Here is a 284372-nt window from a genome sequence, read left to right as displayed (position 1 = left end):
GGGAAGGAGACTTACCTCTGTAGCAGCCAAAACTTCTTCTATTTCATTATGCGCAGAGCTCTACTTGCTCTCGTTTGTTTCTCTCTCTTGCTCTCACTCTCTGAGTTCTTTCTCTCTATGCTCACTATATCTCTCTCAGAGTTCTACTTCCTGTATATCTTCTTCTCTGTTTTTTTTTACTCTCTTACTTTCTACCTAAGTAATAAGTTACTTACGTATGCAGCTAATTAGCTGCCTGTAGCTAATTAGCTGTCAGTCGCTAAATAGCTGTCAGTAGCTAATTAGCTGTCAGTCGCTAAATAGCTGTCAATAGCTAAATAGCTGTCAGTAGCTAAATAGCTGTCAGTAGCTAAATAGCTGTCAGTAGCTAATTAGTTGTTTCTCCTTTATGTTCACAAGTAGCTAAATAACTACTATAGCTTATTTCCCAATAAGCATCGCATACCATGTTGAGCTTGCTTCTCAACATGGCCTGCGGATGTTTACGTGATTCGAATCCGGGTGGTTGTATCATATACACTTCTTCTTCTAGCTCTCCTTGGACGAAGGTGTTTTTCAAGTCCATCTGGTGGAGGTGCCACCCTTTCGCTGCGGCGAGTGCAATTACGGTCTGTACTGTGGTCATCTTTGCAACTGGGGCAAAGGTCTCTTCGTAGTCTACACCGTTGTCGTGGAGAAAACCGTCCCTAGGTGGAAACCGGGTATAACGTGCGTAAACCGGCCCTTACACGTGGACACAAGTTTTGTTGTATAGTACGTAGATAGGTACAAGTCGACTGAGGTGAAATCCTAGGTAGCACGCATTCATTAGGGAGAAAATCGAGGCGTATCCCTATCCGAAAGGACAGGGAATAAACATGATGTAATGGGTGGTAACGGCCCCCCTCCTTGGGCTATAAAAGAGAGGGAGAGGTATTGTAAAGAAGGGGGGGGGGGGGGGGGGGGTCGCGTTTTGTGGAGGACGAAGTGCTGCCGGACTGGAATCGAGCTCTTCTCCTCTGTCATCTCCATAGTCATTCTGTGCAGGTTTTCGGCAGGCTGACTCTGCTCCGCGGAACACCCGAGTGCTTCCGACAGAGTCTCCATCTCGCGTTCTGTGCGTGTGTGTGTGTGCAGGCGCCTATCACTCGCCGACTTGCCGGTTGTAACTCCATGATCTATATATACATATACATTCGTTCTGTCTGCATTGTTCAGAGTTAGTTGCAACTCCTGTGAATTTGTGTGTCTGTGCGCATGTTAAGTACATCAGTAGTTTCCTTCCCCTCTTCTCATTCGGTTATTTCTCGGTCCAAGGCCCCCGTGGTCCCGCCTCGTTGTCCATGCACGCGCGTAACAACGCAGTACCTTCTCCAGGGAAAAATCGGCGTTCGGGCAATTGGAGATCATGGTCGTTGGACACCTATGCGGGCCATACAGTCGGAAACCCGTCTCCGGCCAAGGTGGAGGCCATCTCTGCGATGAAGCAAGACTGCAATTCGGTTACGGAGGTTCAGAGACTCCTGGGAGCATGTGCATTCTAACATATCTGGATCCCGCATTACGTCCACATCGCAGAGGCGCTCTATGGGTTGCTGAAAAAAGGGCGTAAATTTAAGTGGAGACAATTGGACCGGACGGATGTCAAAAATTCGTGGCAGCTCACGTCGATGACTGCGAGAAGGTACTACAAAGACCAGAAGGAGAGAGGCTCACCTTCTCCGGGGAAAAATCGGCCTTCGAGCAATCGGAGATCATGGTCGTTAGACACCTATGCGGGACATACGGTCGGAAACCGTCTCCGGCCAAGGTGGAGGCCATCTCCACGATGAAGCAAGACTGCAATTCGGTTATGGAGGTTCGGAGACTCCTGGGAGCATGTGCATTCTACCATATCTAGATCCCGCATTACGCTCACGTTGCGGAGCTGCTCTATGGGTTGCTGAAAAAAGGGCATAAATTAGAGTGGAGAGACGAGTATACGGAGTCGGTCGGAAGATGAAAGAAGCACTTGCCGCGTCACCGGCGCTTCGAAAGGTTGTCTATGGCAAAGACACTCCGATTTACGTGACCGTGGACACGAGTCCGATCGGGATCGGATGGGTGATCAACCAAGAGGATGACGATGGCGCGAGGTTCCCCATCCAGTTTGGCGCGAAAGTCCTTCATGAGCGACAACGAGGATACGCCCAGGTTAAACGCAAACTTTGGGGTATCGTTTCGGCGGTCAAGGCCGATAAAGACTACCTGATCGGGACAGAGGTGATAATCAAGACAGACTGCCTGCCGATTCTCGGCATGGTTTCCGGATGCGCGATGTTGGACCTGGCAATGCTCAGGTGGATAGCGTACATCAAGTCCCTGAATCCGGAAATACGACACATTTCCGGAAAAGACAATGCCATGGCCGACATGCTTTCGAGAGCAAGGTTCGATGACGAGGACGGCATGGTTTCGGAGGACGAGGAAGTCGGTGTGGACTTCTTCGAGGCGGCTTATGTAACAACAAGAAAGTGGAGCACTCCGGCGCTTAACGAATTCGACGAGAGCAAGTACGACGGGGAGTGGTTCCAGATTGGCGGGTTCCTAAAGACAATGACACCGGATGCGTTGTGGACAAAGGAAGAGACCAACCAGATTCAGAAGAAAGCGTACCGATTCTTCTGATGGGACGGGAGCATATGGAAGCACCCGAAGAAGAGAAACGACATCCCGCTCCGAGTGGTGGCAAGGAAAGAGGAACAAGAAGAATTGATGATGGCATACCACGAGAGTCCCTAGGCCGGACACCGCGGGACGTGGGCCACATTAGAGAAGCTAAAGGGGAAGTATTGGTGGCCGGGACTATATCGGGATGTGCATTGGTTCGCGACGACTTGCGAAAGCTATCAGGTGCACTCCATAGTCCGACATCGGGACGAGCTTCACCCGACCTACCCTCCGATTGTCCACTTCAAGTGGATGGTGGATCTGGTGACGATGTTGATGGGGGTAGGGCAAATGCGGTATCTGGTGCTGGCTCGGGAGGGTCTGACAAACCAGTTGGAAGGTCGAGCATTGCATAACAAAACGACCGCGGCCGTGTGCCGATTTTTGATCGAAGAAGTGGTATGCCGGTACGGGTGCGTAGGTAAGATTGTGGCCGACCGTGAAGAATTGGACGTGCAAGAGGCGGACGAGCTGTTTGACCAGCTAGGGATTAAACTCTCACTCACGGGAAGGTGGAACGCGGAGGCTAACGGGAAGGTGGAACGCGGACACGGGCCAATCGTCAAACCGTTAGTACGGGTGTGTGGAGGCCAAGTCGGGAACTTGCCGCGGCTCTTACCCTATGCGTTGTGGGCAGACCGAACTACGCACAGTTCAGTAACCGGGTTCATGGTGACAGAGCTAATGTACGGGCAGAAGCCGATCATGCCAACAGAGCAGACAATCTCCTCATGGGTCGTGGTGGACTGGAAAGACGAGATGATCTGGGAGGAGCTGTTAGCAGCACGCATTCGGCAGCTGGAGCGAAGACCAGAGGAAGTGGACCGAACCGCAGAGAAGCTACGGGTGGCGAGGGTAAAGAACAAAGGACAGTTCGATCGGACTCACTGACTAAGACCGAAGAAGATCGAGGAAGGCGATTGGGTTCTAGTGTATGACAGCAACCTCGACAACTAGCATAGGGCAATGCGGAAGTTTGCAAGAAGGTGGTTCGGGCCTTATGTGGTGACAAGCGCCAACGACAATGGGACCTACCATCTCGCGGAGCTCGACGGGACAAGGATTACGATACCGGTGGCGGGGAAAAGGATCAAAGCATTCAAAAAGCGGCACGAGACTGAACTAGACCCAGACGACTTGGATGGCGACAACGATCGGCTTGGAACGGATGTCGATCCGGAAGAAGAAGGATGAGCGTGGGCCGGTCTTCTCCGGCAAGAGTCTAATTTTGGCGCATACTGGTGGATGCGTGGTTAGGTGGGGACGGATGTCGTGGAGAAAACCGTCCCTAGGCGAAAACCGGGTATAACGTGCGTAAACCGGCCCTTACACGTGGGCACAAGTTTTGTTGTATAGTATGTAGATAGGTATAAGTCGGTTGAGGTGAAATCCTAGGTAGCACGCATTCATTAGGGAGAAAATCGAGGCATATCCCTGTCCGAAATGACAGGGAATAAACATGATGTAACGGGTGGTAACGGCCTCTCTCCTTGGGCTATAAAAGAGAGGGAGAGGTATTGTAAAGAAGGGGGGGGGGATCACGTTTTGTGGAGGACGAAGTGCTGCCGGACTGGAACAGAGCTCTTCTCCTCTGTCGTCTCCATAGTCGTTCTGTGCAGGTTTTCGGGAGGCTGACTCTGCTTCGCGGAACGCTCGAGTGCTTCCAACAGAGTCTCCATCTCACGTTCTGTGCGTGTGCGTGTGTGTGCAGGCGTCGGAGCCTATCACTCGCCGGCTTGCCGGTTGTAACTCCTTGATCTATATATACATACACATTTGTTCTGTCTCCATTGTTTAGAGTTAGTTGCAACTCCTGTGAATCTATGTGTCTGTGCGTGTGTCTGTGCGCGTATAAAAGAGAGGGAGAGGTATTGTAAAGAAGGGGGAAGGGGAGGGGGGGGGGGGGGGGGGGTCTCGTTTTGTGGAGAACGAACTGTTGCCGGACTGGAATCGAGCTCTTCTCCTCTGTCATCTCCATAGTCGTTCTGTGCAGGTTTTCGGGAGGCTAACTCTGCTCCGCGGAACGCCCGAGTGCTTCTGGCAGAGTCTCCATCTCGTGTTCTGTGCGTGTGTGTGTGTGCAGGCGCCTATCACTCGCCGACTTGCCGGTTGTAACTCCATGATCTATATATACATATACATTCGTTCTGTCTCCATTGTTCAGAGTTAGTTACAACTCCTCTGAATCTGTGTGTTTGTGCGCATGTTAAGTACATCGGTAGTTTCCTTCCCCTCTTCTCATTCAGTTATTTCTCGGTCCAAGGCCCCCGTGGTCCCGCCTCATTCTCCACACACGCATGTAACAACGCGACACCGTGTGTTTGCGTGTATCCTTTTACAACGAGCCATGCTTTGAAGAGATTTACAGAGCCATCGGCGTTATGTTTCACTTTGTAAATCCACCTACAACTGATCGGTTTCTTGTTCGGGGGATGAGTAACGAGATCCCATGTCTCGTTTTTACATAACTCTTCCATTTCCTCATTCATCGCATTAACCCATCGCGGATCCTTCACGGCTTCAGAAAGCATTTCTCGCTCTCGTACTAACGCTACCTTCATCAAAGCCGTAACAGTTTACGGGGTTCTTCTCACGCATAGATCGGTGTGGCTTGTCGTTTGCGGACTCTAGAGGTTTCTTCACGTTGTCCGTGTGAATGTCAAGGCCTTCGAACTCACTGTCAAGATCAAAAGGATCTTCGTATTCCTGCATTTTCGCCTTGCCTTTGTCTAGCTTTGGACTTGGCCGAAATGTGCTTTTATCACTTGGGGGCTCTTGCGGTCCACTCAGCTGTGTCGTAGTTGGGCTGTCTTCGAACATCTACATGAGCCAATCCTCGGCTTCTATTCTTATTTTGGTGTCATCCGCGTCGAGCGGAGTCGAAGTATTCTCTGGTGCGTAACAGGATGCGGACTCGTCAAAGACTACGTCTCGACTGATGCGAACTTTTCGGGTAGATGGGTTGTAGTATTTGTACCCCTTCTGTTCGAGTGAGTATCCTACGACGATACATTTCTCTGACTTTGGGTCAAGCTTTTGCCGAATATCGTCGGGAATATGTACGTACGCGATAGAACCGAAAATGCGGACATGTGACAAGTCCAACTTCTTTCCGAAGAACTTCTCATGGGGAGTTATATCGTGTACTCTCGAGGTTGTGCACCTATTCATGAGATATATGGCCGTATTTGCTGCTTCTGCCCAATATGATTTCGGCATGTTCTTCTCGTTCATCATGGCTCGTGCAACTTCTACAATATGGCGATTTTTATGCTCTGCTACGTCGTTTTGCTGAGGTGTGTGTCAACACAAGAACTCTTGTCGGATTCCTTCTTTTCGGAGATACGCCGTAAACACATCCGAAAAATATTCTTTGTCTCCATCTGATCGAAGACAGTGTATATGTCGACCCGTAGTTTTCTCGACTTCGGCCTTGAATGTTTGGAAGTGCCTGACCACTTCACTCTTCTGCTTCATCGGATAGATCCAGGTGTTCCTGGAGAAGTCGTCGATGAACGTGACATAGTATCGACATCCGCCGAATGTTGTTGTCTGGGCTGGTCCCCACACATCTGAATGTACGACATCCAGGATCCCTTTGCTCACATTCCAGTCGTTAGGGAATGGATGACAACGTTGCTTTCCGAATTGACATGCTTCGCATACGCCTGTAATTTCCTTTGCCATAAAGTTCGGGAGTCTGATTACAACTCCTTTCGATTGCATGTTCTGGAGCTTCTAGAGATTGATGTGGCCGATTCTCTTTCGCCACAGTTTTAAGTCGGTTTCGACTTTCTAGCCTTTTGCGTACATGGCTGACTTTACCTCACTCGATTCGAGGATGAACATACGGCCTTCACGACGGTCGTGGGCTACTATTTGATCGTCTTTTTCAATAAAACAACCGTCATTGTTGAATCGTACTTGCATTCCCTGTTCGACAATCTGACCTACTGAGATCAGGTTCTTCGTGATTGTTGGGACATGCAAGACATTCTTGAGGTAAGTTTGGTCCCCGTCATTTCCAAATGGGACATTCCCGATATGCTATATTGAATGAGTCGTGTCATCGCTAGTCTCGACATATCCGGGCTGATCGAGTTTATACAGTTCCCGAAACCAATCTTCATGAGGCGTCATATGGTTGGACGCACCAGAGTCAACAAACCATACACTATTTGAGGTGGAGGCGCTAGTTGATGCCTGTGTGGAAATTGAGGTGAGGGAAGAACCGACGAAGGGAGAGTCAAGAAGAAGAAAGGAGCCGAATCAACAAGGGAAGTCGACATGTCCGAACAAGTCGGAACAAGCGGCAGCGGCGGTAGAGTCAAGAAGGACAAAGCCGACCAAAGGAAGAAGGCCAAGACCTGGACATGGTCCGATGTGGTGAAGTTCCTAGAACTAGAGGACGAATCGGGAGCAACCGATTTGGACAAGAGCGGGAACGAATCAGAGACAGTCGATTCGGTTCAACAGACAGATTCAGAAGAACCAGATCAATTCAAGGCCAAGAGGACGAGAAGGCAGCAAAAGTCGACGCCAACACGAAGGAATCAGCAAACCGGGACGTGTCGAAGTCACAGCAGCAAGGGAACTGAATTGGGCCTGTTGAGCAGACAAGAGAACCGAGGAGGTCGAGGTGCACAGAACAAGAGGGGTTGCGACAAACAGAACCGGACCGGACGAGGAGCGCGAGCAAGGCGGAGCGACGCCAAGAGAAGTCAGTTGGAAGAACCGACTGCCACAGAGGCTGACACTAGGATCTAACCTCAAGTTGAGCTTGAGGGGGAGTGTTGAGCAGCAAGCTCAACTGGAGCCGGATCGGCTGGATAAGCCTGAGCCGGTGAGCGAGACGGATCGGTAAGCCGGTGAGCAACCGAGCCGGTGAGCTGGGGAGCCGATTAGCCAGATCCAATCGGTAACCGGAAGCCTGGTATTAGTTTAGACTACTAGGCAGTTATAGTCTCGTAGTAAGTGTCAGATTCTCGTGTGAGCATTGAAGTACGCGGTACTTTTGTCAGTCCCACGAGGACTTCTATAAATAGTGCTAGTGAGCATAGTTGTATGTACAGAGTGTTTATATTGTTTTGAATATATAGCTTTTACGTTCTGCTCTCTCTGTCTCTCCCGTGTATTATGTGTATTCTCTGCTTCCTCTGTTTTCTAACGCTTCCGCAAGTAATCGTTTTCATTGTCATCACCCGGTTTGGGGCCCTTCTTGGCCGGTTCGGACTTCATTCCCGAAGATCCGCCTTCTTATCCAACTCAACATTGCTAGCTTCGTATTCCGACATTTTCTGGTTCTATTTCTCTTTGCGCGTGAACCGTCTCCTCGGTTCCTTGTGCGGGGAGAGCACAACAGAGTCTCCACTACTCGTCGGTTCCTCATTGGACTAGTCACTTTGACCCAGTCGCTCGTTCGATCCGCTCAACTGAAACGATTCCGGACTATCTTCAAGAGTCTCAAGCTCGTCATCTTCTATCTTGACCAGTTCAGGCTCACTGGCCTCATCCTCTAAGATTGGGTCAGGACTCAGAGTCGGAAGTTGGAATCGGTAGGGAGTACCACAATGCCGTCTCATCGAACTCAACATCTCGGCTTACTCGGACCTGCTTCGTCCGGGGGTTATAACACTTATACCCCTTCTGCTTATGCGAGTAACCGACCAGGATGCACTTCTCCGACTTCGGATCAAGCTTCCTCTCCTTCTCATCTGGTACATGCACATATGCTATGCTACCGAATATCCGAAGGTATCTCAAATTCGGCTTGCGCCCGAAATACAGCTCTTGTGATGACACCTTGTCACCGATCCGGTTTTGGATGTAGACAGCTGTCAGGACCACCTCAACCCAATAGAAATGGGGCATGCTCTTCTCCTCTAGCATTTCCCTTGCCGCATCGACAATCGACCAGCTCTGCCTTTCGGCCAACCGTTTTGCTCCGATGTGTATCTGCAGCTGAATTCTCTTCGAATTCCGTTCTACTTCAAATAATTGTTGAAATGGTCGGTCCGACCACAAGCACTTGAACTTCCTCTTTGTTTCCCGTTCAACTAAGCTTTGCAAGTTCCAAAAACATTCAAAGACTTTGCTCTTCCATTCGATGAGGTAGATCCACATGAGCCAGCTATAGTCGTCAATGAAGGAGACGAAGTATCGACTCCTGCCAAGACTAACGTTCTATGCCGGTCCCCATACATCCGAATGGATTAGGTCAAGCTTGGTACGGCTCCGGTTTCGTTAGGTGGGGAATGGAAGCCGGTGTTGCTTCTCAAGTAGGTAGGCTTCAGAAATTTCGGCCTTCTGGCCGCTAAATTTCAGCAAACCGAAAACGACTTGTTTCGATTGCAAGTCTTGAAGCGTCAGATAATTGACGTAGTCAATCCGCTTGTGCCAGAGATCTATGTCTGATTCAATCTTCTGTCCTTTGGCAAACATGGCGGTGCCAATGTCATTTGTGTTGAGGATGAACATCCTCCCTTCCCTGCGCCCTTGCGCGATTATCCGGTCCTCTTCCTCGATGAAGCACCCGAGGTGCGTAAACCGCACATGCATCCCCTAGTCGACGATTTGTCTGACCGACACCAGGTTCTTTGTGATAGTCAGAACGTGTAGTACATTCATCAGCTTCCCCTTTTGTCCGACATGGCTTAAAGGAACTTCTCCGACATGCACAATCGGGTGAGGGGAGTTGTCTCCAGTTCCGACAATCCCCAGTTGTTCCGGTTTTTCCAAAAAGGAGAACCACTCTTCATGGCTCGTCATGTGGTTGGATGCTTCGGAATCAACATACCATACCTCCTCTGATCTGAAAGTAGTCTTCTTCATCAAGTTAGCCTTGTGCTTCATCACGAAGGCTAGCCCCTTTCCGGTTTTTCCGGTTCCGGATCCCTCCGATCCTTCCACGTAGTGCGAGCTTTGCCAACTTTCCCGACCGGTTTTTCCGGATCCGGATTTGTCCGAATTGGTGCGCTTCTTCCAACACTCTCTTTCCCTATGGCCCTTTTCTCCACAATACCAGCATTCCGTGTCGGCTTCCAACGCCGCTTTGACTCCCCTTGCTTGCGTAGCGTCCGAAGGCTTCCTCAGATTTCCCCAAGCCTCCTTCGGCATTTTCGCATCCTTTATGTAGCTGAGCATTTGGTCGTGCACACAGGACGCGAGGCAGTACAGTACTCAGCTCGCTCCTTGCTCCCGTACTGAGAAGTCCTCGTGTGTCGGCTCCGGCACTACCTCGTTCGTTCATTGCACGAAGCTCCAATATCCAGGCACCAGTAGGTACTGGTGCATCTTGTATGACCAGGACGCATAGTTGCTCCGGTCAAGCTTCTCTGTCGGGAGTGAACTCGCCATTCCTCTGTCCATATCTTCTCTCTGTCTGTTGTTACCGGGTTCTAGGGTTCGTCTATGAAAGCAAGTGTCGGTTGCAGAGGTTCTCAACCCTCGTGGTCTAATACCATGTGAATGTTAGTGTGTGGAAGCGTTAGACCAAAAACCGGCTCAGCTGTATAGCAACAGAGAATAAGATGAAGGTTTAATGGAGAAGCTTAATACACAAAGAATATACGTGGGAGAGACAGAGACAGCAGAACGTAAACATAGATTCAAAAATAAAAACACTTTGTAACTCTCTACATACATCGTGCTAAACAACACTATTTATATAAGTCTTCAAAAGGACTGACAGAAGTACTATGTACTTCAATGCCCATACGAGCGACTGACACTAACTACGTGACAATGATTACCTAGTAGTCTAGGCTACTACTAGGCTTCTGGTTCGCGTTCAAATCCGGCTCTCCGATCCATCTCCCTGATCCATCTCCCTGATCCATTTCCCCGATCCGGCCGGTTGTTTCTGGATACCATCCGAATACCAATCCGGCTCATCCTCCCAGATGCCGATCCGGGTCTGGCTTATTCAGCCGATCCGGATCCGGTTGAGCTTGCTCGCTCAACATGGTCAAACTCGTCGTACACCCTCGAGGCACTCATCTTCTTATTTTTCTTCTCTATCCACTTCATCGAGGCATGTCGAGTCATCCTCGACAAATCTTCCGTCGCGAACTCCGCTATTATTGCTTTCTCGAACTTAGACCATGTTGTCTTGGCTTCTTGAAGCTCGATGATGTGTCTTTGGATGTTGTTCGTGACCACTCTCTTGAAACTTGTGATTTGACGTGCTTCAGACACGTCCCTCTGATTCATCTCCCTTCTGTATGCATCAAGGAACTTCGTAATGTTCCTTTCGTCAAATTGACCCTCGAGCTCCACGACACGGTCGACAGCCTTCTCCACGCTCGCATTGTTGTCCCGAGATCTCATCATTTGTTCGACAATTAGCATCATCCTTTCGAACTCTCCCACTTGATTGCTTGAGGACGCCATCTCCAAGTATTGGTCGATCCTTGACTTGATCCTTAAACCGCCTCTTTCATGTCGGGTTCACCACTTAGTTATGTCGTGAAAAATCCGTCACTATGTATGGATCGTGAGGCGGAACCGTCGGGGTTTTGGATAGGAAGGATTCGAAGTTTGCACTAGCTTTAGCGCGAAATGATTTGAGATAGATTGAGATTAAACCCTTGATTTTAGATTTGAGAGACAAGATACATCACCATTAGGATAACTTGTTTTATTATTATTATTATTATTATTAATTTCTTCCCCAATTTCTTCATTAGTCCCATCTTGCTTAACCTCCATTCTTTTATAGATCCCCCCATGCATACGATGCATGGGAGGGTGCAAGACATGCACGTAACACATGAAATGCATGCGATGCATGTTTGCCATGTCACTCATCCAAGCTTTCATGTATATGATTTTACATATGAAAAGTACAATGATAAAAATATAACTCTAAAGTCATGACTTAACTTAGTGGTAAGCCATGTGGCTCTTATGTAGGAGGTGGAATGTTTAAATTTTTACTTACACCCCTGTAAACACAAATTTTTACAAGGCTTTAGTCTTGTTTTTACAAATGTTTAACTGCATATTATATCTTTAGTTGACCTCCAATGACCCGATGGAACCGTTAGACAATTTTGTTCGTTTCACATCGAAAAATCTTCAAGACATCGTGCATCGCGATCAACCTATTCAACCGACCCAACCGATCCATCTGTCTGGTCCCGACCGGTTCGATCCGTATTCCATCTGGTCTGATTCCAGTTCTCCAAAACCATTTTGAACAACTTGGTCGTATCCATTCATCCAAGTTATACAACCCAACCTTTTTGTGCTCCTAACACATAAATGAGATATAAAGAGATATGGCTTTATTTATATACTCTTGAATCCTGATGGTTTCCTATCTATGTGGGATATATCATAATTTTGTTTTTCTCTTCTTCTTCTTGACACTCACATAACTTCACACTAAGTTGTCCATTTCACATGTAGTAAAATGCATTCGGAAGCTCTTGAAAACATCTATCTTTTCATACCAAGATATTAAACGAATATAAAATAATATCTTCACTATTATTGTTTCATATTGTGTGTGAAGAACCACACTCGAATTTGTACATTCCATGCAATTTTCACACCGTTGCCCATACGAAACATATTTACATATTTGTCTCTCTTTCGGTTCATACCGGATTCACCAATCCGGTTTTTGGATATCCTTCCAAACACTCTGATCCAGTTCGTTTTTATTCTACTTCTCTGATCCCCATCCGGAGGGATCGGTTTCCCAACAAACTCCCCCTTCACTCCGGCATGCGATGTCTTGCCAATCCGATCCGTCACCGACACGCGTTTAGCTTGTCGGCTGACAACACCTTGGTTAGCATGTTCGACCCGTTCTCCTTCGTATGGATCTTTGTCAACGAAAATTCTTTATCTTCTACTTTCTCCCGAAGCCAGTGATATCTCCTTTGGATGTGCTTGGTCCAGGAGTGGTAGGCCGCGTTCTTTGCAAGGTGGATGGCACTTTGACTATTCCAGTAGAGCCGGTATTCCCCCTGCTTGATTCCTAGCTCTTCGATGAAGTCCTTCATCTAGATTACTTCCTTGTTGGCTTCTACAACCGCCATGTATTCCGCTTCTATTGTTGACAATGCAACGGATTTGTGCATCCTCGACTGCTACGACAAGGTTCCCCTTGAATAGGTCATGATGTATCCGGACGTAGAGCTGATGGTATCTGTATCAACCGACATGTCCGAATCGGTAAAGCCTTCCAATAGGGGTGTTTCGGGATACCATCCGGATACCAATCCAGCTCATCCTTCTGGATGCCGATCTAGCTTTGGCTTATTCAGCCGATTCAGATCCGATTAAGCTTGCTTGCTCAACAAGTTACAATGCCGGTTTCGAGCATTTCTTATATATATTTACAAGGGACACAAGCTACAACGCCGGTTTCAAGCCGATCCAATACCGAATAGATAAAATGGCCGTCTACACTCAAGCTCTAGTCGAGGAGCACTCGGGCTCACCTACGCGAGTGGAAGCCTTGCGCTGAAGATGAGCCCTCTTACTGAAGCACAACATCTGTCTGCCGCCAAGCCGCCAATTGGGGAGCACTCGGGCTCGCCTACGTGAGTGGGGTCTTGCACAAGAGACAGAGCTACGAACGGAAACCCTTAGAGCATACAAGCTCTCAACCAGACTGAACCGAAGGTGGGGAACTAACGAAACACGAAAACCCGCCAAAAGCTGGGAACCCTAAACCTTCACTCGAAAAGAGAGACCCAACCCACATGACGCTGACGGAAAAGACCTAAATGAAACCCTAAAAGAAGGTAAGAAGTTCTTATGGCATCTCTCACTCTCTGTCTCCCTTAATGAATTCTTATTATCCCTTTGCAAAAAGGATTTTTCCATCTAAATTTTGAAATAGTGGAATTTATGATGTTATTTGCATTCTTTGTAAGTCATTTTGTAGCCCACGTTTTCTTATCAATGTACCTTATGTACCTTTTATAGAACTTTCAATTTCTCCAACTTTAGTCATATGACTTTCCACAACACTTGGGTATTCATGATTTTCTTCTAACATCACTTGAGGCAATTTTTCCCAACTTATAAATTTTCAAAAATTTCAATCACATTTATTTCACAACTTTTGAAACCTTATTCTTCACTTATAAGCACTTAAAAGGGTTGTTTACGTAAGTAATGTGGAGTCCTTTGATGATGACTACAGTCACAACCAAGCTTTTGGTACCATGTAAACAAATTCATAAAATAAACTTCCTCTTACCATATAGAGAAATCACAAAGGAGAAGCAAAGATCGAGGCTAGAAAAAAAAATACTTGTTACAAAGTGAAGATTTGAATTGAATATCACCACTTCGGCACACTTTTTACATAGTCCACCAAGGGCGAATCCGACCATGATTGTTGAAAGGAAAGTCTCACATCTTCCAGCGTGTCTGAAGAGCCTTGCAACTCTTCATATTGAGCTCGAATATTTGTTGCTAGATCATACCATAGAGCAATGATTTTCTCCCTTGGTCGACTTTCTTCTCTCGAGAGATATGCTTTGCATCTAGATTTCTAGATGTTCCATAACGTGATAGAGGCTATGGTGGGCCAGATGTCACACATCCAATTCGAGCACCAAATATGCATTCCCCTTGTTGGTTGTACAATGCATTCAATCTACAAAGGTCTTCTGATATCCAAGCTTTCTTCTCCAATCTCCACGCCTAAATGGCTATATCCGCCCTGGCAGCCCAACCATGAAGGTATGTATGGTATTCTTTTGAGATTTTGCAGGTGACAAGATGATCAACACAAATGAAGATTACAATATCTTTTTCTTGTTCGTGATCAAAATATCAGTTTTAGAGGAGTTCAATGATAAATAGAGAGGAGTGTACCATATAGGGTAATGTGGTAGATAAAACTATTGAGTGTCTATTATTACATTATTGGTGTACATATCAGTCTATAAAGGCATTTTACCTAACTAATGGGAAGCACCCTTTCTTCGAAAAAAAAAGAGATTTGAATTGAATAAAAACACATGTCTAGTTCTTTTTTGCTTTTTGTTACAACTCAAAAACAATACTACTAAAACCTAAGTGGGTAGAAATGTACTCCACCAACTAGCCGCCAATATAAAGAAGGATACTTACATTTAACCTTAACTTGGGTTGCTTGATTTCTCAACACTCACAAAGCGAATTACACTTATGCCCGAGGCTCAGAAAAGGAACACCAACCCAAGTTGGAGTTCTAAACACTTTCTCTAAGATGTCCATGCATACATAGGGAATTATTTATATGGACTAGGTTAGGTTGGTTGAGACAACCAAGTGAATATGGTACCACAAGAGCATGACAAAATACTGTTTGTGGACACAAATGTTGGTAAAACCAGTTTAAGTTGAAACCTTGAAAAGTGTGGTTGGGGATGTGGCTAGGGCAATTACTATGTAAGTAAATTTTACAATGTTAGATTTGGATGACACAAAAGGTGATTGTTGAAATGGGATCGTTTGAGTGAATGTTGCAAACTAGTTGTTATCAAGTTCAAGTGTAACACCATCAAAAATAAAACTACAAAAAATCACAATGAATAGTTCACTTTATTGAGTTGTGAATTTAGTGGAAAGGTGCAATATGATAATGCCATAATAGTTTGACATTTACTTTTAGCTTTATGACAAGCTTAGTACACTCATTTGTTGGAAAGTTCATTTGGATAAAGTTTAGATTGATTTCATGTTGCTCTACTAGTAATCAAAAAGGTGAAAATGATAGAAGTTTTGATGTTATTCCAACTATCTAACTATAAAGGTTAGCAAATGGGTGAAGATTTTGTATAGAAAATAGAGGATCCAAAACCTCTCTAACTAGCGCACATTCCACTCTTGTTGAAACAACTTATGACCAAGGAACAAACAAGGTTTTCTCCACTTTATTGCTCTATAAGCTCACACTTCAAAACAACCGTCGACTAACATGTATATAATTCTCCTAACTAATAGGAAAGTAACGTCTTTTTGGGAAAAAAACTAACATGTATATAAACACAAAAATGATCTAAATATGCTTATGTGTCAAATTCATCTATATGCATTTGCTCAGAGTATAGATTATTAATCACACAAAAAACTAGTCATAAATACACAATTAAACCATGTGTGATTAGGCTTTGGGCAAGCACATACATGTTAAATTTCAAATACAGATATGTATATTTATAGTAATAAAATAAAAATGGGTGGTAAAACAATGGAAACGAGAAAAAAGGTGGGCGACAAATGCAAGATAGCATGAACAAAACATGTTTTTATAGAATATAATTCCTTTTATGTTTTTCTTTAACGGTGTAGAGATGACATGTAACAATCAGCAACGACGGCTTAACGATTTAAACGGTTCGGTTCGGTTTAAATGGTTTAACGGTTTTTTATTTTTTATTTTTTATTTTTAAATAAAAAAAATTTAATTGTTTTTAAATAATCTTTTCATTTTCATGCCTTATTCTCACATTTCAGGGAAATCTTAAATATTTTAAATAATGAAATAATTTAAATTTTGACCTAAGCTGAAAACTGAAACCACGGATTTACCGGTTTAATGGCTTAACGGTTTGGGAAAAAAAAAATAATGGTTCGGTTCAGTTTGGACCCTCTCGAACCGAACTGAACCGTTACTAATTGTTAATGACATGTTTACAAATGCTCATTAAGTGATAGCATAAATGCATAAGTTCTTTTGTTGCATGTTCCAATAAGCTTGCTTGTTGCATTACATATTATATGAGCATGAATGAGTGACCAAATTTAATAATTTCAAAACGCATTAGTCAAGTGGCCCAAATAGATGTAGACATGTTGAAAAACATAGACTCGTGGTATAAAAAGAACTCAAGAACTACTCCATGAAACATAAAGGAATAAAATAAAAGTGCTTTTTATTCTAATATTCACATGTGAGACGGAAAATGCCTTATCATTTTCCTTAGCTAATACCCATCAATACTGCACATTTTAGTGAACCTATGATAAATATAGCTTAACTCAACTCAACCACCATTAGATGGAAACTTTGTTATCTTACTAATGATAGGCTAATAAATATACTTAAGTGAGTAAACAATTTGCCAAAACAATTAGGAGCAATTCTTAGAGCATCTCTTATGGACGATAAAATAATCTTCGTGCAAGGGAGAAAATGAAGCATGTCATAAGAAACCTTTAAACTTTTCTTGTGGTCTCAATAGCTGGCATGTGTACGCTATGGAGAAGAGCCAAAACAAAAAAGTTCCATTGAAAGTCTCGAGAAAGTGAAACTCTCCATCTTTTGGTTGATGTCGACAACGCATATACCATCAATATGTAATTAAATACGTAAGGCAATGTCGTGCCTAACCACAATGTGAGTGAATAACCTATACACACACTCTAAGTTCCGGCTACTAATGATTTCCAAGGAGACTTGTAAGCTCACCATACAAAAATTCTAGACTCAAACATATAAATATGGTTGAGCTTTGAAACATTAAGTTCGTGGTGGGTTTGCGTGTCATCGAGCTTTAAAGGGTTTGATATACTAGTGACCAATGCCCATCACAAAACCCTCCCATATTTTAGTGTGAGATCATACACACTAAGAATTGGGTCCGAAGAAAGAGCTTGCTTTAAAAAAGTTGAAACCGACCTGTTTACAACCAAGTATTGTCGATACAAGAAATGAAAACGATAGAAATTAGCCTTATGAAGACAATTGTGGCAATTGAAGCTAAATGTTTTAGAACTCTGTTCCTTCATTGTCTCATTCAAACACATGGAGACAACGCTTTACAACACCATTCTTTCATTAGTGCTCTTTTCCTCCCCATGTACATGGTTAATTATGGCATAGCACCTCATTAACCATAATTACACCATCATCATGGGCAAGTTGTGGATTAAGAGTGTATTGGTTCTTATTGCACAATTCACACTGCTTTGTAATTATCCTACTCTAGTGTCTTCATGGAGCGCATCTACCATCCTTGATCTGGCGGCGAATTTATTCCAACCGAGCGATCCGAATCTAGAAACTCCAAATGATCCCATCTTGGAATCGATCAAGGAACACGAGCACAAACATGTGAACGAACCGACCAAGGTACTTAATCAAGAAAGATACACAATGTTATTAGAGTACAAAATTGAATATGATCAATCAATGTTGACATAGATCTGAAATAAGCTCTACTCAATTAAATCAATTGGCTTAAATTGAATACATGCTGATTCAGATAATCTGATATGAGTGCAAGCTTGTTTAAGAATGCAATTCCATATGTTAACAATAATAACAAAGGTTGGATTGATTAGAGGGTACGATCTTCATCGAAAGAGGGGTATCCATGTTGCAAGATAATTTGGCATATCTTATGAAACAAAACATGGGTAAATTTCAGCAGTGCAAGTCTACAGGAACTTCAAGTGTATGGTGGACAAAGCTTGGATAGGTTGGAATTTACAATCTAAATGACCTAGGGACTGTAGAGGTTAACTCGGAAACAGAACATGTATAGTCGATGAAGTATGCATTAGAAGTTTCCTTGGTCATTGGAGTGTTATCCATGAATGTGGAAAGCTCATGAGACAATGTTGTCATGGGGTGGGAGGGGTAGCTACACAAGTAGATTGGTACTAGTGTATGATAGTGCATCATTTGTGTGTAAGAGTATGCAAAACACATATTGCATGCCATGCATCCCAACAAACGAAAATATAAACAAGGGGTAGGTTTTCAATCAAACTTGATGAATGTTGAATATTATTAGATGAATTTACTAAATAATGGTACTCTCGGGGATCTATTGAAATGATGAATAGGTGGACAATGTTCAATATCTAGTGCCGATGTTAAGCAACGTGGTGGGTGATAATAACCAATTGATGGAGTACATGGGAGCTGCTTTGGTCGCACGTGCGACTCATAGGACCCTCTGCTTGACTCCTTTCTTCAATGGCCCTCCTAGACATTCAAGTAAGAGAAACTCGACTTTGAAGGAATTAGTTCTCTTATACATAGTTATTACTCGTCCTCACATAATGTACCAATTTAATGCTTTGTCTTCTATTGTTGGTCGATTGTCCATGATTTTCTTAATCAATAGGACAATGTAGTGTCTTAACTGGTTTGTTTGCAACATTTGTTAATTAGGGATATACCAACCGGCATTTGTTCTGCGATGTATTTTTATGAAAGATATTTAGGTAGTTGGGGTATATACTCCATTGGAGACTCCTTAGGGTTCATTAATAATCGACAATAAGTATTCTCGTCCTCTAATATTGTTTATGACTTGAATGCATTGAAACATTTACCAATAAGCATGCAAGTGCTTCATCTCCATTCCTTATCGGGAAATTGTAAGCACTTTCTTGATCCACTAAGATGTTAAAATAAGTTTGTTATTTGAAAGCCAATCTTGAGATTCCATATAATGAATACACTCAACATTTTATAATTATTTGATGTCACTAGTGCAACTACCTAAGGGTGGCCTTACCATGGAAGAACGTTATGACATGGAATTATTAAGCAAGTTTGTCGAAACATCATCATTGGAAGTGTGCTTACAAGCTTGCAAAAAGAATATAGATGCAGTATGGTGGTTGCACAAGAGTTACTCCTCATTAACTAAGGATTGGAAGTGGGACTCAGAAACAACAGTAAGCTTATTTCTCGCAATTCCATTTATCTTTTTTAGAATTTCCTTTTGAAGCACAATTTTATCGGTTACTTTCTTTGTATTGTGAAATGTTTACCAATGACAATGCTTTAAGGTTTTTTCTATGGATGCAAAATGGGAGCTTCCATGAGCTCAATCTAAAATAACCATGGGTTTTCAATTATGTAATCAAAGCCATGACACAATACTTTAACCCAAAACCTACATATTCCACTACATATGAATTTTGAATGTTTCAATACGACAGCTTGAAATTATAACCAATCATTTATGGCGTAAAACTCTTTTAGATTGTTAAAACATTAATGCTTGGCACGTTGTGTTTACACATGCATTACTTTCATGATATTCGACAACATATTAAATGTATGGCAATTCATATTGTTTCTTGAAGGTTATATTATAGAGGCAATAAAACTGTTGATATTAATCCAAATCTAAAACTAATTATAGGAAGTATGGACTACTACCATTAGAACCATACTTATTTTTATGGATGATTGTGTGTCCATAGAAAACTCATGATTTAGCATGGTCGTATGTCAATTGGACATCAATCGGTCATATAAAGCAAGCTCTCAATGACTACGATGACGAGAAATGTGTGGCCATGGGAGGTTTATTTCCGGGTTTTCGATGGAGGGGTGCATATCTTGCCCCTTCTTTATTTATACACCCATCGAAATCCATTTCCATGGATGCTACAACACTCCAAAACATCATGGTTGGTGCAAATCAAGATTTTATTGCAGGTACAGGAAACAAAAATTCAATTCAATTTCTCTTACGTGTATCAAACCAATTCTTATTAGATTTATTGCAACCATTTCTTCAAATAAATTTTTGGTTTGTGAATATAGCAGATATATTTCTCATACACTATAGTTTTGTTCTATCCAAACAATTGCATACATGAGAAGCAAAATAGCATATAATAGTATTGAAAGTTGTTTCACGTGCTCCTTTTCGTCCAAACTTTTGCATTCATATGAAGCAACACAACAAATAACTTTCGACTTTGTTGATAACATGTTTTTAGCAATATTTTCAATAAAGATATTTGCATGTATGAAAAGCTTACACAAAACAACATGTTTTATTTTAAGAAAAGACTATATGGTGCCATCATTTCACATGTATCACATTCAATACATTAAACATTATAATTACGATAAAAATTCAATCGCAACTTTATAAGTCCTCAAACACACAATCATTAGCTACATGTTGTGACATGGGCTTTAACCTTGTGTAGTTCATTGGAGGTTTGAGGAGTCCCTTTGCAAAGATCATCAACTTGGGTTATGCTTTCTACGATGTGGAGATGGTTCGGTGATTGATTCTGGACTTCATCCTATAATGAAAAATCTCAATATGACATATGCATTTTTACAAAAGGAAAACTGCCCAAGAGATGGCGCTCGAGGTGTTTTAGTATCAAAAGTGGATCTGATCGAAGCAATATACGTGAAATCCATTAAGGAGAATGTGAGCATCATCTACCTTGCCACTGATGGATGGATGAGGGGACCGACTCAACAAACATTAGTCAAAGAGGTAATTGTTTTACTTATATCTAAGCACAATGGCATGCTATGTGTGCATGTGTCTTATCATGTGTTATAATCCTAGATAACTTTTTCTAAAGTTCGTGCAACACTTAAGTTCAATCATACGATCTACAAGACAAGATCAAGCGTATGAGAAGGATCATACTTTATGACTTTTGAAACCACCATATAATCCAATGTAGTAAGGGAGAGATTGTTTTTGTGTTAAATCAAGAGCCTTAAATAGAAACATATTTGAAAATGCATGATATCTTAGGTTGGGTTCACATGGGAAACCACATTTAAGTGTTATTAATAAAAATCATGTTTTGGTTTCCATGGGGGAAGGTGGGGGGGAGCCAAAGTTGTTACATGGAAAAATCCCACTTCGCATTGTGTGGTCAGTAATTCAAATCTCATGTGCCATCAAGATTTATTTTAGCCCTTGAAAACCGCCCGAAATTTGAAGCTAATGTCCCTTCTTTTCCCTATCCATTGAGTTTTTGTGGCAACCTCATCATCACGTATCCTTTCACCCCTTGCAAAACCCACTATAAAAAACAAGTTGGCCCATTATGTATCATCTCATAGAATTGATGACACATTATTAGAGTCATTTGATCCATTTTGGTAGCCTAATTAACTCTAGAGAAACTATGATGAACCTAATGTCCATGTGTGTTTATATTAATAGCATCCAATTTTTAATCAAACTTAGATATTAAAATATGTTTTTTTTTTTCATGGGTCCTTTGTCTTAATAATACAATGTTTTGTTACTCAAGAATGTAGTTTCTCTCCTCTTTCGAAGTGACGCCTAGTTGTTACCCATAAGCGAAAGCTCATATGAAAGCAAGAGATCTAAACTGAATATGCTAGATGCATTAGAAATCTATTTCACTTTCAAACAAAAATAAAGTCATGTGAATAGAGAATGTACATTGTCATGGACAAAATAGCTGATGCTAAATGATAACATTCTTTTGAAATGTTTAGTTCTTTTGAAAATAGAGTTATGAATGTATACTATTTGTTAGTACATATCAATATGTCTCACTCAGGAATTCTTAGACGGACATCATCCCCCTTTTATATGTAGTTATATATAGATGTTATTTAAATGACGGAATGATCGTGTGATACAAAACGTCAAAGGCATCCCTCGAATTCATTTATGCAATTCCCAATAAAAAATTACCTCTATAATTTTTTATAGAAACTTTAAATCTTAGACACGTTATGTGCCATGACATTCCCTTCTTCCTAAGAAATATGTTACCATTGTTTACCCAAAGTAGGTAGTTAATTCCAAGAGATGTCATAACAAAAACATTGGTAATGAGTGATTCATTTTATTGATGATGATATTCTTTGGCTCTTTGTCCAAGCTGTCTCAATTATGATGACAATACCGGTCCACCCTACACTGTTTGAATAGATTGGACTACGTAGTTTCTTAAAGGGAAAGGGATTCAACTTACCTCAAAAGTCGATGTAACACATTAAAAAAGGTTTTTCAATTTTTTTCTAGACAAAAACCTTTATCTCATTCTATACTTTAATTTACATCAATTGAAATCCAAGAACAAAATGAATACAAAGTTTGTGAAATAGAATCTTAAGCAAATGGAAACAATTTTACATAACTATGATGCATGTGTTATGTCTGAAATTGGGGAATACATGCAATTGTGTACAAATGTCAACAATGGGCTTTTTTTTTTATATGTTCCAAGTTCCAACAAAGTGAGTAATAAAGGTATATGTGCATATACATGATGATGTGTATATGAACCCTATGTTTATTTCACATGGAGTGAACAACAGAAGTTGGAAGGTGAAGTTTGAGTGAAATGCAATTCATATTTACATGACTAACTATTTTAACATGGTATGCATCTTTTCATTTACTCTACTTGTCTGAAAAAGTATTAGATGTTGGAACAAACAGTTAATAGATTTTGATTTAATAATTCTGTAGTTGGAAAATTGAGCATATGTTCATAATGAATTGCATCAAAGACATGGATGTCATGCATCCATTTCAAACATACAACAAAGTGATCTATCTTAATATTTCATACATTTACATAAACTGTCACAACTCTCACACATACAAACATATTATATTCATCCATTCATATGTACTCACATACATACATATATGCATATGCATCCATGCATACACATAGCATATGTATACACACCATACACTATACACGCAAACATTTATGGCATAAGCATACATGTATGTATGGATGAGAGAAACACTAACAAAAAATCCTCATCGCTATAGTGAAAACCACACTTTTTGTATTGTCATTTTGCTTTAATATATTAACACTACTACCAAAAACAAAAGACAAAATTCACATCCAACCTCATCAAGCTGAGGTCTATGTTTGTATAGCAAGGCTATATATTTTTCCTTGCCTGATGAGGAAGGTTGTGACAAATTTTTAGATTAGGACCTTGTGGGTGTCAATGTCTTGTAGTTATCATGAGAGAGAAAGAGATTGATATCTTCTCCGTTTTGTCATAATAAGGTGGTGGAGGAAATGAAGAGAAGGGGAGTCCAAGTGGTTGGCTTGTGGAGGAATATCATGGGCTTGCCCAATCTCATGGATGGTCGGAGCTACGAACAAGAGCCAGAGATTGCAGAGTTAGTGCATAGGAGGAGTGGACATGCCATCTCTGAGGTAGAACAAGAGTTATGCAGGCGTGCTAAGGCCTTCATGGGTAGTGGCCAATCAACTTGGAGCCTTGTGGTCTTCCGAGCACGCATCGTTGACCGCATGAGACAACAACAAACAAATGGTACTCATTCAGCTCAAGATGATGAGGCTCTTATAGATACATTGTTGGCTGACTCGCACGCAGCCGGCCTACAATGTCGTTACAATGGCTTCTTCCATCGTGCATCACGATATGTTAAAACCGCCCAAGAACGATATGAGGATGAGGCCCCTGATACTTGGCTAGATGTGGAGGCTTGTGAAGTTCGTCTCTCTCTACCAAACTCGAATGGATCTTGTAATTTTACTGCATGTTCTCCTTGAGCCTTATAAACCATTTCATCCTCTAATGGAATCTACATAAATGTTTTTTCACATCCTACAAAATAAGACAAATGCCAACTTATCATGCTAGATATTAAAAACCAATGCTTGCACACTTCCACAATGAAAACACTAGGTTTTAGCCTTCAATGGAAGGGCTAAGGTGTACAAAAATGAAATTACCAGATTTATCTACACACCCCAAAGCTATCCATCAAACAATAACCTAACTTTGTATATATATTAAAACTTATTTATGTTCTCATTCACTTTTTGGCGATAGATTATATGAGCATTATCATTCATTAATTTCTTCACCTAGGCTTTTTTTATGAGACAAGCTCATTCCTTCATTATGGTCTTAGACAACCGTTATAATTGACTAGCTTCCATGCCCATTATGAGCTTGATAATTATAAGTCTCTCTTTCACAATGATGTTTTGAAAGGACAAGGTATCAGGACAAGGATTTCTTCCAACTTTGGCTCCTCAAAAGAAAATGAGCATAAATCTTTGACATGCAAGACCTACAAATTAAATTTTCAGAATTGGAAACCACATTTACAATACAATTAGGTTGCTGCAACCTCATTACTTTAAAAAGCATACTGCCTATACCATCATTGCATGTAATTTTCTTTTTCTTTCCTTTATACTATGCACAGAATGTCTTACAATCCAACATAGCATTATCAGCATGAGCAATATCCCATGATTTTAAACAACTCGCAATAAAATAGATCAAAGTATATGATTCAATAGACTTGATGGCAGCCTTTTGCTTCTTATGCTTCGTACCTGTGGATAGGTTCTTGAAAGGAGAAGATTCTGCAAAGGATGCGAAGTCAGGGTTAATGGTGTCCGGATGCAATATCCTCAGCCTAGACGTGATGGCAGCCTTTTGCTTCTTATGCTTCGTACCTGTGGATAGGTTCTTGAATGCAGAAGATTCTGCAAAGGATGTGAAGTCAGTGTTAATTGTGTCCGGATGCAATATCCTCAGCAATTTCTCAGGATTCCTTCTTCAATGTCAGCTTGGAAGTCTGGCCTTTCTTCAACAGTTATAAGACCATTGTCTAGCGTCTCAGAGAGTCGAGAAATAAATGAAGCTAACAATAGAAAAAAACATTAAATCTCTATACATACTGTAATGTGACAATTTATTTATCCGCATTTGAAGTCTTATTTTCATTGCTGCCATTAATCTTAGGGACATCAGAGTAATCCCAGAAAAGTTCGTCAAAGCACTCTTCTTAGGTTTTGAGCTGCTGACAGGGGCACTGGTAATGTGCTAGTTCTCCAGGATTTGTTGGAGGTACTATGTCAAAAGGTGTTTTGGGATCACATGGACTCGTGGCTTTTTTTGATGAACAATTGGCAGCCGTTTCCTCTCTCCTCTCTTCTTTAACCTTCTTCTCTGATTCATGAATAATTGTGTCACTTGCCCTTTTTAGCTTTCTTCGTCTCCCCACAATCAGAATCAAGAACCTCAGATGAAAACGGTACAGAAACAGCAAGCTTATCACCATAGTAGCCACACTGAATTAAATTATCTTCATGAGTCTTTGTATAAGGACCATTTGACGGTTTCTATGAACCTCAACACTTTTGGCCTAGCCACTTCAGTAATTGTAGTAGTCGTGGAAAAGGCATCCCGTTTTCCTTACTCTGTATCTTTGCATCAAACGAACCACTGGTACCTTTGATTCACATAAGCCATTTGCAGTTTGCATCTTTTTTTCATTCCCCAAAATTTCTTCTAGTTTCTGCTTATTTCTTATATCTTTTGAGTCATGTAAACCCTTTGTACTTTGCATCTTATTTGCATTCTTAAAAGTATCTTCAGTTTCTCATGACTTGGCACCTTTGACTCACCTTTGACTCATGTAAACTATTCGTATTTTGGATCCTATTTGCATTCTTTCAAGCCTCCTCCAGTAGCTCCTTCCTCACTAACTTTGAGTCAGTAAATCATTGATATTTTGCATCTGATATCCATTCCTGAAAATCCCATCTTGGATTATCCAAGGATCATACTATTCACTATTTTTTTCAGTTGATACAACATTTATACCATATGACTCTTCTTTCATTTCCCATGATTGTTGCACTTCTTGCTCTGCATGTTCTTGTATCTCAAGTATTCACCTTGGTCTTATGGATGGTGTTATTTTCCTAGTGGCACTCACTTCGGGTACTTCACAATACTCATTCAACCCATCTGGCATTTCCAGAACAATATGGTATGGATGAATATAAAGATGAATAATCTGATGGTTGTTCTCAAGGTTTTCTCTCCATTTACTTCAGAAGTCTAGTAAATAAATAAGAGCCTAATAGATCAATTTATCTGAGAACTTAGATTTGAATTATCAATATCATGTAAAACGTCTCAACACGTATGCGAAGCCTGCAAGGCTGGTGTTCTTCTCTCGGACTTCACCATCTTTGCAGATTAGGAATGCATTGTTCCATTATATAAGTCCCAACAGGAGGCTGCTGAGAATCAACATCTGAGCCATCCTTCCTTTGTTTGAACATAAGCTACACAAAAAGGTTATTCTGTGGTGGATCTACATGAACAAGGGTTTGAAATTATTGCTGTCTCAGCAATTCAACCAAAGGAAGCAATGGAACTCTGTTGTGGTTATTGGTGTTGCTGTTTCTGTTTCTATGGAAGCTGTGCTTGTCATAATTACTGCTGCCATTGCTGTTTTCGTAGCAGCTGTGGCTCTTGTACTGTTAGAAACATTGGTATTACCAGCTGGATTGATTACCTTAAATGGCATGAAGTCTGAACTCCTTAACAACTCCAACCCACAGGAATATGATTGTGAACTAAACTCAAAAAATCATGGGTGACTAGATGTCCCTGTCTGACCACTGTCTGATAAGATGACCAGCCAACAAACTATATAGCAAACTACCAATATTCGTGAGTCTGTACCAGGATGATATGATGTATTATTTGCTTAAATGAATGGCTTCTTCTAACACCAGCATCAAAACTTACACCAGTTCTACATGTTCCAGTTTGGATGTATCAGATGTCAGAACCTTTTTCATCTGGGTTTAGGGTTTTCACATTTCGAGTTGATTTCAACTCTACAATCCTGGACCTGTTCAGTCCCCAAAATCCATCCTTGGTAGATTCTGGTTCCCAAAACTTTCACGGACATAAAATCTATTCAGTAAACTTATGCCTGAATCTTTTACATTACCTGAATATACATAAACCAGAACAAGAGATACCCACAATTGCATCTGGAATAGACTGGAGTATTGGAGGAACCACAACGTCAGATGTTTTCATGTTCCCTTCCTGGATCAAAGGATTGGACATTTTCCAATTTTGAATTCAAAAGAGATGCATACTATATAGTCCATGAAACATTAAATACTTATAAATATCCCACAATATATCGTATTATATAGACTTCAATAGATTTCGCACGAAACCAGCTTATATCATAAACCAAGAGTCTGAACATACGAATTTAATATGAAGGCAAAAGGGGAATGAAAAGCACATATTCAAAGAAAATCAATGACAGAAGGCATATGAACACAAAAGCTATGATTCTCAGCTCCGTAGTACAATGTACAATTCATAACGTTATTTTGATCATTTACGAAATCGAAATCAAATGAACTGGCTTCGACCAAAGAAAACCTTCATGTGGCATTTTCACTTTAAAAAGCCTTAAAAGTTCAGAGCTTCTTAAATAATCACCTCCGTGTTACAGCAGGAAACGGATATCAAGAACTCGGGATGTGCTAGATAGATGACGCGTTTCAAATAAATAAGTAAATATGAAAAAAGCCAATCATTATATATTGCGATTTTCAACCAAATAAATCGCCGATTCATGTCAAAACACTTTAATTGTTTCACCAAAAAATTGTAATTTTCTGTTCACGCGTTGCAAAAATGTAGTCAAGATAGTTTTCTATTCACATATTTCCAAAAACAATTGCCTCAAAACATTTGATTTTCCTCGTCTAAACAATGTTAAGTTTTCCTCAGAAATTGCAGCTTTTCACTCTTCAAAACCCTGTCAGAAACCTGACCATAAAATCACGCAAGAGAAAACACAGAAAGACGAAACGAAGAAAGAAAGAAAAGAAATAAAGCGAACCGGTAAAGCTTGGCGGATCAAGCCTGGATGATCTAGAATCACAGAACTTCTTTTCTGTTATAGGTCATACATACATACTAACATACATACAGATTGAGAAGAAGAAGTAGTAGGAAATGTGGAAGGGCAGAAGAAAGAGATTATTAAAAAGTGGAGGAGGTTTTTGGAAGGGTAGGGTTGAGATAATATATATTATGAATCATGATATTACATATAATACCCCTCCAATGTCCCAAGGTATTGAAGCATCCCGCATTTCGGACATTCCTTTTGTAGGGCAGGAGATCAAGGAGGAGTTCACTGAGTACATGAGCCACAAGGCCAAGGAAGCGGTCACTAAATATGTACATGAGTCTTGAGAGTTGGCTAGCTCCATGGAAGACATTTAAACCATTACATCGAATGAACTCTTTTGGGGAGGCTGAAGACCACATGCGCTCAACCATTGTACGAGAGAAGAAGATATATATATGCCATTTCAAGCACTTCCACATCATCAAGGCACAATTGAGCTCACTTTCAAACATTCCTATCGTAGGGCACGAGATCACAGAGGAGTTCACCAAGTACATGAGTCACAAGGCCAAGGAAGCAATCATTGAGTATGTACATGAGTCTTGAGAGCTGGCTAGTTCCATGGAGGACATTTAAGCCATTGCATCGAACCAACTCTTTTGGGGAGGATGAAGAGCACATGCATTCAACCATTGTACGAGAGAAGAAGATATATATATATATATATATATATGCCATTTCAAGCACTTCCACATCATCAAGACACAATTGAGCTCACTCTCAGCTTGCAAAGTCCTTGACACCACTTTTCCCATTGTCTCATCAAACATTGCTTTCGCATACTTGTATAACCTCACAAAACCCAAGTGGCATTTCTTCAATCCCATCATGTTCAACACTAACCCATTCTCATGTTGCTTAAGATAGTAACTTATATAGGGGTCATAATGCTTGAGATAGGGTCACTCGGTGAGCAAGAACCTTACCACAAGGTTCCTACTACAATTCGACATTGCGAGAACAACAACAATTGGGCAGAGGTGAACCACATACCCTTGTACAGTATCTTATGTCATCATTTCATGAAATTGATCATTACCTTCCATCTGTTCTATTTAATGATCAATAGAGGATAATTCAATCACTCTCATAGTAGTGAAACATATTTCAGTTCCAAAATCCTATTTTCAAGAAGAAATCAACTTGTAGGATTGTCAATTTATATGGGAGATATAGATTTCTTTATGCCATTAGACAAATGCTATAAAGAATGCATACCTCATGGCTCAATAATGAAAATCGATTCGTACATATATTGGCTATTATTAAAAATCTCGTTATCATCATTTTCTATCCTTCAAAGAGTATGTGTTGGTTCTTGGTGTCATGACAACCATGCTATGTAATGGACCTTGACTTATAGCCTCCACCTAGGTACTTGCATACCATATAACGATGACAATGCCAGATATTCCAAATATGTTTGTAAAAACAAGTCTTGGGCTCAGACTTTGTTACTAAAGTTAGAACATGCACATATTGAACTTATTCGGTGTCAAACTAACGAAGTAGAAGTTGGTGTATAAATGTTGGAGTGCTCTAGATGTAACAATAAAACACATAGTATGGTTATATAGTGATAATTTAAATTGTTGTCGACACGCTTCCTAGATACAAAATGTTTGTGTTGTGCATGTATAAAGAAAATTACAATGACAAATTTGGAGTCATACAAAACATGCTTCATAATTCAAGTGAAGGACGCAATAATAGCATAAAACATATTTATTCAATAAAAGACAATTCACTACTATGGTTGAAAACAAACACTCAGCTACATGCAAATAGAAGTGACATAAGGTTGGTCACAAGGAGGCAAGGAGCCTGAATGGACATTATTATTAAGGATAGATGAGGATATTGGTGACAATGACATGGTTGAAAACAAACACTCAGCTACATGCAAATAGAAGTAACATAAGGTAAGCCACAAGGAGGAAAGGAGCCTCGATGGACATCTTATTGAGGAAAGATGAGGATATTGGTCGCAATTTGCAGAAGATGAAGATAATGGTGCCTAAGTAGAAGAGCACAAATGAAAGCTTTGAGGTGTGTGTCCAAACGAGTGGTCGAGGCCATCCACCCTTGAACAACTTATCGTAGACCCTGAGTAAAGATGCATCTCAAATGCACAATACTCAAGATTATAGTTGGTACTGGCTATAACAAGGTAATTTGATATAATGGCGACTTCGATTATAATAGTGATGGTAAGAGCTACATTAGGTTTGATAGTGATCCTGAGTTGCTGGTGATGGGAGTGGTTGTAGTAGGCTTGATGAAGTTTTATGAATGTCAACATGTGACATGCAAGAAAGGGTTCATGGAAGAAAAAACAAAGGTCATGTAGCTTAGGTTATAATAGTGATATTAAGGTTGATGGTGATGGGAAGATGTATGATGATAGTTTGAGTGAATAGAACAATGGTGGCATTGTAATGATATATGTAGGGTTTGTGATGGTGATGGGGTTTAGGGTTCTATGTGGATGGTTGTTTAGCGTGGGGTGGTGGTGGCAGAGCGTCGGAAGCTCCGGACGGAGCGCGAGGGTCCTGGATCGTCGTCACTAAGGCGGATGAGAGCATATGCGGTAGCACCCCCCAATGCACCAAGCGGTGGCCCGATCATGTAGAGCCATAGCCCCTTGTAATTGTTCGCGGCTATGGCTGGCCCCAATGTCCTCACTGGATTCATTGAACCCCCCGACGTCGCACTGCATAGTTATTTCATAGAAGTGTCAAAAGAATCCGTATTGGGGATGGATATGGCATTCAATCCTAGACACCAAACAACCCTAATTCATGTCATGATTTAGCAATTCAGTTTCAAAAGATGATTCATGTCATGGGTATTGATTACCAATTCATACCATGATTCCCAAGGCAAAAAAGCAGTCATACATCCCTAGGTTTTGGTTGAAGCCATTGGCTCGCCAATGACATTTCTATATTAGGCGGAAAAAAGGCTAGAACTGTTTGTTCATTGTGAGTATAAATATATGACTTCTTTTCAAGAAAGGAAGTTCATTGTGAGTATAAATATATGATTTCTTTTCAAGAAATTTCCTCTCGATTGTAGTAGATTGTTTCCTACTAGAATGAGGATGCACTAAGGGGGGGAAAACAACGATGCAAACAAGTTTTGCCAAAAAAGAGACGTTTCTTCTCCATATTGGTCAGAGTTAACATTTTATGGCTATGGATCAAGGCATCCATTTACACAATTTTTCCACACGATGTCCCAAAGATTCCATTGTGAAGAGAAGATGATTATAGATCCTTTGTGAGCACTAGCATGACATCTATATTGGCCACTCGGGTTTTGATGGGCTTTGTGTTATTGCTTTTTATCACTATAATTAACCTCTCTTGTAGTAACCATTCCCCAACTACACAATTTCAATATTTCTTATGTGGTTTTCCCAACCTAACCACATGGTGTGACACCCACATTTTTCAATAGCTATTAGCTATGTGTGAAATTTACAACCTACGAGTTTCTCTCAATTTTTAATTGAGAAATTCTCCCTCTTGTTAGGTAAAATGTCAAATTTCCTATTTATAATCCATTTTTGCTTTCAAATCCCCAGTCGATTATATGGAGGAGACTGGATTTTGAAATACTCGTAGTATTTGTTTATATAGATCTTAGTGGGACAAGGCTCTCAACAAGTTGTCAATGTCTCGGGTTTTGACGAGTATCATCTCCTAATTTAAGTAGTGAGCTAAAAAGTAGTAACACGTGCTTTCATGCACGTATTGTTGGTTATGAATCCAATGCAACAAAACATGGGTTGTTCAACGAATGCAAAGAGAATCTTTACCCCGATATAAGTATGTTCATCATGACCGTGGCTCCAACAGCTATTGCAGCCAATTCACCAACCTAGGACATTCCAAAAATATTAAATCAATTGTTGGTAATATATTTTACAATTTTGGATGAGTTTTGACACCGCAACTGCTAGTGTAATATGAGAAACAAACTTTTATAACTTGATTGCATGATACATCTAAGAAAAGGTTGATGTAATGCATGGTTGGAATTTTGGATGAGGAGACACTATCTAATGCAATCGAAAAGATGAGACGTTAGAATCATGAGCAATAGACCAGATTGACACTAAAACATCTAGTAAAGAATTGGGAAATTTGAATGTGCTAATACTAGAAGTCAATTAGGAATGCCAATGGGTTGATACTTGGAAAGGCTAGAAATTTAGATGCATTGATCAATGATGCCATAATGCCAAAACAATTATTGGAAATTCAAGCATGTTGACATGTCAAAATGCTTTAGAATGAGTGCAATGAGTAGTCTATACTTGTATAGCTTTCAACAAAGTATTATAATATGCACACAAAGAGTAACACACACTTCAATTGCAAATTAAACACCAAGTGGATGAGATCCAATGCATTGGTGAGAGAACCTTCTAGACTATATATCAAAGAAACACACATGTTATATAATGTGGTGAGTCCATTACAAACACCTAAAAGTGTGTGCAATTGGCATAAACAAGACTAGTTATAGATACATAAGATATACATGAATGCATCCAAATCCAAATGGCACAAAGTTCTTTTCCAACGTTAGGGAGTACCAGCAACATGGAATCGAGAAAAAGGGTCGGTGAAATTTAGATTATATAAATACCAGCATAAGAGTAGTAGATGGATGAAACCAAAATTTAAAAAGCCAAAGACGATAATGGTGTTATGATTCATGCATTTTGATGAAAACAAATTGACTACAAAAAGCAAAAAACCGGATGTGAGAGTTTTTTTTACGGCTCTAGTGTCCGTTGCGACCGCAGTGACGACGAACATGAGGTTGAAGCTGATGACAAGTTCAAGAAGAAAAGATTGTAGGTCAGTGCCAGATGGAACGGTAACACCTCCATGGAGATCAGGGTTGAAAATGCCTTTGAGAGCAAAAGATGCACATATCGATCCAACAATCTGTGCCGCAAGATATGCGGGAACCTAGATGGAACAAAAGAAGACAAGATAAGAACAATGGATAAAATGCCACCCAACATATTTGAAAACAAAATGAATGCCAAAGATTTGAGTTACCTAGCAGACATGGTATTATAAGAAAATCAAAATGTACCCCTTTTCCTAGAGGATGTGCTTGTACCCCAATCTCAAGGATACTCTTTATGCATATGTGCAAACATACTCGGCCCATAAGAAATCCCTTCCGATCGAATTCCTCAAGTGGTACCTCGCGGTCAGTTGCTTACATAATTACAAGAGATCCCCCAGATATTGACAATGAGTTATCTCACAAAACAAAGGAAGCAATGAGACACTATGAGCTGGACATGCGACGAACAAGCACATAATATGGTTGACATGAGTAGACATGATGGATTAGAATTCCGTGACTATCTAGATATGATACGAGCTAATGCCCCCAAATTTTGTGTTTTTCTAGATATGACATGATGGATGATAATTCATGAGATGCCATAATGGATAGGGTATATGCTTAATGACATGCATTGATTGTAATGCAATGGTTGAGATTGTTAGTGACTACTAAAGATGAGAGGTTATATATATGTATGTACATGCCTGGACCCAAGGGAATTTGCGGAGGGCGGCGAAGGAAAGGGTGAGGCACGGATTGAGGTGGGCGCCCGAGATATGGCCAACGGAGAGGATGACGGCCATCACGGCAAGGCCTGCGGCCGCGGCATTCCCGATTATCGTGAGCGAACCGCCCGTCTTCTCATCCACGATCACCGCGGCCGTCGCCACAAATATCAAGATGAATGTCCCCACAAATTCAGCACCAATCTAATGATACCCCATTACAAACACAAAAAACAAAATGAGCACACGACATTTAATAGCATTTTACAAATACAAACAAATGAACAAAAGGCATCAATGATCATAGCATTTTAAAGTTTAAACAACAACACCACATGGTACACATCTTCTGAATCAATAGCTTAGCAAGTACATAACAAAAGTGTTTTGCAAGCACCATCTTCATTCATTCATGATATAGTAATAGAATCATGAATGAGTGAGGGGTATATCATGATCATGGTGTTGAGCTTGAATGGAGAGAAATAAGTGAAGGGAAGGGAAGAAACCCTAATTTCTATTCTAACCTTCCTTGTGAGAGAGACTGAAGGGACCGGAGGGTGGACGCAAGCGCGGGAGAAGGTGATGTTCTCAGGATCTTCGTCGCCATGCCGGCCATTCGTGTCAATGGCGAAGCATTGCCCTAGTATTATAGACACCTTCCTAGCACCACCATTACCATCACCATCACCATCCACAACCACAACCTCTCTTCCTACTGATGATGAATTGGCATTCCTTGAAGTGTTCAGCAGAGGAAGAGGAGTAAATGGTGTCTGGGGAGTAGATACTGGTGTTGTGGACCCTGCATTATTATTATATCCATCTTCTGATCCCATTTTCTTCTGTTTCTTTCTTGTGATGAAAGCACTTAACAAATTTTCACACTTGTTTTTGTTTTATCTAACCACCATCAATGTAAATACTAAATAACAATATGAAATGCAAACAAAAAATCACTAATTACTTGAAATTTGGTTTTTTTGTTTTAGGGTTTTTTTTAAAAAGCTTTCTAGGCTTGAATTAGAGATATTTTACCTTTTGATTTGCCTCACTACATTCTAACGCTATTGCATATGAAATCTTTTTTTTTTTTTTTTTGAGGTTCCCTACAAGAGGGTTAAATCTAAAGTTTAAGGATTGAGTGCTTTACATGATTGGTAAGTTTTTATTAAAGTAGGATTAAGGCAGAGCAGATCTGATGGCCAGATTGATACTCTCTAAAGGAAAGAAATACAGAGAAACACAGAGAGAAAGAAAACTAAAGGGACTGCGAGACAGCTTATTTACAGAGAGGAATTAGAAGCTTCTATAAGAGGAGCACTCTAAAAGGAAGAAGCTCATTTTAATCTTTTTCTTCAACTAATTTAGAAGGATAATGAAAGAAGGAAGGAATTCTTCCATAGCTCAGAAACAGAACTAGAAGAAAATGAAAAGGCAGATGATGAGATCTCAATGAATGCTCTTTGAAAGGGAAGCCAAATTGAGTGCTATATCATCGAACAGAAAAGAATCTATGGCAACTGAGTTGTTTATATGTGTGTGTACAATACACAGATTAAATAAGTAGAGAAACAGGGGAGACTCTGTTTCTCTTTCTGTTTTTTTCCTCGGTGTGGATTGAGAGATCCAAGAAGGAGAATTTATTTTATTTACCTTTTTATTACTTTTTTACTTATTTATTTATTTAGTATTTAGTCTTTTTAACTAAAAAATGGATTTTATGTGTTGTGAAGTGTTTTGTTGGTGTGTGTCATATGCTATATTAGCATATGATCATGGACTATACTATGGGCATGAGAATGACCACTAACACAAACCCATTATAGGTGCCACAGACTTCGATTTGTTCATGGCTTGCTTCAAATGCAATGAAAATGAACATGATAAATATGATGATTATCAATCATGTGAACCCTCAAGCCCTTGTCGATGTGTCACCCATGGGGTTCAAGGACCATAAATGTAGATGGTGATGGTGATGGTGATGATGAATGGTGAATGGTGAATGCTGAATGCTGAATGCTGAATTATGATGATGGTAAAGGTCATTAGAATGAGACATGTCTATAGTGATGATGATGATGCACCACCATCCTCATCATGGCATGGCATACATGGAAGCCATGAGCAAGCTAATTGTTAGGAAACATTCATGGAATCTCTAGATTTGGGGAGTAAAAAGAGGCCCCAATCATCATCATGATGCTAGGATTTCTAATTTTTTCTCCCAATACATGGAATGCACCAAAGCTAGATGGGGAGTTGAATATGAAAGAAAATTAATAATAACTATTCTAACCTAACACTGTACAATAACTTTAGGATAGGAAGAAGAGAAATGGACTGATTTAAGAAGTAGGTTCACCTTGCAGATAAAACATGAGATGATTGGTTTTGATTGTAAGTTCAATCCGGTGTTTTTAGAATTTTGGTAGCTTTCAAGAGAATAAGCTTTCTATTAAAACATGAAACCATGTGAGAGGGGATGTATTAGCAGATTTTAAAGTTTTAACATAAATGTATTAAAATGTCGTGGGGTAAGGTTTTGAGAACATTTGTTAAAGAAGATTCGAGAGAATCCTAAGTATTTCAATATAATCCAAAGACACCGAAAGTCTACCTCCTTTTATAGAGCTCCCTCATGTACTTGTTGAAGTTTGCTTGTCCCTTAAAGATACAATGGTGCCCCATCTCGTATGGATACGTGACGTGAATGAATATACATGCACATGCATAGACCACATACCCCACTTCTTCGATTTGTCCAAAAGACCATAACGTCTAAAAAATTTGTATTCTCCCAACTATTAAAATTTAAGTGCCAATTTCCAAGTGAGACTTCGTCTAAAACCAGTTATTCTATTTTGTTATATATGTACAATGTGTTTGTGTATGGGCTTATGCTTACCCTAGTTGGCACTAGCACCCCCACAAAAAATTAAGGATCACCCAAAAGAAAAAAACATGGCGAAACCTCAAATAAAGTTGTGAGTTTCGAATTTTTCTAGCACATGTTAACTCCAACTAGAGCTGACATATATTTATCTGTAAGTGTATAATGCACCCTATTCACTCATGAGTTCCTACATCCATACAAGAATATAGAAACATTATTCACTCATGAGTACCTACATCCATACAAGAATATAGAAACATTATTCACTCATGAGTACCTACATCCATACAAGAATATAGAAACATTATTCACTCAGGAGTACCTACATCCATACAAGAATATTGAAACATAGAACCATTTGTGATTACACACGTACATACATGTGTATGTGTATGTGTATGTGTATGTGTATGTGTGTGTGTGTGTGTGTGTGTGTGTGTGTGTGTGTGTATGTATGTATGTATGTCCACCTATCCATGTGTACGAATACATTTGGTTCATGGATATAAAGAGTGGAAGGTGATTATCTGAAAGTTTTTTGGAATGAATAGCTTGCAACCATATCTTTATTTTTATTTTTATTTTTTCCATAAAAAATATCCTCCATTGGTATTAAAATAGTCAACTATTACAATGAATATTGCCTGTGAATGTGGTTGCATTAGGTTTTAGACCTTATTTCAACATACATTTGAGACATTTCAGCTTGGTATACTTTCTTCACTCCCCCCTCAAGATTGGTAGATCAAATGGACATAACTAACCTCTGTACCTTCCAAAATTGTCCATGCTTTTGAAATCTCGACTAAGCTCGTAACATTGTCACTACGATTAGCCCAATCTTTCTAGCACGACGCATCATATTCATCAAAATGTAGTGCCAAATCCTTGGCATTGAAATCAATTCATGCAATATGATCCCAATTCATCAATATACTTACTCTGATGACCTCAAATTTGGTGCCCAATCAGAGTCAAGCATGACACATCTTTCTTCATGCAACCATATCTTAAATTATGTTCTCTTAGTTCAACTTGGGTCTTCATATAGAGACAACTAACGTCGGAAGGCAATAATATATTGGCAATTTCAAGGTCTTCCTTTCAAGATCAAAAGAAACGTTATTTAAATGATGATACAATGCGTTATTTGTAAACAATTTATTTGTTGATGCACACCCAAGTCCAAACACCAAACTTTATTTTAAAATATTAGAGATCACATATCACATGCATCATTCTTTTGATAATACATGTAAAAGTGTCGTAGCATTGACTATCTTTCAAGCTTATGTGCCTTGAAGGATATTTTTATATGTTTTGTTCCTTTTAATGGGGCCTCTATGGCCCTTGCTTTTGTAAACCATTGTTGGAGAATTCAACTCCTTCCATCGGGATGGTAAATGTCTCTAAAATGTGCTTAAATATACACTGAGGTATATTATTATGATTTATTTCCATCATGTTAACTCTTGCCATTGGTAAGCGATATGCCCTTATGTGATCTCTAAAATTATGTTGTATTGGTATATCTTAAAATTTATGGTCTAAGCCTTGTTGGAATTGCTCCCATTGGAGAGCCCAAAGGGAAATATCATGTTCACATATGCATGCTAGTGCATACATACATACATTTGCATGTATGTATGTACCTAAACACATTTTATTTCCTTTCATTTATATGTAATGGTTAATATATTCATATCAAAGAGGGCAAATACAAAAGGTAAACCATCAATCCTGATGGCAAAAGATTTGAATGTTTCCAAGGGATTGCCAATGTATAAAATATATATATAATATCTTCAACGAGACTAAGAATATTGGTAGCCACTTATATCACAACTTGGTGTAATTAAAAGTTGGGAAGGCATACTCATGCACATGGGTTGAATTAGATAGGGGGCTAGCACAATCTATAAGTGCTTGGAGAACATTTTTGTCCACATCGATATACCAAAGAATGCTAATGCTTAATAATATAAGGGACGGAAAGACTATGTATTCTACAATATAAGCCACTCTTCCTAATATTCATGTGCAATTTGGACCGTTTACACATAAGTGGATATCTTTATTTGCACCATTGGATGTTTTGACCGGAGTAAAAGCCTACATTGGGGAATAAGATTTTATGACTTTTGGTGGACAATACGATGGTCGGTTAACTTTCACATATACCGAAACTAATTTGTTTAGTTATTGTTTGCATAAGAAGTGAGGATTGTCGCAAATGATGGATCAAATTGGGTCTTAGATCCAGATCCACAAATCTATTTTGGAGGTTTTTGATTCTGGAAAGGAGATCAAAATCTTGATTAGCTTGGGATCCTGGAGAACTATATAGGAAAGTGTTGATTCAAGCTCAGATAAAACATGTGTTCTTTTTAGTATTCTATGAAGATTGGTAGGAAAATATTAGGTGCTTGATCATGGAAGGAACTAGCTACAAATGTTTTCTGGAGACGAGATGAACTTTCTCCACAACATCTCAAGCAATTATTGGAAATGGTTGTGGAGCATAAAAATGAGTAGGAAATTTGTTTTTTTTACTATTGTTGGTTCATATAGCTATAGCAATTAATGGTTGACGAAAAGGAGTGAATGCAAACAATATGTGCCCTTTTTGTACGAACTAGTCGAGACTACTAAGCATCATTTACAAAGTTGTGTCTTTGCGATGGAAATATGGAAAAGAATCATAACATTGTTGATATCAGTCCTTCCTCTAACTGTGTATACATGGGGGCATGGGGATAGTATTATGGGTAGTGGTACAAGATAAACAAATGGTATATGAACAAGAGGATGTTGTAGATGCTCTTGTTATGAGAAATGGTCAACTGCAAAAAACAATTATACCTCTGAATCCACAAATTGAGACTGATAAACCTAAAATATGGCAATTGGTAAGTAGTATCACAATTTGGTATATTTAGGAGACTAGATGTTTGAAGGTATTCCAAAATGTGACTAAAAGACCTACCTAGATTATTTCTACGATTCGGACAATGATCATGCATAATCTTAGAGGTTCTTTGGATAATATAAAAGGTAATACACAACAAGTAGAGTTACAACTATTGGAGTTTCATGCCATATGGGACAAAGGAATATTTTATAGATGGTTTTTTTATAAGATGGGGTGGGTCTACTCTACACCGAAATAGTTATTTAAGCCAACAATTAAAACTTCGCATGGGGGCTCATTACATAAATGTACATATTTCATGTATTATAGCCTTAGGGCATTTTCTTAATACGAATGTCGTAACTTTCTAGGGGAAAAATATCAATAGTACATACATGAAAATTTTTCATGTACATGTCTAATTTGAGGCCATTGACATCCTTAATGTCTCATACATCAATGATTGACACATCCCTAACTCCCCAACTCTAGGAGTGGATAAAGGATTTTGAGGATTGCCAATCATGTTTTATCAGTATACGCTAAAATAATCCAAGTAGGTGATCAGTTACAAGGATGGGTCTAAATACTCATTGAAAGGGCCTCGTTGAGCATCAATGTCAATAGGAGGGGATTTGAAATAGTATAGCCCTAACAACTTGCCATATAGAGTTTTCCAGTTTCTCCTTGCTTGTTTCAATTGTTTTGAACGCTCTAGGCTAGGATTTCATGAGAAAAGCGAAACAAGGCCTAGAAGAGATGGGATTGCTATTACTAGAAACAAACCATTCGCAAAAATGATATGATGAATCAAGAATGGATCGAGAAAATGTGTGTGAAGCAATATAACATTTGGGTGTGGCATCGAGCTCCCTAGATAAGACAACCAAATCGTCCATATAAGACAAATGCTAGAAAGAAAGTCTCCTTGGAAATTAACGTCCACTTGTGTGTGCCTCTCACTCTTGAGGGTCATGCTTAGTGAGTGTTTGGTAATTCTGTGGATAGTCATCTAATGCAAAATAATAGTGGGATCAATGTATCAATGGATCAACAAGCTAGAAAAGCAAGAAATCAATTGGATGATAAAATACACTTCTCACGGGACACACGATATATATTAAGGTTTCCAAACTCACCTACATCATACATATTGCCATTCCATCAGTGAACCAATTGGACCAAATCATACACATTGTTAAGAATAACATTTGGCAAAGGAACTTTCTCATTGATGTGGATACATGCTTGCATGTGCCCTAAGAAAGATGGGGCCAAGGGCCCTTGGGATTGGACAACAATGTAGTAATGTAACAATCAAATTGAAAATAAGGGTCATTCCATCACCCCAAAGAGAATTGTTCTCATGCTAACAATGAGGAAGCTCCAATTGGTTTGAACTTTGTCCAAGCATCCAATCCTCATGGAGGTGATGTATTAGTTTTGGTAAGACATTTTCCAAGTATGAGAGCAACAAGGTCCTTATGGAAAACAATGGGAAGCATACTCATAAATTATGGATAAGCTAAATTTGGAAAGGTTGTTCTTGAGTCATTAGACACCCCCGAAACCCTATCAAGAAAGGATAAAGTACAAAGGACTAGAAATTGAATAATAAAATCTAAGCTTGACCCCTTATCCAATTTATTAAAGCTCGATATAATCTAACATATGCAAATCAATTTATCCAATTATGGAATGAGGTAGCCCAATGTGAGAATTAGCTACATTCTCAGAGGTACCAACACTTAAAACTAGAATTGAACAAAATTTGGGGAACTACCTTAACCTTGACCCACAAAATATGAAAGTCCAAGTTTCGAATGGAAACTTCTTTGCCAAAGCTTAATGGCATGATTGGTAGGCAAGTGGATGTTGGGGCCAAACCCATGTTTTACACTTTGGCAATGCCTCAAGCTAAGAAACACGTTCACCCATGTTGGATACTTCAGACAACTTGCGAAGAACAAGAAGTTGAGCTATGGTTTCTTAGGAGCGAGAGGAAGTTGAACTTAGCACAATTTGTCTTATCATCATCAAGGGGCATAAATGCATTCTTTGGCATGTGGAACATTCATAATTAAGAACGTAAATTGGATATTTGGCATATGAAAATGCCAAATCCTATTATGTATGTCTTCTTTTCTGTCCAATGGAATAGACGTATGGAATAGACGTGTGAGGACCATGACAAGTGTACATGGGGAATTGTGCAACCTCACGTGCAAAACTTAGCAATAAAGCTAGAGTATTGGGGAAAATGAGTGTGTATTAGAAGGTTAGGTTGTTAGCTAATGTCATGTTGTAATAACTTAAGTTACAAAATCAACATAGAGGTAAACTTAAATTTTTGAGTTCTAAAAAGTAGATTAAAAGTGTGAAATAAAAGTTTATGTGAGAATAGACTAAATTGAACTGAAAAGGACAAAAAGAAAGAACCATTTTTTGAACCCTACGTTTTTTTTTTTTATGACTAGACAAGTCACTTCAATCAATGATTTGTTCGTGTACTAATTTAAAAAAAATAAAATGTAGACTATGTAAGTATAGATTATATCTCATTCATTATAAGAGTAAAATAAACACAAATAAATAAAATTTCTGAGTAACTCAAAGCCTTGGTTATATATACATATAATGTCAAGATGTTTATATTCAAAGTAATTCATCTCAACAGTTCACAATAAGTTATATAACTTTAACTACTTATTATTGATCTCCCAATGTTATTGATTACAATACCATCCATGCATAGTCATTTTGATTATAATATACTACGTCCTTTTCATCAATGTATGCTATGGGTTCTCTATTTACTAATACTAGTTTATTGTTTCTGTTTCAACTATACTACTATTTACTGGATAACATGAAATGAGCAACCTCCCATGGGATTTTTTCATGCATTACAATGTTTGTTGTCAACCATATACATATTAAGATGGTTCCACCTGTATTCAACATATATAGTTGGTTAAGCTTAAATGTTCAAGCACACGATCATGAACACCCGACTCAAAGTATATAATCTTCAACCTAGGATATAGTAACTTATTATTAGGTTCAATTTTAGTGATTTGTTACAAGTAACGAAATGTGCACCATCTGAATACAAACTTTATCATGCATGATGGCCATAAAACATGATGCTTCCATTATATTAAGGTATTCGTTAATTTGCCTTGATGGTGCTTATCTCTTCGTAATTAATGTGTGTCATGATCCTAATCCTAAACCTCAAGGCTTAAGTCAATTTACTTTAGAGATATTCATTCCTATTTTACCATCGTGCACATCCACATTATGTTGTTACCAATGTTCATAAGCAAAACAAGAAATTGCATGGAACCAAGATGTGAGACAATGCTCCTCGTTCTTATAGCATTTAATAAATGAAACAAAGTTACGCAAACATTTACACAAAAGTATTTCAGCATACTAGATAGACTAATACACTTTTTATCATTATGTATTACAAATAAATTTTCAAACTAGGCTTCTCAAATCAATAGAAGTCTCTTTTTAGAGAGACAATGCTAACAAACCAACACAAGTAGGGAGTTTCCCTACTAATTAAATATTGATCATAGTGGCATTACCAATCAATAGCTGACCAATAGAACGACAAGCTTTATTTTCGAAGTTGGACTCACATTGGGATTTCTTTCTATGTCCTTCGTCTCTCTAGCCATACAAGCACTGAGATGTCTTAGAATCTTGGAAAGAATTCACCACCTTTGGGTCCTTTAGTTCAATCTTCTAAAGTGATTCGAGGGTGAAACATGACCCTTTAAATTCCTAACCTTTCTTTAGTCCACCCATGACACGTCCTTTTCATGTCATTTCATTGCTTTTCTTCATTTCTATAATCGAGGGTTCAAAAGATGCTCCACAAGAAGGGAAAGAAGATTCTAAGTTCTTTTTGTTACTTTGCCCCTCCTTTACTCACCATAAAGATACACAAAAGCAAGACTTTGGATAACCTTTACTAGGACTTGGTGTATTATAGTCTTTTTAGTATCATGTAGCCCTAACCATAAACACCAATGTCTAGATTATAGCATTTAGCAAATGGATCAGCAACTTCCCATCTTTTATGGGTCCTCAATTTAAACAAATAGGAAAGGATCAACTTTCTCCGAGACTTAAAACTTTTGTGGACATTATTCTGATACATTGAGCAACCATGATACATTGAGCAACCCATTGTGGTGTTTCTAAATAGGTTTGAACTAAATTTCTTTAGCATGGAATAATGATTTCAAATGTTGGCCCTCAATGGGTATCAAATCACATGAACATTAGGGTTTCTACCTTATGATTGCATGATATTTAAATTCATCTTCGTAAATAACAACATCCTATAGTTTGTTAGAGTAAATCACATGCATATTTTCATGGTCATAGAACATGACATGATATCGAACACTTCAAATGTAGATATCGAGTCCTTAAAGATGACAAACTAAATTTACTAGCAATTAGTTGACCTTTCTTTACAATGGTATATTTCCATTTCTCCATTATGCCACAACCTACACAAAATTCTTTGAAGGCATCAGTTTCAAATTCATATTATTGCATAAACAATATGATGAAGGCACAATGATAGGTTATTCAAGTGTTGCAATCTTTCATGTAAATATGTGTGTTTCCACACAAATCTAGGTATGAAAGAGATTGTGTGACCAATCAAAGGATGTGTGCACATCTACTATCGCTTTATAGAACATGTTAATACTTGTTACCCTTATTACATATTCTTGCCAATACAATTATACAATATCCACTATATTCCAATCAAATCCATGTATCTATCCATCAACACCTCCACATTCCCGTATCATACTTTGTGAACTTTTACCATTTCATGTTTTCACGCATTGTTTTGTGTTTATTAAGATCAAGAAATGATGATGATCGTATATGTGGTTGCCACAAATAATATTTGGCATTTTTTTAGCTATGATATAACATATTTTTTCCACATATTCGAATTTCGATGATTAGATGAACTTAGTGCGCAAGTATGTCTAGAATGAATAATTATTCTTAACTCTCAAGAAACACACTAATAATAATATGGGAAGAGGCATCTTACAAAGATCATAATCATATTTATTGACTAAATGTGTGGACTGCCCATATTGTTCATTTCCTATAGTAACTTCAAATTTGTCCTAATTCAGAAATTTGTTTGTGCATGTGTAAACAATCACACATCATAACCATATTCGATAGAAGAAAATATGTGTATGTATGTATAAACATGCATATGATGATTCTATGCATCATTAGGATCACTTACAATCTTGATATCCCATTTAACAATCTTGATATCCCATTTATAGATTGCCTTTTGTGTGAAATGGATCTTATAGTAGCTAGTTATGAATTATATGTAACCTTATGGTTTTCCTTTTTCAACCCATCTCCTAATGATTATAGATTCTACGAAATCAACCACAATATTTTACGATGAAGTGTTTTTGCTACTCTTTTTTATACTCCTATATTATGTATTCTCTTTTCGAGTTTTGCATGGCTTCACCCTATATAGAAAGGAAACCAAAATATATTAAATTAATCCACATTTTCTTATACATCAACCTATGCAAAGCTCTATATCGACTTAATCTTATACATTTTTGCTATTATGGAATATTATGAAGATTTCAAAACACCAAAGCTCTTGTTTAACCTAGAATGAATGTCCTTGGGAATATCTAGAAATCAATTTTGTTGAGTTTCTTAGAAAACCTTAATATTTAAGTAAATCTATAATATATTACAATACAAATCCCATAAATCAAGTCACCATTGATTTCATGTTCCATACTTCAATGTGAACTCATCTTTCATTTCATGCTCCAAAAGTTGCACACCAACCACCCATATATGTCATATACATGATATATAAAGGTACATGTGGCACATGTCTCTCAATGAACTGCTGCTCAAGAGACCCTTACCCATTGGCACACAAGCTTATGTGAAATATGATGTCATATTGGCGTACATTGTAAAACCCTCCAAACCAAGAGGCTATATAATTCAAACCCATTGGAATGAAGACGGCTTGAGAAGAAGACAGACAGTGAAGCTCAGGGCTTATAAAATCAGTATTGAATTTACAAAGATGCAAATCTATAGCAAAATATTTCCCACTACTCTCCCATGCCAAATTGAATTATTCCAGCTATTTTGGTATTTAGATCTAACCAAGAAACAATTCATTCAACCTTGCAGCAATAAAACTAAAATCTGAATACTCAATATGAGAACATGCATGCCAAATCATAGAGAAGAGAACACAGCATCAGCAGCTTTCACACATAAAAAACATGTATTAGGACAAAAAGTGGAGCTACATAACATTCCTTCATTTTCATTACATGGCAGGGGGTAGAGTTTTAGGAGAAACCAATAAACGTCTCCACTCTTCAGGACTACTTCATCCTAATACACCTGTACCAATCATAAAATAAACCAATAAACTTCATAACTTCATTTTTCCTGAAACGCCAGTACCATAGTCAATGCAGTCTGTGATAGTATGAAATGTAACTAGGTTATTAAACATAACTTATTGTCACAAACATTTTAATATAGTACATACAACACCTGCACCTAACCACTCAAACAATCTAGTTATAGATATGCATATAATACCAAAGTACAAACTCCAAAATACACTTCAAAGTTCATACCATAAAACTGAAACCATTGCACATATGCTAGGTTAATCACACAATTTAAAAATTTCCCTTCAATATATTTTGCTTACAAAAGCTCGCTCTAGAACTTGTTCAACAAATTACAAGGATCAGAGCACAACCTGGTCATGGTACAGGAACCCCTTCTTAATAACCAAGAAAGAGAGAGACACACAACAGCAGCTGGCCTTAAAACCTCTACATCACATGAACCAATGGTATAGTTAAAGAAATCACAATACTTAGTTCTTTTACAAGCTGGCCTTGTACAAGAATCCATTGGTAAAAAAACCAACGGTAAGAAGAAGCATATCATATATCATTGATTCATAAGATTGCCGACTTTGTGATTTGCTTGCAGCCAGAGATAATCTCTTGCTTTTTTTGCAGACGCATTGAATTTTTTCGTGGAAAATCTCACTATATCAAAGCCAAGGGTATAACAAATTCAGCCCAATAGGCTAAACAAATTGCTCGCATACGCCATTGCCTTCACACTAGGATGAGGCTGTCACACATTATAAAACGCAACAAAACTAGTTAAGAAATATATTTTCAAGAGAACCAATCATGAAAGAACTATCAATGGGAGATGGGTCTCTTACAACTGCATTGAACGTCCTAATATCAGGCTTCAATTCTGGCGATTTGAATTTAATAAATGCTCCCTTGTTTCCCATCTGGCAAATGTAAGTACAACGAAGAAAATGGCATTATTTTCAATATTTATATAATCTTTTTAAACGTCATTTAATAGATAAATAGATTTGCTTACCTGGTCACAGTAGTTAGGCGCCGAGAATACAGTTATCAATTTGCCATCATGCTCAATCTCATAGCCTTCATCCTTAACTTCATGAGATCTCACAACAAGTTCTGAGAAAACACCTCACCCGGTTAAAAATTATTTCTTCAGTAGAAAATTTTCCCATTTTTATATTATTGGATTACCAGGTAATGCATTTTCAAATTGTGAATTGACCCTGCTTTCTATCATCACTAGTCTCTTCTCTATCTCAATTCTTTGCTCTTTAAGTTTGGGCTAACCGCCCAAAACTTCAAATGATGCCTGAATTATGGAAATACTCCAAAATGCTGAGTATCTTTATTTTCCCTAATGCCTTTGGCTAATCACCATAAACGAAAATTTATGTGGTATTTGAGCAATTACTGGGTCGATTCATGGCCTTCTCAATTGTATGTGCTCTAATTGTATATTCTCTTCAATTTATCCACTTTTTTCTCTTTTGAGGTTGAGCAGAAGTGTTAGGGGAAATAGCAAACTTAGAGATATTTGCAGAAATAAAGGAAGAAAAAGGTTGTACTGAAGGCTACTAGAGGTTTAATCATCCTGGATAAATCCAAGTTATTGAAGTCTGTAGCACTGTGAAGAATGATAACGAATGACAAAATTAAATGACTGAAATGCCAAGCAGTTTTCAAGAAACATTTTCATACAATAATGGCTGAGAGAAACAACGGACAATTCATTGGCGAAAAAGTAGCATATACCGGCCATAATGCTTAACTTTCCTCTGGTTAATATAAGTGAAGGATGGAGTTTGTATGCCAAGATTATCAGTGCAGAAAAACTCAAGGAAATAATCTAGACACTTTTTACTTGATATTTTATAACTACAAAATCAGAGAAATAATCAAAAGACTTGTATACAAGAGATCAAGGTCATTGATCACAGATAAATAGGGAGACAAGTATATGGAAATATGCATTTGTAAATATAAAATAAGATTTCCCAACTCCAAATCAATCCATCCAAATGGAAGACAAGCACCAATAAATTAAATTCTAACAGCTATTGTACCGAAACAAAATATAAAGATTCACAGAACTAGAAATCATTGAAACCAATGCTCTTAAGAGTGCTAAAAGTTGGGGAAACCAATGCCCAAGTGTACATAAAAATAGTCATGCTGCAGTGACAAGACAAACAGAACCAGCAGTTTGATGAACACCATATCTCATGCAAATACACACATGCATACATTATACATATATAAACATACAATGACACAAACAAGAATAAATACATATATCTCACATTTAAGACTTGAGTTACCTAGGTTGTTTTGTTTCAAAAAATTCTTTGTGACATCAGATCCAAATGCAACACCAACGCCACGTTTGCTAGGTGATCTGCCCAATGTTGGAGATGGATCACTCCACAGCAACTCACACATAATTCCTAAAAGAAACATAAGAAACTCATTATATACTTGATCTTGAAGAGATAAATTACAAAAAAAACAAGGGGAAATGAAGGCCAAGTAAAAGTCTCAATAACATACTTTCTGTCTGATCTTAAACCAATAAACCAAGACCAGCATAGAAAAACAACAGCTAAATAAAGAGCAAAATTTTTAAGTTAGTTACCTTCATCAGGTGGTTCCACAAAGCGATCTATGCTTCTAATATCAGACAATTTAACATCGTCTTTACTAAAAAGACCTCCATGTGTCACAAAGACCTTGTTGTTCAGTACATGAGCTAAGGGCAAGCAGCAAAAGACTTCAGCAAAAAGCTCAACCATCATTTGGTTAAATTTTGCCTTAACTTCCCCTTCGAATCCATAAATCTTGTTCAGACTTTTGCTTTCATGATTACCTCTTGCAAGATAAATACCTGGATATTCAACCCCACTATAGTCAGAATTAGAATATCAAATCAAGCAAGACACAAAATGTTTAACTTAAAACAGCAGCACTTGTTATGAATAACTGACTAAACATCAAAGTACATAAAGTATAGGGAGTATATAAATGCATGTGTTATTATGAATCGTAATATCAGATTACTCAGCTGCTTATCTTTTGCTACATTGTTAATCAAGGAAAAATGACATGATAAGGTTCACCTTGTGGATAAAGGCACTTGAAGGCAAACAGAGTGAATATGACCTCCACTGAGAAGGACCCACGATCAACAAAGTCTCCATTGAAGAGATAGGGATTCTCATTTGATGGGAATCCATTCAGTTCAAAGATATTCAGCAGATCATAGAACTGCACTCATTTGCACAGTAGAAAATTGTGATACCATCAGCTAGAATTGCAGAAACTTAAACTAATCAGGTCAAGTAAGGATGTACACACCTGACCATGAATATCACCACAAACTGTAAATTGACAATTTTCAGGAACGGTAATGTCCACTAGAGATGGAAGGGAGATTAGAATCTTCCTTATTTGAAGCAGAATTTGAAAAGCATATCTGCAGACAGTGTACTTTAGTTATTAATACAATCTAAGAAATTAAAACCACATACTAAAACATGCGTAAAAGCATGCACCGTCTGTGTATCTGTTTTTGTTCTTTGAAGTCCTTGATCATTGCCATTATGAAATCGAGCGTGATTGCATCACCTTCAATTTTAGCCCCTTTGTAGGAATCGGGTACCACTGGAGACATAAAGAAAAGAAGATATTATTTACAACGGTAAGAAGAACAATTCTAATTGAAACCATGAAGTAGTACCCATAGCAATAGAATTAGACATAAATACATACACATGGATTCATAGTCTACTGAATCAACAATCGAATGATTGTCTGCATTAGTAGCAATTGCTTCCTCAAATCTCAGCTTTTGTACTGCTTTTTCACATTCCCGTAGTTTTTTGATAGCATCAGGGTCCTTGGGTACTATTTTGACAACCTGACAGAATAGAGAAAATACCCCATAACATATCATGATCCTTAATCCTAATGATTCTATGACAAGGCCCACGTGCTGATCCAGTACCTGCTTGAAATCTTTTAATGCATCTTTAAACTTGCCCATTGCTAAAAATGCAGCTCCGCGTCTATAATAACCCTGGAGTATATAACTCAAGCAACATAAGAATCTGGATGAGCTAACCTCTAAAGTGACTAGAAATTTTATCAAAATAGTGATCATCTACCTTGACATATTTCTGATCAATTTCTATAGCTTTAGACGCATCTGCAATTGCACTTCCATATTCCTCAAGTTTTGTGTGGGCAAATGATCTGTTTGCCCAGTAGACAGCATTGTTGTTGTTTGCATTTATCGCCTCAGTATAGAGATCTACTGCTTTAGAGAACTTGTGGGCTGAAATTTACAAAATAATATAAAATACAGCAAATCAGAGGAATTCCAACAGCAAAGTGGTTGCTCCTGTAGTAAACTGACTTAAATGCCTTCTCTACAAAATTACTAGTTTTTATAGTTGAATACATGCAGTGAAGAAGTATAGGGATGGTTAATGACAATATATGTGAATAACAAGGTTGATTTTTGTATGCAAACCTTGAAACGCTACATTTGCAGCGTTTTTCAGCTCTTCTGCTCTCTGGATGTCTGAATCGGCATTGCCATTCATCATCACGAGGTTTTGGACCTTTATTTACTGCGACAATCCACACAAAAACAAGATGAAATAGGTTTTGAAATTCATCCTTGACTCATTTCTGATCGTACATTACAAAGTTTCCGAAATAAGGACATGTATTTCATCGAAAATATCACAAAAAACTTTCTAACCATGCATTACACAGTTGTCAAGAAAACTATCAAGAAAAGTTTCTATTCATACACTACGAGGCTATTGGAGAGATTGTTTTTCCTATTACAACATGATTCCTTCTGCCATTTAATTATTCTGGATTAACAAGAAATAGAATGACCACATTCGAAAATTTTATGTTCCAAAAGCAAAGAAAAAGGAGGGCAAAACACACAAGAAACAGAATGGAACTGATTTAAACAAGAAAGAGTAAAAACCAATTACGAGAATGGAGTAAAAAGGACAAACGAGAAACATAGACATTAGATTAAACCCGACGAAGTAAGGGCAGGGAAAAGAGATTGATTCGAAGGGGAAACAGTTAAGCAAGAAAACAAGAAGAAACGCAGAGAGAGCAAAACGATTAAAATCAAACAAGACAAGGAGGGGGGGGGGGGGAGTTTACCTGGTAAAAGATCGAGAAGGAACAGAGTAGGAGAAGCTCGGGAAGAAGAAAAAGAGAACAGGAGCAGGAAAAGGAGGGAGATATATAACTAAAGAGAGAAACCTTCTTCTTTTAACCTAGTTAAAGGAAGAAGCAGAAGCCAAAAACAACAAAACAAAACAAAAAAGAGTTGAGTTATGGCCGGTGTCTATGTCTAATGTTGAATGAATATGAATCTATGATGATAATAATAATAATAATAATAATAATAACTTTTGAAATGAGAAGAGGGAGGAAGGTAGGATTCGAACCTCTGACTTCAAAAAACCTCAACCGGAGCCCTTGAATGGCTTCAATCTTCACATAAAAGAATATATTGATACCTCTTGTTTCCAAATTCTCACTATAGCTCATATAAGTCTTTGTTCACTACCTATGCACTTTACTCTACCCCAATGTATGCATTCTCTCTTACCCCCAGATCTTGTTCCACCTTATGTGTATGTTCTCAACCTACTTCATGCTCGAACTTTTGCCTGAGCTCCCCCCCCACTCATGTGGATGTTTCTTTACAAGTTTCAAAAAGTTGACAAACGTGAACTTGCTTTGGTATTACTTCGTCTCGATTTCGCCTTCAACTAGCTCTAGACCTATGAAGTTTGCTCCTAAACTTCCGATCATGTATCATGAATCCTCCAATGTTTCGATAATTGATTATCCCACAGATTGTCAAAACATATTCACAATATGGGATGATGTTATTATATGGTCCCTTATTCAACTTGTTATTTGCTAAATTAGAGGTTTCATGGAATTATATTGATGAGAATTTGGCTAATGGTTTATCCGACACTCTCGATCACTTATCATAGAGTGTGTCTTCCTTGTAAAAAAGAATGTTGGTTCTTTGTGGTTGGTATGAGTATCCACTTCCTCATATCTCATACCTAACAGAACAACTCAAAGCTTCATTTCCGCGAAGATGATGAAGGGAAGACAACATTTCATACTTGATATGACCATTTTGAGTACACATATATACCTTTTGGGCTCACTAATGCACGTGCATTTTTTCAACGACACAGCTACTAATGTTTTGTGAGAATTCTTGGATATTTCTCTCATGATGTAGAAACACCAAAACTCTTAAGAAAGACAAGAAATAAGAATGATAGGTCCTTTAATTTTTATGAGAGCATAAATTGCATGCAATGTTGGAGAAGTTTCAACTTTATCAAAGAATTGATAAGTTCCATGGGTATATTTCATCACTCCTTCGGGTGTAAGAAGGAATCCAACCAAAGTTCATGCTGTTTTAGATTGCCAAACACCCACTTCACTCTAAGATATCTATTGTTCTCTTGGATTTGTCAATTTCTATAAACTCTTAATATGGTGCTCAATTTGAGGTTTTATTTGACCACGACAACATTACGTGGCTTACAAAACAAATCGAACCTAGAGACAAAAAAGAATATGGAGCACAAATTCTTCACGCATTTGAAATTTGTTTGGGGTATCGCAAAGATACATACAATGTTTTTACAGATGCCTCAAGTCCATGGCCACATCCAATGAGCTTGATTTTATGCATATAGAGGTATCTTTACAGAGAGCATATTAGGTGAATGTCATATTGGCTATAGTTTTGTTTGAGTATGGCAAAGAGGTCAAGACCGAATCTCAAGCTCTATCCCAAACTTGAAGAATTTAGTAAAATTCAAGCAAAGATGAAAACACTAATCTATCTTTGAGGGTTGATTACTTTGTTGAGGTAAAATAAAAAACATACGTAAAACAAGGACAATGAGTTTAAGGGCCTCATTCTCAAAGCATTCATGATCATTTAGGTGTCAATAAACCCCAACGTAGTTTTAGCGACTTTTACAAAACCTAAGTAAAAAAAGACATCCAAGATTTTATACTAGAATTTGTGTTTGATAAAGCCATTCAAATATATTGAGGCATGATCCCATAGAACAAGGACACGAGAGAACATACACAACTTTGTGTTACCTCAAATATTTCATTTACATAATTTAAAGTCATCAGACACTACAAATGGACTCAAAACCATAAGCATGAATTGAACAACCTCTCAAAATCATTCCACATTAGTCTCCATTGAGAGATCACAAGTTAACCGTATGAAGCTTGTCTTTTATGATTGCTTTTCTATTCTCAAAGAGGGAGAATATGGAGGTAAGTTGGTAAATGAAGATTATGACAACAACTATCAATCCTTCACGAGACAAACACATATACGTAGACTTGCATTCTGTCTGAATGTTATTTATATATTGATGATACCAAAGAGTCAAAAGTTATTCCAAGAAGGTAATGGAATCCATTAAAAATCCTGTTTTCTTTTCTGACATGTTTCATAAAATTTTCCACCCAAGTCAATCCTCCTCCCAAAAAGTTAAAAGAATAAACAAGCATCAAAGTCAGAGTGAGTGAGCTCTTTGGGGATCCAAGATCTAAAACATGCTACAACTTCACAAATGGCAGAAATGACTGGCATGAAAACTAAGATTTTCACGGCAAAATGAGCATTTGCACATTGATATTATACATAATCTATGACAGGGACGGTTGCAAAAATTTAATCCGCCGATAATGATGACGATCATGATGGTGATGATGATCATACTAGACAATGGACACTCTAGAAAGTTGTCCTTCACTCAATTTGTTGACTTTAACAATCATCCCTTGTATGTACCTAAGAATGCTAGTCTCAAAGCAATCAAAGTGTGATGCTTCAAGTTATATATGCTTTTCCCTGATCAATCCTTCATCATATTCCTGCAGCCTTTGGTGAAGTTCGTCATGAAGATTGTGCAGAGTTCGTCGTGATGGCAATAGGTGTTATTCGCCTAGGCTTTGGTGGTATGGCTTTTTCAACATCATCAGAAACTTTGTCATTCTTGATGTCTACTGAAATGTCTGTAGATTGCAGTTGTGATGATGAATCATCCTTCACTACTGTGGTGCGTCCCAATAATGATTCAGATGATATATTTGCATCAGTCAAATGCTTCTTGCAACTCTTGAGGTTCATTACTCCAGCTTCTCCTTGCGCAGTTTCTTTTGGGGAACCAGAACCCAAGGCAGTGTTCTTTAAATATACATGGTGTGTTGTTTCTGTTTCATCTTTCCCTTCATTCTTGGCCTCATGCTCCATATTCTCTTTGGACAGAACATCACCCTTCTTTATTTGGTCCAGTTGCACTTCCTTGCCCTGTATGCTCGTTGTGGTTTGAGATGATGACTTAATCCGAAGATCCACTACTGAATCCTTGGCTATAGGCAAAAACTTCGCAACATAGGAAGGAAGCTCTGGTGCAACAATTGAATTTTGTATGCCATTAGTTGATATCCGTTAGTAATGGCTTGTATGAAGGGAAACATAGAATAACCTACCGCTTGATGGCATAGGGCATCCAAGCTCTTCATTATCAAATGAGACCAATGTGCAAAAGCCATCTTGGGATGATACCACCAAGAATTTAGCATCCCATGACCTGAAAAAACCAAATATCACATGTCTTGAACAAAAGAAAAAAAACAAATATAAATTGGTGATAATTGATGGAATAGAAGTATACCACGCAATATCAGTAATTGCTGCATAATGTATGCCAGCAAGGATCGCTAATGGGTAATCACTTTGAGTGTCATACACATATAATGAATTCAATGTAGCCACTGCAAAGACGAACCTATATGGAAGCTTGAAATTACTCGTAGCTGTGTACACAATGGAATAGCACAACAATGTCAGATTTTAAAGAGCAAATTCAAATGAACAAAATTCACCAGAGAAAGTTTGCTTTAACATACAATTTGAACCATTATCAAAATTTTGGTTCATGTTAGGATTTAATGAGAACACCACTGGACAGAAACGAACAGCCACTATTGGTTTACTTGCTCCAGGCAAATGCATTGAAGGTCTGCACTGAACCAACAGAACAAGGAAGTTACGTGATGTTGGAGAAGGCAATAAGTTCATCCATCTGGACAAATTATTAAACACTTTTTTCATCATTATGTTTGCACATTAGGCTAGTAGTACATTGGAATTCTTGTATAAACGTAAGTTTCTCAGTACAGTTCTTGGTCAACAAAAACAGCTATAGGCTACTGCTGTACAGAGTTATCAAGTTTCAATACTTGGCTACACCCTAGACCCTAAACAGATCAATTTCCTAGAGTTATTTTTAAGGGGCACACCTACCATACACAAGGAACCTGTTTATGTAAAACAAACTGTCATATATCATACAAACAAGGTCATAACATACAAATTCTACTTTACATTGAGCTTCCAAAACAGTATGTTGTTGGATTACTTCTTTTATAGTAAATGACATTGGACTATAGTCATTATTATCTCGTTCCCAAAATTTCTGAATACACTTCAGTTTCTTGAAGTTTGTAAAATACCGCATTGTTCTAATTGTGGATTCAGATTAATTAATTAAACTAGTTTGAGATTGATAGGATGATTACTTCTTTTTCTTCTACACACCTAAAACAATTGTTTTGCTAGTATACTATTAATCACTATTCAGCCTAATTACAATTCGAATTGAAATTCTTTTATCATTTTAAAAAACTGATCAGTAAGTTTAAAACCAGAAAGGTGTCCTCATAAATATACAAAACGTCAGGGGTACCTGCGTAAACAAAGTGGCTCATTGATCTTTGTTCAAAGCCAAACATTCTTGAAAACAACACACCTGATTTTTAGAGACATATATTATTTGAAACATGTAGGTATATTTTTTGTCATGCCTAGAGTTATCGGAGGGCTTCACTGCATCTTCATTAGGGAGATCCTCCAAAGAGAGGGAAAACATAAGGCTCATAACACCCACTCACTCAATCACTTAAAGTCTCACATAGTATGAAGCCGTCATCACTCTACCTAGACTGATGAGCTAAAGCCATACTTCCGCATCCATGAATGCATTAACTGCTGCTTCATCTCTCAGATCCATCTCATTACTTTAGAATGATGAGGTAATCCCATAGTTTTTGACACATAAATATGTGCACAGCTGCTCTTCTGTGTCTTTTCTTAACGTTCTTAGAGATCTCATACTAGACCAACAGTGATTGAAAAACTTTTATATTATTGACATGAGAAAATTAGTCTAATGTACCTTGACAAATCTGTTCTCGAAACAACGAAGGCTGTATTTGTCAAAGTTGAATCAGAAGGAGATTTGTAAATGCCTAATCAAAATAAAAATATGAACATTAGAATATGGAACATAATGTACCAAATATATTGACATACAGAGAATTCATAGTGCAGTTAAGAAAAACATCATAGGTTAAAGGGGATATACCAGAGGGCACAAGAAGGAAAGAACCATCAGGAGACCATGCGAGCCTCCTAAAGAAGGAGGGCAATGTTTCATCATGAAAAAGGTGATGCTTGGCTGCTGGAACCTGATTAACACAATATCAGTGCCTTGCTTTCAAATAAACTTCTGCAAGACATATGATGTCAACGAAAACTTCACCTTAGGACATGTTTCTTCTTCCTGTTTCACTAATTCTGCCTTCACAAGCACATTCTGGCAGGTAAAAACATATTGTTCTTCTGATTTTCTCTTCAGATTCTGAGGCTTGTTACAATAGATCCTGCATGTTCTATCATTACTGATAGATGCGATGTATTGACCTATTGGATCCCAGGCAATTCCTTGAACATAGTGCATATGATCCTTCAGCACCTGTTGAGGATTACCTGAAAGGACAAAGAACATTCAGCAACACACAAGGAAGGGCACAACATAATACATGAATACAAGGAAACTTGCATACAGTAATATTGACAATAGAAGTGTCCAAACAAATTTTCTGTGAGACTAGCCACAGTTATTACTAATTAGATCATATATATGGAGAAAAAGTGGAAAGCTGTGGAATTGCTATATTACTGCATTTGAGACAGCATGTCAGGTAAAAACAATTGCCAATTCATGTTTACCTTTGTTGATGTCCCAAATAATGACAGTATTGTCAACTGATGCTGATGCAAGTAAGGTTCCTTCAGTAGACCATTGCAAGTCTAAGACATCTTTAACATGGAATCTGTAGATAACTTCCACATTAATTCATTATCATGCACTGATCCCAATTAAAAAAGTATTCAAAATGAATACCTTAGATTTTTTGAGAGCTTCCAAGAGCTAGAAGCATCTTGGTCCTCAATAAGTTTCCATAGAAGTATTTCACCTCCTATATAACACATTTGTTCAAAATTAAAGTCTAAACAGTCAAGTTCCTATAAATGAATATCAGGTTCCATACATACCATCTGCACCAGAGGCAAGCTGTTCACCTGCATTACAAGACAGGAGAATAAAACTAAATCATGAAGAGATATATACATGAACAGTTTTGTTGTAAACTAACTTCAATTAATAAGATAAAAACAATAAAATAAAAACTTTTAAACGCGCAAAAAAAACATTATAAACTTATGGCTGACTAGAAAAACTATGAAGTTACTCATCATAAAAATAGAATTCTCAAGTTTTAGAAAATGTTGAAAAAAGCCATGAGATACTTAAAGTTTCATAAGTTTATTTTAGTTACTAACTGTATATAACGAAACTGAATTAACACACACACACACACACACACATATATATATATCCCCACACATGAAGTATGCATGAATATATATACACATGAAATACATATACAGGTACTTTTTCCATAACACCAGAAAACATAATCTCTCTCTTCAAATATATAGATAGATATAGATATATATGTTGTCTATTATATGTCGAGATCTGAGGGATGGATGTGCTGTCGATATAAAGAGGTTAGTGAAGGTTCCCTAGCTGGTTTGGCTGGTTTCCCATCCACTAGAAGGTGTATTTTATTACATCTCAAGAGTTTATCCTGGTACTGCCAAATTTCAAGCAGGACGCAGTGCAGGCATCTATGTTCCTCAAAACCCACAATTTTTATAAGAGTCCAAAGACTAGCTTAAAGAAATGGTATCTCCCTTTGAATACATGGAACATGGGGCAACAACATATATTGTTAGTTCTCTGTTTCAAGATTTGGAGAGCATAGCTGGCAAAGGTGATCATTCGTTGCTAGCCCTTCGTATCTTCTTCTTCTTCTTCTTCTTCTTTAAGATTCACCTTGGTATTAATGGAAAGATGCCCAAAGGATATAAAGAACTCATACAAGAAAATATAACCATCATACCCTCATCAACCAACATGTTGAATAGCGAAAGCCCTCATGCAGCTACCTTACCAACTTTAAATCAGGGTCTTTCCAAGGCGGGGGGCAGAAAAAGCCATCTTGGTGGAGCATGTCTCCACTTTATTCTCTCCCCAAACAAGGTGAGGACCTCTGCCTTTTTCCATATTTCTCAAAAATGTTGTTGCTAACCCTTCATATCTACCTGCCCCTATCCACAGTTTTTGTGATGACATGGTGATCTGTCTAATCATGCAGCTACATATGATATGTGGGAGGTGGGTATCCTTTTGGCTGGGGCCGGTGACAAACCAAACTGATGATGTTGGAAATTATTCTCATGATATTCCATCTTGTTCTAGTGGGGGCGATCAACCATTTCCTTTTTATACATACTCTACTAGTTCCCCATAGAATGTGCATTGATCCTCTTTGTCTAGTAACACATGTTTGTGTTGTATTAAATACCATTACCTTGGTTTTCCCAATGCTCAAGTTCTCTCTCCATATAGAATGTCTTTGATGCTTCTAGATGAATTTTCAGTCTTGTTTTGTTCAAACATATTATTCACTGACTTTGATATCTCTGGTCCCTGTACTCTGCCTGTCCGAGAATATGCAATATGTAGATTCGTTATTGCATCTCCTTTGGCACACCAATGCCTAGTAGCCTCTTCACGAGTCTACAGGGCAGGGGTGGTTGTGGGGTTCTAGATCTAGGAAAAGTGTCAAAATCCTTATGGATGGAGGCAAGGACTTCTCAAGGCTGTCACAAAGAAATATCTTATGTGCAACATAAATCGGGTGCTATTGTTTAAGAATAAATTATACAAGTCAAGTAATAGCTTATGTCCACGATAAGTCTGGTGCTGTGATTGGAGAACAAATTATATAAGTCAAATATTTCATTCAAATTTAAAATTTTTGTTTTCTTGACAGCACCTTGGACATGAAAAGAATATTCAGCAATATATTTACAAATTCTGGTGGTCAGGTATTCTTCATGCACAACATAACCCAAATGTACCGTAATGACAGGCAATTTAGTTTTACAAACTTCATATTCGAATCTCCTACTTACAAGCTATTATACCCGTGACTCATTCAGACACTTTATTTGCAGAATGCATTATATTCTGATGTCTTCCTTTGGGCCACTTGAGATAGATATATTTAATGCCCACAGGATACCAATTCCGATCTATGGGCAGGGCCAAGCCCATGACAGGGATCAAAGATGGGTTTGCTCAATTTATTACTTCGATGGTACAGTGTAAAACGCCAACCAGTGAGAAATAGAGACTTCTGAATGTGATTCCCAAATATAAATAGGATTGTGTATTCATCAAATATAATTTGATGATTCAACCTAATTACCCATGCTTAAGTTCTGTTAAATATCATGGTCTTGCCAAATCTTACAGAGATTTATTCCTTCGCAAAATCCATGTATAGTGTCTAACTGTTTTTGTAAGCCCGCTAGGTAGATCAAGATCAAGACAATGTCATCTGCAATAAAAGTATGGGTATGAATACTCCAGCAGGACTTGTACCCACTTGAACTATCTATGTAATCTGAAATCTCACAGATGTAAAGCTAAAGGGAGTGGGTGGAAAGAGGCATCTTTGATTTACCCAATGGTGTTGGCAACCTTGTCAGATATTCTCTCAGAGCCCTAACATTTCCTGACACCAACTCATAGAGTCCATAGATCCCCACTGCAAATCCTTTGCTACCTCTACAATTTGCAGTCATTGCATGAGTTTAGCTTGTGGCCCTGTCTTAAAGCAGCAATATATCCTCTTTACATGGGCACCATTGCAGTGTCAATATGCGGTCTAAGATACTGCTTCTCTGTTCATGTTTCTCTGTCCATGTTTTCCTGATTCTAAACGTGGACCCAAAGTAGTGTGTGCATACACAAAACCTCACCTAACAAGCCACAATAGTATTTGAATTCTGTTGTGGAGTCTAATTGCATTAATCACTATCAGCCTAGTGAAAAATGTAGAGTGCGGTGATTGTGTGATATGTTGAATGTTGATTTGGAAAGAGTGGGATGCTCTACTAAATCTTACAACTTCCTTGCATCTGCACGCCAAACCTCTTAAACCCTAAACCTCGAATTTTTATCATAATGGTAGATAGGGTGATTCCCCACTGGGTATAAACATCAAGTAGGCTGGTGTAAAGTAGCAAAAATCTACACATATCTTTGAAGAACTTTCTGCTTATTCTTATTCACATTTACCATGCATCCACATCTTGTACTATATAGCTACTCCAACAGATCCTCTAGCACCACCTTCAATGGCATGCCTTAGGTAAAACACAGAATTCCATTGATATCCTCATCCTTTGGAATTCTTGTCTGCACAACGAAGTGTCTCAGTGTAGACAGCAATGTCTGTAAATCACAGTATCCTACATCTACGTTTAAAGCTCCATTGCAATTTCATTGCATTAACTGCAAGGTCTCATAGGTCATGCCTCATTATGGGAGCGTTCTCTCTGTTGCAATCACTCTTTGGTCTCTATAGATTGCACACTTTCCCTTTTTCATTGTCTCAAGTGTGGCATCTGCTCTCTTTAGTGAGCTGATTGTAGCAGCGTTAGACCCTCGTTTATATATACTTTTTCACCTTTGAGGGATTTCCATTTAGATTTCAAGTTCTATTCAGTAGAATAACATCAAGCCCAACGTCACTATTGAAGCCATATTTCATTCAGTAGCATAACGTCACCTCCAACTTCACTATGGATTCCATGTTCCATTGGTAGTAGAACCTTCACCCTGATTTCACTATAGATTTCATATTCCATTCAATAGCATAACCTCAATCCAAATTCACTATAGATATTATACAAATTTGAAGTTGTATTTTTGTCTTTTACTAATAACTTCTATTAGGAGAACATTTACCTGTCGGTGAGAAACGAACAACATTGACAGCTGCAGTGTGGTACGACAGGCAGCTATGAAAACTTACAGATGGTAATGGGGCTTCATCTGATTGGTGCAAAGTCCAGAACTGCAAAAAGGAGAAAATAAAGAGATCATTGTGTGTTGATTAGCAGAAGAAATTGTGGATTCCAAGGAAAACAAAGGTGTGCCATGAGAAGATGTGTGCTCCTAAGCAGGACAATCGATGAAGGAAAGGGAAAACGGAGTGACACAGAACAAACAAGAAGTCAGATAATGATGTTTTTCTGAGCAGAAGAATTTGTGAAGGAAAAGGAAGTCAGAGTGACACTGAACACCTGAAATGACAGAGAAAGAAAGAGCTCCACTGCTTACCAGAAGAAATTATGAAGCAAAATGATAATTAGCAGTGCAGAGAAACATGAGGGATAGTATATAAACTGTCTTGTATGAGCTTCTTAGTAGAAGACATAGCATACATAAAATGGTTGACGTAAGCTTCATTAGAAGAAATTGCAAAACAAAGGCACAAATAATCAATAAGAAATACGCCTTATGTGAGCTTCTTAGCGAAAGAAACTGTAAAGCATGAGGAAACGAGCACGGATTAGCCATGAGCCAGAAGGGATAAATATCTCTTGTGAACTTCCTAGCAGAAGTAATTGCTAGACATATGTAAAAGCCTACAACACCGAATCCATGAAACTACATAACTGCCTCCTTTATGATGTACTTAGCAAAAGAAATGGTGATCTGCTTCTTAGTAGAAGAAAATGGAGATATAATTAAGGAAAATAAACACACAGAAAGCATGAGAGAAAGAAGACATAAAAAGCCTTCTATTAGACTCTTAGCAACAGGATAAGAAAATATATAAACAAATCACTTCTGTGAACATATTACCAGAAGCAGTGGCTACATGCTTCTTAGCAGAAGAATTTGCGGAAAGAAAGAAGAATAGAGAGAAGACATAAATTTCATTTTTCCGAACTTCTTAGCAGAAGAAATGGCAGATATAAGAATGCATTCTATGTGACGGTCTTTGCATAACATGTCCGGAAAGAAAGCAAAAAAAGGAGAGATAGAGAAAGCACATTTCTGAGAGCTTCTTAGCAGAAGCAATGGCCATATGGTTTCTAAGCATGAAATTTCGGTAAAGAAAGAGAGAGAGAGAGAGAGAGAGGAATTAAAATACATTTCGGTGAAATTTCTTAGCAGAACCAATTGCGAAACAGAAAAGGAACGCAAATGAGAGAGAGAAAGAAAGCATGAGAGCGAGAGGGGGCAGAGATCATGTACCTTGATGTCGTGATCTGCTCCGCCCGTAGCAAGCAAAGCAGAGAAGCGATGGAAGTCAAGAGAGAGAACGGGATCGGAGCCGTGCCAGTTTATCTGCACAGTCCCCCCTTTCATGGAGAAAAACCCTTCACAACCTCTCCCTCCCCTCTCTGTCGATCGATCTGTCTGTCTGTCTGTCTCTGCGTTTCGCCGTCGGGAGGGAGGGAGGATGCCCCTGAGCAAAGCAGTAGCAGGAAAGCGTGAGGTTTTGGCGGGAAAGCCCTCCAGTTCAATATGTGAGCTGCAGAATAGGCCCTACCGTTTCGGTTATTTACAAATATATACCCCTCCCTTATTTTTCCTTCTCCGCGTAATTTGAAACCACCACGCTAATCAATTGAAACCACGCTAATCAAGTGAAACCATGCTAATCAATTGAAATTTGAAACCAATACTAATAATTTGAAACCATACTAATCAATTGAAATTTGAAACCAATACTAATCAAGTGAAACCATGCTAATCAATTGAAATTTGAAACCAAGCTAATAAGTTGAAATTTGAAACCATATTGATCAATGTTACTAATTTGCGTATGTCGTAGATCTTGTTCATTCGCTCGCATGCCTTCATCTCATACTAGCCTTCATATTACCCTCCCCAACTACAATAGCTCCTACATCCACTTCCCACACGATTCACCGATGGGCAACTCTCTCAATTCTTTGGCAGTGCAACACTGAGATCTGGTACATCAAACACCATTCATGCTATTTCTTACATGCCTTGGAGTTTGTTGAAGGGCTTCATTTGGTGCTCCAAACCTAATCACGTGCCTTTCCACTCACACATGTACTCCAATTTTGCTCATGAGAATAGTCATATTCTCTCGTGATCCAACTTGTTACTCAACACTTTTTCATTGTTGAACACTGGTAAGGTTGTCTCATACCTTGGCTCAAGCCCTTCCATTATTTCCCAATAACTCCCAAGTTGGCTTGTTCGTCTTGTTGGTCTACCTCCAAGTGGGACCGACGAGAACACGAGAGTCAATGCATATGCAACCCAATGTCGATGGTCTCATAAACATGTTGGTGATGACTTGAGAAATAATACATTTTGTCCCTCTTCATTTCGACAACCACAAAACACTTGTTGTCTCTCTTTGTCCCGTTGTTGCAATTACCCTTCAAATCATTGCTAATAATGTATATATTCACAATTTCCAATATTTATTTGTGGTGTTGACTATTCATGCAAAACTCTTTTCCATCCTATACCTAGAAGTTATTTTAAATCAAACTCAAGGGCCATGGCATCCCCCCCGTTGCATGGCCATGAGCCAAAGATTGGAAACATTTGCTTCCTTCATGTTTTTTGACTCCTTGTTTTTGTTGAAGTGTGTTACTAGGGTATATAAGCCATCATTAAGCACTTCCCAACTTAGGTTGACCAAAAATTAGCGAAGAAATGTGACATTTTACCCTTGAACATTTCATGTATCTTTTATTAGTGTTAGTACGATAACATTCATGCTCGTGATTTCTCTTTTGGTGACAATGTCGTGAAGTTTCACGCATGTGTGTTACTTGGGCGGGACCACGGGGGTCTTGGACTAGGGAGTACTGAAGGGATAGAGAGACCTGAGGTTTGCTTTACGACAATGCTACTTCTTGACCCCTTCCCGAGCAAGGGCTTGTTGCCCCTTTTTGTGAGACTGGTGGCTTTCGTTTATCACAACTCGTCGAGTTTTCGAGATCACCACATGAGCCAAGTGATCAAACAGGTACAAGCAAAGATGAGCACGCAAGATGAACGCACGAGGGGACGATAACACAAACACGAATGCTCGTACGTCTTTATGAGGAGGAGAGGTGCATGGGCATGCCCGAACGCTCCCTTGTCACAAGACGTCAAACGTACAAGGAAGACACAAACACACACACAAATGCTCGTACGCCTTTATGAGGAGGAGAGGTGCATGGGCAAGCCCGAACGCTCCCTCGTCACAAGACGACCGAACATACAAGGAAGACACAAAACACACACACAAATGCTCATACGTCTTTATGAGGAGGAGAGGTGCATGGGCACGCCCGAACGCTCCCTCGTCACAAGACGGCCGAACGTACAAGGGCGACACAAACAAATGCACAAATGCACAAATGCTCATACGCCTTTATGAGGAGGAGAGGTGCATGGGCACGCTCGAAATGCTCCCTCGTCACAAGACGGCCGAACGTACAAAGAAGACACAAACACACGCACAAATGCTCGTACGTCTTTATGAGGAGGAGAGGTGCATGGGCACGCTCGAAACGCTCTCTCGTCACAAGACGACCGAACGTACAAGGAAGACACAAACACACGCACAAAATGCTCGTACGCCTTTATGAGGAGGAGAGGTGCATGGGCAAGCCCGAACGCTCCCTCGTCACAAGACGGCCGAACGTACAAGGAAGACACAAACACACGCACAAATGCTCATACGCCTTAACGAGGAGGAGAGGTGCATGGGCATGCCCGAAACGCTCCCTTGTCACAAGACAATTGAACGTACAAGGAAGACACAAACACACGCACAAAATGCTTGTACGCCTTTATGAGGAGGAGAGGTGCATGGGCATGCCCGAAACACTCCCTCGTCACAAGACGACCAAACGTACAAGGAAGACACAAGCACACACACAAATGCTCGTACGCCTTTATGAGGAGGAGAGGTGCATGGGCACGCCCAAAACGCTCCCTCGTCACAAGGCGGCCAAACGTGCAAGTGGACGAGAACAAAGAAAGAAAGAAAAACACGAATGATATTGGCTAAAGAATAAATACGTGTTCGATTCCAACACAAGAGGACCCTTTATAAAAAAGGTTTGATTACAATGTGACAACTTCTAGTTAACCACAAGCTCAACAAAACATAAACACTAAATACCCTTAGAGACAAAGAGCAAATCCGAACATGACGAAGACGAACACACGAGCACCACAAAAATGTTGACCCCAACAAACCACGACCACCCGAACGGCGAGCACACGGGCTCGCAACGACAAACGGGACTCGCAAAGTCGAACCAACGAAGCTCGAGCTCATGAGCACTTCGAGTGCCAACACGAAGAAGACGAGCATGTGGCGATGAGGGGATGAAGGGGTACGAGATGAAGGGAAGTGGTGAAGAAGAAGATGAAGAGCTCCGAAGGAAAAATGGCAATAGTCTCCTCCTCCCAAAAATATCCTTCCAAATGAGCCCCCCTTTACCTCCTTTTAATAGGAAAAAAAGAAGAGGGGTCGCCAATTTTGTCTTCAATGAAAAAAGAATAAAATTCCTTAAATCACAGTGCATTGTAAGACCAGATTTGAACAGAGCACCTATAGTTAGAAGTCAATGTGACTATCTACTAGCCCATTAACTCTCTCTTATATAATATATAATTTTATATCTACAAATTCATAACCTGTCTCCCATCTACTTTTTATCTCCCCTCTCTCTTACTTTTTACACGAGCTTCTATACCCAGCTCAACTGGCAGAATGCTTTGAAAACCAATTTACTCGAGTGGGACAGAGGGGAGTGGAATTTCGTGTGTAGGGATAAAATACGGAGATATACAAAGGAACGTCGAAGGAGTGAAGGCAACTTTCTGGGTCTTACTGACGCTGAGGTGCAAAAGCTTGGGGAGCAAACAGGATTAGATACCCTGGTAGTCCATGCCGTAAACGATGAGTGTTCGTCCTTGGTCTTCGGATCAGGGGCCCAGCTAACGCGTTAAACACTCCGCCTGGGGAGTACGGTCACAAGACCACCCTTTCTTTTTCCTTTTCTTTTGCATGTGCACAATTAATTGCCTTTGTGTGCACACACATTGCACATGCACATTTTGAACCCCCCCCCCCCCCCCGACAAGCAAGAAGGGCGTCGTCATTCCTCCTTTCTTAGTGCATCATTCAACTAACACTTTAGATTTCCCTAACAAATTCCCTAACTCACTTGAGCGTAAGAGTGAGGAACATATATTTTGATAATGCATGCCAATCGAAGATTTACACATCATTGGTATTGTGTATTCACTGTTCTAACATGTCTTCACATCCATAATTTGCCTTTTTGCATTTTCCATTGTTTTTGGCTGATATCAAATTCATATCTAACTTTTAGGCAATTGTATATATGATTTGAAAGGGTTCAGCCCGTCGAACCACGTCTCCTAAAATTATTAGTGCATATGGTATAAAACGCTTTTTCACATATTGAGCTTATAATGGGATCATGTGTATCATGTTTTGCAAAGATGCTCAAACAAAACAAAGCACTTGATTCATGACAAAAGAGTGCTAACGACAAAGGCGGGCGGCGCTGAAAAATAAGCAATCTTTCCTTAGACTATTCAAAAAATTATTGCATGTCATAGACTTCATAACATTATGTTGGTTCCTTTGATCTCAATATGATCACCATGAAACTTGCATCAAGTTAAAAACTAGTTCGAATGTGTTGTTTATTTAGGATTTGGCTTGCTTTTGTAGTCAAACCATGTTGCTTGAGACACGCATAAAATTTTACTACAACCGAATTGAGTGGTGTACGATTGTTCGATGTCGTAGGATTCCTTGTGCATGTCCTTTACAATGATACAATCAACATGCTTCATAGAGGGAGGAAAATAACATTTACACTACGAAGAATGTTGCTAAGTGATATAACTTGGGAATCTTATTAGCAATATTATTTAGAATGGAGATAAATGGAAGGCATAATTCAATTGAAGCAATGACTTCTCACAAATTATGTTGAGAGATACCCGATCACATCATTATGGGGTTGGCTAAATGCATCAAACCCATGGCTAAGGAGAAGAGAGTGTGTTTGAAGTATGACGTGGGCCATGGAAGACACTATTAACATTAAAGAAACAAGAATACATCAAATCCATCATAAAAAAATGTTGATGGGTTCTAGGCTCATGCTAAAAGGATTCCAAAAGCCATGTCTTTTGTTCTTTTTAGTAAGACACAAGATGCACACATTGAGTGCATGAATTCCTTACTAATGCTTTAATTGTGTGGGTAGGAATTGGCAACCTCCTTTTGACATAACTCGATAAAGTAAGCCTCGAGGTGAGCAAGAGGAGACAACGAGTTTAGTATATTGGGCTGAAAATTAGTTGAAGGTGGATGAAGAGTAGACTCCTCACGTTTTTTTGTGCAAAAGAAACAATGCGAGTCATAGTTTGCATGAATTAGTTATGTTGAACAACATGTTTTGATTATCATTATCGAATTGGATTCATAGAAAATAATGGGGATCCAATACCTGCAAGCAAATAGTGATGACATCCTTATTTCTCGTAGTTAAATATGTGACAACATCATCAAATTTTATAATTAAACCAATCACTAATGGGTTTCATATTTGCCCAATGAATAAAACCAAATCAACGAAGAAGCAATGGGCATTCATTGAGGTTGCCCAAGAATTGAGGTTGGCAATGTTGACGGAGAGGACAAGCAAAGTGGTTAATTCTCCAATTATGGCTCAAAAATTTATAGCTCCAAGTTAACATCATCCACGATGAGGCGTTTGTTATTTGTAGATACTCGAGACTCATCAGTATCTCAATGAAATGTGTAGACCTAAACAATACTCATGGACGTCTATGTACTATGTATGTACCAAAGAAATTTAGAGACAAAAACTCATCAACATGCTTATTACGAGTACATCCAATACACATACACAACAAATTTGTTATAAATCAAGAAAACATAAACACACAAGGTAGTGTTGTCATGAGAGAATGGCTCATTGGTCAGGTTTGCAATGAGTCAATGGAAAAAATACAAACATGAGATGGACCGAGATTGTGCATAAATGTACGAATGTGTTCTAATAACACCATGACAAAGCTACTCGCGACTCAGGAAATATAGAACAAAATTGAGAGTGGCGTGTGTCACGTGCGAAAAAACGATAATGTGGTGCTTGTGCATACATATATCTCGATGGAACACATACACATACACATACACATACACATACACATACACATACACATACACATACACATACACATACACATACACATACACATACACATACACATACACATACACATACACATACACATATACACATATACATATACAGGAAATGGCCATTATTAAAAATATATAATAGTAATAACGAGACCGAGAAAAAGACAAAAAACAGCATATTATATTATCTCTCTCTACACATCTAATTTAAACCAATCAATCAGCCACTAAATAAAAAGAAATAAATAAATTAGAAGAGAGAGTATAAGAACGCTGAGCTTTCTTCACCTCCTTTCCTTCTCCTTCTGCTTCTTCTCTTCCTCCTCCACTCCACACACTCACTCTCCCGGAGCCTGAGCGAGCCAGGTAACTTCTCTCTCTCTCTCTCTCTCTCTCTAGATTTCTGTTGATCTATCAGGTAAGCTCTCTCCACTTGAATGTATTTTCCTGTGGATCTATCTATTAAGCTCTCTTGATTAGAGTTTGTCTGTCTGTAGATCTCCCAATTATCCTCTGTGTGTTTGTGTGGGTTTTTTTGTCTTTGAATTTCTCTCTCTCTCCAACATACCTCTCTATGTATGTAAACGTTTCAGATAATGTTCCCTCTCTCTGCTTAATTTTTTCTAGTTTGTCCGTGGATCTCTCATACATCATTGTAAAGATCTCTTCCTTTCCATAGCTTGTCCATGGATCTGGCACCTAACATTGTAAAGATCCCATTATTTACATAGCTTATCTTTCTAGATCTCTCAAACTTTACAATATCTCTCCCCTTCTAGCGTTTTTCTTATCTCCGGATCTATCTTGCCATCCTGTAAGCACTCTTTCTTTCTTTATCTGTAGATCTATCAAGTTACATCTTTCTTTCTCTGTTTGTCCGTGGTTCTGCAAAAGATGCTTCCACTCTCTCTCTCTCTCTCCTGCCGTCCTGTTAAGTAACCTCTTCTCCGTGCTTTCTTTTCTCCCTCGCCTTATGTATCTAGATCTGTGAACTAAGGAAGCCTCTACGTCCTTCTTTATTCTCTCTTTGTCTGTTTATGTGCGACGATATGGTATTCGTGCGTCTGAATTTTGTTTCGGAACAATAACATACTTCAGGAAGATGTTATAGGTGCAGATTACTGTTTCTAGTATCTCTTTCCTTCTTCTCCTAGTCTAGTTTAGCCGATCTGGAGTAGACATTTAGAATTTCGTAGCTCTCGCTCCTGGATTCTATATATACACTTGATTGTTAATCTCACTTTCTCTGTATTGTCTGTTGTGGATCTGACGTGTTCTCTTGTACTATGTATGAATATGTGTCTCAGGATAACGAACATACAACGACGAATATGAGTAAACAACCTGTATTTTTCTCTGCACTCCTCTTTTGTATACGCTTTACCTTGAGAAAAATATCTCAAGTCTTAGATAATCAGATCACATAACCGTGATATGCTCACAACCATTATTGGCAAGATGTCATCCTCCTTGTCAGGGACATTGCAATGTGTCTTTCATTTTTCTTTTCTGTTCATAAGAAAAATTCTTTTTAGCATATAACCAGATCCAATAATCAGTCTGATCTCTTCATATTCCGATTTCAACTTCGTCTGTCAGTCAGATCTTGGCAATTTGCCTCTATTTTTCTGGATTTCTCTTTATTTCTTTTCTAAACTGCGTCAATTTAATCAGATCTAGGCTTTAAGATATTCATCATTGCACAATTCCTTCTTACATTGAAGAAATCAATTTAAATGTCGCAAAATTCCTTGTAATTGTAAATTTCATTTTAAATATTTTAGAATTTCGTTTCAATTCTCGCAGAAAATTGTCTCTCTCGTCATGATTTTGTCCTCTTTGGGCCTTTCCTTGTTTCCTGACCTTAAAAGCTTAGATCTTAGGTCATGTTTTGTCCTTCAATCATCCAGCATTCTTTTCATTCCTATATATCTATTAACGACTTTATCAGATATCAGATCTTCGAGTCGCATAACACATTTGTATTTTGATTAATGTGTCTAATAATTTAAAGAGGGTTTTGGCATCCCGTGGGTGTTTTACGATGATTGATGGTTGTGTGCATCTGAGTTTTATTTTTGATAGAAATGAAAGATTGAGAAGGTAAAGAAGTAACTGAACATATTGAGTTTGGTAAATTGCATTCGGCATATGGTTTCGTATCGAAATTGTATGTTTCGTTTATATAAAAGAGCGCATATGATTGCTTCACACAATATATGTCTTGTGCTAATCTTCTAGTAACTTTGATGAAAGTTGTATATTGATTTATATATGAAAACTATGCTCCTTAAGTGCCGAAATGGGATGAAATTAATGCTGTGAATAACGTATCCTTTCAGCTATTTTAACTAAAGAATAGTAAAAGGTATCAGAAATAGAGTATTGCTATCCTTCTGATGACCAGTCATTGTTTTAATTTCGACTAATTAGTATTCTTCACCTATTGCTTATGTTTTTGGTGACTAACCATATTTTGTTTCATAGCAGTGATTGGTGGGTCACAATGGCGGTCGAAAGATCTCGAGCTCAGAAGCTTTCGGGATACATGGGTCTTGGAATGACACCAAGAACTTTGTATGATACCCGTGTGGTGAACTACCACCAATATCAAGGGTTGCCATCCACTTGCTATACTAGACCGACGATGTCAAGGGAAGCTTCCCCTTTCCATTCTGAAGATCATGTGTTTGCTGCGGCCCCAATCGACAAGAATGGGCCTTATGCTTTTGCGGTTGATTTCATGATGGGTGGGGTCTCTGCTGCGGTCTCAAAGACTGCTGCTGCGCCCATTGAGCGCGTGAAATTGCTCATTCAGAACCAGAACGAGATGATCAAGGCTGGTAGGCTCAGTGAGCCATATACTGGTATTGGGAATTGCTTCAAGCGTACTGTGGCTGATGAAGGGTTTATCTCCCTATGGCGTGGGAACACTGCTAATGTCATCCGATACTTCCCAACCCAGGTTAGGGGCATATATATGTATGCCAATAAGAAAAAAAAGTAGACTGTATACTTGGTTGGAAATGCACAGGAAAAGTAAATCCTAAACCAAATTACTCGTGCATTTTACATTGTAAAGAGTCCACACTATGGAATCCCTTGTTTTCCCTTGGTTGTTGAATAAGGCCAGTTTAGGAATAACGAAAATTGAGGGGCATTCATGGAAATAGATAAGAGTGTTTAGCGTTACTTTTTTTCTGGATCTCTTATTTTTAACCTCTTCTCTGACTGATTTATTTGCGTCTTTTAGAATTAACATATGTAACCTGTTTCTTTTTCCTCTCCTTTCCATTTGGTCTAGGCACTCAACTTTGCGTTCAAGGATTACTTCAAGAAGCTCTTCAACAAGAAGAAGGATAAAGATGGCTACTGGCCTTGGTTCTTTGGTAATTTAGCTTCAGGAGGAGCTGCGGGGGCATCGTCTCTGTTGTTTGTTTATTCACTTGATTATGCTCGAACCCGTCTTGCGAATGATAATAAAGCAGCCAAAAAAGGTGGAGAGCGACAGTTCAATGGTCTCCTTGATGTTTACAAGAAGACTATTGCTTCTGATGGAATTGGTGGTTTATATCGTGGTTTCACCATCTCTTGTGTTGGGATCATTGTGTATCGGGGTCTTTACTTTGGAATGTATGACTCATTGAAACCTGTGCTCCTGACTGGTACACTCCAGGTGAACACTTCACTTCCTATTAATGGTTTTTTTAAAAATAATGAATGTTGCAAATAGTTCTTATTAATCATGAAAATTTCAGCCATGCTCATGATTTTGCCAAATATAGAAGTTTGTGCTCTTTTTTAGCATAGAAGATTGTACACTCATTATTTTGCTGTCTCCTATATTGCTACTAGTTTGGCTTAGCATTTCATTGATTTTTCTGTTTAATCTATGATGCATTTGAATTAGAATTTTGTCTCATTTTCTCATAATGTTTGGGCAAAGTTGTTATTTTGTTGGTTTTGAGGATTGACTTAGCTTTTTTACCTTGAATTAATTTCCAAGTGGCGATTTCTTTTTTATTGTGGTTTCATGATCTGTCCCAAAATCTATAATCCCGTTCAATATTCCCTAAACTTAAGCACCATCGGTTTTTTATTGTCATATATATATATAAATTTCCAAATTGCGATATCTTTTTTATTGTGGTTTCAAGATTTGTCCCAAAATCTATGATCCCGTTCAACATTCCCTAAACTTACGCACCATTGGTTTTTTATTGTTCGACATATATATATACAGGACAACTTTCTGGCTAGTTTTCTACTTGGATGGAGCATCACAACAGGTGCTGGGCTAGCTTCATATCCCATTGATACAGTGAGGCGTAGGATGATGATGACATCTGGTGAAGCTGTGAAGTACAAAGGTTCTTTTGATTGCTTTTCTCAGATCCTGAAGAATGAAGGAACCAAGTCACTATTTAAGGGAGCAGGTGCGAATATCCTTCGAGCCGTTGCAGGTGCAGGTGTCCTTGCTGGATATGATCAACTTCAGTTAATCTTCTTTGGCAAGACCTATGGCTCTGGAGGCGGTTAAGTCTTCTTCATGGAATCTTTCCTTATGTTTCTAAGGAGGATCCTGAGAATAATGATGAGTGAGGTGAGGATGATGATGAAACATGAGATAGTTTTAGGTTAGAATTCACCACCAATACCAACAAGAAGAAACTGTCAAATGGTTGGATAATTTTTGATTTAGTTTTTATTTCTGATTTTTGATATACATTTATGGGTTGTGGGATCATTTTAAGCTGCCCGTTGCTGCTTTTTCTTTTTAAAGGAGGAACACAATAAATTTTGTTAGGTTTAATGATCTTCATTGATCAAAAGGTCATTCATCATGGGAACCTTATTATATGGCACCATCCAAGAATATAGGTGCTCAATAACCAGAAATATTTAATTTTACATGCCTATTCTTGATTAAAGGATCTAAGTTTATTTTGCACTGTATAATGATGTCCTTTAATCAAAATGTCACTTACTGTAGGATTTTACTATTGAAGAGGATGATTATGGTGACGAGCAATGAAATTTGGGTTGTGTAGCCAAAACTCGTTCATTTTAAATAAAAATGGATTCCGTCATGCTTAATGCAATGGATAAAAAATCAAATGTTAGAACTTGGATCAACCCTGTCTCTGTGGGTTCAATATGCAAGGCTCTTGTGGGGGGATGTCAAAGGCTGTCTGTCAACATAACAAAACAAAGGTTTATTAGAGTCCGAGTAGGAATGTCAATGTTATGGGACTTTAGAGAGATGGTCCCAGTGAGCCTCTTTTTATGGTTCTGAGCTGAAAGGTAATAAAGGTTTATTAGAGTTCGAGTAGCAATGTCAATATTGTGGGACTTATAGAGAGATGGTCCTAGTGAGCCTCTTTTATGGTTCTGAGCTGAAAGGTTTATTATAGTGCTACCTTGTGAAGAAGACTATATAAGATATAGGAAATTTGACCTCTAAATATTATATATATCTTTTAGAAATTGTCGAAACTGGGCTTTTAAGAATACTGATTGTATCATCCACAGATTGATGTTTATATATCAAGCCAATATGGATGCATTTACTCAAGAAGCAGGTTACACGTGGCCAACCATTTCATACTTCCAATTCATACTCCTGTACACTGTTGGCTTACCTGACAAACATTGCTGACAATATCATATGTTGAATACACTGTAGGCTTATCTTACATTATCTTAAGAGGATCTGATTAATCGTTAAAACAAAAAAATTTACAGCCACTCAAAGATATATCTAGATCAATAAAAATATGCCCATTTCATGGTCTTACAATTGTAAAAACGAAATGCTCACTATAACAATTTCCAATTTTTTATGCATATTCTACATAGCTGAGGCATACTCAACATTTCCACAGCAACAAGAGAAAACGAAAACCCAAGCATTGCATTGCATATCAGTGTTATATATGGCTGGATAGCTCATTGAGTTGGATGGGCTATGCTTTGATTCACATGCTCGACAAAATTAGCGTTTCTGCTTTTCTCCAGGTGGGGCTTTATTTTGCATATGAAACCTCTCATGCGCACAACATAAATAGATAGTATCTTCACTTGTAAAATGAGAGGATTTTTGTTTGGATTAGCTAGGAACCACATTTCTTTTGCTCATTTTGAGGTTTCTTCTGCCTCTTCAACCACGCCCTGCATTGTAATTGTAATGAGAAAATCGTATCCAATCAGCCAGCACCTGTGTTTGTGTCCTTTCCATCTGTGTATGCTCTTCCTTTAGCAAGCGTTCTAGCTCCTTAAAGTGTTCCACTTTACTACACAGCTTCTTTAACTGCAGCACATTTTTATGATTAATCAAAGGGATATTTCAATGATCAACTATGAGAGATTTTGATAATTAATCACCTACAACAGTGATTATTTATGGTGATCAGAAAACATGTAAGGTGATATGGTTTGCGCAAAACACCAGAATACCAGTAACTTTTGTTTTCTACCAGAATACCAAGGCTTGACATAATGACAAGGACACAAATCTAGGTTTTAGTATAGAGGGGCATTCTGGTTAATGTATGGAAAATCTTAGGGGCATTTAATAAAAACATTATGCTAAGCAAATTGCAGTACTCCAAAACCCACTGGCAGTATTCTAGTAAATATACTAAATCTTAATGGTGTTTACCATATAATTTTACCTGATTGTCAATGATAGTAGCCATAAGGTACTCAATTTCACGTTCCTCCTGATCAGCAAGAAGCTTTGCATTTGCTGCAACTGCACCTATGGCTGTTGCAATGCCAGCCCTGATTTGGGTTGCTGAAGGAAGTGCTTGTTGGCTAGACTCAGTTTCCACATCTTTAGAATTTGGAACTTCTGAAAATGTAGATATTTTTGGTATCCAACGGGCAACGTCATAGAGAGTCAGTTTGGAAGATGAGCAGCTCTTAAGTTTTATAGAATCAGTTCAAAGAAATGTAATGATAATCAAAAGAGGGACTCGCATTGATTCACAAATTTCTCTAAACATCTTATTAACTATTGAAAAGTAATTTATTAGTGCACACCTTTGCTGGACGTCAAATCGTGTTTTGGTTCATTCGATTCCTCTTTTTTTAAAATTTCTTTGCCACTAGATTAGAGAGCAAAGAATATCTTATTTAGAAACATAAATAAAAATACTGCAAAACAATCTGAAAAAGCATTCAGACATCAACCTTGTAATTTGAGATCCACTAAACAAGGTGTCTTTCTGACTCGGAAGTATAGATGACATGAACTGAGAAGACACTGGGTCCTCTTCGGCAAGGGCAATCAAAGCTGCCTGTGCTGCAGCTGCAGCTACACGTGGACCCACCATAGCTGATAAAAAGGCTACCTACCACCATTGCTTCAAAGTAGTGAGTTCAAACAGAGACCCCTTATATCAAGCCAAATTAATGTCTAGAGTATAATTAGATCAAGGGTTTTTCTTTAGATCCCCAACAAAACAAAAATTTACTAAGAGAAAAAGGAGATAAACAGAATTCACATATGCTCAAACAGCACATATATATATATGCTCCTCAACCAGTCAACCATATACTTGCTCAAATCGTACTTATAATTACTATAGAGTGGCCTGACCAATGACATTTGGGGAAATAACAAAAACTTAGGAGAAGTTTGGAAATAAAGAAAAACAAGGTATTTCAGAGATTTTCCTTAAAACTAACCTGAGCCAAAATAGGGTTACTTGTGTCAGCAAGAGGTGTTGTCCTCTTCCTCTTTGATGGTGGCATGAATTCAAAGTTTTTTCCAACACCATCTACTTCCATCGAAATATCAGCAGTAGCCCTGCTATTTTCCTGTTCTGCATTTATATCCTTGTGAATGGTTTCTGTTTTAGTGTCAGATGTTGGCATAGCATATTGCATAGAGCTATCCAGACTATTGCTATCAATAAACTGATCTCCAAATGGTAGCTTCATGAACTGCATGATGCACTCGGCCTTTGATCTTGTTTCTACATGATGTGCTATAAGATCCCAGTTCTCTCTGTATTTTGTTAAAGCCTCAAGCAATAGCAATACTTCTTCTTTGGTCCAATCATCCCGAGGTATATGAGAATCCACCTTAGCTTCTTTCAATACAGAGTCTCCTTTTATTAAGTTATCACTTGTTGACAACTTGGCTTCTTTCAACACAAAGTCCTCTTTTATAATGTTATTGCCTGTTGAGAAACACTCTTCACAAAGCAGAAATCCGTCCTGCAACAGGAGAATGATTCCAAAGAATGATAACAGTACTTCACAGGACAAGTGTCTCAGAAGTTACTAATGAGTGGATCAAATTAATTTATACAAAATCAGAACTGTAGTATATATATACACGTACATGCACCAGCTGTATCAGTGCAGATATTTTAATAAAAGCACTGTAATTGACATCATTTGAAAATGCTAAATCTGGGCCTATAGTTCAATATTTAAAAACTAATTTCCAATTTGCTATACATATTGGAATATAGTCAAAATAGAGACTTATAATTGCTGTAAAAGCAAAAATCAATCTAATAATCACACTCCTTGCCTTGAATTTGAAAGATTGGTTCCTCAAGTTTCCAATGAGAAAAACATGCAAAGGCATTCTCTTACAAACTGCTGCAAAAGAAAAGAAAGATATTTCACCGTCTTTTGAGAGGTCAAAATGGCTTATAAGACCTTACGCTTCTTGCTAACAACATTTCAAATAGATGTAATTAAATAAAAAAGCAAATAAAAATGAACTAAAGAATCCGACTATTTTCGAAATCCTCTTCAGGAGCCCACTTGCGTGACCGTTGATTGATTTATAGCATATGTAGGAGTGATGGGGATAACGCAAACTGTGATTATTCTTTGCAATGTCCACTTCAGGAATCTACTTGTGTGACCCTCAATTGATATATAGCGTGTGTAGGAGTGAATTTAGTTTGGACTCTTGGAACTATATATATGGACATTATCTTTCAAGAACAACAAGGGCTGGATATCCACGAGAAAATCAAGCGCAGGCAACCTGCCATGAGGAGAAACAAGACCCTGTGAATGTTCCTCCTACGCATGTGGAGGATCATGTATGCCACCTTTTCCTCTACCAAGAAGAATTCTGATTCTGTTACCCATGCGTGAGTGGTGTTAAACACCATCATCCAGTTTTATCCAGTTTTATCCAGGTTTATTGACAAACATAAATAAATCATTTCTCATCATTTAACGAGTAACTAAGCATATTATTTTAGTTTACAAGGTTAAAATTCAAATGAAAGTGAACCTACCTTATTAGCTACACATTGAAATGCCTCAACAGCATAAGTAATATTTGCTCTAAAGGGCTCTGCCAACTCGTTAAGTATTCAGAGGTCAATATGTGATCCAAAGTTGTGAACCCTTTTCAAAAGCCTACTTGTCCAGTTGAATGGCAACCATTCCTCTGTCCATACACTCGATTCTGATTCTAGGATTGAGCCATATAATTTAGTCAAGTAATGACCAATCATGGTTGTCATCTAATAGCTCAGCTCTTGAAGATTCAGCTAGTAAGGAAACCTTCACACATAGCTTTATTAAAGATGTGTGCTATCAAGGGAGCAAAGTGGCATGGGCATATGAAGTGCTCACCTACCAATCCATCATCTGATCATTGGCATTTCTTACATTCTGTAAACTAAAAATGGTAGATACAAATGGGAGGGGGAGGGGGCGTTGCCAAGGGATATCATATAGTACCTTTTCATATTCATGCCATATATAAGGTGAGTTCAGTTGTCTAGTAGGTTGCCTCTAATTAAACATATTCCGTGCTCTTTTACTTTCTTGTCCTAAGGACAAGAAATATTCATATTCTTCCTCACAAGACATTGAAAGGTTCCTTGGAATTTAAAGAGTGGTGGAAATCATGATTGCACTATTTTGGTTATAGATATATTAAAATGAAATTAGCTTTCACATTGAATAGCTACAGCTCTTTCTTTATATTATTCCAATGAGTTTCGGCAAATTACAAAAAGCTGAATATATCACTTAGCACAACCATGGCCATTAATACACAGGATTACCTCAACAGACTAACCTCGATGATGAAATACAAATTATCTGCAAATCTGTGGACAACCTAGCATAAACTTGCAGTCTACTGCCCACAATAGCTAAATGTGAAAAATAGTAGAAATGGGACAGACTATCTGAAGGACAGACTCTAATAACCAAAATAGAAGGAACATCTAAACCCTAAGCCCTAAACCCTGGAGTAGCAACTCAATTCCACCTCTACGATCGTTGATTCCAATTAAACAGCATCTAGATAATGCTAGCAAACCTCGGATTCAGGTAGAATACGTTTATCCATCCATTTCTCAGAGTAGTTTTATAGCAAACCTCTGGTTCAGGTAAGACACGTTTATCCATCCATTTCGTAGTTTTATAGCAAACCTCTGGTTCAGGCAGGACACGTTTATCCATCCATTTCTCAGAGTAGTTCTAAGGATTCTGTCCTTCACATCTTCTAATCCCTGAAATCTGACTTTATCTCTACATTTTCCTGCTTTCTTTCAATCCAAAAAAGATATGCTCAAAATCACAATCTCAACCCCTTGATGAAAGCGATCACTGATGATGATCCTGGAAATAGAGGCAGTGGCACTGAAACAACTCTGAAAGTTGACTCGAGGGTGGGATTCATGATTATGCATACTTGCAGGTGAAATGAAGCACCCACAAATGAACAAGATAGATATATATTTTTTAAGTCCATAGTGAGGCCAATATCGACCCATGAGACCTTCAGTATACAACTATTCTTGATGTTTCTTCTTCCTAAGTGGGGATATTCATACTTCAAAGCAGTAAGTCTCAATGTCTAAATAAGGCATACATGTATGAATTCAACTTGCTCGAGGTTCCCTTTAATGTCACACTTACATCCCCCCTCTTTATATGCCAGCATAGTAGCCGCACCGCTAACAGAAATGGGGGAAACACCACTAAAATCCAAGAACGCAGCACGATATTGCCCATACATAACCAACTTTTAGTAATACTTTCATTATCATAATAAATTGCAAGGGAGATGAAAGAACAAGGGTTCTCCTCAGGTCGTATTGCATTGTAAGTTGATCATGTAAAAAGTAAGTGATATTCATCCTCTACTAGCCATTCCTCTCGAACTTACATGCCTTTTTGACACTTTTTGATGCCACATACAACTTCAATGTGTAGCTTGTGTGATCAATTGAGATGGAGTGTGAAGGCTCTGTGAGAGTTAATACTCATGTTCATATTGAGATAATGTTGAATGCCATCATATTGAGATAGGAATTCTTGCCTTAAATTGAACCCAACATTCAGGGTCGATGTTTGCAATGTAATATTCTAATTTTGTCCTCATAGCATCTTCCCACTTCTTTCATAGTGGTTCCATTAACCGTTCCTCAATACCTACATATTGCATAGCATCATTGGAAAGCTCTAAGAGATCTTCCACACCCATCCTTTCAACCATTTTTTGATGAAAACTATCCAAGCAAATAAAAGTGTTTTGCTCTTATGATTCTTTTATAGTTTAGAGCCCACATTCCAAGCAAGATGTGGTAATCTATGATTTGGCATATTCTTGACTTTTGTAATGTATCAATATACTCTCCATGGTGCCAATATCTCTATGGGAAGAAGACGAGATAGTGATTGAATGGGCCCCAAAGCACAATGTTTTCATATTATCTAATATCAACAAGGTAATATGAAATCTTTATTTTCTCAAACATAGTGGCAAGATAATGTTGGGATTGCAACTTTTGCAATCCATCTTTTTCTCAGAACATTTAAACACTTTCAAAAAAAATTAAGGCTGTAAGGATTTTTAGATTTGTGAGTGAATGAGGATATTAAGACAAACTGGATAAATTTCGTGAACACTGAAAGTTAGAAAAAACCCAAAAACAAGAATAAAAAAAAGGAAATGTTTTGGGGAAGCTCTTGTTATTTGAGCAAGCTATATATGTAACTTTTATGCTATAAGTGATTTTTGGGTAACAGTTATCATCTAAAACTTTTCATGTGTTGTTGATTTTCTCTCTTTGTAAGTGTAGACCATTCTAGTCTCATAAAGGCATGTACACATTGAATACTATTCTCTTAAAATCTTCATGCATACCATGGACAATATGCTGTTATTCACATCCTTAATGCAACAAATTTCTGAAGATTTCATTCCAATGGTCTCCAACAAAATAATATAGCATTTATTTCTTAGAAAGCATTTTCCTATAAAAGATAAATTACCTAGGAAGGTAGGCAAAGTGTAATTCTAGTTTAATGGAGAGAGATAGTGTTTAATGCGACCAAAGTAGAGTTATATATTGTGTCGATGATTTTTTATCAAAAGTGGAGGACATCCAAATGGCAAAGTGAATGGCATTGACAACATAGAAATTGGAGAATGGATCATAAAGCAATTTAAGGATCACGTTCTAGGAGAGTTATGTTTGGGATATGGCCTAGACCATAATTATAATTTGGGAAGGCTATACATGTAATATGACGATAAATTTTTATAGAGAAGATAAGGCACACCTAATAGAGATAGGCATAAAGAAAAAAACCACCTACATGTGTAAAGAAAAAAGCAGCTACAAGTGGGAAGAAAAGAGCAACAACAAGAGTGAAGAGAAAAAAGTAACAAGAAGAGTGGGAGATGTTTTTAAGAGAGCTCCCATGAACTTATTTCTGAAGATGGAATAGGCCAATAGAGAGGAGGCTGTGTTAGAAAACAAGCCATCATATTCTTTTTTGGGAGGTTGGATACAATTAAAAGAAGGCAACGAAGTAGAGGTGACTTTGTCTGTTGACGTGGGTGTCATTTGTCTCATTGTATTCCTCTTGAAAAACTCTATCCATCTGCTTATCTTGTTTTCTATAGATTTTCTTGACTATAGTGTGATGAAGACTAGGGTTTTAGACCTCTTGCCTCAAGGTCCTATGCAGCTTCACTTATAATAACTCTTGTTGAAAAACACAAAACTTTTAAGCATTTGAATTTTGTGGTGGTTTGGATATCAAATCAGGGTAAGGTTTATCTTGCCCTTTGCACTCTCACATATATGACAGAAGTAATGGTTCTGCTTCAAGACACCACATTTAATCAAAAAAGTTTCAAGCTTTCACTATAGTCTGTTGTTATTTAAGCAAATAGTGAATTAATTTCACAAAATTTTTTAACTCGTTATAAGAGCATAAATTCAGGGATCAAATGTGTGATATCCAATATTTCCACAACCGTCAGCTATGGACTATCTTCTCCTTTAGTTTACATTTCTTTAAATTATTTTTCTGAATTTTTCTATATTTCATTTCCTAGTGCTGGAAGACTCCCTACAATATCCATCTCAAAGTTCACCTACAATATTTTTTATCATTTTCCCATTTTGGCGCCCCCAATAATTCACACAACATGGCTTTGTAAAAACTTGTCTTTCTCAAGACTAGTTTATATTACCCTTAGGGTCTTGAAGATGATCAAATCAATCAATTAACTGAAAGCTTTAAAAGAAAGCTTCCTCAAAGTCTTAGGCACCTCCTTGTGGAATTTAAGCATGCATACAAAAGAAACTAAAGAGAAACAAAGAGGCAAACATTCAAATCTGTAAAAAAAAGCAAACAAACAACCACAAAAAGATAAGCATAAACAATAAAGTCGTGCAAGAAAACGACAAGCTATACCTCGCCTTTCAGCTTGTGAAATCTCAACAAAAGATCTAAGGAACTAAATTCTATCACATCTATACATGCAATGTGTGGATCTGGCTAATGACCTGGTTATTAGCCAGATCCACACATTTAGAATAGACAACGGAAAACTTAGAATTCTAAAGGATATGCAAAGAAAATGGAGTCTTTGAAATCAAATTTGAATGTTATTCTGCTGCAAACTATGCATGAATCTTTAAGCAAGAAAATTATCTACTTTTATTGAGTATGGTAAGGAATCAACTCGACAATAACAATATATAGTATGAATGTATTAACAAATACAAATATGTAACAACGATTTAGAAGAAAGAAACACTTACCTTTTTGGCATTTCCATAATATTTTTCTTGACAGCTAGCTCCACAACTGCTACAATTTGGGATATCTGATTTGTCTATGGATTCGTCAGAGGTTACTGTCAACGTATCTGATATAGATTTCACAAATGCATCTTTGTAACATGCCAAGTTTGTCAATGGGACGGCACCTATCAATTTCCCACTACTTTCAATGGATCCTTTTGGCTTTGATATGCCTACTGGTATGCGTGGATAAACAATCTGTACACCTGGAGGGATGGTCTCCGATGATGAAGATGGAGCAGTATTGAGATTGTTGGTGCTTGCCTGATGCTTCTTTTCAGGTGCAGTATGGTAGTTTATCAGACCCCAGTGCTCCAGAAAATCAAACAACCTCTTGATAACATTCACATCGCCTACAAGCATCCTTCTCACTTCAGTAAAGGTAAGAAGCTTCCCTGGATTTTCCTTATATTTGTTGATAATAAAGTCTCGGTATTGTTTGTACAACTTGGGAGTCTTGGAGATTGAATTGCCATCGAAAAACTCCGACATGGATCGCCTCTCAATTGTGTGGATCATCTTCAAAGAAAACCACCCTGACCATGCATATGAAACAATCAAAAGATTAAAGAATTTGAAAGTGTGATGATATATTTGTCCTACAATTCGCGTCAAAGTGAATGTACTTGAAGATCTAAATGGAATTGCATGCATTCTGCAGAATACGTGGAGAAGTTGCAAACCAAAGAGGAACAGATTTTTCACATATAAATATCATGGTGTCGTACAAATTCAATACATTTCCATAAAGATTCATAACAGTGTTTCTGTAGAACCTGCAATCCGAAGTGGGACTGAGTTTCTGAGGTTAGTTTGGCCTCACGGGGTCGCAGCACCTTTTTACGGCCATTGTAGCATGTGTATAGGTGGTTACGCCATTATGATTGAAGAATTATCCGAGAGTCGTGAAGTTACCAATATTATCCCACCTGGTCTTGAACCTATAATTTTTAAAATGTCAATCAGCCATTGACAGTGAGAATTCCAAAAACCCAAGGGTTCCTCTGCAGGTTTCTCATAAGTCAGGGCAGAAATCTTGATGAATCACTGGCAAAAAGATGTCTTGCACTTTTTGCTCTACTTTAAAGCAACAATCTTTTCACTCATCTTCGGATTTAAGGCTCTGCACACTCTTCTCCTACAAGATCTTCAGATTCCAAAGTGACGATTACTCTGCCAATTCATTAACAGAAGCTCTTGCGGACTGTATAGTTCTATGGTTGGTCATTTCAATTCTCTCCCCATCCCTATGGTTTTATAAAAGTTTGTATTTCCTGATTCAGTACCTCTTCCTTGAAGGTGGGATCTTATAGGCAAACATAAAAACAAACAGTTAGCACGAGTATGTCTGTGCTTTAGGGTTTGAATGGAATTATATGGATTTCTTGGAGATGTTGCAAAGGAAGGTGGAGAATAAACATTAGTATATTGCACACATTTTTGCAAAGATTCAAACAATCCTTACCTACCAATTAAAACAGTTCAGTGGTGTGAATATATATTCTGCGCTTTATGATTTGAAGGGAATTCAGTACACTCTAAAGAATTCTTGGAGATATTGCATAACAAGGAGAAGGAGATTTCGTATAAGCATAAATATGACATACAAATTAACAAATTTCCATGGAGATTAAAATTTAAGTTTTCTTGGTGTGTCTTACATGTGCTTTAAATTTTAAATAAAATTTACAAGGTACTTGGAATGAGGCAATGAAAGGGGGAATGATTTTTCATATAAACGGTAATACAAATTCAACAGATTTTAGTAAAAGATGAAAAGAAATATTACTTACCTATTACACACGCATAGAAATGCGTTCACATAACCAAATTACGTTTTTGATATTTTGCATCCAAACATAAAACATAGCAAACAAATTCCACATCATTCAGCAAAGATTCAAAAATGAAGGCAGCATACTTCTGTCTTGATTTTGTATATACATATAAGGATGCAATACCAATTTAGCAGATTTCATCAACAATTTGAAGAATCCTTCTTGCTCATCCGTGAACAAGGATGTCAGAGATACTGAAAACCTTAAACAATTTAAAAGAGTTTAATTGTGTATCTGCTGGGAAGTTTAACATGATAGCATATGTATTTGAGCGATTAACCTACATATTCCTTGGAGATGTTGCAAATAAAGGGGAAGGAGACTTCACATAAACATAAAGAATTCATTCGAATTCACTTAAATTCACATATCAGACATGCTTCTTTCTTTATCTTTCTACATACGCGTTAACGGTACCATGTAAATTCAACAAAATTTGGGCAAAAAGATTCAAGCAGAAGAAGAAGAAAGCCCGTACCTGAGTAGTCAGGAACGCGATAAATCTCTTTGTTGGAGACATCATGGAGAAGCTTTGGTGAATCAATACAGGGTGCATTCGCAGCAACAGACGAAGGATCAACATTAGCCGAAGAAGGATCTACATTAACAGAAGTAGGATCGGCATTAGCCGATGCAAATTCATTATTTCTGTTCGTATTTTTCTCTTCTTGTTCACCAGTGCAGACATCAGGGGTCACGAGAGAGGTATCCGCGGAGGGAGGGGGAGGAGGAGGAAGAATGAGAGGAGTCGAGCTCAAGGGGGCTTCTGTTTGCTGTTCTTGTTCTTGTTCTTGTTGGTGTGGTAGAGGAAGAGGTTCTACACTCTTGATGTCTCCTTTGTCGTCCGCCATCGCCTTCTTCTTCTTCTTCTTCTTCTTCTTGATTTCAAACTGCGTCGGCTATGGCGGGGTCGAGTTTTCTGTTCGATTCTCTTTCACTCTCACACTCGCTCCGACCTGTTAACATTTCAAGTTTATCAGAGTGTTTCCAAGTATTTCTTATTTCCCGAAAATACCCCTACTATGTTCTCTTTTCCCCGGATATGCCCCTGCCCCCCCCCCCCCCCCCCCCATTTCCAAACCATTTGACTTAGAATTAGGTTGCAACTTGCACCTACGGAGATGACCAATTTTCAACCCATATTTTTTCTCGTTTCTATGTGCTCAATTGCATTTACAAGAGGTGTATCTCTTAAAAACGATAAATTTAATTGATGGACAATGACATACGCACACACACACACAATGCTTAGTTTAATGCATTCCTTGAACGCATCATCTATACAATTTTGTAGATTATCATGTGTTCTTTCTTCGACGTGCAACATTGTGGATACAACCTGAACGAGTCTCATAGAACTGCATTACCTCATTCGGTGTTGACTATCCAATTGGAATTCCAAGGCATACAAGAATGTTGGATGAGATACTCGTTTCATAATCCTAAGTGTAGATACTAAAATTCAACACCATGTATTAGAGATGTGTGCAATCTCTATAGTTAACATTTGAACATTAATTAATATTGGTTTTTTACGAGCATATGTGAAAAATGTTCAACTTGTAACTACAATGTCATGAGTTCATTTATTGCATGTTGGTCTTGTGAGAGCTTTCCTAGGTCATTTACACTACACGCAAGGTCATCACACTAAGGTGCATTGCGAACATCTTGTGTGTTGTGGGAGCACATGATCCCAATTGGGCAACATACTTTATAGATCACGTGATGCAATTTAACAACATTCTTCTTGGAGCACGTTGTCTTGTTTACATGCATGCTCCACAAGCATATGGTTCCTATTAGGCAATGCGGCATGTAGATCATGTGATTCATGTTAACAACATTCTCTTAGAGAACGAGATATTGTTTACGTTCATTTTCTAAGAACTTACGCTTCCTATAGACGATGTGGTCAATAGAGCAAGTGATTTGTCTTGTTAATGTGCTTTATGATCACGTGTTAACTCTTGTTTTGTACAATTTAGAGGCATGTTGGGTTGTCTGTAAAGCTCAACTATGTGGAGTGGAGTGTTGCCTCTTCAAAGGCACTAGTCATCTTGATATTTGTCGACATGGGATATTAGTGGTAGGTTGGCTATGTGTTGAATCTTGATCACAACTCGGGGGTGGTTTGGAGGATTGGGTTCTTCTAACCAATCCATTCACATTTCTTTTTCTTTAATATGGCTTATTGATTAGTAAATGATTCTTAACATGGAGGTACAACTTCTGGGCTTTCCTAATCAATTATTTATAATCTCCTAAGGAAGCCTTTAGTCAAATACTTATTGTACTCATTGAGTGAGTCATTCTCGTGGTTAAAAAAACTGCAAAGCAAGAAAAGCATGATTAGTGAAATTTTATTAACATAAAAAAACAACCACCACCAAGACTTTTACAAATAATAAAAAGAGATAAAATGTGATTCATACATGTGGTTGGGGAGCTTGACTGTCTCGTTATACCCTTAATACACCCTTGACATCCTTGCCTTGTTGAAAGTTGTTAACACTTAATAAGACCTTCACTTGATTTGGGAACTATTGGCACACAAAAAGCTCATGAGACCTGTCTTTTCCTTCAATATCCTTCGTATCCTACACTATAATGATTTGGTTTGTCATCAATAAAAAGGTAGTCATCATCTCTACCCTCAAAGTAATCTAATTTAAACATCTCTCATTACCGATTTGGTTCTATTTATTTATTGGTTTGATCAAGTTATCTCTAGTCTTGTGAGATAAATACATGTACTCAAATTCTGTTAGGAGTGCCTAGCACCTTGAAGAGAACACGTGTTGCAATGCAAGTATGGATGTGTTGCAATTCACGTACATTGAGGTTGTGTGGGGTACAAAGCTAGTTTCTATCCTATCATGGGTGAATTAGAATGACATGCATCAACATTTGTTAAGCATACAGAGAAAGTGCTTAACATATTCATCATCTACTAAATGAAGTACCATAATCAAGTAAGTGACAAACTTAATATACTTAGAGCAACTACTTAAACTAAGTAAAGAGGAGAACATTACAAAAGAGGAATAACCACGTGTTTGATGAATCTAGCTTCTTCAATTACAAGAGATTTGTGAAAGACATTAAGTGACGTTTTTAGCATGATAAATAGGGGGAGAGAGTAGAAGTCATGGCCTACAATTGGTAAATAAAGAGAAACTTGAGAGAAGCTTATCATTTTGCTTTTATATCTCTTTTTGTCTTTGTGTCATTCCACGTTGCGGGAACAAAAGACAATTTTTTATGTTTTGTATATTCGTTGTCTTCTATTACATTGTTTGATAGTGTCAATGTCGATGTCCATGTTGGCGTACTTAACAACATTATATTTCATTTTGGGAATTTCATCATTTGTATCCTCGATCTCAAACTCCACATTGGCGTACTTAACAACATTATATTTCATTTTTGGAATTTCAACAAATAATAACTCATGAGTCATGCTTGTGAATTTCAGCATTCTTATCCTCAATCTCAAAATAGTCTCTAGTAATAGCTTCTAAGAAAGTTGTTATATAACTGCCAAATTGGTAGAAAAGGACACATCACATGGGAAAGTTAAAGGCCAAGGAACGGGCACAAAACTGAGTGTTATTCTGTATGACATTGAGCCATTTTAATCTGTCTTATTCTATATGAGATTGAGCCAGTTTCTGTAGGAGATTGAAGAAAAGCAGATGGGATGCCAAAGAGAAACTAGTTGAGTCTATGATGAATACCCAATTGTTTTCAAGGGAAAGAAGGCGGTGGCGGTATTATGGGCTTTCATTATGGGTTTTGCTGTGTTCTATGGCTATTTGATTTGTTCTATGGCTGCCTCATCGAGATGTCTCCAAAACATCGTACATTTTCAGCATATGATCCCATGGAATATAAATCAATGGTAGTGGCAAAGAAGTTAAATGGCAGAGAATGGTTTTAGTTGGACAATGTCCCACATGTTCAAGCAAAGGTGAATGGAAAAGAGGTGATAAAGAGGCTTATTCATGCTAAAGTGGAGGCCTTCTCAAGGTGGTCTTATAGCTCGACGTAGCAATGGAATTTCTCAAGGTTTATATGTGCTCTGCTAGCAAAGGTGTTATTGGCAACAATGTAGTTTTTTTGATAATATGTATTTGTGCAGAGGAAACAATATTATGTACTATTTGTATATTGCCTTTGGCTTTTTATTAATAGTAATGGAAAAAAAAAAAGTTGTTATATAATATGTTGTTCCATCATCAGTTTTACATGGTCGTAAAAATGCATGAGTCTTCTTGGAAATGATAAGAGTAATGGCACTCCTAGTAGAAATAAAGTCCAATACTTCTTCTTGGTGCCTCATTCAATTTATTCAACAAGAGATACTATAATAATCGCATGCATACAAATGCATATTTGATCACTTGATTTTCCTACACTTATTGTACCCAAAAACTTTTCCACATACCAGGATTCGTTGGCATCAATGAAACCATAAACACCTTAAATTTGAAGAAGTCGATTTAACATATAGTTGGTATGTGACGTGTGACATTTGTTGACAACATTTGTAGAGACATCATCACATTCTTGATCACCATCGACAAAAAGTATAACATCTATACAGAAACGTGACTGGATCAATAAAAATAACTCTTCAAACTAGACACGCGAACATACAATCACGCTGTACACATACAGAGATGAACCATTTAGTTATGCATAGTACATCATACTATTGTTATTGATTCCGAAATCGTTTTCGGCCAAACCGGTTAAGCTGAAACCGAACCGTTGTCGATTCCTAGAGTCTGGCTACAAGTACAACACACCTTCCTCTGCCCCAGATGTATACGTAGCGTAGACCACCGTCGGCATCTCTCTCTCTCTCTCTCTCTCTCTCTCTCTCTCTCTCTCTCTCTCTCTCTCTGTGTTTTCTCAGGAATCGATGGGTTGGGGAGGAATCCTGGGATTTGAACATGGGATCATACAGGCTCCCCTCGGCCCCAACATCTCTGGACCTTACCTCGTTGCTGCTGTTGCCAACGCTGGTGGCATTGGACTCCTCCGAGCCCCTGACAAGGTTTAGTCTTTACATCACATTTTATCTGGGTTTTCTTTTCTCATTGCTGTGTGTGTGTGTGTGTGTGTGTATATATATCTTTGTGTATGTATATATATGCATGCGTACATGTAATCTATCTATTTATCTATCTATCTATAGCTATTGCTACTTTTGAAAAAATTGAAGCCCCCTCAGAAATTTCTAATAATCGTGCATTATATTATACACATGTTTCTAATTAAGCTGTTGTATATAGTTCTTCCACAATTGGGCATTTCCTTGAATCTACAAATTTTTCAACCTTTGAAAATTTTAGGTTTCAAACAATATATCTTTTATATCCTTGGGCATTTATTGCATTTGAAGTGTCAGAAAGTTTGAGGAATCAAATTAGAGCATGGATCCTCAATTATTTCTGATTACTCTGTTATAATATATATATACATACATACATACACACACACACACACACAATTGGTCTTTAACACATCGTATTTTGCAGCATTGGGTTTTTGAATTTGAATGTGGACCAATAAGCTTAAACTTGAAATTGTAAATATCAACCTGGAAATTTTTTTAACTACACTACGTTATGTATAGACATCATTAATGCTTTATATATTAAGTTTTTCTGACCTTGGGCAATTTCTTTAAATTTTCTTTTATTTTATTACAATTTTGAAAACAAATATAAGGTTTATATAAAGCTCGAAAATGAGCTTCAAATAAAGAAAATCATTGTTTCTATGGCAAATTTCTCTCTCTATCTCTCTATATATAAGAGCTGTATCTTATTCACCAAGTTTTCACATGCATTTGGGTTCGAATCTTGGCATATGTACTACTTTACTAGATGCTACAAGTATGCCACTATGGAATGTAGAGGTTGAATGCACGACCTTGTGATCTCCACCAGACAACCTTATCAACTGACCTACGGCCGTCTGGGCACTCTCCCTCTCTCACTGCCCCATTTTAACTGCGTTTTTCTTTAGGATTGCCCATATGTTGTGAGAGAGCTCATTCGCCAGACAAGGAAGCTTACAAGCAAACCCTTCGGAGTTGGTGTTGTGTTGGCATTTCCACATGAGGAGAATATTAAGGCCATTTTGGAGGAAAAGGTTGCAGTTTTGCAAGTCTACTGGGGTGATTTTCCAAAGGAAATGGTGGATCGAGCTCATGAAGCTGGGGTCAAAGTCATACATCAGGTATTTGGATTTGTGGTTTTTCCCCTTCATTTATAATTTCCTCATTTCCTCACTTTTTTTGCATGTTTTGTTTCCTTGCTTTACTTTTATAATTAGATTTTCCTTCTCACAATGTTTTGATGGGGACATTACTCTCCCAATTCTACATATAATGCATAGCTTCCTCTCCTTCTCTTGTAGCATTTACATTGAATTTTCATGCTCTTTTAAACACATTCTTAAGGGTTCTTTCCTCCATCTCTCCACCACACCTAAAACATGGCAATTTGACCTTCTGCAGTAAAGAAACTTATAGATTTTGAAAGATCTTGATCTTGCCTATGGCAAAGTTTAGGAGTATATCTCAATTTCGAAGTTGTGGTTTATTCTACACTTTCATTAAAGGAAATCGAGTCTCTATATAGAACTTGTCTTCTATCGATTTTTTTTTATCTCTTTACATCAGACAGTTACAATGTCAGTTTGCATGCTACATTCTTAAAGAGATAAGATAGCTATAAATGTGCATGGAGTAATATATTCGGCTTGCGACAAAATGCTTTCTGTATGACATACTATTTTTTCTTGATTTTTGGGCTTACATTTTTTTTGTCTTAAACTTACATGTAAGGTTGATAATGTGTACGAAATCAATAAAATTTGGTGAATTTATATACATACATATATATGTATGTATGTATGCATATGGACACACACATACATACATACGTTCAAGTTTTCAGCTGTGATTGATTGTCATGTACAGGTGGGTACTGTTGAAGCGGCTAAGAAAGCAGCAGCTGCTGGAGTGGATGCTGTGATTGTTCAAGGTGTTGAAGCAGGAGGTCATGTGATTGGCCAGGTATTGTTTGATTAAAGTTTTTTACAATAACACGTTTCTCTTATCACAATAGGTAGGATTAGGGAAAAATGACACTCTACATTTACTATTGTAATATTATGCAAATGACATAAAAGAAAACGGGAAATGAGAAAGCGATAGAATATTCTTTGATTCACTTGGTCCCATCAAATAAAGGGACGAAGAGGGTGGTCAGGGCTGTTTCCATATGCTATATGCACAACTGCAAAGCTCATGTTGCAGTTGTATCAGGCGCGACTTCCTTATATAGTGACCTTGTAGTTTGGTGTTCTAATGATCTCTACAGGTAAATCAAATTGGAACAAAAATTACTTTTTTTTGTTGTCAAAATGACTATTTCTTCACTTTTATTTTCCTCATGATGTCTCCCTTGCAGCTGACAGCTTTCTCATTCTCTGTCTTGCTACATTCTAAGTTCAAATCTCCTCTTTCTTTTCTAGGATGATGTATATAACATCCGCGACTGAACTTAAAAGCATTCTCAGACTAAAAAATTAAAAAATTTATGTCTACTTTCTAAATTCTAAGATCTTGTTTGTATTAATCCAGTCTATTGAGTTTTAGTGTTTGGGGTACTTTTCTACGCTTAAAGGGGATGAGTTGGCCATGTAGTTTCTCAAATGCCACATATAATCGAGAGAAAGGGGATGAATTGAGCATATAATTAATCCAACTAGCCCATATAATTGCTCTTTGAGGGGTTGATGTAAGGTTGTTTGAGGAAATAAGGAAGTCTCAGGAGCATTTTGGGAAAGAAAAACTACGAAATACTTCATACACTTTCTTTTTGATGAATTATTTATGAATAAGCCATGAATTGCAGATGGGCCTTGTATCGCTTCTTCCCATGGTTGTGGACTGTCTACAAGGAACAAATATTCCAATAATTGCTGCTGGTGGTATTGCTGATGCACGTGGTTATGTTGCTGCTTTAGTGTTAGGGGCACAAGGTGTTTGTCTTGGAACACGGTATCATTTAAAATTCCGTTTGAGAAGCAATTTAAAATTACCTCGAATATTTATCTCCCAAAATTTCAAGCTTTGCTCTAACTATATATGATTTGATTGTGAAATGTGAAAGCTTTGTCGCATCCAAGGAGGCTAATGCACATCATTTATATAAGGAAAGCTTGATCAATGCCTCTATTCATGACACCGAATATACATCACATTTTGGTCGTGCAAGATGGCCCAATGCTCCACATAGGATAATCAAGACACCTTTCTATTTGAAGTGGAAGACCGAGCTCCATGAGAATGAAAATGAGTTTCAACAACCTTCAATTGGTCGAACTGTGATTTATGGCGAGGTATTGTAGATATCTTCTGGGAAATTCAGTGCAATTATACTGGATAATTCACAATGCAAAGAAATTGAGCTCCGTTACTTAAAGATGAGTACATTTAAAATAGGGCAGTTCGAAAGCTTTCCTGAATAATATGTATATATGCATGTATTTGTATGTAGATACTATACACAATCTTTTTTTTTTTTTCTAATGGTGCTTTGCTCTACTATTATTAGGAAAAAATTATATCGCGTTTCTCTGGCATTGCACCCAATAGCTCAGCAACTGGTGAGGTTGAGAATATGGTTATGTATGCTGGTGAGGGTGTAGGACTCATAAAGAACATTCAAACAGCTGGTCAGATTGTTAGAAGCCTAGTGGAAGGTGCTCAAGATATCATAGATCATAGATTGATTGGTCTCATTGAAACCTCAACTAATAAGATGGAGAATATTTCTGTGGTTTAAGGCAGGACTCCACTTTGTGAAAGGTTTGTGAGGTGTAGTTGTATATTGATGTATCATGTTGAATATCATCCATCCTTGGTACTAAGAAAAATAATGAGAATAAAATATTGCACAGAGGTTTTTGATGAAGATAATATTGGCCTCCATAACATCTCTTTTTTTTGGGTGAAAACACATAATTATATTAATTGCATGTAAAACCACAATCAAAATACTTGTTGACTACCGTCACGAGTCACTACATAGGTTGTGAGACATTCTCAAGTGCCACTAATCAAGAAATATGTCGACTTGGGGAAACAATCCCCATATGCTCTAAGATTCAAAGTTGCCAATTTAATAGTCCTTTCACCTTACTTAGATAAGCTTGTATTCCTTGTCTACCATTAAACATAAAAACATCATGCATTTCCCAACTATGTTGCAAACTCCAATACTTGAAAAAGTTAAAAATGATGCCCATCTTATCATTTTGGCTATTTTTGTGTATGTTGAGCAAGCACCCATTGTGTAGGCATCAAGTAATATTGTGATAAAAGTTGCCAAATATCTTATATGTATTTTCAAGGCTTAATAGCAATTTTTTTTATCTCTCTGGATCATTTGGTTACATTAAGATTAATTACGAATAAAGTTCATTACAAGGAAAAACACTCTATTGTTGTTTTGTTGATATAAAAAAAACTTTTGACATTGTATCATGAAGGGCACTTTTGACATAATTCAACGTAACAATTAGTGATTCATTCCACTATATAGACAATAATGGCCCTCTAAGGTAAAAAGTTTGTTTAGAAACTTATCGACCATGTTGTTTTATATATGTACCAAGAATGCGATGAATGTAATAGTAGATATAAACTAATTGAGAATGCTTGTTTGTCCAATTAACAAACGAAAATATACTTCCATTAATTGGAAGTTTATGGATTGGCATATAATAATGATTCTTTATTACATATGCCATGAGAACAATAAGAATGAAAGCTTTGTTTCCAATTTGTTCTATGATTTATTATTGCAAATCCTTCTTATTGGAATGTCTATGTTTTGCTCGTTACATATGTTGACATATATAGATGCTTTCTCTTAAACTATTCCTTTCATAGTGCGAAAACTTTGTTTTGAAAATAACATGAATATAAATTTTAATGATATATGATGCTAACCAATGTGACGGAGCATAAATGGGGATTGCAAATATCTAGATAATACTATAAAATGTGTTTGTGGTTTGTGATACACGGCATTGTTATGTGTTCAATGTTGCTCATCTTATATGCATGTTATGAGTTATTTTCACATTGAATATTGTTAATGTTACATGGCAAAATGTTAATTATATAGCATGATCCCCCAATCCAATTAAAAAAAACACAAAGTCCAACAATAGAACCCTTTATTATTTGGTAGACTATGACAACCTTAGAACATTTTTCAAGTTGACCTCAATGGGTATACCATTGTACAAATATTTCTCTTACAACATGAGCAAGAATACAAAGAAAAGAGGTTAAAAGCAACAAACTATGAGTATTAATGGAATATGTATTTAGCCTTTCTAAAAAAAACCACAATAATCTAATTTGTACACTCTTAAGTTTAGTTTACTAGAATATGTAGTTAATCATAATTCGCATCCTACGATGGGTAGTTTCTCGGTATTGTTCCTAAACATGAGTGGCATTTTTTTGTTGACAAATCTAGTGTTATAAATATTGGCTCTACAAGGGCCAAAGCAGGAGTGATATTCTAGGGCTTCTTAGGTTTGATGACATGACGTATACACAACATTTAGTTGTTTTTAAGTTCTCTTAATTGTAAAGCCATGTTGGGTTTGTTATGTTGCATTATTACCCAATATAATTTGGGCGCCCTTTCAAAAGTTAGCTTTCTCTTTTTTGGAAAAAAAGAAAGAAAGCTTTCTCTAGAGCAACCATGAGGTCACCCACCCTTAGGCATTGGGGTCTATGGTACAACAATAGTATGGGTACTTCGTCGATTGTCTATCTCCATGGGAGAACCTACCACACACATGTGTATGCAGGATATCCGATAAGGAGAAATATGATAGATATGGCAGTTTCCGCAGCCTATCCAAGTTGTTTGGGGAGGAGTTGTAACTTGTCTTTTATGTTTCGGTTGATATACATATTGGCTATGAATGTCAATCGGGCCATACTCAAGATGGCGGTGACACCTAAGAGTCCTAATTTGTGGGTAAGGCGATACATCACCATGCCATGTGATTGATACATACATACATACATAGATACATACATACATACATACATACATACATACATATGTATACAATATATATATATATATATATGTCTATATATGCATATATGTATATATGAATATGTATGTATATATGCGTGTGTATATATGTATATTGGGGGCTAGTTCTGTAAATATTCAAAAGTGCGGGAAGCAAAATGAGAAGTCTACTTATCCGACCTTTTATTCTGGATGTATGTACTATGTATATGTATGTATGTAGTTAGTTATCTCAAAAAATTTCTAATTATTTCATTTATTGAATTCAAATTATTTGTGCTTTACAATTGGATAGTGGAGAGAAGAAGTCCATCGCCATAACACACACACACACACAGCTTCATCGCCATCGCTGACTGCTAATGGGGTTCGAAGAAGAAGAAGAAGACGAAGGAGTATCGCCTCAGACATATGGCGATGGAGAGGTGCCTGTGCAGAAGACGAAGACGAAGAAGAAGGACGAGGATGGTGATCATCTTCTTCCTCCTCCTCACCAACGTCACGAATGGCATTCCAATCGTGTCCGAGAGACCTTCCTCTCTTTCTTCGCGTCCAAATCTCATGCCATCGTTCCTTCCAGTCCCTCCGTCCCCGTCGACGATCCTACACTTCTCTTCGCTAATGCAGGTATTCCTTCTTTCCCCATTTTTTCGTCGATTTTCTATTTCATTTTCCTTCTCCTTCTCCTTCTTCTCCATTGCCTCTTCTTTCTTCTTCTATCTCTTAATTAATTAATATTTTTCTTCTTCTCCAATGTTTTTCCTTCATTCGTATTATTTTCCAATTCCTCTATCGTTTCTTCTTCATTCTTCTCCTTCTCTACTGTTTCCTCTTTATTCTTCGTGTTCTTCCTTTTCTCCATTTTTTCTTCTTCTTGTTGATCGCAACCTTCTTCTTTATCATCACTGTCTTCTTCGACTTCTAATGCATTGTATTGTTTCTTCTCATTATAAGTATATGAATTGATCCTTGTAAAAATGACAAACAAAAGATCCACTCGACAAAGTCTCTCTTTGATCTCTGTAAAGATAAAACTGATCTGTTTAAAGATAAGAATACAAACTATTCTCATAAGAAGCATAATCAGTTATCCTCTTCCAATGGTATGCATATGTAAATCTTCTAACCATGTTTATATTGTCTCTCTTTGAAGAAATCATATGCCTTTCCTTGAAGTTATTGATCAATTCAGAAAAATCCTTCTTATTCTGGACATTAGAAAACAATAACATTTATGTCTCTTCATTGTATGCAATCAAAGTCACATAACCCGTGTTTTCTTGTGATTTCTAGTTACTGCTGAAACATATGCCTTCTGTTGAAGGTATGAAATAATTCAAGTATTTTTTAGTGTTTGAAACTGTGTTTTCATATCACTTTCTCTACCATTTGTATATAACTTCTTCATAACCTTCTTCTGCGTTGTATGGCTGTGAAAAGGATGCTTTTTGCGTATAGATTCTTCTTAACAACCGAAAACAATGGTCTGACTATCTATTGTACTTAAAACCTAGATCTAGCCAAATCATAGTCTGTGTCTCTCGTGTTTTGAAACCTCTCCCTTTCTACCTGAAGGTGAAATTATCAATTCAATCCTTTTAAGTGTTGAAGCAACTATAAAACAATGATCTCGTACCACTTTTCTTTGACATGCAATGAAACCTAGATCTAGTACTGGCCATACCATAGCCTTTGCATTCCTTCACAGTGTTTAAATACCTTCCTTTTTGCTAAGGTATGAATTATTTCAACCGTTCTTACTGCTGAAAATAATTGGAATCTTGAAATCTTGAAGCTGTGAATAAATTCAAACCTTCTTAATGTTTAAACTACTTTAAAAAACATTATCTTGTTACAGTTTTCCGCAATATTGTATTCAATCTAGATTTAGTTCCAGACACATCATAACATGTGTTGTCTTGAGCATGCTTCCTATGTTGAAACATTGTCCTTTTTCCTTGAAGGTATGAATCAATTCAAGTCTATTTTTCTTGGAACGGTGGATCCTCGGAGTCAGTTAGGACAATTGAAAAGAGCATGTGATACTCAAAAATGCATCCGTGCGGGTGGGAAGCACAATGACTTGGATGATGTTGGGAAGGATACGTATCACCATACCTTCTTTGAGATGCTGGGTAATTGGTCTTTTGGTGACTATTTCAAGCGTGAGGCAATCGATTGGGCATGGGAGCTACTGGTGGATGTAAGTTTGGAACTTTTTTTCATTCTCAATGGTAAATGCATTTAGAGGAAAACTTCAAATACTCCCAGTGTTTTCTCTACTTCTCCAAATGTCTCTAAGTTTTTGTTATTTCTGCAAGTGCTCTTGGTCAATCCCCAAAAGACGAATTATATAGTCAATTCGTCCCACTTCTCTCAATTATATGGTCCTTCCCTCCCATTTTTCTTCATTTAAAGGTTGTCTCGGGTCATCCAAGGAATATAACGAAAACTCATTGGCATTAGATGAAATGACGAAAATATCAGGGGTATGTCGGTATGTTTCCCATAAATTTACTCTATTTCTTTATCACTCTTTGTATTCCCTCTTTTCTTTCAATCTGGTACTTCTATTTACCATTTAAGGCTTAAAGCTGAGTACATTCTGACATTCATAAGTTTGAACTTATGACCGATCTTATTCTTATAATGGTTTAATTATTTTTGGATGTAATTGTAGCCTACTATTTTTGTAATTGTGCACAAGAAATCTCTATGCTAAACGTGACTAGCCTTGTATTGTAATGTTTACTACTAGGATATTTTGTACTTTGTATTGTAACCTAGTATTTCCTTAAAACTGAATAAGAAATCTCTATGCTAAACACGATTAGGATACTTTTAACTATGTAAACTCTGACTAATGGTTATGGTGCTGTCATGGTTGTAAAAATGATTATCTTGGCTATAATTGTTTTCTCACATGCAAACCTTTATGAATAATTTACTGTGATAATATTCATCTGTCTTAGAAAATTGCATTTCAAGGAGATGTTTAGCTTATATGAAAGAATTTATGATTACCATTGCTGTATTATGCATCCAATGTATCGATTTTCTCTGGTTATTAGATTCATCAGGTTGTCACTCAATGTTGACGTGTTTTTCTGTGCCTTCTTTCTATACTTATTGATCTATGAATTGTCAAACCGGAAAACATCTATAATCTATTGAAGAAAAATCTAATGCTTGTACATCTATCCTTCAAATGCTTAAATAAGTCTAGAGAAATAAAGATTCCAAATTGACTAGTTTGTACACGTTTAAGAATTTTAGGATCTTTGCTCTTTAGAGATACATGGGTAACAAGCTGATTAGTGTATCACAAATTTCCAGAAACTAGTTTGTAACAAACACAAATTTGTGGTACAGCAAGACTGGGGCTTGTGTAATAATGGTGCACAAAATACGATTTTTTAAGAACCACACAATTACGAGATTAAGAGGAAGGAAGAGCTGGGGTTTGGAAGAGGAAAAACTGTGGTTTTTAATGGAGGGCTAGGTTGGCTATTATATATGCAGGAAGCTTGCCTTTCAAAAAGGGGAAAAGATGAATACTTGGGTAGAGACCAGACAAGAGGTTACTTGCCAAACAAGAACAATGAAGTGCAGTTTTCTGGAATTTCACAAAAGCGCCATCAAATTGAAGCTGATTTTGATATTGCACTGATCTAATTTTATGTTTCGGAAACTAGTTTGAGGCTTTGACTTAACTACTAGTACACAAAGTGTTTCTAGAACAACTTTGAACATATTTGTGTAATTCAAGATTAAGTTTGTATCAGTGTCGTTTCCTTTCACTTTAATACGCCGAAATCTTAGGAAATTGTGGGGTGCATACAGTTAATGACGAATAGGATATTATGAATGAAATTGAAAGTAAAAAGCAAGCAGCTGGGTTTTTGCTCCATCTGGAAGCAAAGAGTAGGAAGCATTGGAAACCCCTGTTTTATTTCAGGGAAAATATGATCGACCTTGAGCATCACAGCTCTTATGAGCTAACTTTTTGTGATTTGATATCTTCTATATTCTATTCTTAATACACCAAGACTGGTTTGACTGAACTATGATCCCCTAAATATAGGTGTTCAAGCTACCACAAGATCGTCTGTATGCTACTTACTTCGGTGGCGATGAAAAGCTTGGTCTTCTTCCAGACATAGAAGCAAGAGATATTTGGCTAACACATCTGCCAGCTGGAAATGTCTTGCCATTTGGTTGCAAGGTTTTTATATCTAATTATGTCTATTTTTTATGAAGGTTTTGGTTTTTTTTTTTTTTTGTAAAGTTATAAGAATCAAGGCATTGGTCATTTTTAGATCTGTGTTGCACTTCTGTTATCAGGATAACTTTTGGGAAATGGGTGACACTGGGCCTTGTGGTCCATGTACAGAAATTCACTTTGACAGACTTGGCAACCGAGATGCATCCGCACTTGTCAACAATGATGATCCAACATGTATAGAAATTTGGAACCTTGTGTTTATTCAGGTAACCATGATGCATCTATCAATGATTTGTGGTGCAATACAGAACCTGATAATCATGTAATAAAACGTACACCATAGGGAAGCATTTAACAATGGGAAAATGCTCACTGGGTTTTTTCTTATTTCACCCTACAGTTCAATAGAGAGATTGATGGGTCACTTAGGCTTCTACCTGCTAAGCATGTTGATACTGGGATGGGTTTTGAGCGCTTGACATCTATTCTACAACAGAAAATGAGCAATTATGATACAGATCTCTTCACTCCCATATTTGATGCAATACAGAAGGTTGAGATTTATTCAATCTTGTTTATGTTGTGTCACCCAATCATGTGATTTAGAAATATTATAAATTATGTGTTATGAGTTATGTATACACCTTTGTGATACACTCTAACATCACCAACATCCTTTTTTGGGGTTTTCTTGGTATATAGGTCACTGGTGCAAGAAAATATTCTGGGAAGGTTGGAAGGGAAGATGAAGACAATGTGGATATGGCCTATAGGGTGATCGCCGATCATATTCGAACTCTGAGTTTTGCTATTGCTGACGGTTCTCGCCCAGGTAACATTTAGTTAGCCAACTTTTTTGCTTTTTGGTTTATTTTATAAAGCATATTTCTAGCTTATTTTCCCTATTCTAGGTAATGAGGGCCGGGAATATGTGTTGCGGCGCATTCTGAGACGAGCTGTGCGTTATGGTAGGGAAGTTTTGAAGGCTCAAGAAGGATTTCTCAGTGGGTAAGCTTAGTTTGTAATGCTGATGTGTTTGGGAGTATTGATCACACATCAGATTATTTACTAAACTCAAAAGACAATTAAGGGAAAAACTTAATTAAGAGAACTAATTATGACAGTAAAATAAGTGCTACCAGAGAGGCCTTACCACATGTGTAAAATAGAAGTCAACTTCTCGTAAAGTACAAATACAAGGAGTGGCACTCACTTACTAGTCACAGGGTTCTAAGAGAAATTAGCAATAGAAGCTTACCAGCATACTTCTCACCATATTGACTGCGCATCAAGATAATGGCTAGCAATATATTAAACACCTATCATTCTGAATCAGACTTGTTCCTGATTTTGTGCAACTGATGGCCCCAACTTTTCCTGAGCTACACAAGAATGAAGAGAAAATAAAGGACATAATAACAGAGGAAGAAGTCAGCTTTGGAAGGACTTTGCTTAAGGTTACCTTATATGTTTGTGATAGCCATATATATTGCTTTAGTCTTTCGTTTAAATTTAATTCAGGATTATTACATATCTCCAGGGTATAGACAAGTTCAAAAAGGCTATTGCAGACATTGCAGATGGAAAATTAAATGGGCAGGTATGTCAATCTGCATTTCAAAAATCCTTATGGAAAATGTTCAAGGTTCTGGATCGGGAATAACAATATCCTTTATGAGTTTGTGAAGTAGTAAACTTGGTGTTCCTATGTATCTTGTTGAGATGGATGTTTGCATCTGATTATGACCATTGGATTTCTGCAGGAGGCATTTGTCCTGTGGGATACATATGGTTTTCCTATTGATTTGACACAGGTAAGTGTATATATTCTAGATCTCTTGTGGCATCATTTTGAACTTGAAAATTTCTATTAATTTGGATATTTGATTTGTTATATAGTAACATGTACTGATTTGCAGCTGATGGCGGAAGAAAGAGGTTTAGTAGTGGATGTGGAGGGTTTTAATAAGGCCATGGATGAAGCGAGGGATAGGGCAAGAGCTGCCAGAATAAAGGTGTTTGATTAAGTCAAATCAAACCATTTCTAGCTGTGGTGTGAAATTATTGTAACTCTTTCCTTTCTGATCTAAATGGTTTGTGCTAGTTTTGTTGATATATTTCAATGAATGTTCAAGTCTTGTGTGAAGCTGCTCTTAAAGTGGATTATAAGACAGCTCTTCTAGTTTGTGCAAACGTTTCTGCATGTGATGCATTTCATTAGCATACATAAGCCATAGCCATGGTATTGTGCATGTGAACATATACTGGGATATGGATGTGACCATATTCTGGGAACTGGGAAAGATCCCTTGCTGAGATAAAGTAGAAGACAATTGACAGCATCTAAAGTAATTCGTCATAGATAGTGTGAATATAGAACTTATCTGGATTTTTTAAGACCCTCATCTTGAGTCATTTATGGGTTTGGGTCGCAGACTGGTGGAAAGGTATTAGTCATGGAAGCAGAGGAAACAGCTGAATTACAAAAACGCAAGATTGAACCAACTGATGACAAGTTCAAATATATATGGCACAAGGTCAATTTTGTATTGTCTTGTTTTTACTTTTGTGCCGTTATTCATTCCATCCATAAAGGCTGCCTTTGAAAATGAGTCTGATGTGATTGCACAAAACATTTTACCTGATATTGAATCAGAATATCATTTGTTTATCAGGAACATTCTAGTGTCGTGAAAGCTATCTTCGCTGAATCAGGATTTGTGGAAAGCACCACAACTGACGAAGATATTGGAATTGTCCTTGAAAGTACAAACTTTTATGCAGAGCAAGGAGGCCAGGTCCTTTTATCAGTTGGATCTGTTTTGTGTATAATTAGTTTACAAATCTAATGCTGTTTGATCTTACTGCAGATATATGACACAGGAGTTCTGATTGGTCATGGTGGTACATTCGAGGTGAGAAGTGTCCAAGTGTATGGTGGCTATACATTGCATCTTGGATCTTTGAAAGAATCCAGCTCCAAGATATCTGTTGGTGAAGATATTGTAGCAAAGGTTGACTACGATCGCCGATCCCTCATTGCGCCAAACCATACATGTACACATTTACTCAATTTTGCTCTGAAGGTTTGTTACTTCTGAACTTTTTTTTTCCTCTTCCAAATATTCTATTTTCTACTTTTTGGGATTTCTGCATGATCATTCCAACCCTACTTGTTTATAGTCTGTATTAGGTGATCACATTGACCAAAAGGGTTCGTTGGTAGCTGATGATAAATTGCGATTTGACTTCTCCCATGGTTAGTATATTGATTTTCAGATTGATTATAATAGCAGTTTATTTTTTTATGGTTTATACTTGACATGCTGGTTGATGTGGATATGAGGGTTGTAATATATTGTATGAATTCGTTGTAACATTTCGGCATCTTTCCATTAATACCAAGGTGGACCTTCTTTAAAAAAAAAAAAGAGTTCATATGTAATCTGTGATGCAGGAAAGCCTATTGATCCGAAGGCTCTTCAAAAAGTAGAGGCCATAGTATCTCAACTGATAAAGGATGAACTAACTGTGTATGCAAAGGAAGCAAGCCTGGGCGCAGCTAAACGGATTATGGGTCTACGTGCTGTGTTTGGAGAGGTATTTGATGAAATTTTCTGGATCTTCAATATTTGTCCTTGTTTGTACATGCATGATTCACTCAACCAATTGGAAAATACTTTATTTCATTCACGCAGCTATTGAGAAATGTGAAGAGAGTATTTAGCAGTTTTCATGTTCTTGCTTCTTCAGTATTGAGTCTCAACCTTATTAATACTGAGTCGCCTTCATTGGCTTTTCAATCATTATTAGAAAAGGCCTATGTGCTATTTTTGTGCAGTTCTTTAACTATTCAAGGTTTTGTGAACTTCTCTAATGGTTATGCATTTTTCCTTTTGGTATAGGTGTATCCTGATCCTGTAAGAGTAGTCTCTGTTGGACAGCCAGTTGATGATTTACTACAAGATCCTGAAAACCCTAGTTGGGTCTCGATCTCTACAGAATTCTGTGGAGGTATATAAGAAACCTATTTAATCTGTTATTCATAACAATATTCTAAAAATCTTCAGAGTCACTGTATCTAAAATTTTGACAAACAAAATATGTGTTTCTATATTAATAGGTACACATCTTTCAAACACAAGAGAGGCCAAGGCATTTACACTCATCTCAGAAGAGGGAATTGCAAAGGGAATACGTAGAGTCACTGCCTTCACAACTGATAGGGCAATTGAAGCAATAAAAGAAGCAGATTCTTGTGCAGAAAGGATTGCTGCTGCCTCAAAACTTGATGGCATAGCGCTTGAGAAGGTAGTGAAGCTTGAAAGTTATAACCTCTCTCTCTCACACACACATCTATCACGTGAAATGTAATATTTTTGGTCTCGTAGGTCATATTTGACCTCCGAAGATGATAATAGAATCTATCTATCTATCTATCTTGTTAATGAAAAAAACCCAACTATATTAATAAATGTGTGCGAATAACGCTACAATGGTACCACAACTGAGTGGTGCCACAGCGACACGGGTAGTGGGAATGCTAAATCGCCAATAGAGAAGATGAACAGTCCACCGAGGAAAGAATTTCCACTTGCTCCAATAAACAAAACTGCCACATCAATACTCCCTTTAACTTGTGTATATTCTCTCTCTCTCTCTCTCTCCATGTTAGTGAGCACTCTCAATTGTGATATTCATTAGTAAAGTTCTTGAAAATCGACAGTTGAAGCCCACTTTCACGTGTATTACGTGAAAATTTTATATGTTTGGTTGCAACATTTATAATTAAGTTATTGAAAATTGGTAGTTGCTGCTAACTTTCACATGTATTATGTGAAATGCTACATGATAGGTAATATTTGTTTTTTCCAAAAATGATGGGTCATATTTTTTATCTCCTAAGACAGTAATAAAGCCTCCCTCTCTCTCTTGGGAGAAATTGCAAAGAGAGAATTTAGTATAGTGAAGAGTATTTTGGAAAAAATGAGGCGTGGTTTAGAAATACTACAAATATAAGGGGATTTATAGGGAATTTAATAAAAAAGTATGGGTATTGTAGTAAATGTTTTACATTACTTGAAGACGTTGACTATACTTTCACCCATTTTACTAACAGGAAGTGGCATCATTAAAAAGTTATGTAGATACTGCTGTTATTCCAGTCGCCAGGAAGGCAGAATTTAGGGATCAGGTTCTCCTATTGCAGGTATTGAGAATTTGATCTAGTAAGTTCATTTTTATGACATTTATAAATAGAAACCATCATCTCAAAATTGTTGGAATATAGGATCGTATCAGAAAATCTCAGAAGGCTGCATCTGAAGCTAATTTACACACAGCTATAATACTTGCCACTGAAACTGCTCAGAAGTCTGCTTTAGATGGTGACAGTTTCTGTGTGTTACGGATAGATGTTGGCCTTGATAGTAATGCTATCCGAGAAGCAATTACCAAAGTATTGGAGGAGCAGAAGGTAATATTTTTGTGCTGCTTGTAATAAAACACCAAATATTGGTGGTAGTTTTTAGTGCATTCTGTATGATTATGCCCATGAATGAGCTACAGAGAGAAGGTCAGTGAGTAGCATTTTTTTATTAGCAAGAATTTCATTACTATACTAATCTCAGTCTAGCACAGTTACGTATATACAATCTCATTCACAGGGATAATTACTCTTATCAATCTCAATCAGATAGTTACATGTATGCAAACTTCATTCATGGGGATAGGGTCTGTGAGAGCATTTTTTTCATACCTCAGAATTTCACTACGATATGATTGTCATTCTAACAGTCTCTCATTTGGTCACAACTCAAAATTATTGTCATTGTCATGTTGCAGGGGTTAGCAGTTATGATGTTCAGTGTGGATGTAGAAACCAGTAAGGTTCTGGTTTATGCTGGAGTCCCTGATGAGGTGGCAAGCAAAGGTCTTGTTCTTATTGATTGGCTTCAAAAAGCTTTGGAACCCATCAATGGTAAAGGTGGTGGAAAAGGTGGCCTTGCACAAGGACAGGCAAGTTTGACCCATGTTGAATACATGGTAAAATGGGTTCAGTATATATATATATATATATATATATATATATATCACTCTTCCAATATGATTGCAGGGGACCAATGCAGCAGGTATTGAGGAGGCCATGACTGTAGCTCAAAAGTTTGCATCAGATATACTAAGCAAGTAAAGTGGGAATCTTTTGCAATTTCAGAAGCTAAACATCAGCTGCTGGTTCTTTACGACACCCTTTTGTTTATTGGGTTTGGAATTGACTGCCCCATCTGAATTTGGGGCCCTAATTGATTGGAAGACAGAATTCTTATTTTTCAAGTTCTAAACAAAAGCTTCTTTTTCGTTAGTGTACAAAGGAGTACTAAAAGCATATTTGAAACTATTCTTTTGTAAAAAGCATCAGAAGAATCAGCTCAAAATAAAATAAAATGTCGGATTTACATACATTAAGGACTCGAATGATACTTGATTTTACTTATATGCGAAAATAACCACTCATCGAATTTTAAAAAGAATAACATACCTGTTACATTTAGCGCCTATCTACAACAAGCACGCTTACAAATATATTGTCTGATTACGATGAGGCAAATAAGATCAGGCTCTCCAAGTTTCCAGTGATAAAACTGAAGATGCTTCTCACAGAAAGACAAGGAAGTCTACTTGTTTATCCTTAAAGTTACCTAAAGATGCTTCACACAGAAAGACAAGGAAGTCTACTTGTTTATTCTTAAAGTTACCTAAACATGCTTGCTTGAGAAAGTGCCATGTAGTGTTGCCAGGGAAATATGAATAGCAAAGCAAATCAAAGAAGGTTTTCTCTCTCCCCCCAATCTCTTCTATGTCTCTCACGCTGTTAGTTTCATCAAATTGCATGCAAATTTATTAGAATTAATAGAACCCTATAGTTCATCAATTTTGATCTTGACATTCTAAAGTTTGTAAATGATTTTGGTTTTATCAAATCGCATACAGTTTTATTAGTGCTACTAGAATGTTATTGTTGATCTTGGCCTTTAAAAGTTTTTAATCCCACCAAATCACAATACAGTTTTATTAGTGCTACTAGAATGTTATTGTTGATCTTGGCCTTTAAAAGTTTTTAATCCCACCAAATCACAAGTAATTCGTACACCCAATATTTAAGATCATTGTGACCAATTAATTGTTACAATGAAAGTGATATGTGATGTTAAAAAGATTTGTGAAAATTTACATGTAAATCCGACATATAGTTGATAGCCTAAGATAACATGAGAATAGAGAAGTACTCGATGAGATTGCTTACTACTTTTCATGAAATTCAGGAAAACTTTCTTAATGAATATTTTGTTTTGGTATTTTTCAAAGAAAAAAAAAGAGCAAAATATTTCTGTAAATCATGAGACCTATGAGTATACTTTGGTTATTTTCCCTTAAAGAAATGTTGATGATGCATCACATGTTCTTGACATCACTATGCCTTCTAGCTTTGTCCAATTAAAGTGTTGGAAACCTGTGTGGCTCTCTAATGCTTAGTCATCATTGTTGATTTTAAAGCAAATTTGGTGCAAAAATTGAAAAACATAAACTTGACATCAATGTCTTCATCACACATTTTGTATGTTTTCTTACTCATGAACTCTTTGCAACATAATATAATAGCCTTTTCACATGTATCCTAGCAGCTACATAAATATTTGCCTTTTGTCTCTAATATGTTTGTAACTTAGATGGTACATGTTCCTCACTAGACACAACCCCTACCATATTGTTATGTGTTTTGGGTAATGATGGTTCACTTATATGGCAAAAGATTATTAATTAATTGTTTGTCGGTTTAGCATGTTGAGCTTGTAATTGGAACTAACCTTGTCATTTACTCTCAAGAATTATTACAGATGGAATATGCACCTCATATTACTTTGGAAACCAAGGTGTGATGAACTAATATGTGTGGGCACCTCCTATCCTAGTATTACAATGTAAAATAGGACAGGAACTGTCACGAAAACATGTTGGATTAAAGTAGAAGGGAATAAAGTTAAAGAAGCAGAAGAGAATAAAGAAATGAAGATGTTGTCGACAACAAATTTCAAAACTTTCTTTTTGTGCTTTTAGGAGAAACAATTTACTCACTAAAGAGGTTCTCACAAAAATTAAAGAAAAGTACCTCATTTTTAAGAGTTTCAAACCAGCAACCCCTTGTCTAAACAAGACTATCTAATATATTGTCTCATTTTTAATATATTGTCCAGCTACATATTTTTTCTTGCTTTTGTTCCAACATATTGTCCACTATGTACTCTCTATTTGTTGTTTATACTATGGAACTTGTGCAAATGAAAGAGAATCAATTTTTAATTTCAAAATGCTATTGAATGCTAGTGAGTTATATGCATAGACTCCCATGTTGGCTTAACAAAGTAGAAAATATTTTACTAGTGGGAACAGATTCACCGCCGTGTGGCTGACCAACGATTACTAGCGATTCCGGCTTCATGCAAGCGAGTTGCAGCCTGCAATCTCCATCTTTTTTTTTCTTTTGATTCATCAAGCTACTGAAATCCCAAAGTTTCTAAGCGTGAAGATAAAATTGACGAAGTTTGATTTCTCGCCTAGGAGGTGGTTAAGTGTAAGTTTCTTATCAAAGAATGTCAAACATCAATAAGGGGAGGCACATATTTGGGAATAATCTCTCATGCATTAACAAATCTATAACAAAATATTTGTATATATGCATGCATATTGAAGGTTGTTAAGTAGGTGACTACTTAACAACCTTTCATCATCATGTTCACTTTGTGTGCGTATGTATATGTTAATATTCAATGGAGTAGGCATATGGCAGCATTATTTAGTAATCAAGAATAAATCTCCACAAAAACTATTCGATAATGGAAGCACATTAACAAGGGGAAAATGTACAAAAAATGTCACAGGTCATCTTATCACAATAGTTGTGTTTATGTAAGCTTTCCACAATAGCACATAATTGATCCCCTCAAATTTGAAATAGGTATGTCATAACTCAACAACTTGAAGACTCTAGCCCCATAATCAAAATATTAAAAGACAATGACATGTTGAAAATTTTGTATACCACATTTCCCCATAAAACCATAAAACCATAATAGAGCTTTTTGATTCCAATAGAAAATAAAGTTATGTCCAAATTTACATGTGTTGAGGATAGTTTCATTGAGTGTGAAGAGTCCCCCAGACTTATTTCAATGGGCAGAAAGGTTGGGGAATATTATGTTGTGGAAAAAGTACATTGTAACCTTCAATGGGCAAAGGCCACACACATGAGGACATGCATGCTCTCTATGACAATGGAATATGGGCTCTCCTCTCAACTCCATTATATATGCACCAATGACTAGATGAGACACATCGTCATGAAGCAATGACACTCCATATAGACAAGATTACATATTTTTCAAGGACATTGTTACGTACATGTCCTACCATATACTTTTGACACCTTTCGAACAACATTCTCATTAGCAAAAAAACTGAAAGAGATAGTGTAATGGAGAAAAGAACAATGCTTAAAAGCTAGGGCAAAAGGGTCTTGTATCAATATGAGCGTGAAAAGGGTAAAGACAATGTAGACCATTATAAAAGTTCCTTTCTTCACTCTTTTTCACTTTCTAGCTCACTCTCATTAGTAAATTAACTAAGTATTTAATTGTTCGATCTTCAAAAGGGTCTTGTAATCAAAAGGATTAGTTCTTGCTTTATAGGAATTGTACAACTTTAACATAGATAGATAGATAGATAGATTATATTATCGTCTTCGGAGGTCAAATATGACCTATGAGACAAAAAATATTACATTTCACGAGATACGTGTGAAAGTGAGTAGTGACTCTTGATGTTCAAGAACCTTACCACTAAATGTTGCAATAGAGAGTGCACATTGTGGTTGTGAGTGAAATTCGTGTGAGGAGTGGGCTCGGTCGAAGAGATGTGGAAAGCATGGTCAAATATGATCAAATGCAGAGCTACATTGTATCAAAGTGTGATACTCAAACTCGCAAACTTGTTTAGGGCAAAGTGTGCATAGCCGACCACTGTCATGACTTGTGCCCCAACACCCTGTCTCACATCGCAATGCATATGAGCTAAGTCGCATGGAAGCAATGGTTCGAATGACACATAACGAGATGGGCTCTAACATGTATCGATGTGTACGGTTTTCCCGTTCCGCAAAGAATATGGTTTTGTAGTTATGTGCAACATGTATAATATAATGTGTGAAGCGTGAGCCTCCAGATCTATCCCATGTCATGATACATTGGCATTGCAAAAAGGCATCATTTATAGAGGAATCTAGTGATGCATCATGAAGCAAGTGTCTCACATCCTATCTACCGAACCATTTTTCTATATCTTGCATCCAACCAGAACACAAAATTTTGCTTTTATACGTCTTTTGGATCTTTTTGCATGCTTCCCATGCAATTCTAGGAAGTCGATGTGAGGGACTTTTTTGAAACTTAAGCATGTATTCAACAACCCTTACCATGGCCATGATCTCAATGGGAGGGGATCCTGTCTCAAGGAGGAGGGGGAGGGTGTAGGCGTTTGTTTCTTAACTTGTAGAAACTTTATAAGAAAATGTTTTTTGGACATTTTAAAACTCTTTCCACGTAGATTTTGGGATGCTACCGCCCCATACTTCCGCCCCATAGAGAAGAACCGGTGTCACCAAAGTGTCGAAAAGATATTTCTTGAGGACCTAACACTTATATCTCCAAGATTGCATGTGTTCTCAAATGCATGGTATGCTCACTTACCCGCCTTTAAGCGATGTGTGGCACATTCATTCCACCTATGATTTGAAGGAACTTCAAGGCCAAGATATTTGAAGCTTTCCACACATTCAAGTGGCTCATGGTGTACATAATGTAAGGCTGAGAGAGAGAGAGAGAGAGAGAGAGTGTGTGTGTGTGTGTGTGTGTGTTGGTCATAAGTTATAACTTATAAGAGTGAGTGTATTGTTTTGTTACGCAACTTTGTCGTTTGTGGCAAGAGTTTCTTAGACACACATATTGTTGGAAAATGTTTCTCTTATTGTGATCATGAAGGGGATTCTTTAGCCACTAGGAAAGTGCTAAACACTTTGGTGAACTCCACCCTAAATTGTAATGCAATTAAAATGCTTTTTAGATTTAATATAAACATTGTATAATTAAATAAAATGATAAAAACATAATAAAACAAACCACAATGTTTCAATTCATACTAACCACATTGGACACAAATCAAGGATAAATACTTAAGATAGGAAGCTTATATATTTAGATGCCTTATGAAGATTAGGTGAGAGAAGGGGAGAGCGATTGACTAAGTCCAAAAAGTGAAGAAGAAGTTGTGTTTTATACTTCCCTTGCATTTAAGTGCTTTTGCCTTTGTCTTGTTTCACACTAGAGAAGACACAAGGCTGAGACATTTCTAACCACCTCTATGTGTAAATACAGTTTTTTGGAGAATGTGTGCTAAAACCCACCCTCATAACAAATGGATGCAAGATATTGTTGTATTGAAAAAAGTGGATACTTTAGAAATCGCATTCTATTGTGTGGTTATGGGACACGGTAATAAAGAGACTACTTGAATCTAAAGGTTAGGTCAAATGTCATAAAATGTGAAAATTGGACATAACCAGGTTGAAATGCATGTAAAGAGTGAGGAGATGGGCAGGCTGAAGAGAAACCAGATTGTTGGCAATGTATTGTTTGATCTATATGTTAAGTGTGGAGTTTTAGAGAAAGTACATGAACTGTTTGATATGCTTCCAATTCGAAAGATAGTCTCCTGCAATGTTATCATTATAGGATATGCAAGAGATGGGCAGGCTGAAGAGAAATCGGGTTGTTGGCAATGCATTGCTTGATCTATATGGTAAGTGTGGAGTCTTTGAGAAAGTACATGAACTGTTTCATATGCTTCCAATTCGAAAGATAGTCTCCTGCAATGTTCTCATTAGAGTTTAGTGTTTAAGCCAATGATCACATGAATGGAAAGAAGATTCATGTATGTGTTCACTGTTCTTTGTAGTTTTATACTTTGAGTCTTTGTAGTTTTTATTGGTCTACCACGGCTACAACCTTTATAAGGTTGTAAGTCTAATCATTTTGTCATGTATGTAGAATTTCTACTAATGAAGAATATGGTTTTGGTTTAAAAAATTGGACATAACCATAAATTGTAAAATGTAAAAGCAGACTACTTGAATCTTAAGGTTAGATCAAATGTCGAGAAATGTGAAAATGGACATAATCATAGATTGTAAATTGTGAAAGCAATATAAAGATGAAAGTATAAACTTTATACCTTTTCTTCATCATTTTCAAACCTTTGTTGAGCAATATTTCTACTTATGTTATTCTATGCTCTCTTTCTTTGCCTTGTACCTAGTCAAACCTCTTTTTCATATCTAGCTTACACCTTAGGATTTCAATTTAAGCATTTAGGCTATATTTTAGTAAGTGTCGTAAAAAAGGAACAAAATTGTTGGATAACTTGTGTATGATTACTCATTTCTTTCCTTAACTTCAAGTTTGAGAGATGAAGTGTTGTTTTAATTTAATCTCTTTATTGTCTCAATTTGCTCAAGTATCCTAGAATTTCTTGTTAGATATGCTTAAGAGTGATTGCCAACGACCTCTCACTTGATTTGTCCACAAAAGGGTGCACGTCCACTCAAACTTCTGCAACAATGTAGCATGAAAGTAATTGTTTTCTCATCACATTGACTTAATGAGACAATACCTTCTCTCTCTCTCTCATCAATATATTTTTACAAGATTCCTCATAATACAACCTTATGTCAAGGTATTTGCTAGCTTATCATGTTCACTTGATATGACATTGCACACGCTCCCAACAATATGGGTTTTGAAAGGTTCTATGCAAGACAATCAATGTGAAAACAATTGTTAGCTTATGGTGTTGACTTAATATAACACTACATGTTGTCCCATCCTTATAGATTTTGTAAGCTTCTATGAGAAAGGTAATCGTTAGCTTATATTGCTTTGTGAATCTACTCACTCTTCCATCAATATAGATTTTGAAAGCGTCTATGCAAGTATACACAGTGTTGTATAAAATATATTCTTTTTGGTAACCTTATGTACTCTCTCTCTCACACACACACAACACACACACACACGTACATGCACAATATAGCTTATCTCTCTTGTATGAATTAACAAGTTGAACCACTAACACTTATTGGGGCATGTGTATACATAAAGTTGACCATTAGCTTAATAAACAGAGAACACTTTTGTGTTGAATGAAGTGGATATTTTAGCTATTGCACTCGCTCTCTAATCATCATTACTAGATTGATAGAAATTCAACATAAACAAAGTCCCCCCCTTATGTAAATAATTTGGCTACATAGTTTATATAACCTTTGATCAGAGGTTTATTATCATTATAATCTTCCACGATTTCTTATCGATATATTATTCTCTTTGGTCTCTCTCTCCTTCTCTCACACATAACATCACCAATATACACTTAATCTTCCATAGAACTACGTGATCTAGTTCTTCGCATGTTATCAGAGCTAAGGTTATTCGCTGACATAACCTCTTTGTTGTATGTGCATTGCTCCTTAACATCATCATTTAAGAAGCACACTTCTTATGCATCAACCATTGCTATTGTAGTGCGATTACAATGCTCATGTGTTGTAAACATGAAAAGAAATTATCACCAACAAGATTAATATGCAAATGAAGTTTAATACATGGGTTACATTGTTTAGGAAAAGTGATATATGGTGTAACAAGGGTTTCCTCTTAAATTGGGAGTTTCCTCTCAAGATCTTTTATTGCATTGTGCTCATGTTTGCTTGTGATTGTGGTATGTGATGTTTATGGGCATTGTTCATTTGTTTAAATAAAGTGTTTTTCGGGTTGTTGGTTTTTCCACTTTTGTTGTAAAGGAGGAAGGTGAGATAAGCTTATCGATATCCATGTTAAGGTAAAGACGTAATCAATTTGTTGACTAAAGACACACGGTGGTGCAAAACAAGATACATATGTACAATGTTGGGTTAATTGAAGGGATGTCGCAGAGCAAAACAAAAACATCGCTGTAATGCCACAAAGCCTAGACATACAATGAATGCATTTACACATGAGTAGGTGTACCAAGGAACAAGGCATGCCTCTAAGAGGGCCCCATGGACATTACTGGCCCCCTCGACCGGACATTAGTTTACAAATGATCTAGATGAACGAGGCATGCCCTAGTGCCTCTCAGCCCCTTTTGGGAGATGTGGCCGAATATGGGCCACAAGAAGAGAGATGTTAAAAAGCTTGGACGGTGGTGATGTGACGACGGAAGGGGTTGCAGGTGACGGGGCATCCCTCGTGGGGAAAATTATAACCGTCCGATTCGAGCTGTTACGACAGGATGGATCTCTACCGTAGATTAAAAGAGCTGCTGGATGTCCTTCTAGGTAAATGCAGGAGGAGAAACTCTTATTGCCCGTAAGAAACGTGGAGGACCGTAGGATTCGTGTGTTGAACGGCTACGATTGGTTTTCAAGTTTTTTTTTTCCTTTCTCACGTGCGAGAATGGTAGCGCAGGCTCAGAACCAGTTTGCACGTGACAGGATCTGGACGGTAGCTTTCGAATTGGACGGTTCAGATGAGCCGACTGTCTCTCTCTCTCTCTCTCCGCCCCCCAGCTACTGAGCTTTTCGCCATAGCTAGCATCAGAAGCACGACGTTTCTCTCTCTTATTGATGCCATCATTCGTCTTCATCTTCTTCCTCTTCTTCTGAATTCCAAGCTCTCTCCCCCTCTCATCGACGCCACTGCTTTTTTTTCTGCGCTCAGCCGCTGAGTTTCCACCATATCCGAGCTTCCGAGGTAAACAGAACGAACTTCTCTCTCTCTCTCTCTCTCTCTCTCTCTATCTGTGTTTATCTCCCTCTGTCTCCGTCCGTTGACAGGATCGGATTTTCTGTAGTACTTCCTTTAACTATATGTAAAAATTCATGAAAGCTTCTTTATTCTGTTGAAGCGTCGCTTTCCGTCATTTTTATTTTCTCTTTCTCTCTTTTATCTTCCTTACTTTCTTTATTTTCCTTTTGCGACAAGAAACCTCCAGCCTCCTCCATGTATTCGAGAAATTCTGCACCTTTCCTTTTTCACTATTACAATCTTAGATGATCTCTATCCTCTCTCTCTCACACACCCCTTTGTCACTGTACTGAAGATCTGCAGTACTGTTCACTATTCAAACGCCATCAAAGATTATCAGAATAAGATAAAAATGGAAGTCATCTTCATCGACAACACCGACAAGAACAAGAACTTGATCAAATGACATTGGAGAATTAGGGTTTCATATAACAGCAATGGATATAGTTTGTATTGAATTAAGAGCGCGATGAAAGGATTCACTGTTGAAAGGCAAGCTTCGAAGACAATGTAATCATCATCTACAGATTTAAGAGTGCGATGAAAGGATTCACAGCTAGATTAAATTTTAATTTTTTTTCTAAGACAAATGAAGATCTTTGAGTCCAAGAAGTAAACAGTACTCAGAGAAGAAGGCAAAATATAATACTCTCTCCAATGCTTTACACTAATTCTAAGACAAACTTCATGCAGCAACTAAAAACGTTTGTTGCAAAAAAACAGTAATTACTGATCAAAGTAAGTGATTAACAAAATTTGTGGTTCCGATCAAAATGTTAGCTGCACGTAGAACACTTTCAGTATACAACAACAATAAGATAATCTTTTACTGTTCAAGCCATTCAAGCTCAAAAGAAATACCATCATCTTCTTCTACATTCAAACAATAATTACTGTTCAAAAGCAAAAAAGTAGAAAATGCTACATTCTTCGGCGACATATTCAAGAGAACAATCAAAGGATCGTTCACAGTACCTATAATTAGGTTTTCATATATCAATTGAAGATAACTAGTGTCAACACACCATTATGGTCTGCATATTCCAGAATTAAATCAAAAGTTTACTCACCATAATTATAAATATTTCATATATCTTTATTGCATCAAGTTAAATTGCATGGATCGCGCTTCTGTATCTTCTCTCCCTCTCTGTTTGATTTATATTATTTTTTAACTTAACACACCTTCACCCGCTGACAGAGTATGGTTTTTACTGTATGTCTCTGCATATTCTCGGTATTCATCTTTCTCATATTTTTATGAAACCAGCAAAATCAAGTGTGACCATTGGATTTCTCAACTTTTTGCCATGGTGATCCAATCAAGCCAAAAAGAACTTTCAAATTTATCTTTCTTCATCTCTTGTACGGTACTCAACCAATCAGTGCCATAACCTGCTACACTAACGGGTCATAACTACATACTGGTGACTGATTTGTGATTTTTATCCAAATCACAAACGTGCCTCCTTTTCTATTGTTATCCTGATGAGCATTCACTTAATCTGTAGGTTAAGAGAAATTACACGATGGGAGTTACAGAAGAAGACGAAGAAGAAGGATCTGCTTCTGTCGCTGGGAACGAAATGGTAAACCATATAATTCAACAGTTACAGTGTTTCCTCTTGTCAGAATACACGACAATTTAACCAATCTAATCTCCTTTTTATTATCTCATGTAGATGTTTGGAGACATATGTGATAAGCTTTCTATCCTATTGCAAAAGATCAAAGATTTCTTTCCTGTTTTAGAAGAGTTTCGGCCTCAAAAATCAGGAATGCAAGCCTTGTGTGAGCTGCATGTTGCAGTAGATAAAGCAGGGAATTTTCTCCACCAAATCATGAATTCTAGCAAAATTTACTTGGTATGCTAATTACTATGTTAAAGTTTGTTTTCTTTTCTGAGAATGTAGTTAATTGTTTTGATCAATAATTTCTTGATCTTCTGTATAATTACTTTGATTTAGCTTATCACAAACGAATCCGTTCTCATCAAGTTTAGGAAGGTGAAGGAAACTTTGAAACAAACTTTGAAATGCTTGGAATTGAATGTGCCAGATGATCTCATTAAGGAGGTAAGAATCTTCATTGATTGTTTTCATTAACATTTTGTTTCAATGGCGATTTTCTTCTCATTGTTATGTGTCCATAAATATTAATAGGTCACCTCATTTTCCACTGAATTGGAGACAATAACAGTCCAACTTAGTGCTTCACAGCATGATTCAAGCATTAAGATGATCTCATTCCTTCAACGGGAGAAACAATATCCATGTCTTGGTGCTGAAACAGAAGACAATGTGTTTGACGAGATAGCTTTTGATCTAGGCTTCACATCAATGCAAATCATTCAAAATGAAAAGAAAGCACTTAAAAGACTCTTGAACAAAGTTAGAGATGAACAAGACAAAAAGAAGGAATTGATAGTTCTCTACTTGTTGCATCTCGTACGGAAATTCGAAAAGTCGCAGAAGAAATCATACCTAACAAAGGTTGGATCATTTCAAGACACTTCCAGCTCAACATTTTCACAATCCCTTTCAGAGAGAGGCTCCGAGGCAACTAGTACTAGTGGAAGAGACAGTGATTTGAGCTCAGAATTATCTTATTATCAGACTCTTAAACTGAAGAATTTGGGTTTTGTCCATCCACCAGAAGAATTTAGGTGTCCTATCTCATTGCAACTCATGTCAGACCCAGTCATTATATCCTCAGGTCAGACATATGAAAGAATTTGCATCGAGAAATGGTTTGAGGAAGGTCATGATACTTGCCCAAAGACTCAGCAAACTCTTGCACACCTTCAAATAACTCCAAATTATTGCGTAAAAGGGTTGATTGTGAGTTGGTGTGAGACGCAATCAATACCACTTCCAACCCCACCTTCTCTTCCTTTACAATCTAAATGCTTCTCGGTGAAAAACATGGAGAATAGGTATCTTCAACAGGAAGACAAACCTAGTGGTTTGAGGCAAGGAGTCGACAGTGAAAAGTTACATCAGTACATTCCAAACTTGGATATTAATGCATATGTTGATGACCTGCCAGACAGAATCATTGTAAAAGATGATACAAAGAACAAAGTAGAATTGGTAATGAATCGACTATGCTCTTCGTCTTTAGACATACAGTGTAGTGCTGCCAGAGAAATTCGGTATTTGACAAAGGATGATGAGGGTGCTAGAGCACTATTTGGTCATCTAGGATGTATTCCAGCTTTAGTAGGGATTTTGCGCAATGCAATGAAAGCCCTTGATGAAAATGCTGTAATAACGACATGCTTGGCATTATCAAATATCTCTGTAAACAATGATAGGTAACACTCTATAACTGTGTGTTGATTGAGATAGTTTATTTAACGAGCTTCTTTGCTGAAGCTTTTTCTGTCTTTCCCCTAATTCTTTATGACCATTTCGTTTCCACATTTTTTGTCACTAAGAATCAATAAGAGCACCAAAATTTCCTGTGAGTCTAATTTTCCACATCTCTTTTGCTACATACAGAAACAGAGAAGAGCTAGTACGTGCTGGAGTGGTTCCTTTGTTGTTGAATTTGCTTCAAGGTTCATGTTTATCGTTGTCATCAAAGGAGGTTGCTATCCTAGTCTTATGGTCTATTTCTTGCCTACAAGAAAATAAATTGCAAAATTGCTTATCAAAAGCTGTACAATTATTAGTAGAACATCTGGACAGTGGTTCAACTCAGGGTATTAAAGATGCTTTGAGCACACTCTTGAATTTGAGCTCCTTCCTTGGAAATCAGATTTGCATAGCAAAAGCAAATGTGGTTCCTAAGGTTATACATCTTCTAAGCATAGATGAAGAAATATGCACAGGAAAATGCAAGGATACTGAACTGGTAGCGAAATGTCTCTCGATTCTTTACCGTCTTTGTTCTATTGAAGACGGTAGGAATGGTATAATGGAAAGTGAAAATGGTATCTCTTGCTTGGTTGATATGTTAGACACTGGCACACAAATGGAAAAGGAGCAAGTGGCAGCAATCTTCCTTGTTATCAGCAGCTATAGTTCTCATCATTCTCAGATCATTCTAGAAGAAGGAATCATTCCATCCCTGGTGATGATTTCTGTGAATGGAACTGAAAGGGGTAAAATTAAAGCTCAGAAATTGCTACAACATTTCAGGCAACAGAGGCAGAAGGAATCTACATGGCATTCTGCTCCCCAGGTTTCCTCTCTACCTTTGAGTAATACTCTAAGTAGTGTTGGAAATGATGGGAAATGTATTTCAGGAAAGAAAACCGGCCGGCCCTCATTTGCTTCCGTGTGGAGGTCAAAGTCTCTCTCATTCTACCGTTGCTGAGGCAAAACATAATTCTATTTTGTTAATGGGAATGAAGGAGGCAATCCAAGGTCTTATAGATTCACGTTCTTTAGTGGATATGGAAATGAAGGAGAGATACATATAATTGTGTTTTTAGTTCATCCGTTGACGTAGAGAAAGCCATAAGCTAATATCACCTCTTCCCATCAGTATCAATACGACGATTCACGTCAGAACATGTGCCGTACCGGCAAATATCTGTGTAATATATTGTCCTATTTATTTGTGACCTTATGTATACATTTGAACTTGTAAGATAACCGAGTTTTGATTTGCGTTTGCCCCTCCTAAGCATTCATCTAAGCTCATTTACAGCATCCAATTCCAGTTACCTCTATATAGCAATATGTAAGGATAGTTCCATTAGCGAGGAAAATGTTCGAATGCTAATTTATGAAGAGGATCTGTTCAAATGTCAGGTTGCTAACTCTCATTAGAAGGTGTAATATTGTGTGTATTTATATATACATACGAGCATATTGGACTCCAAAGTAAAGAAGTCATTTTATCCCAATTTTGTTGCATTATAAACATTATTCGAATAACTTGTTTTGACATTTCGGCATTAGCTAAAATCAAAGATTTTCGTTGTGTATAAGATTCTAAAATGTACTAATAACGTGCATTCTGGAAATAAAAGCAGTATACTTCAAGCACAATGAAAGCCGTTTTGAAAAGGTTTCTAGACATGGATTAAAAAGTTTCTAGAAAATGGATCGCAGCAGAGCGACAAGAAGCATATGTGTATGTATATACGCATCAGTGGATATGTATGCCCAAGCCGATGGACAGATTGATGGAACTAATGGCTTGCATCACTTCACGCTATTCCTCAATGGAACCAGGGTAAGAAGGTGGATGTTCTCATTGAATCTAAAGAAATTGGTGGTTTCGGTTTAGTGCTAGGGTTAGGGATTCGGGTAGATTGAAATTCATCATTCAATACAACGAACGGCCTTCCAAAAAGGCAGAAGCCTTACTTGGATTATGGCTGACGTTTAGTGTTGAGGATCAGGGTTTAGGGTTTTTGGTTGAAGGATTTAGGGCTTCCATGTTGAAGAAAGAGGCAACCAACCTTGATGAGTCTGGAGGCTGGTTGGAGGATGCCTAATTTCTCAGTATTGATAGCGTCTTCTCTGAGCAAATCCAATCTCATCTGGTGATGGCGTCCCGCCAGATGCTTCATCTGGCGATGGCACCTCACATAAATCTCCATCTGTTGCCTCACCTCCATAACCCCCATGCTGTCCATGGTATTACAATCATAACCTTTCGACTTCAATTCATCTATAAACCCCAGCTCTGCAGCTTCCATGGCTTCATTGATTCCTGCCCTAATCCTCTCTTTCTGCATCACAATACGTTCCTTCTCCTCTTTTGCATCAAAACCTTCAGAAAACAAGCCTCGCCTTTCAGCAACTTTTATGGCCATTGTTTCCTCTGGTGGTACCTCTCTCCCAACTCGTAATCTCTGTTCTTTGCTATTTTCGTCTATGGAGAAGCTTCGTGCTTGTTCCTTGTCCTCAGCTATGGAAAAGCTCAAAAGCTCTACGTAAGTGGCCTCGTTCAGAGGCTTTCCTGCAAATGGAGTTCCTTCTCCTCTGAAGAGTTCCAAATACTCTCCTCTTCTTTGATCGGACTCCATACCTCTCAGTTTCTGCACCATCCGAGACCACATATGTGCAGTCAGCTTCTTGTGGACAAGCTCTAGTATTTCAAACGCTGCCATTTGCCATTCCTGCTGACTTCTAGGGTTTGATTTGTCAGGAACACCATGGCTACTTCTACAGTTAAGATTCGACCTGTCAGAAATGCCATAGCTCAATCCAGGTATAGAGTTTCGTTCTGCTTCATATTGCTCCTCAACCTTTTTTCTACAGTCGCTCCACCAAGGTTTAGGGTAGGAGTTTCGTTCTGCTTCATATTCCTCCTCAACCTTCTGTCTACCATAGCTCCACCTAGAGTTAGAGCTAGAGCTTCGTTCTGCTACATATTTCCCCTCAAGGTTCTTTCTGCCATAGCTTTTAGTATTAGGGTTAGGGCTCTGTTCTGCAGTCTGTGCAATATGTCGCTCTTCAAGGTTCAGCCTGCAATGAGTTTTGGAGTGATCTTTCCGGTCATCTAGATTGTAATCGGCAAGTTTCTGGCTGCCGTAGGTTGTAGGGACAACTTTTGGATAATTTATAATAGCCAGATTACAATTGACAGGTTTCATTTGTAATTTCTGGTTAGGATTTGGTTCTGCTACGGATTGCTCCTCATACTTCTGTCCGCCATAGCTTTGAAGGTAAGCTTGTCGATCATCTGTTATAACTACATTACAATCATCGAGCTTGCCCCTGTCATAGCAAGACCGATTGTGTTCTTCTTCCTCAGCAGTACCAGGTTGCCAGCTATGATGTCTATCTGTACTTACAATATCACTCTGTAGAGTTGTAATCGCCGACTTATTTGCCGTAATAAAGTTAATCCTGTCTTCTCTGATCTTCTCCAAGAACGTGGATTCTTCTTCTGCTTGTTGCTCAAGAATTTGTAACCTCCCTCGTAAATCGCTCTGCGTTTTTTCGATCATATCTATATCTCCTTTCATAGCTTGTTGACGTTTCGCTAGCAAATCGATCCTTCCTCTCACAGAACCATCTCCTTCCCAAATAGATAGGATACCTTGAGCTAAGGCAGCGAAGCTATGGAGAATTGAGCTTCCGGATTCGGATTCGGATTCGGATTCTTCTTGTAGTTCTTTCCTGTGATCTTCTTCTTCTTTTCTCAGTTTCTCCTCCACAGTGCTAACTAAATTACTGCAGCTATAGCGACTTTCAACGCTTGGACTAGGGCCAGCAGATCCTGAGAAACGATTATTATAAGCATGGTGTATTTCTCGCAGAGAAATACTGCGCAGAGTAGGCTTGGGTTTATTAGGTCGTTCAATGCTTCCATTGAAGAAGAGAAGCTTCGCTGTTCGATCAGAACTACTACTACTTACTGTGCAGAATGGAGAAGACATGGCTGCTGAATATTATCAAGATTATGACCTTTGTTTCTTCCACCATAATCTACCAGAGTCCGGGTAGCTTTCATGGAGATGGAGATATAGAGAAGAGGTAGTCTCATATTGGTGTGCAGATCAAGTGATAACCAATGGTGAAATTTGAGAGAGAACAGATGAGAGAGAGAGAGAGAGTTGGCAAGATTATCGAACTTCAAGAAAGGTTTGATAGAAGGGGGAAATCACCTGAGTTTCTTCCACCATAGCCGGAAAGCTTCAGGGTAGCTGTCGTGGAGTTGGAGATACCGAAGACGTTTAATCTCATTCCTCTGCGCAGGCGATGGTGGCGCAGCAAAATCGGCAAGATTACGAGAAGAGCTCTCAAGAAAATGGTTTGCATGAGAAGAGATGATTTACAAAAGTGGGCCTCTAGTTTCTGTGAATAGAGAAAGGAGAAATTAACAAATTTGATAAAAAGTGCTGGAGGAGGAAGCCCCATCTTCTATGTATTAACTATTGTTATCAAGTTTTAAACTTGCATCGAAGGGCATTTGGTCTAGTGGCATGATTCTCGCTTAGGGTGCGAGAGGTCCCGAGTTCAATTCTCGGAATGCCCCGTAATTTTGCTTTTGTGCTCATGTATGTGACATAGTAAAAAAAAAATCATTTCCTTTTTGGAAGGCCTTTCTCTTTTCCAAACTACTACTACTTTTCCTTTACACCTAGTATCAATGTTTCCTCCAACTCAAAATCTTTCCTCCTCCACGACGTTTCTCTGGTTTGAAAAACATTCGAAGCTTTGTTTCTTAAATAAATCAAAGCCACACAGTGCACTGTACTGTGCACACATGTGGAGGCAAAGTTCATCTCTTCTGAGATTTCCAAGCCTTAAAAGCTCCATATAATAATGGTTCTCCTAGGTGATTTATTTTGGTAGAGCATTTTGTTCGATTCGTTCTCGTAGCCATGGCGAATCTGCAGAGTATATGAGCCCCTGATGACGACGCTGCTGATGATGATGTTGAAGAACAACTCGGGCTTCCCGAAGAGGAGCTTTTCCTCACTCACAAATCTCGGCCTTCCTCTACTGAAAGAAACACGAGAAAACCCTAGTACTGCCTTAGATGGAATCACTCACCCCATCCCTCTCTGGGCTAGCTACAGAGAACGAGGTCACCCCTTGCAAGAGCTCAGACAGAAAGGGATGATACCAGGGATGGTTTCTGATTACCATGTGGAGACAGGAAATCAGGTCAATGATTTTATCGCACTGCAGAGGAAAGAGATTTGGGGCCACTTGACAAGGATGGGAAGGAAAGAATTCATGTCTCGATTCTATGAACTCCAACTCAGAGAACATCCAGATTCCGATAAAGTCGAAAAGACCATCAAAGTTCATCCCAGTAAGGTATTTGTGAATACATCTTGTTCTTCTTTGTGAATATGACATGGATTCTGATTTAAGATTCTTACCTACATTGGAACTGCTGCTTCTAGCTTGGATTCTAACTTTGAAGCATCCTTTTTTTAGATTGGTGTTATGCGCTCACATAACCTTATTCAGGAAGCAGTATCAATGACAGTAAAGACACCAGACATGGAATTTATAGATGTATACACACACGCACACGCACACGCACTTGTATATGAGATCATGAAGATGCATAAATTGGTGTTACATGCATGTATACATAGCCTTAATAAAGAGTGAAAAATAAGACTAGAGGTAGCCACTTTTGAATGTCGATTATTTTCCTTTGGTTTATGGATGTATACTGGAATATGGAGGGAGACATATACATTGGTGTTATGTGCACACATAACATGATTGATTTGTCCCTGCAGCATCTAGATACCTATGATCTGGGAAAAAGCCCTAGAGTTTATTGATATATACTAGAGATGGAGACACATAGATTGGTCTTATATGCCAGACACATTACCTATATAATGGAAAGAAAAATTAGTGATGCTATTAAGTCAGCTACGCACAAGACTTCTTGTGGTTGCTTATGAGCATCCATATTTGACAAGGAAATGTGAAAGAAGAAATAAGCTAGCAGGAAACTTTTGATTTAGTGAGGCATCTCTATTAATGATACCCATACTTTGTCATGGAGAAAGGCCATGAGGGAAGTAGTGTGCAATGTTGGATTGCAACTCAAGATGATCAATCAAAATAATGTTTCAAACTTTGACGAGTGTTTCAAACCTAGAACTTACAACTCGAGTATCTGACCCAATTTCTATAGGTCATCTTACAAGGATTAACAATGTAGTATTGTTAGAAAACATGTAACAGAAGTTCTTTATGTTTCTAACAAGTCTGATTCCTTCTATTTTTCACTTTTAGATTTAAAAGGATGCTGAATACCATGAGAAAATAATTAAAGTGAGATTACATTCGTTGTTATTAAAACCTAGTTAATACTATAGCAAACGTGACGTTCTTTCTTTAGTAAAGGCAGCCACAAGAGAAAGTTGATCCTGTGATGACAATGTTTCATTTGCTTTCTTTGTATCATGACCCGTTTTGTAGGCATGGTCAAAAAACTTTTAAATCCAAATGATGTCTCTGTATAAATACCTTATTGGGTTTTGTAGCTCTATCTTATTGATGGAAGACGGTCAATTCTTAACATCGCTTTTGTAAGAGTTCGTCGACATGTTAAGTTAAAGATGAGTATCCCTTTGAAATTTCGAGGCAGAACCATATGCCCTGGTTTAATACAAGGTAATTTCGTAGCTAGTTTAGGAAGGATGTAATCATAGTTTGGATGGTGTTATGTTGTGTATATGCCATAATTCTCATTTTTTTGTATTGTTGAATTTTGCAATCAAGGTGGGACTTTGGTAGTTCTTAAGAAAGAGGTTAGTTGTTTTGTTCTTCCCAATGAGGTGCCCTCATACATTGAAGTTGATGTTAGCAAGTTAAAAGTTGGAGATAGGATTCTCGTTAATGACCTAGACTTGGATTTGCAATACAAGCGGCAAGCTGGTCTTGTTATTTGTGAGGTGAAGAAATATCGATCTGTGAGGCGAAACCGTTCAGGAGCTATATTGGACTTCGAAATTCCACATTTGCGTTGTTAGAAAATCAAGAGTTTGAGATTCAAAATCAACACTGTCAACAACATTGATCTTCAAATCCAACCAGGATGTCTAGCAAAGATGAAACTGTATGCCAAGCATGCTGCCTGGCTCCATCGTGTATAAAACCTAAAATCAACCATATTTGCAAATTACCAGGCATTATCGTTTCATTCTTACCTTGAGCTATGAAAGAATATATATGTATTCAATGTTCACTTCGTTGTGCTCCTTTTATCCATGTATCCATGGAGAAATGTATTTTGGCTTCATCTTTATCAAAGTGAAGGTGTTTATAGTGTTTCTATGCATAAGTACCATGAGTCTATGTTTTATATGTTTCAGTGAGGTCACATTGTTTTAGACATGAATAGAAAACTGATATATGTGATCCAACAAGTTACATGTCTCTTAAGAAATTTTATATTGTGAAGTTTGAGAATGGATGATCCTTCAAAGAATGGTGAAGATCTTGTCTTCAACAAGATATTATTAGTTCACAAAGCATCGTCCAAAGACTTATCCTAAGATTCATGTGTCAAGACAAGAGTTGTTTGTTACCATGAAAGATGGGTATATTGAACAGAGAGCTAGAAGAACTTTTGAAAAGGGCAAATGGTTCATTGCCATGTGATCAAAAGTCAAAGAGTTAAAAGAACTTTTGAAAGAAGCAAATGGTTTATTTTCGGTGGGGTCTAAACTCAAAGAGTTAAAAGAACTTTTGAAAGAGGCAAATGGCTGAAGGTCCTGCAGTGAAAAGCAAAAGGATAGGATGTCCTTAGGAAAAGAAGAGAGATGCACGTCTTCACTTGTGTATGAGCTAAGAAGATTATATTGATTCTAGCTATAAAGTATTTGCTTTTATGGCTAACATGTTATAAGTTATTGCAGATATCATAAACTAATTTGATGATCCCTACAATGTATAATGAGAGAGACCATATTATTGTTTATAATGTGGGTTATGATTGTATGCAAGGGATATATGATTTCATTTAACAGTCTCCAACACAATCTAACATTTTATCTATTTCATTTTTATTATTTGAAATACTTTTGAGCCAAGCACAAAATCATTAATGAACATAAATACATTTAGACATATAGATGTATGATGGAACATGTGCCACTTAATATATTATTTTGCAGAAGTGAAATTGTAGCACTCAAATATTTTTGTTCAAGATTTGCAATGATGTATAAGTTTGAATGAGGTATCTGTAAATTATTGATAATGTTGGAGAGATGTCATGGCGTTTTCTTAATGTGCACCTAATAAGTTCCTGAGATCACTATGTTGGTTCACCAAGCCCCTATATGGCATACAATAAGTGATATCACAATGTTTTGGAAGCATAATATGTGTAACTTTGTTTTGTTTGATTAATTCAAATGTCTCATGATTCCTTTACACAAAGGAGGCGTAACTTACTGATTGTGAAGGGGAGCTAAGAAGATCATCTACGTTACTTGAAATGTCTTGTGGCATCAAATTTAGGCTTAGCCCATCATTGTTAGAAGTTTTGTCCCCAATGAGGAGTGCACATACAAATTGCAACGTTGTAATTATGTCCATATGTGTATTTTATGTTATATCAGCATTAAACAAAGTGTGCTTCCCACCTCCACAAAGGTCATAACTCCAAAAGTGTAGGCATGTTCTAAATAATTATTGTACTTTTCTCATATGATGAAAGGTGGTTTGCATTAGTGCACACGATCTAAATGCTTGAATTAATGTTACCTTCATGACACATTACATAAAAAGTGATAATTGGTTTCAAACAAAGTTCTTTTCGAATTCTTAACATACTTACCAAGAATCCAATCGACACATTGGACATATGAAGTACAATAAGGTATCAAGTGAATAATAGCACAAAGAAAAGCAATGGACAATAAATGCCACGTATAAAAGTATTGCAAATCAGCTTGAGAGAAAAAACATATATTGTGTGGGCAAAAGGCTTTTCCAATGGACTCATGCAAAGAGTGCATCATTGGAAGGTTGTTCACCTAAAGCCATAAAGCCATAAAATACAATTGTGTTTTTTATATTCAAAGTTATTGCAATTGTACAATGTATTTAGATAGAGCATAGACATATTATGTTAACAACTTGCAATTATGAATGTTTTTACACTTGATGCATGATGTTCTCTAAACGCCATATTTTTTAGGAGCAGCGTGTACAAATTGTTAGAAACTTAAAATATAATTGTTTTCTATAATGAACCTAACATGATATCCATTGCTTGAGAATTAGACGTAGTCTACAAATATATAAGCAATAAATTATTAGATCAAATTGTTGGGGATGTCTAAAATGTGTTAATCACCTGAAGGCAGTGATTTCGTGTTCCACTTACATGGCTATAAGAAAGTACAAAATTAACCAAAAATCTATACATTGGAGAGGTTTCATTTATCACATTATGTTCTAACGGAGCATGTTAATTTATTGTCAACGTACACTAAGTTGGATTGTATTAGTTTTGTGGGGAGAAGTGAGAGTTTTGTTGAATATGGCTGAACTTTGATGTACTTTGTTTGCTAACTAATGTGACTTAGTATTTTTTTGGTAAAAAGAAAAAAAGTTGGATTGTAGTGTAAATACTTATTGCGGTCACCAATGTTTAAAGAGCTTATGGAAATCGTAGCATCATTACAACATGCTTCTACTCAAAGATACAATTATACAAGTACAATTGAGTAATGTATAGGAAGGTGACGGGTTTCAATGGCATACACATCATGTTGTTTGATATGAGTTACAAAGAGGTTAATCCACATTCATAGGATGAAGACACCCATATAAGACAATTAAGCCTTATTAAGAGATGTGGTAATTCCATTGAAATTTGACAAAATATTGGAAGTGGGGATATAAAACCACATGTTATTTGGTGAGACAAATGAGTTTCTAAACCCTTTCTTTGCAAAGGAATAATTTAGAAAAATATCATTTTTTGGACCATGTAAATGATGGCCTAAAAAATGTTTAGTAGACTATAGGGGGACCTTAAAGTTGTGCAAAAAGTTGCCAATAGTTCAATAGATCCCACCTTATCGAGACTTTGTTGGAGCATTAGCACATCGACTCTTTTAAAGTACCCCAACATCCTTCTCATGTTATTGGTGAAAAAAAACTTGAATGTTTTTTGTCCCATTGTTCCCATAAAGAATGTACACCTACTAGGCCCTTACTTACTAGTACCTTTACCCTAAGTGGTTGCAACTTCAAACTCTTTGAGTGCTCAACCAATTAGAATCACTTATTACACATAATCATGTGCATATGTATTCATGTTATGCACTTGATAATTTTATAATGAGTTGACGAATGATCTCTTGTATTCCATGTCCATGTGACCCATAATTGAACAATTGCATATCAAATTGTCATTATCTATTTCCTACATTTGAAATACTTTTGGCAAAATTGTAGCTTTCGTGTACAACTTGATTTGTAGTGCCCTAATAGGTTGCACATATTTCTAAGGTTAGGTTCTTACTCCACCATTTCATTGGATGATGTGCTTGCAATATGATACAAAATTCTAAGTGGCTCTTGAAATGTATGCATAAGATCATGCCACATGTAATAGGGTTTAGTTTTCTACCCTGTGGTCATCCTTTCTTGAGGACCCACGCAGGAGATGCCAAGGGACCAAGTGGAGGTTTTACACCTTGCCATGTAAAGGTGGTTTGGTAAAAAATTGGTTACAATCTAAAGTGATGGAAGTCAAATATTCCATCACTAGGTAATAAAATTTTGAAGATACAAACTAACAATTGGATGTGAGAATATGGAAATGTGATAAAAGAAGTTTTTATTGAAAAAGTGAAGAGACTTTGACTTTGGGGCCACAAATACATTTGTCTTTGGATATCCTTTTTTTTGGGGGGGGGGTTAATGACTATGTATATCATTTGGCACAGGCAAATGCAATTCCTATGAACATGATTCTATAGACTTAAAAAGCCATGTCACAAAATGAGCTACACAAAAAGCAAAAATGGCGTTGGAAATATTTTGAACAATGAGAAATGCCAAAATAATGTTCCTTTCCATTGCCTAAAATCTTTTCCACCCCAAACTATGCCTCAAACATGAAGTAACCCCCTAGGAACTCAAGAGCTTTTCGAAACCAAGACAAAGTGAAACTCGAGTCAAGTTGTGAGAAGACACATTGGATTGGGGGTTTGGAGAACCCCACCTATAGAAGCCACATGCTTCATAAATATATGCCCAATAGATATTGACTCTGACGGAGCAAATAATGAAATGATGCCTGCAATGTTCCAATGACACAACAAAAAAAGGAACACGTGGAAATAGGTGTATTAGCTCTAATTGACTAGGAGAAGGGGTTGTGAACCCATGTCTAGAGTCTAGACCCCAATATGGAATTTCTGGTTCCCAAATCTCTCTCGTAACCCTCCCTCTCGGCCATATGCGTGCATCCTTGTAAAGCTACTGGTCGCAATGGACATTGTTTGCTTGCTTGTTTTGCTTTTTTTCACTTTAGGCGACAAATCTTCTTCTGCTTATGCTTGTGGATCCACGGTTTAGGTTTTTGTTCTTCTTCATTTGTGTTGGGTTTGTTGGTTTGGTTCCTTTGATGCTTTGTTTAGAGGGGGCAAAAAGTCGGAGTGATGCATGCGAGTGTGGCAAGACCATGGCCATGTACCAAGCTCCAATCCAAGGTTTGGGTTTCTATTCTTCTTCATTTGTGTTGGGTTTGCTGGTTCGGTTCGGTTTATATTGGTGCCAAAATTCGGAGCATGCGGCACTCAAGAAAACGAAGAATAAAGTTTCCAAATCTAAACTGTGTGTTAAATTTATTTTTCTGTCTTATTATTTCTTATTTCAGGAAAAAAGAAGAACAGAGTCTTAATAATAATGAACTCTGAGCGGCTCAGCCAAAGGAAACTATATTTATAAAGAAAGATATGTAAAAGGAAAGAGCTACACAGAGCAGAGGCGCAAAAATAAACAACGAAGAGCCTCCCCTGTCTCTCTGATTCTTCTCCCTCGTAATTCTTTTCAGCTCCCCTCCTCCTCCTCCCCCTCTTCTTGTGCCCTCTCTTGAATCTTCCATATTTGTTTACTCCATTTTTGTGGCGTAAATCTTAAGATTTTTGTTTTGTTCTTCTTCCTTCCTTCGGTACGGATGAGTCTTCTTCTAGATTCAGGTAAAGCATTTGAAGCCCTGTGCTCTTTTCTCTTGTATTTGGGTTCATCTATCATCTGTCAAAACAAAGACGAGTATCTACATCAGCTTTGAGTTTTTGGCCAAAATAATAGGTTTGCCTTGTTCTTGGCATTGGCGCTTCAAAGCAATGACAATAATGGCCAAATTTTTGAACTATATAATTTTCTGTATGGGCCATCGATTCGGTTCCGTAGAATGCATGATAAAAATGCGTACAGATTTCAAATAATTAGTTTGTATAGTTGGGATGGTCATCCCAATTTTTATGAAGTGCATGATAAGAAAATGCATACAAATTTCAATTATTTATTTGTATAGATGGGTTATACCATTTTGATTTCTATGGAATGCTAGATAGAAAGGCATGCGAATCTTTATTTGTACCGATAGGTCATCCCATGCTTATGAAATGATTACGATAAAATCCTCATTAGCACTTGTTACCCACCAAATGACACCTAGACATTTCAAGTTGAAGATCTGTTCTGCTCGCAGGATTTATCTTCTTTCAAGTTGCTAACTGCAGAAAATGAACCAATCTCTTGTTGGGACGGCTTCTTATTCTTGTAAGTCTGTGGTGCAAGAAATTAGTGGGTATTAATAACCAATTGAAATTCTGGATTATTTCAATCTTATATATAAGTATAAAACTTATTTATGTATGGCCGTATTTATCAGACCATTTTGTTGAGTTTCTACAGAGTAACGAAGTCTGATTGGTAATACGGTCAATATGATAATCCATTATGATGCTCCTTTCAGAATGGTTAACTAGGCCCATGATATTGATCTATTATGGTGTTCAGTAAAATATATTTGGATATCAATGCAGTTTTTTTGGGGTTAGTATGATGCGTTTCTTATAGGTTATATGGGTGTAATCGTTCTAGTTTAGATAGTTCTATTTTGATGCTGTCTCACTGATCAATGACATGTCCTAGGGTTCCCTAAAGATTTCATTAGGGATAAGTATGTATAACGATGTATTTTTGGGGGTTTTAGTCTGATGTTTAACAAGTTTTATGTACCTAATCTCCACAATTATATCTTTTTTGTGTGCAGCTGGTTCATCGTGGAGCATCTATCCTTCAGCTGACATCATTCATTATGATAACTGCTCCCGACTTTTTGACAGTGTCAGCTTCCCTTCACGTGATAATGGAAGCATTTTTACGAGAATTGGATCCTTCTTTGGCAGTCCATATATAGTGGAAGATTCAGTAGTTGCAACTCCTCATGTTCTATTCTTGCTAAGTTATCTTATATGGTGGGCACGACAACAAACTTGTCGATCGAAAGGTCTACATCTAAATGGAGATATATTGATCACAGTTCTCTTTAAGACAACGTTGGCTTCCTGTAGCTACCTTATATTTGCGAATACCTCAGTTCTGCTATGGAACATCTATACTAAACTTCACAGTAAAGCGGGCTCATGCTTGCCGTTTCATGGATTGCCCATAACTTTGCTACAAGTTATTGCATGGAGTGTAACAACAAATGCTGTAATTGAGGCAAAGAGGAAACAGAGGCTGTTCTTTCCATGCATTCTGAGGATATGGTGGATCGTTGCTTTCATATTACTATTGTATTCTTCCTTCTTTGAGCTTCGGATGATATCAAAACTCTCAAGTTATGCTTCATTCACCTTATGGGTGAGCATGTTATCATGTCCGGCTGCGTTTGCATTATTTGTGGCCGCAATTCTTGGTAGCACAGGCATTCAGCATGTAAAATGCGATATACAAGAACCACTCTTACCACGATATCCAGAGGAAGACAATGATGCTGAAGTCACACCTTATTGTAATGCAGGGATTTTGAGCATTTTGACTATATCATGGTTAGATCCACTGCTCTCTGTGGGTTCAAGCAAACATTTGGAGCTCAGGGACATACCTTTACTTGTATCGAAGGATCGGATTGAAGCATCATATGTACGTCTCAAGGCTGCTTTCAAAGACTTGAAGCTAAATGCACGTAGTGAGACACCCTTGCTCACCAAGGCCATTGCAACCTCTTTTTGGCAAGAGGCAGGATGGAGTGGTGCATTTGCAGCTGTAAATACGTGTGCTTCATATGTGGGCCCATTTCTCATTACAGATTTTGTCGAGTATTTAAGTGGAAGAAGACGCTTTAAGTATGAAGGGTATGCCCTAGCTCTCCTTTTTATGGGCTCTAAATTTGCAGAAAGCTTGTCTCAGCGTCAATGCAATATGGGAATTAATTCACTAGCCATGCATGTGAGAGGTGCTTTAACCGCATTTGTATATCGCAAGGGGCTTCGCCTCTCTACACGATCCCGTCAAAGCCATAGTGGTGGAGAAATCATCAATTATATGTCTGTTGATGTTCAGAGGATCGGTGACTTCTCATTTTATTTGCATGATATCTGGATTTTGCCTTTGCAAATCATTCTCGCTCTTGGAATCCTTTACCGGAATGTTGGAGTGGCATGCATTGCGACCCTTACTACGACGATTTTCTCCATCATTGCTAACACTCCGTTGGCGAGGCTGCAAGAGAAGTTTCAGGATCAATTGATGACGGCGAAGGATGAGCGGATGCGGGCGACCTCAGAATGTTTGAGGAGTATGAGGATATTGAAGCTTCAAGCATGGGAGGATAGATATCGAGCTAAGCTAGAAGCATTAAGAGAGGAAGAGTATGGATGGTTGCGGAAAACACTATACACTCAGGCGGCAGTGACATTCATATTTTGGGGTGCACCCATATTTGTCTCTGTTGTTACATTTGGCACTTGTATTGTGATTGGAATCCCGTTGACAGCTGGGCGGGTACTTTCTGCACTTGCAACCTTCCGTATCCTGCAAGAGCCTTTGCGCAATTTTCCTGACCTTGTTGCGATGTTAGCCCAAACGAAGGTTTCTTTGGAGCGCGTATCGAGCTTCTTAGAAGAAGAGGAGCTTCCCAGGGATGCTGTAGTAAAGGTTGAGAAAGATGGATCTAATATAGCTATTGAAATCAAAGATGGATTTTTCAGCTGGGACCCATGTTTTGAAATCCCTACGCTCTCAAACATCAATGTGAGTATTCGCAAGCAAATGAGAGTGGCTGTTTGTGGGAAAGTAGGGGCTGGAAAGACCAGCTTTCTTGCATGCATTCTGGGCGAAACACCAAAGCTTCAGGGCATGGTAAGTGAGTTATGAACAGGATCGCTAATGTTTAGATTTATTTATTTCAGGATTCCAAGGATCAAATAGTTAGATCTTCAAACAAGAGATTTTAGTAGGCGGGAGGGATATATTTTGGACTCTTAGAATTTATATAAATTTATGTCATCATATGTTATGCTAGTTAATTTCTCTAATATTCTTCTAAGGGTTTCCGGCTCGTATTAGCACAAACTGATCTCTGAAAAAATTGACTCTCAAGGTGAAAGTCTGTGGCCAAACAGCATATGTGTCACAGTCAGCTTGGATTGAGACGGGTACCATAGAAGATAACATTCTGTTCGGGAGTCCAATGGACAGTCTCAAATACAAGAATGTAATCCAGGTGTGTGCATTGAAGAAGGATTTTGGCTTGCTTCCCCATGGCGATCAGACTCTCATAGGAGAAAGGGGTATCAACCTAAGTGGTGGTCAGAAGCAGCGAATCCAGCTAGCGCGGGCTCTTTACAAAGATGCAGATATATATCTTCTTGATGATCCATTTAGTGCTCTTGATGCTCATACTGGGAGCGAACTTTTTAAGGTATATAGATTGAGGGATGCCTCTAGGGGAAAAGTAAAACAAGGATTTTTCAAGCATTTGTTTGTGGAGTTGTAACGTAATTTCTTCTGTCTGTTTGAAGGAATGCTTAATGGGAGCTTTAGCAAAGAAAACTGTTATTTTTGTCACACATCAAGTTGAGTTCTTACCGGCAACGGATCTGATTCTGGTAAGTAATATTCTACAGTTTTGGATGTAGTTACCACAGGAATATTGCATGTATGGCTCTTATTTTTATTTATGGGAAAGACTTTTGTTTCTATTCTCTTAGGTTCTTCGTGATGGGGAGATTATTCAGGCAGGAAAATATGAGGATTTACTACAAGCAGGCACTGATTTTGATACTCTAGTGTCTGCCCACAATGAGGCCGTCGAATCAATGGATGTTGCAGAATATATGGTGGATGATGTAGACTCGGACAAACCAACTTCTGTTATCAATGATGATGAACAATCATCCAAGACATGTGAGATAGAGAAGCTTCCGGCATTGAAGGGAGACAAGCAATCTACTGAACATCAGCTTACCCTTCAGTCAAAGAAGAAAAAGGATTTGATGAAACGCAAGAAAAAGAAACAACATGCACAAGAAGAAGAGAGGGAAAGAGGCAGAGTTAGTTGGCATGTATATTGGTCGTATATGTTAGGGGCGTATAAAGGGAGTTTGATTCCTGTTATTATAGTAGCCCAGCTTTTGTTTCAGTTGCTTCAGATAAGCAGTAATTGGTGGATGGCATGGGCAAGTCCACCAGGTGATGGGCATAAATCAAGGAGCGACAACATGAAGATGATTCTAGTGTACATGGGTCTTGCTTTTGCCAGTGCAGTTTGTGTTTTCTTGCGTGCCTTCTTTGTTTCTGTGTTTGGACTTAAAGCTTCTCAGAAACTGTTCTTGAGCATGACAAGATCTATTTTCAATGCACCAATGTCATTCTTCGATTCCACACCCACTGGGCGGATTCTAAATCGGGTATGTGCTTCACAGGTGACAAGTATCAGTACATTTCTCATGTTAATATTATATATATGTGTATGCACTTCTATAGATCATTGGACCTGAAATTTTAATGATCTACTTGCAGGCTTCCTCAGATCAAAGTGTAGTTGACTTGGATATCCCATTTAGGCTAGCGAGCTATGCATCAACAACAATACAGCTTCTTGGCATTATAGGAGTTATGTGCCAGGTGACATGGCAGGTTTTGGTGCTGTTTCTGCCAGTTGCCTTTGTATGTCTGTGGTTACAGGTATTCTTTTTTGGTAGTCATTTTTGTTTTTGTCTAATAATTTTTATCAAGTGTAGCTAAACATGGTTGCTCTAGTAGAACTTACCTATGCTTCTATTCTATATTAGAGATATTACATGGCATCAGCGAGGGAACTTACACGGCTATCGGGTATTCAAAAAGCTCCTATTGTTAACCACTTTGGTGAATCTATTGCTGGAGCACTTACAATTCGAGGGTTTGATCAACAAAAACGATACATGAAGACAAATTTTGTTCTCTTCGATAATTATTCACGACCCTTTTTTCATAATTTCTCTGCAACAGAATGGCTTTGTTTACGGATGGAGCTCTTATCTACGCTTGTTTTTGCATTTGCAATTGTGCTTCTTGTCAGCATTCCTATTGGATCCATTGATGCAAGTATGTACCTTAAAAACACTTCGACGCCAATATGTATGTACTAATAAACTCCAATATGATGCTAATATGTACTCTTGGAACTGCTGGTTTCAAGCATCTTATACATAATGCATTGACAATGTCAATTATGAAGCTCACCATTAATCACATATGCACAAAGCTTGTGACATATGCTGACTGGATCTCATTTTCTCCATATTGAAGTTCATTAATGCTCTCTTAGAACTATCAATTTCAAGTATGCTATATATGTCAATGATGGTGATGTTTTCCAGTAGCATAAAAATCCACATGGCATCATGAATGGTACTTTTATGAAATATGCTGATTTGACCTCAATTTTTTATTCAATTGTTGATCTCTTACAATTGGTGCGGATTAAATATTCTATTTTTGTTTTTCAAGGTATGGCGGGTTTGGCTGTTACATATGGGCTGAATCTGAATGCAAGGCAATCTCGTTGGGTTCTTAGTCTTTGTAAGTTGGAGAATAGGATCATATCTGTAGAAAGGATTCAGCAGTACACAAGGTTGCCTAAGGAGGCACCTGCGGTCAACGGTGCACGGCCTCCACGAGATTGGCCCACTTCTGGTACGATAGAGATTGTGAACTTGCAGGTATACCCTAGTTTTGTCTTGTTTGATGCCAATAATTATAATTCAAATACTCTCATGTGATCTTTACACGTATTGGGTTCTGTTCATTAACTGTATATAGGTGCAATATGCTCCACATTTGCCGTTAGTTCTCAATGGTATTAGTTGTTTGTTTCCTGGGGGAAAGAAAGTGGGCATAGTAGGACGCACAGGCAGCGGAAAATCAACACTTATTCAGACGCTCTTTAGGATTGTTGAACCTAGTGGAGGGAAGATAATGATTGATGGCCTCGACATAACGTCCATAGGCCTACATGATCTGCGATCTCGTCTCAGCATTATCCCGCAGGATCCAACACTCTTTGAAGGCACAATGAGAGCAAACCTTGATCCCCTTGAGGAGCACTCTGATGCTGAAATTTGGGAGGTAAAGAGTGTATATGTGTGTGTAATAGCAAAGCTCACAATGTGAAGGGGTTGCCTCACATAATATGTGAACAATAAGTTTAGAGGAAAAACAGGATTCTAGAAATAAGCTTTACATTATGATTTTGATTTCTAGAATCACCAAATGTGTACCCGAAATTGAAAGAGTATGTTTGCTTGTTTCCTATGTAAAAGTTGGGGAAAAATATTTCCTGTGTGAAGTTGGGGCAAAATTAAGATGAACTATTAACTTCGTTAATTTCGTTGTCAAATAAAGGTTGTCAAATAAAGTTGTGCTAGCATGGACTTAATCGCCATCAGCATTTTGATTGAAATTTCCGGATTAAAACATGTTTCAGGCACTGGACAAATGCCAACTAGGGGATGTCATAAGAGCGAAGGAGTTCAAGCTCGACACTGCTGGTTAGACCCTAGTAAAATAGTTTTAAAAGTTAGAAAATTTAAAAACTGGTCCATTAATGGGTAAATAATTCAGTGTCTGAGGGGTTATAGCTATAAGTGAAATATTCTGGTTGCTATGCAGTTACAGAGAATGGTGAGAATTGGAGTGTGGGTCAGCGCCAGCTCGTGTGCTTGGGTAGAGCTCTTCTGAGGCATGCGACCATCCTTGTTTTGGATGAAGCAACCGCATCCGTTGATACGGCCACCGATAGCCTCATCCAACGTACCATTCGACACGAGCTGGAAGAATGTAGCGTGATAACTGTTGCTCACCGCATCCCAACGGTTATCGATAGTGATTTTGTATTAGTCCTTGGTGATGGTATGCTTTCAGTATTCTTTATTTTATATGTCGCATTATCAAATGTATTATAGTAGAATTGTATTTTAATTGATGCTATTGCTAAACTTTGTGATACTTAAAACTTTGTACTTCTGTAGAATAAAAATTTATATTAATCTTTAGGTTATGGTAACGTTAAGGGTGGGTATTAGTTTTTTGCATTAGGGATAGATGATGGTATGTTGGTTGCTATGATGCTTTGTGGTATTTGCTTTTTTGCTTTTAATGTATGCTAATGGTGGGAAATTGCCTATTTTTCAGGACGGGTATTAGAGTTTGATACGCCCATCAATCTATTGGAGGATAAGTCCTCGGCATTTTTGAAACTAGTATCAGAGTATTTGTCAAGGTCGACAAGTAATGTATCTGATTCTTAAATATATATATATAGAATATATATATTTATTTATATAGACACACACATACATATATATACATATATAATTTCTCTTAAAAAAGAGTGGCAGTTTGGTTCCTGCGTTATGTTGAAAATTTCGATCGGGAAAATCAGCATGATACAAAAGCTGAAAGGATATTTTGCTTATAAGGTAAAAATACACAATTCAATTCATATAAGTATTATTTGTGATTTAATTTGAAAATTGTTTTTTCTTTCTGTCTTTATATATATATATATATTTAATTTGATTTGATTTGTTTTAGTGAAGCTGGAAAAGAGAAATATATCTACACATATTGTCCTGGACCCCATGTGAGCTGTGGCTACCCATCAACAACCATCAACAAGGAGCTACCTCAGAATAGTTTTTGCGCGGTTGATCATTTCCATACATTTTAGAAAAGAGTTGACATAAATTATCCCTTCAATGAATGTGGGTATACTGGATGAAATCTAGGGTGGTTTAGTTAAGAGTGGGCATAAATTATTACTCACATATATATATGTTCACCCCCTCTTGAACGTGGGTGAAATGTAGGATGGAGGTTCTGGTTGAAATGAGTTTATTCTTATCCAAAATTTTTGACATTTTTAGTAGTCTGGCAAAAAATTGGGACATTGTAGATGGATGGACTACCAATTCAATTAAATATGGTAGATACCATGTTATATATGTACACAACATGATGGAGGTCATATTTGTATAAATAAGTAGTTTTCCCCCGTGGTGGTTGGGGAGAGAAGTTGAATAAACATGTTCTTCTACTACAATATGCAACTTCTCTTGTGAAATTCTTGGTTATTTTGGATTAAAAAGATTTGAATCATGCAGTATTCCAATTGTTTGCACGTGCCTAAAGTGAACGGGTAATGCAGTTAAAAATTTACTACTACTGCACCTGTTTCTTTTGAACAAAGGTTACAAAGGTGCCATTGGAAAGAAGAAAATCAAAGCCAAATTTCTCTGGGATGCTTCAAACTTTTGGCCTCATGTGGAGATTACTTAACTTCGTTTACTAATTCTTGGATGCTGATACGGAATGTAGGGGTTTGTACATACCTTTCTGGTCTTAGCGGGAATACTTGACCAATTGAGCTTCATCTGATTTTTGGTTTGAGCCTCTCTCAATATAGGCACGGTTTATGCTCAAACCAAAAATCAGAAAAAGTTCAAGAAATTGAAGAGCAATCACCTCATGTGAGAAATGATATGTAGTTATGCTACCATTTGTGTTCTCTATTGAAGGGCACATAAGAATCTTGTGATATAATTATATATGTTTCACATAGGGTATAGCCCAAATGATTAAGGAAATCGATTGTGGCAGCATGTGATTGGCTAATGTTTAACGAAGAAGTGAGATGATTGAAATCACATGAATTTGGGGGTGTATCATCTTTTATGTTGCTTCTTGTAATATGCTATTTTCCTTCTGCCTTTTTTCTAAGTTGTGCACATTATTGTCTTGTTTCTTGACTTTTCCTTTAGTAGTCTTGTGTGCATCCATTTTCTTTGCATATATTTTACAAAACCAATACATTAATGTGGTTGATTTACTTCTTTGATTAGGTGTACCTCATTGCTTTTAAGGGCTGCTAATCTACTTGTATAGCAAATTGGAATGGAACTTTTGCATTGTAATACAACTCAAGCAAATAGCCACTGCTTGGTGCCTTCCTTACCTTTTGTGATGATAGCTACAATTGGTAAATATATTTGGGGAAGTTATTTGTTTTAGAGTTTGGTTAATTCCCATGATGGAACTAACCAAATGAGGTGAAGAAGGAAATTTATATACATGTCATTGTTGTGTCCATTATCACTTGCATGTCTAGAAAACATGCCAACTCTTCCCATTACTTTTGGTTACTTCTTTTATGATAGTATCAATTGCGCTACGAGTTGGATTCAAGCACCAAAAAGCATATTGCCTTGTTTCTCTTTAGTGATTGCATGTCTTGCTTTGTTCTTTATTGTGGAATTGGGGAGAAAGGCATTAATGTTGATATACACGTGTCTTCTATCCTCTCGTCAATAGTTTCTTAAGTAGTCTCATAATTGTTTAACAACATGAATCTCTAGACTACTAGGAGATTTTCATTTATTTTCGTTAAAAAGAGCTTGTTGCCTACTTTTATTTTATGCAACTTCGCATTCTTATTAAGCTCAACAAGGTGTAGTTATTTTTGGATTGGAGAACATATGTACAGGTCAAATACTTTGCACTCCTTCAAATTTCTTACTATCATATGGACATCTTAACAACATATAATTGAGCTCTATAAAATATGTACTTACTATTCTCACATTCTTACTAAGCCTAACAAGGTGTAGGTGTTTTTGGATTGGACATCATATGTCCAAACCAAAGAGTTTGCGCAACTTCAAATCTCTTACAATCATATGGACATCTTACCAACATATAATTGAGCTTTGTAAAATATGTACATGTAATTGATCATCAATAGGTTCTTAAGTAGTCTTTATTATAGATCTTGGTACTAATGTAAGCTTAAGATAAGGATAATGAAAAGATAGATAGAAAGGAGAAAGAGAAAGAAGGGTGCCGATCCACCCGACCACCCCCGAGCGAAGGGATCGAGACGGACTCGAGCCTCGATCGGTGTCCCATACCACCGCCGTGGCGTCGAGTCGTACCTGGTGCTGGCGCGCTCGCTACAAGAGTTGACCCACCACACGAGCAGAGTCTCGATGTAGTCAAAAGATGATCAAATGAGGGTAGCTAGGCCTCTTATTTATAGCGATACCCAAGGCCCCCAGGCAAGTTCACACTTGACCTAATGGGTTGTCTCAATCCCGAGGATTAAAAGTAATCCTCCCCTTCTTTACACTCTTGTTTAACCCTCACACTTATCCACGTGTATAGAATACTACGGTAAATTCTTACCACGGGATATTATATGGTCATGCCCGTAACAGTCTTGTAATTGATTAGCAACATGAATCTCTAGACTACTAGTACATTTTCGGTTATTTTTGTTAAACTACTTGTTTTTAAATGTAAACATTAGTCTAATGGCATGCAACGTAACAGGAGAGACCTTGCACTCCAACAAATTTCTTGCTATCATGTGGGCATTTTAGCAACACATATATTGAGAATCTATATTAATAGATATGTCGGTAATGTGAATTGCCAAGTGGGCCAACATATACAATGTGCACTCAAACTCTAGAGAGAGAAGGAGATAATAATGAAATGGATATTTGGAGATAAAATAATTCAATCTCCGACTTCTTATTTCTATTCTTCAATAGTCCTCTACTATGGTGTACTCAAACATGCTCCCTCTCACAATGACAGGTAAGGTTATTCAAATACTTTGTCCAAATTTTTTTATAATGTCGCAATGCCTATGTAGTGGACCCAACAAATGGGATACAATATTAATAGTCAAAAGAGTGAGGGAAGGCAATACTAATGATGTGAATAATATGGTGCAATCATTAAAGGTTCCACACTCTACGCCGGTCGATGAGAGGTTGGTGTCTTCTATTTGTCGTCTTTCTCCTCTTCACTAGTCTAGCAATTAGTTGCCACATCCTAATCCATCTTTGGATCTCGGAAATCTTCCATTAATATTAAGAAGTTGGGCTTCTTTCCATGAATATTTGTACTGAGAAAAGGAGTTTGTTTCCTAGTTCTTTGTTCATATAAGTAGACATCTAACAAGTTTTCAATATTATAAAGCTTGAGATGATGAAATTATTTTCTGAGGTTTACACCTTGAAAATCCACATCATCACATGCATCTCTTAGGATTTTCATTATTGATCCCACTCTAAGAATTGCATTGAACGTGTAGCATTATCTGAATACTTTGGGATCATATTTATTCTGTAGATCTATCACAACATTTAAGGATTGTCACTTACTTCATTAATACTTTTCTCCTTTTTAAGTGTGGCCCGCTAACACTTCTTTCTCATAAAAATATGAGCTCACACATTTATTTAACAACCTCAAGGGTTGACACTCCCATCACCATTACTTGGTCTCTACAAGGACACTTTCCTTCGCTGTCTTATAATAGTATAAAGTCATGTATGAAAAAAGAATGCATCGCGAAACAAAACAACATCAAACATCATGTAGAGACTAAGGAGTCGATTCGTACAATTTGTTTCACATGGGTAGAAGAACATTTCCCGCACGATCCTAGATGTAGGCGCAACAACAAATGTGTTTAGTCCGGCCGGCGTCTAACAAGATTGATGATGATGAGAGACAATGGACACGAAGCCACTTCAGCAACACAAATTTCGGACATAACGTTGAGCCGTTTGTTGGGCGGGTGATCGAATGCGTGAACACAATGCATGGATTTACACACAGAGAGTATATGTATGTAAGTATGTATGGATGAATGAACGATTGTATGAATCTATGCATGTGGTATGTGTGTATGTATGTATGGGATGTATGTATGTATATGTGTATGGGATGTATGTATGTATATATGTGTGTATGGGATGTATGTATGTATGTATGTGTGTATGGGATGTATGCATGTATGTATGTATGTATGTATGTATGTGTGTATGGGATGTATGTGTGTATGGGATGTATGCATGCATGTATGTATGTATGGGATGTATGCATGCATGTATGTATGTATGGGATGTATGCATGTATGTATGTATGTATGTATGTATGGGATGTATGTGTATATAGTATAGAGTAGAGAGTCTTTTTTTGTTGTTGTGGGTGAAAAGAGTTTGCAGAGTGCTCCGCTCCGCTCTGCTGCTGCTCCTTCTGAGCAGAGAGATATTTGTTTATGTACATAATTACATACAGACTACACACACAACGCCATATCTGTCATTTCTCTCTCTCTCTCTCTCTCTCTCTCTCTCTCAGTGGCCCAGTGAAGAGAGCTCTGAGCTATGGAGATCTTCTACGTTGCATTCTTCATCCTTCTTCTTCTCCTTCTTGGTTCTGTGGAGCTTGGCAAGAACAACAAGGATCGATTCATCACTAGCTCTGCTTTCTCTTCCTTCAAGAACAACTATCTCTTCGTTTATTGCCTTATGATGGGTATGCTGATCTCTGAACTTCCTTCAATATTCTCTGATTGTGCCTTATGATGGGTATGCTGATCTCTGAACTTCCTTCAATATTCTCTGATTGCCCTTTCTTTCTTCAATAAATATGGCGATGGCTTTGACCCTTTCTCATATTCTCTTTCCTCAACCTATGTTTCTGTCAAGCGTGCTTCAATTTATAGCTCTCTTCTCACTATTCAAGCTCTAATGTCTTTCCTCAAAGACGATTTATAATACATCCCTTTCTTCTTTCTTTTTTCAGTAATTGTTTCGCTATTTCCTTTCCCAACTTTCAAGATCTTGAACGTAATAGTCTTAGACCTCTCATTCTTCGTTCTTCTTTAGTGCTGGTCTTCTTTTTGTAAAGAATGTATAGAAAATTACTGTTGCAATATCAGATGCTTTCATCCATCCATTCATTCGTTCCCATGCTGTCATTCTCGTTCTTCTACTTCAAAGTATGATTGCCTTTCTTTCTTTTGTCAAATAATGTATGTGGACTTAATTCTGTTGTATCGGATCCTTTTCTTTCTCAACTTCATTCTGTGAATTCATCCAGCATTATTGCATTAGAACCATTCAATCTTTCTAGTTCTTTGTTGTTTTCCTTTCCTTTTTCAAGCACGTTTATGCACATTTCTTTTGACTTGCTGCATCGAATTCCTTTCATTCCTCCTCAATGCTTGAAACTCATTATAAAGTATTTGCTTTCTTCTTCAACTTTTATCCTTCTTTCTCAAGAATCCGTGCGAAATTCTATCAAATAATACATCCACTTTCTCATTCTTTCTTCTTCAACGTTTGTTTTCTTCTTCTTCAATAATGTATGTGAAATTTCTGTTGAATTATGCATCAGACCTCTCATCTTCAACCTTTTTCATCATATTCCATAATGTTTCCAAAATTTCTGTTGAGATGATTACATTACATCTTTCATTGTTTCTTATTCTAGTTTTACCTTCTTTTTCTTATAAGAGAATCTCTGTGGGCTTATGTTGTATCATCGTGTCAGTTCTGTGGGCTTCTTTTTCTTGTCAAGACTTTGAGATCATTGTTTTCTCTAAAGTCACTTTCACGAATGCTTAATTATATAACCTTGGATTCAAGAAATTTCTTCACAACATTACAGGGTTCTAAAATGCCAATTCTGTAATGGTTCAATTCCTATGTTATTCCATTAAGTTTGAAAACCAGGATTTAATCTTTGTTTTTCTGGACCTTAGCTAAAATTCTAAACGTAAAAATGGAAGAAGTCCTTTAAGCTTCCTTTTTTTAAGGCCTAAGCTAAACATCAACTTGAATGATTGAAATGACGATCTAGTGTTTGCTTTTCTGAACCTTAGCTGAAATTCGAACTATTAGTTGTACATTGTGGACACATCCCATCATCATTGTTTGCTTTTATTGGTTGTCAAACATGCATTGCGAGGCGTTTATCTCTTCAATCTCAGTTTTCTTTTGTCTAACTGTATATTTTTCCAGATTTCATCCTAGGTTTTCAAGATTTTATGTGAGATCACAGTGGACTTCTGTTTTACATGCCGTGCATGAATTGGATTCAGCTCTTTTTAGAGTGTCAACCTCTATTATGGCTATAACTATTTCGATCTTATGCAAAGGCTATCCTCAAAAGACAATCTTTTGTCGGGGAAAAAAAATATCTTAGTCTCCTTGATGCAAAGGTTGGAAGCTTGGTTCAGATGTGCTTAGAATGTTAACCTTGATGACAGCTACACATGTTTGATCTTACTATTTGTAGAAAAATAAATCTATGCTCGTTCCTAGTATTTGGTAGGAGTAAAAATGAATCTTAGTGTTAAGATAAAAATAGATCTGAGCTTCTCTGATGAAAAAAACCATGAGTAGCAAAGGTTTGAAGCATTAGTTAACCCAGTGCTAAGCTGACACATTGTTTGAAGAAGAATACAAGACACTTCTGATTTACTTTCTGCAGTGCGTACATTTATTTGAGCATGTGGATGCTTTTTATTGTTCATGAAGTTTTAATACAGCTTAATACAAAGTTTTAACAAACAAATGTTTTTCTATATGATTGATGGAGGATTTGAGCTTATGATTGTTTGGGTAGGAAATGTAAGCCTTACATCTTGTTATTTACTCAGAAAAGTGGCGATTAAATCTAAATTGTTGTAGGAAAGTTTTCTCTATATGTTAATGGTTAAAATATGGACAATCTGCAATCTTGCATTCTGGATTCAGTTTCAACTATGTGATGCTAGCTGTTAACTGTTAGAAAGATCAAAATTATAGTTTTATGCATTTTCAACTTTTAATGGCCTTCAATTAACAAAACTTTGCCAATAAATATTTTGTCTTTGCAGCGGGAGATTGGTTACAAGGTCCTTATGTTTATTTTCTGTACACACAATATGGATTTGACAAGGGTGACATTGGAAGGCTCTTCATTGCTGGTTTTGGTTCATCGATGGTATTTGGTACCTTTGTGGGTTCACTTGGTGATAAATAGTGAGTTCAAAAGGATTAATCTGATAATACTGGATTTGTTAATTCATTACCAATTTTTTCCTGTCTGCAGTTGACATGTGATCTGCATCCTTTATTTAACTCTCCCTCTGATGGTTCCTTTATGTTTATTATGCCTGTCAGTCTCATGATTTTGATGGGCATATTTATGCAAATATTTTTTGTCTGTTTTCTCCACTTTGAGTGCAATATAATGCATTGCTAAAACAGGATTTAGTGACACTATGTTTAAATTGTCTTATCAACAGTGGGCGTAAGCGGGCAAGCATTATGTACTGTATAACATATATTCTCAGTTGCATGACTAAACATTCTCCTCAGTATAAGGTGTTAATGTTGGGCCGCATATTGGGTGGAATTGCAACGTCATTGTTGTTCTCAGCTTTTGAATCTTGGTTAGTTGCGGAACATTTCAAGGTAAACCATGAACATAAGGAAATTTGAGATGTGTGGTACAGATTTTTTCGCTAAAAACTAATCCCTCCCCCAGAGGTTGCCATTTTTTGTGACTTTAGTTTCATTGTTTTGACAGAGGGGATTTGAAGCCCAATGGTTATCTATGACCTTCTCAAAAGCAGTGTTTTTTGGCAATGGACTCATAGCCATTTTGTCAGGATTGTTCGCCAATTTTCTAGCTGAGACGCTCTCTCTTGGACCTGTGTCTCCTTTTGATGCCGCTTCCTGTGTACTTGCAGTGGGTATGGCTATCATCGTATATACATGGTCAGAGAATTATGGTGATGCCTCTGATAACAAGAATCTCTTGCACCAGTTTAAAACTGCAGCATCCGCGATTGCATCTGGTAATTTACCTTTCTTCCCTTTATGATTAGCTTGTTACCATTGCCCAGGCCAGCGGGCCATAAGCCAATACTTCTGCCTTCATCCCTTGGGCTGTGAAAAGTAGATTCGTAAAGACATTTATATTGGAGAAACCCTGGACAGTTTTACAATTGGACAGTTTTACAATGAATGTAACATTTTATCTATTTCTTTACATTTAAACCTGCAAATCTAAAGCAATGCATATCATTTACCATAATATCATCATCGTCATATTCTTAATCCATAATTAGATGATCTTATGGACGTCCATTCTATTTACATGACTGTTACTAACATAGAAATTGAAATTGTTTTTGATGTATAAAGATAATCTCGTTGATCATTCTATTTACATGGCTGTTAGTAACATTGAAATTGAATTTATTTTTGATGTATAAGATAATCTCGTTTATTTTATGAAATCAGTATATTCAAATGCCATGATATCTGGATATTCAAGCAGATAAGTTGTGTTGTTTGTGAAGAGCAGATGAGAAGATAGCTTTGCTTGGAGCAATACAATCCTTGTTTGAGGGTTCAATGTACACCTTTGTTTTCTTGTGGACACCAGCCCTCAGTCCAAATGATGAAGAGATACCTCATGGATTCATTTTTGCTATATTTATGTTATCTTCTATGATTGGAAGCTCCCTAGCTTCACGGCTCATGGCAAGGTCGTCGCTTAAGGTTGAAAAATACATGCAAATAGTCTTTTTGATCTCTTCAGTGACGCTTTTCTCGCCTGTTGTGATTAATGTGAGTCGTGAATGTTTACTTCATCGTGATTTTCCAATGGAAAATTGATATTGAAACATAGTTTTTTGACCACTGATATAAAATTGTGGTTTTTTCCATTAGTTCTTTACAACAACTTCAGGGGCAACAGGTGGGAGCATGAAATTTTCTGGAAAAGTTCAGCTTTTTGCCTTTTGTGTGTTCGAAACATGTGTGGGTGTATTCTGGCCATCCATCATGAAATTGAGATCTCAGTATGTCCCAGAGGGGTCCAGAAGTACCATTTTAAACTTCTTCAGGATCCCTGTCAACATTTTTGTCTGCGTTGTCCTCTACAATGTAAGTTGCTTAGCCAATTGGAAAATGTAACGTCTTCTTCCTTCTCTAATCAGTCGAGTTTCTGTTTCATGCCAAGAAATTTCAAGAAATACTTCAAAGCCTTGAGAACTCAGTAGAAAATTGATATAATTGTCAGATTCAACAATGTTTATAAATAGCAAAAAACTTGAAATACCCCTGAGTTTTTCAGATTTGTGTATTTCTCCAAATGCCGATGTTCAATTCCTAAAATAGAGAAAAATGACAAATTGACTATATAGTAGCTCAAACAAAACATATAATTGAGATGGAGATGAATTAAATCATGTACTTACCCAAATAGCACATATGATTGAAAAAAGGGGGTTGATTAAGGGCATTTTGTGAAATAATGAAAATTTAGGGGTATTTGGGGAAACAAAGAGCTTGGGGACTTTTTGGAGTTTCCCTCGTAAATATTTTTACAGTGGGAAGTTACAAATTCAATGGGATTTTTGAAAGGTGGCACGTTCTTCTATTAGATTATCCTTTATAAGTTTCTCTTATCTGATTAAACTGTGGTTATTTCAGGTTAATGCATTTCCAATAACAGTAATGTTTGGGATGTGTTCAGTATTCCTCATCTTGGCATCTTTTCTTCAGAATAAATTCATGATTGCTGCTGAGAAATCCAAACCAGGTAAAGTTACCCCACTATAACAATTCCTCCTACACGTGTATTTACCAATGTGCGGAAAAAGAATGGGGATTGATTAGTGTAATTGTAGTGTGCAATATTTGGAATCATCTACAAGTTTTGGAAGTTAAAGAAATAAATAACTCCAATATTGTGTTGTACCGGTGAATCATATCAACAAATTGAAATCAGAGTTCTATTGTTGACATTCTGGTTAAATGTTTTCTCTTTTCCAAATACCAATCAGTAGATTGAAGATTCTCTGGTTTTTTGTTTAGTGACAGAACTTAATGACAAGGAAGGTTATCCAGAGTCAGAGCCATTGAACATATAATAAAATACAAACTCTTCATGACAAAGGCAAAGTAGTGTACAGGCAAGTTTACTTGTGCTTGCAGATATTTTTACTCCATTCAGAGCTTCCATACATATTAATTATTATTATTGTTAGCATTAGTATTATGAATGTCATCTGATTCAAAATTTATTTGCCCTCCTAAAAAAAAATCTATTTCATTTGTTGTAATATAAAGTGTCCCTAAAGAATTTCTTTCAAGGGACAGTTGTCACTTTAAACACAAACAATTCTGCAGCAATGCTGCACAGAGTATGAATTTCTGGTTAATTTTTTTGGTCACCTAGTTTTGTATTGGTTCCTAAGGAAAAAATTACAAGAGATAGGTTGTTTCACCTCAATGAAATGTGTTTTTTGCTTTCTTCTTTGAAGTGTATGCATATACAAATCTCTTCCATCTTTCCTGAGAAAATGTATTTGAAAAGATGGAAGACCCTCAACGAAATGATTCACACCCTCAAGCCTAAAAGAAATTACATGTCAACAAATGGGTAAACTGAAGTACATGTTTGATGCATATGTTATTCATAAACAAATTGGGATTTTTGTACTTTTTTGTTAGAACTTGATGAGAAAATTGTTACACTATGTGATGTTGGGTTTGCTCACAATGTTGTTAGACATTACGATATAGGATTTGCTGAAAATGTTACTAAACATTGTGATATAGGGTTTTCTCACAATATTTGTTAAACATTGTGACGTAGGGTTTTCCCATTCTATTGCTAACAATAATTTCTTATGATTTTCAACCACATCTACATGTAGTAGACATGCTACAAATGTCTCCAAATAATGTCAATAGAGAAGATGCCAATACATTTGTGAGAGTTCTTGAGTGTAATTGAAAGTAGGGTGCTGTGGGCTTTTTGAAGGTGCCCAACCATCAAGTGAGAGGCAAACCCAAATGGAATCTTGATTTTTGTGGTCCATTCTAGGTTCATGAACAATTGGAGAACTTGCATGTGACCTTGTAAAGCATGGATTACATTATGTCAACATTTACATTATGATGAGATTATTGATAATATATAGTAAACGGTATTAATAAACCTACATATTTTGGGATCCAAAGAGAGGAGAGATTGAGAGTAAGATTGAGATTGAGATAGTTGGCAGTTGGTGGCAAGATGGGTTTGAGCATAATGCAATTTCGATTCTATTTCTTAGGATGTATCTTGAACATGGAATTGATGATGAATCAAATCATGGATTGTGATTATGAATTTGAAATTAACTTGTTTACTTCAATGTGTTTGCATTACAATATATATTCTATTTGTTGATGTTTTATTGTAATGCAATTACATCTCGAGGGGAGAAATGTAACTACCTTTAACTTTTAGAAGCTTGAAGGGTGCATATGTTCATTCACATTTGCAAGCTTCACAAAGTGATTTGTATTGACAAACACATTTATGATGAGAAAGTTGAGTGGTGTAATTGAAAGAGAATTCAATGACTCCTTGCCTCAAAGGGAATTCTAGATGGCTAGATACGAGAGAAGTAGCTAGGGTTGGGATAGAACTATGAAGATTTTGAAGTAATCCATCTCACTTTTTTCTCATTAGGGTTTTCGTCTTTATACAATAATAAGCCCCTTTGGTCGTGTGGTTAAATTATTGTGGTTACTTTCAAATGCATCAAATGACTTAGAGCATAGTGGGAGTCCTTGGGCCTTTACACCCAACAATAGACCATCTTGTAAAAGACACCTTAGCTTGTTTAGGTAATAATACATCACAGTTTGGTGAAATGGATAGACAAGGACAACATGATCATACGACCTTGGCATATTACAGAAGGTCATGGCCAAGTGATGGATATCATGCAATCGACTTGAACTGAGCCATGAAATCGTGGCTTAAGGGCTTAACTAGTTTTGTTCAGTTCAGTTTAGATTCCCAAATGGTTTAAGCTCTTACTCCCAAACAAAATTATCATCGATTAGATATCACATCAATTTTTCCAATGATAAACAAATCACTATAGAGTAAGGGATAGATGCAAAATTAAAAAAGCATACACCTAATTGTTATCACCTTTGCATTATTAAGAAGTTTTCATTTATCCGCGACAATGCAACATTATCCACATAAAAGAAAATGACATCACATCACATTTGTGTCTCTAAATTGAGGAAGAGAGGGAAACTCAGGATTAATTTTTAAAGCTCGATGTTGTGCAAATTTCAAACCTCATATATTTAATGAGATGTGACAGATGGAAGGAAAATGTGACATGCAATTAGATCACGAGGAAAAATGAAAGTTATTTGACACTTCTCGTCTAACAATTCATTTCAAGCCCCCCATTCTATGTTGACTTGGGCTTGTAATGTGTGTTACTTTGAAATTCTAAATTTTTTGAGTTGCCATAATTTGTCTATTGTTAAATTCTTGATCTGTCATAATCTCATTGAATTTGAATGTTGAGGTGTGACATTTTTTGTTGTTAATAATCATTAGGTAACATAAACTCGAACCTTAAATCCTTACTTGTGATGTACATTTTAAGTATACAACATCAACTTGTCAAGCTATTAATTAGTTGTGATGCATGCATTCTTGGAAAATTATTTAAGTACATGATATCAACAATCAACATTGAATTGAAGGCAAAACATTGTGAAAAAAGATCCATTCATCAAATAAGGCTCATTGTTTTTTTCACCTTCTCCTATATTTCAAATTGTTGGTGTTTGTAGAAATATATGAATAGTTGTGAGAACTTGTGACCTTTAATTCAAAGATTTGGATTTCCAATTGTGCATTTTCTTAGATTTGATTTTCAAGCATTGTAAATTTGCAAAGTCAAAGCCACTTTTAAGAGCAAATTTCTTTTTTGCATGATAAAAAACTTAAAATCTAAACCATAAACACACCAGAATGCCCGTAACTAGAGACATGAATATATTAAGAATGTCTAAGGCAAGCTTTCACATCATGGTTTAGCATATAGTGTGTTGTTTCCAGGTTTGATTAGATTTTGTCTTTGTTATTTCTTAAATTGGGTATTTCTTTTTGTGGGCTTTTGAAAATTTCCTTGTTCGGAGTAGACGCAAAACAACCCATGATAACATATTGAACTTGTAGACGATCCACATTGTTTTTATGTAACTACTAACAATATGTATTCACTAAGAGGGAATGGTTAATATTTTTTTGAGGCATTTTACAAGAATTAACAAACTAAAAACAAAAAATCAAATTTATGTGGATTAAAACAATGGGATTCAATTAATCAAAATAATTGGATTGGTAGAACATGCTCAATAGAAAACATGTTATTTATTGTTATTGTATGTCTTTTTACATACATGAAACATATAATATAAAGGGATATTTGTATAACAAATAGATAAGATTACATGTATTTTGGAAATGGTTGTGGAGTATGCAGTTGCCGAAAAAAGTTATTTGTTTTCGTTGGTTGTTGATACATTATGCTCTTCCTGTTGGTGATTGGTTGAGGCAAAATCAGCAATATGCTTGTGGAATGCATTGTGGTGAATCTACGGAATCTATTTTGCATTTGTTTTGGATGTGTCCCAAAATCAAGCAATTCTGGAGTAAGTTGTTTTTATTACTAAGAAACCACTATGCTCGTTCTACTTTCTCGTGGGGTGCAGTATTATGGGGTGTCCTTCATGGAGATGTTATGAATTACGAACGTATGCATGCTTCTCATGTTTTTTACTTTTCCAATGGGTACATCTATCTCACTTCATTTCCATCTGTTATTCCTCGGTTTAGAACTGAAAATCTAGTTATTTGGCGTACTGTTACGTCACTAGCGCTGTGGACAATATGGAAAACGAGATGCGATGCTGTTTTTAATAATGCCCACATACATCTCAATAATATGCTTATTGAATTCTGGTGGTTATTTGTCCACACCATACGTGGACAATATGATGATTTGCAGGGTACAACTGATGCTCAAAGGCAACGTCAAGTGGACTTTAAGAAACGGTGGCGAGGGCTTCACTTATTTTCAGATACGTCTCCTGGTATGAAGTGGAATTATTCCATTCCTCCTTTTTTATTGCATAGCTTGTAGATGGTGTTCCATTTGTTCCTATTGTGATATCATCTGTATCATCAGATGTTGGTATTAGGTTTTGTATTACAATAGAGGTGAGATGAAATGTCTCCCTCTGTTTTCTATATGTACATTTCTCAAGTAATTTACTAAGGTGTATCTTTTTCAAAAAAAAAAAAAAAAAGATTACATGTATTTCAAGATATAGGCCATAATTGTTGTTTGGATAACTTCATTGCCTATTTTTGGTCCACAAACCTACGTCTTATTGGAGAGAAAGTGCCCTACTTTTGCATTGCACAATTGCTATGGACTTAGGAACCAATGAATAGCCTCGTCTTTCACCTCATTTTCTAACTAATTTCTTAACTACTCATTACTAATATTGATGAATTTGTGAATTGTGCCATGTTACTCAAAATTAAAAAACATGAATTAAGGCTATGATCATTTCATAAAGGGTTACAAGTGATTGTATAATAAATTATTTAAGAACTGAAATGTAAGTAGTACTCATCAACTTGGAATCAATCCAAAGTAGGTTGTCACCATTCTAACAAGGGTATTGTTATCGTGGTTGGGTCCTTTTATCAAAACTAGACAGGTTATAGTTAAAATCCAAATTGATTTGCATGTCAAAGCTCAAGTACCACATCTGCCACCACAATTAGAAACAAAATGTTATATAAACGACCATTTTAAGAGCTTATGAGTCTTAACTAAGAATAAAAGTTCTTTGAGTGTTTTTCTAGAAGCAACCAATTCATACTAAGACCTAAGAGAGAGTTAACTTTTACTTACATTCAGAATCTGTTGTTATCCATTGCCCTTGTTTGCAAATTGAGGGCATAGTTCTACTACTATAGTTATATTGGGTATTAGCTTGTGAATTCCATGGAGATCCATTGGTGCTCAAGCTCCTGTTTTGGTAAGAAATTGACCTAATTTCCCCACTTAACAATTGAATTTGATGTTGGAATTTACAAGGACTTCTTGGAGACTTGGGCCTCGAGTGTGAAACCAACTGTGCATGCAATAAACATCAACAAAAACTCACATACACATACATGTTGAGTATGATGATACATACATACATATGTAAGCTTATGTCCTTTGATAGATAAATACATATGTATGTATGTGCATACATATGTCCTAACTATATACTTACATACGTATGTACATACATACGTCCTAACTATTCATCCATACGTGCATATATATATATATATATATATATATATATATATACTCACATCCATACATGTGTGCACACAGGCATCAATCATTCATAAATATATCCAACCATCCAATGCTCATACCACATACATAATTTCAAACATCCATCACTCGAACATATATACATATGATAAATGCATACATGCTTACATACATCCTTTGGGTGTGTATGTGGCTTCTTTCTTAGAGAACTCCATCGTGAAACCCATCCCTTCTTGAAATGCTTTACCATGCTATTTTGCTCTCTATGTTGGTGATGATCACTATCATGACCTGTAGAGTTATACATCAATTAGAAAACTATCTCTTTAAATCATAATAATGATAGTTAGGAAAACAGAATTGTAGATTTGTATACTACAAGAGTTTTAGACTCGAGTCCTAAAAGAGGGGGTTTTAGACTACATAAGCAAGAAACCTGCATTTGATGAATGCCTAAGCTCATGCAATATAGCCTTCATCCAACCCATGAAGTGCAAGATCCCATGTCATTAAATGATGCACACAATGTGAACTTGGAGATACTTGCATAATGTGTCTAACTATAATAACCGTTTTAGACACCATTTATATTGGAGTGCCCATATGTATGTATGTATATATGCATATAGTAATAATGGTACCTTGAAGTTATCCACCATGTTTGTTGAACACTCATTTCCAATGGTGTTGTTTGTAACTTAATTTTTACAAACTCTAAGGTGCAACATAGCTAACTACTATGTAATGTACTCTTGTTTCTAAGTCAAATCACATTTATCTAAACCCTAAAATTTGCTCTCTCTCTCTCTCTCTCTCAGTGGAAACACACAATGATATTAATAATATAAATGTATGTGAACAACACTACTTACAATGGGTGTCACAATGAAGTATGGTCACCCACTAACTACATGGGTACTCTCTCTCTCTCTCTCTCTCTCTCTCTGTGCCTTCGGAAATCATAGATAATCCCCCCACGTCTGAAGACGAGAGAACATTTTAAGATGTAAACCCTCGATATATGGTTTCATAACCCCTATTTTGGCCTTTTAAACTTTGTCAATATATCTTTTTCTAAAGATTACCACGTGACACCTTTGTCTAAGGATTAAATAGAAGCATGATGAAATCTCTCTCTCTCTCTCTCTCTCTCTCTCTCTCTCTCTCTCTCTCTCTCCTCCCTTGGACGTTGAGCTTTGCACCTTGGGGTCTCCTCCTCGACAATGTTATCTAACAAATTCAATGAAAAACTGCTAGATATTGCTTCTTTACATTGGATATTTCCAAATTATTGTTATGCTTTTCTCTTTTCGTGTAGAGAGTAGGCCATATGGCATGGGTACCATCGTAGAGAGAAAACAATTTGAGGAAAGATTTTGTTCCCACTCCGAATCTCTTCATAGAGTATATATTTTGTGAATCTAGAGTCTCAAGGTGTTATCATAGACCATATATAAGGCTTCACATATTCTTCCATTACAAATCTTTTAAATTGCACTAGGTTGCCTTTTAACTTAGCGTCCTTTTCTTGTCATCAATATTAACTCTCTCGTGGCTACAATTTTGGACTTGTCCAACTTATGGCTTAATTGATTGATGTTAAATAAGTGACAAAAACCAATAACCTAAGGGCAAACACCTAGAGAAAGTGGGTTAATAACCCCATGGACATGGATACACATCTTCAGTGTGACTTATGCAAGAGACCATCCGTCAAACTTTGACCTTCTCATATAAACCCTAACTTGTTGTGATATATGTGCATGGACATATTGTATTTTAGTCTCTCTCTCTCGTCTAACAACCTCTACTTGAAGTTGCAACATGAATATGGTTGTGCTCCAAAGTTCCTTGATGCACCTAGATTACAAGAAGCTAGAAAGATCATAGCTCTTACAACAAGCATGAATATTGTCATGATGCTCCAAAGTTCTTCAATGTACCTATATCGCAACAAGCTAAAAACGTTGTACCTCTTACTCCAATAAAGTGCAACATGATTACAGTTGAGATGCTCTTAAGTTGTTTTTTTTAAAGAAAGATACACCCTAGTATATTACATGCGAAATGTACATAGAGAAAACAAAAGGAGACATTTCATCTCACTTCTATTGTGATACAAAGGCTAGTACCAACATCTGATCAAACAGATGATATCATATAAGAAACAAGTGGAGCAAAAACTACGAGCTATGCAACAAAAAAGGTATGGCATAATTCTACCTCCGACCATAAGTTGCATTTGAAAATAAGCGAAGCCCTTGCCATCATTTCTTAAAGGCCACTTGACGTTGCCATAGAACATCAGCTGAACCCTCCAGATCATCATATTGACCACGTAGTGTATGAACAAATAACAGCCAAAATTCAATAAGCATGGTGCGGAGATGGATGTGAGCATTATTAAAAACGGTATCACATATCGCTTTCCATATTATCCAAAGAACCAATGACGTAATAGTACGCCAAATAACCAAAATTTCAATTCTAAACTGTTGAATAGAAGATGGAAATGAGGTGAGATAGAGGTTTCCATGGGAAAAGTGAAAGACATGAGAAGCATGCCTACTTTCATATTTCATAACATCTCCATGAAGGACACCCCATAATACTACACTCCACGAGAAAATAGAACAAGAATAATGTTGTCTCAGCAATAAAAACAACTTACTTCAAACTTGCTTGATACTGGGACATGACCAAAACACATGCAAAATAGATTCCATAGATATACTACAATGCATTCCACAAGCATATTGCTAATTTTGCCTCAACCAATCACCAATAGGAAGAGCATAATGCATAAACAACCAATGAAAACAAATCACTTTTTTCGGCAACTGCATACTCCACAACAATTTCCAAAATTTGGTAAGTTGCAATGCATGCACATTATTTGTAGTCCAATGCTTAATGGCAATAGGGCATTTATACTTTGATGCAACAACAAATTTCTACCTAGCTTAAGTGAATATTGGAAAAACTCCAAATGTTTACCATTTCCACTAGCAATTGGGTTTTTCCATTGATAATCAACCAGATCCCAATACAAATTGTACAGACTCACAATGAGGAACACAACAAGCATTCTTGAAAAGGTAGATCCAAGAACCATTTTTTTCCAGATCTTGCAACTGCACGAATAGCTGAAACATTTGCGGACATCCACACATTTGATGCAGAAAATACATGCCACAACCTACCATCATCATCCACATTAAAGTATATAGCATCAACTGTAGTGTTAGGTACTTTAGCTCCTAAAATAATGTTTAAAGGAGAGAAATAACCAAACCAAATCTTATTGCTAAAGGGGGACTATGAAGCCATAAATTGTCCCAATGCCACTTGCATATCATTGCACATAATAGAACCTCCTAGAACTAAAAGCATAGACCAAGATTGTAACGGTTAATTCATAGGGAAAAGTACCAGGATACCCTTGGAAGTTCGTCTATTTACCAGAATGCCCCTATGTCCAAAAAAATACACTTTATAAAGTAATTATACACTCAAATCTACAAGCCCTATTTACTAGAATACCCTTCAAACACAAATTTCTTTACTTAAGCAATTATACATACATCAATTCTTTTTGTGGTGATTATTTTCTAACATAGAAGATTCAATGAACCTCTTTTTCTTCTAGGGAGGCCTACATTGACTTTATGGGATCATATAAGAAGAAACAGAAAAAACTTCTGGGAGTAGTGGGGATAAATGTAAATTCACAATAGAAATTGAATAGGCCTCATGGAAATAGAACAAATTCTATTATTTCTTTGGAAACATCCAAAATTCAAGCAACATCCAAAAATGATGGCCATAATTCAAGCAACATCCATGTTGACCGGCAAATAATTATAGATAGTTCTAAATTAATTATCCCTTTCCCATTCTGGACTTTATCCGGCTTGTAAGTCATTGCCGATCAACAATCCAAAATAATGGATGTGATGAATCTTCTTCTTTTTCTGACGGGAGCATCTCCAGTGATGGAAGAACATGCACAGGTAATGATAATTCCCCTGGAAGGAAAACAATGAAAATGTCGGCAGTAGAATTTGGCTTTCTAGATTGATCATGGTTATGAAAGAGTGTCTGAAATGAGCATGGTGGAAAACAAACTCTTTGCAGAAGATATAAGGCAAGATAATAATCCCCAATTGAGTGTTCGTGATGTGGTTAATCTTTTTTAAATCAAATTGCAAAAGAAACTGAGAAATGAAGATGGAAAAATAAGAGACCTAAAATCTCCCAACATGACAGAAAGTTTGCATATGGATGAAGATTCTATTGCAAGCATGAGAAAAGAGAGAAGTACCAATGTTTGTGAAATAAGAGTTTCAAATGCAATGGAAAGAGTCCATTGCAAGTACCTCAATTGAACATAGTGGTTTACAGGAATCATTGAATGTGGCACAACGAGATGAATCTCATCTCGATGGAGCTAGCATGGATCAATTATCTAATGTTACAGTGGGCGGACTACTTCACTCTACATGCCGAAATAAATCCAACTCGAAAATGAAAATTGTTGGAGTGGAAAAGAAAGACTACACCGTTAGGTACAAAGGACCCAAAGAATCGCTTAACTAAAGAAATTTGTGTTTGAAGGGTATTCTGGTAAATAGGGCTTGTAGATTTGAGTGTATAATTACTTTATAGAGTGTATTTTTTTGGACATAGGGGTAGTTTGGTAAATTTGGAACTTCTAGGGGCATTCTGGTAAATAGACAAACTTCTAGGGGTATCCTCGTACTTTTACCTAATTTTCATAACATAGCATCCCCATGATAGAACACTACCTGCAACTGATGTGCCATCCAAAGAAGCCCAATTCAGCTGAGGACGGCTACCAACCAAAAAAACCCTTGCATCATAGGAGAAAATTCCAGGTCAAAGGTTGTCTCTATTAGAACATTCTAGAAATCTTGTATCCAAGGTTCTAGAAAGTTCTAGAAAGTTTCAGAAGTTTCTCTGATACAATAATCACTATGAAAAGTAGCCTTTATCACCAGTCTTCAGCTCCAAGCCTACCTTGTATCCAACTCATCCTTGTACTCATTCTATTCTAATAAACTCACTTTTCTCTTATCAATCCATTCTCCGCTCTTCTTTTATTCTCTTATACCTTCCTTCAATCGTTCAATCTCTTGCTTTGTTCTGACAAATTGATTCGAACTAATTTGATATGATCTGTCTGTTCAATCTCTTGCTTTGTTCTAGACCTAGAATATTCTAGGATGTTCCAGAAGATTTCTAGAATGTTCTAGAAAGTTCCATAAGTTTCTCTGATACAATAATCACTATGAAAAGTAGCCTTTATGGTTAGGCTTCGAATTTCGTAATAGGAAGTCCTAGGTTAAGGTCCAGGTGAAGCATAATGTTCACAGATTCATGATAGTCTCAACAAGTCATCCGTTGTCAAAGGCATCTTTTGAACTAGAAACTTTTTAACAGTTGACCAACTTGTGAGAATTCTATTAAAAAATCTATCTTTTGACAAGTGTTGAAAATTTGTCTAGGCCACAACTGAGCTTCAAGTACAAAAGGAGAGAGAACAAAAAACTAAAAGTTGGACACAAGATATTTTAACGTGGAAAACCCAGAAGGGAAAAACCACGGGGGTCCACAAACCCCAAGAAACAAATCACTATGTATGAGAGGAAATACAATAAGAGAATCAGAGGCATCGACCTCGAGCCCGTCTTCATCTAACAGACGGCGGCAGAGTTACAACTCTCTCTCTCTCTCTCTCTCTCTCTCTCTCTCTCTCTCTCTCTCTCTAGTTATAGAGACAATTACTCACAGTAACTTATTACAACTATGATGATCAATAACTTCTACATCTCTAACTACTTGCCCTAAGTATATTTATACTCATATACAATATGGGCTATTTACAACTATGGCATAGGCACACTAAGGGCATATTTAGGCTATTTATAAATTATTATAATTATAGCCCCCTCCCAATTCGGCTTCGACCGATTCGGCTAATAACCGAATCGATTAGCAATCGACTGTCGACTAGTTGATTTTTCGGAAATCAATTTTTGACCTTAGCTTCCATTCCATTCCGCTCATGCTCTTCCCATCCGGAGGAACCTATTTTCCCAACAAAGGTTGTTTAAACAAATGAAAATTTTGAATAAATGCCCACCTTAATGAGGGTTGCCACATTCCACCTATTGTCGAACACATAGTAGATAGGCTATGCATCATCAACTAACTCCAAACACCTTGCATTGGCAACACAACTCTACACACAAATTTAGAAAGCAAAGCCTTACATTGTGATTCCGAATCCACTAGCCCCAACCCACCATTTTGTCGCGGAGCAATCAATACTGCCCAAGCTACTTTTGGCCGTTTATCTTAACCTGTTTTTCCTCATCAAATGTAATTGCGAATGAGGTGTTGCACTTGCAAAATACATGATCTAGCAAACAACATAGTAGAAGCAATATACCAAATAGTTGCTAGAAGAACTTGGTTAGTTACAAGTACACAACCTGCAAATGACAGGTTAACCGAATCCCAAAGCAACAATTTTTTTTTTATTTTTTTTTTTTTTGTTAAAAAGATACACCTTAGTAAATTACTTGAGAAATGTACATATAGAAAACAGAGGGAGACATTTCATCTCACCTCTATTGTAATACAAAACCTAATACCAACATCTGATGATACAGATGATATCACAATAGGAACAAATGGAACACCATCTACAAGCTATGCAATAAAAAAGGAGGAATGGAATAATTCCACTTCATACCAGGAGACGTATCTGAAAATAAGTGAAGCCCTCGCCACCGTTTCTTAAAGTCCACTTGACGTTGCCTTTGAGCATCAGTTGTACCCTGCAAATCATCATATTGTCCACGTATGGTGTGGACAAATAACCACCAGAATTCAATAAGCATATTATTGAGATGTATGTGAGCATTATTAAAAACAGCATCGCATCTCGTTTTCCATATTGTCCACAGCGCCCAAAGCAACAATTTTCTCCTTAACTTTACAAATAGAGGAGCAACTAATATATCTGCATTTACATGAAGTCTCACTTGGCAACCTAAGTAACGAGTGGTGGTTCCATCAAGAACCCACTTGAATTCCTTTGAAGGTATCCAAGTAGGCAATGAATTTTGTGGTGCCCAAAAACCAAGAGATTTATGCCAATTTATCTTTGCTCCAGAGGCCAAACTGAATTCCTCCACTACTACTTGCAATTTTCTTAAATTATCATGATTACCTTGGAAATAAATTGCAGTATCATCTGCGGGATTCTAAATCCAACAATTGTTGTTGCATTGTAGGCAAAGGCAAACCCTTAAGAGAAACTTGAGGAGAATTTAAATACATTGAAAATGTTTCCATTACTAGCAAAAACAGGAATGGGGCCAATGGACAGCCTTGACGTACAGAACGCGAAATAGAGAATTTAAATACATTGAGATGCTCTTAAGTTGTGAGAACCTTAGGAGGTTTAGCAAATAATTGAGAACTCCATGCCTTGGAATTAGAGATATTGGGGCCACGTCCTCTCTTAGAGGAGTTGGCTAGTGTTCTAGTGACATTGGGGTTTCAAGAGATCTTACATTCAATCAACCCCTAGAATTCTTGGTTTGCACATTTTTCTCAATCTATAAATTTAGCATAGCAAATATTGATTCCATTGATACTTAGAAGGGACATTTTCATTACTATCCATAAACGTATGTGAAGCTCATACGTAAAGATTCCTTTGTCTAAAAAAATAAAGAAAACCATACTTATGATCTTACAAAAAGACATACTTGAGACTAAAACATAAAAGGGTACGTATCATGGTGGATAAATATTCACAAGACTATGGATACACATCCAAAATTTTCAACATAAGAAATGTTGGTATGTGCTTATAACATTTGGAATTGGGATTATTGTGAGTGCAAATGATGGCTTTGAATGAATCCTTACTGTCTTGTTGGAGTGTATACACATTCCAATTCACCACATTGCATAGTTCAATCACCCTTCGCCCCTTGTTCCCCACCTCAAGCACATCTCCTTGGAATGCATGAACATAAGCTTGTTCTCATTACATACAAGTGCATGCATTCCTGGTACAATTAGACAACAATTCCTTGGCCCTCCAATATTACCCGCATCGTTACTCGTCTATTTGCATCACAAGTGTATCTTCAAAGGTTAATTTTACACACTCAATGCTAATGTAAGCATTTCCAATGCTACCGATGTTTTTTTTTATTCCAATGAAGCCATGTTCCATGATGCAAATCGGTGATGCAAGACATCCTTTATACTATTGATAATCAAGCAAAATTCCTTACTTGGCAATTGAAACTTTCCCCAACCAACTCTACCAAACCAATAGACAAGCATTGGGAAATTTCGAACTTTGATTCAGGCCTTGTAAGAAATGTCATGACATCATATACTTTTGCATCAAGACACTATCATTTTGCCTATATTTGGAAATATATTTGTGACAAGTTTGGAGAATACTAAGGGTCATTCAATTTGGCAAAAGTAATGAAGCCTCTTTTCTATTGGTTGAGAGAGACTCATTACGAATGCATAAAAGGCCAATGATGTGCTCCAAATTTCATGTAATGGATGGGACACTCGGCCAAGACATAAGATGAAATCAAATTTTCTCGTGTAAGCAATTGAAGCCTCTTTTCTATTGGTTGATAGAGCATTTAGGAATATTACAAATGCTAGATAGGCCCAAGATGTAGTCCAAATTTGGCGTAATGGAGGGGACACTCACCAAGACACAAGAAGAAATGGCTAACTAGCCAAAACATTGTGGTTGTTGGTAGGGAAGAAATTAGGGATTGTAACCCTAGTATGACAAGCGTAAAACCTCAAAAACTTGTTTAATCCCACATATCTCGATAAGAATGTCATGTTCCTTTTATAATGATCATCAACAACTTGTAAGATCCTCTAAGATACCCAATAACATTATCATCAACATTACAATTTCATCACTATCATGCACACCATAAAAAATCATTATATTGTTAATTTACAACATACAATACATAATTAATGAAATACTACATGATGATCCATAAGCTAGTGCAAGTATGTGGTGTTGTAGTATGAGTTCTTCAAATATGAGATTTAATGGGTCTACTCTTCTAGAAATTTGGTAAAAATGTAATAGACAATCGGTTTCGGTGTCAACCGAATTTTGAAATAGTTTCCTCGAAGTGAGGAAAATTTCTTGTGTGTGACTACTATTTGTTTTCATTATTTTAAAAGCTATTATAGTATCATAACACAAAATGTTGCAAGCCTAATGCAACGATTCCATAGTGTTATTGGAGCCAGAATACTTTAGCAGTTCCACCATTTCTTCCAACATACTTCAAATTCCGTTCTATTGATCATCCAACTTATAATGAGGGACTCAACTACAATCTACAGTGATGTATAGCAATTGCTTATTCACTAACTTTGTCATAACTTTATTAGAGCTTTGTCAGGGTTTTTTATTAACTTTCTTCATTTTGTTGTATATGCGTCAGTACCTTTGTCAAACTCTTCATATGATATGGATACATGCCAACCAATTTTACTTGCACGACCAATTTTACTAGAACTACAAATCTTTAGTAGTCCATTCAAACTATTTTGTTGTATCTCAACCAATGGCATCTCTTCGTCAAGTATGGGAACAACTTACGAGGTCACATATTTTTTAACATGCTTAATATGAGAGCTCCAATGAAAGGAGAGGTTGTGCAAATTAAACGCGTATAACAATAATTGCAATGCAATAGCAAAGAATTTAGTGTTCCATTGGCAAACAAAATTGTTGGTGATATAGTACGATAATGTGCAAGAGCCTATCATGGATGTGCCCATCCATGTTAGAGTGTCTCCAACAAATAGTAATCTGTTGACCAACACTATAGGGTTAGCCTGAGGATTGAAGCTAAAGCGGTTGGAGGTGGCATGAGTATGCCACAATGAGAGTTTGGATTTTTGTTAGCTTTTGTTCAAATGTTCAATGCTTCCTTTTGCTAATGATACTTTTGTGGTCCTACCTGCAAGTTTATGAAGCCATATACTTAAAGCAAACACATGGATTTGGAGGTGAAGTGCAACCAACATTGTTTATAATGGAGTGAGATTAGGTAAATATAGTGGATTATAAGGAATACAACAATAATAGATGGAGGGAGTGTAAATGACCAACCCATAGATCTGAATTGCTAAAAGTCATATCTATTAGAAATTTGTTACGAATCTTTATGTGCCATTAGTCCACCTCAAAATATTATAAACTAGCATCAACTTTTTTTTATAATTAATAAGTTAATTCAAGTACCCCGTCAATCATAGGTAACATATAATGAATCAACTACGACATTACATGGCAAATGTTGATGTGGCTCGTATTGCGTGGAGCTCCATATAGGACTTTCTACACGTTGGCACACATTATTATTTATAATCCAAAACTCATCATTTTATGGCATTTGTCGACATCAAGTGTATAAACATGATGGTGTATGTGTTGGGTGCAACTATGAGTGAGCTCTGTAGTGTAACCATTGTTTTTTACTCAACTTATGTCCATTACATCCTTCACTATCAAGACCGTACTAGAAAGTATCCAACGACCATTATGTAGTAAATTTTGGTAACATATAAATCCATGTTCGATGAAAGCCTATTGGGGAGATATCAAGCTAATTATGGTTAAACCAAGCCAGAACAACTTTCACACCAACCAAATCTGCTTTTTTATTGGGTGGACATTCAAATATTTATGCCTACTCCCAAAATTAAATATTTTGTTGGTAATGCAAAAGAAAGGGATCTGATCAGAATTCATTTATAAGACAAAATGTAAAAATTGTTAAAGAACATGGAACAATTAAAACTAGCTAGCAGAATACTATAGTCAAATGTCACACTAGAACCTAAGAGAATCATATCTAATACTTTTGTGCGTAAGATGGGAATCGATGTTATTTGTAAAAGACCTACACAATATATATCACGTGAAGAACTAAAAGTAGACAATATGTAGCATGTGAGTCATCATGCAAATATAATATGCACTAAGGGTTGTTTGGTGGTGTAGGCTTGTAGCATTTCAGGATGAACATTGAACTCCACAAAGATACTATATACTAATAATAATACAATGAAAAAGTTTCTTCGTGTTATTCTAATCATAAGAGGAACTCTGAAACCACCCCTTAGTTTCTTGTTATTTCTCCAAGCTTTCTTCGAGCTACAATCAATCCTTGTCAAGCAATTATACGTGCCATTTGACTGAATTTATGGCCAATTCATCTCGTTTAGGATGATGACAAACTCTCTTTTAGGATGATGATCAGAGGATTTTGTGAGTTATTCATGGATTTGATGACAAACTCAAGGGAAATCAAGAGTTATTTCATATATTGTATGTGGAAGTGGTTGTGTATACGTAGTAGTCTCTAGCCTCACATAGAGCCATGGAGAATCTTTGTTGTGGTGGGGACATCTCATAGAATGTTGTGTCTCATTCATAGCTCGGTGCAATGTTATTGTTCCTTGAATGATTTCTTCATCGGATTAAAGCCAACTCTAAGCGAACTTTTTACATGCCATACCAACTCCTATTATTGTAACAAACACATTTAGTGTGATCCTTATCTTACATAGAGCTCTAATACGCAATAGAGAACATAATGGCAAATCCTAATCCACATTGAATCTTCCTAAGTTTCAAAAAGCCACAATATTTCAATATAGGTTTGCTCCTCCGATTGAACGAAACCTAATTTCGAGATGTGTGTTTAATCTCCTAAGCGTGGACGTATAAATATTTGTTGGGGGCTTATTAATTATTTGGGAGCATCGATAGATAGCTTCGGAAGCAGAAAAGTAGAGGCAACTTGGATTGGATATTAATATCATTTATTATCTTTCCATATGATTGTTTGGCAATCCATATGATTTCCATCATCAAATGCTTGTGTATCCACATGTTCTAAGTGGAGCATGCTTAAGTAACGTCCCCTATAAGTTCAGATACAAGAAAAAGTTTAGACGTAATCCACAAGACTTTCATACTAAGAAATACAAATTAGGATATTGATGTTTATTATTAACTCCGACAACGATAATAATGTACATATGGTGGTCCCTCAAATGAGTTGGGCTCTATCCTCCTAAGCAAGATCTATAAGGTTGGGCCTAAGCTTGATGTCCACTTCAATAGTAGGCAAACCAATGTGTTGCAAAGCAAGTTGTTGGTTATAGTTATACCCATTTTCATTTATGATGACATTGTGAATAATAGTAAGGAAGCACAATGTTGTGTACTTCTTGTTGGCTATGGTAATCTAGATTTTGGATGGAACATATTCATGTTGAGAGGATTTGTGGCATAGGTTTTTGATATAACGCAAATAGTTTTCAAACTTGTTCCCATACGTGCACATTCCATAAGGACCATCTATGGCATTTCCCAAATTTGTCCTTGCTTCAAACAATGAGATCGAGATGTTGATATGAGATGCTCATTTCTCTACCCTAGATTATTGTAATATGTACAAGAGAGCCATAACTAGATTGTCCTTTATTCAAAGAGGAGAACATTGATATTGCAAAATGTTTAGCAACACCCTTAGATCCAAAGGGATAATATATCCCTCAACATGATTGTCTAATGGGCAATGGGTGCAAAAGGAGTGAGCGTAGGAGAAAAACTTTCATAGAAGAAGAAGAAGGAAATTGAGAAGTTGAAGCATTGCATTCTAACACCCTACATGAAGTCCCCTAAGACACTTTTAAAGCTCATTAAATGAGCATTAAGTTTGGGTGTATGAATATATTCTAGGCAAGTAGGTAGAATGGTGGTTCAATGATCGTGGATAGGGAGGGAGTCACAAAATTCACAACTCATGCACAGACATGGAGGATGTCAAGCATTACAAACATCGCGTGTCACCAATGATCCAAATTCCATTCCAAGTTCTATCTTCATCCCTTCCTAGTGTTGTATGGTAGGGTTTGATCATGATGTGAGCTGCTTTTAAGACTTAGCAAGGCTTTCTCATGCTACAATACCTTCTTTTAGTTAGTGTAGAACGGCATTACGATTTGTGAAGCTACCATGTCCATGTCGTCGGATAGGATAAACAAACAATAGAGAAGGTGATAATGGCATCCTACTATCCTCTCCTCCCAGGAACCATTCCAGCCACAAATCATTAAAAGTGCGACATTCATAGGTATAAATTCTCGAGCATTGACGACAGTCATAAGGAACTCCATATAGAGATTGACGTGAAAAAAAAATGTTTCACTCTTCTTCTCTTTGGTACCGTGGGGTAGGACCTAGGTCACTATAATATATATATATATATCCGACCTTTGAGGACACATAATCAAATCTATGTCTCAGACGTTAATATATCTTTCTTTCTCTCTCTTTAAAAAACATAGAGTTACTCACTGACACTCATTGTCTCTCCTTCTTCTTTTTAGGAGTTTTTTTTTTTTACACGGCTCATTTCCCCTTACTTGCTAATAATAAAAGCTATATATTAAAACAAACTGACTGTATTTTTTGGAGAATTCATTATTAGTACAAATACGTCTCTGACAGAAAATTCAATCAGGAGAAATCTACGTAACATTTTGGTTGATTCGATTATTATTATTTTTAAGTCCAATTTCCTTGTGTTAACTACTGCCACAGTTCTTTATTGATTTCCACATTGATTTATTATTGTTTTAACACCGCATTAGGATAAAATAGAAATAGAAATAATGGATGGGATTGCAGTAAGTAATTAACTAAGCAATAGATTGATTAGTCACCCCCCCCCCCTACTCGAGCCACTAATTACTTTATTAATCCACTGTCGAGAATAGTGGCCGTAAATTAATCCAGATTATAAAATTCTGGAGCAAGCAATTTAAAAACATGGCTATGAATTTGCTTTTGTTTGTAGAGAGCACCTGAGTGGGGGGGGGGGGGGGAGGGGATAATTAATATAATTATTATTATTATGACTGCAGGAGGTAATAAAAAAAATGGGAAATGAAAATTAAATTCGGCGATAAATAAGAATAATCAGGAGGAGGCATGCACACACACACGCGCGCACACAACACGGACAGACACAGAGAGAGTCAAAACAGAAGAAACATAAGATTAGGATGGTAAACAAAACTATGACAAATTATTAATGGATAAAAATAAAGATATAAATTGAGTGCCAGCTGTAAAAAGAGTAAAAAGAGCCACTTTATGCTATTTATTCTAGGAATAGCTAGTTTCCGCTATTTACATAATTGTCCCCCGCTACCCATACCTCCGTCCGTCCGTCCGTCCGTCCGTCCACATGTGAATCAGCCAGAGCGCTCTCTCTCTCTCTCTCTCTCTCTCTCTCTATCCCCAACCCCTCAGAGAACAGTCGTCACTCTCTCTCTCTTCTCTCTCTCTCTCTCTGTCTAGTCTCACAGACTGAAGCAGAACTTCCTCTATCCATGTCCCCTATCCTCTTCTTCTACTTCTTCTTCTGTCTGTTTTTAACCACCGCTTTCCCCCTGTCCTTCTGATCCCATAAACCTCTGATGAAAGAAAATTGGTATCCCTTCCGCCATTCCTATACATCTTGATCCCCCTCCCCCTTAAGCATCCTCTGACTGCTATTTGATTCGAGGAATAAATTAGTAACATATATATATATATATATATATATATATATATGGACACGATGATGATGCCCATGGACTCCGTCCAGCAGGACTATAACAGCAGCAGCAACAATAACCAGAACTGCTTTGGATTAATGGATGCCCTTCCTCCTTATACCACTAATTCTAGCAGTAATTCAGCCAACATTAGCTACAACTATACCTTCGCCCCCAACAATAGCAGCAAGGGCGCTGGAGGAGCAGAATTAATGAGGACCAGCAGCAACAATAACAATTATTCTCTCATTAGGCACCACTCTGCCCCCAGTTCAGTACTACAGGACCTTCTCAACGACGAGGATCATGACCTGCTATACAAGTTTAATCCTCCTGGCCATGGCGGTGCTGGTGCTGATGATGATCAGTTGTCTGCACTGCTGGATATGGACAGTGATTATAATACCCTAATTGCTAATATAGACAATATAGTGCCATATCCTTTGCCCTCAATCTTGGAGCAGGATGATAACAATAATCCGGATATGACCAATTCCGGCCCTCATCATGATCATAGAATCAGTTCAAATGATATCCGTAACAGCAATAACATGGATATGAAGCGAAGGAGGAGGAGGAGGAGACCACCATTACCATTGCCATCGCCAACATCACCATCCCCATCGCCATCACCATCATCTGGCCATGAGCTCATCAGGCACAGTAGCTCCCCTGCGCATCTCCTGTCAAGGATTGCCATGGAAGAAATGCATGACATGGAGATGGAGATGGAGATGGAGAAGAAGAAGAAGAAGGTCATCCCCACCATGAACATTTCTCTTACGGCGGCTACTGCTCCTACTGCTGCTGCTGCTGCTGCTGCTGGGGCGGCCACAATCTCTGGGAATGAGCTATACTCTTATAAGAATCTGAAGCAACATCAGCAGCAGCAGATAATGATGAACCAGATCAATCATCAATCAAGATCAGGTACTGGAATCATGAGGAACTCTACAGATAACAGTAGCTGTAGTGCAGGTATTTCATCTTCTCCTCCTCCTCCTCCTGCTCCTGCTTACAGCAATTCCTCTTCGCCTAGCGGCCATGGCCAAATTATGAGATTACACTACAATTATAATGGAAGCACGAATGATGTGATCACACCACCACCACAACCACAACCATCATCACCTTCATCATCACTGTCTTCATCATCGTCTTTATCGCCATCACTGTTGCCGTCTTCTTCCATTTCACCGACCTCCAATGTGTTGATCCGGCAGAGTAGCTCCCCTGCAGGGCTACTGTCCCAGCTCTGTCTGGACGAGCATCAGATGTCCATGTCAAATATGTCCAGGCAGCAGAGACCAGTACCAACAGACGGCCATCAGATGAAGGTTCACACAATTTCTAGCCTTTTAACTGATGCTCATTTTCAATGCAAATTAGTTCCTGCTAGTAGGGGTAAAATCTAGTGTTCTTCAGTTTGGATTCATTGGGAGCCTATTGATCGAAATGATACGAGGCTATGGTCTCTGTTAAATTCTTTTTTGTTTTTTCTAGATGAATTCTCAGCATCTTTCTGCTGCTGCCACTGCTACGAATCAACAGCATCATCATCATCATCACGGCCGTCATCATCGTGACGATCTGTTCCTCAACTCTAATTCGCATCCATTATTGAATCTGGATCGTGAGCAACTGAGAGCTGGATTATTATCCCCAATCGATCCTCATTCATTATTACTTAACAGAACCTCCAACTCTCCTAATCCACCTCCTGCTCTGGCGATGGATCAACCAGACTTTCACAATTTCGATGACTGCAACATGGAGGGGGCGACATCGCATGATGGGATTCATTCTGCCTCCTCACCTGATGGCAGCGCTGGTACTGGTGGCGGGGCTCTCGCTAATTGTCAGGCGCGAGCCAAGAGGGGCCATGCCACTCACCCTCGCAGCATCGCAGAACGGGTAATTGATCATTTCAATCCAGCCAAACTGTAATGTATCCATAAATTGTACATGTCTCAGATTAGTGTCAAGACTGCGCTAAGACTTTATCAATTAGGTTTCGATGCCCTTATGATTACTGTTAATCTGTGCCACCGCCCGAAAATTGACACATTTTTAACGTCCATGCTTAATCATGTATCTAGCATGTATCCATCCATGTCTGAGCTGTTTGTCTGAGTTACACAGATTTAAAATTTGTATCCCAAGAATACTAGTCTCGCATATGTAAGAGGCGATGGATGGCATTAAGGATTCGTAATTACAGCTACTGATTACGGTTTTGCAGGTGAGGAGGACGAAGATTAGCGAGCGGATTAAGAAGCTGCAAGACCTCGTACCCAACCTCGACAAGGTAATTGCAGAACAGTTAATCATGGAATTAGTAGTGAGCAGTAAGATCAGGTGGATTTACATTTTGCTATTCTTGTTTGTGGATGAAGCAAGCGAACACGGCGGATATGCTGGATGAGGTTGTGGAGTATGTGAAGCTGCTCCAATGGAAGATCCAGGTACTTCCATTATTCACTTCAGATAATTAGGGTTTCCCGTACTGCCACCAGCGCCTGGATATAGGTTATTTGCCCTAATTAGGTTAAAGTAGGCTAGATTGAGAAGTAAACGCGATTAAACGTCTCTAATTAGCAGGCGACATAATTAACGGTATGTCTTAATTGGTGTTGAATGCAGGAGTTATCATTAAACCGTTCTAGCACAGTAATCTGCGAGGAATGTGGCCCAACAACACCTGCAAAGACAACACCACCAAGATAGGTAGATAAATCGATAGCCTTCATCTGATCGGATCGGATCTGATCACAGATGCACACAGATACCCCCGCCCCCCCCCCCCCCCTTATGTACACATTATTAGTATCATAAATTGTTACATATGCAAAATGTTGCTGCTGATTACCTTCCAAAATTAGTCCCAAGAACAGTCCGGATTAAAAAATTATGACTTTTATATCAGTAATGGATGGATTGATTGTAATTATAGAAAAATTGATAATCTATGTAACTCCTCCGCGGTCCACCCAACCCAACCAAAAAGATTTAAAAACAAAAGGGAAAAAAAGATCAAGCTTTTCCTGTCTTTTACCTTTTTGTAATGGAAGAGGAAAGTGTAAGTGTGTGTCCAAGCGGCCATCATTTCCCACAATCCCAACACTTAAATCATGTTTACATTCGTTCATTCAGTGGAGAGGGTATCATCATTCATCATTTATCATCATCATGCCATCATCATCTCATCATCAAAATAATAATAATATCATCATCATTTCTCTCTTTGAGAAAGTTACATTTGTGTGTGGGTGTGTGTTGTAAGTGTATGTAATTTAGAGTCCGGGCTCGAAGCTCTCCCTCTCGAGTCTCGAGTCTCGAGTCTCGTCGCGGCCCGGCCTGGCCCGGCCATCTGCCACATGCATGTGTCCGTCCGAGCTCTCTCAACTACATCCCCAGTTAAATTTCAAACTCTCCGGCTCGTTAAAACTCTTGTGAACCCCCCCCCCCCCCCCCCCCACTAGAGTCATGTACCAACACTTTTGTGACAATGTTTCACTTAGCCAACATCATAAATTATAATAATATCTATCTATCTACCCACCCACATATCCGTGCCCGTGTCCATGTCCATTTCCATGTCCATCTCCCCACCCCACCATGTCCTCCATCTCCCCTACATTTATATCACCATAGAATCCCTCCCTTGACAAAAGGGTTGATTATATGTTCCGTGCCCCCTATCTATCTATCCTAGCGCTTGTTTTGTTTGTATGTATGTATGTAGTCGAAACTTTTGCAGTGTGTTCACATCACATGTGTGCATTTATGTATGGTTATTAAATCCCGAATGTCAATGTCAACTATATATCTCGATGTCGTGTGCTCTTTTCTTCCCTCCTACCTCCCCCCCCCCCTTCTCCTTTGCCTTTATTTAAATCACGTGCTCTTAAAATCTAGTATTGCAAACTTTCGAGCCTAATATTGCATATGAATGTATGGAAGAGGGAGGACCACATCATCTCGGTGGTGAGAGATGGAAAATTCAGTAGGTCGATGTGATCATTGGTCTCCGTAATGCAACATTTCAAAAATATCCTTTGGAAGAGATCACAATCATCTTGTATGTCCTTTTACACCATGCCCCCCCCCCCATCTTAATCCTTTCATATTGATGGGAAAAATTGGTCGTTGGCATTATTTTTTATAGAAGGTCACATTTCTTTATGATTTACGGTTTCTTTACCATCCATGTCTTTTCACATTATTAGACACTCACCAAGTTTATTTGTTCAACCCAATGTGTTTTAACTCGCTTATTTCTCTTCTCTTCATCATTGTTGACAACAGGATTTACATGTATACATGGTATATATACAAATATATCAAAATAATAATAAGAATAATTCAAGATCAATTGATCCCCCAATTTCCAAAACTTTGCTTCTTTTATCCAGCCCTTAATGGGATGTGTGTTAGAAACGTGCACCTCACGTAGTTTGGTAATTGCCCCCCTCCCCACTCCCCCAAGTGTTTATATTGAAATCTTGATTGTTTATATTGCTACTTGATGTGTTAACATGGTGACAACCGATGTTTTTATTGATGTTAGAGGCTAGAGCGACAAACCCTTCACATACATATGCACGTTAAGCCAAGAATCCAACTTCATCACTTCTTTACTACGATCAAAGTAATTATTTCCATTTAAGTGATGAAGCTACAAGCAACCAATTTGTTTGGATGTCAGGCTTTGATTCTGCTAGCAAATACTAATTGCCCTACATTTGGCTTTGTGTGCTTCCCTATACATGTGCTCTTAGTCTGGGACCATTTTGTCGACAACCATTAAAACGATTAAAGCCACAAACATACAAGACAAGACAAGACATAAGTGTGGACAACACATAATCATAGCTAGAGATGTCATTTGACCTCATTGCAAACATAATCCTTGTAAATTACATTACATGAAACATCAATATAACATTATGTACGGAAGCTCTTAAATCTCAAATAATTGTCTTTATTCATCATATCATAGACTTTCTAATGTCCCCACCATGGGTTAGAAATGCATGACCTTGCCTAATAGAGACAAATTCAATTATATAAAATGAGTGCTTATGCATGCGGTTTCTGACAATAAAATGGACATGACTTTTACGTCTCTAGTAGTGGATTTGATGTTGTGTTCATTATACATATTTTTCCAAATTTTTGTTTGAGATCATGGGCACTATCACTTTGCTCGTAGAAGAGTGTCTAAATGGAAAATGGGTGTCCAAATATTCACATTTTCTCCACAACTCAAGGGTTGGTAATGATATGACAAATCCCTATGACAAGTTATTACAACAAGTCACTGAGAGCTCCTTAGATCCTATCTCCACATTTGAAGATTAGTCAAACTCTTTGAGGAGGAACTCCTTACACATGGAATTTACATAACATAACTCATTTCCCATTTCCATCTTTATTTTCGTCAAACTTGAGCTTTCAATGTATTGAATGCCTTCCATGCCCTTTATTTGAGACTGGAGAGGGCCCTTCACATTTCAATTTGGAAAAATGAAGGTAAAACATTAATATGATATGCTTTTGTTTTTGCTTCCTCTAAATGATTTTAGTGATATCACGAAAGGCATTTCCGTTTATCTTTATTTTGAAAGGGTAAATATTCATATATAGGTCATCAATGAGATTCCAACATAGAGGACTTTGGCTAGTTGTTTGCTATATGCATATCAATCCCTATACCTGGGGAATGGATCATTACCCTTTCCAAACATTTTCCCTTGTTTATTTAGCTCTATAATACCTCAAGGCTTGTGGTTTATTCAAATAAACAAGTATAACCCTTTCCAAACGTTTGCCATGTTCATTTAGCTCTATAGTACCTTGAGGCTTGTAGTAGATTCAAATATATCTTTGGCTTGTTTTCACATAACCCAAGTTAAAATCGTGTCTCATTTTTTGGCAACACAAGCATTGATGTTGCTTCATTAGGTTTTTCTTTGAATTTGTGAAGACTTACTATTGACGTTTTGAAAAACACTTGCATAAGTAATTTGTACTTGCATCGATGTAAAGTACCCTTTCCCCATAAGTTCCAGGGGTCATGGTGCATACCAAGGCCAACCAAGAAGAGAAGAAAAATGAATAGCATGAGCGTGGAATACTACTTCCAAACTTCTCAACAAAATATGTGATTCAATAATTAACAACATTCCTCAAATAATTGTTCGACTTAGTTTATTCGTTGGACACAATCACTAGGATGTTTTGTACCAATTTATGTTCCAATAATTTATTTCTCACAAAACTATTCATGCTCTCTTTATGAGTAATGCATTGGTTTATTGATCTAATTCTATGCTTCACATTTCTTTCACTCCTAGAGATGGAGGTTGCACATTTATGTGGTTATTACTCCGTTTTTTTTTCAAAATCATCACTTTGTGCTTTGCCTTGATATCGATCGATATGGACTATGTTTATGCACTAAGCTGGATCATCTTGTTGGTATGTTGAGGTGCATTCTAGCTTACCAACTAGGTTATAGAATCATTCATCATTTGTAGTGAAAATTTTGCAGCTTAAGCTTATTAGGAAAATATCCCCATAAATAAAAACAATTCAACCCAAAAATGTCATAAATTTCATTCTTATGTAGGGATATAGGCTCTCACTGTACTTGTAAGCATTTGTTATCTTATTAATCAACATTCCAATTGAGAGTGTGCATTGTGACATTTCTCAATAATAAAATATTCCCCCAATATCTTTTATAGATTTGCATTCTTTACAATCTTATCTAGTAATGTATGGCATTTTGTGTGCTCAAAAGTATAAGAGGGAAAATGTGTGTATATATCATAAACGTTGAGACCTTGGTCATATCAACATCATTGTGTTGATGACAAGCCAATATATCAACTTCACTGTTGATGACATGTCTCATCATTTGTTGCCATTCTGTTATAAGAAAGCATTTTATCTTTCATCATTTGGGTTGTTGAAAGAATCTGTAAATCCAACTTTCTAGAGAAATTTGTTCTCTTATATGATCTTGAAATTAAACTCATGAGAAAACCCTCAAAACGACAGTTCTGGATTTCCGAGGGAACCTTCAGATCTAACATGAACTATTCCTCTTATCAAATGTTCATATGAGGAACATGTAATTGGTATACACAGAACCTTGTATTATCATATTGTAGTTGTCCGACATGGTTTTATTTTTTAAGAAGGATGCATTCAAGAATTCTCAGTAAAGGAATTCAGCTCCCTTTCAATAATATTGAACTTGAACTATTTTCTCCTTTCACGGAAGTTTGATATTTTGATTGGCTCCACTCCCTGGCCCTGAAAGGCCTGAAAATGAGTTCAATATTTTTCTAATGGCTTGCCCCTTCCTTCTAAATGAAAAGTTTGCATTTTAATCTACAACATTGGACTTTCCGCCCTGTTAGATTATTTTCTTCCTGAATTCTGTGGCATGTAGGTCTCTCCTCCGCATTTGGATTGGACCACCTGAAAAAAAGAAATTATAAGCTACATAGTCACACAAGGATGCCCAAGTCACTAACTGAAAAACCTTTGGCTATTGATTGGGCCTACCTGAGTTCAATGTTACAGGTGCACTTCCTTCAGCTTGTCCAATGGATATCATTATGTCACAAACCAATGATTTTATGGCATGGCAAGGATTTCCAGTCTGTCACTCATTGTGACCTTAGCCTTAAAAAGGCTCCAACAAAAATCCTTGCAAGCCCTATATATATTGTTACCAAACTTGCTCCTTTATTCTTGCATATATATTTGAGACATCAAAACATATGATGCAGAATGAGTTTCATCTAAATGCATGGCATGTTCAAAGGCTTGCTTCGCATGCTCTATGCTTCCAGAGTTCCTACAAGCACCCAAAACAGCCCGCCATGCTGGAAGAGTTGGACAAAAAGGCATTTTATTCATCATTGCCATTGCTCTATCGACATGTCCGGCATGGCCAAGTAGATTAACCAGACATGCATGATGCTCAGGTGTCACGATAACACCATAATCTTTACTCATCACTTCAAAATATGTTTGGCTACTGGTGAACATACCACTTCTACTACATGCATTAAGAACAACGAGCAGTGTGACTGAATCTGGCCTTATGCCTTCCCCTAGCATCCTATCCACAATGTGGACAAAATATTCACTTTCACCAAGTTGGGCATATCCTGAAATTAAGGAGTTCCATGAGACTGTATCTCTATCTGGAAGTCTTTCAAACACTTGCCGTGCTATGGATACAGACCCACACTTAGCATACATGTCAACCAGAGTACTCCCAACAAGGTTATTTTGTTCAAGGAATCCCTTTCTTTCTAGTTCAGTGTGTATTTCTTGGCCTTTCTCGATTGCTCCGATGCTGCCGCAAGCTCTTAAGATGCTGATAAATGTAACAGCATTCGGCAAAATGCCTTGAAGTTGCATTTGTTCATAACACAAGAGAGCTTCTTCACCATATCCATGATCTGTACAACCGGCAATGAGTGTAGTCCATGACACCACATCTCGGATGGGGAGCTTATCGAACACTTGTTGTGCTTTAGCAGGCAAACCACATTTCATATACATATCAACTAAAGTGCTTCCAAGAACAACATTTGTTCCTAACAAGCTCCTCCTTTCAATTTCAGCATGTATTTCTATGCCCTTCTCTATCAATCCTATGCTGCTACAAGCTTTCAAACCACAAATAATGGTTATAGGATCGGGTATAACATTCTTAAGTTGCATCTCCTCATAGAAACCTAATGCTTCCTCTCCATATCCATGCTCCACATATCCAGCAATCAAAGAAGTCCAACATACAACATCTTGATTCTGAATTTCATTAAATACTTCACGTGCATTTGTAAGGAGACCAAGCATAGCATACATATCAATCAACGTACTACCAACATTGCTGTCTGTTGCCAACAAACCCTTTCTTCTTACCTGGCAATGTATTTCTCGGCCCTTTTGACGAGCTTTCACAGCACCACAAGCTTTTAAACTGCATATAAAGGTGATAGAATTGCTGCACATGCCCTCGAGTTGCATTCTCTCATAACACTCGAGGACTTCTAGAGAACATCCATGCTTTGCATATCCAGTGATTAATGCATTCCAAGAGACAATATCTTGACATTGAAGTTTATCAAATACTTCTTGTGCTTTCCAAAGTAATCCAGATTTAGCATACATGTCAACCAATGTGCTTCCAACAAAGAGGTTTTTCTCCAGTAACCCCTTTCTCTCAACCATAGCATGTATTCCTTGGCCAATATCTATGGCTCCTATGTTACAACAAGCTTTTAAAGCAGACACAAATGTTATGGCATTTGGAGAGATGCCTTGTTCTTGCATTTGTTCAAAACACTTGAGGGCCTTGTCTCCTTCACCGTGTTCTGCATATCCTGCAATAAGGGATGTCCACACAATAACATTTCGGGCCGGAAGTTTATCAAAAACTTGTTGTGCTTTAGTAGTTACACCACATTTTACATACATATCAACCAAAGCACTACCAATAAAGATGTTTCTATCAAGCAAACCTTCCCGTTCAATCTGATCATGTATTTCAATTCCTGTATTTGCATCTCCAATGTTAGCACAAGCTTTTAAAGTGCTAACAAAAGTAGCAGCATTTGCAGATACACCTTCAAATTGCATCTTTTCAAAACACTTGAGAGATTCTTTGTCATGCCCATGTTCAGTATAACCTGAGATAAGGGCAGTCCATGATACGACATCACGTATAGGAAGACTATCAAACACTTTCTGAGCTTTCGAAAGCAACCCACATTTGGCATACATAGCAACAAGGGAACTATGAATATAGGGGTTTCTTGAAATCAAACCTTTTCTTTCAATCTCGGCGTGTATTTCTTCACCCTTATCGCTATCACGAATGCTAGCACAAGCTCTCAAGGTGCTAACAAACGTGATAGCATTTGGAGAGACACCTTGATGTTTCATTTTCTCAAAACATTCTAAAGCTTTCTGACCATGCCCATTTTCAGTATATCCAGAAATCAATACATTCCAAGCAGTCACATCTTGAACTGAAAGCTCATTGAAGACTTGTTGTGCTTTCATAATGCATCCACATTTCACGTACATATCAACTAAAGCAGTGCCAACATAAATATCATCTTTAAGAAGTCTCGTTCTAGCAATCTCAGCATGAACTCCAAGACCTACATTTAAGTCTTTTAGCTTTGCACAAGACTTTAGAAAAGGCAAAAAAATACGTCCACCAGAATAACCATCATTCTTTCCCATTTCTCGGTACAGAGAGAGGGCATGATGTGGCTTATCACTTTCTATATAGCCCATTATAAGAGAATGCCATGATTTCTCGTTTTTGTGATCCAATTTGTGAAAAACATGATGGGCATCGTGAATAAACCCAAGTTCAGCCAACATAGAGACGACATAGTTCCCGAATGAAGGATGAGTTTCAAGATGATGTTTCTTCAAAGATTCATACAAATGGTGTCCTTGATCATATGCTCTGTCCTTTGTGAACCTTTTCAATAGATGAGAAACCTCCTCGATGGAGTGATAAGGAAACCCTTCTTCTTGCAAACAGCAAGAAGAAGAAAGAGATAGTCCAAACTTCATGTAGAATAATCCATGGCATGATCAGCCTTTTCCATTTTCATTTGGGAATGCCCATTTTTTGAAAATACACAAATATGATGCGATTTGTTTCTTCATTTCACCTGCTCTGAAACTTCAGATGAGAGAGTTGGGTTTGTCCAACCATGGAAACTCTAAGGATTTGTCTTATCTGTGTATTTGTGTGTGTGTGTGTGTGTGTGTGTGTGTGTGTGTGTCGAAGACTTTCAATGAGAGAAACAACCTTACTTGATTCAGCTATGGATCCTTCTCATCACTGGTTCTACATTCATCACCAATTGAGTAAATACACTTCTGCATGTACATTTCCCATGACCATGATCTATAATTTCAGTTCTCCTTGGTCGTCTGAACTCAAATGTGTTTCATAAGAAATGGATTCGGTCATACTTTCCTTGGTGCCTAGCAAAAACGTGTTTTGTAGGGCATACAATAAGCTTTCGGTTCAGGTTTTAGGAATTAGGGTAAAACTATGTGGCATCATTTGTTTTCACTGTCTTTGAAAGGATGAAAATGCCATTTTGAACAGCAAGACATTCTGAAGGATTTGTTTACACTATATTTGAAAGGGTAATTAGCAATAACATATACATGTACATCCAAAGCATTCAACCTAAACCTTGTCCAAATAAGCATAATATATCTTTTAGCACTACCATTAAGAGTGACACATGCTACCATTTTCACATTTTCTAATGTGAAATTATGTGTAAATGTTAATGTTGTAAAACCATTCTTGCGAGAATGAACATTATAATGTGTTTTTACACATTTCAAACCCATTACTTGAAACTTAAAACCACAATCTTGAGTTATGATTCTCGTCCTTATCAATACACCCTCATGCTTATACAAGGTAGAAGAGATTCAAGAACGTATACAAGTTTGAAGGCAATCCTTTCACACTATGCTTTTGTGCATAATAATGTGTTATTTGTCTTGTCTTAAAAATGTGTGTTGCAATGTTATCATTTTAGGGCCCAACATTATGGGAAATTAATGTCAATATCGATGTTGCAAAGCTAGTTTTGGGAGGAGACTTTCTGTGTGTCTTTGCCATTTGGCTTGTGTGATGGTCGAAATGCCATAGTATAATGTAGGGAAAAGTACCAGGATACCCCTAGAAGTTCGTCTATTTACCAGAATGCCCCTGGAAGTTCCAAAATTACCAAACTACCCCTATGTCCAAAAAAATACACTTTATAAAATAATTATACACTCAAATCTACAAGCCCTATTTACCATAATACCCTTAAAACACAAATTTCTTTACTTAAGAGATTCTTTGGGTCCTTTGTACTTACTTTATAATGTAACCATGCTTAATTAGGCCATATGGTTATTTTTAATATGATAGGGATCACTTTGTCAAGCGGTCAATGAATAAAACACTAAACTAAAAACCAAACAACACCATGTAAACATATTTAAGTAGCCTGAATAGCATAGTTGTAATGCGTGAATGCGGATTAATGGTTAGTCAAGTTCCTATCTATTGGTGTGGTGTATTCTATTCATTGTTTACTCCACATAAATTTACTCTTTGTGCTAATGTGTTAAGATGTGTTAATTTTTTGTATTACGCTTGTCAATTCCTACTTCCCCTCTTCTTTGGTATCCAACAATTCATGCAAGAGACAAGAGCAACCATGATCAAGGTAGAACATTGCTTAAAGAGTTGTGCCATCCTCCAAGAATGGATATTAAGAGTATGAATGCCTCAAGGTGGTATGAACTAATCTAACCCTTTATTATCATAATGGGTTGTGCCTAGTGATTAATTGCTTACATTATGAAAAACAAAAGAGCAACAAATAGAGTGGATCAACATGCACGATTGAAACACATAGTGATAGTAGAAAATAGTCACCAACACTTGGATAATGATGATGGTAGAGAATAGTTGGCAACACTTGGCAACCATAATGGTAAAGAATAGTCATTGACATGTGTCACTAGATATCTATAAAGGGCCCGCCAACATAATAGAGTTATAATCCCTTTGTATTGCCATTGGTAGATTTGTGCTAGTAACCAAATATTGTAATCTTTAACCATTGTCTTGTTGGTGTAGTATAAATCCTATAGATTTCTCACTACCATCCACCAAGTATTTATTGTCGACTGATGACTAACAACAAGAACACAGACTGAGTTCATTATGCATAACCTAACCTGCCCATGGTTGTTTTACACTAAATATTAACAACAATAGTATGGCGGAATTCACAGTGAATATTCACATAGATACAACTCTTGACTTCACATGGTAGTTAGTCAACCAACTATACATGCCATCCATCAAATGAGCATCAAGCATGCTAATTGGGAGAAAGCAATATCCAAGTCGGTACACACGTAAGGGGATGAGAGTGAGTGAAAGTAAAGCAACTTATCTCAAAGGGACCTTTCGGTACCTCAACTTTGGGAATACCTTCTCTCCCCTTGGCATCCACTAAGATTAACTTTCCTCCTTGATGATTTTCCACACGAATTGATTGAGATATATATCTTGTTTACTTAGTATTAATCTATTTAAGTCAAACATCTCAAAGGTTTCTAATATAGTAATTATCTATTTAATTAAAACAAACATATTTCATAATTAACGTTGTCATTAAGTGTGGTTAATCTTAGTTTAGCTTAAGAAGTCTTTGATGCTTCCACGATTGCATGGAGAGGAGAGGTAAGTGTTTTTATGTGTTGAGGCATGAGGTAGTTTTTTGTTATTGGGAGAGTGACATCCCCCAATTCCTCAGCTACGCCACCATGAGGCAAGCAATCATTAAAGAATTCATTGTATGATGAAAGAGTTGTGTTGGCACAAAACTACAATTCTCTACCACTATGATTCCCTAGTTAGAGTCCACCTAGATTGATTAGCAATCTACTAATCCTTTTCAAACCATCTTAACAGAGATGCCACTTGAGTAGAGTTGTGCTTCTTTTATTATATCAATATTAGAATAGTTGCGGTCTAACTTGTTGTTATAACCTACAAGTGTTATATGCAATTGTAGTGCTTATGATTCATTTACTATCCTTCCACCTTTGTTATGTGTCAACTCTAGTACTCGATCTTACGTTATTAACTTTGTGTAGTAAGTTTGTTTACTTATTGTTAATGACAAGTGAGTCATTTCATAACAAAGTTCAATCCACATTTGTATTCCATAGCTATATACTATACACTCCTATCTATTGGAGACCAACACCAACGCCCTAGTTGTTTGACAATAAACATCAATGACCACGACAACAATATTAGAGTGGGAGCAACTTTTCCTCGTTTCTTGTTTGCTCTACCAAATATAAGACAATGGCCTCCATAAATCTAAGGGTTAATAATGATTGAATGTCAAAACACAATGGATAGATTACAAAGAATAGTAATAATAGTTCAATGATATTGCGAGATCATCACAATATTTGATAGCGGTTTTTGTTTGTCTTCATGTGTGATCTTTAAGGATTGCATATGTGGTGATGAGGACAATATTGTAGAGTCTAACTTAAGGTAAGGTGATGAGGACATCCCGAGGAAATAAAGAAAAACCAAAGGGTATCTAATGCTAATAATAATTACAATAATACCCCTCCGAAGTAAGGGTATATAATTTGTTCGTCTCTGTCTCTCACCGAGGATTCGCAGCTATCATAAGGGAGCCACATTCACCTGGTTCAAGAGAAAATGGGTCGCCCTTTGCCATCAGATCTGGATACGTACGATTATTCGGTCAGTCTCCACTATGCATGCAAATATCACTGTATTCATGTTTCTAGGAGAGATGTTTTTTTCTTCTTGATTTGCTTTGTCATATTATGTTTTTTTTATGCGATGTGATGATATGCTATGAGATGCTATGGTGTGCTTGTGATGTGATGCTATGGAATGTTCTGTGATGTGATGCTATAGAATATTCTGTGATGTTACCTGATGTTATTTTATATTATGTTGATGTCATGGGTCGTTATTTAATGTTATGTGACGTTTTCTGATGCTATGAGATGTCATGTTATTTAATGTTTTGTTATTTCATATCATGTTTAGTTTCATTGTGTGCCAATGTTTTGCAATGTGGTTTGTTCTTCATTAACAGACAAAGGAGGTCATTCTTGGCATGCCTGGCCCTTGGGCAGAGGAAAATCACGAACGTAGTGATCATTATACTACAAAAATTGGTGGCCTCCCAGTAAGTTTCTGTTTCGTTTCAGTGCGAGGAGTATAAACATGTGGAATTAAGCTTAATATTGCATGTCGAAAACACATCCGTGAGTAGGGAAGGGGAAGTGGGCATTTTATTTGTTAAGTGAATTGGTTCTATAATTTAATCATATGGTAACAATCAAAGATATTCTATTAGCAGGATTGGGCAATGGCAGCAGAGGCTATAAATAGTGAACTACGAAAATGTGGATTGTGTGGCGGCGTCCTCTCACTAGTTGCACAGGTTCACCTGCCTTGTTTCTGTACAATCTTATATGGTGTTTTAGAAATATCTTAAAAAGAAAATGTTGCAGATATATGCTCCAGTATCAATAAGGGGAATCAAGATTGAGGAGAGGACCCTTTACATCCTTGGTTGCCCATCATCGAGTTGTGGCATAAGTCCATTGAGGTCATGCACTGTTGCATTTACTTTTCTCTAGAAATAACCACATTCTTTTTTCAGTATGATTCTACATCAATATGCCTAAGAAAGCCATGGTTTTATGTAGTTGGAGGACACTTCGTGTTCAGAGTACATCTCAGAATAGGGTCAGTAATGATTCAAGTTCATCGGTAGCTGATGTGGCAAGAGATGAATCAAGGGAACAAGAAGTAGAAAATGATTCAAATAATCAACGCCAGGGTAATGAATGGTGGGACAATGACGGTTGGGAGCCAGAGGCTGTCAGAAGGGATGACATGGCAGAAGAAGCATTTTTGGCAATGGACGAACTTGAAGCAGCCCTTCTAGAGGCTGGATATACTGCGTCAGCTTCATCCTTGCCCATTAACCTTGAAGTCGAAGAAGAGATTGCATCCATTGATGAGAATGGTACCACAGAATCCGTAGGTCATGGTTTACCTGGTAAATCTCATTTGACATGTATCGTTTATGTCTTTAGAGTGCAGATATATTTGGTGGTCATATGTCAACTATTAGAATATGCTACTTTTCATATTGTTGACCATATGATTTGGAAATAATTCGGAACTATATGGTTTTTCCCAAGATATGGAGGATTTATAGTTGATTTCCATGGGAGGTTGGGCTGGCTTTACAGTTTGATAACTGAGCACCAATATCACAAACATGTTATTTGGATGCACATGTTGTCGAGTTGATAATTCGGTTGTCGGTCTGCTCAGTATGGTTCAGGTCAGCGCGGGTATGAAGAGGATGATGCTGGCCATGTGATGCTTGTTAGAGCTAAGAAGTGGTAGGTCTGTTCATGCAGCAGAAGAAGAGGATGTGGATTAAGGTCTTTCCACACGATCACTAGCATTCCTCATGTGATTAAGGTTGGATAAGTCCCTCGATAGTGATTTTCCAGTATTGCTAGTTAGCACCACATCTCTTTCTTTCTCAATTAGAGGCCATGCCAGCTTTGATCAGAGGGTTGGTTGTCAGTTGTGTGACGTTAAAACTTAATTCTGATCAGCTTATGTGTTTAGGGATTTGCTGAGAACGCTCTAGTCGATATTGCTTACCGACGTCTGTGCTTTGGATGTGACCAAGCATTCATTAGGTACCTGCTGGATTTGGTTGTCGGAATCAAATTAATTTGTGGAAGTTTCTATCTTTAGCCATTTGGTGTCTACCATGATCTCTCTTGGTTGTATGCTCAAACATACTACATATAAATCCTAAGATGCAGAGTAGAGCCCTACAAGACTTCTCAGGTAATGATTCTTTGGAAAACATTTACTGAGTCATTGCATCTCATAAGGATGAGCGCTGTCGCTTCTCTTCATTAGCCACAGTATCAGTTCCTTACATAATATTCTCTTCGTGAGGATATATCATAGTTCATAAATGCCATTACTTTAATAAAGCGACCTATTTAGTTTTTTTATGATTGTGAATACGATCTTTATTTCAAAAAACAGACATAGGTAAAATATTTCTATTACACAAATACTCCAGATACCATTGAGTTTTCAATATCGCCCCAAATACCCCTCAGTTTCATTATTTCCAAATACCCCTGGTCAACTCCTGGAAAAGAGACAGGGAGTATGAATTGACCATGTAAATGTTCAAGTAAGATTATTCATCGGCTTTTTTGGCAACAAAGAAAGCAGAAGATGTTGATTCAGAGTTTTGTTTCCCCGTCCATTATTGTTGTGCCTTGTATCTCAGTGGTGTATTTTCAATATCACTAGTAGATACAGGAAAACTAGTTATAAATTGTATCCATGTAATGATGTATGTATAACATCAGTTCCTTTGCCTTTTCAGTGCTCCCTTGTTTCTATGTGTATCCTCAGAATGAGTCATGTCCTTCTCAAGGAAGCCAACCAGCCTCGGCATTGGAGAGCATAGATCAAATAGAAGTATCATCCAGGGAGGAGGTCTGGGAAGGAGAGGAATACGAACACGATAGGGCTTTGTCTGCTGATCGAACTTATCTCAAGTTCAAAAAGAGATTAGATTGCTGTCCAGAGCAATGTTTCAGGTATTATCCTTGTATGAGTGGTGTCACCAAATAAGGAGAAAATTCCTGAAATACCCTTGGTTTTCCTGTATTTCCCCAAAATGGCCATGTGTTGTTGTTATTTATGCTAAAGCCCTTGGGGAAGCCCCTGAATGATTGGAAAAGGGATGAATTGACCATGTTTGCTCGAATAGCGTATATAATAATTGGCAAAAAGGGGATGATGGCCCACATGATTCCTTGAATAGCACATACAGTCCAGAGGGAATTGAATTTACTAGATAACGCTTATAATATCACATATAATTGTCTTTGGGAGTTGGCTGAGCAAGTTCAAAAAGAGATTGGATTCTTGTTCAGAGCAATGCTTCAGGTATTCTCCTTGGTATGAGTGGTGTCACTAAATAAGTGGAAAACACTGAAACACTTGGCTATCTATTATTTCTCCAAAATAAGTGGATTCTTGTTCAGAGCAATGCTTCAGGTATTCTCCTTGGTATGAGTGGTATCACCAAATAAGTGGAAAACACTGAAACACTTGGGTATCTGTTATTTCTCCAAAATGTTTGTCTTTGTTATTTCTGTGAAAGCTCTTGGTGAGGCCCTGAAGGATTGACAAAAGGATGAAGTGATCATATTATTCCTTGAATAGCCAGATATAATAATCAGAAAAAAGGGGATGAATTGGCAATATGGTTCCTTGAATAGCATTTGTAGTCCAGAGGAGGGAAATGAATTGACCAGATAATGCCGAAATAGGTCTTATATTTGCCTTTTGGGAGTTGTTCAAAAGTGTGTTTGTATCATTATTCAACTTTATGGTTTTTATTTTGAAATGATCGAACTGAATGCAATCAATGAATTTTTAGGTATTGTTTTAAAGGGAAACCATTGTGGGCATGCAAAGATGAGACCGAAACAGGTATGTGCTCCCATTGTGGAGGACCAAGGGTGTATGAGATGCAGTTGATGCCACCACTCCTGTACTACTTGCAACAAGCTTGCAAAGACCATCCATTGACCTCTTATTCTCCCAATGCTTGGGAATGGCTCACTTTGATTGTTTTTTCATGCGCCAAGGTAACTTGCACAACTCTTTTAACAGTTCTTTTCATTTTATTAGGATGTTAAACTAGCATATGTTTATCCCTGCTTTGTTCCTCTCTTTGAAGAGACAGCATTAATGATTGCGATCTTTGTTTAGGTCCCGTAGGCATAATAATCTTTTATGAGATGTCAATATTAATACCTTTTTCTCTTTTCTTTTCTTTTTCCATGTTATCAGAGTTGTACTCTAAGTGTAAGTGATTATGGGGAGGTCCAACCATGGGTTGTTGTGGAAGAAGTTACCATTCTTCAATATGAAGCATGATTTACCCATACTAAGTACTAAAAGCAAAGCCTAACAAATGGCATGGAAGTAGATCAGCATAAATTGGATCCAAGGGTTTCTTCTCAAGATAAAATGAGACATACCAAAAGCTACCGTACATGATTCTTTTTCTGGATATATATGGTTCTACGAAGAACCACCTGGTACTTACAACAAAATGGCCTCTTCTATGATGTAATGGCTTTACTCCCTACCACATCATCACAACTGTGAGTCATAAAAAATAATGGCGGTGTGAGACAAATAATGTATTTGGTAAGGATTGCAAGATTTCTAATGAGGCCATCAACTTCAATTCTTTTGTGTAGCCAAGTCTTTTGGGGTTTTGGAGCATTGAAATAAAAGATTTAAATCATTCATTTCTTGGCATGTAACTTGTATGTTGGTGATCTGGATGTGGTTGTGTTGCCAATATTAGTTTGCATATAAAAAACTGTCATAAAAACAGACCATGACAATCATCTTGATCATCACCTTGAAATAGACGATCACTGAATTCTACTTTTGCATTATGAAGAATGCTTTAGGTTTGTGAAACTATTAGGTGGTTTGAGCCATACAATGAGGTTTATTTATTTGTACTAGAAAAATGGTATCCACAGTATAAAATACTGAATCCACTCTGCAATTATAAGATTGTGAGCTCAAAACTGAACAATGCTGTCTTGATTATAATGCCTCGTGATAATTTTTTGTTTAAGATATGGAACCTTACATGCCCTGGAAATATGGGTTTACAACATTACAACATTGAATTTGGAACATTTTCTTCAATGAGGATCAAATTATATGGCCTTCAACAAAGGCAAAGCTAATACACCAACAGTTATGATCATTTTTAGGACGGTTACTAGTTCCATATGAAATCTATTCCAAACATAGCAAATGCCTTGCAATTTTTTAATTGAGACTTGGATGGAGTACACATTAGTTTACTCAGACTATTTAATGCCTGGTTTTGTTTGGTGGCACAAAATTTGACCAAATGATTATTCTCCATCAGTGTTAACTACTCACCCAATTAATTTATTACATTAATTGATATTGGCAAAAAGTTTTCGTATGTTCCTTGAAGGAGCCCCAAGGACTATTGTCACTTGTTATCACATTACCTACTTTTGACATCATTGATAATCATGTGATATAATTTATTTATACTTTTCCGTGTCTTTGATCTACTAGCTTGACTAGATATCTTCCTTAGATCTACATTTCACTAACAGACCATATACTCCTAGGGCAACACAACCTTCTCCACATATTTTAGGTACATTACGTACGTTTGACACCATTGATAAGAGCATGTGATATAATTTATTTATACTTTTCCGTGTCTTTGATCCACGAGCTGACTAAACATCTTAGATCTACAGTTCACTAACAGACCATATGCTCCTCGGGTAACACAACCCTCCCCACATATTTTAGGTACAGATATTGATGCAATGCACCTAGTGATATAAACCCACTGCTTCATAAAAATGGAGAAAAACAAAGGTTTTAGTTGCAGCCAGATTTTGCACATTCTTTTATTAGCATATATAATAAGTCGAGGGCATTATTATTATTTTGTATATACATGGATTAAGCCGCTCAATATTTTGTTTCCTTCACAAGAACTATGGTGCTCTGCAAATTGATAAGTACTAAGATAATTACACAGTGAGCAAGACGCCATGTCTTACAGCTGAATTTTAAGAACTTGAGACCAACTAGAGTATTGTTACAAATTCAATGAAAACAGATGCAGATATTCCTAAAGAAAACTATATCAGAGAGCTATTTGCTATCTTTTTGTACGTCTAAAGTTCCATGGCAATTTCATTTCCTCTCAGAGATATAGGGTTGCAAACAGAGAAGTCTGATTTTTGAACTTCTCCTACACGAATAAATTGAAAGAGGGCATGAAAGGCTGGAAGAATATGAGGGGCGCATTAGTGTCTGTTTAAGATGGTCACCTCATCAAGGTCATTGCTTCTCTGCCATGGATCGTTCCTAATTTTGTGAACAACCAAGTTAGCATATAATGATGAATTGTTTTCTATATATGTTAGTTGCACCGACTAGTTTTTCCTTCTCAAGTATAGAAGTTTTGAAACAATCATCCAATGCTGAATCCTGATTATCTATTAGCATCAACGACTTTTGATTTGGAGGACATTAAAGTTTGCAATTGTTTTACAACTACAGTCATGTTTGGTCGAAGGTCGGCTGAATATTGCAAACAGAGAGATGCAACTGTCGCCATCTAAAAGCAACAAGTATGAAAACAAAAATAACACATCAGCATTTAGGGAAAGACCAAAAGACATGTCTACTCCTATGCAGTATATTTTTCCTTTTTATGTATATACCTTTTAAACAAAAATCTTAATGTATCCAATGAGAACACCAAAATACCCCTAACGTTTTGGAGATTTACCATAATACATCTCAGTTTTGAGCAATTACGAGAATACCCTTTGTCCTTCAAACCTTTGAAATACGAGGGAGGTATTCTAATAAATACCCAAAAGTTAGGGGGGTATTTTGGTGCTTTTCCGATATATTTACTACCTTGGCAACATCCTTTGGAGGGTATTCCAGCAATTTTGGATCTATGCATTCGGCCACTTTATCTTCAGTTAGTCGAGTAGATGCCTATAAAAATGTGAAGTCAATGTTTCTAATCAAAACATATATTTGGAAATTCACAGGCCGAAACTGAACTGATCATAACCAGATTGCTTTTCGTGCATACCCATACTACTAGACTTTGCTGTCCACGAGGCATCGCGTGATCAATGGGTTTCCTTCCTGTCAGTAGCTCTAGCAATACCACTCCAAAACTATAAACATCACTCTTCTGTGTGAGTTGTCCAGTCATTGCAAATCTGCGACATACATGTTTGCAATCTTAAATATAAGCTCAAGTTTGTAGCAAATGATTTTTGACCCTTGATATCATGAACATATGAAAATAAATTTCCTTCCAAAAAACTATCTAATTTACATCTGCATTTATAAGACATACTACTGTGACATAATTCATGTATACTGATGGCATGACCCTCTTTAAAAGGGGTCCATCAAGAAGAGAAATCTTTAATGAAAGGTTTGATAGTTCTCTACATTGGAAACATTTCTTTGCTTTTTTATGTACCAAAAATGCATTCTATCTCATGCAAAGTGAAACAATAATGATCTATTTATGCACCAAAATTCATATACAAAACATGCACATATCGAACTTCAGTTTTCCTCAACTGCAAAAAAAGGTATCATGCTCAGTATGCTCTGAAAATCAGCCCAAGACTATGTTGCCTAATTTTATAACATATACACGTATACAGTTATTGGTATTTATCTTCAAATGCAATAGCGGCTGGACATAAATATATTTATGTAAAAAATTATTTACTTGTATTGATGTTCAATGTATAGTGGCACATGCATGCATGCATATATATACTTGTGCGCATACATACATAGTTATTTGTACATTTCTTTAACGAGCCCTTAAATGACTTACTCTGGAGCTTGATAACCAAGTCCACCCAATACTCTAGTAGAGTGGAGACGTACAGATGGCTGATTTGAGAGATTAAAATCTGCAACTTTTGCGGTAAAATCGTCAAAAATAAGCACATTACATGACCGAAACTCATTATGAACAATTGTTGGTTGGGCATTCTCATGGAGATATCTCAAGCCCTCCCCTGCACCTACTGCTATCTTAACCCTCTGCATCCAATCAAGAACATTCCTTTGTTTCCCACTTTTTTGACCTATCAAAATACAAAAAAAAAGCCTAAGATTCAGGAATCCATATCACGCTGTAACCTATTCATGGAAATATGTAATATTCTATGAAAGACTTATGACCAACCAAAATAACATGGAAATATGTAATAGAAACATTAGTACCATGAAGTAGCTCATACAAGGATTTCTTTGTTGCATATTCATATGCAAGAATACGGATGTTGTGGTCAACATAATAACCCAAAAGATTGACAATATTTTCATGTTTCAATTTTGAAGCCACTGAAGCCTGCATTTCAAAATTAAGACATTAGTCTTTAAAAAGACATTAAGACTATAACATTTTCTATCGTGTATTGAGAAAGACCCATAGCAATATGTCTAGACTTTGAAGTTCTAGAAAAATGCTGAACTTATACAAACACATGGGACATAATAATAGGTGAAGGAGTGTAAACAACAGTGTTGTACTTTAGAAGGCCCAACACTGACAAATGTGTCAATGGGTTTCCCATTCCATATTCATGTCAGCATCTTACACTCTCCAAACAACCACAAGAATATATAAACAAAAACAAAATCCCACCGTTAAATTACAGAGAAACAGTCCGAAATACCCATGAGATTTTCTTTCTCTCCAAAAATGCTCCTATGTTTTTGTTATTTCCCGTAATGACCTTGGCCAGCCCCCTCTCGAGCAGTTACATGTGCTGTTTGAGCAGTTAGTTAGTTTATGAGATAAACCAAACCTCTCACTTATATAGGGAACCACCTGAATCAAGACTTCGTCCTGGGTAATGCTCGCTTTCAGCTTTTTGATTGCCATAGGTTGTCCATCCACCTCCGCATAGTAGACTTGTCCACACGAACCTTCTCCGATGAGAGATTTGGGTCCGAAGTTATGAGTAGCTAACTTAAGGCTCTCCAATGACAACAGAGGCGAATCAATTACCTGTGAAAACGTCCGCACTGACATTTTCTCACCATTTTGTACATCTGAAAGTAAGAAATTCACATACAACTTGAATTCTTTTTGCAAATATTAAATTCTTTAAGAATTTGGTTAAGACAACAGTACGGTGTATGTGTGTGTGTGATTCCATATGAACTTAATACCTAGCTTTGGAGTAGATATATCATGTGTCTTCATTGTGGGAGGTTCCATTACCCCGGGCTTTGCACAACAATAGTTTCCCATAATCTTCAGTTAGGGTTATAATATCCTAACCTGGAAAAAACAAAACATATCATCAAAGTTTTTCCTCATTTTTCCAATAAAAGTATCATCATGTGTATGTTACACATGGAGACACGCATATATATCCATATAATGCCCCAGAATTCTACTTCATTGGCAGAAAGAACAAGAGAAACCCCAACAAGAAAACATAAGGTACCAAGGACCAGGAAAATAATAAAGATGTACATATATGTATACGAAAGACACACACAAACCCTAATCTGATGGGGAAAAATGAAATTTAATGTTTATAGACAACGTCAAAAAAAATTTACATGCAAATGTAAAGCCTTCTTCACGAGTACAAAATCCCAGAAAGCATACATAAGGTGTTGTGGTAGTGGTAGTTGTAACTTGTAACTTGTATCAATAGATAGAGAGGCAGGGACAGAGGGAAAGACAGGGATTTACCTGCAATTCTCACATGTAAATGTGTGTGTGTGACAAAATGAGAGAGAGAGAGAGAGATCAAATACATACATATAATAGCCTTCAATAGTCTTGGCAACAAATGATTGGGGGCAGAGGAAGAGGTCTTGTCTTACTTAATGTTCAATTCACTCCTCTGTGTGTGTGTGTGTGTGTGTATTTATAAGTGTGTGTCTATGTGTGTGTATGTGTGTACATATATGAGTGTGTATGTGTGTGTGATTACCATATATGATATATGTATGTATAGCCCAACTCAAACTCCATGGTATCCGGACCCATTTAAATGTTTAATCTTTCTACGTTGGCTTGTGGCATGGCCTCGTTAAACTCGAGTCTATTCGGGCCACATACAACCCCCCCCCCCCCCCCCAAGTCCAATATATGATGGTAACATTGTCTCACTTGGTGGTATTCGTAAAACGGTCATGAGAAATCAACACCTAACACAAAAAGTGTCATGATGCAAATTCACGGTCTTTCAATTAGTTACAAACATTGAAGTGGTTCAATTGACTCATACATCACATGGTCATTTATAAGATTATGGTGTAAATAGAACATTTATGCGTGTCCCACTTCCTCTTCTACCGACAAGGTCTCGTTGGTTTGTGTACATGTCTGGAACTTGCAACTAAACTTGATTTTGTTGTCTATTTGTGTTCCATTTTGTAGGTGTGGCGTATTGACATCCCAATGCGACTCCCTCCAGGAGTAATCATAGTGTTGCAAAAAAATAACATCAATAAATGTTTAATCAATCATTGTGAAAAAGGAGGTGATACAAAAGTATCTAATAATAAAAGGGTGTGGTTGCTAGTCATAGGTGAAATGTTGAATAGAATCAATCGTTCCTCATATTCATTAAATCCTTATGACGCAAAATAAAGCTTGTTTACAAGGGACCACTTTACCAAGGCTCTTGTACATAAAAGTATATGTTTATGATCTTATGAGTTTTGATCACAACTAGGGTTATGACCTATTATAGAATATAATTACAAAATCATAACCCTATGAACTTTGATCTCAACTAAGGTCATGACATCTAATAGAATATGTATTTATTTTTAATAGGTGCACACTATGAAATAACATTCGAGTTGCAACGGAATTTGGCAATCATTCTTTTACAATTTATTGAAAACCACATGTGATGCTTAACATGCATCCTTATGTTGACCATTGGGTCGTTACAATGAGTGCGAGCCGCTTAACACAACAATGTAGATGATGTAAGAGGGGAGAAAAAGAGATGAAAAGATTACGAGTACTCTAACAATGTAGATGAGAGTTAGAGTAGAGAGAGTGAGAAAACAACTTAAGATATTTTCATTAAGAAAAAAGACAATATGCAAATTAGTTTCGCCCCATATGAACTCATTAGTGCAAAAGGTCAATTAAATATGATGGATGTAAGAAGGGGACTCGAGAGACAAGGGGTAGTTAAGCATGATGGAAAGGGTATTAAGAGAGGATATATTATATAAAGTGGATTTTGGGGGGATCTAGTGAAATTACTATTGACTAGGAGTGTGGAAGGGGGAGAGAGGAGTAATTAAGCATGATGGAAAGGTGTTCAAGAGGGGATATATTATGAAAAAGGGAGATTTGAAGGGGATCTAGTGAATTTACTATTGACTAAGAGTGTACGAATGGACTTGGATTTGGTCCAACAAACGAAGGGTCTAGATAGGTTAGCTAACTCGGGGTTTAAGAGGAGGTCGTTATGTAAATTGTTTAAAAGTTTATGGATACCTAGCTTAGGGGTATTTCTAGAATATCCAAGCTTAAATATGATGGTGGTAAGGGTAGTTTTAGGTTATTTGATGTGTGTAAGTCGTTTTTTGAGTTGAAAATGGACTTCTTTGTAGTTGTTTCAAACGGAGGGAGGTAGCCTCTATTTAGCGGTCTTTGAAAAAATAGTTTTTTCATACAACGGAATCTTGATAGTGTGCTTTCTCTAACTAAATATGTATGTTCTAAGTTTGTTTGTGATGATAATGTTAATTGTGGCATCAATCTCACATGCATGTGACTATTTTTTAACAATTAATTCTTTAGTGGTGCTTATCTAAACGATCTCTTTATTAACAATTTTGGAAATATTTCTATGCACAAAACATTTTTCTCGATGAGTTAATTCTTTAGCTTTGAATTTATGAGTTCAACTTTTCATTATTCTTGTCGACAAATTGTTGCAGTATTTACTTTTAAACGTGTGCATCATATTGTTAGCTTATGGGTTTCCTCGTGGGGTCCATGACTCCATAGAAGCAATGCACATTGGCGAGTCGTGCTTGCCTATAACTCCACAATACAAAAGGGATGTTTGGATGTTTTTGAGTTATCAATTGTCTCATTTGTGTGTGTGTGCACGCACATATGTAGCTTGCATGCTATCAAGTAGTTGGAGTTCTAAGGTGAAACTAGGAAAATAGTATCAAGAATTATCAATTGTGAGTCAAATTGAACACCCATTCGACCAAACTCGAGAATCTACTCAATCATAGTCATTGTTCAAAAATATATTATCTTGTCTTTTGTATTCAAAATGTTATAGCATAATAATCCTATGCATAGTGCCACATATCTAAGCAATGCATATGCAATCCTATTTCATATAGAAAGGGATCCTATCTAATGACAAGTATTTTATGCACTAAGCATATTACAATCTAAAAGAGCTTATTGTAATCAAGCAAGTTTCTCATCAATATTAACACCTCACCCAAATAAGTTAAATGCCCAAATTTCTATATTCTAGGATATATCATTTGCTTTTTTCGTGGATTCACAATAGATATACTTCTCATGTGACTTTGACACTAGCAAATGTCTTTCAACAATGACATGATCAGCTTTCCATGACTTTGAGTTTCAATATCGAGATGTAATTCACCTTTTGTGAGCTTGTTACTTTGGCTTTCACTACCTTACTTGATTTTGTTATAACAAAGTCGTAAAAAATCTAATGTATGCCATTCATTGTGTTGTACCCACTTTTTGACAATTATTGGGAATTTTCATTCCAAATCATTGCTTTAAGCTTCCAAGTCTTGGCTTCAAGACCCACTAATGTCTTTTTATTGTTCATGATTAGGACACATGGTTTGTCCGGATTCCATTAATCTCCAATTTATTGATTCATCATACCCGAATTGTTTTTTTTGTTATTTCTCATTGATTTGTGCTAAAAACTTACATCCAATTTTGGTCAATCAAACACACACATGTTCTATAGTTTTGCAACTTGCAAGGTGACGGTCATTCAATCGTCAATTTGGTTGATGAAACGTGATTCAAACATTGTCTACTAGTTTTTGGTTTGTGTGCTTCTCTGATTTCCCCACTAACGTGTCACATATCACCTCATTAATGACACATGTACTCCATTATGCCCTTTCTTGTTTCATTCCGCTATTTTAAGATCCATTATTCTTTCTTGGCCTATATTCTCATGCTCATCAAAACCAATATTGTATCTCCCAAGATAAATCTATAAAAAAATTATTGTCACTATCTTCATTGCTTAGAAACAATTTGTCAATACCATAAAAAGGATTAGATAGTGCAATGGTTTATAATGATTTCATTGACATGATCGATTTAGTAGCTAAAATAAGTTTAACATTGGATGTGCAGAGATCATATGGTAAGCAATCAAATAGATATGAAATGTTAACCAATGCATGAAGTTGACGTTCACCATGCATACCAAATTTGACAAATTCCAAGAAAGCAAAACCCTAGGCTATACTAAAACAATGATCGATAGAGCTCTTTAACCGTCATTGCCAATGTGTACATATAAAGCTTTCGAAATATAGTGACATGCATTTGAGCTTGAGCAACAATAAGATATATTTAAAACATGAAAATCATAAACTTGGCAACATATTTCATGCCAAAACAGAAGGTGAAAATGTTGCCTTTTAAGTGTAGACACTACAAATTATGAATCTCAAAATCACAAGTAGGATGTGTTGTAGAATATGTATGCTTTAAAGCATCGAGGATGTATCTAATTGTGTAAAATACCCTATTTGTTAATGGTGAAGCATAATATCATAATTTGCGAAAATCTAAACCTACTTGGATGGAACTAATCAAGGTTACCAAATGCAAACAAGATGAAGTTAGCAGACAATACAAGTTTTATATTTCACAAAGTCAATAGAAACTCGACAAAGTCTCGTCCTTTTCAAGAAATATTAGACAATGTTGTATATAGTTGTAATGTGTCATTACAATTTGAGGTATATTGAAAATAAGTAATGTTCTTATATATTATTGTCAAAATGTATAAACTCAAATAATTATACGCTAACAATATGGACCAACATCACAGCATAAAGACGGTAACAATGGTGGATATTGTGAATCGTGATGATACATGGCATGTCCATGAGCATATTGTGATGCATGAGGCAAATCATTTGTAGACCTTATAAGTAAGCAAGCAATCCTTTTATGCCCGACTAAATATGTTGAAGCTTCATATAAGGACATCAATCTACATCAAGAATGATCAAATGTCAAGGAAGCTGATAACATAATGGCTTCTCTTGACTTCAGCCTTTATGGTTGCTCAATTCACGAAACAACAAGATTTGATATAGCAACAAACATGGTTAAACGCTAAGAGAGAATTATTAGAAAGGGATGGAAGTTGGAACCACCATCTCTCAAGTTGTAGGGTCAAAATATCAAGCCTCAATATGTAGCAAACACAATGAGAACAAATGCTAAGGGTCTATATTTTTACACAAGTGTAAAAGTAAGCAAACTCTACTTAGTGTTAAGTATACCAAGTTATGCTTAAGGATTGGGCGGCTCAGTTGAACCAATGTTTGGGTCAAGGGTAATTTCAGGGGTGGGATCAAGTAATGTTTCAAGGTTTGTAGTAGAGTTAGGGGTAGGAGGGCTAGTCTCTATGTCAGGATTTGGGTTAGGGTCATGGTTCGAGTCAAGTCCAATGGCAATATTTTCTTGAGGTTTGTTGAGAGTCATACCGAATGCTACTCGGATAGGTACATGCTTAGGGGGCGACAATATCTTGACATTATGACTCATCATTTCTTCCTCAAAATCCTTAAGAAGCACATCTTGGTATTTCCTCTTACTAGGCAAGCAATGGCTTTGTTTCTCTTCTAGCATGGCCAAGATGCGATCGGAGAGGCGGACTTGAAGCTCACAAGCCGCCTCTTCGGGACTCGAACCCTCGCCATACATTCCTATCTCATCCCCAGTGGCTGCTACAAATGCTTTCCTAGACGTCCCTTCTATACATTCTTCTTTAACACATTCTAACGATGCCTTACATGGCAACAAAAAGGTGGTCATGGGGTTTCTTATTAGAGAATACTCGACTTCGTAGATCTTGCACCAATACACTTTCGTTGCGTAGTAGGATTTCGTGTACTTTTGAATGACATGGTAGGGGCTTGAGGCCGCACGGCGAAGTTCGGCCGGACAATTGTTCGCGCCAATCGTCATCTTTCGGCCTCGAATCTCCGAGAGCGGGTTCGGTGAAGTTCGGTCTATGGTTTTAAGGTTCTTAGTAGGGTTAGGGTTAGGGTTGGCGATAGGGCTTGTGTTAAGGTTAGGGCTAGGGTTAGGGTTTGGTTGGGAGGGAGCGACAGCCATAACGGGGCACGTGTTGTCTTCTCCTCTCTCTGTCCACGATCAAGCTTCAATGGAAACCTTGGTTCTGTGCCTGCCTCTGTCCACGTGCAACAAAGCGAGAAGAAAGCAGAAGAAGAAGAAGAAGAAGAAGAAGAAGACGCGACTGTTGATAATGCATTGTTTTTCAAATTCTGAAACAGGTAATAGAAAAGAGGACGATAAATAATGTAAATATTTGTTTTTCTTTCAGATCTTAAGGCGAGGCCACACACTTGGGATCCCAACCAACGCATGGCCACTCTTTGGCTGGGTTTGGGTTTGGGTCGGGTGGTCTCCATTCATGCGACACTCATTACATGACATCCATCTCTTTCTCTACCCTATCACCACTCCTAGGGTCTAATCTCGATGCCATCTCTCCACTACTATGATTATGTAGGGTCTAATGCGTGATCACATGGAGATTTAATGAGCATGGAGAATCTTTGGATATTTTGACTCTCTTTGTCTCTCTATTCATATATATAAGGCAAGAAGACTTGGTGTTCAAACTATGAATATCACTTCTTAGGAAGGAGACACACATCGAGATAACTTTTGTACTTAGGTCCCATGGGTCAATATTGTGAAATGCACATAAGAGATCAAAACCAGCCTAGTTAACTTCTTTCTTCTTACTCAATTTATAGTTCATACAAAGGTACCCATTTGGGTTGGCTTAGCTAAAAAGGGTGTGCTAAAAGGGTGGGTCGACTTATGTACATGCATCCTAAAAAGGGTATGCTAAAAGGGTGGCACAAAGGAACACATGCACACTGCAATATTAATCTTTCTATTGACGCTAAAAAAAAAAAAAATCTCTCTCGGATTACAAATTTTCATAGGAAAGAAATATAATGTTATAAAATAAAAACGAAAGAAATTCGTTGGGTTCAAAGTGGATGCAAAAGATATGAAGAAATGGTTTGGAAAATGGGATGCATCGCATTTGATTCATGATGCATCAATAGGTTAATACATGAAAGAGGCTTTTTTGCAATGTCATTGCATCATGTTTTGGGAAATATGTGGAGGCTCATGTTTCACGTATTATTATTTCACATGTGTTTCTTTGCCAAACATGGAAACCATTAACATGTACATACTAGTGCCCATATATCTAAAGCATCGCTTTCATACAATTTAGTCATACTCAAGAAAAAGCATTGGGCCATACGTGAGGAGACTCATCATCGACTATGCATATTTCGCCTCAAACTAGTTTGAGGGTCAAAGTAACACACTTTGATACGATGTGTTACATTGGACTAAATTCGACTTTACTTTCCATTCATTCCACTACCTACAAATATTCCTCTTAGAGCCCCAAGGTGTACTGTTGAGTGCGATTTGCAATAGGGATTTGTGTCTCCATAAGTTGTAAGGCTACGAAGATTTGTGTCTCTAGCACGATGGCTACATTCGACTTTACTTTCCATTCATTCCACTACCTACAAATATTCCGCTTCGATCCAAAGAAGAATACTTGGATCATTTTTATGTGTGCTTTGCTCATTCTTGTTCATGAGAAAAAACTCAATGAAAGTTTTGCTTTATCTCTCCAAGCGAGTCCATTAGTTTCAACTTTCAATTGCTTCCCCAAATGTCCAAAAATGCAATTAGTTATATGTGCTATTTGAACAGTTATATTGTCAATTAATTCAACCCTCCCTCCCCCTCTAGATCATATCGTGCTATTCAAGCAACCATGTCCTCAATTCGTTCCAGTGACTCAATCTTATGGCTCTGTGTTCATCTCCTTCGCCGTTTAGGGTTTGCAGTGGCTAGATATACAATCATAAGTTCCTTGAATTCCTCCTTTCGTTTCCAGGCACATGTAAAGTAACACTGGAGCTCTTATTCCTTATTGCGGTTTTCTTGGGTAGATTGTTGTGATTTTACAGATATGACAGCGAGAATGCTTGCGTCGGATGTGATCAAAAGTGGTTCCATTCTCTGTGACATGCTAGTGGAGGAACGAGCCATTAAGGTACATTCGTCATATTTTTATTTTATCAACAAATGCCATTTTTCGTATCATACATGTTACGAAAAGCTTCATCATATTTCACCCATTCAGGAAATTTCCACCTTATTACCATCTATCCAATCCGGCTGGCACTTGATCAAGTTGCCATGCCTCAAATTATAATTCCAAGCTACTTGCAAATTTAAAATTCTTTAAGCAAAAGCTCGACAAAATGGAAGGGAGATCTTAGAAATTGGGTGTAGAAGCTTGAAAAATAAAATATTGCTACTAGATAAGCATGTAATGGTCCTATACGAACCATGGTATGTAAGCTTCCATGGTACTTAAAGAAACTTACGAAAAAGCTTCCCAGAAGCGACATGTATTTTAGTAATCTTATGTTCTAGGTTATTCTTTACTTGGGAACATGGTTACTATCGTGCCAATGAATATTTTTTCTGAGACTTTTTGGTAATCTATAAAACTCTGATGAAAATTTCAAATTATTTCTTAGAACTCGATTGTAGATTGATTGTGGAATCACATTACATTGTTTAGGATGGAGGGTTCACCATGACAAGCATGCATATAGATGTTGATGAAGTGGAGGTGTTCTTGAAAAATGGCATAGTTTTGATGCATGAAAATATTTTGGCTATAGAAAAAGAACTTACGAAGTCTCAAGCTGAAGAGAAGAGTCTGCATTATGCTCTTGATAAACGCAAATCAGAGTTAGAGAGAAGTAAAGAGAGATTGGCCACCCTCATGAACTTGAGGTTTGAACATAATCTTACTGTAGATGAAATCTTGATGTGTGAATAATGTGCTGTCTCAATGATTTCTCACATTTATCTCGTAGATTGAACATAATAACCAATGAATACATGGATATGTGTATTGATATATTGATGTTAGTGGATATATGTGGTAGAAAGTTCTTCAGTCACATGTACCTATGTGTTATTGACCTCAAAAGCTAGATGTCAATTGTGCTTGCACTGTCAAAGAGTTAAGTTTAATTATATCCTGAATACATTATCTAGTCCAACAGAATGCAAAAATATTATGTCGGAATTCAAGCTTTTATGGCAATTGGATAAAGGTAGTTTGTAGAAGCATGCTTTATCTGGGAGTCGAATTTTTATGGTGGTTGGAAGAATACAACAATCGTTGTAATTCTCCTAATTAGCATAGACTGGTGGGAGCTATGACAGAAGTATACCCTTTTGAGTGTTGTGGTTGAGACCCTACTTGTATAGTCCTTGATTGACTTGTAGCATTAGGAGTGATGATGAGAAAGAAAGGTGGGATAGTGCTTTGTTGATGAATTGTTGCTCTCTAACAATTTCTCTCTATGTCTCTCGAGTTCTAGTGAGAACAGTCCTAAGAACTGTTGCTCTTCATATTGCATTACCTTGTGCACTGGTTATAGGGAGAGATGGTTATGAAAAGAAAAGAGAGAGAGGTGATGACGTTTGGACCATATAAATGATCCAATGGATATAGCTCAGTTAGTAAGTTTGTTGGGCATAGTCTAGAAAGATATTCATTCAATCCTACATTCAGCAATTGTATCTAGCAACGTGTTTTTGTTAGCAACATTTGAACTCAGGTACACTGGAAAAATTCATGTCTTACCACTGGTATAACCCTAAACAGAGACTGATGGTGACTAGAGATGTGTTGTTCAGTTAGTATGGATGTCTGGCTGAGACCTGAAGGTCATGCATTCAATATTCTTCATCGAAAGAGAGAAAGAAAGAAACGTATATTAATGTTTACCAGAGGCCAAAATCGACCTATTAGACAAATTGTGATAACCAATATGGGAAGTCAGAATGTGGGATTACATCCAAAAGTAGCTTAGGTGGGAACAAACTGCATATCGATTATTGCCTCCTAAATTGTCTTGATTGGAGGATGACGATACAATTCCAAAGACTGATGAGTGGAACCATTGTTTGATGTTGAAGAAGTTACCCTATGCTGGATGATCATGCTTGTGCAAGCAATGATCCAAAAAATGCTGGCTGAGATTAAAATTCGTAGAAGAGTAAAAAGATGGCAGTTCTTCAATAACCAGATCAGGACATTGAAATATTAGTGACCAGAGTGTCCATGATCTCGATCATTACAGCTTCTGTTGTGCAATTAATTGGTTATGAATTCATCTTATTGTAGATAACTAGGTATTATCCAAACCCTGCCTTAATTGATGTATCTATAACTTGTGTTTTATGGTCTTGAGTTAGCTGAGCTCCTATATGTTCCTAATTTCTCTAAAAATATTGGGTGCATCATCTCGAAGTCTTCCAAGTCATAGGTATTGCATTGTCAATTTGTGCTGCATAAATGCACGTGCTTGTGCTACTCTATCGGGACTTGGACCATGGCGGATAGATCATTTTAGTGTCCATAAAGAGGCCAATATTGACCCATGGAATGTATGTCTCCTTCCTATGAAGGGATATTCATACTTTGAAGCACCAAGTCTCGATGTGTGAATAAGGCATACACATATGAGCTCAACCTTCTAGGTTTTCTCTTTAGTGTGACACTTAAGTCATCACCACCTCTTAATATATCATCGTAGCTTTCACGATTGCACTATATGTAGAGCATGTAAAAAGCAAGTGATACTCATCCTCTACTAGCCCTTCCTTGCATACCTTTATATTTGGCTGAACTTGATTCCATAATGCAACTTCAATACCTAGGTTGTGTGATCAAGTGCAAAGGAGTTTTAGGGGTCTACGAGAGTTCATACTCATGTTAATAATGAGGTCAGGTTGAATATGATCAATAGGCCTTCTTGCCTTATATAGAATCCAACATTCAGGATTGATGTCGACAATGTAATATTCTAATTGTCCTATTATCATCTTTCCACTTATTCCTCAGTGGTCCCATTAACCTTTTGTTAGTAACTACATATTTCATAGCATCAGTTGAAAGCTTTAGGAGATCTTCCACATCCCATCGTTTGAACCATTTTTTTGTGTCAACTACCCAACCGGACGAGAGAATTTTGCTCTTGTGATTCTTTTGTAGTTTACATCCAACATTCCAAGCAAGATGTGGTAATCTATATTTGGCATATTCTTGACTTTTGTAAGTATTTGTATATGTAGCGCCAATATCTCTATAGGTTGAACACCTGTTTCCAAGAGCATAACTTGATAGGAGGTGGTGGATTTAACTCCCAATTGTCTCCTTAAAAACATCTTTTGAATCTTCTCAATCTCATTCCATGCATTAAGAGAGATATTGCCTCCCCACACTCCTACTCCATAAAGCAAAACATGTGCTACCATGGCAGTAAATAACATTAGTTTTACTTCCCATCCACGAGTATCACTTTGGTTGCATTTATTTTCCAACATATAATAACATTTCCAATCAGCTTGAAATCTAGACTCAAAGCATACGCTCCATTTATTTGTGGCAGGTACATCGATACCAAAATACTTAAAGCTTTGTACAAATTGTACATGTTCTCCCTTATATGTAAGCATAGGGTATTGGGGAGGCTGGATGGTTCACATTGCCATCATTTTTGTTTTTTTCACATTTACAATCAGTCCGCTACTTTGGCAAAATGTTTCAAATGCTTCAAGTAAACGTTGCATACCATCAACATTGTATGAAAAGATAGTTACACCATCCACATATAAAAACAATAAGATAACTTGTTGCATAAGTTTTGAGGCATCTAATCCTTCTTCTCTTGCAACCCTATTCACCACTTCTTCCAATTTATCTATGCCTAAACCAAAGAGTGTAGGTGATAATGGACATCTTGCTTAACCCCCATATTACTTAAAAAGTATTTTGAGAAACCATTCTCAGTTTTTAGTTGGCAAACAAAGCAATAATAGAGTGTCTTTCCTTGTAGTTGACTTTCTTCTGCAATTACTCTTAATGTAACAATAATATCTACCGTGGATGTGATGCAATGAGAGAGAACTTAGAAACCCTCCATGGATAGTCCTCGTCTAATCCCCCTTTCCTTTTTGAGAATTATCCTCTTTCAAGAAAATTATTGGTTTGAGGAATCACGGTTTGAGGAATTGTGGTTCAAGGAAACCTTAGTTGTCAATGTTGGGAACCGACCTCCCTCATTGTCTTTCACCCAAACTCTTGGATCAAAACAACACCCACTAATTTGTTTACAAAATATCCCCCTTTTCAAAACAGGGTTCACAATGAGTGTAAAATGGCGAATACAAGGGTGATTACGAAGAAATAGTTGCTAGGAAATAGGAGCAAACTAGGAGAAAGGACTCTTGGGTTTCTGTAGGGAGCTGATGAGCAACGATTGTTGCGCCTTTTGTTGTCGAAGCTTTCCACACAGTTGTTTGCATCCTCCTCTTCAAGATCGTCCCTTTCTTGTCTTTTCCCCTCATTTGAGCAACAAGAACCGAGTTGACCGGAATCACCTTATTCTCGTCAAGGTTCATTGCAATGACTCTCTCCATCTCCTTGAGATTGTAGTCAAACACTGCTGCCCCAGTGGCACCGCATTTCGTATCTTTGTTGAGGATCCTCTATGGACTCTATGGAATTGTTGAGGATCCTCTCCTTCATCACTCGCATGAGGTCAGCCTTTTTCTCTATCTTGGAGTAGAGCTTGAAGGTTGGTCCACCTTTCTCCTTTACCCTCTCTCATCCTTCCTCACCTTCTTTTCTTCAATCAGAACCTCATAGTTTTGGTAGATGGCTTCTACCAAGCCCGTATTCTCTTCCATTAGGTCTTTCCACCTAGTCGCTGCTTGGACCCTCTTTTGACCTCCTTAGGTTCGTCCTTTCGAAGATTTCCCTTTGTAAGACTCCCAAGGATAGATGGCCAGAACTCAACCTCTTTATTGCCCTTGCCCCGTGTATCTTTCCCCATTTGAATTCCTGCCATCGTCGAGTAGTGGATGGCCTTGTCATTTCTTCTCTTGGCGTCCTCCATTAGCCTCTTCATTCCTCCTCGGCCGAAGTTCATCTCCAATGGCCGTCTTGTTTTCGGTGAGTGGGCCCTATTCCCTTGGTGCAAGGCCTCTTGGAACTCTCCACAATCCCTCTGTTGAGAATCAAGCTCAACTTGTGTGAACATGTGCTTATGAAGAAAAGGACGATGTGTGAAAAAGTGTGTGAGCACACTTTATTGTAATCCATGTAGTTGTCGAGTGTTAGTGTGGTCAAAGAATATTATATATTCTTATGACAAAATCGTACTCAAGTGGATATCTTGGTTAGATTCCACCAACACATTTAATAGGGCAGTCCCTTGAGGACTTGTATATAAAACCCCCTTTGGCCATTTAGTTTAGTTGATGATCTCTAGTTAATTAATATAGCTCTCTTCAGTGCATAAGCTGTCATCCCCGTACTGTGTATTTTCTTATTATTTTCTGGTTATTCTCTCTGATTTCTTCTCTTGCTTATTCACCCACTCTCACACAAACACACTACGCTTCTGAATACTCAACTCTACTAGAGTTAGATTCTTTACATGGTATCAGAGCGTGAGGGTTAGAGATCCTTCACTGAGCTCTACCATTGAAACTGTGTGAGCAGCTAGAGACGCTGTTTTAAAACCTGCTATCGTTGCTGCAGTTTTGCACAACAAGAGGCTTCACCTTAACAGGATCATACGAATCAAGCTAAATCAGAAAAATGAATGCACAGATGGGTAGCGCACTTCCAACAGAGAAGTTGGACAGGCACAACTACGCATCTTGGGAATATAAGATGCAATAGTACTTAGTTGGGCAAGGGTATTGGAGTTATATCGAGGGAGCTTAGGAAACAGCCCCCGATACTACAAGTCCCAACTACCCCACATGGCAGCAAAGCACCAGTAGGGTAATGTATTGTTTGGCAACATGTGTGCAAGATCACATGTTAAGCTATATTCGAGATGCGAAAGCCCCAACAGAAGCGTGGAAAAACTTGAAGAAGATTTTCGCAGCTTCAACCACAGCGAGAAAACTTCAACTCCGGCAGGAGTTGAACAATATTCGACAGGGGGATATGTCCGTGACGGACTATACCCTCCAGATCAAAGACTTATGTGATTCACTTGGCTCCATCAATGTCGCAGTTGATGATGACGAGATGGTGCATATCTGTCATGGCGGCCTTGCACAAAAATATGGTTCATTTCGAACTGCCATAACAACAAGGGAGAACCTCCCAAGCTTTTTCGACTTGCAATCCACGCTAATGGTTGAGGAGAACCATACACGGTCGAAAAGCACAGCATCTGATGGGCAGATGCTATATACACATGATGATCTCAGTTGAGGTCACGGTCGTGGTTGTGGAAATTGGGGGAGGAATGGCCGAGGAAGAGGTGGATGAGGTCCACAACAGTTTAATTCCAGGCAGCAAGAAGGTTGAAACAGCTGAGGGAATTCCGGTAGAAAGGGGAGCTTCCACCAGCCTGCATCAACCAGGCAGAACCAGCAAACCGAGTGCTGGTATTGTGTAAAGCCTGGCCACTTTGAAGCTGAGTGTTGGAAGAAGAAGAGTGACTCAGCTGCCTCACCCCTGCAGCAAACACACTATGTTGTGATGGCTGACCTAGAAAACAAAGCACCGATGTTTGTTATGCGACACCGGGCGAATAGCATGATAACAAGTGTTTCCCAACCTGATGATGTATGGTTCGTGGACTCAGGTGCCTCAAATCACATGACAAGTCATCAAGAATGGTTCATGAATTTGAGGGAACCCGAGAGACCCGGCGTGGTGGAGACCGGTGATGACTCCACACACATGATTGAGCACATTGGAGATGTGGCCCTTAACAATCACGGCAACAAGGGCTACATGAAGGATGTATTGCATGTCCCGACAATCACAAAGAATTTGGTCTCGGTTGGCCAAATTGTCGAACAAGGAATGCAAGTGCGATTCAACCAGGAAGGTTGCTTCATCGAGGATAAAGGTCAACTTATCGCTCATGCAAGAAGAGAAGGTCGCATGTTTATTCTTGATGCGACGGAGGTGAACACAGCAATGTATGCAAAGGGACTCAAGGCGGAGTCTGATATTGAGTTGTGGCACAAAAGGGTTGGCCATGTAAACCTCGGTAAAATCCGATCAATGCAAACAAAAGGGGCTGTGCACGGATTGCCACAATTTACTTCAAAACATCCTGATAATGTATGTGAGGCGCGCCAACTAGGCAAGCAACATAGGCATCCATTCCTAAGCGAAAGAAATGTGAGTAAAGGCTTGCTGGACGTCATCCACTCAGATGTATGGGGCCCAGCTCAAACGACAATCGGTGGGTGTAGGTACTTCGTTACCTTCATTGACGACTATTCGCGGCATACCTGGATATGCCCGATGAAGTCGAAAAGTGAGGTCTTCTCCCACTTTCTCAAGTTAAAGAATTGCGTGGAAAATGAGACGAATCGCAAGATTCGATGCTTACGGTCTGATGGTGGCCAAGAATACTTCTCAACCGAGTTCAAGGCCTTTCTAGAAGAGAAGGGGATTCGCCGGGAATTCTCTTGCCCGTACACACCACAGCAAAACGGTGTTGCTGAGCGGAAGAATCGTACAATTCTTGAGATGGCATGCGCCATGCTGCATGAGAAGAACATGCCCATGATCTATTGGGTAGAGGCAGCAGTTACGGCTGTGTATCTCATCAATAGGTGCACAACCGAGGGTGTCCATGACATCACCCCTCACGAGAAGTATTTTGGGACAAAGCCAGACCTTGCGCACTTGAAGGTTTTTGGCAGCATTGCATTTGTGCATGTCCCCGATGAGAAGCGGAGAAAGCTTGACCCAAAATCAGAGAAGATGATCCTCGTTTGCTGTGGTGTGTACGGGAATTCTCTTGCCCGTACACACCACAGCAAAACGGTGTTGCTGAGTGGAAGAATCGTACAATTCTTGAGATGGCCCGCGCCATGCTGCATGAGAAGAACATGCCCAAGATCTATTGGGCAGAGGCAGCAGTTACGGCTGTGTATCTCATCAATAGGTGCACAACTGAGGGTGTCCATGACATCATCCCTCACGAGAAGTATTTTGGGACAAAGCCAGACCTTGCGCACTTGAAGGTTTTTGGCAGCATTGCATTTGTGCATGTCCCTGATGAGAAGCGGAGAAAGCTTGACCCAAAATCAGAAAAGATGATCCTTGTTGGTTACTCACTTGAGCAAAAGGGTTACAAGTGTTTTAACCCCATCACTCGACAGCCACGAGTAAGCCGAGATGTGGTATTTGATGAGGTGACATCATGGTATGGCCCAACATCAGTGACCCCCACCGTGCTCGAAACAAGCAGATCTGGAGCAGATTCTCAGAGTGAAGAAGAAGAGATGCTAACGACCATTATGGGTGGAGAACCAGCAGAGAGTCTGCCCACACTCCAGCTGACTGGACCTGAGGTGTCATCCAGCAATCAGAGTCTTGCACAGCATGAAGAAACCTCTGATGTGCTGTCACCTTTGTGCTACACCCGTAGAAAGAAAAAAAAGGGCAAGATGCCTGAGCAAGAGGCCAAGGACATGACATCCAGTGAAGACTCAGATCATTCACCCAAATCAGTCCACAACAAGTATGAAATGAAGAAGGCCCCGGAAATGACCAAAGGAAAACTCCGTCAATCGAACCGACAAAAGAGCCTAATAGTTAGGTTCGGGTACAATGAGTACATGGCCCACCATTATGCATTCATGATGAAGGTTGCAGCAGACCAAGAACCTGAGACTTACAAAGATGCTGCCCATGATCCCTGGTGGATCGAGGCAATGAGGGAGGAGATGCGCGCGTTGTTTGACAACAATACTTGGGATTTAGTTCCATCCTCTGAAATCAAGAAAAAGCCAATTGGTTGCCGCTGGGTGTTCAAGCTAAAGCATAATATAGATGGCACGGTCAATCGGTTCAAGGCTCGGCTAGTCGCCAAAGGGTATGCTCAAACCCCTGGCATAGACTATGAGGAGACATTTGCCCCAGTGGCAAAAATGACCACTGTGAGGACAGTAATTGCTCTCGCAGCAGTGAAAGGATGGCACTTGCATCAAATGGATGTGAAGAACGCATTCCTCCAAGGTGAGCTCGAGGAGGAAGTTTACATGATGCAATCACCTGGCTTTGAATCAAACAAACATCCACATGCAATTTGCCAATTGAAGAAGCCGCTCTATGGACTGAAGCAAGCCCCAAGAGCATGACATTCAAAGATCACATCATATCTTCATGACATTGGCTTCCGGATGTCAAAATCTGATAACTCGTTGTATGTTCAGAACAATCCTAAAAACCCCATCTTCTTAATCTTGTATGTCGATGAACTTGTCATCGGTGGAGAAATCCTCACCGAGATACAAAAGATTAAAAAGTTGCTTTTACAAAAGTTTGAGATGAAGGATCTGAATGACTTACATTATTTTCTCGGCATCGAGGTCATTCAAACTCTAGATGGGTTCCTACTCTCACAACGACACTATGTGTTGAACTTGCTCTACAAGTTCGGAATGACCGAGTGTAAGTCCATCTCGACACCCCTTGATCGAAATATGAAGCTAACTGCAGATTCTGGAAAATTCTGTGAGCCGACACAGTATCGCCAAATAATTGGGAGTCTTATCTACCTAACTATCACCCGACCAGACCTCAGCTATCCGGTCGGGGTTCTTAGCCAGTTCATGGAAACCCCCCGCGACATTCACATGGATTGTGCTAAGCACCACTTCTATATTAGTGGAACACTTAATTATGGTATCTTCTATAAGCGTGGAGCACCACTTCGACTCGAAGGCTTCACGGATGCGAGTGTTAAGTTATATTAGTGGAACACCTAATTATGGTATCTTCTATAAGCGTGGAGTACCATTTCGACTCGAAGGCTTCACGGATGCTGATTGGGCAGGCAATGCATCTGATAGGCGATCCACTTCGGGATTTATGTTTTCACTCGGTAGTGGAGCAGTCTCTTGGAGCAGCAAGAAACAACCAACAGTCGCTCTATCGAGCACTGAGGCGGAGTATAGGGCTGCAACTGTAGCTGCTTGCGAAGCTGTATGGCTTAAAAGACTGTTGAAAGACTTCAACGAATTGGTGAACAAGCCAATACTGATCCACTGCGATAATCTCAGTAGCATCCAACACATATTGGCCGGTGACATTGACCTCCAATACGTTGGCACCAACATGCAAGTGGCTGATATTTTCACTAAGGCGCTAGTTCTCGACAAGCTACGGCAATTCTCAGTGGATCTGGGCCTTAGACCACTCGATATGCTAAGCTTGGGGGAGAGTAAAAGTACAAAGACGAAGGAAAACATGGAGAATCAACACGATACAAGAGGAAGAGTGAGACCGGCATCGGCAGAGTAAGGCCGACACATCTAATCTGACTTGACCCGGCAAGTTAGAGGAAGACTTTCCAAAACCCGGAATTTTTGAAGCTCGAAATTTTGGATTGCAAGATCGACATTGCTAGATCAAGATCGAGTACATAGGAACAATGGGAAAACCACGGTCTAGTAGTCCGACCAACTGCAGTTGGGTCTTCAACTACACCAAGACAACCAAGCTTAAGAGGACATACAATTGACCTTGAGGGGGCATGTTGAGAATCAAGCTCAACTTGTGTGAACATGTGCTTATGAAGAAAAGGACGATGTGTGAAAAAGTGTGTGAGCACACTTTATTGTAATCCATGTAGTTGTCGAGTGTGTGAGAGCACACTTTATTGTAATCCATGTAGTTGTCGAGTGTTAGTGTGGTCAAAGAATATTATATATTCTTATGACAAAATTGTACTCAAGTGGATATCTTGGTTAGATTCCACCAACACATTTAATAGGGCAGTCCCTTGAGGACTTGTATATAAAACCCCCTTTGGCCATTTAGTTTAGTTGATGATCTCTAGTTAATTAATATAGCTCTCTTCAGTGCATAAGCTGTCATCCACCTACTGTGTATTTTCTTATTATTTTCTGGTTATTCTCTCTGATTTCTTCTCTTGCTTATTCACCCACTCTCACACAAACACACTATGCTTCTGAATACTCAACTCTACTAGAGTTAGATTCTTTACACCCTCCTTTGGTGGTCCAGGTCATCACACTACATGTGTAAGGAAGTAGAAGATAGAATGGCAGTTTTCTGAAATATTTGAAGGCAGATATATAGAAACTGAAAACAATTATGGGGTTTAATGCATAGGAGGGATTAAAGAAGTAGAAGCAGTTCTGAAAAACAAAAGCCTACCGCATCAAACAATATACAAGGTAGGAGTGCACACTAAGTTCTATCCAAGATACATAGAATATGCTCAAGTTAGAAGAAGAACTTTGAATATTGATGAGACAGCTAAGTCATGGCCTCATAAATACGTATTTAATGTTGAGTGGAATCTTATACAAGGATCCCATTCAAACTACAAAATATTCTTTTAGAAGTTGTAGTACAACTTTGAAAACAAGACTGTACAACTTTAACAAAAATTAGAAAATATTAAATAATATAAACTCGTTTTTCTAGTTTAGTTAGAGAAATCTAGAGGGCCTTTAATCCCAACAACATGCAACTTTTTCTGAATGCGGTCCACCTATCTTGAGGAGGATGCTCGCCATCCCTCAGTGCCTGGGCTATTTGAGGTTTCTCATCAAATTGCTGACGGTACAACACATGTAGTGGGTGTAGGTAAAGTAAAATGTACCAACTCTATGACATTGTCTAATGTGTTGCATGCTCTTTCTTTCCCAGTAAACCTATTATGCATAAGTTCTATCGTACACCAACTAAAATGTGTTGTTTCTTTTTATATTCCCAAGGTGATATTCTAGGAGAAAGGGATAGGTCGGAGACTTGGGATTGGCACATGGCATAGTGGAGTATGGTATTTGGATCGTGAAGGGCTGGATTCAGCATTAGCATCTATGGTAGAGGGAACAAATGTCAGGGGATCTAAAATGAGTTATGGGGATTTGTTGATACTTTGCCACCAACGTATGGGACCTACCTCTTATGGCGTTTTGAGTCGGGTGTATCCACACCTTTTTGAAAAGGCTGATAAAACAAAACTTGTTTGTGATGCATGTGAATTTGGTAAGCTTATTAAAAGCTCATATGCTAGTTCAGGTCATAGGAGTTCCCATGCATTTGATGTAATACACTCCGATGTCTGGGGACCATGTTCCACAAATTCTATTAATGGATATCGATATTTTGTCTCTTTCATTGACTGCTTCTCTTGTGTGACTTGGTTATATTTGGTGAGAAAAAGGAATGAAGTATTTGCTTGTTTTAAAGATTTTCAAAGAGCAGTTCAAACTCAATATGGTGTAGTAGTAAAAGTGTTGAGGTCTAATAATGGAACAGAGTATGCTAACATCACATTTAGGGCATACCTCTCAGATCAAGGAATACAACATCAAACCACATGCCCATATACACCAAAACAAAACTTGGGAGATTGTGTCACTACCACCAAGAAAGAAGTCGGTTGGGTGCAAATGGGTGTTTACAATAAAACAGACCCCAGAGGGAAAAATAGATCGATACAAGGCATGATTGGTGGCTAGAGGATATAGTCAGACATATGGTATTGACAACGATGAGACTTTTGCACCTGTGGCGAAGATGAGCACTGGTAGAACTCTTATTTCCTTAGCAGTGAATAAGGATTGGAAATAACATCAATTAGATGTAAGAAATGCATTCCTTCATGGAGAGTTGATGGAGGAAGTGTACATGGATGTGTCCCCAGGTTTTGGTACAATTCAAACAGTAGGTAGGGTTTGCAGAGTAAGGAAGTCGCTTTATGGACTAAAGCAATCTCCTCGAGCCTGGTTTGACAGGTTAAGAAGGGCTATGGTAGGTTATGGGATACCAACAGACGAATGCAGACCATACAATGTTTTTTCAACAACACAAGGAGCATACTACATTACTTGCTGTGTATGTGGATGATATAATTATCACTGGTAATGATGAAGGAGAAATTGCACAATTGAAGGTGAAATTGGGTAAAGAGTTTGATGTGAAGTATCTAGGATTGCTACGATACTTTCTTGGAATTGAGGTAGCTTGTGGAGCAGGAGTTGTTCTATCTCAGCGAAAATATGTATTAGATCTTCTCACAGAAACTGGAATGTTGGGTTGTAGGCCTGTAGCTTCACCACTCGACCAAAAGATCAAGCTAACTGAACTTGCAGTAGAGAAAGTTGATCGTGAAAGGTATCAAGGATTGGTAAGTCAGCTGATTTACTTGACTCATACCTGTCCAGATATTTCATTTGCAGTAAGTGTGGTAAGTCGCTACATGCATGATCCGAGGAAAGATCATATGGATGCAGTGTACCATATTCTGAGATATCTTAAAGGTGCCCCGGGGCAGGGATTGATCTTTAGAAAACATTGAGGGCTATTGTGATTCTGATTGGGCCAGTTGTGCTGATGATAGGAAATCCACATCAGGATACTGCATGTTTGTTGGGGGCAATCTGGTCTCTTGGAAGAGTAAGAAACAGTCAGTAGTAGCAAGGTCAACAGCCAAAGCAGAGTATAGAGCTATTGCTGTAGGAGTTGCGGAGATGTTATGGCTGAGAACTCTCCTAGTAGAACTAAAGATGAATAAAAAAAATCAGATGATACTGTGGTGTGACAATAAGTCAGCAATCAGCATTGCCAACAATCCGGTACAGCATGATAGGCCCAAGCACATCGAAATCGACAGATTCTTTATCAAGGAGAAGCTTGATAATAGAATATTAAAATTGAATCATGTTTCTACTGAACATCAAGTGGCAGATTGTCTTACAAAGGGACTTGGGCAGTAAGTCTTACTAGATTGTGTGACAAGATGGGCTTAGTGGATATTTTTCATCCATCTTGAGGGGGAGTGTTGAGAATGATTAAAAGTCATAACGGCTAGCTCAACGGCTAGTTAGCTCCAACAGCTAGTTAGCCCAACGGCCAGATCTTGGCCTTTATAAAGAGGAACTTTCTCCTCATGTAAATATGAGCGATCTCTGTATTTTCCCCCCTGTTGTGACATACCAATGTATATTACTGAACAGACATGCCTTCTCATTTTTCAATTGGTCAGCCCCTTCTTTCCGCCATTCCAATGACCTCCATGTGGTAAGGCCTTCTTTCTATCGCAAGTTGGCCACTTGAGAAGACTTCATCAGCCCATTGTTGCCACTTGTTGAAGCGGCTGCATGCCCTTTTTATGGCCAACCAATGCCCCTTGAGGAATAATAGAATTTTACTTGAGTCAAATGTAGTCATACGCTTCCAACAATCCTCTCTCAAAATCCTCCCAACTGTGGCTCTCTGCTTGTAATTCGAGCACCTCCGTGTGGAGGCTTGGCATTACGACCTTGCGAAGTTGCTTAACCGCCTCATCTGGTATGTCTCTCATAAGCATCTCGGCTTTGTAAGCCTCCAACCAAACAAGTAGCGTGAGGTGTCTTTCGCATGATCATCTCTATGGCTCTATCTAGCCCGGTCATGTTTCTCTTTCTTGGAACATGCAGTCCATCACCACAGTCATCATGGTTGCAAAGCCTTTCTCCTTCCATTGTCATCTTCCCTTGCCGCTCTTTTATAGGGTTCACCTAAGATTTTTTGTAAACGCGTGTGCGTGTGCTACTTGAGCGGGATGGTGGGGAACCTGGACCAAGGAGGATGTGATGCCATGAGAGAAGATTAATGTTAATACATATAGTCATGATTGGGGTATATTATAATTCTGCTATTAGATGATGAGACAGACAATTTCTCTTTTAAACTTTCCTTTCGTCTTCTATAGGCCTGCATACATGGATGAATTTGAAGTTTTGAAGAAGGAACTACAAGAACTTTTCCCAGAGTACGTTGAACGTTTTCGTAATTTAGAATGGTTAGAAGCCCAATTGCAAGGGTTTCATTTAGCAGAACAAAAAAAGCACGAAGAGGTTCAAAGAAAGATGAAATCATTGCAACGTCGTTACCAGGAAGAGGTATGTCTCAGATTTTTATCATTGTCGGAAAGCATTGGAAAAATCTTAATAGAAAACTTCTTTGACTCTATCCTTATGGGTGCAGGAAATCAAGTTTCTGCAGGGTGTAGACATCACATCCCTCTCAATTGATGATAATGATCAGCTGGGTTCTGAGACAACAGATTATGACCAAGCAACAACAGAGGGTGATATCTATTTAAGAGCATCCCAAAGAGCTAGCAGTATCAGTGTTGATTTAGGAAATGTCAAAACAGATATTGTAAGTATTTCTGTTAATCTACGTTTGAAGAAATATTAGGCAGTTTTGAATGTCCTGCTTGGTTCCTATGGCTCATATACTTGGCTTTAATAATATTATTACATGTAACAAGAAGCCCAATGTGTGTAGACACATAATGGCCCTATATATGTACCACTGCAGCTCATATTTCATTTATTATTCTTACGTCAAATTGTTACAAATTGAGAAAGTAGTGTTTTCAGCTTTTGATGCTGTTGATCCCATTCTGTGATGCTCAGAACTCTCTAGTCTTTTCAGTTTATTCTTCTCAGGTTATGTATTTAGGTGGAAGAGTCCTATGCTTGTGCAACTCTTTTATCCACAGTTGCAAATTGTATCCCCAATAACATAGATGAGTAACAACTCAGGGATTCCTAGGTACATCTCACTCAATCTACAGTATTATATGATGAGACTCACCACTGTTTAAAAGCTATAACAAAACAGTCACAAATTGCTTAAAGCGGGGATTGTAGTATACCCAGTTCTGGGGTTAACAGTTGTTTGTATACATGTTCAAAGCTGTTAGCTTGTGTCGCGTCTAACCTTGTCATATAATTTGAGTGGAATTTCTTTTAAGGATATCAATTTTCACCCAGTGAGATTCCATGGCACGGCAACAACAGTTGGGTTTTTCCATGGCACGACAACAACAGTTAATTTTTCCTCAGTAGATGTATTTTGAGAGATGTTTATATAATTTGATATGATGCACATCTGATATTCAATTGCCTGCACTGAAGAGAATTTAGACATAAACTTGAATCACGTTTTATCTAATTGCGATGGAACAGTCATAATCATTTGCCCATTTGACATATTTTTTTGGCAGAGTAAATTAACGTGGTAGCTTTGCTTGATATGTGAAGGGTCCAAGTGAAAGCTTTTGAGTCCTCAGAAAGATTAGGGATAAAATCTTACGCCAAAATGTGTATACTAATTGTAGTGTACATGTTTGTGAGTCGTGCGTGTGCACCACTCTTAGCACAGGGTTGTTTTGATTTTGTATGTAGTTACCTAGTTAACCAATATGTCATGTAACAGCTGTCATGGTGGATACATAGGTTGTAAATTCATAGAGCTCGATTAGAAGGTAACCAATAGCGTCATAAATACTTGTGGAATGTCATTGTTTTAGCGCCTCTCGTTGTCTCCCTCGAATATGTTCTTCTCCTGGTTTGAGTAGATTCTCGTGTTGGTCTTTTGATTGGATATGATTGTGCACTTCTACTATCTTACCAAATGCTTTTCATATGAAATTTCTTCTCCCACTCTCCTAGGTGAATCTTGTTATTGAATCCTCCTTCTCGAAGTTTGAGCAAGCAGCTGACCACAACATTTGGTTTCAATGAATCTGATTATCAAATTGTTTCCACGACTCGTAGGTCTATGTTCACTTGTTATTATTACGTTCTCTTTGTGGATTACACAAATCGGAAACATTGTTGGTGGGTGGCCGTCTTGTTGCTTGATAGATATCCCTTCCAGTAGGTTTATGAAGTTGTCACTACCTTTTGCCGAAGATTCTGAACAGTCTTGTCATCTCCTGATCAAGTTTGACTTTGTCCTAGAGGTTTTAAGGTAGTCCCAATGTGTCAAAATAGATTTGTTAAGAGCTCTCAACATTATCTTCACTTCTTGAACTTCCAAAAGTTGAACTATGTAAAAAAAGCATGATGGCAGAGTCAGTAATCATGAGGCAAATGATAACAAAATAAGAATGTCAACAATATTTAAAATGATGATAAAGGTTGTCATTGGAAGGCCTAGCCATATATAAAGGTATGCTCACATCCGATAATTGAAATCAACCACCTCTGATAAAAGCTTTGAAAACCAGCGAATCACACAAGCAAAAGAAAATGTGGATGCCACCTAAGTTGGTTGGATGTGTCTGAGGTTGTGAAGGAATTAAAAATTGAGAGATTTATGTGCCTGAGTATAGGATGCAAAGTTGGACAAAACCTTTACATAGACAAAACAAGAAGTAAAACGCATGCAGTAAGTAACTAGAAGGATTAATAGTTTTGAATCTGGCAGTGAATTGAGATGGATATGATTTCAGTGGATGTATGCCTGATTTGGCTTTATTGGCATTGGGTTGGCTTAGATTTTATTTGTGGGTTTGTTCCCCAGTACCATGAAGGATGCACAAGACCATGAGGAGTACACAGTCATAAGATTGTAGAAAACAATGGTATGAGTAACTTCAAATGATAAAGTATCTAATCTCAACACACAAACGTTAAAATGGTGTGGGAGATGATATAGGTCTACTTATCGCCTTATATAAATTAAACAATAATGTCTCCAATGTAGCAATAATATCATGTAAAATAGCATAAAGAGTCGGCAGTTCCTAATTTTGAAGTTCGTTGCTGACTCTATTGTAAAGGAAACTGTATTGTGTATCTTAATATTATTTGATAAGATAGCCATGGTTTTCTTGTGCAAGGTTCTACTTTAATTGATACTAATAGAAATGTTAGCTGTAAAATCTAAACTATGCATGTTTGTATTTTTTTGTACTTACAGAAATCAAAATGTCCATAAATGTTTCTCAAGATTCCTTGTTTTTAAATGAAAATAACACCTCTCCATGAAGGGACTAACTTGATATCATGGATGAAAGTTTAATTATTACAAGTGAAGATTATTTGGTTTTTTCTTTGTTATTATTGAGAGCTGTTTTAGATGGTGTATTGAATCATACTCGGCATTATTATTATTGTTTCTTGTAGGCTGCACTGGATACAGGGTCAAGTGGTACTCCAAGCTTGGAACTTGATGATGGTGATGATGATGATGATGATGATGATGCTAGCGACAACTGCTTTTAACTTTATTCCCATTATCAGATATGGTGATGTATTAAGAATAAAAAATGTAACTAATTCATTTAATTTTTGTACAGCTGTTTTAAGCATATTGAAGCTGTACTAGATCATGGTGAACGAGGAAAGACATGGTTAATATAAAGATGATGATAAAGTAATTGCAATTGAGAGTAAAGTCGTGGCAAAGTTCTGCTATGCAAATAATCACACTTTATCTTTCAAGCTCTCACTTTGTGTATATTTACTCCTATCCACCATAACCTCCTGGGTATGTTAAAGAGTTTGATGATCTTCTTTGAAACATTGGTTAAATATAAGACTGAAGGTAGGGATTAATTGTACCATTAATTCTGTGAATGTTCCTTATTAATTTTAATCAGAGTTGATATATAGATTTTAGAAGATCATTAGTATTTTAACGAGTAATTTATGGAAGGTCAAAATCTTTGGCTAATATAATACCAAGTTCATGATTGACTTTAGGATGTGGTGAGCAACCAATCTTTTCATTTGACATGTATTCTTCTTCTTTTTTCCAAAAAAATGACGTGTATTCTTAGACCATGTGAATCATACTATGTTACATGGCAATTTATTGACATTCTAAACATTTTATTGATTGTCCAAATCAAATGCACAAATTTAAGACATTTTTATAGGTCCATATAATATTATAGCTTGCAACAATGAAAACAAGGTAAATTATTGAAAGATTATGTGATCCATTGTAAGAAAGGTATTAATTACATAAATCCAAATAATATTTTCGTTGGATGGTATTTTTACGCGTCATAAAATATTCATTGGTAATGTTATGTTGGCAATCCTATTCTTTATATTTTTCCTAGCCTTAAGTGTTTGTTCTGCATAACCTCTTTAAATTTGGTCTCATTTGATGTATTGATGACTATAAACATGAACAATTTGGATTTTCAAGAGAGAGTTGTTTTTGGTCTTTTATTCCTCTTAGAAAACCCTCACATGCAATTAATGATCATGGCAAAGCAAAGACTATTCTTGAGAGTTTCATAATCTATGAAAAGATTGCTCTCAATCATGTCAATTATGCCAATGTTTCCAAAACTCTACACAATTGTTGTCTTTGAAACAATTTCTCATCCTTACATTAAACACCTTTCATATTAAATCCTTTATGAGAAATGTACTCGATGGAAATGGATTCATGACATTTCACACTTTTTTACCTACTTTTAGGATTACGACGACTTTTCCATGGATAATGGAACTTTTGAGGATAATCTTTGTTTTGTCACTATCATATCATGGTATGTGAGTGAGGGTTTTCTAAGATGAATAAGAGATCAAAGCCAACTCTCTCTTGAAAATCTAAGCTTTTTGATGTTTTTGTTGCTATCAATACACCAAATGAGACCAAATTTAAAAAGGTTATGAGAAACAAACGCTCTAAAGGTTGGAAAGGTATGAAGAATTGGATCATCAATAATAACATAACATTCATTAATGAATATATCATATGTGTGTAGAAATATCATCCTTCCATAACATCACATGTATCTATGTAATTAAATTTTTGTGGGGGATGGAACACATCATCTTTCTATATTGCCACATTTGTTTTGATTGTATGTTTGTGTTTTTGGACAATTGATAAAATTTCTAGAATGTCAACAAATTGCCAAGTTAGAATCCTCTATTGCATTACAATTGGCATGTATTAAAAATAAAATTGGTAGGTTGCACATCAAATTTGAAACTCCACTTACAATTGAATGAAATATTGTATTCATTGACAAAAATATGTATTTTGACCCGATGTTTTAAATGTCAAGAAACAAGTAAACAATCATCACGTACCAAGTAAACACCCTCTATTTCGTTACTCCATCTCTATGCAACAATCATTAATGTGGCCCACATCTTCTTACATCATGCCTTCTGTCACGACTCACGACTCACCACTCACAACCATAAACCCATCCATATAATAATGCTATAATCATCCCCTTACTTAACAATATCCTCAAGTAACACAATCTCTTCTGATTCAAGTAAGCTTACACAATGCCCTCTTTTTAACTAAGCATGGTTGAATTTTGACTATTGTTGTAGGCACTTCAGGGTTCAAACATCAATATTTTTGGATCATGAACATTACTCTGTTTAATTTGGCTATCCCTCGGGGTGAACGTTTTTTTAATCTCATTCTATATGAAATTTGTATGCACACAAACAAACAAATATACAAAGGATTATTTGTTTCTAAAACCTCTGTCTGGTTTTGAATACAATGCCTTTTATGATGAGAGAGAATACCTTGCAAATTACTTGGTTAAATCCCTTAAGACTTCGACGTAGCCAAACGCACCAATGCCATCATTTGAGATGGTTTTCTTAATTTTCCTTTTGGTAATTAAGGTATGTTCTTTTCCGAGGTTAAGCATTCGATGACCAAAAATAAGAAAGAATAATTTCATTAACAATATGGATGGCTTTGATATATTCAAGTGCTCATAAGTAATTAAGCATGTAGGTTGCAACTTGAAGTACAAGGCAAGTATCTTGGAGACAAGTATTCCCATAATAAAAAAGGATTAATCCACGTATGTTAGGATCATCACAAGACTTGGGAATGTTCAACTTTATGCCAAGGGACTTGAGACATTCCGTTTTCATGGCCAAAAGGTCCAATAATCAAGCTTAACTATCATTAGATATCCTAAATATACCACTTTGATATTGTGGAAATATTTAGAATACTCTTGGAATTTTTTCTTTATTTCCCCAAATGCACCAAGATTTTGTTATGTTTTCGAATGCCCCTATTCAACCATGTAATTGCTCAAGCAACATATATGACTTGCTTGAGAGTGGTTGACAAAGGGGACTCGCACACATTTCTTGTTTCCATATGGATTTGTCTAATGTTTGTGTTGGGAAAATGAACATGATTTCAATTTGCTTCTAAGTGTGTGCATTGTGCATTATATGTGTTAGAGTTATGATCTGAAGTAAGCATATGATAAGGATAAAAGATAGATAGATAGAAAGGAGAGAGAGAAGGAAGGGTGTTGATCCACCCGACCACCCCCGAGCGAAGGGATCGAGACGGACTCGAGCCTCGATCGGTGTCCCATACCACCGTCGTGGCGTCGAGTCATACCTAACGTTGGCACACTCGCTACAAGAGTTGACCCACCACGAAACAGAGTCTCGACGTAGTCAAGATATGATGAAATGAGGGTAGTTAGGCCTCATATTTATAGCGATACCCAAGGCCCCCAAGCAAGTTCACACTTGGCTTAATGGGTTGTCTAAATCCCGAGGATTAAAAGTAATCCTCCCCTTCTTTACACTTTCGTTTAACCCTCACACTTATCCACGTGTATAAAATACTATGGTAAATTCTTACCACGGGATATTATATGGTCATGCCCGTAACAATATGAAACCTAATAATGGCTATAACATATTATTTGTCCAATTTTTCTTTTGAATTGTTTTGGTTTGGCCATTATTTTTTTCATAATATACTATGATTTGGTTTCTTCTACTTGAATGAATAGCGGAGGTGTAGTGAGACTTTACTTAATTATAATTTTATTACGGTGGTCTTTTACGTATAGGAGTCATGAACAAATATGTTTGGAACAATTGTAGTTTAATGTGGATATTAATTAATAAAACGAAACATGTTTTGTAAAACGAGGCATGCATACAAGTTGATATGATTAATAATCTAATAAAATGTGGCATGCCTTGCCATTACAAAGTTGAGGTGGGTATACATGTTCTCACAAAGTGGACTTCCTCCTGATTGCAGAGCCAGATGATCCAAGCCCCATGGTTTTGATCAAGCATCAACCCCAAAGACCCAAACCCCATGGTTTCGATCAAACATCAACCGAACGCGTGGTTTAGAATAACTTGGAAAGAAGGTCTATAGAGGTTTGGATGCCTTGCCCGACAAGCCTTCTTCTTTAAAAAAATGCTTTACGAAGTCAATGCATTAGAATAACACAAGCACATATACATACATATGTACATATATGAAAGAACCACTTTCTCAATTTTATTAGGACCCCATCAACACACACACACACACAAGACTTCTACAATAGTAAGAAGACTTTTGATTAGCCTTCATCCTAACTCATTAACCATGATATGGAAGAAGACTAATGTTTTGTCTTCCATAACCAAGCCTAGCTCACGACACAAGTTGGGCACCAAGCCCAGGTCAAGTAACCCCTATTCTGGAAGAGGGCTAGAGAGGTGGGCTTTGGTTTGTGCAGAGCTTGAAGCATTAAGAAGAGAGAAATCGTTGGGCTATCAATACATGAATAACACATTGTCTACTGCTCTATTATACGATCAATTCATAGAGAAGACCATTAATCCCAATCCCAATTCTAATCTTAATCCTAATCCTAATCCTAATCCCGATCACAATCCTAACCCTAAACTTCAACCTAATCTTAATCCCAATCCCTACCCTAAAGCTAATGCTAATCCAAAGAAAAATGTTATGAATCACAAGGCCCCTGTTTCTAGGTCAACGGTGATGGCTAAGCTTCTTCGGGCCCTAACAATTAGGAGGCATGTTCTAAATCTTCCATCGAGTGACAATAATAGTCATGATCAGGGTTTTGACTCTCCCACCACTTCAGCCAATCCTGTGATCTTGTCTTCGAGGTCAGCTGATGCTGCTAATATACAAAGTCTACCAAAAGTAGAAACCCAAAACCAAACAAAATACAAATCCATTGAAACAGAAGAAGAAGAAGCAGCAACAGCAACAACACCCAAGAATGATAACAATTCGAAGACAAAGACTAGGGGTTGCAAAATCAAGTGTTCTGCCCCATCTAAAGATTCGAGGAATTCTAAGAGTGCATATATCCCTTCTTCTTCTTCTTCTTCTTCAAAGAAGGATTATAACATGATCATGAGTTCTAAGTCACTTCCATTTCAAGATGTCAACAAGGACAATAAATCCAGTTCAAGTCTCAATTTGCAGTCCCCAAATGCTACCATTGCATCTGATGAGAATGAAAAATGGAAAGAGAAAGTGGGCAAGACTCTTGAGGTCATAGGGATTGTGTTGGGCCTTAGTGGCCTAGTCACCGGCTATATCATTGCAATTCTAGGTGTTGTATGTTGGTGGTATGTGTTGCCCACATTGAGAAATGCAATTGGATACAAACCCATTGTTGTAAATAGAGGATACAAGGCATACTACACAAGACATGGCCAAACACACTCTTAAGCATTTTATTTGGCAACTTATCTCACATTAGCACCGTGCTTCCTCATCAATGTCTAAACTAAGGATTGCCACTTTGGGCTGTTCTGGACACTAAAAACATCCTCACATACCCAAACTTGCTTTGTCCTAATGCCTCATTCTCAAGTCCTCCATATATTGTACAAGTTGTGCCATATTTGTGTCATATCATTACACAAAGTCGAATGTTGTTCTTAAGGATGAAAACATCGATAAGAATATTCATGCATTGAAAGAGTTTGGCATTGTTCAAATGGTACAAACCAAATTAATGCAAGTCTTCATTACATACAACACTCTCCAAGAAGAGCCAATGTATGCTTCAAAACCCTGGTGTGAAAAGATATTGTAAAACTTGTTTTTGAGACTGCACATAAAACAAGCAAGGTTTTTGTAAAAATAATTAAGGTTTTCGTAAATTAAGATGCCCTGCATGACAAATTATTATATGGGGAAATTTCTTTATTGCTATTATGAAATGTGCAGATATATAATAGACACTATACAGAATTGGATTACACATCTTGGTCATATGACATCAATAAGCTCAGATCACTTGTCCATGACAAGGCCATTTATTAAATACTTTCAACAAATTTGATGCTAAAGGTTAAGGGAAACTTCTATAAAAGTTAAATACCATCAAGAAAGGGAGAAAAGCTTACCACCCAATTACACTCAAAATTGTGAGCACTGTGATAACAATTGATTGTTCAAATGCAATTGTTTGTTATTTAATGATCAAATTTGCAACCTTACAAATCAACACTAGGCAAAGCTTTCATGACAACAATATAGAGTAATTCATCAGTCCACAACAATGTTTGAAACAGGTAACAGAGAGAGCCTTTCATCAGATCAATTGCCACATTTTCCAATAGACATCCCTTCAATAGAAAAATTGGTTATTTTGTACTCAGACTGGTATGAAGTGGTGTTGCATCTCAATATGCTACATCTTTCGGTAAACAATCCGACTCCATGCCAAAGTGATCATGCCCTGACAATCAAAATAGAGAGTTGGGTTTTGGCAGGTTACTCTCTTTTCAACCAGCAGGCCAGAAAGCCATAATGCCTCCTTGGACACTTCACTGGCCACAACATACTCTGCTTGCATTGTCCACATCACTCCGCACTCTTGGAGTCTTGACCTCCATGACACAGTTCCTCTAGCAAACTTGAAGTCATACTCACGGCGAGTTTCTACTGTTCACACAATCATGCAATACTCAAGCACAATCAGAAGTTCTCATTCCTGCAACTAAATCTGTCTGATTTCATAAATGAGTCAAAATTCAGGTACCATTGTCAGGGAGCTAGCAACTTACCAATTTTTTGAATCACATCCTCATCCTTCCATCCTCCTATCAACGCAATTTGGAGAATATAATTGATCCGCGATTCATCCTCACCTACACTACTTTTGGACATAATTTCACATCACGAATTTGCATATTTGTTGTTATGATTTGTTTCAAATGTTGTTTTTGGTCTCAAATATGCTTAATATAGCATTCTTTCTCATTCTCTCTCTCAAAGTAAAATCGTGAATGTATGAACTCCTGATCTCAATCAATATTCCAACCATCTGTGGTCACCATCATCCTTTTCTGTTTAGGGTTATACCCTAGTGGTAAGACATGATTTATTTTTTCTGGTGCACCTGAGTTCAAATGTCACTGACAAACATACTTCACTAGTTTCTGTTGCAGAATGTAGGGATTGAATAGAGAGCCTTCTAGATTCCTTTAAACAATCTTTCTAAGTGAGTAAAATCCATCTGAGCATTGATGTGATCTAGACACCCTCAAATCAAGAGGACAACGTAGTGATTGATGTAGAGAGATATACTTCACGCTTATCAAGAGCATAATATAGAAGCTTCTCTTCAGCTTGTGTTTTTTGGAGCTCTTTGTCTATAGCCAAAAAACTCTCATGCATCAATACTATGCCCATTTTCAAGAATAACACCACTTCATCAACATCCATATGTATGTGTGTTATGTTGAATCCTCCATCCTGATAATGCAATGTGATGCCACAATCAATCTGCGATCAGATTCTACGGAATAATTTTAAAAAATCATGAAAAGATTATAGATTATCGATTATGAATAACATTGAATTTTCTTTTGTAGATAGTGATGGGAAAACAGAGTAAACGAGATCTCAAATTCTTCAGACACAGGAATTCAACTAAGGTTTGAAAGTCCAGTTTGTGGCATGGTAGTAATCGCATTCCAAACCAAAGAATAATCTAAAATATAATATTTCTTAAATAGATGTAGCTTCTGGAAGACGTAACTTTCAATCCCATGGAGGCTTACAAAAGTCTGATAAAAATTCCAGCGTGAACAAGAAATCCAGAACAAAGAAGGCAAGCATTATGTTCTTATTTTCTAATAGCAAAGTTATATATTTCAAACATCTACACCCAATTTCTTCCATTTGGTTAAACTTTTGCTTTACAATTTAAAAATGTGCACATAGCTTGGGAATAAAATTTGAAGCATGAAATCTTGATCAAGTGCAGGCCAGATGGGATAGACAGCCATGTAGATACATATAAGGTTCCATGATGTGAAATTATCTAAATAGGTGAAATATGATTAAGCTTTTCGTAAAATTTATCATGTGAAAATTGGCATTCAATTGATAAAAATGCAAATACGAAGAATGTACCCAAATGGCTCATTCCTCCATTAACACATGACAGAGAATGGAACCACCTTTGATCACATCTACCTCAAGCAATTCTCGCTGTCGTATCCGTAAAAGCTCAAGAACCGTAAGGTTCCATGATGTGAAATTCTGTAAATGGGTAAAATATGATGAGAATTTGCGTAACGTTTATCACAAGAAAATTAGGCATTGTTTGATAATAATAAAAAATGCAAAATACGAATAATGTACCTTAATGAGGACTAAACATTACAAATGTTTCTGTCACTTGGAAACGGGTGGAGGGGGGGTGGGGTTTAGGGTTTAGGGTTGGAAGCACGATGTCGTCTAGGTCAATTTCCAATTTACAAAGGCTAGCTTATAGACGTCTTAGGGTTAGATTACCTCTCCTTTAGGGAAGCACGACTACTGATCATTAGGAGGTTTTACAATATGCTCATGAGAGAGGTTGTATACTAACCATTTTTACAATGTCAGAAACCTCCTGTTTTCCCAATTGTGCTCATAGACATCTTAGGGTTAGGGTAGAATTCTATACTAACCATTTTTACAATGTTGAAACCTCCAATTTTCCCAATTGTCCTCATAGACATCTTAGGGTTAGATTACCTCTCCTTTATGGAAGCACAATTACTAATCATTAGGAGGTTTTACAATATGCTCATGAGCGAGGTTGTTGATTGTTATGCATAACAAGGTTTGGTATAGATTGAGATCATGCAATTGTATATCCAACAATGCATTACATTTATTTCGCAATTGTTGGATGAACGTTACGTATCACAAGGTTTGGTATAGATTGAGATCATGCAATTGTATATCCAACAATGCATTACATTTCTTTGGCAATTGTTAGATGAATGCTTACTTTCATTTGCACATCGATGCATGAGACGCTCCATAAAGTCAAATAACCAATTACTGTAACAAATATCCAATGCAAGTAATTAGAAACATTGATGTAGCTTTTAAAACTCTCCTACTATTTTCTCTGAAACTTTACATAAATTATCAAAGCCCCCAAAACGAAGAGCTAAATGTAACAAGAAACCATCCATCGTTTATGTGTAGTCTAAGTGTTAAGAGTCTATTGTTAATCAATAGACCACATTCAAGTAAAAGAAAGATGAATGCATTGGATAGAAGAACCCTACCCTCCCGACCACCCATAACAATGATCAAGAACTAGTCAACCTACCTCCGATGTCCCATACCGACATATATTAGGATGACTAGTACCTTGGAATAGGTAACACAATCATCACAACAAAAGTCTAGCCCGCACCATTGGTGTCTCAAGACTTCCACCTAACCTTCCGACATAATGTGTTTTATAATGGTAGCTAGGCCTCATATTTATACTTCTTCATAGGCCCCTTGAATAGATGTGATATTATTCATTGGTTGCCAAGATCGTGATAGTGCAATCACCTATCATTCCTTCTATCCAATCACATTAGTCCCATCTCTAACATTAGTGAACATACCCGTCACTTATGTTTTGTAAATATTAGTGACCTACCCTCACTTACGTTATGTGTGCATAAACACTGACTAAGACAATAAAAAAAATGGTCAATTGATGCATGCCCTTGATTGTGCCAAACTCACTCTTCACTCATGGGCAACATCAATTGTACAAGCGAAGGGATGAACCATCATATGTCGATGAATGTTAAACTTGGGCGAAGAAACAACCGACTCACTTTGCAAGTAATGCATGATAGGGAATGTCCAGCCATATCTGTATTCTTCTTAATGTGCCTAGCTTATTATTGCTCAATTGTAGGTAGGTAGTGGACACAAAGACCGTATAGTGGCCATCGGGCCGAGGTTCGTGAAGAAGATTTTGTGCCATAAAGCTAGTTGGTTGACATAATTGTGTGAGAAAAGTGTTCCTTTTCTTCTTTCTTCTTCTTCAATGAAGTTAAAGTCTGAATGATGAGGATGAGGAGGATGCATCGCCCCTCCTTGTCATAACTGCCTGAAAATGGTTCTATTTATAACTGCTCCATTTCAACAACAGCAACAGCAAAAACATGAATCTTCTTCATCACTGTTTTGCTCCTTCTCCTCCTCCTCCTCCTCTAATGGCTGTTCAGCGATCTCTGTTGTCTGCGGTACAGAAATAGTTCTGTAAGAGTTCCCCCCCCCCTCAAATGCCGAAACATTCTCGTCCCCCATGGAGGTATTTTACTGCCAAGTCCTCGTTAATAAACACATGCTTCAGCGTTATAGATAATTCTATGAACTACATGGATTTGATTTGGTCGCATATATGTAACATGGAAATAATAAAGATTTTTTGTTTTCTCTTCCCATATATTTGATTTCATTACCCATACAGTGGAAATAAGGTTTTTTTGTGCAGAAACTAGTATTCTTTCTCCTTTGTTTGGAATTGACATTTTGAGCCCTTAATTTCTCGTATAAGTGAAAGAAATTAGAAGTTTGAATCCACATCGGTGTTATAAAAATTCTTGTGTTTAAAAACATGTATGGATATCAATGAATTCAGGGGCCCAGAGCATACCAAGAATGCAGATTCATGGAGTAGACAGCCACGCCCTCTCGAGAATGGTAACTGGGTTTGTGACGACCCACATTGTGCCAATGTGAATTATCCTCGCAGAACAGAGGTATACATTAAATACCATGTCCAAATATATGCCATCGTTTTTTCCCTCTTTAGCTCTGTAGAATCTGTTGCTTTGTGCATACCATGGAAAATAAAATGACCCTTGAACTTTATTTATTGAATTTTAATCTGTGTAATGTTTCTGTGAGTGTAGTGCTTCAAGTGTAAAAAGCAGCGTGGTCCAATAGGGGATACTGTAGTGAAAGCTTTCATAGAAAAGATGAAGCTGGTGAAGGGAGCAGTGCAACAACATCAAAGCAGAGTGACTCGTCCTACGGTAAGAAGCTGATGAAAGCCATACTACGATCTGGTTTACAATTTTCCACATCTGAGGTTGATGACACAATCCAAAAATGCACTTGTCTTCAAAATAGTAAAGGGAAAACCTTCACCATAATCATTGTATTTAGGTTGTTTGCTGATATTGTAAATCTATCTTTGTCAAAAATTGGATTGATTTTGACTGATTTATATTCTTCTTGTTAGAATGGAATTGTTTCACCAGGTCCAACCCTAGTTATGGACAAGCTTGATCCATGGATAGGACTAGGCATGGAACAATTTCCCTTTGAATCACCACGTTTACATGGTGAACATCACTATTTTGGTCATAGGTCTACCACATCCAGGTATAGTAACTATATAACTAATGGACACCACCACATTTCATACCTCGTCGGTTTTCTTAATCATATTTTGAAAAAAGAAAACATATGTATGTATTTAGTGTGAAAAGCGTAGAAACGTTTCATTGTCACACTGGAAAATCTCAAACACATTATTTCATGATGTATGTGCAGTGTGGCACCAGAAGGACGGAGACTCGCGGAACATTTGGTGGCTTGTTTTGCTGCATCATCTGATCCAATAGCAGATGCTGGGGAATGCTTGACATCAGCAGTGTTATGGCTTCAATCAATGAAACTCAGATGGCATGGAGCAGAGGAGCATGCATTGTCTGGTTCATCATTGATATCAATAGGTTCGCCTACATTTGGGAACTTGTCTCTTGGGGTGAACAGTTCGGTTAACATGCTCTTGCAGCCTCAGTATGCTTCTGGCATGGTTCCTGGCGTGCTTATGGGCATGGGGAATCCATTACCTCGGCCAAACTCTAGTGTCAGCATTTCCTCAAACACCCGAACTCTTTTGAGGGCTAGTTTGAAATGGGAAGACTACAAAGACCGACCAAGTGATTTCCTTAAGGTATGTAGCATCTCATCATTAGGTTGCTCATATTTTGCATCATGATTTTCTTACAAAAGGAGAGTGTATAGATTGTGTTTATTGCGATTATGAGTAATCCGGAATTGAAAGGTCTCATATGGTGATATATAGTAGATGAACAACGGTGCCAATCGAACAGAAAGTCTTGAGAAATCTTACTTAAAGAAACACTGGCCGGCTGAAAAGCCTTTGCAAATTATTTCATGTCAGCCAATATTGCTGACATTTGGTTCGAATTTCATTCATAATATTATCGTATGTAGGGTGTACCACAGAGAGCATGTTGACTTCTTTCTATTTATGTCTTATTACTTGGGTCATTGGACTGAGCAACGGGAGATTTTTTTCGCCTCTTTGAACGAGACTTTACATAAATAATTAGACAATTAAAATAACATACCAAGATATGGAAGAGAAGACATAACAGTTCAGGCATGATGCTGAGTGTGGAAATATTGATTGAAAATACAGTCAATCATTCCCTGTTACTCACTTGAGAAAATAAGATTTCCAAATGAGCGCAGTAAGAGTCGATGGGAAAATTATATGTAAATATTGAGTCTCCAAGCTTCCTCCAAGTTAGGAATCTCACCAGAACAAAAACAATTGATCATTAGAAATTATAATCATGCAAAAAATACCGTTTTGAACTATATATGATACTCATACAAAACACCTTAAGAGTTAAACCTCATATAAAGCTACATGCAACCTGAGTACAAGATATCAAGCCTGTGGATTGCCTAGAAAATGGAGGCAAAATCCATATTGACATCTAGGTAAAGTTTCTCCTTGTAAGCATATATTGTTTTAAGGATTGCCGTCGCACGTACATCTTTTACAGATTCTTTTTTAGAGGATTTATGAGGTGCTTGTGCACTGTGTTCCTCTGGAAACTTATAACTTGGGTGCATGAATATATCATTTGTAAATACCATGTTTAAAGCACCAAAAAAGTGTATTACCAACAGAGTTATACGGGGATTGAATGATCCTGTGAAATTGCATCTGTTCTAGAGTGAGTTAGGTACATTACTATTAGGCCTCATATTGTGTGCCTGCAAGAGAGAATATAAATACCATGCACTTTCTAGTTAGTTTGTCATGAATTGCATCCTGTAAAGAGCTTATTTTATATAGAGTGTGTCTTTTTTTCTGCAGTGTATCCTCTTCACAGCTCAAGGAGCAAGGGGGCTGTCAGTGTTCTAATGGTGCCCATGACCTTATTCCTACTTTTGACTCATGTATGTTGGGTTTGAGGAAAGACTCGGATTTGGACTGCTACGGTTTGGTCATTTACATGCTCCTGATTTATGGCACCATTGTCATCCACATAAAAGTGGGATACAGTTTTTGACATAATGCTGAAGCGAGGGGATCAGAGATAGCTAATAACAGATACATGCTGACTGAACAGTATGGTGTGTATACTTGTAAAACTTGTGTGGGGTGTATACTGACTGAGCGTGCATGGTTGGTTTGAGATCATTTCCCTACTTGGCTGGTGGTCTCTGTTTTTGGCATGCCATATTTGTCTCGTCACCGAATGTTGTTGGGTGAATAAAGTCTTGTTTGCAACATGGTGCATTCAAGAGAAAGGGTCTTGTTTGGATTGATTTCACAGTTGAGTGTGAACAATTGTGCATAATTATGAAAAATAGTAAGCAAGAAGCATATGCAGGGAGCCAATAAATATAGAAGATGGTGTATTTGAGATGCATAGGTAGCAGAGCCATCATAGGAAGCAAAGTCAGTTTATCTTGAACCAATTTTCATGGCTTGGATGCCAATGAGAAGAGCACTTTGACGTATGCTGATTATGCTTTTGTCATGTAATCAGTGACATAACATTGGGAAATTGGGTGAGGAAAAGAGCCATTTTTGGATTATGACTTGTCATCCAAAGATGTTTTTCGGAAATAAAAAATCACATTGCTCATAAAAAAAAGGATCTGTCAGGCATGTTATCACGTCAAATGGCATATGGACGTGGAATTGGCTTTATTTAGTATCAAAATGGCTGAGTTTTTGTGTATGATATACTGCAGCTGAATTTGAAAACGCTCTTCATGCATTGAGAAAGTGGAAATCCAAGTCTACATGGGATCGATTGCTAGTGGAGCTGGTCTTTCAAAATCCTTCTGGTTCCAATTTAAGGATTTTACTTCAATTCATGATTACTAAATCATGGTTAATTCCTACCTCCTCGAAAAGACAGATTAAATTTGCTCTTATTGTTTCCAAAGCTGCTTGTTTATCCCCAAGCTGGCATTGGCTTACCACTTAGTCTTTACCATGGGCATATTCCTGATTTATTATCATAACAAAAGTTAGAAGTAGTCTAAAATATACATACAAGTACTTATTGACTTGTCTTCAAGTGCCACAGGAATTTGGTGATCCTGCTGCAATGACTGCGGCTACGTTCGGTGGTGGGCTAAAGCCAGAGCCTGGGGTTAATGGGAATTGGGAATGTGAGGCATGTCACAACGTGAACTTCCCAAGACGGTAAGATACTATGTTTCTTGGTTTCCCCAAAATTCTTAGGATTGTAAGAAGATATTAATTCTCATGACATGTTGCTTAGATCAAATGCATGTTAAAATGGAGCCAAAAAATCAAAATTATGTTTTGAAGGGCTTCTCTGGGTTTGCATAGGACTTGTTGCTTCCAATGCCGTAAGAAGAGAGGCACTAAAGGCGATGAATTGGTCCAAAAGTATGTCCATGGCTTGTTTAGTGATGGAGATAGAATTTGGGCTAGGTGAAGATTGATGGTTACATATATGTGCTTCACTGTCAATGTAATGTAATGATAGTAGACATGAATATTCATGTGGTGGTGTTGGGATGGTATGTATATTTGTCATCATGAATGAATAATGACACAATATGTGGATGGGTAGGTGCTACACATTTGGCATGTTATCAGGTTTTGCTCACATCTCACATAGAGATGATGATGAAAGTGGTGAATTTTGTGTAGTGTTGTAAGGCTGCCTCGATGTTTTAAAACTATAACAACAAAATAAACTCATCCATTGATTTTCTTCTTCGAGGATGTTGGTATTTAAGTTATTTTCTTATATCCTTACATGAATAAACAATGAAAATAATCTTGTCTTTGTTCTTAGCATGCAGAAAGTTAGCATAGTAAAGAGATGTATTTAAATAGGGAAATTTGCTTAAAGCAATTGAATTTCAAATATTGTATTTGCTTATTTTCAAAATCTACATATGCATTCCTACAATCCAAAACTTGTGCAACTTAATGATATATGTCACTTAGTAGTTTGGAAGAGGACAAGGTTTGGTCCACAATATCTTCTTTAGTAATTCGGGTATTGTGGAAAGCAAGATGTAAATGTGTATTTTAGAAAGTCAAACTGAATGTTGTTGAGTTAGTCAAGGACATATGGTTGATGCTCATGCATACTCTAAGAGGTCAATATGAGGCAATAACTAATGAGACTAAGGTTGTGTTTCATAAGCAACAACACTTTGGAGAAATTTGGAAAAAAGCAGAGGTCTTTACCTCTTTTGGGAGAGAATAAAGTGGAGATATGTTCCACCAAGATGGCTTTTTCCTCACCCCATCTTGGAAGGATCATGCATGAGGGGTTTTGTTACTCGACATGTTGGTTGAGGTGGGTATGAGGGTTATACTGTACTGTATGAGTTTTTTGTAGCCTTTGGGCATCTTTCCATTAATACCAGGTGAATCTTTATTATATATATATATATATGACTTAAACTACATGTACCCATATTATCATGCAAGTTATGATTATTAGCTTAATTAATTTGTGTCTTAATCTTAGTTTTGATGTCATAATGAGCATAGTTCTAGTGGTAGTTTGTAACGTTCTTAATTTATAATACATATAGTGGTATATTTGATACGTTGCCTTTTAAAATTTTGACTTCCAAAACCAATGATTACAAACAAAAGCATGGAACCTATACACTCCATGGAGTTCATGTTGCTCAACTTAGATATATGTAACCTTCTTAATTTGTAATACTTATAGTGATATTTTAATATGTTGCCCTTTAAGTATCTCACTTCCAAAACCAATGATTACAAACAAAAGCATGGAACCTAAAGACTCCATAGAAAAAGGACACTCCATTGATCATCAAATTAACTTCAAAGATTTTTTCTATTGTGAATGATGTTTGGCACCGATAAAAAGTAGAGAAAATAACAAACATATGATTTTGATTCTCAATATGAAATCAGTGTACATGATGTTTCTTGAATTTATTTATTTTTATACATGGTTAAAAAATACCCTAATTTTAGCTTATGATTTTGACTAAACAACTATATCTTTTTGAGGTTCCAAACTATTTTTTATTAAAGTAAGACCTTATAATAACTATACAAAAGAATTGAACAAAATCTAGTTTAGTGTAGTTCTAAGAGTGGTACAAAACCTAGTAAAGGTATTTACGCATATTATATGGTAAGCACCTATATGAATGTTGTGAATAATTGTGTTAGATAAACCATTTATGAGGGGGGCACTATGATTCAAGATCTCCAACAACAAAAAGAAGAAGAAGTTAGAAAAGAAGAACGACATTTCTACTTTTCCTCTAGCATATCTAAACCAGGGATATGGATCAACTCACTCCATAGGATAATGAAAGCCTCTTATGTAGATTGTTTCTTAGTGCCAAGTATATTGGAGCATAGACTCTTTCAAATATTCTACAATGCATTACTGAAACTTGTGCCAAGAATAACACCTTAATTATAACCATCAAGTTGCCCAAGAGGCAACATATTTATAGTATCACTCATGTGGAGTGGGAGAGTTTTATGTGTGGGAGGCAAAATCTTGGCGAGCTTGCAAGTTGCCCTTTGAGGAGGCTACAAGAAGCTTTGTTTGGAGGAGGAACTACATGTTGCGAAACGTAAAAGACGATTAGTTTTCATAAAGAATACAAGGTGAAAACCATTGCTTGAGACTTAAAAACACCAACCTTCATGTTATAGAAGATTTATCACCACATTGTCATATCGATACAATCAACATTTTAAAAACCAACCTTGTGGTGAAGTCAATTTACATGGCATATAAAGGCAACCATTTTAGGTTATGCTCTGGCACATAATGTTCCGTCTCCCTTCTGTGTTTAATGACAAGATTGGTTCTCGGCATTTCAGAAATCCGATGGAATTCGGGATAGTAACATCTCGTCGAACAAGGGTGATACTTAACATTCCCAATTCCAATTGGCAAGTCCATGGACATCAAAAGTTTTGACCAACTGGTAGATGTTTTTTTGTCATTGGATTGCGAAACAACTTTCACCTCATTGTAGGATGGTACCGAACGGATTCTCATATGTTCTTCAGTCGCACCATTGATGGTAAGGGTTTCGCGAATCACAAAACTACCGGGTCGTGGGTTCGAATCCCATTAAGCTCTGGCCAGGTAGTATTAGGTCATACATAATATGTATGTGCAATATTATTGTTTTGAGCCATGGAAGGTTCATGAAGACTTAGTTGGCTTTCTGAAGATCGTAGGAAGACACAGAAACACACAGACACAGACACAGAGAATGCAGCAGGAGAAGCAGGAGGAGGCATGGAGTTTCAGTATGGAGCTGCTACAGCACGTGCATACTCTTCGCCTCTTCCTCCTGCCTCCCCTTTCTTCTTCTATCCTGGATTCTGCTTCTGCTTCTGCTTCTGCTTCTGGTGATGGTGATGGTGATGGTGATCATCATAATAGTAGGATTGCAGCCAAGCTGCAGTCTGCCCCACCTCTCCTCACCTGCACTCTCTCCAGGAGGCAACGCACTCATCATTGTGACCTCGGCCTCCGTCGTCTCTCCCTCACTCTCCGCCTGCCCCTTCCCCTCCTCCTCTTTGATTACTCCCTCCCTCCCCGTGTCTCCGTGCACGACCATGGCCACCACGCTTGCATCGAGATCTCGGTCCATCTTCTGCCCCTCCACTCCTCTCTCTGCCACGTCTTCTCCATCACCACCGATGAAACCCCACACCAGCCACAAAAATATGAAGCCACAGGTATGCACATACATACATACATACATACATGCATGCATGCATGCATATGTACATACATGCATGCATGCATGCATATGTACATACATACAGACATGCAGACATGCAGACATATGTACATGCATACGTACGTACGTACGTACATTCCTACATGCATGCATACGTACATACATACATACATGCATCCATGCATACATACGTACATCCAGACATATGTGTGCATGTATATGTTCTTATATGTACGTACATACGAATGTGTATATGCATGCATGTGTACGCACATATGTGTAGGCATGTCTTATTTAACTGAAGTCCTTCAGAAAATGAAACCAAACCATGGGGAACTATGATGCTTATTCTGCCTTCTTCTAAATGATACAATTTTTGTTGCAGATGGTTCTTCACAGCTTGATGTATACAAGGAGAAGCCTTCTCCCATCCCCACTCTCTCTTTACAAGATGAGGAGGTTACATTGCAGAACCACCGTAAGTATTCTGCACTAACTTGAACCTTGCCTTCTATTGGTGAACATGTTAAATTGGTCTCAAACTGTAAAGCTACAGAGAAATGTTTAAACCCTCCCTACTATGAACTCGGAGATTAGGGAAGCAGTCACTGGGGGTGGGGTAATTAAGCACTTCTATCCCATGAAATCCATTCAACGACATTACTACCAACTGACATCCAGATTCAACCTCCAAAATAGAGGAGACAGGAAAATGATGACTGGAGGTGTTAGGAAAGGTAATCAAGGAATGTTCCCTCATACACTGAGGAACTACAAATAGATTGAATGAAATGACCAAAAGATCCCCGGCCTAATAGAGACACTCTTCATGCAAGTGGCCAGTAGCCAGACCATATAAAGTGAGGCTTTCGCAACCAGATGGAACCACATGCCTTGGATTGGCACACTTTGGAATGATAAAAACTCTAGATACAAAAGATTTACCTAAACTAACATGAACTGAGCCTCTATGACTTAAAACTCACTGTTGTTGGGTAGATAGCAATTAAGTAGGATGGAAAAAGTTTAAGGCAAGCTGTATGAAGAGCAATGGAGGCGGTTGAAGTAGTATAGCAATAAAAAAGAGCACAATTGAAAATAGAGAAGGCACTTAGGAACAACATTAGGACACACTTAGACAACAAAATGCGTATATGATCCATGCATACCCATTCTTCATTCAACTTCTTTTCTATTCTCAACCTCCTCAACAATCCCTTCCACCTCAACTACCTCTCCTCTTCTCCTCCTCCCTCCCAATCCTAGGGAGTTTATGGCCAGTCTCTCACCCTCATAATGCATTGAATATGCAGAACTTAGATGGACACACTCCGGGCTTTGCTGAAATTCAGGTGTGTTGGTGTGTTGGAACAAGTACATTTTGTTGGACAGCAAGCATTATCTGTTTCTCAATTTTTCTAACTCACATTTTTTAGAAGTGCACTAATAGTTGGAGGGTTCAGTATTGCATATGATTGGCTCTATAGCTTGGTCTTTTTTCAAACAATACTTCCTCGATGCATTGGTTCAGTAGCATGGCTTCACAATTTGGTGTGTTTTTCTTTGTTCATACTCAACCACATTCCATATTCTATGTAGTTACCACCTTTCGTATAAAATGTCACAAGGGCTGGGCTCCAACAGTTAGTTTCTGTACCCTCCTGCCCTTATGACCAATGAGCATCAGTACCCTATTTGCTGATTTGATTGTGATTTTTCGCAAAAAGCTTTGGGTTTTTTTTCTTGATAAAAATTTGTAACTAGGGGTATGTATCGTAACGTTGCCTTTTTCATTTTTTTAACATAGGCAAAAACTGTCATCCTGGGAATGTTTTTATTGTATATGTGTGCTTCAAAATTTTCTTGTAAACTTCAAATAATTTTCATATTCTCAAAATTTCAGGTTCTAAAGGTCATGGGATTGCTAATCTAACATGTAGAAATTGCTCCACAAAGGTTTTGAAAAAACCTGTAAGGTGTGCATATGGTGCTGAGCTGAATGGCATTTGTTTGAGAATATCCTAAATATTTGTATTCTATTGATCCTTAAGAATTGTAGTTTGCAATTATTGGAATACAGAGCTGAAAATCTTGATCTTATTGTTAATTCCAGGCATATAATTCTTCTATGTTTTGTTTACTTTGTCTTATAAGTATTTATTTTTAGTTTATATTTGCAAGTTTTATTTTATGCTAGTTATTATTCGTGGTATATGACTTGTTTTCGGATTGTTTGTTTTGCTTAAATATAATTTATTTGTTTATCATTAAGGGGCTGACCAAAATGCAGAAAACAAAGATCTATTAATGTTTCTGAAAGACCATAGTAGCCTATGATATGGCTCTCTAGAGCTAAAGCGTTGATCATCTGCTTCACAGCCGTGAAAAGGAAAAAGCTTTCCTTTCCAAAAAAAGGGCACTTAAGGGTGGCAAAATATATTTAGATGACGATCTCACTCTAGCTCAAGTGGCATACGACAAAGAACACATGCCATGAGTGCTTGACTCTAGAAAGGAAGGAAAATGGGTTGTACATAGAGATGGTAATTAGGAATCAACAACGGTTCGGTTTTTGTTTAACCTATTTAGCACTGTCCAAGCCAACCCGGTTTAGGCTAACCAGTTTAGGTTAAACCGGTTAAGGCTAAAGTTGTTATTGATTTCTATCTAGTTCAATGTTTTGTTTCTTTAAATGGTAACTTTTTTCCTTCTCTCTCCGTTTCTCTATCTTTCTTAGTTTTTGGGATACTAGAGGGATGTGGCACCTTTACTTCTCTCTCTCTCTCTATGGATCGAAAAATATTTAAATGGTTTAATTGGTTTGACTTGGTTTAGCAAGGCTCAAGTCGAACCAAACCGAGCTTAAACAGTTTAAAAAGGCTCAAATCTGAAGTGAGTTGAACCGAACCACCGAACTGCCAAACTTTTTAACAACAGTTTAACAAGTTGGTTTAGGCTTGGTTCGGCTTGAGCCGAACCATTGTTGACAGCTAATGGTAAAGTCATTATTATAGAGAAGAGCGCCGCATGATGGTACCTATTATGTCCTCATGAACCATGGACACTAGGAAGCACTAGAGGCTTTGGAGTAATGGTTGTGTTGTACGAAAAGGAGCTCCATGATAGAGTGCATGTGGCTTGAGCCGAACCATTGTTGACAGCTAATGGTAAAGTCATTATTATAGAGAAGAGCGCCGCATGATGGTCCCTATTATGTCCTCATGAACCATGGACACTAGGAAGCACTAGAGGCTTTGGAGTAATGGTTGTGTTGTACGAAAAGGAGCTCCATTATAGAGTGCATGTTGTGCATGAGGATGTAGATACGTGTTATATGTGGATACGAATCAAAAGAGGGGAATCTTAGGGAACTATATATTGCAATTTTCCACATTCCTCTTGCGTACTCAAGGTTTACACCTCTTAGAGAATCACCATATCTACCATAAGATTTGTTATTGTAGGGTGCATAATACTATTAGGAAACTTCAATGCACAAACTAAGGATGGACAAACAACTATGGTTGACACCAATGAGACTGTTTGTGGACAAGTTATGGCAAAAGAGGTTGGTCTAAAGCGACAAGCTCCAGATATGAGTGAAGTACAGAATATGGCAAACACTTTCTAGCCTTGGGAGGTGCTCATGGATTTGTGATACATAATGGATTGTCACTGTGGCCCATATAATATGCTTTGACATGATGGAACCCAAAAGGAAGTGCAAGCACAATCATTTACTTGATGGGATCTCCATCTCTTATACCCAAAATAATAGAGTTCACTATATTTGGTAGACCTATTGACTTCACAAAAGATCATGCATATCTACGCTTTGAGGTGAAGGATGGATGCACTGTGGATGTATGTGCTAAGGAGGGTGGGTTGGTTAAATACCAATTCACTCTAGAGACAATAGACGTGTATAGTTCAGTACATAATGGCATGCGAGATTTGGATCCTAGGCACCTGTAAATGAAGTTACACCAAGGTTATCAGAGTCATTGTAAAAAGTAGCCACAAATGCCTTTCCCCACACAATTGTGTCGTGATGTGGTGTGGCCAAAGGTAGAGAAAGTGGGAAAAGGAGGGGGAGAGATGTAAAAGGAGGAAAAAGAAAATGTTCAAGAGAAGAAAAGAAAAAGGGGGCAATGGTCTCTGGAGACAGATTGAAAGGAATAAAAGATCTGTCAGCATGGCACAGGTTAAGGAGAGCATTGAATGCAAAGGGCGTGCCTCTTCTTGATAAAAGGAGGAGTGAGAGCACATTTGAGCTCCTAGAGGATTTGTGGCGTTCTAGTGTCCTGGAGGCTCTTCGGCATTCTTCACCTTCGACGTCTTTTGCGTTTTGCACTTGGAGGAGCATTAGAGAGTATCATTGAGCTCATATGCCAGTCCCACAAAGAAGAGAATGGAGTGACGTGAGAACACTACCACAACTCGTAGCGTTGAAGCCATCAGTGGTAGTAGCGGCCTCAGTGGGGCACTCATGTAGTCTGAGGATCTTCCCTAGTCCAAGACCCCTGTGGTCCTGCTCAAGTAGCCCACGCATGCGCGTTATCGTGACAACAGAGAATACACCCAAAACTGGTAGAGTGATACCCAAACTTGGTATGATGAGGAATGTCGTGACACAAGGAAGTGCTTACAACATGAAGTATATATGGACATTTTTAAACACAAACGAGCAGAGCAATCTTCCAATGTCTCACGAGATAGAAGAAGAGACTGTATTTTGCTGAGTTTGAAGAGAATGTGTATTGCCTTGAAGATTGGCCATTACTTGGATAAACTACATGGCTCTGTCCTAGATTCAGAATTGAGTTTATGGGTAGAGCAACTTGGCTGTTGTTCAGCTGGACAGTCAGGTTTTCAGAAGGGGCTCACAACTTTGGATTACATATTAACCCTCTGAGCCCTTATCGAAGAGGGCAAAACCCATAATAAGAGGATTTATTGTTGCTTCATGGACTTTTGAAAAACCTTCAACATTATGTTGCATGGTCGGCTTATGCAATGACTAGAAGCCTTTGGTGTCCCCATAGATATGTGACAAGGAATCTATGAATGATATGAATAAGTGTCTAGAAAAGTGCGGTCTCCCAATTGTTTGTTGGAGGTTGTGGCTAGCATAAAACAAGGATGCCTACTATCACCCTCTCTCTCTGATCTCTATATAGATGAGGTGTCACATTACATAGATTCAGGAGCATGCCTTGTGGTTATAACGGCTAGCCATACAAGTATTACTATATTTGTGATATTATGCTGATCTCTGACTCTCTACGGACTACAAATGCCTTAAAAATATTTTGAGTGGACAAAGGTTTATTGAAAACATGGATAAAACGAAAGTGATGGTGTTTACCACCCACCACTCAAGCATGGGTAATGAAATTAGAACTGAAGTTCCTCATTTGAGAGGAAAAGGTTGCAATACACAGGCTCTTACACACACACACCTAAGGCCTAGGTTCTCCTTATGAGAGATTGCTTGTGCCCAACTTTCTCATGGATATGCAGCCCTCAATGCTCTTGAAAGACAAATGTGCACAATTCCATTTCCAAGAGCCACGAAATAAACTATGATAAACTTGTGACGCCAACTCTTCCCTATGGAGTAGAAGCATGGGGACGGAGTCTTTACAGGGCAAATAATTGGGAATATTTTGAGAAACCATTAATCTCAATGATTGCCTCCTTCTAAGGAGCAAAACATTGATGCCCCGTGATATAATCCAGGCAGAGATGGGAGCAGCCCCTATAATCATTGATGCATTATTGCAATTGGTGGGTGACCTTCATCTGACAGTTTTGGGAGCTCTCTAAATGAAGGTACTCAATGTTGGCACTTATCTCATCAAAACAACTTGCCAAACATGATGACATTCATTGTTGGTATGTTGAAATGCAACAATGGTTCAAGGCACATTGCATAAGCTTAGATTGCCCATCTAAACATGACCGAAGTGGAAAAGAATAGAGTGACCAAAGGAAAAGATGGAGTGATCAAATTGATATTATTAACTTGGAAAACAAGATAACATGGGGATCACTTGGTAGGAAGATAACCCACTATAAGACATACTTTTTACACGCATGAAAGGATGGATTTATCAGCAGGTTATCTTATATGGACATATATCTATCGTATGTGTTGTGTACTGGGAAAAGGCAACTACGAACTTTATCAGATCGATTAGAGATTGAGGTAGGCAGACATGCATGAATACCTCTAGAAGAAAGAAATTGCCAATTGCTTCAGCATGGAGCGGAATCTGAAGAACACTATGTTTGTCACTGTAGTGTTTCTTATGAAATAAGACGGAGATCCATCGCTGCCTTAAGCAAGGGTTTGGCCCATTGCACAAGGTAATGGAATATGAGGACCAACGATGTTTGGGCTTTTCTTGCTAGAATTCAAGAGACACATGGAAAAGTTTTTGAAAGACAACAAATAGCCATGCAAGCTCATCAACAATGAACAATCATAACTTCCTTTAGCACTATCACTCCTACTCATGCTACAAGTCAATCACGGGTTATACAAATGGGCTCTCAACCAAGACATAGCAAAATGGTTACAATAGATCAGGCAATAGCAATTTGCCATGTCATGCAATTTGCAATAGATCAGCATGAATATCTATGCCAAGCAGGCCCTTGAACAACCAAACTTCTCTATGTAATTAGATACTTCATCGATATGAAGCCTAAAGAGTGGAGTTGATAGTGGGCATCCTCATTTCGCATCAATCTTGCTAGCCACGCATCAATCAAGGGTTATACAAATGGCCTCTCAACCAAGACATAGCAAAATGGTTACAATAGATCAGGCAATAGCAATTTGCCATGTCATGCAATTTGCAATAGATCAGCATGAATATCTATGCCAAGTAGGCCCTTCAACAACCAAACTTCTATGTAATTAGATACTTCATCGATATGAAGCCTAAAGAGTGGAGTTGATAGTGGGCATCCTCATTTCGCATCAATCTTGCTAGCCACGACCTTTGACAACCCATTGGGAGAGCACTCATTTCCTAACAGTAATTCATATATTGCAAAGATTTCAGTTTGCATTTCTGCCAATGTCGTGAAGCAATTGGTTCATGATTTAAAAACAAATGCAAATATTATATCAAGTGAGATTTGTGAGGCTTGAACCTATAACCTTGCATATCAAGAACCGATTATGAACCATTGGGATAGGATTTTCTATAATTTTACATTCTCATCATTGTACTGATTGTCTTATGTATATTCCATATATGGTGGCTCAGATGAACATGGCTATCATGCATCACATGTGTGCCAAGTGGTGATCACACATCACATGCATCACATGCATTTGAACACCAATTTAAAGAGAAGTAAGGGAAGCATGTAGGTATCAATCAATCAAGAAGAAAAATACATTGATCAATAATCAAGAGATTAAGATAGCTCATTCAGAAAGTTTCTCGTCCCTTAAGATCGAAGTCAAGACTTCAAGCCAGAGTTTGGCAAAGATAATGCATCATCCTTACGGTCCAATATATTAACTCCAGTAAATAAATTCTTGTATTCTCAATTGAATAAAGAATATATTTATCATAAACTCTTTGCTTCTTGAATCATACACTATATCCATCTATTGTCCATGCTTCTCTCTCTCCCTTTTTGTTATGAACTCTCCTTGTTCATAACCCCGGTAGTTTGACGCACCGATCACGAACGCTATGACACCGGGTCTCGAAGATGTGACAGTCTCTTAAAAGTAGGCATGCTTTCCTCAAAGCTTGGAGGTGGTGTTGCTTCTTTGATTTTGATATTGGTATTATTCTCAAGAGTTTTAGGCTACTGTATATTATGACATTCAAACAAAAACTGATATTGTATTTGGTCCTTGCATCCTAGTTACGTATTATGTGTGATGGAGTTAAGTGAAAACATGTCAGTGGTTCTCGTGAAATACTAAATACCCCTAATTATCAATCAATAAATAAAGAACACACACATGTTAATCACTAAAGTCTACTGCTACACCCCTTGCGCCCCATCTACAAAGTATAAAAAAGACAGTTATGCAATAGTCTCTAATTAACTGAAATGTCTATCCCAAGAATTTGGATCTTTCCTGACCATTTGACTATGTATCCTATCTTTATAAAGTACCTAATGAAATTATTTATTAGGGAGCCTTCACTGCTAATGTGACAAGGCAGCTATAAAGTGAGCCATTGCCAATTTTAGCTGCATCATCATTCTGGTGGTGTCTTGTGACTTACTACCTTATATATTTATTCATTCCTTTGGTGATGTACGTATCCCGAGTTTTTATATGTACATATACCGTCTGTATCATTTCTCAACGTCTCACATGCATGTTCACATTTCTCTCACACATTTGCTGATTGCAAGATGTACAGTTTAATTTCACCTTTTCAGGTTTTGGAATGGGCTTTGTTAAATAAGTTTTTAGTGTTAAAGGAATGTGTATCCATATCAGAAATTCATTGATTTCAGGGTGGTGAAAGATGCTAGTTCTCTTGCAATCTCTTAAAGAACAACCTCCTTTTCAATGAAAAAGGTGATTCAATAGAGCACAGATACAGGAATTAACACTGTGTTGTGATTGCAGCGAGTTTATGCAAATGCCATGTGCTGAGTGGCGAGACATTGTCGAGAATTGGTTTGGTACTTGTTGTTGCTTATTTTGTTCTAAAGCTGAAGATCTTAGTACAAGGTTTGAAAAAAGTTTCAATATGAGGCCTGGACGGTGTCTTTTGGGTTTATCGACTTGTTACGTGCCTCTTTCGGATGTTGTTACAGAGCTAGACCCAATGATTGGTTGTACAAATGATATCATTTACCAGATGTCAACTTTAAGTTTTCTTGACCTTGGGAATGGTTTTATGGTATCTGAAAATGAACATTCTAAGCTCTCAATCTGGAATTCTGTTCACTGCATTTGTTGTCAGTCTTTGATTGGAGGATATCCTTGCAAAACAGTGGGTCCTAATTGCAGCATCATGGAGGGCGCACACTTGTTTCAATTCCAAATTAATGCCGATGACTTTTTATGTGATGCATTCAGGTATATTTGAAATTTTTCATACTACTTTTTTTGTTGTTGTTTGGTGAGTTATTATCGGGGTCTTGGGTTCAACATATATATACTTTATTGGTAGGACATTAATTAACCAGCCTGCATGTATGTTAATATCATCCTTCTATCAATAATCATTCAAATAGAGGTTAAGGAAGATAAAATGATGTCTTTTAAGAGGCCAAAATGACCTCTTAAGACAAAACAACAAAAAATATTGTCAAACCAAGATGAATGCAACCAAGTAGAAAAGTAAACTGAAACTAACAGTGGCTAAAGAATCCTGTTATCTATACATGTAAAATTCCCAAGACAAGTAGATTTTAATTTTTGTCTTCTAAAGATCTGTAGCATAGGTCAATCCAGAATGAATTGATCTCCAAAGCAAGGGAACGCTTGCAATGGTAGAAGATAATGAAGATTGTCTATTGATAACAACGATTGTGAGATCATGATCCCTGAGACCGTGGCCTATAGTCATGACAAATTGCTATTGCCTCATCTATTGAAAGTGATTTAAGGAAATGCAGACAATAGAAGATAATGACCCTTGCCTATTGATAACAAGTGTGGTGAGATCATGGCCTACATTCATGACAAATTGCTATTGGGACCCCTTAGTAAACCCTTGATTGACTTGTATCACGAGTGGGAGTGATGGGGGTAAACAAAGTTGTGGTTGTTCTTTGTTTGATGAGCTTGTGTAGTTGTATTGTTATCCTTCAACTTCTCCTTGCGTCTCTTAGTTTTAACAAGAACAGGCCCAAGCACCAATAGTCTGGCCGTAGAGCCATGTGGGTGGGGGGGCTTCCCAAGAATATCATAGTGTCTTTGCATACTCATAGCAGGCGTGAGATGTGGTCAGTTGTCTGGTAGGTTGCCTCTCATTAAGCATTTTATATGCTCTTTTACTTTCTTGTCCTAGGACCAAGCGTACACACGTGCATCAAATTTAGACAAATATGATCACTTCTTCTCCCTCACAATCTGAGGAAGGTTGCTCTTGCTTGTGTGTGTGTACAAATCCCCCTAGTTACTTCTCATTGCAAGTATCTCCTTGTCTCATGGCATTCCTCATCATATCTGCTTTTTTGATAATCCTTGCCTGAATTCTCTTTGGTTGTGAAAGGATTCAAGTGTAGTATACTATTGTATACTCTACAACTGTACACATCAATTGTCTCTCCGGTAAATCGGTTCTTAGCCAGCCCAGTCTCCTTCTTAGCATGTGCATCCATCCTTCATTTCCAAGTGTACATATGTGCGATTTGCTTCTATAACAATAGGTCTACTAGAGATAGTGAGCTTTGTTGTTTCGCATATAAGAAAGTTGAAGTAATGGGGGTAAAGAAAGTTGTTATTGTTCTTTGTTGACAAGCTTGTATGGTTAAATTCCTGTCCTTAAATAACTTCTGCTTGTCTCTTGGGTTCTAGCAAGAATAGTCCGAAGCACTGTTGGTTCTTATATTCCATTACCTTAGGTAGTAAGCCAAAACCTTGGTTAAAGAGGCAATGATATCTCCGTATTATTTTACAAAAAATTAGTATAGTGGCAAACACTGTTCTTTCAACTCCATTACCTAATGACACAATTGGTAGATGCTTTCTTCTAGAGGTGTGCAGGCATATCTACCCATCTCAATCTCTAACTAATGTGCAGAGGTCCACAGCTGCCTATCATACTACTCCCTGTTCTTCGATTATCCAATTTGATAAAATCATCTTGGATCAATCTAGTCTTTTCCACTTTGATCATGCTCATACTTGGACAAACCAAGCTATATATTGGATGAGGGTAGTGCATTTATATTCAAACTATTGTTGCTTCAATATACCAGCATTGATTGTCTGTATTTAGCAAGTTTCTTTTATGAAGCAAGAGCTAACCTTGATTAGCATTTGGTTGACGGAGCTCTCTCTATTGCTATCCCCATTAAAGCTTCCAAAACACCAAATGTCTCTATGTAGTGTGACACTTTGTCTATATAGAAACCACAGAGAGTGGGCGTCCTTGTTTTACTCCAATTGTTCTAGCCATTGTGTAGAAACTACTATGAACAGTTTTAATGTGCCAAAGAGGCTAACAGCAGCTTAAGAATAACCTAAACTATATTTCTTAGCGAAGCTCATAGAGGATAAAATAAGAGTGGGTTTTGTAACACACATTTTGGAAGGGGACAAAATATGCATCCACAACATCTGACTCACACAGTGCATCGATTCCCATTGCATGCCAAGGGCTTGTAGCACTTTCCGAGCCGAGTACACAGAATGTTTTTGAAGGTTTTCTTGACATCCACAAAGCAGCAATAAATCATCTTTTAATGGAGTTTTCCAAAAGTTATTACAGCTATCACTCTCTGGTAAATTTAAATTATGACGGTGTTGGAATTCACAAAATAAAAAATAAAAAATGAATGCATAAAGAACAGGTATATCTATATAATTGATCTTCTGTACAACACCACATGCACAAAAGAAATATGTTTGATAAATCTAATGGATTGATTGTTATGCAACACCTTCACACATTCAGGTATGCCACTCTTGAAGCGCTTTTTGTAAGAGAATTGCAGCTTAGGACAGATGAAGGCACATCGTATAGGTTTTTGATCCGGAGCTTGACTTCAGAAATGCCATTATTGCAGCTTGTTGTTCTCAGCTATGACTCGTCATTATCTACTGGAAGCATTACTGCTTGTGCTTGTGAAACAGATTGTGATAATGATTGCCTGAGTAGCAGAAGCAAAGTTTTTTCTGCAGAAATTGAATCTAATGTCAACTTGCAACGAGTTATGAAGGTTATGTTTTCAGATTGTTCCAGGTTTTCCACTGATGAAAGAAGGTATGAACATTGGCTAATATGTAATGTTGCCCAAAATAATTGAACCTAATGAACTTTGCATTTTGAGTTAAAATGAGCAATTCATATTTTTATGGGCAGATCTGCAGAACTTTGGGTACAGCAACAAGATGCAGAAACCATTTATATGTTTGATGAGCTTGCAATGAGATTGGCGAAAAAATTACATGCTAATCGTTTATTCTTCCCTGCTGCATGTAGATTTTCTGAGCACTTTCAGGGATCCTTTTTGTATGCATAAATGAAATGATAGTCAAACTGAAGCAAATAGAACTAGAAAATATGCGGAACCAGATTTTCCAGTGTTTTTCCTGGCTGGAAGGAAATCAAAGAATTTACACAATATAGCTTTTTCAAGGCAAGAATGGAAAGTATGCCTTATTGCACGTGCTGGAAAACATTGTTTTGAGGCAAGTTCCATTCAATTCGTGGCACGGATTTTATGGGGAAACTAACCAAAAGACTATGCATCCACATTGGTATGACTACAAAATGATTCAGGGAACATTATTGATATGTTGTTTGAAGAACAATGTTTTATAGTTGCATCATGTATTACTTTGGCAGGCGAATGCTTAGTCATTCATCATTAAACTCATTATGAATTCAAGTCAGTACATGTATCATCTAAAGTTTTGCTACCAAAATTCACCCTCAAAATTAAATGGTTTATTACTCTGTCTTGTCTTACTAAGTAGGTTTGAAGCAAAGAATATTTTATGCTTTTGCTATGTCTTTTTAAGTGTATATATTCTTTTTTTGAAACCATGTTTCTAGCATTGTTAAACCGGAGATGTCTATAATTACATACAAATGAATAATGCACACGTTGCTTGAAAGTCATGGGCCACATCTTGTAATATAGTACATGAAAGAAAGATATACATCTTGTAAGTTATCTCCTCATCATGAAACGAACAGAGTTCCAGAAGAAATAGACAACCAAAAATATGATGCATAAACGAACAGATCAGCTTCCAGAAGTTCTAACCCATTCAAATTGTTCTACTACACCCTCTAATCTAGAATATAATCTAGAATTTAGCACAATCAGTCATCTTTGAGCATAACATAGGTCATTTAATACATTCATCCTCTTGTAAAAGCATTTACTACCACCCATTACTTGTACAAAAGAAATGCTACTAGCATTTCTGAATGATTATTGCATAGTATGACAGCAATACAAGAACTCAACTTTTTCCATATTTATTGCATTAACAATAAATGCCAGTAAAATCGAGCATAAATGATTTACATTGGGTGATAGCGGCAAAATTTTGGAGCAGCAATTCTCACTAATGAACGAGGCAGGATCTCTCTTGTTCCAACTACCATTCCTACTGGCGGTTACACAAGAATAATTTGTTGAGTTCAATCACTTCCATTCTTCAAAGCTCCATTGTATCTGGCCGATTGAGGACAGAGGAAACAATTTGTTCTCCCACCTGCTCTCTCTCTCTCTTTCCTTCCGTTCGACAATTTGCCTGGGCCAAGACATCCGAAGCTCTAACGTCCGGGAGCCACCAATGCTTCCAAAATCAAGCAATGCAGCTGGATCTGTCTCTCCATAGTTGCTCACTTGACCTCCGATATAAAGGACCTCATCAAAACACCTATCGTCCATGTGGTCTTGACCCTGCAATAATTGTAGAAATTGACTAGGATATCCCCATCTAGTTGAGAATGCTAACAAATAACAAAACAAAAATGATGAGTCTTGCATACCCGCAGTTGGAGTGGCAGGTGGTGTAGTACTGTTTTCATGTGTTACTCCGCTGCTGGACCTTGAATCTTGACTAGGTCTTCCACTATCCCTCTCACGATACCGCTCTCTAGGCCTAGTTAGAGGAAAACAGAACACTTAATCATTTCAACACACGAGCGGTAAGGCATGCCAAAGAACTTGACAAAGCTATAATTGAGCTGAATTAAGCACTAAATAAATCAAATGTACTTTTTTAATTTATTATTTTACCTGCTAGACTAGTACTGACAATAATTAACTCACAATACCTGCCACTAGCAGAACCTGCAAATTCTCGTCGGGCTGGGCGTACTGTAACAGATTCCCTTTGCTCCAATTCTCTTTGAAGCTCTCTCTATTAAACCATAATGCCAACCATTTATTACAAACTCATTTACTTTCTCTGTGTATATCATCAACATCCTAAGTTACTACTATGGTACTTAACTCTACCATCCAACACTAAACAAATTATTCATACCTGTGTGCGTTTCTCAGTCTCAAGGTCCAAGCTATGTCTCAACTCTCTCGTTTTAGCTCGTTCCCTCTCCAGTATTTGATGACGTTCAATTTCTCGCTCTGCCTCTGCTGCTTTCTCTCTGAAAAGCCAATATGATGGTTGCATAGATTGAATCCCTCCCATATTCAACATTCATGCTGAGATCCTAAGGTCTTACCTATCAAGATCCTGCAGGAGCTCTATCTCTCGTATTGTTGATCCTTCAAGAGCCAACTGTCGTTGACGTCGAGCAACTCTTTGTCTTTCCCTACGTGCCAGAATCTCTGCTCGCATAGTTGAATATTCCCTAGTACAAAAGAACAATTTCCCACATGGATAAATGAAATGCGCTTTTGGACCTCCATGAGCAAAATATTTACACACAATAGCACACAGTCATCAAACTAAATGCCATTTTGAACCTCCAAGTAAGGATGCGTCTAAAAGGGGGTAGGGAATATACTCACTCTAACTGAATCTGAGATCTCAATTCTTTGAGTCGTTCCTGCCTATCCGTTCCCCTTGATGTGACTGAAATTGTAATTAACACGTGAGTCAAGTTGTACAGAAGTTAATCATCTATGTAAACATCACAATTGAATAAACATTATCTAGCAGAGCATATGGAGCAAAGTTCTTAGCAAATGGAAAGAAACCAGTTCTGCAAACATTATCATTAATTACATTGAATAATGCTTGGCCAACCTGGAATATGAATGTCTGCTGTTAGAATGTTGTTTCCAAATGTATGCAAAGGACTGGACTTCCCTTCTATATCTCTTTCATGTCTCACAAGCTCAAGCTCAATTTCTGCTTCTTCCAAATCCTAGCAAGATTATGTATTAGCATACTATAGAAAACCTATGTGCATATTTCACTATATAACCTTGAAATGTCAATACCTTTGATTCTTGGAATTGCGTTGTTAATTTCGTGTCTTCAACCATGCGAATCGCATTTATTCTTGCAAAAACCTGACAAGATGAACCATCTTCAATAAGAAAATTCTTCAGTCATTGGTTAATATAAGCTTATTTAGAGAGCTGTATACAAACAGAAATAGTACACAGCAGCATTATGAATATAAGAATTAGAATGTATCTCGTCTATGTACCTTCTCTATGCAACTGCCTCAAAGAGACATAAATCAGACCTTGATGAAGGGCATGGCAGTTCTTGTGACATGCATAAAAAATGCTTGTATAGAAAAGTAGTCTAGCCATCAACATCATTAATATGAAGTGCAATGTTCTCTTACTATGAGGCATCTAATATGACATATACACCATATTCTACAAATATCTTGAAAATGTAATATGATAATTTATAAAACAAAACCTTCAAGACAGATTCGCGAACATTTGCAATATCTGCAGTCTCTTGCAGTTGTCTGTTGTTCTTTGATAATGCTTCATCAATGGCCTGCAGACCAAAACAGCAGAACAACTTTCACTACCACAAGTCAAATCAATTTAGACTCACACATTAGGTAAAAGTAGACCTGCTTTGCATCTTCACCCTTGTCTCTTAATTGTAACAATGCCACACAAACAGCCTGTTCTGCCTCAGCCATGACAGTTCCTAGTAAAGTCATGTAATATTCAAATTAAATGCGATGGTAAATTACAAGACATGTAATAATAATAATAAATAGAACAGTTGTTCAATATTTTTCTGAAAAAATCCCATTCTACAATGTTTTCCATGTTCAACTAAAGCTATAGTGTTTTGCACTAGTACAAGTTTAAGATTACTGTTTACTTCAATAATATTTTATCCAAGGAAACCTCGATACAGGAAATTGCAGGGCCCATGCAGCACCTTACAATATTGTCCCACTGTTGCTTTGGGACAAAAGAAGGAAAGATATTTTAATTCTATAAGAGGCCAAAATCGTCCTAAGAGACAAATCCTGATTACAACGATGTGTGAATTCAATGTTATTCACACTGAAACAAAAAAAAGCTCTAGATTTCCTGAAGATCTATGATACTGATCTTAATGCATGTGGTGGAATGATTCTACAGATGATATACAACCATGAGGAATATAACTAATATGTACGGGCTGAATAGTGGTGAAAGGATACAGTATCTGAGGTTGGTTGATATGGTTGAGTGAGGCTACAACAAAGTTAACAGCATGCATCTGGGTGCCCTCAGGTGTATCAGACATTGTGAGTAATTATTTCCTTGATCCAGTAATGGTATGGTCCAGTATCTTATATCCCAGTACTTGAGGTTTCTGCTGTTGCCAGAATTCCTCTGTACACTCTATGGTAAATTCAAGATTATAAATTTCTGAATTTTTAAGAAAGAGAGTAAGAGAGATAATGACATCAAAAGTGCTTATGATACTGAGCGAAAGATTGCCTCTCAAAATGTTGCTCACCTTGGAGAACAAAAGAACACCATAAATATACATAGGCAACGTAGTAAAATGGCTTTAGGTACAAGATATACAAATGTCTTCTTAAAGGGCCAAATTAGAAGAACTCTACGTCTGTCACTGCATTATATTTTATGAAATAGGAGAGAGATATCATTACCTCTTTAACCAAGGCTTTGGTTCACTACATAAGGTAATTGAATATGAGGACCAACAATGTCTGCAGCTTTTCTTGCTCAAACCCAATAGATACAGGGAGAAGTTGTTTTAGAACAACAATACAACCACACAAGCTCATCAACAAAGAACAATCAAAGCTTTCTTTAGCCCCATCACTCCTACTAATGCTACAACTCAATCAAGGGCTACACAAATGGGCTCCCGACCACGCCATAACAAAGGGGTTACAATAGATCGGTCAATAGCAATTTGTCGAGCACGTAAGCCCCGGCCCCATGGATCACAACCTCGCCACCCTTATCATCGACAGGTAAAGACCATTATCTCCTGCCATTGTATGTGCTTCCCTCACTTCGGAGACCTCTCCATTCTGGATCGACCTATGCTAGAGATCTTTCAAAGACAAAAGTTGTAATAATCTAACTTGAGAATCTTACATGTGCTGAAAACCAGATTCTTCAGTCTCTTTTTATCTTAATTACTTCATAATATTTATTTTATTTTGATTTGTTGTTCTCAAAGACGAGTCAACACTTGAGAAGTAATCTCTTGTTTGGGCTTATAGGCCATTTTTGCCTCTTAAAAGAATTTAATATTTTTTCTTTTTTTCTTCTTTCTGATAATTGGCTTCATTCTGATAGATTGGTCACTACACCTTACACACTGTGGTTGTATAGTGGATTTTGAATAGATAATTAATGTTTAGTGTACATCAAATCAAACTTTACCTTTGTCTACACTTTAGGTGCTTAACATACATTATGTATATTTTAATAAAATACATATCATTCCATCCCTGTTATCGGTCCATATCCCCAGCGCCCTCCCTTGCAACTATCATATATACAATCATTTACATAGTTAAGTTTCCTGCGACCCCCTCTTTTGTGACTATGGTATCTACAGTAACTTACACAAGTATGCTTCTTATATTTTCTTTGTATATCTCTCGAGTCAAACAAGCTTACAAATAACTGTGGAATCTTTATAAAATCTTTTAAAGTAGGAGAAAAGAAACAAAAAGTCACTACGGTTTTACTTGGATAGAATTTCCTTACTGCTCCACATTAGAAGGGATCATATTAATGTATATTCTATTTCATACATTATGCCCAGGCCTTATATTGGAACATTCACCCTTTCCTGTGTCATTGACATAAATACTAATATTTTTAGTTGTGCTGCTTTATTACCATTGTAGATATCAGAGACTCAGACACTTTTGGGAACTATGGAAACAATATATGATACTTCGAAGTAATACATCTACTATTCTTCAAAAATTATAGAGAGAGAGAGAGAGAGAGAAAGAAAGAAAATCACCAGGCTTTTGCTTGGAGAGAGCGTCCAAACTACTCCACACACGAGAAGGGATCATGTTAATGTCCTCCATTGTTGAGTATAAACATACACGTGAGAGCAACGCAAGAGATGTCCTAATAACAGCAGTGTCACTCATTGTGTATGATACTTTTGCTAAACCTGGTACGAATGCATCTGCTGAGCTAAGAAGCCTCTGCAAATATTGTGCTTGAGCTAATGGTACAAAGTCAATCAGTACTTCAACAGCTTGCTGTCTAATACTTGCACACAGATCCCACGCAGCCATTGAAGATACAGTATCCCATGTTGAAGTAACTATAGCACAGATAAACTCTTTCTTGGCTATATTTTCTCTGCCAGAATATATACTACCTCTGTGTGGATCTACAAGCTTTGCTAAACTATCTAACTGCTGAAGAGCCGCCATTCTTTGTTCTGGTTCTTTATGTTCCAATAGGATCTTAAAAATCTCAGCTATAGGATCAGTTGGGACATTTGAATCAACAGAAATGGTGCTGATAACCTGGGATAGCCATTTTCCCGTGCATTGTCTCCAAGTGACCCTTGGGGCATGAATACACTGGAATTGTAGTACTGTAAACAGTGATGGGATAATTGCAAGGACTTCCGATGCTGAAGGTTGAATGAAAAGAAAATCTATCATACATGAGGCAACTTGCCAGCAATTTGACTTCTGGAAAGTCAAAACAACCTGGCAAACCGTATCAAGAGCAGCTCTATAGATTTCAATAGTTTGCCCTCTTCCTTGCTTGAAAATTTGGCTTAAATCACTAATTTGCTGAACATTAGTTTGCATCGAACTAGATAATACGGAGAATCCTTTATTGAGTAGACTCCATGTCATCAGGCAACATGCTGCTGATTTAGTGATCTTCGATGAAAGGTCAGGATGCAATTTCCATGCTGTTTCTAATGATGGACCTAAGGCCAATAGTAAACTGCTAATGCATTTCCCAAACTCCAGTAAATCATAACTGTCTGAGAACAATGTACATGCTGTTTTCACCACTGATAGACCATAGCTTTCATTGGCCACATTACTTGAATTATCTTGCTGCTGATCATTTGAAAGGATCTCTTTGATGGATAACTCAGATTCTGGTGGCTTGATTAAATTATGGCTCATTGGAATAGAGTCCAGCATAACTTCAATAGAGTTTACTTCTTTAGGGGACTTTTTCAATCCCATTGCAACCATTTCCAGTGAAATGCCTACCTCATTCATAGACTTTTCAAGCAGCCATTGATAAGCCTCAAAAATCTTTTGAAATGCAAATAAATAGTTGTAGTAAGAGGGTACTACACTATAGCTGGTAAACTTCGCCCATTTACTCAATAAATGCATAAGCTGCAATCGTTTCACAACTGACACATCAGATAGAACAGCACCAGAAAGAAAAAGCAGGAACGCCCCTCTGGATGTCTCTTCCTTCTTAGAAATGGGACCACTCTGCAGTTTCTCCATTAATGCATTGAAGCACAATGACTCAAATGTCAAGATGCCAGAGTCATCTATCTGAAGTTCAACAGAAGCCAACGATGCTACAGCATAGGATATGACTGGCTTCAGAGCTTTGAGCACAGAATCAAGCAAGAAAATGTCACAGTACGCGCTATCACAAAGAGATAGAACCACCCCAATGACCCTGGGAAGCTCTGGCATTACAGATTCCATATGCTCCACTAATATAACCTCTAACAGCTTGAGTATTACAAACCTGATGTTTGCTGCGGAATATCCTTTTGCCATCATAGAGCATTGTGAACTGGTTCCTTTTTCTTGAAAATAAGGATGATAACAAATCTCTGAGAACCAGCTTAAAAGATCTGGAATAGCAGATGCAGGGACACATTTCAATTGCAAACACACTCCCCCAAGCAACACAAAAGCATTTGCAGCGAACTCTTTCCTCAGACTAGGACAAATTAGATCTAATTCAGGATATAAGAAATTAGAAGCATCACCAAAACTATATTGTTCGCTAGTATCATTCATATTAATATCTGCTTGGTTTTCTTGAGTCAATCCTGCCCATTTCATTTGGGAAAGCCCCGATGACATCAGATCATCAGCAAAAACTGAGAGTAAGAAAGATAATTGATTGAGGTCAGGTGCAAGAAAACTTCCTGTTTTCTGTTGAGACTTGGCAAACCGTGCCAATCCTTTCCAACCGATGAAACGCACAATAGGAAATGAGGACGATGAAAAGTCAGCTATTTTGGATACCCAAGCAGATGCTGGCAACAATTCCTTGAAGTAGACAATCTCAGAAGTGCCAAATTCTTCATCCTCACCTACTGACTGACCACCGCTTGCTGCAGCCACCAGCCTGCATAACAGGACCCATTGCCTACGGAGAGATAATGATGTCAGTGATACGGTATTCCAGAGCTTTTGAGTTGGAGTTTTAGAGCGAAGGGAGACATTGAGTTGCTTTGCAGCTCTCAAAATGATGTCCACAACTTGTTCTGGTGGGCATGACAACTCTGTTGAAGAACATAGAATAAAAAGAAGCCCTTGCAAAAGGCCTTCCCTGATATAATCGTGTTCCTTTTGCAACTGCACAGTCAAGAATCTGCAAAGAAGGTTTTGATGTTTGCGAACAATGGTTGTTGCATCAATCATATTCTCTATAGAAACACCAGCATCTCCAAATACAGTATCAGAACAGCCAAAGAATGAATCTGAAGTCTGCAAGCCTTCATATACCTTTTCCATGACCACACTATCCCACTCTGCAGCTTTTAAAAGAATTTCAAGAACAGCTTTATCTCGTTCTTCCTCGAGAGAAAAAAAATTATCTAGTCCAGTCTGTTTTAGACTGCCTCTATTCAAGTTAAGTTTCTGGGCAATTTGACCACCAGACTTTCTAATTTTATTTAAAATCTCATCATACTCTAGTGGTTGAAACATAAAGAGAGGATTTAAATGGCATTCAACTGCCAATAGCATAGCATCTATTGCAGCTTGATGGTTGTCTAATGTCCTATCTTGTAAGTGTAGCTCAGTGGCAAAATGAACAAACTCAGCAGCTCTAAGCTCCCGTTCCTGGAAATTGGAAAGTTGCAAATAATCTATTTGAAGATTTATAAACTGCTCGTCCACTTGTGTATCTGATGTTGAAATTTCTGGAGGCACAGATTCCTTGATCTCTCCACCATTGTTTGGCTCACCTTTCAAAGGAAACTGCCCAAAATCATGGGTATCTGGAGGAGAGCTGGATAATATTTTCCAGTTCATGAATTTTAGCTCTATCGGAAGAAAAAAAGAACTAGGATCTTCAAGATTATCAATAGGTAATAACAACTCTGACTTGGTTGCAGATTCTTCTTCGGCAACTGAAGGCAGTGGTACCATTCCATTAAGCTGATGTGCAGATTTACCAGTACTTTCCTCTTCCATCTCTGCAGCAACTTTCCGAGAGTCTATATCAGGTGGAAGCAGCAATTGTGGAGCCAGAATAGACAGCAGTAAACTGCATTCAAAAGACAGCCCAAAAGAATATTATTAAGACATCCACATGTCTAAATCTAAAACTTCCATATTTTATATTTTATATTTTATATTTTATATTTTATATTTTATATTTTATATTTTATATTTTATATTTTATATTTCATATTTTCTATTTTATATTTCATATTTTATATTTTATATTTCATATTTTATATTTTATATTTCATATTTTATGTTTCATATTTTATGTTTCATATTTTATGTTTCATATTTTATGTTTTATATTTTATATTTTATATTCTGCCCTCCCTCAAGTAATGCAAGTCTCTCCTCAGCTATTGCACTTGAGCACTGCAGAGTTTGTTCCCACATAGCACAATTCTTTAAGTTTCCTCCACAATTAAATGAGCTTGATTTAAGGTACTTTATTGAGGGGACAAATATATGGACTGTATATAAGACAAATATTGATGACACACAAAAAGAAAGAAGGAAATATGTATTAATATCTTTTAATAAGCCAAACTAGTCTAACTGACCAAATGAGAGATTACATCTTAAAATGCTGTCTCATCTTGGAGAACTAAAAAACCAAATAAATTTAAAAAAGTTAGCAAAACTACCTGTAGTACCAGAGAATATCATTAGCTAGACACTTAACTTTCTGCACTGATGGACTGAAACTTTTGCCTTTCAAAGTATCTTCAATATGGGCTGATCCAAGATGGAAAGGTCTACGAAGCGAAGGAAGAACCTTTAGTGTTAGGAGATAAAGGCCTTTATCTGTTGATCGCAAACATGAGGGGGTCATGGTCCAAAGGGATGTGGCCTACATGCACAAATAAATCTTATTACCCAATCTATTGTAGCCCCTTTGATGTGTTGTATTGAGACCCTACAAGGAATTGATGAGAATACGAAGGATCTGCTTCTGCATAATGGGACACTTCACAAGAGCATAAAGCAAAAGCAGCAACATAGGCTAGTGATAATTAAAAGAGAATCAAGAATAATCACCTAACTAGATATTCATGGCAGTTACAATCTGTCGTTATCAAAAATGTCCAGGATCAAAGACAAAGTGGGAGGAGTGTGTCATTGCAGGAAAGAAAGAAAGATAGATAATTTTCCTTTAAGATACCAGAATTGTCTATGAGACAAAATGAGACAATACATCTGAAAATTGTCTCAACTTTGAAACAAAACCAAAACAATATAACTAAATCAAAAATTCGGGAAGATCTCTTAGAGCTTTCAAGTGATGCTATAGAATATACTTACTGTGGAAGGGTTAACGGTGCCACAAGAAATCATTAGAGAAGAGTTCACTTTACTCCCTATGCTAATTGAAGCACTTTTTCAACTAGTAGTTTTTATTAATAGGAAACATAGCCAATCACAAGATAGGATATCTCATCAAGTTTTCGAGGCATCTCGATCACTCTGAGTCCGGAGATACTAGCTCTTGGTATAGTACTAAGGTAAGGTGGCTTTCCGCAAACGGCCTTGACATTAATAACCTACCTCCCCTTGGGTAGGATCACAAGACAGATCAAACTTCAATTTCCCATGGGGACTGTAATAAAGTCATATGCCAAGAAATATGACAAACTTATACTCGACATAGATGGATCAACGAACTAGAGCCACTCCCATCCAAAATGTTGTACTATAACGAACATTTCATGCATTTTTCTCAGTTAGGATTTATTACACGACCAAAATATCTAGCTATGTTCTTACCAAATGCACGAAGGGTTGTCATTGGACAATTTAGAGTATCATCCCATCAACTTGAGATTGAAAATGGTCATGTTAATGGAGTTCTTTGAGATAGAAGGATATGTAGATTATGTCACATAGAGATAGAGGATGAGTATCATTTTACATGCAAAAGTCCAGCTTATGTTGAGATAAAGGAAAAATTCAAAGACATACTTGGACCTTCTCCCATCCTCTCCCGATTATTAGATACACCAGACATAAAGACACTAGGAGGGTATATCTTAGAGCTAAAATGGCATACAGAGAAGAGGGTAAGCTACAAAATATTAACCATAACCTTTCTAGCATTCGTGATATTTGCGAGAATGGGTGATAGTGGGTATCCTTGTTTCACTCCAATTATGCTAGCAGCAACCTTAGACCAACCATTAGTATCACACGCTTTTTCTAATATTAATTCATATAGTGCAGAGACTACCCATTAAATATCTACCCAGACTCCAAGGGGTTCCAGTTGCTGCATGAGGGAGGATGTGATAGAGCTTCAATGTAGAACATCGAAAGCCATCCGAAAAACCACAAAGCAACGATAGATTCTCATTTTACAGGCTCTTCCTTCCCTAAGGAGGACAGGGTCAATATCTGATCCAAAATGTGTGAGGCGCTTTCAAAAATCTGCCTGTCAAGTTTAGAGGCAGTCATTTCACTTTGCCCATACACTTGATCTGACTCTAGGATCAAGCCATATTATTTGGCCAAGTCATGATACACCTCATTGGAAACATACTAGTGAATGACAATCGTATCTTCTTGGAGGTATTTCTCAGACAAGAGCTTATTCCCAATACTATTCTTCTTGGAAGGGTACTCATAAATGACAATTATCTCTTCTTGGAGGTCTTTCTCATGCACCTCAATACTATTCATAATAACATTCTCCCATAACTATTACTCTTAATTATTTTTTATAAAATCGCTCAAAAATGTGTCTAAAACCTTGGTTTGACATCGCCTTTCCTCCATTCTGTTTCAAGTGCTGGAAGAATAGTGGGTTTATTTAAGGCTGCTTTTAGGATGTCCAGTGCCAATGAACATATACGTTCTTGTTCCTCTGTTAGTACCGTCGACACATCACCAAATGCAATCATATTCTTGATTGGAGTTATCACCGGCCTGAGGTATGGTTCCAGAATCTCTATGACAAAAATCAAGTTGTGCTTTACGTCCTGCAAATCAATATTTGTTTCAGAAAACAGTACATTTGAGTTTAACACTTTAAGGCTATCCCAGATAGGAATTAACCTTATACATTGCCAGAAACTCATCCATGTGTCCTGAAAGCCCTATCATGACATAGATCAAGGCAGCTCGGACTCGAGCTGTTCCTTTGTCAGTCACCTGCTAAATGTATGAAACAACACGATGATAGTGTTACAATATCATAATTCCAGAGAAACATGTCACTGCATCTCATGTTTTAACTATGAAACTACAAGATCATAAGACTGCTAAAACAATGGCAAAAAGTTATATCCATATGAGTAAGAGAATACCTGTATGAAAGGCAAAATTCCCTCTACAAGTTCAAAGGCAAGATCGATCTGCTTAAATAATTAGAATCAACCATATATAATATGACTAATTTCTTGTAAGCACAAAAATAAAAATAAATAATATAGAGATGAAAAGACTTGCAGACCTTCGCAACAATCATTGGTAGCCATGTATTAAGTGGGCCAGAACATAGGTCGATGATGACACACGCAGCCCTTTCCTGCATTTAACAATTATCAGAGGCATGTTTACCAAATATGACAAAATAATGACTCCCTAGCTATAACAGATTTATAAATCAGACATACATGAGCAAGTGAAAAGGATGACAAGTAACCAGCACAACCATCTAGCAGAGGTTTATACAATGGTGTCGTCATCAACGAGACAACCTGTTGAGGGCATGAATTACCTATTCATTGAGTTATACTGTAAATTCAAAAAAATGTAAGGACTGTCTTTAGCATCAAAAAAGAAACTTCTTAACCTGTGATAGTGCACGTTGAACCAGTGGATTTTGCCATGCACTAAAACCTTCATCTGGCTGGTCCATAAGATTAATAGATGGGGGACGAAGTGCTACCAAAACAGACGAGAGGACTCAAAGATTTACGTTTACAAAGTAATAGAATGTGATTATAAGCTTAATCATACCTGGAAGAATAGCTTGGATGAATGGTAGAACCGATAACATATCTGGTTTTACTTCAGCTAGCCTTCGACAAAGAAGAGGCTGCATAAAGTTAATAGGCTGATGAGCATGACCATAAAAAGATTATCTAAAGCATCACTGAAATAAGTAGTTGTTCATCATTATTACATTCTTGAAAATGAATTATTATCAGTTCCTTCGGTAATTTGTCACATGATTTAGATGATAAACCTTCACACATTCAATCCCCGTGCAAGCACAGATGCTTACATGGCTCAGGATTGCAAAATAGCCCGGTGAAGATGTAAGATACATTATATACAATTTGGAGAAATTTAGAACTAAATATCTGAACAAAACCACATCACTCAGAAAATCCTATGGCCCTGAAGTGAGAGCATGCCTTCATTATCAACCAAAGCCATGTTTATCCAAAGCAAATGGAAAGTTAGTTTTGCATTATATGACTAGTTTGCTCATGCCAGGGCACCATAGACTAATCTTTGGGATAAAAGGTATGGAAAAGGTGGAAGAAACTTATTATTTTCAACATAGGTGTCTTTTGCTGCAGACTTGTCACTCTTATTGCTCACTCTTTATTGACTCTGCTCACTTGAACTTGACTAATTCAAAATCACGATAGGATATAACCAGTCTGTGATTCATTGCAGAGACATATATTTCCCTTTATTAGTTATTTAAAAAAATTCTTTCTTTCTAAATGGAGAAAACACGGGGAAGCTAACACATTTCAGAAAATACGGCACTGAAATGAAGAGCTAATGTTCATAACTTACTTTTCCAACACTAGCATAGAGGAAATGGAGAAGTCCTTCTTCTACACTTGAAATATCTAAAAGCGCTGATATTCTTGAATCTCCAACAATATCTTCAAAATGGAACTCTTCCCCAAAGAGGGATGAATAGTCATTTTGTGAGAAACTCAAAAATGATGACTCGATACTTGCCATTTCATCATTGTCAGCTTCAACTGCAACGCCGTTTGACTCCATTAGAGTAACAGGTGTTGTAATCTTGTAAAATAGCCTTGCGACCTGAATGCTCAGAAGAAATCATCATTAATTTAGCACTGAATTGGGAAAGCAATGACTATATATAAGGATTAACTGGAATTCTTGATATACAAAAGTAGAACTATTTTTCTTATCATGAAAGGACCTCAGCCCACCTTACCATCCTGCAGACTGCTCCTAGATCATTGTCCCTGTATGCTACTTTCATAAATGATAGAACAACATCCGGCCGAAATGCCAATGAATGACCAACTGACAGTTGAGATGACACTGGACTACGAGACCTTCTTGGTGGTGCCTGTAAAAGAAACCATAAGAGAAAAACCAACAGATAGGGATGAAACCTGAAGAAAAACATCACATTACCACTTGTATCTTCAAAACAGATTCTATTATGCTTGCAAAAAGCATTGGTTTATATAATGTGCCCCTCCCCTATATAGTGACATACCTCATTGTTGGATTATCATCTTGGACTAATTAGTATGAGGAAATCTTTGAGTCCTGAGAGGAGTATCTGACAAGGCATCCAGTACCATTGGCATAAATAAGTCTCCTACTTATAACCCATAGCTTTGGCCTTTACATTGATGAGATTTCAAATAGATAGATTGGGTGAATCTACTGCAAAAGGTCATTACTCAAGATGGTCGCCCGCATGATAAGGATCAAAACAGTACTATTAGGAACAGTTACTGCTGAGTCAGGAACAGCCACAATAAGCAAATAGCAATTTTGTGAGCCAGGACTTGTATACATCATAGCTGAGAATTAACCATGGATCACTCCACGGTTGGCTCTTGCCTCGTCTACATTGCTCGAATAGGGTGAACCCAATGGCTGGTGTGCACAAACGAAAGGTCGGCTCCATATACATGACGTGGATACAGATTCCTCATGTTGTTCCATTATTCAAGACAAGTACACGGAGACATGCATATCAAATTCCCTTCACACCACAATGAGTAGGACCGAATATCATTTTATCAGCTGAGGTTACAGACTGGACAATATACACAGCTTCAGAGGACCAGATATGCCAGCTTTGCAACAATGTTGTCGTTGCGTTACCTCTTCGAAGGTACAATCATCCTAATATTCATCGGTATGGGATGTCGGTGATAGTTGGTTATGTCTTGATCAGGGGTAGTCGGGAGGATCAGGTTCTGCTATCCAATCTATTCAAGTTTCTTTTACTTTAATTTGGTCTATTGATTAGCAAGAGATTCTTAACAGTGGCTACCTAGAAATGAAAGTGCAAATATCTAGATTGGACTCTCTTTTTTGTGAATACACTAATAAAAATTTTGACACCTAATCAGCAAACTGCTTTTCCAGCCAATCAACTGCAGGGAGTTGAACCTTCTATTATCTGGTAAAAAACCAGCGCACAATATTAGGCCCCAAAAGCTTCCTGTCGAGTGGCAGGAAAGTGCAAATTTGAGAAAATGATCAGAAATAAGGCCTGCGACCTATGCATTGAGTTTGCGAAGGATTTGGAAATTGGGCCTGCAACTAACCCTGCATTTCAGTCTTCCATTATTCCATTCTTGTGTGCCATTGCACTAGCTTTATTGTTATCTTATCCCAAAACTTCCATGGAAAGACAGCACTCAAGCTTCCACTTGGCATTATTGTACAAATAATTAAATGAAGAAAGCAAAATCAAAGATTATTGTTCACAGCATCAATCATTACCAAATTTAATGTATCACCTGGAAATTCGAAGATACTGTAAATAATGAAGTTTGGCTGCCTTTTGAAGGATCTACATCCACTGCGGTCAAGTTCTTCATCCTTTCCCTACAGAAAAATTGAAAAAGACAGTATCTTGAGATTTTCAACTTGAAATTCCTCAATGCTGAATTTTCTCTAAGCCATCAAGCACACCTCTCATCTATTGCCATCAATATAGGATAGAAAGGACCAGACAGCATGGCTAGTAGCCGGAGCGTAGATTCTATTCCTTCACTGTTTACACTGAGCTCAGTCTGTTACAAGTCATCAAAATAGCAGAGTAAGGAACGTATGTATGATCCTCTTGATCTCTTAATGAATCAAAACAAACCTCTAAATATGGAGCAAATGGTGCCAACCGCCCCATTATGTCTCGAACAAGCTGGAATCCATTTAAATATGTCATCAAACAGTTCTAGATTATTTGCGTAGTTTATACAAATGTATTGAACTGCATTGACGAAAATAGTATTTTTACCTGTAGATAAAGATCTTGCGTTTCTAGTTTATTCGATGTTAACTGTGGCAATAAATGTTCAACCAGATTTTGAAACTCTGGCTCAAGTCCAGGCATAGAAATGCCTATTAACTGCGCAAAAATATGTCACGCGTAGGTATAAGAAAGCAAGCAAGAATAGGACATGGTAATTGCACATGTCACATATTCAATGTTCATGAATACCTGTACAGAGTATATAGCTATAGGGTTTCCACGTAAACAAGATATTCTCACATATCGGCAAGGTGCATAATTAGTTATATACTGAGAATCCCTCCGAGGGGCCTCACATCGAGTCCTCACCTTCATGAATGATTCTGGCTGCCATGATAAAAAGAAGGAAACAGTAGTTACATGTTCTTCAAAATGATATTTCTTCTTTTCCAACTCTATCTGTATTCTTTAAAATGTTATAATTCCATTAGTGAATATTTCAGAACTCGTGACCATGATTTATTCCTACCGCACTGTTCTAACTTAATGCAATGGGGGCCCTCATTGTTGGTATGCTCAAATGCAATAATTATTTCACATGCTATGAAAATAGATGTTCCCTCATTGCACAACATCCTTGAAAGCCCATAACTGATATAACCTAAGCAAGAGGAATGAACACTCAGAACAAGTACAACGTGGATTTGAAGTGAGCTTGGCTTTGTCCCTAGGCGCCACTTGGTTGGAAACTGACTCGTTATCATTCAATATGGTTACACATGAAACCAGATGTTTTATCATCCACAAAGAACAATCACAACTTTCTTTAGCTGCAGCACTCCTACTAAGGTGACAAGTCAATCAAGGGCTACACAAATTGGTTCCAGACCAGGACATAATAAAGGGGTTTCAATAGATCGGGCAATAGAAATTTGTCGCGCACGTAGGCACCAGCCCCATGGACCACGATCTTGCCACCCTTGTCATCAATAGATAAAGGCCATTATCTCCTTCCATCACAGGTGCTTCCCTCACTTCAGAGATCTCTCAATTCTGGATCAACCTATGCTAGAGATCTTTCGAAGACAAAAGTTACAATATATCTGACTTGAGAATCTTACATGTGCCCGATAACAAGATTTGTTAGTCTTCTTTTTTTTTTTTTACTTTTATGTTTACTTGGTGACATTTATTTTATTTTCATTTGTTGTTCTCAAAGACGATACAACATCTGAGATGTAATCTCTTGTTTGGTCTGATAGGCCGTTTTGGCCTCTTAAAAGACTTTAATATATCGTTCTTTCTTTTTTCACCCATGTGCTTTAAAATGCGATATGTCAAATAAGAGCTCTTCTCACAGAGATTGGAAATAAGAGGCCAGTTTACATGTAAAATTTGGAGGATCATATCTGCGAATTGAACCATCAATACATGGAATTAAAGGAAGTTCATGTATGGCATTCCAATGTTTACTATTTGTCTCTTCACAATGCAGAGTCATGGAAGAATATAAAGATCGACGATTTGGAATAACTAATGCTTGAGAACAAACGTGCTGGAGAGAAATTGCTATAAATCCTAAACATAATAACCACAAGTCCACCTCAACAAAGGACAGTTTGGGCCTGTTTAAGACTACAGTTTGGGCCAGTTTGGAATAACTAACGCTTGAGATCAAACGTGCTGGAGAGAAATTACTAGAACTCCTAAGCATAATAACCACAAGTCCATCTCAACAAAGGACAGTTTGGGCCTGTTTAAGACTACAGTTTGGGCCAGTTTGGAATAACTAACGCTTGAGATCAAACGTGCTGGAGAGAAATTGCTAGAACTCCTAAGCATAATAACCACAAGTCCATCTCAACAAAGGACAGTTTGGGCCTGTTTAACACTACAACCCAACGACAACAAGATTGTCTTCCAATGCTCACTCACGTTTCATACAGATTAAAACCTCGTACATCAATCCAAAACTGAAACTTTGTTGACATTAGATGAATTGATACGGCATGTGAAATTTTGTGTGTTCCTTATTCATAAGTAGCTCTCATAGTTAAAGAATAACTTGAGGACGTGAAACGCATACCTTATAACGCAAACCAAGCGCAATCTCCCACTCGATGACAGACTTATTGAAGATACGAATTTGCTGAAGCAGGCAAGGCTCCTGAAAAGCATGAGCTTTATTTGTTATTTCCGAGTCTGTCTATAATCTAATGTACGCAAAAACAGATTGAGAAGGAAAAGGAGACCTCTAGTTCAAGCAGCAGCCACTCTTTAGCGTTGGTGGAAGTAGACCAATGGTTCTTGGGGTCGGGGTCCACGACATTCGCCGCCTTGTGAGGTTGCGCCTCTTTGGAGGCGGCACGAACCTTGAAGGGAAGGGAAGCCCTGCAGGCGTTGAGCCTTCCGGCGGCATCCACCTCCGCCTCGCTAGCCATGACGAAGACAGACAGACAGTCTCTGTCCCCTCTCCTACTGAAGTCTCTGTCCGCTCTCCTGCTGAGGATGGAGAGAGAGGGAGCTCTTCGAGACTTCTGCTCCACGCCCGACTTGGCATGTCCTAACCATCGTCGTCGTCAAAAATGAACTAAAAAAGCTGCTGGCTGCTTTTTCAAACATGAGAAAGAAAGTGTCTCCGAGACCTTACTACTATACCTGACTGACCACATGGATTCCGGTCAGGGATTTGCATGACCATGCGAGACTTTGCTTCCTGCTAATGTTACATGTGCTCGTATATCTCGATGTCCCCCTGACAATCTCGCCAATCTCCCGAAGGCTCTGGGTTTATCCCTGCCAATTCTCGTAATTATGTCTGTGCATCCCTGCCATGCTCTCTAGTTTGTAAATTATACATGGGCGGGATACCTCTCTAGGTTTATTGGAGGCTCCCTCGACTTACTTGCCATGCTCCTGAGCTCGTGTCTGTTGGGGCATGCCACAACTCGTATATTATACATGCCTGGCTATTTCTCAAGGGTCTCGTGACACATGAGTTCTCTCAAATGGTAAATGGTTATTTTTCTTGAGTCTCGTGACAATTCCACCAAGTTTCTAGAGGTTGTTGACATATTTTACATGCCGCTAAGAGGAGTAGCATTTGGGACAAACCATGTGGCTTTTTATCAATTTCATCATATTGTTCCCACCCTCTACTTGTGTGGATCCCATGGAGGAATTAAAATAATATACCTTTCACATCATCCCAAAGTTTTAGAAGAAGAAAAAACATGTCCCGCTTCCAATGAATACTTCTCTTCTTTGTTTTCCACCCAATAATTACCAAAACGGTTCTACTAGCTACAATTTGATAATGATCATTCTTTGTGAATTTCTTTACATTTTCATTGGTTAGGTATGAGGATTAATCTGAAAATTGTCTTTGCGCTCACTAAGATTGTAGAACATCCAAACCAAAATGGACTTGAATATGTTCCCCACAATACACTCACTCATAGTTGTATACCCTACATGGGCCCACTACATTCAAACATATTGTTCGTGCATGTGGAGACTAGAAATGAGGTGAACAAACTCATGGATTATTAAAACTAATGTCATGATTAATCTCGAACAAATAAATAACACACATTTAAAAGTGATATTAGTCAATTAAAACATGACAATATCAAAATGGGAGAGGATGGTATTCATAATGTTTGCAAACTTTTTTTTTTCATGGTATGGGTACACCGTACAACTATTTCATATGAGTTAACACATGCATATAAGAGTGATCATTTGGGACACATTTGCCAATAATATCATTCAATCTTCAACCGAACCCCATCTCAATTCATTCGTCTCCTCGTGCATGGGAGATGAATAAACACGAGCAGCTTGAGTATAATGGAAATTTTGGGTGCATCGTGAAAAAATCAAGATGGGAGGTAGCCAAATTCGTGACTATAGGGTTTATATGTTAAAATGGTGTTTAGTATTGGAATTCCTCGCCATCCACACATCTAGAGTTACTTCTTGTGGTGATAAATTCAGATACAATAACCCAACATGATTCCAATAAATATTGTCATTGAAGCGTCAATGATGAAATTTATGACATATATGGCACAAAAGAGAATAAGAAGGAAGATAGGTTAGAATCGAGTGTGATTCTATGTTGTCGAAAGAGTGTGCGTGTGGGAGAGACACACACGCATGTGTATAGAAAACTAGAAAATTGTATTAACAAGGTGCTTATATAGTCACCTTCTCTCTATACTCTCATACTATAGCTACATCTTGATAATGAGGTGGAGACTTAATTACCCACTAACTATGTGTCATGGAACTTCACTTCTATGACACATTAATTACGATACAAGGTGGTTGTTCACACACTCAGTTATTCCTAAGGTGTGTTCCCACGTTGGGAAGCTAAGTTTGATTCTCAACCGTGCGTAACATTTGGCAACAATAGTAAGTACAACAATTGTCACGTTAATGGAGATGGAAGAAATGAAGGAAATAAGAGGACACAATACTCAATTCCCAAAGTAAGTCGAGTGAAAGCCAAAACAATGGATATATTGAATTGATTGATTTGTGGAAAGAAAAGGAAGTCGATGATAGAAATGAATTTTGTTTCCAAAATATATTCACATAAGGTCATAACTACAAAGGACGGTGATAAAGAATTTGCACTTCACACATCACGTGCTAAACTTGAATTAGATGCCTATTAATGAAATGTATGTTTATACCCCCATTGTATACAAGGAATTAATGCATGATAGATATACCAATGCACATGAAGATGATTGGTTACACATAACCTATTTGCAAGTGAATGTAATGAAAGTATCGAGACGCATAATACACCACTAAAAATGTGAAGGTCAATATCTAATTGCTAGTACATGGAAAAAGGACTCATATTGCTCCATAAGAATGTCGCGAGATGATCAATGCTTTGCATATCAAAGAACCATGTCAAACCATTGCAGTTACATGTCATATAATTTTGTGAAGTTATCGAAACATTACATAATAAAGAATAATGTGGGACAATTGTCATAAGCATTTTGGATTCATGATCTACACATTGTCGAAAATATAAAACTACAAATAGTCAATGCTTTGCAACATCAAGGTCGAGAGAGATCAAGTAAATGTTGCTTACAAGCTTGAGATCACACATATTGACGATTGATATAAACCTATTGATTCAATGAAAAAGAAAACAAGCATAATACACTATCATTCGAGGGAAAAATGCTGGATGGACATCGGAACTACTAGTCAGTTGTGAAAGTTGTTGCTGGAGTATATTCATTTCTCACGTGTTGCAAAAGTGGCCCCAATATAGTTCGAGCACGCAAATGAGCGACATATTCCTAGAGCTATTACATTTCGGTCTTTTCTTCAACGCAGATGCAAAGTGCCACGAAGAATAGAGTAGAGTGCACGATGAGCGGGGTCTAGGATGACCACGGTCGGGACAAAAAACAATCCGGAGGCTCTATACTGGGCCTTTGAGAGTTCATCGAGCCTGCTCGAGGACTTGCTTGCTTCCTTCATGCTTTTCCTGATGACCCCAATGGACACCACCACCACCACCACCACCACCGTGGTCTGAGTGTGTGCGCGCGTGTACCAATCAATCAATCCTTCAATGACGAGCCTCTGTGCCTCCACTCAAAATTTCCCGCCTTTTCCCCTTACCATCGCACCAGCCAGCTCTGCTCAGCAATCGGTAACCACTACAGACGAAGCCATCGCGTCTAGGGTTTCCACTGTCCAGTTCCTTGATCCCCTGATCTTTAGAACCAACGCAGACATGGCTCCCGCTCGTGGTCCCAGGCTGAAATGCCCCTACACAGGAAAAAGCTCAGATTTGTCGTAGATCAACCTGTTCGTTCACGATTCTCACTCCACAGTTGGTAATGTATGTAAACGACTCTTGGTTCCTGGTTCTTTCCATCGCATAGGCAGCTTAGGGCGGGCTATGTTGATCCATGAATAACAGGACATTGAAAAGGTGAGATTGTTCTTTTTCTCGTCTCTTTTTGTCTTTTATCCCCCTTCCACTCATTTCTTGTCCTGCTGTAGTTTTACATTGATACAAAGTTAATTGTTGATAGAACTTGCATCTCAACCAATGAGTCGAAGACAGATGAAAAGCTGCCGCATACAAACTGGGAACAACATGCTAAAGCTCTTGAAAATTTGTCCGATATGAAGTTGCTGAATTCAGGATTTCTATACTCTCTTTCTGGTCAAAATCCTACCACGAGGTGCACTTTCAGATCTTCTTAAAAATTCAACAAATTCATATATTTTATTTTCTCATGTTTATCTAGATTTTTATTTTTATAGCTAAAATGTTCAAAATGACGTTTTTTTATTACAAATAGACAAGTAGACCATATAGATGGATTAATGTGTCTACAACACAACTTGTAATAGCAAAGTTTCAGGATTATTATCATCTAAAATACACACGCACACTTGCTTATTTTTATATACACCACTCTCATAAGAGAAAGTATCTTCCCTATTTGCAAAAATTCACCTGTCATTTACGTAGACTACACTATGACACATTAGCAATCAGGTTTTTATCACAACCTGTGATATGTTAGGAACATAGTGCACAAGCCACATTTATGGTTAAACTCAATCAATTAACAAGGGTTCAAGATGATCATACCTGATATTATCCAAAATGCAGTAATCGCGATGATAATTTGTCTCTATGCGACTCTTGGAAGCTGTTTTCAATAGAGTATCAAATCAATTTTTCCTTATGTGTTTATTTCTGGCTCATTTATTTACTGTTCTGATGGACCTTCCATTCTTGTTCTTTTGCACACGTGCTCATTCTTGCCTCATAAAAATATGTACTTAGTCTAAACAGTCTCTAGAAACTTTTAAATACTGCCCTTACTTTCCTACCCAAAGCCTATCACTGAGACCAAACAAATTTTAAATGATGAAAGTGATGGCAACAGACACAGAGATCAGCAATACCGAAACTGAAATAAACCTCATCAGATGAATTGCCATAAGATATGCAGCAACTTGCATGGAGAGTAGATGCCGCATAGCAGCCTGTGCAGTATTCAACAGAGGGAAAATCAGGAAGATTAACATTTCGGAATAAGGAATGTGCCCTATTTACATGATCTAGCTGTAAAACCACTCATGAGAAACTGCAAAAGGAGGGCCTTACCAATTAATATACAGCACAGACAATATGGAACATGTGGACTACATAAATTCACATAACTTGGAAATCTAATTGAAAGAATATAAAATCAAAAGCACATGTTTGCAAGGTTTCTCATGTATCCCTGAAGTTTACCTCTGTATGAGATCCAGGGGCAACTGGATGAGCTTCCTTAGGTAATATGGCAATAATTTGACCATCAACGAAGGGAAACATCTCCTGAACAAATTTTTTAATTTTTTACTTGAACTTTCCAATAAGCTGATTAAGCAGAACCAATGAGCTCCGCCATTTCCCTTTGTTGTCAAACAAGTAGGCTATACATCAGCCACAGAATTGCGACCAGAATAAGCCACAGAATTGCAACCATAATACACAAAGAAAGAGCCAAGCAACTCTATTGAATAATTGCATCCATATGATGGAATGTAGATCCTTTGAAACAACCAGTAAACAAGGAAAAATTTGCTTTTGTCTATTTTAAAAGAATTTACACCATGCTACCAAATAGAATACACGGAATAGGTTCAGTGTGATATAACATGGAGATAATCATATATGCAAACAAACACTCATTTCCATGCGTTCAGATGGTAAACTGTTCCGGGTAAGGCATTGTTTATTCCAATGGATTACATGGAATATGTTCTATGTGATATAACATGGAGATAACCATATATGCACACAAATGCTCATTTCCCAGAACTTCAGATGGTACATTGTTCGGGTAAGGCATTATTTATTCCAATGTACTATGTATCCCATGTTTCTACTTAGGTATTTTTTATACTCCATTTATGTACTAAAGGACAATATGCATGTACCAACATAACATTGTCTTATATACCTATAGGCTATAATGTATTAACTTCATTAAAATAGGGGTTAATTGAGTGCCACCATTACACAGTTAATACTTCAAGAATCAAGATGCTTATCATAAAATTTGGATAACAGTCTTAAATCAGCCTATCAAATGCCAATACATCCGGCTGAAGCTACACATGGTCATTAGTTTCTGACATTCTTAATTGCTTCCTTTTAGTTATTAATTTTGCATCTGCATATTGGTGAATTTATTTTTCACGAATTGCTGATTACACCATTTGGTCGTTTGATTGCATTTTCCTTTTCATTTCAGTGGCATTGCTTTTGTTTTCTGCTTTCCTGAGATCTCAGAAATTCTGGCCATGTAATTTCAGGAACATGGCTTGTGTAAACTTACCTAGTAGCGAGCAAGATTTATTTGCTTTAAAGGTTCATCTCCCTATCTCTGCAGGTGAGTTTTGTCTGCTTACTGATATATAATAAACTTAGCAATGATGAAATTTCTTTTGTAGGCATGGCAGAAGTTGGAAGGTTGCAAAAAGGCAAATTATTTAAGGCCAGGGGTAAGTGCACCTCAAAAGCATGGGAAAGCTTCCCTTTACAGGCAGACTGAATCAATATGGAAATCTGATACCAAGCCTGCTTTCAATGCGACTTCTAACACCACATCTTTTGGGGCTCCAGCACATCCAAACAATTCCATCCAATCAAACAAGTTTTGCATTCCCCGTCCAGCAGAAGACTCCCAAGGGATTGGCCACATTCAAACTCCTATGCATTCTAGTGATTGGGGAAACTATCAGAAAAGACCAATTGACTTTGTGTCACCCACTGATTCTGTGACACATGTCAGTGACTCTTTGCAGAACATGTCTGCAAGTATAAGAAGCTCAAATAATGCACGAAGTCCTGGATCAGATTTGCATGCATCTTCAACAGCCTTCAGGGGCAAAACTGCAGAGGGAAATCCATCATTGAGCACAGCTGTAAGTTCTTCTAAGAATGATGCGCAGAAAAACAATCATTTTGTCAATCTCGATGATGATGATGATGATGAACTTCTCCAGGTTATTCTTCACTGCGAATGCTGTTAAATCTGAAAGTTTGACCAAATGTTTTTCGTGCATCTTATGTCAAGTCAGAAATCTGAGAAATCTATTTTATTTTGGCAGAATATTGATATTGATCAAATTGTTTTAGAACACTACGAAAGAGGGGGCACACCAAATTCTACCCCAAGCTTTCCTTCAAAGTCATTGACGCATACACCTTTTAGATCCAGAGTTGATTCTCCTTCTTCACATTTGTGGTCTGAAATTCCTGAAGCTTCAAAAAAAGAATCTTTATGTTGCCATGGGTTGAAGGTATTTGCAAATTGAATGCCTGTGCAGTGTTTCCAGTGCCACATTCAGACACATGGTTCTGTGACTTTTTATTGGTGCAGGTATATCTTTGCAAAGAAGCAAGGGTCCACTTGCAAGAGATGAAAGATAAGTTGATTCATGTGTCAAATGAGCTTCTTGACAATGCTGCTGAACTCACACCAGAAATATCAGAAGCACTTCGTGTGGAAAGGTCTGCATTGTGGACAAACTATCTAACATTGGGCTTAAATGTAATGTTCTAATACTGTTTTTGCTGTGCAGACGGAGCTTGAACAATGAGATCCAGCAGCTAGAACAACATTTACAATCATCTATACTTGATGATGAGAGACGTAATTCACATTTCTCAGCTTGTGTCTCACCATTTAATGGAGTTACAGAATCCAGAGGTGTTGATAATCCAATTGTTACCCCTATCAGACCTTGTATGTCAGAAAATGTATATCCTCAATCTTTTGTCCGGCCAATAGAATCCACACCCTTTGGGCCTCAAAATGAGATTGGATTTAAAAGTGTGGGTCCTTGCAACTTGCCTCCATTGTCCTTTGGTAACCCACCAATCAGAGTGGAGACTGAAAATGTAAACTACACTGAAGGATGTGAGGATAAAAGATGGAGCAGAAGAGATTTTCCTTGGACAAAGGAGTTAGAGGTTTGCTTCACTTTTATCATTAGATCTTAACTGCCATGCTAAGTAGTAAAACGGCTAGTCTGACGTCTAGATTCCATTTTTTCTTTCCAATCTACATTTGATGTAGATAAACAATCGAAGATATTTTGGTAACCAGTCATTCCGGCCAAATCAGCGTGAGATTATAAATGCAACCATGAGTGGCCATGACGTTTTTGTTTTGATGCCAACAGGTGGTGGAAAGAGTCTAACGTACCAGGTATTACTTCAATGAATGATCTTATATAGCACATTTCCAACCTAATAAGCATGTAATAATTTAATCACTTGTACAGCTGCACATAAATCCCTTGGTTTTTAATGATCGTATTGCATGTTTGTGTTTGCTTCCATACTTCATGAATCAATCTCATATCAGATGTCTCTGATATGGTCTTCTGCTGAGATGGTATAATCTGTCTACCTAGCTCAGAGGAAATTGGTGATTGTATGGATGGATAACATGCCTGCTAGGAATGAATGCCATAGTTCTAAGTCATCCCACAATTAATTTTGTCCTAACAACCGTTTAATTATTTCAAATGCTGAGCTCTCATTTTCTTTAGAAGGGTAGGTATTATCAAATTTTCTTGCAACTATAACATGGGATAACCATAATCAATAACAATCTCTGGATGCTAGAGTTCACTTTATAATCTGTATTTTTGGTAGCTTCCAGCAGTTTGTGGACCAGGTGTAACTCTAGTTGTATCACCTCTGGTTTCTCTCATACAAGATCAAATCATGCACCTATCACAGGTAAAATAATTCTAATTTGCCAGTTTTTTGAATATTGAAGATACCAGTTCAGATTACTCTGTAGCCTGTTTGTTTGAATAAAGAATGAACTAACTAAAAGAACACATAAAAATCGCCCAGGTCAACATACCTGCAGCTTATCTTAGTGGAGCTATGGAGTGGCAAGAACAACAGCAGATATTGAGTGAGCTCAATTCAGCATATTGTAAATATAAGCTGCTTTATGTTACACCAGAGAAAATTGCCAGGTATTCTGAGGAAGTGTGACATGCAAATACTTTTTTGTTTTGTTTCAAATCTTAACAACTTCTTCATTTGTTATTTGCTTAGCCTTGCCTTCAAATGAAGAGATGCACTTAAAAAGGTGCCATATAACTGATCAATATTATTTTCGATTTTGTTTCAGGAGTGATAATTTATGCCGGCATTTGGAAAGTTTACACAGAAGAGGATCACTGGCAAGAATTGTTATTGATGAAGCTCATTGTGTTAGTCAATGGGGCCATGATTTTAGACCTGACTACCAGGTAGCTTGTGGTAGGCCATTTTAAAGGTTTCAAAGATGTGAATAACATATCTTATGATTATTTACTTGCCTGTCTGACGAATTGTCTAGATTGCTTGCCTCTTGGTTCTCCTCACATCCTGCCATATCTAGAAGGGTCTTAATACAAAGATCCCTGCATATACTGCCTTAACCATGGATCCTTAATGCTCTTACTAATATAAGCCAGTATTTTCCTCAGGGTCTTGGGATTCTTAAGCAAAAATTTCCTCTTGTACCCCTGATGGCGCTTACAGCAACAGCAACACTGAGTGTTAAAGAAGATGTAGTACGTGCGTTAGCACTATCAAATTGTATAGTGTTTCGACAGACATTTAATCGACCTAATCTGAGGTGCCTCATCATTTTCCGTAGATGGTCACCCATATACTCTTAAATCATAGACCATAGGTAATAACTAATGCACAAACTTTGTTGCAGATATGCTTTGATTGCAAAAACAAAGAGTTGTCTGGATGACATTGACAAGTTCATAAAAAATAATTTTCCAAATGAGTCTGGAATCATTTATTGTCTTTCTCGTATGGACTGTGAAAAAGTCTCTGAGAAATTAAAGGTAAGAGAATTTTTTTGAGTGAATTCATGCTATTTTTTTATCGTGATCCTTGAAAATTTCTTTAATTTCAGGAATATGGCCATAATGCTGGTTTCTACCATGGAAACATGGATCCTGAAGAAAGAGCACATGTTCAACGTCAATGGAGCAAAGATGCAATCAATATAATATGTGCCACACTGGCATTTGGAATGGGTGTGCATGCTACATAGTAATTTTGATTTTGCTGGAAGGACATGATATGACCAGAATTTCCAATGATACTTTTATATTTGTAATTATGTCCTGATTTTACAGGTATAAACAAGCCTGATGTACGATTTGTCATCCACCATTCTGTTCCTAAATCACTTGAAGCATATCACCAGGTATTATTCTCCACATTTATAATGAGAAACCCTGAAAGTAGGCAATGTTGTTTTCCCTGAGTTATGAGATTGGAGGCATACACAGGAATCTGGTCGTGCTGGCAGAGATAATTTACCTGCATCGTGCTTACTTTATTACAACTATGGAGATTATGTAAGCACAAGTTAAAGACACTTCAACTATGGGGATTATCTGAAATATCTGGTTCCTATTTTACTTGATGTGCGTTCCTTTGCAGATTAGGTTAAGGCATATGTTGAACCAAGGGGCTGCAGAATCCTCTCAATTACCTAACCAGGGGGGTAACCGTAACTGGAACCAAGGCTCCAATGCACAACTGGCAACACACATTGAAAACCTGTCACGAATGGTAGATGATATGTAATGATGCATGCTTCATTTTTGCTGAATCATGAAATATTACTCCTAATCATGAATATGCACAGGTTGGATATTGTGAGAATGATGTGGACTGTCGGAGGTCACTGCAACTTGCTCACTTCGGTGAGAAATTTGATGGCTCCATCTGCAAAGGTACCTGTGATAATTGTTCTAAGTCTACAGTTGCAGTTGAAGAGGATGTGTCTGGAACAGCCAAACAACTTGTATGTAACCGTGAGTCTTAGGTTGTGTTCACATGGACAAAATATCAGGTGTTAAGTTAATACTGAGATCTGATTATGCCATGAAATATTAGGTACAGTTGATAATAGCAATGGGTCAGCGTTTCTCCTTGTCTCATGTACTGGATGTTTACCGTGGCTCCATGAGTCAGCAGGTTCATATAATGTACTTAGGTTTATATTCTTTAATGGTTGTAGCCAGTTTCTGGGGTTAAGTATGGCGTATATTATGCAGGTAAAGAAAAACATGCATGATAAGCTGGAACTTCATGGAACTGGCAAAAGTTACAGCAAGGGAGTTGTTGAACGCATATTGCATAAGATGGTGTTAGAAGGGATATTAAAGGAAGATATCAGTAAGAGTGACATGTTTGGATCAATATCATCAATCTTGAAGGTTCTTATGTACTCATATCAATATTCTGAATGTTTGATGTGCTCTTATGTTATCTGGATTGACTTTTTGTTTGGTTTGGTTTTCTAGGTTAATGATGTGAAGTCAAAAGAACTATTCTCTGGACACAGCCTTATAATGAGGTCTCTCTATCTTTCTTTTAGTAATGTGTATTTATATTAATTACGATGTTACACGAAAGTCTCAAAACAACTACATGTCTAACAAAGAAACCAAGGATGACCTCATGCCAAGAAACATATCCTGCTTGGTAATAAGACCTGAAATACATAGGCTATGGTGCTGAATTGCCAGTGAAAGAAGCCTACCAAGTGGCTCATATGACTGCACTCCAGAATGGGGATCAAAGATGAATGCATTCTAGATAGTTCAATTATGCCAATGGTCCACAAAACACAGAAAGTGGAATACAAACATCACACATGATTGAACAGAACTTGTGGATTTTGATTTGCTAAAAACCCAACAATGGTAGATGCATGAATCCCCCAACAAGGAATTGCCACAGCTGAGATAGTAGATCATATACGTTAGGCAAGATAAAAACCTACCTGTCAAATTTCCTTGGTGAAAGAAGTAGGAGCCATTTGAAGTGTTGTGTCTTGAGAAGGCAACAGCAAGAGGAAGTCTATCCACCAACATATTGAAAACAAATACTTCGCAATTGAAGGGTTGCTAATTAAGACATTTTCCACCAATCTTAGCCTTTAGAAACACCATAAACAAAGCTGCACATATCCTTCAACTATGGCTGACATTGATGAGAAAATGATATATCTGATTGGTTGATGTGCTTCTCACTTCCTCTGGCTCAAGTAGCACATTACTAAAGAAACATGCCACTAGTGTTCAATGCAAGAAAGGGCAATATATAGAGATGGTAAAGTCATTATGACAAAGAAGAGCGCCACGTGAGGATGTATGACCTATGAAACTTTACACGTGGGTGATATATAGAGACGATATGATCTCTACAACAAAGAAGAGCGCCACATGAGGATGTATGCATGACCTATGAAACTTTACACACGACTATATGGATTTGCAATGACTCTCTAAGGACATACGTTGGTTATTTTGAAGATACCTTCACATAGATATCACTATGTAAATAGAGACCCATCAATGCATTGGTAATAAACTCCCCGATGTACAGGTGTAGAGGGGGGTCAATTTGTCATCCCTAACCATGGATACCAGGAATCACTAGAGGCTTTGGTGGAGGGGCTGTATTGTACAAAGAGGAGCTCCATGATAGCCCACATGTTGTGTATAAGGATGTAGATGCGTGGATACAAATCAAAAGATGGAATAGTAGAGAGTTACATATTGCAATTTGCTACTTTCCACCGGGATATTTTGAGGTTTGCACCTCTCAAAGAATCACCATATCTACCATTTTACGATGATATTTTAAAAGTTTCTTAGTATGGGGAATATAGTGGTATTAGGATGAACAAACAAGTGAGGCTATGTATGGAGAAGTTATGTTAGAATTTGTTCTAAACCAACAAGATCAAAATACAGGTTAAGTATCAGAATATGACAAACACTTTCTAACCTTGGGGAGTGTACACGGATTTGTGATTTATAACGGTTTGTCACAATCTCTCAGATAAGATTCTTCTGCATGTTGGAACCCAATGGGAGGTGTGAGCACAGTTGATTACTTGATGGGATCTCCATCTTTTATATGGGAGATAAGAGAGATCACTATCTCTGGTAGACCTATTGGCTTGGCAGCAGACAACCAGAAACTGTAAACTTATCATGCTCAGCATAATTTGCGAGAAATAGATGGGCATGATAATGTAAGTGTCATAATCAAAAGTCCACCAAGAAGGGTTAACACATCTGGGGATGATAATGTAAGTGTCATACTCAAATGTCCACCAAGAAGGGTTGGCACATATGTGCATGCATTATGAGATACCATTAAGTAGAGAAAACTCTAGCCGCTAAAAGTCCCTATCTCATTATGAGATATTTGGGATGGCTATGACCCCCCAAATTGGGGCCAAAAATATAGTGAAGACGTGTCTAGATATCTCTCGAAGGGAGCTTTCACATGGAAGGGTCAAAATATACAAAAAGGAGGGTCCTTGGGACCTTTATCCCAACAGAAGGGTTAGCACATATGTGCATGGATTATTTTCACTTTGAGAGTTGTCGCTACAGAATAGTAAAAACCTTGTGGTATAATCTTGCCACCTGTCATCAATAGATAAAGATCGGTATCTCCCACAATTTCAAGTTCTTCCTTCACTTGGAAGATCCCTCCATATTGGATGAATCCATGTTTGTGAAGATAGAAATTACAACCTATCTAAATTGAGAATTTCACATTTATAAATAAGAAGTTTCTTTAGTCACTTTGATTTTTATTTACTTCTCATTAAGTTACATTATTTAGGTTTCTTGTTCTCAAGGATGAGAAAATATTTTTTGTTGTAATCTCTTGATTTTTTTGTAAAGTTACATTATAGATCATTTTGACATCTTAAAAGATGTTAATATATTTTCTTTCTTTGTTTCTTTGTTTCTTTGTTTCTTTCTTAGGAACTCTCATACATAATCATTGGCCTCAAAGGATATTGTCCTTTGAAAGATATTGATATTTTCTTCCATTTTGAAATGTTTCAATGCTGCTTTTGAAAATTAAAATTAGGAAAGCCTATCCCCACAGGGACAAGAATAATTGTAGGCTTTTGGTCTGCTGCCTTTGCTATTTGAAATCTACTACTATTTGTTTATTAACTATTTAAAAAAAATTAGAAATATTAGCATAATTCAATAATTGTTATCAAACACTTATGGGGTATTTGTAGCTATGACAGTACTCTTTTCTTTTGAATAATTTATTAAGTAGAAATATTCTATTAAGACTCAAGCTACAATTGCAAAGTGCACCTTTTCTGGGTGATAAAAAGTGTAATATAAATGGCTAAATACTAACATTAGATAAAATACTTAGAAAAGTTTTCCTCTCTCAAGTTCTGTTGAACCAATTTGAATTAGACTATAAGCATTCATAAAGCCTTTTTTTAAATATTAGAGTGACCTTGTTTTAAAGGTGTCAGAATTTCGTTAATTCTCTTATTTATGTCTGAAAAAACTAATGAAAAACATCTTTATTTTCCAGTGTATGTGTCATCCTTTCTCAGCCCCAATATTTCAAGATCTCTGGCCTTGATCAGATTGGCTTCTTCTATTGAACTTGTTCTGCTGCTTAAATATTTTCTATGCTGACCTGCGGCTCTCTTCTTTTGCCCACAATCTCTCTCCTATTCACCATCTTCCAAAACTGCACAATTTGGCTTGTGGAATTTTCGCTGTTGCATAGAAACTGATAAACAGCCTCGGCAAATTTCTAACTCTTTTCGTTGTTGACACTGCCCTCAGAGAAGTTGAGGGTCTATAGGGATGGGAGAACTGTGGTATAGAATCCATATTGTTAACTGATAATTTTAATTGCTGAAGGGGAGAATCCGAATTCCGTGATGTTATGTTTTGTGACATAGTTACCACAAATGCTCGTTGGAAAATGGCACAGCTGTTTCCTGCCATTTTTTAAGTTGGAAGTTGTGGTTTCTATAATTCATTATATTAAGATAAAGTGTGTTGAGAACTCCCATCAGGACAATTCTGATGTCAGATGATGACAATCATATGGAGGATTCCCTTGCTAGCAGAATCTTGCTCTACTTATCAACAAACCTTCCCACTACCTGAACAATGCATATGCAATCTGTGTATTGTAAGCAATGTCACGCATTAAAATTATATAATCTTTCAACCAGGTTCTCAATTAATGCACTGCCTGTCAAATGCCTTCGATAGTCATATGGTTTCAATAAATTTTGTAAATGAACATCTAATGCATTTTATGTTGCATCAGATTCCCTGCTTCGAAGAAAACTGTAATTTCTGAGAAAGTGGAGTCAGCGAAGAAAAGCCTCCAGACTCCAACTGTAAGGCTGAATGCTCATGAAGAGACCTTGAGTCCAGCTCAAGCATATGTTGACCCAGTAAGCCAGTTTACTTGTGCAGTTCTTGCTCCTTATGTTTGAAGATATTTGAAAGCTTACTAAAAGCTGGCTGTGCAGGCACTATCTTCCAAGATCTATGCTGACCTACAGAAACTTCGACTGGAGTTAGTCAATGAGGCCGGTGGTAATCTCATGCCTTACCATATTATGGGGTAATGCTTTGGTTCTTTCTCGTTAAGCATCTTTTTTCTGTATAAACTAGCCAAAGTCATAATATTTTTCTTTATTCTACTTTTTTAAATTCAGGAATTCTGAGCTTCAGCAAATTAGTAAAAAGCTCCCTACAACTATTGAGGAGCTGCTGGAAGTGAATGGCATTGGAAAGTATGAATTCACGGTTCTTATTCTTATGCACGTAGAATATTCGGGTTTCAATGCATTGATTTATTAGCATGTGTATACAGGTAGTCTGGCAGTTATAATATTGAGACCTAACTGTTTGATTGATGCTTAACAGGGTGAAAAGCAACAAGTATGGAGCTCGCATACTTGAGGTCGTTTCAAAGGCAATTGAAACACATGGAAGGATGCAAATAAATGGTAATGAGAACATTGAACCAGTCCAAAAGAAGAGAAAAGAGCACGAAGGTTCCCAAAAAGCAAGAGAAGACTCCAAGACAAAGGTGGACGATGAGGACTTTGAAGATAGGACTAAGTCAAAGCAGTCTATGAAGAAGAAAGACACTCGTCTTCGAGCTTCTGCAGCCTCAGAAGAACAGTCATCGGAAATAGGAGGCAATTTTGAAAATGGGATGATGGATATGCAAGATGGGTTTCTACCCACAAGTGATGAAACTCAGTGGGGAGTATCCCATACATCCAAAGATAAGGCTTCAAGAACATTGCCTCTTAGCTCAAATAAGAGGGGTGGCCACGATCTCGCTGGTACCCAGCAGGTTGGGAGCTTTTCTGACTTTGCATTCAAAAGAATCCACAGGTTCTGAAGACCCCAATCATACTTGTTTTATGCCGAGGAGAATTATGTCTCTTGTTGGGTGAAGCTGTATTATGGTTACAACTCATTACAGGAAATCCGGCAGTGATAAACTGTCTCTTTTCATCACGTCAATCCTCTTATTCTAACCGATTTTTTGGCTGTTCATGTATGCAATAACATTATACTTGGCCTTTATCCATAAGTCAACTTTTTGGAATACTTCTTTGAATTGAGGAGGGCTACAAACAAGCATTCGAGAAAAGGGTCAGGGTTTCACAAGCAGCTTGCAGTATGCAAAGGATGATAGCAATTGACGACACATAACAGAGAATTGACAGTTTTCATCAAACTACACCATGGGATAAGTGATGCAAGTAAATGAGAAAAAGTACGATGCACTAACTAACGAAGTTTCGTTACAAATAGAAGACAACAAGAAATTCAACCGTGAAAGTGAGAAATAGCATTCCTACACCTGCAAGTAAATCTTATTTCGATGATGTACTTTATTTTCTTTGCAAATGTACTTTATATATGAATTTTGTTCATTGCAAATCTTCTTTGCAAATGTACTTTATTGATGGTTTATGTTCATTAGAAATATGATTTATTGATGAATTATATGACTTCGTGTATAAGACAGATGGGAAGGTAGCAAGTTAATTAATTATGAATCTATGATTGTCTTGCAATCATTATGTGCCAATATGGAAATAGGTATGTAAATATTGATCTTTCGAAATCAGAACATATTATAATAAGACAAATGTGAATGAACTTGCTAATTATGAATCTATGATTGTCTTGCAACCATTATGTGCCAATATGGAAATAGGTATGTAAATATTGATCTTTCGAAATCAGAACACATTGTAATAAGACAAATGTGAATGAACCATTATGTATGCAAAT

General features: G+C 37.6%; 25 protein-coding genes, 3 long non-coding RNA genes and 1 other non-coding gene across 46 annotated transcripts; 18 read left to right on the top strand and 11 right to left on the bottom strand.

Annotated features, from left to right (window-relative positions):
• Window positions 1-17398: 17398 nt before the first annotated feature.
• LOC147867970 (uncharacterized) lies at window positions 17399-24320 on the top strand. Its single transcript, XM_087315893.1, has 6 exons — window positions 17399-17776; window positions 18496-18649; window positions 19151-19338; window positions 19873-20110; window positions 20614-20915; window positions 23455-24320. Exons 1-6 carry the CDS (start codon window positions 17558-17560, stop codon window positions 23965-23967), a joined length of 1614 nt encoding a protein of 537 aa, XP_087172019.1. The 5' UTR covers window positions 17399-17557; the 3' UTR covers window positions 23968-24320.
• On the bottom strand, window positions 23886-28184 carry LOC147867969 (uncharacterized). Of its 3 annotated transcripts, none has more exons than XR_015529400.1 (3): window positions 28107-28184; window positions 24766-24918; window positions 23886-24022 (listed from the first exon to the last, which is right to left on the bottom strand). It is a non-coding gene; the product is annotated as an uncharacterized LOC147867969 (long non-coding RNA). The 3 variants fall into 3 exon arrangements; XR_015529399.1 differs by lacking the exon at window positions 28107-28184 and adding an exon at window positions 25114-27342; XR_015529401.1 differs by lacking the exon at window positions 28107-28184 and having other exon boundaries at window positions 23893-24022; window positions 24889-27342.
• A 1707-nt stretch (window positions 28185-29891) lies between these two features.
• Window positions 29892-35337, bottom strand: LOC147867968 (aquaporin NIP3-1-like). Its single transcript, XM_087315892.1, has 5 exons — window positions 34315-35337; window positions 33767-33991; window positions 32975-33169; window positions 32005-32066; window positions 29892-30894 (listed from the first exon to the last, which is right to left on the bottom strand). Exons 1-5 carry the CDS (start codon window positions 34624-34626, stop codon window positions 30678-30680), a joined length of 1011 nt encoding a protein of 336 aa, XP_087172018.1. The 5' UTR covers window positions 34627-35337; the 3' UTR covers window positions 29892-30677.
• Window positions 35338-46343: 11006 nt separating this feature from the next.
• Window positions 46344-50701, bottom strand: PP5.2 (protein phosphatase 5.2). Its single transcript, XM_087315891.1, has 12 exons — window positions 50602-50701; window positions 50234-50403; window positions 50074-50145; window positions 49839-49986; window positions 49622-49730; window positions 49425-49542; window positions 49187-49334; window positions 48706-48954; window positions 48392-48517; window positions 47089-47189; window positions 46919-46993; window positions 46344-46821 (listed from the first exon to the last, which is right to left on the bottom strand). Exons 1-12 carry the CDS (start codon window positions 50675-50677, stop codon window positions 46762-46764), a joined length of 1452 nt encoding a protein of 483 aa, XP_087172017.1. The 5' UTR covers window positions 50678-50701; the 3' UTR covers window positions 46344-46761.
• Window positions 50702-53502: 2801 nt separating this feature from the next.
• Window positions 53503-62899, bottom strand: FAS2 (Transducin/WD40 repeat-like superfamily protein). The gene is made up of 12 exons (XM_087315890.1): window positions 62714-62899; window positions 61415-61523; window positions 57580-57606; window positions 57428-57503; window positions 57253-57356; window positions 56783-57009; window positions 56606-56708; window positions 56417-56489; window positions 55089-55201; window positions 54854-54995; window positions 54669-54769; window positions 53503-54584 (listed from the first exon to the last, which is right to left on the bottom strand). Exons 1-12 carry the CDS (start codon window positions 62825-62827, stop codon window positions 54073-54075), a joined length of 1701 nt encoding a protein of 566 aa, XP_087172016.1. The 5' UTR covers window positions 62828-62899; the 3' UTR covers window positions 53503-54072.
• Window positions 62900-68966: 6067 nt separating this feature from the next.
• LOC147867965 (ADP/ATP translocase 1, mitochondrial-like) lies at window positions 68967-73637 on the top strand. Of its 2 annotated transcripts, none has more exons than XM_087315888.1 (4): window positions 68967-69092; window positions 71214-71691; window positions 72031-72402; window positions 72970-73637. In XM_087315888.1, the coding sequence occupies exons 2-4, from the start codon at window positions 71233-71235 to the stop codon at window positions 73264-73266; spliced, it is 1128 nt and encodes a 375-aa protein (XP_087172014.1). In that variant the 5' UTR covers window positions 68967-69092; window positions 71214-71232; the 3' UTR covers window positions 73267-73637. The 2 variants fall into 2 exon arrangements, with proteins under 2 accessions (XP_087172014.1, XP_087172013.1); XM_087315887.1 differs by having other exon boundaries at window positions 68978-69092; window positions 71217-71691.
• Window positions 73638-74504: 867 nt separating this feature from the next.
• LOC147867964 (SWI/SNF complex subunit SWI3A-like) lies at window positions 74505-85651 on the bottom strand. 2 transcript variants are annotated; one of them, XM_087315885.1, is made up of 7 exons: window positions 85148-85650; window positions 82790-83367; window positions 76419-76952; window positions 75921-76081; window positions 75771-75835; window positions 75401-75579; window positions 74505-75036 (listed from the first exon to the last, which is right to left on the bottom strand). In XM_087315885.1, exons 1-7 carry the CDS (start codon window positions 85518-85520, stop codon window positions 74887-74889), a joined length of 2040 nt encoding a protein of 679 aa, XP_087172011.1. In that variant the 5' UTR covers window positions 85521-85650; the 3' UTR covers window positions 74505-74886. The 2 variants fall into 2 exon arrangements, with proteins under 2 accessions (XP_087172011.1, XP_087172012.1); XM_087315886.1 differs by lacking the exons at window positions 74505-75036; window positions 75401-75579 and adding an exon at window positions 75613-75647 and having other exon boundaries at window positions 85148-85651.
• A 3885-nt stretch (window positions 85652-89536) lies between these two features.
• On the top strand, window positions 89537-93765 carry LOC147867963 (Aldolase-type TIM barrel family protein). The gene is made up of 6 exons (XM_087315884.1): window positions 89537-89734; window positions 90712-90924; window positions 91670-91765; window positions 92610-92755; window positions 92868-93096; window positions 93312-93765. Exons 1-6 carry the CDS (start codon window positions 89600-89602, stop codon window positions 93540-93542), a joined length of 1050 nt encoding a protein of 349 aa, XP_087172010.1. The 5' UTR covers window positions 89537-89599; the 3' UTR covers window positions 93543-93765.
• Window positions 93766-96133: 2368 nt separating this feature from the next.
• On the top strand, window positions 96134-106511 carry LOC147867962 (alanine--tRNA ligase-like). Of its 2 annotated transcripts, XM_087315883.1 has the most exons (22): window positions 96134-96452; window positions 97790-98028; window positions 99910-100050; window positions 100170-100316; window positions 100451-100603; window positions 100753-100882; window positions 100962-101058; window positions 101387-101507; window positions 101591-101650; window positions 101814-101864; window positions 101970-102065; window positions 102486-102587; window positions 102726-102848; window positions 102921-103136; window positions 103234-103309; window positions 103508-103650; window positions 103956-104064; window positions 104174-104361; window positions 105170-105259; window positions 105341-105526; window positions 105895-106068; window positions 106166-106511. In XM_087315883.1, exons 1-22 carry the CDS (start codon window positions 96188-96190, stop codon window positions 106238-106240), a joined length of 2982 nt encoding a protein of 993 aa, XP_087172009.1. In that variant the 5' UTR covers window positions 96134-96187; the 3' UTR covers window positions 106241-106511. The 2 variants fall into 2 exon arrangements, with proteins under 2 accessions (XP_087172009.1, XP_087172008.1); XM_087315882.1 differs by having other exon boundaries at window positions 105895-106511.
• Window positions 106512-114811: 8300 nt separating this feature from the next.
• On the top strand, window positions 114812-119622 carry LOC147867961 (U-box domain-containing protein 45-like). Of its 4 annotated transcripts, none has more exons than XM_087315878.1 (7): window positions 114812-114950; window positions 115308-116593; window positions 116687-116869; window positions 116972-117079; window positions 117167-118320; window positions 118508-119192; window positions 119257-119622. In XM_087315878.1, exons 2-7 carry the CDS (start codon window positions 116534-116536, stop codon window positions 119431-119433), a joined length of 2367 nt encoding a protein of 788 aa, XP_087172004.1. In that variant the 5' UTR covers window positions 114812-114950; window positions 115308-116533; the 3' UTR covers window positions 119434-119622. The 4 variants fall into 4 exon arrangements, with proteins under 4 accessions (XP_087172004.1, XP_087172006.1, XP_087172007.1 ...); XM_087315880.1 differs by having other exon boundaries at window positions 114819-114950; window positions 116516-116593; XM_087315881.1 differs by lacking the exon at window positions 114812-114950 and having other exon boundaries at window positions 115038-115915; window positions 116524-116593.
• A 438-nt stretch (window positions 119623-120060) lies between these two features.
• On the bottom strand, window positions 120061-122665 carry LOC147867960 (uncharacterized). 2 transcript variants are annotated; one of them, XM_087315877.1, is made up of 2 exons: window positions 121285-122665; window positions 120061-121215 (listed from the first exon to the last, which is right to left on the bottom strand). In XM_087315877.1, exons 1-2 carry the CDS (start codon window positions 122350-122352, stop codon window positions 120367-120369), a joined length of 1917 nt encoding a protein of 638 aa, XP_087172003.1. In that variant the 5' UTR covers window positions 122353-122665; the 3' UTR covers window positions 120061-120366. The 2 variants fall into 2 exon arrangements, with proteins under 2 accessions (XP_087172003.1, XP_087172002.1); XM_087315876.1 differs by having other exon boundaries at window positions 120061-122665.
• Window positions 122666-122879: 214 nt separating this feature from the next.
• On the top strand, window positions 122880-122951 carry TRNAP-AGG (transfer RNA proline (anticodon AGG)). The gene has a single exon. It is a non-coding gene; the product is annotated as a tRNA-Pro (tRNA).
• A 233-nt stretch (window positions 122952-123184) lies between these two features.
• Window positions 123185-125661, top strand: LOC147867958 (uncharacterized). The gene is made up of 3 exons (XM_087315874.1): window positions 123185-123742; window positions 124939-125068; window positions 125177-125661. The coding sequence occupies exons 1-3, from the start codon at window positions 123332-123334 to the stop codon at window positions 125425-125427; spliced, it is 792 nt and encodes a 263-aa protein (XP_087172000.1). The 5' UTR covers window positions 123185-123331; the 3' UTR covers window positions 125428-125661.
• Window positions 125662-130350: 4689 nt separating this feature from the next.
• On the top strand, window positions 130351-138247 carry LOC147867957 (ABC transporter C family member 5-like). Of its 4 annotated transcripts, XM_087315871.1 has the most exons (13): window positions 130351-130623; window positions 131139-131209; window positions 131706-133798; window positions 134040-134360; window positions 134461-134547; window positions 134650-135348; window positions 135461-135625; window positions 135733-136027; window positions 136433-136644; window positions 136745-137050; window positions 137409-137472; window positions 137594-137833; window positions 138116-138247. In XM_087315871.1, the coding sequence occupies exons 2-13, from the start codon at window positions 131173-131175 to the stop codon at window positions 138229-138231; spliced, it is 4635 nt and encodes a 1544-aa protein (XP_087171997.1). In that variant the 5' UTR covers window positions 130351-130623; window positions 131139-131172; the 3' UTR covers window positions 138232-138247. The 4 variants fall into 4 exon arrangements, with proteins under 4 accessions (XP_087171997.1, XP_087171998.1, XP_087171999.1 ...); XM_087315872.1 differs by lacking the exon at window positions 131139-131209; XM_087315870.1 differs by lacking the exon at window positions 130351-130623 and having other exon boundaries at window positions 130858-131209.
• A 24-nt stretch (window positions 138248-138271) lies between these two features.
• On the top strand, window positions 138272-139046 carry LOC147867956 (uncharacterized). The gene is made up of 2 exons (XR_015529398.1): window positions 138272-138402; window positions 138518-139046. It is a non-coding gene; the product is annotated as an uncharacterized LOC147867956 (long non-coding RNA).
• A 3972-nt stretch (window positions 139047-143018) lies between these two features.
• On the top strand, window positions 143019-149018 carry LOC147867955 (uncharacterized). The gene is made up of 8 exons (XM_087315869.1): window positions 143019-143314; window positions 145665-145809; window positions 146076-146244; window positions 146360-146630; window positions 147143-147408; window positions 147511-147726; window positions 148276-148384; window positions 148660-149018. The coding sequence occupies exons 1-8, from the start codon at window positions 143164-143166 to the stop codon at window positions 148713-148715; spliced, it is 1383 nt and encodes a 460-aa protein (XP_087171995.1). The 5' UTR covers window positions 143019-143163; the 3' UTR covers window positions 148716-149018.
• A 3110-nt stretch (window positions 149019-152128) lies between these two features.
• Window positions 152129-152978, top strand: LOC147867954 (uncharacterized). Its single transcript, XR_015532410.1, has 2 exons — window positions 152129-152307; window positions 152664-152978. It is a non-coding gene; the product is annotated as an uncharacterized LOC147867954 (long non-coding RNA).
• Window positions 152979-153227: 249 nt separating this feature from the next.
• LOC147867953 (uncharacterized) lies at window positions 153228-154559 on the bottom strand. The gene is made up of 4 exons (XM_087339637.1): window positions 154438-154559; window positions 154174-154292; window positions 153582-153804; window positions 153228-153435 (listed from the first exon to the last, which is right to left on the bottom strand). The coding sequence occupies exons 1-4, from the start codon at window positions 154487-154489 to the stop codon at window positions 153416-153418; spliced, it is 414 nt and encodes a 137-aa protein (XP_087195763.1). The 5' UTR covers window positions 154490-154559; the 3' UTR covers window positions 153228-153415.
• A 14001-nt stretch (window positions 154560-168560) lies between these two features.
• Window positions 168561-171755, top strand: LOC147867952 (uncharacterized). The gene is made up of 5 exons (XM_087315868.1): window positions 168561-170071; window positions 170238-170648; window positions 170977-171042; window positions 171131-171199; window positions 171378-171755. The coding sequence occupies exons 1-5, from the start codon at window positions 168749-168751 to the stop codon at window positions 171459-171461; spliced, it is 1953 nt and encodes a 650-aa protein (XP_087171994.1). The 5' UTR covers window positions 168561-168748; the 3' UTR covers window positions 171462-171755.
• Window positions 171756-175995: 4240 nt separating this feature from the next.
• Window positions 175996-179811, bottom strand: LOC147867951 (pentatricopeptide repeat-containing protein At1g06140, mitochondrial-like). The gene is made up of 2 exons (XM_087315867.1): window positions 176316-179811; window positions 175996-176228 (listed from the first exon to the last, which is right to left on the bottom strand). Exon 1 carries the CDS (start codon window positions 179358-179360, stop codon window positions 176499-176501), a length of 2862 nt encoding a protein of 953 aa, XP_087171993.1. The 5' UTR covers window positions 179361-179811; the 3' UTR covers window positions 175996-176228; window positions 176316-176498.
• A 3207-nt stretch (window positions 179812-183018) lies between these two features.
• On the top strand, window positions 183019-187714 carry LOC147867950 (uncharacterized). 2 transcript variants are annotated; one of them, XM_087315866.1, is made up of 8 exons: window positions 183019-183114; window positions 183479-183571; window positions 183746-183829; window positions 183900-183997; window positions 184098-184453; window positions 185828-186044; window positions 186893-187103; window positions 187309-187714. In XM_087315866.1, the coding sequence occupies exons 1-8, from the start codon at window positions 183070-183072 to the stop codon at window positions 187393-187395; spliced, it is 1191 nt and encodes a 396-aa protein (XP_087171992.1). In that variant the 5' UTR covers window positions 183019-183069; the 3' UTR covers window positions 187396-187714. The 2 variants fall into 2 exon arrangements, with proteins under 2 accessions (XP_087171992.1, XP_087171991.1); XM_087315865.1 differs by having other exon boundaries at window positions 183743-183829.
• A 1691-nt stretch (window positions 187715-189405) lies between these two features.
• On the bottom strand, window positions 189406-192588 carry LOC147867949 (protein CYTOSOLIC ABA RECEPTOR KINASE 8-like). 2 transcript variants are annotated; one of them, XM_087315862.1, is made up of 7 exons: window positions 192277-192588; window positions 191933-192156; window positions 191323-191449; window positions 190928-191183; window positions 190157-190289; window positions 189973-190056; window positions 189406-189664 (listed from the first exon to the last, which is right to left on the bottom strand). In XM_087315862.1, the coding sequence occupies exons 1-7, from the start codon at window positions 192356-192358 to the stop codon at window positions 189539-189541; spliced, it is 1032 nt and encodes a 343-aa protein (XP_087171988.1). In that variant the 5' UTR covers window positions 192359-192588; the 3' UTR covers window positions 189406-189538. The 2 variants fall into 2 exon arrangements, with proteins under 2 accessions (XP_087171988.1, XP_087171989.1); XM_087315863.1 differs by lacking the exon at window positions 189406-189664 and having other exon boundaries at window positions 189973-190081.
• Window positions 192589-197314: 4726 nt separating this feature from the next.
• Window positions 197315-198594, bottom strand: LOC147867948 (uncharacterized). Its single transcript, XM_087339636.1, has one exon. The coding sequence runs from the start codon at window positions 198476-198478 to the stop codon at window positions 197651-197653; it is 828 nt and encodes a 275-aa protein (XP_087195762.1). The 5' UTR covers window positions 198479-198594; the 3' UTR covers window positions 197315-197650.
• Window positions 198595-200146: 1552 nt separating this feature from the next.
• On the top strand, window positions 200147-218904 carry LOC147867947 (uncharacterized). Its single transcript, XM_087315861.1, has 5 exons — window positions 200147-200486; window positions 201024-201241; window positions 215251-215440; window positions 215526-215702; window positions 218465-218904. The coding sequence occupies exons 1-5, from the start codon at window positions 200403-200405 to the stop codon at window positions 218561-218563; spliced, it is 768 nt and encodes a 255-aa protein (XP_087171987.1). The 5' UTR covers window positions 200147-200402; the 3' UTR covers window positions 218564-218904.
• Window positions 218905-222601: 3697 nt separating this feature from the next.
• Window positions 222602-224154, top strand: LOC147867946 (uncharacterized). The gene has a single exon (XM_087315860.1). It carries the CDS (start codon window positions 222702-222704, stop codon window positions 223806-223808), a length of 1107 nt encoding a protein of 368 aa, XP_087171986.1. The 5' UTR covers window positions 222602-222701; the 3' UTR covers window positions 223809-224154.
• Window positions 224155-228498: 4344 nt separating this feature from the next.
• LOC147867945 (uncharacterized) lies at window positions 228499-233395 on the top strand. Its single transcript, XM_087315762.1, has 7 exons — window positions 228499-228644; window positions 229027-229147; window positions 229301-229423; window positions 229633-229775; window positions 229947-230352; window positions 232763-232881; window positions 233032-233395. Exons 1-7 carry the CDS (start codon window positions 228499-228501, stop codon window positions 233138-233140), a joined length of 1167 nt encoding a protein of 388 aa, XP_087171888.1. The 3' UTR covers window positions 233141-233395.
• A 2539-nt stretch (window positions 233396-235934) lies between these two features.
• LOC147867944 (HECT-like ubiquitin-conjugating enzyme (E2)-binding protein) lies at window positions 235935-248802 on the top strand. Of its 2 annotated transcripts, XM_087315858.1 has the most exons (6): window positions 235935-236421; window positions 236812-236904; window positions 238330-238402; window positions 245050-245505; window positions 248054-248362; window positions 248462-248794. In XM_087315858.1, exons 1-6 carry the CDS (start codon window positions 235950-235952, stop codon window positions 248619-248621), a joined length of 1563 nt encoding a protein of 520 aa, XP_087171984.1. In that variant the 5' UTR covers window positions 235935-235949; the 3' UTR covers window positions 248622-248794. The 2 variants fall into 2 exon arrangements, with proteins under 2 accessions (XP_087171984.1, XP_087171985.1); XM_087315859.1 differs by lacking the exon at window positions 245050-245505 and having other exon boundaries at window positions 248462-248802.
• Window positions 248803-249857: 1055 nt separating this feature from the next.
• LOC147867943 (uncharacterized) lies at window positions 249858-267600 on the bottom strand. 3 transcript variants are annotated; one of them, XM_087315855.1, is made up of 27 exons: window positions 267383-267600; window positions 267217-267297; window positions 265380-265517; window positions 265176-265286; window positions 265029-265079; window positions 264851-264951; window positions 264676-264763; window positions 263121-263258; window positions 262724-262981; window positions 261929-262007; window positions 261762-261853; window positions 261583-261666; window positions 261420-261494; window positions 261274-261321; window positions 261023-261121; window positions 260717-260946; window positions 254518-258014; window positions 252128-252207; window positions 251965-252048; window positions 251529-251600; window positions 251332-251452; window positions 251094-251157; window positions 250805-250933; window positions 250609-250726; window positions 250397-250482; window positions 250109-250221; window positions 249858-250019 (listed from the first exon to the last, which is right to left on the bottom strand). In XM_087315855.1, the coding sequence occupies exons 1-27, from the start codon at window positions 267569-267571 to the stop codon at window positions 249997-249999; spliced, it is 6249 nt and encodes a 2082-aa protein (XP_087171981.1). In that variant the 5' UTR covers window positions 267572-267600; the 3' UTR covers window positions 249858-249996. The 3 variants fall into 3 exon arrangements, with proteins under 3 accessions (XP_087171981.1, XP_087171982.1, XP_087171983.1); XM_087315856.1 differs by having other exon boundaries at window positions 261023-261118; XM_087315857.1 differs by lacking the exons at window positions 264676-264763; window positions 264851-264951; window positions 265029-265079; ... (2 more) ...; window positions 267217-267297; window positions 267383-267600 and having other exon boundaries at window positions 263116-263250.
• Window positions 267601-270878: 3278 nt separating this feature from the next.
• RECQ4A (DNA helicase (RECQl4A)) lies at window positions 270879-284078 on the top strand. The gene is made up of 25 exons (XM_087315851.1): window positions 270879-271113; window positions 271217-271369; window positions 273507-273561; window positions 273645-274199; window positions 274305-274496; window positions 274577-274707; window positions 274779-275169; window positions 275276-275407; window positions 275860-275946; window positions 276067-276194; window positions 276353-276473; window positions 276693-276844; window positions 276932-277067; window positions 277139-277262; window positions 277365-277435; window positions 277521-277589; window positions 277675-277806; window positions 277883-278041; window positions 278134-278214; window positions 278295-278456; window positions 278544-278596; window positions 282373-282502; window positions 282581-282675; window positions 282770-282847; window positions 282981-284078. The coding sequence occupies exons 1-25, from the start codon at window positions 271091-271093 to the stop codon at window positions 283465-283467; spliced, it is 3897 nt and encodes a 1298-aa protein (XP_087171977.1). The 5' UTR covers window positions 270879-271090; the 3' UTR covers window positions 283468-284078.
• Window positions 284079-284372: the final 294 nt, after the last annotated feature.

This window comes from Azolla caroliniana, unplaced genomic scaffold (assembly GCF_043228905.1).
Source record: "Azolla caroliniana isolate FFs.n. ecotype wild unplaced genomic scaffold, voAzoCaro1.0.p SCAF_2, whole genome shotgun sequence".
Lineage (NCBI taxonomy): Eukaryota > Viridiplantae > Streptophyta > Polypodiopsida > Salviniales > Salviniaceae > Azolla > Azolla caroliniana.
This window is presented reverse-complemented; position numbering and strand designations above follow the sequence as displayed.

What these genes read in the sequence shown, in the direction of transcription:
- PP5.2 (XM_087315891.1), bottom strand. Translation starts at nt 50,677, where the DNA reads ATGATGAATGGCAATGCCGATTCAGACATCCAGAGAGCAGAAGAGCTG. An exon ending in AGTAGACTATGAATCCATGT is followed by an intron (nt 49,731 to 49,838) that starts GTATGTATTTAT and finishes TTATGTCTCCAG; the next exon opens with TGGTACCCGATTCCTACAAA. An exon ending in GTGGTGATATTCATGGTCAG is followed by an intron (nt 49,335 to 49,424) that starts GTGTGTACATCC and finishes AAATGAGTGCAG; the next exon opens with TTCTATGATCTGCTGAATAT.
- LOC147867947 (XM_087315861.1), top strand. Translation starts at nt 200,403, where the DNA reads ATGACAGCGAGAATGCTTGCGTCGGATGTGATCAAAAGTGGTTCCATT. An exon ending in TGGAGGAACGAGCCATTAAG is followed by an intron (nt 200,487 to 201,023) that starts GTACATTCGTCA and finishes TACATTGTTTAG; the next exon opens with GATGGAGGGTTCACCATGAC. An exon ending in GCCACCCTCATGAACTTGAG is followed by an intron (nt 201,242 to 215,250) that starts GTTTGAACATAA and finishes CGTCTTCTATAG; the next exon opens with GCCTGCATACATGGATGAAT.
- LOC147867951 (XM_087315867.1), bottom strand. Translation starts at nt 179,360, where the DNA reads ATGAAGTTTGGACTATCTCTTTCTTCTTCTTGCTGTTTGCAAGAAGAA.
- LOC147867970 (XM_087315893.1), top strand. Translation starts at nt 17,558, where the DNA reads ATGGGCAAGTTGTGGATTAAGAGTGTATTGGTTCTTATTGCACAATTC. An exon ending in AGTGGGACTCAGAAACAACA is followed by an intron (nt 19,339 to 19,872) that starts GTAAGCTTATTT and finishes GTGTGTCCATAG; the next exon opens with AAAACTCATGATTTAGCATG. An exon ending in AAATCAAGATTTTATTGCAG is followed by an intron (nt 20,111 to 20,613) that starts GTACAGGAAACA and finishes AACCTTGTGTAG; the next exon opens with TTCATTGGAGGTTTGAGGAG.
- LOC147867965 (XM_087315888.1), top strand. Translation starts at nt 71,233, where the DNA reads ATGGCGGTCGAAAGATCTCGAGCTCAGAAGCTTTCGGGATACATGGGT. An exon ending in TCCGATACTTCCCAACCCAG is followed by an intron (nt 71,692 to 72,030) that starts GTTAGGGGCATA and finishes CATTTGGTCTAG; the next exon opens with GCACTCAACTTTGCGTTCAA. An exon ending in TCCTGACTGGTACACTCCAG is followed by an intron (nt 72,403 to 72,969) that starts GTGAACACTTCA and finishes ATATATATACAG; the next exon opens with GACAACTTTCTGGCTAGTTT.
- LOC147867945 (XM_087315762.1), top strand. Translation starts at nt 228,499, where the DNA reads ATGGTTCTATTTATAACTGCTCCATTTCAACAACAGCAACAGCAAAAA. An exon ending in GCAGAGTGACTCGTCCTACG is followed by an intron (nt 229,424 to 229,632) that starts GTAAGAAGCTGA and finishes TCTTCTTGTTAG; the next exon opens with AATGGAATTGTTTCACCAGG. An exon ending in AACGTGAACTTCCCAAGACG is followed by an intron (nt 232,882 to 233,031) that starts GTAAGATACTAT and finishes GGGTTTGCATAG; the next exon opens with GACTTGTTGCTTCCAATGCC.
- LOC147867962 (XM_087315882.1), top strand. Translation starts at nt 96,188, where the DNA reads ATGGGGTTCGAAGAAGAAGAAGAAGACGAAGGAGTATCGCCTCAGACA. An exon ending in GGAACCTTGTGTTTATTCAG is followed by an intron (nt 100,317 to 100,450) that starts GTAACCATGATG and finishes TTCACCCTACAG; the next exon opens with TTCAATAGAGAGATTGATGG. An exon ending in TATTTGATGCAATACAGAAG is followed by an intron (nt 100,604 to 100,752) that starts GTTGAGATTTAT and finishes CTTGGTATATAG; the next exon opens with GTCACTGGTGCAAGAAAATA.
- LOC147867943 (XM_087315855.1), bottom strand. Translation starts at nt 267,571, where the DNA reads ATGGCTAGCGAGGCGGAGGTGGATGCCGCCGGAAGGCTCAACGCCTGC. An exon ending in TTCGCGAATCTGTCTTGAAG is followed by an intron (nt 251,601 to 251,964) that starts GTTTTGTTTTAT and finishes TCATCTTGTCAG; the next exon opens with GTTTTTGCAAGAATAAATGC. An exon ending in AGATCTCAGATTCAGTTAGA is followed by an intron (nt 250,934 to 251,093) that starts GTGAGTATATTC and finishes CTTTTGTACTAG; the next exon opens with GGAATATTCAACTATGCGAG.
- LOC147867955 (XM_087315869.1), top strand. Translation starts at nt 143,164, where the DNA reads ATGGAGATCTTCTACGTTGCATTCTTCATCCTTCTTCTTCTCCTTCTT. An exon ending in AGCATCCGCGATTGCATCTG is followed by an intron (nt 146,631 to 147,142) that starts GTAATTTACCTT and finishes TGTGAAGAGCAG; the next exon opens with ATGAGAAGATAGCTTTGCTT. An exon ending in TCTGCGTTGTCCTCTACAAT is followed by an intron (nt 147,727 to 148,275) that starts GTAAGTTGCTTA and finishes TGGTTATTTCAG; the next exon opens with GTTAATGCATTTCCAATAAC.
- LOC147867964 (XM_087315885.1), bottom strand. Translation starts at nt 85,520, where the DNA reads ATGGCGGACGACAAAGGAGACATCAAGAGTGTAGAACCTCTTCCTCTA. An exon ending in ATTATGGAAATGCCAAAAAG is followed by an intron (nt 76,953 to 82,789) that starts GTAAGTGTTTCT and finishes CTCCTGTTGCAG; the next exon opens with GACGGATTTCTGCTTTGTGA. An exon ending in CTACTATCATTGACAATCAG is followed by an intron (nt 75,037 to 75,400) that starts GTAAAATTATAT and finishes AATGTGCTGCAG; the next exon opens with TTAAAGAAGCTGTGTAGTAA.
- RECQ4A (XM_087315851.1), top strand. Translation starts at nt 271,091, where the DNA reads ATGAATAACAGGACATTGAAAAG. An exon ending in TTTAATCGACCTAATCTGAG is followed by an intron (nt 276,845 to 276,931) that starts GTGCCTCATCAT and finishes ACTTTGTTGCAG; the next exon opens with ATATGCTTTGATTGCAAAAA. An exon ending in CTGGAACAGCCAAACAACTT is followed by an intron (nt 278,042 to 278,133) that starts GTATGTAACCGT and finishes ATGAAATATTAG; the next exon opens with GTACAGTTGATAATAGCAAT.
- LOC147867953 (XM_087339637.1), bottom strand. Translation starts at nt 154,489, where the DNA reads ATGGGTTGGATGAAGGCTATATTGCATGAGCTTAGGCATTCATCAAAT. An exon ending in TAGGCATTCATCAAATGCAG is followed by an intron (nt 154,293 to 154,437) that starts GTTTCTTGCTTA and finishes ATAACTCTACAG; the next exon opens with GTCATGATAGTGATCATCAC. An exon ending in GATAACAACAGATTCTGAAT is followed by an intron (nt 153,436 to 153,581) that starts GTAAGTAAAAGT and finishes TTGTGGTGGCAG; the next exon opens with ATGTGGTACTTGAGCTTTGA.
- LOC147867963 (XM_087315884.1), top strand. Translation starts at nt 89,600, where the DNA reads ATGGGTTGGGGAGGAATCCTGGGATTTGAACATGGGATCATACAGGCT. An exon ending in GGGTCAAAGTCATACATCAG is followed by an intron (nt 90,925 to 91,669) that starts GTATTTGGATTT and finishes TGTCATGTACAG; the next exon opens with GTGGGTACTGTTGAAGCGGC. An exon ending in GAGGTCATGTGATTGGCCAG is followed by an intron (nt 91,766 to 92,609) that starts GTATTGTTTGAT and finishes CATGAATTGCAG; the next exon opens with ATGGGCCTTGTATCGCTTCT.
- LOC147867958 (XM_087315874.1), top strand. Translation starts at nt 123,332, where the DNA reads ATGACGACGCTGCTGATGATGATGTTGAAGAACAACTCGGGCTTCCCG. An exon ending in TCAAAGTTCATCCCAGTAAG is followed by an intron (nt 123,743 to 124,938) that starts GTATTTGTGAAT and finishes TGGGTTTTGTAG; the next exon opens with CTCTATCTTATTGATGGAAG. An exon ending in ATGCCCTGGTTTAATACAAG is followed by an intron (nt 125,069 to 125,176) that starts GTAATTTCGTAG and finishes TTTGCAATCAAG; the next exon opens with GTGGGACTTTGGTAGTTCTT.
- FAS2 (XM_087315890.1), bottom strand. Translation starts at nt 62,827, where the DNA reads ATGAAAGGGGGGACTGTGCAGATAAACTGGCACGGCTCCGATCCCGTT. An exon ending in TGTTCGTTTCTCACCGACAG is followed by an intron (nt 57,607 to 61,414) that starts GTAAATGTTCTC and finishes CTTGTAATGCAG; the next exon opens with GTGAACAGCTTGCCTCTGGT. An exon ending in TTTTGATAATGGTTCAAATT is followed by an intron (nt 54,996 to 55,088) that starts GTATGTTAAAGC and finishes TTGTGTACACAG; the next exon opens with CTACGAGTAATTTCAAGCTT.
- LOC147867949 (XM_087315862.1), bottom strand. Translation starts at nt 192,358, where the DNA reads ATGGGAAACTATTGTTGTGCAAAGCCCGGGGTAATGGAACCTCCCACA. An exon ending in AGCAAAGTCTAGTAGTATGG is followed by an intron (nt 190,057 to 190,156) that starts GTATGCACGAAA and finishes ACATTTTTATAG; the next exon opens with GCATCTACTCGACTAACTGA. An exon ending in CTCCAAAGGATGTTGCCAAG is followed by an intron (nt 189,665 to 189,972) that starts GTAGTAAATATA and finishes TGTTGCTTTTAG; the next exon opens with ATGGCGACAGTTGCATCTCT.
- LOC147867968 (XM_087315892.1), bottom strand. Translation starts at nt 34,626, where the DNA reads ATGGGATCAGAAGATGGATATAATAATAATGCAGGGTCCACAACACCA. An exon ending in GCAAATTCCCTTGGGTCCAG is followed by an intron (nt 33,170 to 33,766) that starts GCATGTACATAC and finishes TGTTCCATCTAG; the next exon opens with GTTCCCGCATATCTTGCGGC. An exon ending in TCGCAACGGACACTAGAGCC is followed by an intron (nt 32,067 to 32,974) that starts GTAAAAAAAACT and finishes GGAATGTCCTAG; the next exon opens with GTTGGTGAATTGGCTGCAAT.
- LOC147867948 (XM_087339636.1), bottom strand. Translation starts at nt 198,478, where the DNA reads ATGGCTGTCGCTCCCTCCCAACCAAACCCTAACCCTAGCCCTAACCTT.
- LOC147867961 (XM_087315878.1), top strand. Translation starts at nt 116,534, where the DNA reads ATGGGAGTTACAGAAGAAGACGAAGAAGAAGGATCTGCTTCTGTCGCT. An exon ending in CAGATGATCTCATTAAGGAG is followed by an intron (nt 117,080 to 117,166) that starts GTAAGAATCTTC and finishes AAATATTAATAG; the next exon opens with GTCACCTCATTTTCCACTGA. An exon ending in CATGGCATTCTGCTCCCCAG is followed by an intron (nt 119,193 to 119,256) that starts GTTTCCTCTCTA and finishes AATGTATTTCAG; the next exon opens with GAAAGAAAACCGGCCGGCCC.
- LOC147867944 (XM_087315858.1), top strand. Translation starts at nt 235,950, where the DNA reads ATGCAGCAGGAGAAGCAGGAGGAGGCATGGAGTTTCAGTATGGAGCTG. An exon ending in GGTTACATTGCAGAACCACC is followed by an intron (nt 236,905 to 238,329) that starts GTAAGTATTCTG and finishes TCAAAATTTCAG; the next exon opens with GTTCTAAAGGTCATGGGATT. An exon ending in TTTTTATGTGATGCATTCAG is followed by an intron (nt 245,506 to 248,053) that starts GTATATTTGAAA and finishes TCACACATTCAG; the next exon opens with GTATGCCACTCTTGAAGCGC.
- LOC147867952 (XM_087315868.1), top strand. Translation starts at nt 168,749, where the DNA reads ATGGACACGATGATGATGCCCATGGACTCCGTCCAGCAGGACTATAAC. An exon ending in CTCGCAGCATCGCAGAACGG is followed by an intron (nt 170,649 to 170,976) that starts GTAATTGATCAT and finishes ACGGTTTTGCAG; the next exon opens with GTGAGGAGGACGAAGATTAG. An exon ending in TCGTACCCAACCTCGACAAG is followed by an intron (nt 171,043 to 171,130) that starts GTAATTGCAGAA and finishes TTGTGGATGAAG; the next exon opens with CAAGCGAACACGGCGGATAT.
- LOC147867950 (XM_087315865.1), top strand. Translation starts at nt 183,070, where the DNA reads ATGGGTCGCCCTTTGCCATCAGATCTGGATACGTACGATTATTCG. An exon ending in TGGATACGTACGATTATTCG is followed by an intron (nt 183,115 to 183,478) that starts GTCAGTCTCCAC and finishes CTTCATTAACAG; the next exon opens with ACAAAGGAGGTCATTCTTGG. An exon ending in CGTAGGTCATGGTTTACCTG is followed by an intron (nt 184,454 to 185,827) that starts GTAAATCTCATT and finishes TTGCCTTTTCAG; the next exon opens with TGCTCCCTTGTTTCTATGTG.
- LOC147867957 (XM_087315871.1), top strand. Translation starts at nt 131,173, where the DNA reads ATGAACCAATCTCTTGTTGGGACGGCTTCTTATTCTT. An exon ending in CTGGGAGCGAACTTTTTAAG is followed by an intron (nt 134,361 to 134,460) that starts GTATATAGATTG and finishes GTCTGTTTGAAG; the next exon opens with GAATGCTTAATGGGAGCTTT. An exon ending in TGTATTAGTCCTTGGTGATG is followed by an intron (nt 137,834 to 138,115) that starts GTATGCTTTCAG and finishes CCTATTTTTCAG; the next exon opens with GACGGGTATTAGAGTTTGAT.
- LOC147867946 (XM_087315860.1), top strand. Translation starts at nt 222,702, where the DNA reads ATGATATGGAAGAAGACTAATGTTTTGTCTTCCATAACCAAGCCTAGC.
- LOC147867960 (XM_087315876.1), bottom strand. Translation starts at nt 122,352, where the DNA reads ATGTCTTCTCCATTCTGCACAGTAAGTAGTAGTAGTTCTGATCGAACA.